The following is a 288358-nucleotide window of genomic DNA, read 5'->3' as shown; positions in this document are numbered from 1 at the left end:
TCTGCTCCTTCTGCCCTTCTGAAGGTCTAGATGCCTCTCAGTGAGTGGTTTCTGTCCAAAAAAGTTAGTTTTCCAAAGCGTGATGCTCTTTTGCCTGTAGTGAGAGTTCTTGTATGAGATGCAAAAGTAGTATTCAAAAATCGGGGACACGGGCTGGGAAGGACTTGGGGCCCTCTGGATCAGGCAGAACGCTCGGTCCCTTACGCAGCAGGAGTGGGCGTGGCGGCTGGGTGGCAGGTCCATTCCTGGAGCTCCATGCAAATGACATGCAAATAAGCGCGTGGAAGTTGCAGCGCCTGGAGTTTTCCCAGTCCAGAGAGCCGCGCTGCTCCGCGCCGGCTCGGTCCGCTCCGCCAGCCCGTCGCTCGCCGCCGCGCAGGGTCGCCACCTCGGCGCTCGCAGCCCGTCCAGTCCCCGAGGTGTCCGTCCGACCGTCCGCGGAGCCCGACGCCTGCAGTTGCGCGTCGCGGCGCGGGTGAGTGAGCCTGCCCGCGCTTTTGTCCTGCTGCGGTCACCGGGTGCCCGGTGGGAGCAGCTACTCGGAGCGGCGAGAGTTGGGGTGAGAGGGTGGACATTAGCTTCAAACGGATGACTCCTGTCCCACCCCGGCCTTTGCAGAGGGCTTGATGACCGCCGCCCCCCCCCCACCCACCAGTGTGATGCTGGGACGTGGACGGTTCGCTCTCACACAGGCTTCCTTCGGGTCAGCCGGGGCGCCTTCCTGAGGGACTTTGTTAGAAATGCCTGCTGTAGGGAAGTTTGGGATAGACTGATCTCCAGGAATCGCTTAGATAATATGCTCCTCTCTGTATCTTAGGGCTCTGAAAGTCTTCAAAACCCTAAAAAACTAAGTTTCTAAGACTGGTTCGTCAGATAGGAAGATACTGTTGGGGAGAATGTTTGCGCTTGTTTTTTTTTTTTTTTTTTTTTTTTTTTTTAATAATAAAATTGAGGTGGAAATATTTTGCTGTATTATAAAGAGAAAGACCCCATCCCGTTGCGGTCTGAAGGGACTACAATTAGCTACTGTGCTTTCAGGAAGCTGGGCGGGTGAGGGTGCACCCAGGCAGTAGACAGGGCTCTAGAGCATAGGGAGCTGGCTCATCATCCCTTAGCTCCCTTGCAAAGAATTGGGTATCTGAATTTCCCCTTCCCCCAAAGCCCCTCCTACCTTAGCTCTCCAGAGCCTGCTTGAGAGCTACTTCCCTCTCCCTGTGATGTGGTGCCCTTCCTTGCCCTGGAAGAATCTTTGCTTGTTAAAATGTGCTACTCTAAAGCTTTAGGTATCCACACACCCGTCTCTGGAGCAAGTGTGGCATTGCTCTAAGCTGTGTTTCTAAAACCTCTTCTTCCCTTCCCTTCAGCTACCCTTTTCTTGTCTGTCAAATTCTTGACCTTTGCAACTGTTTTCCACTGTCTTCCCTGTCTTAGCCTTCTCTATTCTGGCCCAGAAAGATCTTCGGAGGGCGATGCCTAGACTTCTGTGCCCCAGATCAGTCAAACGTCCAGAGTGAGTTTGTCCCAGTGTTCCCACCCTCAGGGTTCAAGGACCTGAGCTAAGGCTAGAAGAAACCTCCTTGAACACTTGGTTCTGGTTCTGAGTGAAAGAATACTCTGGGGATATGCACCAGAGCCTTTGTGTCCAAATGAAGGGATCATATAGCACTAGGCATGAGCTTGGAGAGCCACCCTACTGTGCTACAGGTTTGTACTAACCACTCTTTAAGTCGTGTGTGTATGTGTGTGTGTGTGTGTGTGTGTGTGTGTGTGTATGTGTGTATGTGTGTGTGTGTGTGTGTGTGTGTGTGTGAGAGAGAGAGAGAGAGAGAGAGAGAGAGAGAGAGAGAGAGAGAGAGAGAGAGAGAGGCCTACCTGGAACACTGTAGACAGACAGCTGCAGTCACTACAGAGCAGGGAGGAGTCTTCAAAGAAGACTTGTCTGGCTCCAGGTATATAGAGTCACAGGTAACAGGTCACGGGCCTTTGCAAGGTACTTGGTGGAGGAAGAGTGTACTAGTAAGGTCTCGCCAGTGCCTTCTCTTGGAACAAGGAACACTCCTTGACAGAAAAAGAAAAAAAAAAAAGAAAAGAAAGAGAGACATCCCTTGATTTTTTTTTTCCCATTGAAGTGTAAGATGAATGGCTACCCATCTTTATTTAGTCCCCCTTTTTCCCCTGTGAAAGGCACCTAGTTGGTTCGTTGTTTCTTTGTTAGAGATGCATGCAGTGGGGATTTGAGAACGAAGCATCTCGGTCAGCGTAGAGGTCTCATTTAGTCTCCCGAGACAAGTGTTTGGCAGTGCACAAGATGATTCTCTCTTAAAAGCCTTCTGTTGGCCAAGCCCAGTCTCTGTGCTTCTAACCCCAGCACCAGGAGGCAGAGGCAGGAGGGTCCCTGTGAGTTCAGAGGCCAGCCTGGTCAACACAGCAAGTTTTAGGACAGCCAGAACTATATAAAAAGACCTTGCTAGAACAAAACAAACCACCCAGACAAACAACAAGACCCCTCCCATTCTGTTCTTTCTGCAAAGCCAGTGAAATTTAGAAAACACTGTATAAAGAAACGTTTTCCAACAAAAGAGACATTAAATATAGAGCAATTAAAAATGTTTTGAGATTATAATTACATTTCCTCTTTCCTTCTCCTCACTCTAAATACTCTCCACCTTTCTCTGCTTCAAATTCATGGCCTCTTTTTCTATGAATTGTTATTAGATTATATACATATATATACATACATATATATGTATATATATGTATATATTTCTAAATATAACCTGTTGAGCCATTCCCCTCCACCTCTGGCCAACAAGGGGTATGCACAGAGAGCAAGAGGTGGGGCTGTTTGCATGAAAGACTTACACACATGGATGCTTGGCTCCCAGTGGGATCAGTTGGTTGTCATGGGGGCTCAGAACCTAGGAATCATCAAACAGTCATCCAGTGGGAGGACACAGCAATGTCACTGCAGTGAGCCCCAGCATCACGTGACTTTTCCTTTCTCTTTGCTCTCTCAGCCTCTTGTCCCACATGAGTGGTGAGGTGCCGGGCACCAGCCTGCCTGCCCGTCACATGTCTCCCACATCTCTCATTTTGCAGGTACCTCTCATTATTCTGATATGAATTTTAGCTGCCAACCTCTTCCTCCAGGTAAAACTAACAGGGTAAGTGCAGCTCTTACATGCACGTGCTCAGGACTGTTGGACCTAGTTTGTCACTACAGGCCACAGGTCATCTGCTCTGGTACCTGCACTTCAATGCCAGGCTGTAGCACTTGGGCATTGTGGGCATGACAGCCAGCCTAATGGGAATGGGACACAGGCAGGGTCAGCAGGAATTGCTGTTTGAAACTCAGGGACTGAGAGAGGCTGACTTTTCAGATGCTCCCTGGGATCTTCCTTTCAGTGTCCTCCTGATCACTGTCCCCGGGTGTCTGAGGGCCACCGCTCACAAAGGGAACCCACTAGGGAGCTCTGGGAATTTTTGTGTAGTCTCAGCTTCTCGAATTTCCCAGTGTTGTCCCATCCCCCATTCCTGGTAGGTCTGTGTCCTCCCTCCCCTTCTGCCCACCCCAGCTCTGCTCCTCCCTCCTGGGTCTTGAGTGCAGAGCCCTCTGGAGACCCAAAGCCCCCAAGACAAAGGAAAGGGGATGAGGAGAGGATTTCCCTTTCTTTCAGATCTGCAGCTTGATTTTCCCCCAGCTCTGGACCCTCAGATCTAATGTTAATTTGTTAAGCCAGGACCTTATAAATTACTACTCATAATCAGGAAACACTGGGAATTTGGTCACATACTGAGGTTAAAAGGGTAGCTTTTTGTTTCCAGAAATTAGTGATTTTTTTTTAAAAGTACAGATAGTTCTTCAGAAAACTGACAGGAAGCAGGTGAATTTTGAACTTTAATCATGGGTTCAGATCTGTCCTGTCTTGTTTACTGGCTGGGTGTTCTCAGGTACAGTACTTAAACTCTGTGAGCTGCCTGTGGTGTCTTTATCTGACCATGAAAGGGCCGTTTCAAAAATTAAGTTGCCAGGGCTGTAATCATTTCCGTCAGTGAAGTACTTCCCTCACAAGCATGAAAATTTATGTTTCATTTCCAGATACCAGATTAAAAAACAGCCTTCACGGGCCAGGCTCAGTCTCAGCACTGGGGAGGCAGAGGCTGGAAATCCCTAGAGCTCATGGCCAGCCTGCCTAGTAGCCAGCCACCTACTAGGTGATCTTCAAGCCTATGAGGCTCCTGAGAAGAGACACCTAGAGTTGACTTTTAACTTCTATATATATGCATGTGTGCCAACACATGTTCACCAACACATACATGCATACATACACACACACACACACACACACACACACACACACACACACACACACAAATAGATGACTACCAAATGGAAAAAAAGAGAAATGATTACTATAACATATTGAACAGCGTTCACCATGCCCATGGATTAACGGTAAACGAGCCAGCAAACATAATTAGATATCTATTCTCCACCTAGTTGTGTGGATGAGCATAAAGCAAAGGGTCTGAAGCCTTTTCACCTTGAGTCTCTAAGAGAAAACAGTTACCATGGGTGAAATAAACAGAAAACAGAAACAGCACAGAATTTCAAAGTGTGTAAGGTGGCAAGAAATTCAGCGGCTGCAGTGGTGGGAAGGCCTCAGACACGGGAAGAGAACAGGATGTTTGCCAGGAGAGAGGGTCAGGAACACTTGGCTTCATGTCTGAAAAGGCTCAGCCGGACCCTGGCGGCACACCTTTGACCCTGTGGTGTTCTCCCAACCATGCATGTCTGCGTCTCTTGAGATTAATTTTGCGAATGATTTTCATTTCTGGGCTTGCTTTCTTTCTGCCCAGACTATTCCAGGAGTGAATTCAATTTTATGCTGAATCAAAAATGGGAGGGAATTCTGTGGCTTCAGCAAAGGCCTAGTCCTAATGAAGTCTGCTGGTTTCTGGGGCTCCAACTCCCTTCCTGTGCTTTTTTGTCGCTCATTTCCTTGCTCCAAACTGCAGGGCATTGGACTAATGGAGACAGACCCACCTGACCTTGATGAACAAGGAGGCGTAAGAAGCACCGTGGTGGAACTATCTCCCATCTGTATTGACAGATGACCGTGATGTGGGACAATCAATGTCCTCTAAACCAGAGGAATGGGTACACACTGGCCCTGCTTCTAGTCCAGTTGGAGCTGTAGAATCCTTTAAAAAAATCCAGTTTATTTTCTTTATCTATTTTAAATTGTTACTAGTTTTTATGGGTATGGGTCTTTTGTCTGCATGTGTCTATATATAGAATGCATGCAGTACCCAAGGAGGCCAGAAGAGGGCATCAGATTCCCAGAACTGGAGTTAGAGATGGTTGTTAGCCACTAAGTGTGTGCTGGGATTGAAATCGGGTCCTCTGGAAGAGCAGCCAATGCGCTTAATGCCTGAGCCATCTCTCCAGCCTTTGCTTTGTGAATCTTAAAGCTCAATCTGACCATGCCAAAGATGAGGCTCAGTCCTGGTTGGATTTTTTATTTTCAATGATGTGATTGTTCTTCGATTCCTGTATTAGGAATAATTCTTCAGAATTAGCAAACCGATTCTGGCTAGGTAAAAAGAAAGAAGGAAGGGAGGGAGGGAGGAAGAGAGAGAGAGAAGGGGTGGAGTGGGAATGGAAGCTGTGCAGTAGCATAGTGTAGTTTCTAAGGAGACAAGCATCTCTTCTGATTGATGTACACATTCTGAACAGTGTCCAAGGATTTTGTTCATAGAGTTGCAACCCCGTTTCTTCATCACTAGTACAGCTAAAATATAAAGATCCTTCTGAACAGTGTTGTCAGAGTTACACATGATTTTGAGATGAAATGTTGGTTTTTGCAGTAAGGGTTTATGAGTTTTGAATGCTGGTTAATCCTTGTTCCAAGACAGACACTGGTTAAGATGTAGATTTGTTGTTGTTTTTGTTTGCTTTTAGAGTCTGTGGTTCCTGTGTGCTACTTTATCATGGGTTTTTACATATCTCAAGTGAGATAAAACTATTGTTTTTGCTTCCTTTGCCCAATTGTGTATAAGCCTCATATTGTTGACACTTTTACATCGTTGGAATGAATAGAACAGAACCACTCTCAGAGACACTGAAAGATGCTCTAATTTCCCTACATTCCTTCTTCTTACCTGAGCCCGTTCTCTTTCTGGACGTAGAAGTTTCACCTTCATGGGTTTGGTTTTTCTATAAAGAAGCAAACAATATTGCTAAAAGTTGATGTCCTGAAAAATTAACCAGGGACTTGGGAAAATAAATCATTAGCACTTACATTATTTTCTTATTGTGATAAAATACCTGGGGGGGACATCTTAAAGAAGGAAGGTTTATTTTGGCTCCTGGTCTGAGAAGGTACAGTCTGTCTTAAGGAAGTGGGTGGCTGTGGCCTCAGTGAAGTGAGGCCTGGCCTTACTCTTGGCAGGTCAGAAGACAGAGCAGTTAGCTGGGGGCACTCAAACCTGGCTGGTCTAGAGCTGGTGGCTTCTAAAACCCTCTTAACAATGTCTGTCTTGTAGAGCAGGAGACTTTAATTTTTGATCAAGTCGAATTAATCATAAAACTGTATTGTGCTTTTGGTTCTGAAGCCAGGGTATCTAATTTACATGACATGAGTTTCTTAGGATTTTCTTAATATGTTTTACAGCTTCTATAAATATAGTTTGAGGACCTTTTCTATTGGCTCTTTTTTTTTCCTCCCAAATAAGTGATGGAGACCTGGTATATTTATTATTGAGCTTCTGGCATTAAGGCTGGGCAGATACTCATCTATTGTAACCCTAATGTAATCCGATTGGGCTGCCTACCACTCAGCCAAGTGCCCCATTACTGGCCAGCTTAGTCTTGCCCTGGCTGGTTTTGCTCTGTCAGTGTCCTCATGGCGACTCCCCTGGCCACCTGCTCATGGCCAATGCCTCTTGGTAAATTACTCAAGGTGACGCTTGTCTCTTATCTGAGCCCCTCTTTCTCTTTCTGGATGCAGAAGTCCTGCCTTCTCCTCTTTTGCCCAGCTAATAGCTGAATCAGCTCTTTATTGACCAATCAGAAGTCAAGAAATGCATCATAATAATGACAATAACAGAAATCAGCATCCGAATACACAGTAGGCAAAACCATCCCCTTACAAGTTCCAGATTTTACATTTAAGTGTAAATTATTAAGGGGTTTTGTTGAGTCAGCTATTATATTTACTTGAAGACTTAGAGGTTCTTTTCTCCATAGGAATGTCTAGTTGTCTACTGTAGGGAAAAAACTGCCCCTCCCTGTTGTACCTTTGTTGAAAATCAGTTGGGCATGTGTGTGTGGGCTGATTATTCCCACTGCTTTATGTGTTTAAGCAGCGATACCGTATCGAGGCCTTTGAATCTTTATTAGATCTTTTAAAATGAAGAAGTCAATCCAACTTACTTCCTTCTCAAAGTTGTTCAGCGATTCTAGAGCTTTTGCTGTTGAGATAAGTTTTAGGACTATCGTGTGGATATCTACATTAAAATCCTGAAGGAAGTTCTGTTGTTGTTTGCCTGGTTGGTGAGTTGGGGTTTTTAGTTTTTTGGGGTTTTTTTTTTTTTTTTTAATCTTTCTGATCCTGTTCATACTCTTGTAACTATACCTAGAGGCAGGCATCTGGGCATTGTCTAGATTAAGGTTAGCCTCTAAGAATGTCTGAGGGGGCATTCTGAATTTATTTTTATTTCTCTTTGTCACTGCCTCTCTGCCTGCCTGTATGTCTGCTTCTCTCTCTCTCTCTCTCTCTCTCTCTCTCTCTCTGTGTGTGTGTGTGTGTGTGTGTGTGTATACACCTGTGTATGGGTACCCGAGAAAACCAGAAGAAAGCAATAGATCCCCTAAAGCTGGAGTTACATTTGTTTGTGAGCTGCCCAATGTGTGTACAGGGAACTAAACTTGGTCCTCTGCCAGAGAAGCAAGCACTCTTAACCAATGGGCTCTCTCCCTTGTCTGGCGATTGTCTTAATTATCCTCCTTGATATGGAAGATGTACCCTCTTACTGTGGGTGGGGCCATTCCTTAGGCAGCAGATCCTGGATGCAAAAATGGAGACAGCAAGCTAGGTACTGGTGAGCATTGTCAGTGAATTACTCTCTGCCATTGACTGGCTGTGAAGGACCAGTTGCTACAGTTCCCTGCTGTTTCTCAGAGATGAGCTGTATCCTGCCATGGTGAGCTGAAAAACCCCTTCCTCTTTCTCGCTGCTTTTGTCAGGGTGTTTATCCCAGCAGCAGAAAAGTAGACCTCAGGTCTTTATTGCACAACCCAGGCTAGCCTGCAGTTCACTGTGCAGATCAAGTCTCCAATGTGCAGCAGACCTCCCGGCTCTGCTGCTGCAGGTATGTGACAGTTCACTCACTTTGCATGTGTGCTGAGCTTTCGATCAGTGGTGCTTTCACATTACGGAGAGCTTCCACATGATGGGGTGTGTGTGTGTGTCTGTGTGTGTGCGCATGCACACTCAGTGTGGAATGGGTGTGTGTAGTTTTCCCATTAGCCATCTCTCTTCAATGATTTGTGTATTTTATGATTTTTTACCCAGTTTTCTTTTTTACTTTTTATCATATAAATGTTGAATGTACTTTATTAGAGTCTAGACTTATGCATTGTATGTTTTCAGTACAATTTTAAAACATGACTTTTAGTAAAATCTTATTTTCAGGTTGGTTATTACTGTTATTCATAATTTCAATAATTTCTTTTAACAGAATTTTAAAAACTTAACGTTTGGCAAATACATACATACATACATACATACATACATACATACATATATATATATATATATATATATATATATATATATATATATAGGGATCCAATGTAACTGGCATCTATCTAATTACATTTAACTGACAAATAAAAATGTTTAATTAGCATAGTCTTAGAGCCTAAGGTATAGAATCAAGCTTAAGCCTTTATTTACTTCTCTGCCTATAAAATGTTTCTCTGGATATCCTTTTTTTGTTTTTGTTTTGTTGTTGTTTTTTTGTTTGTATTTGATTTTGTATTATGTGATCTACCTTCTCTCTCTCTCTCTCTCTCTCTCTCTCTCTCTCTCTCTCTCTCTCTCACTCTCACTCTCCTCTTTTCTCTTTTGGTTTTTCAAGACAGGGTTTTTCTGTGTAGCCCTGGCTGTCCTGAAATTCACTCTGTAGACCAGGCTGGCCTCAGACTCACAGAGATCCACCTGCCTCTGCCTCCCAAGTGCTGGGATTAAAGGTGCGTACCACTTCCGCCAGGTTGTGTGACATTTAAGTCTATTAGCTAGTATTTTATTTGTAAATTCTTAGAGATTTTCACTGTAGATACTAATGCTATCTTTGATAAAGAAAATTTTATTTCTTCTAATCCTGTTACTTGACTTTGGTTGATTGTTCTGGGCTTATGTGTTAGGATCTGCAGTCTTAAACATTTCTCGAAAGATGGGGATACACATCACTGCCTTATTTTTTCATCCCTGGGTCAGGCATCTAGCCTTATGTGATTTTGTACTGTGTTAGAGGTGGGGCTTTTGTTCATGCCCTTTATAAGGTTGAGGAATTTTAATTCTTTTCTTATATTGTTAAGATTCATTTTTTAAAAATCACAAATAAACATTTTTTTCAGCTGCTTTTTCTGGGGTCTGTTGAGAATGTCATACATTGCTTTTTTTTTTTTTTAATTTCTGTGAGCTGGCAAAGCTTTCTGTAAAGGACCAGTGCAATCTTGTGATATTTAAGAAATATGTATTTTGCCTTTACCTCCAGTTTCTGGCAGATAAAGCGTACAGATCTCCTGAGTGGAGGGCTTGGAGCAGTGACTGTAGTAGTTAATCAAAAGACGTTCCAACTGCACTTCCGCCTTTGCACAGATTCAGGCTGGGAGCAGATTGTCCGCCGAACCAATTATGTAATTAAAGGGTTGTTCCTCAACCTTCAGGGAGGAGAGAAATGCTAACAGTTCAGTTAATTGTCAGTGGCAAAAGGGATATTTTAATCAATCATTTTGTGTCATGGAGCCCCCATAAAAGCTTCTGAGTCATGGGACTTGAATAACTCTGGCTTGGCAGATCCTGATGTGGTGATGGTGCTCCTGTGTCTTTAATCTGCGCAGCCATTCCTGCATTGTATCCTTTATAACAAGCCTGCAAATGTCGGTAAACAATGTTCCCGAATTCTTAGAGTGGTTGTAGCAACTTAATGAGCCTGAGGAGGAAGTATGTTTTGCTTTGCTTTTTAATAGCTGACCAGTCAGAATTAAGGCAGGCCCTGGACTTGACTGGCATCTGACATGGAGAATGAATCTGGGAGCTGAGACAGCAACCTCAGGTAAATGGGATCAGATCTGAACTGGGGACAGGAGCCCCAGCTGGTGTCTGAGACTTGGATGGTGTGAGGGCAAGTTCTCTCTGCCCTAGATTTGGTGCCAGTGTGTTGTGGGAGTGAAGACAAGCCATAGTAGGCACATCGTAAGTACTTCAGACTTCGTGGCCTGTGAGGTTCCAGCACAACTCCTTACTCAGGTCCTGTAGATCTCTCATATTCGGTGACTCAATCCGGCTACTACTGCGAGAAAACAAGCAGAGACAATCAATGAACAAGTGGGTAGAGTTGTGGTTCAGTAATCTTTACTTAAAAAATGGGCCTCAGGTTAGATTTGGTCTTTAGGTCACCCCTTGACCAGTCATGGTTTCTCTGAGTCTTGCCTTGGTTGTCACACCTAAACATTAGTTGATTTGGCAATGTTTGAACCAGTCCTGTGTTCTGAGAAGCAACCTCACCTGGTCACTGTGTGTTAATACTTTTATGTGCTGGATTCAGCTCGCCAACATCTGGTTGAGAGTGTTTTTGTGTCTATACTTGGGAAGTGTATTGATCCGGCTTTCCTGTGATATATATCCCTGTTCGATATCAGGGGAAGAGTAAGACAGGGTGAGTACTGTTCTCTCCAAGTTTCTGAAAGAGTATGTATAAAATTGCTACTTATTACTCTAGTTTTGGGTAGGATTTGCCAGAGATGTTTTTAACTTTTGTTGGGATGGTTCTAACAAATTAAAAAAATAAATACAGGGCTAGTCCGGTCATCTGTTCATTCTAGAGCGCCTTTCAGCAGTTGGTACCCTCTGAACAATTTGATTATCTTATCTAGGGTAGAATCTTGGGTGTACTTACCCTCTTTCTAATGCTTTTAGGAGTCCCACCGACACCTCATCCTTCATCCTGATATTTGTGGTTTGTATATTCTTTTTTGTCTCCATTATCCTGGCTTGAAGCAGTCTTTTCTACCAGTTCATGACTCAGCTGTTGCTTTTATTGCTTTCCCCAGTGGTTTTCTGTTTCATTCCTTGGTTTCTTCTCTGCTATTGCTTCTGCTCTGTCTCTTCTCCATGTTAAAGCAGCTGCAACTGATCTGACACCTTCTTTGCTTGTGGATTTTTCTTTTCTGGGTCAGTAGGGGTGGGCATCGGGTCACAGAGGTGTAGGATTATTTTCCTACCTCTAAACATGTTTAATGGAAGTTTTAGTGATGACCACCCAGGGATTCCCTGCTTTGCCTTGGGTGAGGTCAGAGGAAGGAAGGTGACAGTGACCCTTCTGTCTCCAAAGATGGAAACACCTATGTCATTGCTCCCAATATGGTCTGTAGAAACTTGAAGAGAGAGACGGAGTTGCTGCTGTTTGCTGATTAAAGGATTTGCTCTCGATGCTTTGGAGGACGGGTGAGGGAAGTGTTTGCCAGGGGCAGATGGTAAATAGTTTGAGCTTTGAAGGCTATCTTCTTTGCCCCTTCGGCTACTTTATCTTGACAACAGTCATGTGACTATACACATGCTAGGCGTGGGTGTATTTTAATGAGGTTTCGTTTTCAAGCAAAGACAACCAGGATTTTTCAGCAGGAGTTTGCCGTCACCGGCGCGAAGCATAGCAGTGTAACTTATCTTGATTTCGCTCATCTGCCAAGCCAGGTAAGTGAGCCTGGAGATCCACATCAGCCGACTCAGAACATCCGGGTCTGTTTCTCAGCTCCTGAGCTGCTCAGCACAGGGCCACAATAATACCACCTCGTGTCTCCCATCAGTTGAGCATCTGTGACTGGAGGGCATGCAAGTGTAGTCTCTTGCCTCAAAGTCTTTGAAGACATTGAGGCCTGCAGAAAACGGGGGTTGTGCCAAAGCGTTGGACTTGGCAGCTCCAGACGGAGCTCTCCAGTTTGGAAGCCTTGCTCAAGTTTTGTCTGTGGGTCCTGCCCTCTAATTATGTTCCTTTTTCACCGAGTGTTGTGGTTAGCACCATGAACATACACGTGGGCTTCCCAGTGCCAGCCTCATACCAGCTTTCTGAGAGGGCTTAAGTGGACCCATGCCAGGGCTGAAATTTTTTTTAGCACAAGGGTGTGCTGCGTGTGAGAGAGAAGGCAGAACATTGGAGGTAGGCCTGCGTGGGCTCTGAATGACCCTCCTGCTTATACAGTCTAGCTCACTGGTGGGAAGGGACGATGGGGGACGATAGGATGAGTGTTTGGGGCTTTAAGTGAGATGGGTCAGAGGGTAAGAAGCACGTGCTGTGGAAATTTGATGACCTGAACACAGTCCCTAGAAGACATAGTGTACGGCCAACTAACCCTCCACACACACACACACACACACACACACACACACACACACACACACACGGACAAACACATACTGTTTTAAAAGGGAAGGGCTGAGGCTACTAAATCCAGTTCCACAACTTACTGGGTAAGTGACCCTGGGCATATAATTTAACAACTCTGAATTCCAGTTCAGTCATCTATAAAAGAAAGACGCTGACAGCTTCCCTGCTTTGTTACGGGGTTTGCTTTAACCTCTAACCTGGGCTGGGGGAGGAGCTGGGAATGATAGACAAGAGTTTACAGAGATCCACAAACTGAAAACCTGCAGGAGAAAGCCATCAGAACCGTGCTATAATTTGGGCCAGTGTTTTCCCTCTCTTGTTTCTGGCTACAAGGCAAATAGTTGCCTCACCAAAGGCCAGGAATAATGGGGCTAACTATAGACTGGAAGCCCCGAAACTGTGAGTCACAATTATACAGTATGTTATGTTTGTTATCGTGAAGGAAATCAACTAATACAACCAGGATATGGACATCCAAGATGGTTACTTTCCCTCACACAAATAGAATGTGGACATCCAAGATGGTTGCTTTTCTTCTCCTTGGGTATTTCTGGGGCTAAGGGTGTGACAGGTGTGACTCAGGGTTAGGTTTCTGAGTTTTCTATAAACAGGGGCCACTGGGTGTTGCTTTGGAGCTCCTGGCTTGTTACTCAGTAAGGTTCACTGAAGTGAGAACCACGACCTCCTCCTTCTCCTTTCTTATTGTTCTCGCTAGAACTATAAGCGCTATACTGGGGGAGAGTGAGCAACCTTGTCCCTGATTTAAGTGAAAATGCTTAAGTTTCTCCCTGAGAGTTAAATTTTTAAAGATCATATGGCCAGTGATCCATGAATAGATCTGAATAGAGTTTGGTATAGAGTAATGGTCATTTATTATCTCTTTTCTGTAGAATCTTGAAGAAGATTATCTATAGAGAAACAGGTAATGTTACTACCCATTTGGCTTGTATGTTGGTTGCAAGAATCCAACAATGTACGTGGCCTACTTCCAATGTACTCGGCGCACAGCAAGTGCTCATAAAAGCTTAGGTATTATTATGACATGCTGTAAATTGTTCTACAATTAAGGCTTACTGTTTTATTCCACTCTTATGAGCCAAACTACAATGATTATCTTTATTCAAATGCACTGTTTACTCTGTTGTATCATTTCCTTGGGTTGCTGTCCAAGAAAAGCATTAGCAGGTGAAAAGGTAGCCCCCCCCCCTTATTGCTTTGTTTCCGTGTTATCAAACAGTTCTGCTGCGGGATGGTTTTCTCAGAAATTCACAGGTGACATGTTGGAGACTCAGTCCTAAGGTTCGTGTGGACACCAGGCATGAGCAGATAATGGGAGGGAACTGAAGAGAGGACAGCTAATTGGGCCCTGGGGTTTTCTGCCTCGGGTCTTTCTGGCAAGACGTTGCTCAAGGCACCTTCTTCAGGAGCTTTTGCTGGCCACACTCTCCACGATTTTCTCCTCACTGGTTTGCATGTCCTCACTGACTTATTTTCTTCTTGTTTTCAGCTCCTGCTGAGCCTGCAGCACGGCGGCATGGATTTATTTTATTGACTTTATTTATTTATTTTTGCTCTCCTTTCCCTTCTACACAGTGAACCCACTGAGACCATTTAAAAAATACTTAAAAATTACATTGATATGTCTACTTATTTTTGTGCATGTAGGGATGTAGGTGTAGGCACATACTTGCTGTAGTGGGCATGTAGAGGTCAGAGGACAACTTGTGGTTGGTTCACCAGGCGGGTCCTGAAGCTTGAACTCAGGTCTTTAGGCTTGGCAGCAGATGTCTTTACCTGCTCAACCATCATGCTGGCCTAATGCCAAGATTTTAAACTATAACATTTTTATTTATTTTTTGAGACGCTCATATATAAATTATTATCATATACACATATATACATACATATACATAAATAATTTTTCTATTCACCTCTCACCTCCCCAGTTTAACTTCTCCCAGATATCCCCTTTCCTCTTCCAACTCTGAGCTGCTGCTATTCTTGTTGTTTTTAAATAACCCACTGAGTCCAATTCGTGGTGCCCATACACAAATGAGTGTAGGGCCATCCTCTGGAGCATGTCTAATCTACAAGGGGCCACATCTCTGTAGGAAATTGACTCTCCCAGCTCATTAGCCCCTATCCCATCCATGCTGGGGCGTTGTCTAGCATGGTTATGTACAGACAGCCTCAGCGGTTGTTAAGTTCATGAGTGCAGCTGTAATGCTGTGTCCAGAGGACATGTTTGTCCAGTATTTTCAACTCTCCAGCTCTTACAGTTCTCTTCTTTTCTGGGGTGTTCCCTGAGCCTTGGGGAAGGGAGTATGACATAGATGTCCCATTTATGACCAAGCACTTCAACAACATACTGGTTCTCTGCACTTTGCCTATTGAGGGAAAGGTCTGTATCCAGTATTTAAATCATACCTTTTGTATGGCGGCACCAGCACACAACCTGTGTGAGTCGAATGTTGAATAAATAAAGGTGTTGCAAACTTGGTAAGAGGGGTAGAAATTTAAAAGGGCCAAAGCTGTTTTTATCTTTGAGGGGTGTTACTCTTTATTGGTGCTAAGGTCCCTACTGGAGGTTACTAGAGCTTGATGTGAATATCTCTGGTTTATTAGGGATTGCATTAGGTCTCGTGATGGTAACAAGCTAGGGCATACATAGTGGCCTATGCTCTAATTGGAAAAGAAGAGGGACCAGGTGGCTGGTGACTCAGATGGCTACAGGCTAGAGTCATGTGAGATCTTCCTTACCACCCTCTGGGGTCTAGGCTTGAAGGCCACGCTAAGCAGGGAAGCTATCAGGGCCTGGATTTCCTCACAGCATGGTGGCTGAGTTTCTGGGAGGTGATCCCACAGGGACACACACATTCAGTGAGAACCCATGTGGGCTTTATGTTGTTTTGTTGCCCAGCCTTAGAGGGCTCACTTCTTCAGTAGTGGCCAACACAGTTATAATTCTGCTCACATTCAAAGGACAGGAGCCAAAGCCCTCCTTTCATCTTCATGACATCTTCCTAACAGGATAGCTAGTTCTCTACCTCCATCTTAGGAAATTGAGCTTTTTCTTTAGGACAGGGTCTGCCATGTTTATCTAACAGGAAGAACCTCTAGTTATATGGCACACAATGAGTACTGAGCAAGGGAGAACATGGTTTTCATGGATGACTTATGACACTCCCTCTCTAGTGTGGCCTTGCGCACCTGTCACCTAGAGGTATGTGGTCAGTGCCTAAGTGTGACTAAGCACACAAGATGACCGAGTAGAACTTGGGGAGAGCACATGCTGATTAAATGTCTTCTTCATGGCCTTCACAACCAGCAGCTGCCATTTCTGGCTCCGTATCACCCACTTTCACCACTTCCTGTCATCTTTTCTCATAAGCAGCATTGGGGTGTCCACCATGACTGCAGCACCTTAAGTGAACTCAGTTGCCCCTGCGTTGATCCTATGAGATGAGGCTGTTATAGTACGGAGCGTGTGTCTTCCCAAAGATCTGTATTAAAGCTGTGATCTCCAGTGTGGCTGGCGTCCTGTTACTTAGTGTAACAAAAATAGCTTCAGGGAGAAAGGGTTGTTTTACTCACAGTGGGCAGGCATGATGGAAGTGTGAGTGTGAAGCTGCTGCCACAAAGAGTCAGGGGGCAGAGAATTTTGGATGCCTGCACTCACCTAACTCCCACCTTTTTATGAAGCCCAGGAATCAAGCCCCAAGGATGGCACAGCTCTCATTTGGATGGACTGTCCCATCTCAACCAACCCAGTCAAGATCATGACTCACAGTTGTACCCCAAACCAACCTTTTCTAGATAATCCTTCATGGATGTGCCTGAAGACTTGTCCCTTTGGAGGTTCCAGATCTTGTCTAGTTGACAACTGACACTAATTGGCACAGTGAGACAGACAGTGGAATCTTTAAGAAGTAGAACCTAGTAGGAGGTCTTTGTGATCATGAATTGAGTGAATTGTATCCAGCATGAACTCCTGCTGTGATAGGCCTCCACAGGCCCAAAGCAATGGGGCCAACTGATTAAGGGCTGTCATCCTTAAAACTGTGAGCCAAAACAATCATTTCTCCTTTCTGTATCGATTTCCCCAGGTGTTTGTTATAGAAACAGAAAGCTGATTGTGACGGTTAATATCCATCATTAACATGGTGAGTTCTAGAATCACCTTGGAGACAGGCCTCTGGGCCTGCCTGTGGAGGATTATTTTGATTCAGCTAATTGATGTTTGAATATCTGGCTGTTGTGAATATCGTCCTGAGGGCTGGAACTGTACACAACAGGAGACAGTAAACTGAGCACAAGCATTTCCCACTCTCTGCTTGACTGTACAATGGAACCAGCTGCCTGGAGTTCTGCTGCTGTCCCACTTTCCCACCCTGGTAGATCGAGACTGCAAACTCTGAGCAAGATACACCCTTTCTCCCTCAAGTTGCTTTTGTCAGCTTCTCCACCAAATGGCCAAGTATGACAACAGAGGAAAAAAAAAAATAACCAAAACACTAACACACCGATGGCTCCTGTTAGTAGCCCATGTTTTGATGGGGAGTTAGAGGGACCCAGACATAAGGAGGGTGCCTTAGGCACTTTCTGGTGTACAGTTGGGAGAAATGTACAGTCTTACTCCAGAGGCATCTTGGGAGATCCCTGGAACAGGTTGACTTGTACCTTTTGGTACTCTTTTTTCAAATGTAAACCAGGAAGGGGGATCGTTGCTTTTCATGATTTTAATGTACAATTAGTGTCCCAGAAAGTTTTCAGAAAGTGCAGCCCCCTCTGTGTCTTGCTCTGGCCCTGGTTCGGCTAAAAGTATTAATTTTAGAAGAGGAGGCATCAGACCTTAACTGTTGTGTTCATTGACACATATGTACAATTTCAGGCTACAACCCTGGGGATGGAAGTTCACTATGAGCCTCTTAACAGCTCATGGCGAGGTGACAGCATTTTGGCCTCAGACACAAGAAATATCTTCAGACAAGGCTTTTTTTTTTTTTTTTTTTTTTTTGGTTTTTGTTTTGTTCTGTTTGGTTTTCAGTGCCAAAAGTTAAGCAGCTGGGATTGTTTTTCATCCCAGTCAGTCTAAGTCAAGTAGTTTGCCTTTTATTGGGAAACCTGCATTTTAATGTATAGATTGAACGTTATGCCCTTGGATTCAAGAAACTGGGTCTTGGCTTTATTGTTGGGTCTGGGTGTTGTAAGCGATCAAATACCAGCATATGTATGATGTAGTTGCAACTGTCCCTCCCAGTTAGACTCAGGGCTTGTGAAAGGAGAGAAAGATCCACACGTCAGGGGGAAGAGAGCAACGCCACTCCTCGACAGCATATCTCTTGCCATGCCCTGATCTGGAGTCTTGTGCCAGGCTTTCAGGACACCAGCTCTGCCCTGCAATAGAGAACACGCTAGCCACGGCCAGCCCATGACCCCTTTCAAGTTGTCCTCTTCAGAGAACATGTTCTTAACTCCGTGATGCTGCTTGCTCAACTTGTCACTGTGTCTTCCTCCCGCCATTGTGTCTGAGGATAAGTAAAGTGCCACGTGTTGGCAGGAGACTTTTGCATCCTTTATAACTGTGTCTAAACTGGTCAGAGAGCCTGTCACTTCAAAATATGTGCATGCCTATACATGTACTGTTTCTGTGACCCAAGGGAAATTATTGGCAACAGTTTGATGCCTGCACCTTGCCAAAAACCGGACAGTGGAAGCCATTTTGATGCTAGGCCACTGTTAATCACCAGAGGCACAAACCTCAGGCGGTGCTGGTTGTATCTTGTGTCTTCAGCTCTGTGACCCTGTCTGTTGTTGTCACCTTTCCTCGATTGTTTTCTATTAAACTACTTGCCTTTTTTTTTTTTTTTTTTTTTTTTTTTTTTTTTGAGTCCTAGAAGCTCTCCACGTGATGCTATTTGGACAGACCTTCAAAAAATCTTGTGACACGGTTTTATCTTTTGAACACGGGGACGACACGTGATGGGGCTGAGTCAGCAGGAATAGACTAAAGGAGCGTTACTTTAGTAACTGTATGTTTGGAACTATGTAAGCCTGTCATCGACTTGATGTCTGAGATGACCGAGACTCCACAGTGTCAGAGGAGTGACCAGGATGAATAATTAACTGGCTCACTGAGAAAGCTCTTGAAAATGTCATGAATGTGTACCTTAAATATTTTAACTTGCAACCGATAATACAACTTTTTGAGCTTTCTTTGCAAAAGTTTTCTGAGGGAACACCTTTGCCTGTGGGTTTGTTGACAGGAGTCAACATTATATATAATTTTTGCTCCGGCTGTGCTTTTAAGGCATTTTCTATACCTTTAAAAGCCGTCAGAGTGCAGAAGACTTATAATTCTTATAAAATTTCCTTCATTTTTAAAGCAGTCTTAATCAAACATAATTTAACAATAATTTTAAACAATTCATCTCTATCATTCAGTGTTCATAGAAACAATTATTTTGTAATGGCTTAATATGCTATGAAAATTATATGCAGATTTAGCCATATACTTGCAATAATGAATAGAAGTAGCATAGGGAGTTTTAAGCCCGTTGACTCTTGGTAAGCACATGGCTCCCTTGTAGGCAGGAGGTGTGAGGGACAGATCAGAGAACTGGAGATTAGCCTATTAGTCCTCAGCATTCAACACAATGTGGTATCAGTCAGTATCTTGCCTGTGGGAAATTTGGTCATCTTTGTGTTGGCTTCCAGGGTAATCCTGGTAAGTGTAATGAATTAGAGAGATTTTACTGTAGCTTCTGTGGAGCAAAGGAAACAGAAGAGCAATGGGATACACTGTAGGATGAAAGAGAACATTTGTAACCTATTGCTTCAGGAAGCGATTAATACCCACAACAGATAAGAAACCCAAAATCTCAGCATTAGGCCAGGCTTGGTAGCTTATGCAATCTCAGCACTTGGAAGTCTTCTGGAAGAAGGCTATGGCTTTGAGACAAGCTTGGACTATCTAGTGAGACCTTATCTCAGCAAAACAAAAGACAAAGAAAAGCTCATCAGCATAAAAACACTTTGAAAAACAAGTAAATGATATGCATGAATACTTCTCAAAAGAATACCTGCAAGGAGCTGGCAAGTATATTAAGAAGTGTCCAGATCATTAGTCACTAGGAAGGTGCAAATGAAAATCATGAGCTATCTTCTCTCCCCAGGTAGCAAGATTACTGTCCCAAAGACTAAAGAGAGCCCGTGCGGTGAGGATATAGAAAGGGAGAAACTCTTACACACTGCTGGTGACCAGTTAAGTCATACAACTTTTTAAAAACAGTATGAAGATTCTTTATAAAGCAAAACAGCACCAACAAAAAACTACCATGGGATCCAGCAAGCCCTCAAGTGGGACTGTTTGTCTGACTGCCTATCTATCTGTCTGTCTGTCTGTCTGTCCATCCTTCTCCCCCAGGGACTCTTAGAGATATCTGAACTTTCATGCCTCCTGGAGCACTATTTCCAGTAGCCAAGATATGCAGTCACACTGTGGACTATTATTTAGCTATAAAAATAATGAGATCGTGTCATCTTCACCAGTGTGGGTAGACCTGGGGAACAGATGATAAATGAAATTAGTCAGTCATTAGAAAGACATATATTGTGTATTCTCACTCATTTCTTTTTATTCATTTATAAGGCAATTATAATATACAATAATTCATGATACGTTTAAAAATACCTGGAAGGGTTTTGAGATCCCTAACACACAAAATTAATAAATGTTTGAGATAGACATAATTACTTTATCTGATTATTGTATATTATATACATGTATTAAGTTACTACGCTGTAACCCCATATATCTCTCCAAATATTATATATCAATTAAAATAGAGCTGTAAGGGACCTTTAAGTCTGAGAGGTTCTGGAACTTTGAGAGATGGGGCGTACTTTGAAGGTTATACCTACCCTTTCCTTCCTGTGGTGCCGCCTCTGCTTCCTGGTCTGCTATGATGGGAACATTCTGTACCACATATTCCTACTCCAAGAACTGAACTCTTCCTCTGTGTCTTGCCCACCTTGGTGGACTGAAACCCTCTGAAACTGTGAGCTGAGATAAGTTCTCTGAATTTTTTTTTCTGTCAGGTGTTTGGTTACAGTGATGCAAAAGTCACGAATACAGGAGCTCATAAATGGTGTCAGATCACCCTCAGATGTGTATTCAAACTTACCTGAGGATACATCTATCAAAGAAAACAAATTATCCTCACTAAGGGCGGGCTTCTCTCTTGCTAAGATTTATTAAGCATGGTAAATGCTTAACCTGGGTTACTCTAAAAATTCATAAGGATTAAACATCCATACAATACCCAGTGAGATATAGGTGCTGTTATCTCCATTGTGTAGATGAGAAAATGTAAGCCAGCAAATAACAGAACCAGAATTTGAAACCAGCCAGGTTGGTGCAGTGACCCAAGCCACAGTATAAATAGTCTCTGGAATGCCTGAGGAGGCGGACTTAACGCCTTATGTTGGATGTAATGTGAGCTAGGCATGGGCGTGCCTGTCCCCAGCCCTGGACAGATGGAGGCAAAATGATGGGGATTGTTGTCTCGTCAGGTCTGAATACCACATCTAATAACTGAAGGCCTGGGGAGAGGCCAACCTGAACTTCCAGATTCAGAAAGGGAACAGAAATTAGTTAAGGCAGGAACCTCTACTTCAGTCGGATTTCATTCATTAACCTGGTTTTGTATGGCCTGGAACTGATTTCATGTTCTGGAGATCCAGATGAATAATACACCGTCACCCTACAGGCTCACAGATACAGATGAAATATACAAGAAAGCTGTAAGGAGAGTGGGCGCTCTAGGAGGACTTCACAAGTCATACAGATCTGCATATAGACATCATAGGATTTCAGGTTGGAATAAGCTGTTCCACGCAGGTCAGCAGTACAGGGGGGAGGTATGTGTGCTGCAGCAGACTGTGAGGGTCTGACGTTAGATGAGGCTGGAGAATTAAGGCCATGTCACACCATTTTGGAGACTTTGAACTTAAGCACGGAGAGCACAGAAAACCATGACTTCCCATAAGGAAGCAACAGGACTAGATTTGCTCTAAGATCCCTTATGAAAATGATGACTAGCTTAGAGAAGGAGTACTAGTGAACTAAGATGGTAGTAGGCATGCTAATTAGATTCTTGAGTACTTCAAGTGAAAATGAGCCCTGACCAAAGCCTGAGGAGAAGTATGAGAGCAAGATTCTTCACACTGACACCTTTGTTAGAGTACCAGGAACACTGGATTCAGACAGTGGTTTACATCTGATTCTACTGCTAATGAGCTAAAACCTCTATCTCTGAGTCTTATCAAAATGGAGATGCTTTTCCCTCTCCAGTTTGTGTCCTTGGACCTGTGAGCCCCTGTGAAGACAAACATTCAAGGAAGCCAGCTGGGCTGGGCAAGGTTTCATTATGGGCCAGAAGATGTGGCCTGAATGAGGCCTATGACTAGATCGGACAGCCAGAGGATTCTGTAAGAGACAAAGGCAGTTGGGGAAAGAAGAGCATGCTCACATTTCAGGAGCATTAGCTCCAACCTTTGTTTCCTTAGTGCACTGAGGCTTCTCTACTCTGGAGACTTCAGTAGTACTCTGTGTTTTCCGGCATATTACACCAGTACCGTGGGATCTAGTCACCGTAGCAAGTGAGAAAAATACACTGAGCAGCAGACAGCTTCTGCAGCAGCAGCAGCAGCAATTCTCAAGCCGTAGGCCATGAGAGGGCCCAGAACTCCCTGTCAAGAGTCCCTCGGCTTACCGTATGCCTCTAGCTGAGTGTCATAGGGCCTTAGTTCCAGACACGGAGGTGAGAGGTAAACTGGAGAGGGAAAGGGATGGATATGAGGTAGGGGGGCAGGTTCAGCATAGGCTACTAGGTAAGCCTGGCTCCTGGGAAGAAAGCTTTGAAAATGTGGTTGTAGCCATAACATGACGTACAGTTTTGAAATTCCCCAAACATGTATTCTCAGATTGCAAGACTAGAAAAGACAAAAACAAACCCGAACGCTGGAGTTTGGAGTCATAGGTGAACTCAAGCTCTACTCTCCACAGACCATGGGAATCACTGAACTTTTCTGAGCCAGTTTCCTTTATTGAGAAGTGAGGACACGCTTCCCTGCATTGTATGACTAAAGTATGGGGGAGTGGGAGAGAGAGACAGGCTAGAACGATGTAAAATGACACACTTGTATGACAACACAGAAGCATTTGAATATAGCACAGTAGTATAGTCATTAATTTTCCGGTCACTGTGGTAAAGTATCTGACAGAATCATCTTTCCGGAGGGCAGGCATGTCCACTGTGGGTAGCACCATTCCTTGGGGTAGGGATTCAGGAATGGATAATAGTGGAGACAGAGCTCTGAGCACTGGTAAATATCCCTTCCTCTTTGTCCAGATTATGGATATAATATAACCAACTCCTTCAAGCCCCTACCAACGTGAATTTTCTTCTGTGATGAACTGTAACCTGGAACTGTGAGCTAAAAATAAACCTTTTCCCTCCCAAGTTGCTTGGACTATTTTATCACGGTAATAAGAAGTGACACTAGACAAATAGGTTCTGGGGACACAAACTGAAGTCTGCGTGTGTCCTCTCCCTACCTGATAAATCATCTCTCTTTTAAAAACAGGGTGTATCTGTCTGATGTTTGTACTCCTTAACCCCTTTACCTTCGTGGCCACTTCCCCAACCACCCTTCTAATAGTCTCTAGACTTTACACTGTGTTATTTAAGGAATAATAACAGAAAGAAAAGCTCCGTGTGTTCAGAGAAACTCAGTTTGGGGGGGGGGGTATTTTTTGATCAAATCTGTTTGGATTTGAAGAATGTGGAGGGGGGCAGCGATAAGTAAGTCTGTGGGTTTTAAGTGAATTCTAAAACAGTCCTTTCTATGTCCCTGCGTAGCAGGTGTGGAAGAGGTGCCTGTGACTGACAGGGTACTTCAGGCTTGACCCGGATGTGTTTGAAGTGTGAAAGAAGTAACTGTCTAGATGAGGTTGTGGGCTGAATACAGAGGATAACCTAGGAAGTTCGTGGGAGGAAGGAGTGAAGCGCCTCCTAAGAGAGGTCTTCCAGGAGAATATGAGATTAGTTGAGGTTCATCGAATCCTTTTGTTGCTTAATTGAGAGGCATATTTGGAGGGATAAACCTCTCCTGTAGAGCTGAGCATCCCAGCCTTGTTGCCATGGTAACAGTACTCCAATAGGCTCAAAACCCAGAAAACACCAGGTCTGAGGGATTCTGTGGAAGCCATGGTTGTTCCTTAGAGGTCCCCACTATTGTGTTCTACTAGGCAGAGGGGCAAGGGCTTTGAATAGCTTTCTTCCTTCCTCTTTCTAGCCATGGGGCTATTGCTTTGTTTTCTTTTCTCCCTGGACTGAAGTGGCCTCTCAAAATGGGCACCTCCCTGCAGATGGAGCTAATCAGTATTTAAAGAAGCACCTTTCTCAGGCCCCTTTCTTTCTTGGCCTTCTGGAACTTAGCAGAATTTCCAACACCTTCCCCCTATTGTAGTCAGAACATGAACCTGTTGGCAGTGAGCTACATCGTGTCTTGTAGTAAGCATACATGTTTGCTCTTTCCTGACCCATATCTCTTTTGGACATGGTTGTCCCTCCTACCTCAGAGGGGAAGGGGTAAAAGAGGACCCTGGTCACTTATCATGGTCACTCAGTTCACCTGGATTCCTTAAACTTTACTCAAGTTTGTAAAGATGTGTTATGAGATAGTGGCATCTTCCAATCTGATTTATCTGATTTAATCGTTTCTAGCACCACCATCATCCGTGCGGCCTTACCATGCTAACGGTCTGGTTTCTAGACTTAAATAACCTGTTTTAACTCAACAACTCCTGAGACTCAATTGTCAAAAGTGAGGTGATGAGGCTCATTTTTATTTTGTCAGTACCCTTGGATCCTGACACCTTCCTGATAATTCCTGTTCCATGGGGTTTCACAGCATACTCCAAGTGCCCCCAACCCTTATGGCTCAGTATCAGTGTGTAAAACCAGCCATAGCAGGGACAGTTACTCTCTGGGAACCAGCTAAATCTGTATTAGATGTGGCCCCACCGTAAGATACTTGCAACCCAGTGACAGAGTGGCTGTAGAATGTAAACTCTTACAAGGAGGGCCCTTTGTCCTCTGTTTTGTTAGATAAAGAATCCCTTGTGCCTACCACCATGACTGGTGTTTATTAGCATTTATTATATTCTGCTAATAAACATGCAAAAAAATGTATTGAGTAAATGAATGAATGTATATGATGTGCACATATAAGTTCAAATGGAAGAAGTATTGGAAGAGGAAACACACAGGGCAAGTGATTGTTGGAATTTGTTGAGCCTTCCATTGTTGCCTCTTGCAGGCTTGTCTTTGAAAACATTTTCTGTTTGAAAATAATGATGTATATTTTAATCATCAACTATAGGATTCTATACATGTCTGATAGATCTGTCTTTTATGTTCATAATAAAAAGTTTGTATTTGCTCCTAATTTTGCAAGACTAAGCTAAACTGAGCAAAATTAGGTGGATTCTAAGCTATTTTTGTTGTTGTTGTTTTGTTATCAGGGCTACAGCTACTGAGATACTAAAATCACGCCAGTGCTACGATTTATGTTTTTCTTATTTATTTAATTCACTTTACATTTCAGTTGCAGCTCCCTCCTTCTCCTCCCAGACACACCCTCACCCCACCCCCTATTATCAACTCCCCTCTCCTCAGAGAAGGGGAAGACACCCTTGGGTACTACCTTATCGTGGGACATCAAGTCACAGTCGGACTAAGTGCATCCTCTCCCACTGAGTCTAGCTACTGGAAGGGAACTCCAAAGGCAGGCAAAAGTCAGAGATAGCTCCCACTTCAATTGTTTGGGAACCCACATGAAGACCAAGCTGCAATCTGCTACAAATATGTAGGGGGTCTAGGTCCATCCCATGTATGCTCTTTGGTGATTCAGTCTTTGTGAGCAGCCATGGGCCCAGGTTAGTTGACTCTGTGAGTCTTCTTGTGGTGTTCTTTATCCCTTTGGCTCAATCCTATCCCTCACTCTTCCATATGACTCCCTGAGCTCTGCTTGATGTTTGGCTGTGGGTCTCTGCATCTGTTTCCATCAGCTACTGGATGAAGCCTCTCAGGAGACAGTTATGCTAGGTTCCTGTAATAGTGTCAGGGATTGGCTCTCTCCCATGGAGATAGATATCATTTACATTTCTGTCTAAGTCTGGTTATCATGTGGATAGTCTCTTTTCTAATTAACTATATGTTAAAATCTATTTTGTCGACACTCTCATGCGGGTTGGAGCCAAGATGGAGGAGTACGCGAGAGAACCCCCATGGAGAATTGTGGATGACTGTGGTGGCGCCTTTACCATGGGTACCATAAGTGGCGGCATCTTCCAGGCTTTCAAAGGTTTTCGAAATTCTCCAGTGGGAGTAAAGCACAGACTCCGAGGGAGTTTAACAGCTATTAAAACCAGGGCTCCACAACAGGGAGGTAGCTTTGCAGTTTGGGGAGGACTGTTTTCCATGATTGACTGTAGTATGGTTCAAATAAGAGGCAAAGAAGATCCCTGGAACTCCATCACTAGCGGTGCCTTAACAGGAGCTATCCTGCAAGCAAGAAATGGACCGGTGGCCATGGTTGGGTCAGCTGCGATGGGCAGAATTCTCCTAGCTTTGATTGAAGGAGCTGGTATCCTGTTGACAAGATTTGCCTCTGCACAGTTTCCCAATGGCCCTCGGTTTGCCGAAGATCACTCCCAGTTGCCTTCAAGCCAGTTGCCGTCCTCACAGTTTGGAGACTACCGACAGTATCAGTAGGACGCTGTTCCCAGGACCCCTGGGACTGGGTGGACTGTAGTTCAGTAGAGTTTCAGATCAAATCATAGTCTTTTTAAAGCCTTAGGTGGGACACCGGCAGCCAAGTGGGCCATGAAGTGACATTTAGCACATTTTTCTATTTAAAAGAGACTCAGAGGGTGGTAAAGATACTGAGTTTATTTATTCATGTTTGGATTGCATCTGTGATCAAAATAAATGTATAATACCATGCGAAGAATGTATATGAGCTTAGAAGATAAAGGACCAAAGGCCAAATAACAGTGAAACTCGACCATCATTACTTCGGGACTTCTCTGCCTGGTGTTTTGTGTACAGTTATTCAGACAATAAAAGGCTTCTGGGACTTAACCTTTCCTTTTAAAAAAAAATCTATTTTGTCTAATATTAATTTAGCTGATGGTTTGTCTTTGACCTACATAGTTTCTCAGTCATTTCTTTTTAAATGTCTTTGTGTGTTTTAGCTTTATATTCTGAAAAATACATAGCTAAGTATTATATATATTGTAATTTGTCTTTTAACTGGTAAGTTTGGATTATTATGGTGATTTGAAATATAGTTGGAGTTGGTATGACATGAGTTTCTGAAGATGGAAGAATTGCTGTTGGTCATCATAGGATATAATATAGTATAACCTTGTACCATCAGGTACCAAATTTTTTAGTTTTTTCATCACTGCCTAGTCAATATTTAGATGATCTACAAGTTTTAGCTCTTAACTTGATACAACCTAGAATCACTAGAAAAGTCTCAACTCAGCTATTATCTAAATCAGATTGGTCTGTAGGGATGCCTTTGAAAGATTTTATCGACCCAGCCCATTGTGGGCAACATCATTCCCTAGGCTGGGCCCTAAACTGTAGAAGAGTGAGACATCTTTCCAGGACCCAAGCAGACAACATGGATACATTCTTTTCTCTTGTTCTTAACAATGGAAATAATGAAATTAATTGCTTGAGTTCCTGCCTTGACTTTCCCAAAATGTTGGGCTACAGCCTGGAATTGTAAGCTAAATAAAACTTCTTCCTAAATTTCCTTTTGGTCAGGAAATTCTATCACAGTAACAGAAAAGTAACTAAGCCCAATGGAATACACTGATTATAACTTATTAGCTTCTGAGAAGCAATGTTGTATCTTCTTGATGGTGTTTCAGTCTTTTCCATCTGTGGCATTCTAACTGTTTAAGTGGTATTTTACAGGATCAAGGTGGTTGCAGGAGGTTACAAAAGAGTGGAAAGGAAATTGTGGCAGGAGGTGGTAGTGACTCACTGAAAGGAAGGTTAGACAAAGGGTGGAAAGAACGGTAGGTGTTTAATCATGGGTCTGTCAGGAGGCAGAGAAAGATTGTGGAATCCGAATGCAGAAGGGCTCAGCTGTCACTTAGCTTGTTCTGAATAAATGGTAGGAAAGAGAGGTGCAGAAATGTTTGTGTGATTGTGATATAGTTTAGAGATGTGTACACATCAGCTTTGTGGAAGTGACACATACCTTTAATCCCAGCACTCAGGAGGCAGAGGCAGGTGGATCTCTGAGTTTGAGGCCAGCCTGGTCTCCAGAGCAAGTTCCAGGACAGTCAAAGCTGCACAAAAAAACCCTGTCTCAAAACACACACCCCTCAAACAATATGTACACATCTCTGCTAAATTACTAATTTAAGGATAGCATTATGGCTTTTAAATGTAAATTAATCTCACATCCTTACTTGGTATTTACTCAACAGTGCTTAAGCCAACTTCGCCCCCCCCCCCCATGCTTTCTTAGCATTAAGAAAAACTTCCCGGGCCATTCAGGTCTATGCCCATTTAAGGAAGATGTCCTACAGTGGCCCCGACAGATCTTGTCTAGGGCCTTTAAATTTTAAGAATCTACCATTCTAAATAGAAAGCAGCTACGTGGGCCCAGAAATCTGATAATTTGAAGTATTTTCTTCAGTTGAATTCTGCCTGCATGTGACCAGTTCTTTCTTACCTGTAATCAGTATAATCTGTTACAGCTCTGTCACATGGCTGATGTCTCTACCATGTATCTTTGTTAAAAGTCTCTGGATCCTTCATGATTCTTATGTCTAATTCAGACAAATTTTCCCAGGTTTCTTTTGTTATCATTATTTTTTGCTTTGTGTTCTGACTAGAACAATTGAACTATGAATAGAAATTAAATTATGTTAGATTTTGGGGAGGATATTTGTTCAATAAATCTATCATGTGCTAACAGTCCCTGACTTTAAAATGATTTTTAATTAAGAACTTTTGACTTTTCCATTATGTAAAAGAAATACATGTTTAGTTTAAACCATAGCTAAAATTTGAATGTTGATGTTTTATATTTTCAATTTATGATGGGACAAATTAAGAGGCAACTTTACATTTTTATGCTGATTTACAAATGTTGGATCAGGCTTATGTTTCTAGGATAAATCTTACATGGCAATTAAGTATTTTTATATTGCAGAATTTAGTTTGCTAATACTTTGAGGACATATTTATAATTAATTCTTACATCAATGAAAAATATTATTCTGTTATCCAACCATCCATCTATCCATCCATCCATTCATCCATCCATCCATCCATCCATCCATCCATCCATCCATCCATCCATCCATGTTTGTATGCATGCATGTGTTAAAGTATCCATGTGAATGTCAGAGGACAACCTTTAGGAGTCAGTTCTCATATTTTACCATGTGAGTTCTGGGGATCAAACTTGGGTAATTAGATTCAACAATAGCCCTATAACCTATGACAAAAGCTTATCAGCCATGATCTTTCCTTTCATGCCTTTACCTGATTTTCATATCAAACAATGCTGGTCTTGTGACATTTCCTTAGTTCAGGTTATATCTTTGATCTATGTGACCCTTGACAGTTTGTATTTTTAGAGAAATTTTTCTGTTTTATCTGTTGACAAATTTTGGGCATATAGTCATTCATAATACAGAAGGTACCTAGCCTGGTTTATGGCTAAATACTCAAGGTCCATGGTGAGTCAAAAAATATTAAATGAGAAATTCTATTTACTTACATCTTTAAATAGCATACTCCTCTAAATATCATAGTGATTTTTTATAGCATCCTGATCTGTCTTTTTGTCCAGAATATCCATTTTTCAAGCCAATCTGCCTACTAGTTATTTAGTGATTATTTAAATTATCATGTACATACCATTTATATACAGTTGTATTGGGTGCATGTGTTCAAGTGACTTATAATTTAGTTAAGGATGATCTTAAAATGGAAGTTTATTATTATTATTATTATTGTTATTATATAATTATTATTATACTACATTGCTATATTTGTTCTATTGTATTGTTTGTAATTGTTAATCTCTTATTTTGCCTAATTTTTAAATTAAGGTTTGCCATACAATTGCATATATAGAGAAAAAAGTGTATACAAAGTTTGTTTTCAAACATCCACTTGAGGGTGAATAAAGGAAGACTACTTTGCTTTTTCATTATCTGTAGGATCTGTAATAGTGTCTCTTTTATTCCTATGATTTATAGTTTGTGTTGTCTCTTTTTTTCTCTGACCAGCATGGCTAAACACTCATCAACTTTATTGATCTTTTTCTAAGTCAAACTTTGGTTCCATTCATTTCATTTCTTTTTTTTTTTTTTCAATTCTATTGGTTTCTGCTTTTTATCATTTTCTTTCTTCTGATGAATTTGAATTCAATTTGGCTTTATTCTAGTTTTTTCAAGTAAAGGCTTGGCCCACTGATTTAGGTCTTAGCATGTAGTTCAGACTGTTCTTATATTCACAATCCTTCTGGTTCAGCTCCCAGAGTGCTAGGTTACACGTATGCACTGCCATGCACAAGCAAGCTAAAGTGTTTTCTAGGATTCCTTGTGACTTCTTGAACCCCTGTTTTTTAGAAGTATACTGGTGGATCTCTAAGCATTTTAAGAACTTTTCAGATATGCTCCTGTTGACCCTGATGGTTTCATTTTTCTCAGAGACCATACCTAAGTTATACCTCTCCTTTTAGTTCAATTCAGGTTTGTTTGGTGAATCTGGGTTAATTGATGAATGTTACACATACACTTGAGAAGAATGTGATTTTGGTGTCTGTGGATGGAGAATCTAGCCATTTGGGTTGGAGTGATGTGCAACTCATCTGGTCCTTCCTTGTTTTCTGTACACAGAGCCTTTGATTATAGCAGTGGATTTTTCTAACTCTACTTTTAGTTTAAAGAGCTTTTGGATCATGTATTTTAGAAGTCTGTGTTTAATGTTTACATGTTTTTGAGAGTCTTTTTTTTTCTCCAGTGAACTGACTTACTGTGAAGTAACTGTCTTTATTTCTAGCCATCTTCCTTCTTCTAGCTCCTTTGTCTGGAATCAGTGTAGCGATTTCTGCTTTATTTAGTAAGTGCTTGCTTTTTAAGTCCTCAAAGAAAGCTTTATTGTAAATAGTATATAACTGAGTATTTCTTTGTTGTTCTTCATTTTTATTTAATGAAATTATCTTTATTCAATAAAAGTATTGATGCTGGTGGAATAAAACATGTCAGCTATTTTTTTATTGATTTAATCTCTCTTTGCTTTTATCTTTTTTCTACCTGCTGTAATATTAATTGAATCTTTATTGTTTCACTTTATTACCAGATTTTCTGTTTCCTATAGTTATTTAGAATGCACTGTTTGCTTTAGAACATCTGGTGCTATGCTGTAGCACTTAAATGTTTGGTTTTTTTCCCTGTTCTTTTGTTTCTTTGCTCCTCACTGGAGTGGAGAGCATTTCATGTAGGCTTATTCACAAGGTCATTGATTTTGATTCTTTGATAGTGTTACATGTTCTGGTTAGTCTGCTGAAATGGAATGTCTGCTGATTGCCTGGATTGGGCATTGGGGAGGTGGGGAATAATAATGAGTGTAGACTTTCTTTATTAGGGATGTGGGTACTCTGGAATTTGTCAAGGATATGATGCTTGCATAACTTTGTGGCTATAGCAGAAAAACCCTTCTGATTTTAGTATAAATTATAGGGCATGTGAATCCTTTTCAATAAAATTGTTTATATATTTCTTTATTTACTTTAAACCTTAATGTTTTACTTTTGTTAGCCTCATTGGTAAAAGAAAAAATTAAAATTAAAAGCTCAGTGGACATCAAAGGGGAAAGCCATTTTCCTGATGGTGCTGAAGGAAGTATAAGCAGAAATAATTTTGAAAGAAATGTTACTGCAGTGGAACTTGATGCAAGATTGGATCTTGTGCATTTTATTTTATTTTATTTTTTGTTGTATACTTGATTATAAGTGTTGGGAAATGGCCCTATCAAATACTAAGTGTTTTATTTATTGGTTCATTTTTCATCCCAATATCAGCTTCCCCTGTTCTCCCAGTACCCCCTCACACAGATCCTCCCTGATTCCCCCCTCTTCTTTCCCTCCCACACCACACCACACCCCTCCCCAGCATACAAGTCACTGCAGGACTAGGCACATCCTCTCTCACTGAGGCCAGACAAGTTGGCCCAGTTAGGGGAACAGGATCTGCAGGCAGACAGGCAACAGATTCAGGGTCAACCTAGTTGTTGGGGAACCTTCATGAAGACCAAGCTGCACATCTGTTACATATATGCAGGGGCCTAGGTCCAGCCTGTGCTTGCTTTTTGGTTGGTGGTTCAGTCTTTGAGGACCCCCAAGGGTCCAGGTTAGTTGACTCCATTGGTCTTCTTGTGGAGCCCCTGTCCCTTAATCCTTTCCTCAAGTCTTCAATAAGACTTCTCAAGCTCCATCTAATGTTTGGCTGTGGGTCTCTGAATTTGTTTCTATTGGCTTCTGGGTAGGAGTCTCTTGGAGGATAGTTATGCTAGGCTCATGTCTGTAAGCATAACAGAGCATCATTAGTAGTGTCAGGGATTTGTTCTTGCCCATGAGATGGGTCTCAGTTTGGGCCAATCATTGGTTCGTCATTCCCGCTCTGCTCTATCTTTGTTCCTGCACATCTTGTAGGCAGGACACATTTTTGGTTGAAGGTTTTGTGTGTGGGTTGATGTCCTTACTCCCTTTACTAGGAGTCTTTCCTGGCTACAGGATTGGCCACTTCAGGATCCATATCTCCCACTGCTTGAAGTTTCAACTAGAGTTACCCCCATTGGCCCACATGGGCCTCCCTCCATCCCAGGTCTCTAGCATTTGCCCCCAGTAGTAATTGTTCTTAGTCCATTTGTGTCATTATCATTCATTGGGTTTTAATTCTTACACATAAAATGTTTTTTATAATTATTGGGCGTAACAGATAAAATGTTCCAAGTCATGCCATTGCTTTGAGTTTTCTCTAGTGTTTAAGCTCCTTTCTACTTTTGTCCTGGGGTACCTGTATCACCCTGCATTAGTCTTATCTGGTAATGCTACTTTATATTTTAATGATCTGGCTGAGGATATCCATTTTACCCTCATGTTACGAAACAACACATAGAGAAAACTTGCCCAGTGTTCTGCAAATGGAGAACTGAGGATGGGCGCTCTGTACTTAAGGTTTACTGAAAAATCATGTGGTGGCCCAACAACCTTTTCTTCTCTACAGGGAAAACTCTCACAGCTGTGTTGGTGTATGTTTTAGACACTTAGAAACTTTCTAGGTGAAACCATGTATATATATATGCTATCTTTGTATGTAAGAGAAATGGAGACAAAGACATGTTTTTCTTTACCATCTATCTGTCTACAAGAGACGGGTGCTGTGGCTGACTCTGGAAGGCACTTTGGTGTCAGGCACCTGGGGATAGTCATGGCTATGTGTCCTTCCCTGTTTTGAGCTCTAATAATGCAATATCTATTCAAAGAGAGAAATGCATTATTAAGACAGAAGACATTTATTTTGTTAATCAAGCTGAGATGTAAAGTGGTTCCTTAAAATTTACCCCTTTCCTCCATTTCTTAACTCTTGGGTCTTCAAGACCCTTTCTGGGTGCTTCTGGTAATTTTCTTGCCATAGACATGTGGAGACACCTTTCCTCCTTTCAGAATAAAACAGAACCTTTGCAGAGAGGTAAAGCATCACCTGTAAAGTATCTCCTGTGGCTGGCTGTTAAATTAACTCCAAATTTTCGAAACCAATAATCCTCAGAGCCAGGGAATCCGAGTCATCGGGAGAGCTTGTTGATACACAGGCTCTAGCATAAAAGTTTTAGTTAAGCAGGTCTGAAGTGGACCTAGAAATCTTCAAATGTCACTGGCAACTGACCACAGTGTGAGGACCTAGTTAGTCTCAGGACCTTTGCTGTCCTAGCTGTGCTCATTTTAATGTATGAGGGAATCAAATTCAGTATAGGCATGTTTTCTTTCCATGGGCATGCCTGTAGTTCACCCTTGTTAAGCTTTCTGTCTAGCCAGCAGCATCTGACAGGTTCCTTCCTCCTCAGATAGACAATATGGACTTTACCACCAGCAGACGGACACGGCAGAAACCTGGCACCTGTTCCTCCCATACACCCTGGAGCAGACATTCTTGTGGTCACTGCTGTCAACTCCCAGAGAAGGTTTAATTGGTACTTAAGAGGGATATTAGAAGAGGTCCACTAATTGCTGATTTCTTTCCCAGTGCTCCTTTGGAGGGATGCTTTTAGCATCTTAGGCAATACTGTTCTTTATAATGGACATTCTGTTTAATGTAGGTAATTGGATCTTCTTTTCTCTGCCCTCAATTCATTAAGACAATCCACCTCACCATACATTCAATGCCCTCTGACCCCTTGATCACCACCCTCTCAGCCCTTCCCACCCCCAGGATGGGCAGTGATGGCAGTCCAGTCCTCTGGCTCAGAACCATGAGATTTGTGTTAGCGTCCAGACCCCTGCCCCAGTATGAATGCAATGGCCTTTGACTGCACTTTTCTGTTTCTATGGTTTCTTAAAACAAATGCTGATATTAAAAGACACCAAATGTTAGCTGTTTTTTTCTTGAATGTCCAGCAGTACTCCGTCTATGGAGATGTGCACTCCTTCTCTGTAGGGGAGCCTTTAGGAGTTCACTGGGTGGGGGGTGTGTACTCTCATGCCTCTTATCAGCTCTTCACCAAGAGATGTGAACTCTTTTCCTTTGTTTGCTCCCAAGTGTTAGGGATAGATGGAATTATTGTCAGGATTGAAAATTCAGCGTAGGCTCTTGCTCTTTTCCTCTTTTAACCTCTCCCCGTCTCCCCCTTCTCTCCTGATTTCCCCCCCCCCCACCTCCATCTGTTCATGGCCAACCTCTACTCCATGCCCCCACCCCATCTCTACTCCCTTCCCAACTAACCTTCCCATCCCCTAAATAAACTGTTCTATACTATAAAAAAAGAAAAAAGAAAAGAAGAAAACTTAGCTTAGAAGGAGCTTTTCTAGGCTTATTCTCAAATACTCAGCAGCTTTATTTCATGTTTCCTCGTGAGTTCTAGACTTTTGAAAGCAGGGATATGAAGTGTCCATCGAACAGGGAAGTAATAATGTGATTATAGTCAGGGAGACTTAATTCTAGGCCTAAGAGTGGGAGTGCTGGAATGTCCAGGAGCCTGGCCCAGACCCGTGGTGTTGCTGAGGATAGGGGAGAGAAATGGTGGTGAGCTTTTAGAAGCTTCTCTAGCTGGCAGATCATGGAAAGTGACTAGAGAGGATGAGTTTCCAGCTCCACACATCCTGAGAGAGGATCTAAAGAATTCTCCAAAAGTAGCAGAAGAACAGAGCTTCCCCTTTGTTTTTAAGGTCAAAGTCTATGTAGCTTAGCACAGAAGAGAAGCAGAAATGTCCATCTTGATTAGCTCCACTTGGTCTTGTGGCCAAACAGGACAAAGTTGGTGCTTCCGCCAGATGGAGACTCAAGTAGATCCACCCATCACATTCCTCTAAGAGCTCAGTTACTCCCATTTCTTCCTTAGAGTGTCCCTCAAAGTAGGAAGAAAGCTGCCAACTCTGTGTGAAGGAGCCCTCTGAGCTTCTCTGTGCTCCACTAAGGAACCCGGTAAGAATCCTTCATTCTGCAGCCTCCTGGTTTACTGTATGCTATGGTGAGAGCCCATTTCCCTTCAGGTTTGCCCTTCATAAAGTAGCATGCCTCGGGAAAGGTAGAAACAAGCTACAGAAGGTAAAACCCAGGACACCTGCACTTTGGGAGAAATGAATCTCCCAAAGGCATTTGTTTCCCTCTTAAGACTGTAAAGTTTGCCTCCAGGTCTCTGAAGAAAGGAGATGAGAGACCTTTAGTGGCCTGGACTGGTGGAGCAGGTGGACTCCGCTGGCTGCCTTAATGTGAAGTCTAGGGAAACGAAGAACAGAGGTCCAGCCTGGTAGAGGGACACTTGCCTCTGAGACCGTTCTTCTTCTACACTGTATTTTCTTTGCTCTGTCAGCCCCTTTTCCATGGCCGTGGCTCTCAAGCCAGGTCCCATACTAACCAGCCTACTTCTCCAGAAGACCGTGTCACCCATCTGCCTTCACTGCCTCTCACCTGCATGGAGGTGGCACCCAAAGCCCTCTCCCTCACCCCTGCCAGACCCAAAGCCTTCCTCCCTCATCCCTGCCAGATCCAAATCCCTTCTTCCTCACCTGTGCCAGACCCCTTTCCAATCCTTCATCCTAACCAGAGTACTGCTCATCAGCCTTCCATGGTGAAGAAGGCATCTCATTCTGGCTCTTCTTGGGAGTGTTGTTTCTGACCTCCAAACTTTTAACACTCCCTTGCTATCACCAGTGATCACAATGCATGACTCCCAACTGCTCTTTGACATGTCTGCTTCTGATTGGTTTACCTTTCCTTTCTTCTTTCCTCCTTTCGTTTTCCCACCCCTGTGCCTTCTGAGCTGTCTGCCTGAGCTGCAGTTCAGAACATCCCCTGGGGCTTGCAGGTCCTGAAGCAGTTCTCCATGTCCTTTCCTGGCCCTCCAGCCCAGTTACCACAGCAGACCAGAGAGAAGGCACCGGTGAGTCAGCCGGGCTTAAGTACTACTGTTGATCGTTCTGCCTCAGGAACCCTCCGAAAGCTGTAGGGGGGTGACTCTGAGTCTCTTCCTGAGTTTCCAAGAGAGCCTTGATATGAGAGCATGCCTGGACAGTTAGTTTCCTGGGAAGGTGAGGGTAAAATGATGCTTTAGAATTACTTGTTGGCTTTGGCTTAACCAGTAGAAATTTAGAGTCAATGAGAAGTGTCACTGGGAGCAGTCAGGAAGGGGTGGAGGAGTGGGGAGGGGGCTTCTAGCTTCTGCTCGAGACTATTTATGCCTGAGTCCTGAAACTTCCTCTCCTGACTTTCCAGGGCACCCCTCTGATGAACTCTGCCCAAATTTGAATTCTCTTTTGTTTCTGTAGGGAGGCAGACATCCTTGGTTTGGGAGATATAAGAGGACCCTGCTACTGAGCCCATATCCACAGCTGGTTTTGTGTTGGTGATCTGCCCCAGGTTGCCTGAGAGATCACACACACACACACACACACACACACACACACACACACACACACACACACGACATCACAAATGTGCTCACCTGCTTATGGAGAAGGCTTCTGTAGTAACAGACACAGAGAAAGCCTGTTGAGTGCATTTGGTGCCTTTTGTGGGCAATTGTACAATAGTAAATATTCTCAGGTTTCAGAAATGTGAGTCATCTTTTGTTATTTTGTGTACATAACCCATATCATGTCCACACATAACTTTCTATTATTTTCACTGTGAAGGAGGTGGGTTCCCTCTGCCACCTTAGGTTCTACCTTATTTTTGAGACAGGATCTCTTACTGACCCTGGAGCTCCACATTTGACTGGACTAGCTGGCCACCAAGTCCCAGGAATCCTCCTATCTCTACTTTCCCAGACTGGGATTGAGGTGTACACCACTGGGTCTTGTTTTGACGTGGGTACTGGGGATTGACCACGTGCTCTTGGGTTTAATAGCAAGCACTTTACTGACTATACTATTTTCTTTGCTCCAGATAGCCATGGGGCAGTTTGGAAAGTCACATCTTCACCTAGGCCAGGAAGACTCAGGTCCCATTCCTTTGACCAGTAACCAGAGTCCCACAGTTTCAGTTCCTGGCTTTATAAGCTGCTGATTGTGAGGGAGGGGTTCATCTTCAGTGACCTTCAATGACCTCTGGCACCTAACTGCCTAATAATAGCACATCAAACCACCGTGGCAAATGCTTTATTGTTAATTGTCTTTCTTATGGAAGCACACATATTTTCTAGACTTTGTTTCTTGCTAACCGATATTTAAACATGGAGTTTAGTCATATCTCTTTACAAGGTAGGCATTTTCTTTGATCTCTTTTGTAGAGAGTTAGTGTGTTCCTCTGTGTGTTTCACACTGTCTCTTGCTCTTTTATATTGCTCCTCACGTTGAGATTTACACAGCCAGAGGATTATTTGTTTGTGGATGGTCCTTGTAGTAAATTGCTTTCTCTTAGGGCTGTGTCTCAGGAGGCTTCTTAGGACCTTTGTTAGTACTGTAATCGTCTTGGAGAAATTCAATCCTCTTTTCCCAAAAGGAATATTAAAATGACATGACTTGATACTCATTCATTCATTAATTCATTCATTCACTTGTTCAATAAGTATTCCTTGAGTGACAAGAGGGTTGAAATTCCTGCTCTAATAATACTTTTCATTTTAGAGGGAGAAATAGGCAGCAATGTTAAAACTCTGTGGAGAATGACATGAGGAGTGTGTGTGCATGCTTCTTCAGTGCAGAATGGCCAAGAACACTTTTCTGCAGAGGGGACATATAAGCAAAGTGGAGAATGAAGGGAAAGCATGGGTCTCAGGGCATCTGGAGGGAGAATTCTGTTCAAGGCCAAGAACTTGGCAACTGCAAAGACCATGGGGCTGGAATGAATTAGGTGAGGTTGGAGGAGCAGCGAACTGGCCAGTGGAAATTACAGGTGTGCAAGGAGAAGCATAGCACTGGGTCTTAGTCACTTTTCTATTTCTTGGCATTCAATAGTGTGTGGCACCCTCTGTTCTCCTTACGCTGGTGTAAGCGTCTGACAGCGGGACCCTTAACAGGTGTTAATAGTCTTGTGTAAGACTGGGAAGTTGTGATTTTTTTCCCTCTGTTGCAGTAAATATTTGAAAAAAGATGGCTTAACTCTATTGGCCCCACGGTCTCGCTCTGCTGGCGCCGTGTCTAGTACGGAGCCAGGCACATGGACTTTGTCACTCCGTCCGAAAGCCGTATTCTCCCCACGGTTCCCTTCCCAGGTGGTTCACTCCACCCACCCTGGTGCTTCTGCCCCCATCCTGGGTGGAATTACCACCCCACCGTCTTCTTTCCTCCACTGCCTGGTACAAACATGACTAATGCCCAATAGATTTTCATTCAGGTTTATAGATTTCATTTTTAATCCACAAACCCTCTAATAGACAAATATACAGACTGCCCTTCCATATGAGATAAAAGACCTATAAAATCCTTAAAATGTTCATAGCTACCTAACGCCAATTAAGTCTACCTGGATCCAGCTCATCCTTCCGGAGCTTCATCTTGGTCCTCTTCTTTTTCCTCTCTTCCTCCTCCTTCTTATCTGACCCTCTCTTTCCTTCTTCCCTTCCCCTGATCAATCACTGGCTCTCACCTTTATTTCACAAATCAAAATGGGAAGAAGGTTCTGATGAAGTCACCTAAGTGACTAGACAGCCCTTCTTGGGGAAGTGGAATTAATATCAAAATACAAACGGATGCAGGACAGTCCACAACACCTTCAGCAGTAAGCCACTGGCTTTAAAGCTTCCTAGAGACCTAGAAATTGGGGTTTCCCAATTTGTGATCTCCTAAAGTCTTTGTTTATTTGCAGGAAAATGAGCATCACCAATACTTACAGTAAGAATTTTAAAAACTTATAATTAATTCTAAGTGATTAAAAAAATGATAACACTACGTAAAGCTCCCAGGAGAGGTAGGTCCCCTTGTCACTTTTCACCAAGTCACAGCCTTGTTGTATGAGACCCAAAGTGACACTTGTTTGCTCTGTCTACTTGGGGAGTAGATTTGGGGGACAAGGAAGCAGTTAAAGATGTCCAGAGGAGAAGGGGTTGAATGGCAGAGAAGACAAGAAGGAACAGGGAAGAGCACACAGGTGTCAGACTCCCAACTTGTGAAACCATTGGCGTCCCAAATGTGGTTGTAAGGCTCCAACCTTAGGACAGGGGATATAGAAGAATCATAATGGCATAATGGGTATTTTGAATGCCAATAACTTGACATAGCCTAGGGTTCCCCACTTTCTGTGCAATCCTGAATGTGTTGAAAAAGAATAGAGGAGCCCTCTCTAGCCTCCTTTGGAGATATTTTTATCATAATAAGTTCAGATTCTTATGGTCAACAAGGCCCAATGGGATCCATGTCCAGGAAGGAACTATATGGTGTACCTGGGTCAGCTGTGACTTCTTCCTTTGATCATTAGTTTGTACCCAGGGGAGACCCATGGGCCTAAAGGTCCTGCCATTTCTGACTAGAAACAGTACCTGAAGTAGAACAGTCTTAAAGAACCATGCCTTGGTCGCTTTAGAGATGATTTAACTGAAGATCACAACTGGGTGATTTATGAAGAAGAGGTTTATCTCTTAAAGTTCTGGAGGCAAGTAGTCAAAGATTAAGGGGTTGTACCTTGTGAGGACCCTCCTTGCTACATCATCTCACGGTAGAACTTAGATAGGCAAGAGATCACTAGACTCAACAGGTTTCAACCCACCTTTATGGCAAACCAATTTCCAAAATCTGAGCTTACTTCTGTATGATACCTTAATTACCTCTTAAAGGTCCTCCAACTCAACATTGAGGTCAGGATTCAGTTTCCAGGATATCAGCTTTGGGGGACACACTCAACTATTGAACCCCTCAGAACTGGGCAAAGTGGTGGTTAGATTAAATATGGTTTCTCCGTAGCTAGGAGAATGGGATAAGTTTGGTTGTAACTCTTTCTCTCTTTCATTGATGTAGAGAGACCAGAGGACTATAGGGGGATAGCAAGACAACACTATCACAGAAAAGGACAGCAATACTTTTTGATTGAAATATTTATGAGTGCTTTAAAGAGATGGAAGCCCATCTCAGCATAGGGAGACCACCAGTTGAGAATCTTGCATAAACAGTAAAGACCATTGGTGAGAGGTAAGAGCCCCCTCAGAGTTCAAACTGGTAATAAGCCTCTAGGCCCAGGGTCCATCCCCTGGAGTTTTCCAGGGAACTAAATTATAAACTTTTCCAGACAACTTCTGATCATGGGGCCTGATAAAATTCAATCTTACTGCTAAAGCAATGTTAACATTAAAGTTGCTTTTTATTCATGTGCTATCCATTAAAACCATCACAGATTAATTATTTTTCAAAAGAAATAAAACTGTGCTAAAGTTGTGCAAGTAACTCGACCAGATGTCGGAAGCCTTGGGATGCCCTTCCATGCTTAAAAATATTGTAAGAAGATTTAAACAGTAAAATCTAAAAATAAAGCTAAAACATTGAGAGGATAAGGAGCAGCAAACATTTTAGCTCATGAGTTTTACTGGATTGTTTTATTTTTGAACAAGAATCATAAGTTATAGCTTAATACTAGATGCCGAGACCTACAGGTAACCACTTTGGTAATATGTGGTTAAGTCAAGAACACACATGACGGGGGAAGCTGAAAGCTTTCCTGGTAGCTTAGCTGAGTGTCAGTGGTCACCTTTAAGTCGAAGCTCAGCATCCACGTGAATCGTCATCTATGAGTGGGTGACAGGGATGCCTGCCGATGGCAGGAGGCAGGGGAGATGCTCATGTCCCATGACTGAAGGAACTGGGGAGCCACTGACAACTTCTGCCACCTATAGTCTCTTGCTGAGTAGCCCTGAGTGTGTGGACATTGTATTGGGAATTTCATCACGTTGCCTCTGACTCTACCCTGCCTGCATGTTCCCGGTGCTTGATGCAAGGCCGGCATTGCCCATGCATGTGGGCTGTCCTCACTTCTGCTCGACTACCCTAGCTGGTATTGTCTGGCCTTCAGCCATGTCATATCCTCAGGACACGCACCCTCCTCTTTTCATGGATTGGGGGTTGCTGGGATATGAAGTTTGTGAGTGAGAATCTAGACTTAGGTGGAGGTTCTGCCTGGTCTTGTGGGAGTGAACCAGGGTGACATTCATCTCCAGCAAGAGAACTTAACAAAGGACCTTCAAACAAAAAAGATCACACTTCCTTGAAAGAAAGCCTCACAGGAACCTCAAATGAAAATGTGGATTAAAATCAAGATGAGAAGCAACGTGAATAAATAGGATTTTAAAGTCCTTTACTTAAGTTTCTTTTTTTTTTTTTAAACAAGTGGACAAGATGTGATGGTGGTGTTGATGTTCTAAGATAAAGACTGGAGAAAGAAAGTTTATTTTGCCACTATCTTTTCTAAGGTTATTTTCAGCAACTATAAAGAGAATGAGAGTTCACCTACTGCAAACTAAGGAGTTAATCTGCCAGTTTCATGGTTTCTGGCAGGAGAAGAGACTTTTGAGTTAGAGATAAAACATTTTCTGATTAACAGCAAAAGCAACAGCTATAACATTGGCATTTTCTTGCACTGGTTCTTTCAGCTCCAACTTGCTTCCCTAAGTTGTTGCAAAGGCAATATCATAGCTGTACTGTTGTGGGATAATGACATGAATGGGGGACCCTAAGGAATTTGGATCTTTTCTAGGGGCCTGTAAGTACATTGTCACTTTACTCCATCAGAGGCTGAGGGGCATGTCTAAATAGAGCGTCTCTCCCCCATCTGAACTGTTGATTGTACAAGTATCCTTCAAAAGCAAGGCGGGAACAAAGGCTGGAAATCCCTCTGTAGGTAAGAGGTGTAGAATTGTGAGATCCAGGGAGAAGAGTCTCCCCAGTGTATCAGTAATAGAAAAGGAGGGCCAGGAGCGTTTACTGCATCCTTGCTGTGTAAGCATCGGGCCAGAGGACATGTCATCTAACCACTGTGTTGCTGTGTTCATTCTCGAGTCCCCAGGGTCATGGTGTGTGCATATGATGTGAAAGGGAGCAATGCAAAATAGGAATCTTTAGTCTGAGGAAGGTTAAGGATAAATGAGAATGGTTTTTAAATAGTTGGAAGCCCGTCATCTAGAAGGGTGGCATTTACTTTTTGTGGCTGCAGAAGACCTTGATTCACTGATGGGGACACATCATGGTTCAGTTAAATAACATCTCCTCACATGGTATAGGAAGTGGGCACTTGCAAGGCGGAAGCCTTGTTTGTGCAGGGTTTTCTTGGTCATTCGTCCATGGATGGCTGCCTTCATGGGGGCCCATCAAGATTCCCACAATAAACACCGCTGCTTTTCTCTAGAGGTGCTAGGTGATAGAGAGTTCAAAGTGATGTGTTTCAGACCAATCCGTTCTAGAGCTTTCCTAAGAGAGTTGATTCTGCTAATACAGTTGCATGAACTCTTTGCCCTGCCATCTGTTGATGGTCCTCATAGACGGGCTCCTTTGTGTCTTACTGCTGGAATGTCCTGTCCTTGCTGCAGTGTCTGAAGGACCTACTGTCAGCTAAGTCCTTGGTGCCGAGGCTCCTGGTAGTCTCAGGTTGTTCTTAGGACATCCACAGGGTATTGACCAAGTCCTACCTTGCTGAGGTTGGGCCCATCCCTTCTGCCATCTGAATTACCCATGTATAGCCCACTGTTGCTCAGTAAGGAAAAACAGGGTTCCTTTGCTGGGTGGGAGGCTAAGTTAGGCCTCCTAACTGTATCTGTGGTTCTATGACTCACTCTTCCCCGTCAAATGGCCTGAGCCCTAAAAAGCCAACAGTAACAGGTGACATGGGGCCCAGGCTCTTTGCAGTGACCTGGATGTGCCCCTGGGAACCCCACAGGATTGGAGTGGCTCCAATCCTGAGCAAAGTAGATCAGGTCTAACAACAGACACTGGAGTGGTTGAGAGAGGAGTTTGGGGAGCTGATGAGAAACAGGAGCAGAGGCAGCTGACTTCATGGTATCTGTTCCACTTGGCCAGCACAGTCCTTTGTTGAAAGGGAACAGCTCCCTAAACGTGGTCTTAATTAGCGTCTTCATTTCTTTAAAAGCATTCATCTTTATCAAAGGGGTTTAAAAAGTGCTGTGTAGCCTGGTGTAAAGGGCACAGTCAAGAGCTGATCCTGAAGTAATGTCTCTGCTCTCCCAGATGCCAGGAGAAGCTAAAAATACACTTGTAACTCTGAGGAATTCTTGGGTTTTTGGACCCATCTCCAATTTCAACATCCCTCAAGAAAGTGAGAGAGAGAAGGCATGAGCCAGAAAGCTCTAATTATCCAGTCTGCTGACATTGTTTTTTATCTGCGCCACCAATATTAAATCTGGACAGCATTCCATTTAAATCACAGTACTAAGAACAACTTCTGCAAACTTGGGCCTTTGTCCTTTTGCTAGATGCGGCCAATGTTTAGTTTTCCACCCTGTCTTGCTCTCCCTCAGACTTCTGAAATTCCGTAGCACCCAATGGCATTGGAAATTATTTGTCTAGGATGTCCATCCTTGGGGAGAGTCCCGAGGCTGGCTATGCTGTCCCCTACTTTTAATCCCCCAATTCAGCTTGACCATGTGTTCTTGAGTTCTCACGTGCTCATCACTGGAGCCATCTGGACTTGGCAGGAACTGTTTGCCATATTTCCGTTATTGGCAGTCACGGAAAAGGAAAAGCAATTTTTCTAGTTTGTTTCTATCTCTTATGAATATTTTTATTATATCCTTACCTTTTTCTAGGCAGACAGATGCACCTTTAATAGCAGTTTGGGTCTCTGACTACGGAGCTTTCTACCTGGCTTAATGTTGTCAACCACCAAACAGTTGGTTTCTTTAGGGAAGATAACTGTTTGCTACCTCAGTTAGAACACATTTAAGGGATGCTTTCAGTGTTCTGAGCATAGTGCTAAAGGAGTCACTCCTCACAGTCATCTGAAGCAGAGGACAGTATGGTATGTTTCAGACATGGTATGAGTGTCTTTAAATAGTCCACCCTGTTTTCGGGGTATCAATATGTTGGTCCCTGTTCCACCCACCTCAGGGTACAGAGACTCAGGGAATTTCACTATGTTTAGCCTACACTGCTGCCAGGCAGGCACTGAAGTTCAGGGAAGCACCAAAACACCCCTGGGGGAGGGTGAGATGTAAGAAAGCCAAAATTTGGGGACTGGCAGGCTGAGAACAAAGTCTAGCCTAGGACATTGTCTAACCCCAAAGGTGGGGGGTGGGAATGGGGAGTTCCTGCTTTACTCAGCAGTGATTGTCCTTAGCTTGGTGATGGTTGTGGCTGGGAGTGCAGAGGGGCCTTCTTTTGGAGAGTTAAGCTGTGGCTTCATGGTTGAGTGCCTTCTCCATGGCTCCCCATGGTGCACCTTGATGAAAGAGACAGTCTATGGTTCATACCTTATTGTAGCAACTTCTCAAGGTGGACCTGAGATTCAATACATTTTGCAGGGAGAAATTTCTAGAAAGACAAGCTTATTGGCTGAGCCCTCAGGGCCTCTAGGAACCTCATTAGCATGGAGAACTCTGTTCTGGGCCTACATGACCACAGGTCAAATTTCCTTATGTGGGGACTATAGGATGTATTGTTCCTGGCCAGGGATTTCACAGGGAGCAGGAAGTCACCTAAGCCTCAGGTGTGTGCCCACTAGGTCTTTGGGTCTCAGATCTACTCTACCTTACTAAACTTCCTGGCATGGTTTACCATGCCACATCAATATTTAAAGGTCGTGGGTCCATGAAGAGGTGGGGTCCAGTGGTAAGATTCCAGGACTAATTCCTTCTCACTCCATGGCTTGTGATCTTGATGTGATTGCTCCCTGTTGTGTGTAGTCTCACTATTGTGATGCTGTCTGTCATGATGTCCTCACTAGAGCCAGCATCCCGCTGTTTAGATGTTCAGCCTCAAAAGAAACGTCATTACTTCATAACTACACAGCATAAAGTATTTTGTTATAATTATGGAAAACTGACTAAACATTTTCCTTGCCTTACAACTGAGCACAAAGACCCAGGGAGGTTAAAGGATTTGCTGAAGTTCCCAAAGCAGAGCTAGGATTAGAAACCAGGTGGCGTGGTGCCCAAATGGTTTGCCTTCCATCACTGCCGTACATACCCTCTCATGTGCCATAAAAATACACAACACCATACAGCGGGAACAGCGCCCCCAACCTCCCAGCGTTTTTGTCTTTATAAAACTTCATCACCAGCAGTGCATATTGAGACCAGAGTATCGTAAAGTCCAGAGATGTACAATCTAAAGTCTTCAGCCAGAAACCCAAACACTTGAGGACCAGCAATCAGGGGCTGCTTTGTCTTTTTGTTCACTATTGTGTCTCCAGGGACCAGAATAACACTGCAAAGTGTGACATCTGCAGACACATATAATGAACCAGCAAAGTTGAGACAAAGCCATTGCCATTGCCATTGTCACAGGGAAACAAAGGACATTGAAGGCCCTCATTTTCAGATGATACCTGTTTATGAATGCCACTGTCTTCCTTTCTCTTACTTGCTTAGCTTGGTGGGAGCTTCCTCACTGTTGGGTCCTTGTGGATCCGAGTCTTAGATAAAGGTTTAGAAGCTTATGGGTTTCGCTAGCCTTAGAGGAGACATGTACCTGAGATAGAATGGGTGTCAGTGGAGTGTCCCCTAGAAGGCCTCCTGGCACTGGATCTCCTGGCAGGATTCCATGGGAAAGCAGAGGCTTCCTGTTTTGCTTGATAACAGCAGTCGTTTTGAACATTGTGACCCCTTGAGTTTGGATCCTTTCCTGCCTTTCTCAATACTTGACTCATCCCCCAGGTCTTACCTAACTTGGTTGGGCATCTATATGCACCTCCCTTCACACTATGTGGGACTCCCCAGACCTGGTCCTTAATCTGAGCCCTGGTACTGGGTCAGAGAGAAGTGCTGTCAAAATGTCAAGTACTTCAAATCAGTTGTCAACATTTTTTTGAAAACTGTCCTAAAGAAATAGTTTAGAAGGAAAGTCGTATGTCTAAGACTGTGACTTGAAGTGTTGTTTTTGTGAAGTTACAAATAACCTTAGCGTTAAATAAAAGGGGTGTGATTGGGGGAGTTACAGTTTATCCATTTGATGTGACATTAAAAATAAGATTTACGAAGAGTAATTTGTATCCAGGAATAAATTCATAAATTTGAAGAAAATGTTGAAAAGGAGATTATAATCATGTATATGTATTATTTTGTTCTTAAAAGTATATATATATATATATATATATATATATATATATATATATATATATATATATATGAAAAATACACACACACACACATACACACTATACTGAGTAGGTTTTTTTGGTTTTTGTTTTTGTTTTCAATTTGATACAAGCTAGGGGTCGTCTGGAAAAAGGGAACCTCAATTGAGAATTGAGAAAATGCTTCCCTCTGACTGGCCTGTCGACAAACCTGAAGAACCTTTTCTTGAGTAATGATTTGTGTTGGAGGGCACAGACCACTGTGGACAGGGCCAACCCTGGGCAGGTTGTCCTGGGTTCATTGTATAAGATAGCACACCATGAAAGCCATGGAAAGAAAGCAAGTGTACAGCATAGGAAACCTTGGAGGACCTTGTATGTTGAGGTCAAGGGGCTGACCTAGATGGAAATTCATGGACACCCCCCCCCTCAGTTAACACCATCCAAAACCAAACTTGCATGTGGCCAGCAGGGAGCTGTCTACTGAACCTTTCATCCAGAGCATGGCCACTTCAGTGGAGAAGGGATAGGATGGTAAGCTGTCAGAGTGTTGGGAGAGACCATGAGAAGGAAGAGAAGCTGGGTAAGATAAAGTGGGGTGGTAAGGGGGGATCCCGCCTTTGCTGACACACTCATGTCACTGTGGGGAAGAAGGAGTGTCTGCCATGCTCTCTTTGCTCTATCATCTTGTTTGTGCTCAACAAGGCCTTTCAGGTACTCACTAAATGCACGATTACTCTGAGTGGACAAATGTCACCTCAGGCCCTTGGTCTCCCTGCTATGTAGAGAGAGCAGACCTAATAGGCCTGGCTCTGTGGCCCCAAATGAACCGTGTGTAGACAGCTCTAAGTGAGTAGGAGAGAGTCCATTTTGGCTGGCTAGCTCTTTTCCAGGCCTCTAGATAACACCCGTGGCCTAAAAAGTTGGGTCCGAAAAGAGTCCTTTGGAGGCAAACGACAGGAATTAATGAAGTTCCCGGAGTTTTCCTGTTGAAGGTGTGCATGCTTGTAGCTGGCTGCTGTTTGCATTTGTTCCTTCCCAGAAGTGCCAAGTGAAGCTGGTCATCAGCAGACTGACAAGTAGTCACAGAAGTTTAGTGCCTAGGAGGTCACCCTGTCGCCCACCATTCTTCTGTGTGGTAGGAGGATGAAGAGAATGGGAGCTGCCTTCCACAGAGTGAAGCTCTTTCCAGGGCTGGAGATCACGCTTGTTGATACATCCTTGGGGGCACATTAGAGATGCCACCTTGTGTCAGGAGACTTCTCCATATTCTCTCCCTGGAACTTGGGACCCTGGCCTGAAGCTAATCCTTTCCCTTTAGGCCTTGTCTTTCTGGTCATAGACTAAGAATGGGAGGCAAGAGCCTTTGAGTTCTACGGCTGTGTAAGTCTAGTGGTGGAGCTAGGTAAAGACAGTAGGACGTTTGAGCTCAGTCAATTTCTGACTGTTCCCCACAGCGCCTCTAACAATATGACATTGCTTCCAGGGTCTGAATCAGAAGATCTGAGTTCAGAATTAGCTAATAATTAGTAGCTGGCACTTACTGGCTTTGGGATTTGGGCTGTCCTGAAATCTGAAAGAATTGTTTTGAAAACGGAAGTCGGTTTAGGCTTAAAAGCCCTCAATATAGAGCTGGCTCCCAGGGTGGATCGAATAAATGAGTTACTTTTATCATAGCAACACACACTGTGGTTTCACTGATCAGGACCTTGGGTTTCTTTTCTACAGTGCATGAAGGTTGGCTTGGCTCAGGGCTTCTCAGTGCTGTCACCCTTAGGAGTAACCGTGGAAGAATGTGTGCTCTGGGGCAGGACTTGCTTTCTAACTTTAAAGAGCAGGCACAGAGCTTAGCACTAAGAAACAAACATGCTTTATGAGTTGCCAGACTCACTCACAGGAGATATGCTATAAAAATAAGCTGGTTTTAATATAAAAGTAATCCCCCAAACCTCTGAGTAGGTGAATGTTCTAGAATGAGGTGACCTTACATAGTCCTCTGTAGTAGAGATGTGGTTGAGTTGCTTGGAAGTTCTCCACTTCCTTGCTTCTTAGTGCACATGAATCTCTTCCAAAGGCCTGAGATTGGTGCTAAGGAATCCTTAAGGCACCTCAAAGAAGCCAGCTCTCTATGTTCCTGCTCCAGGTTGGCGGGATCTAGGCTGAAGCAGAACCAACAGAAAGAGGAAGTAGAGAGCACACAGGGCCATAGGAGGAGCCAATGTTGACGAAGCTGCCCTCAGGTTGATGAAGATGGCTTGGGTTAGCAGGTCTTAGCACCCTAGGTAAACCCCAGCACACACTAAGCCATTGTTTCTCATCCTCACTGGGGGCTGTGGTACAGACAGCAAAGGCTGAGGGGCTTGTGGAAATGTAGGGCCTGACACAATGTCACAGCATACTCCTGAAGCTTTGAAGACGTACTGGAGGCCAAGGTCAGGACTGGCCTCTTGCCCAGCAGTAGAAAGAGCAAGGAAGGTGCCCAGAGCAGCATAGTAAGACTGTGGGAAAGCACAAAGATGTCCCTAACTGTGGTCCGAGAACATGAGTGTGTGTGTGTGTGTGTGTGTGTGTGTGTGTGTGTGTGTGTGTGTAGAAGAGCTGAATACTGATGGTAGGGTCAGTCCCACACAGACTTCTGGGACCTGGCCACTGGGCATGCGGTCTCTGCTTTTTCTGCTCTTGTGGTGTTTGTCATAATAACAATTCAAGCCAGGCATGGTGGCTCATGCCTGAAATCCCAGCACTCTTGAGGCAAGAGAATTGCCTCAAGTTCAAGGCTAACCTGGACTAAAGTGGGAGACACTGTTTTAAAACTGAAAGAAAAGTGGTTTAATATATCTCTCAAGACCTTCTAAACAAGTCACCAAACTGAACCAGGTCTCGGAGTTCAGAAAACCTAGGTTTCCGTTCTGTTTTATTACTGTGTGGCCTGGTCCAGTGTTTACTGAGCGTATCGCCCACACCAGTGTCACTAAAATGAACTCTCTGAGGCAGGCTGACTTCCTAAGGAAGCTTATTCCTCTCACTGCTCTGGAGGCTGCTTCAGCTTCCTGCGAGGGCTCAACAGTGGGCGCTGCGAGGTGAACGTCAAAGAGCCAGTGTGGTTTGGGATCGTGCTCGGTCTTGTGAGGACTAGTACTTGTGAGAGCCCGGGGTCCCCGGAGGACTCTCCTTCATTCCCTTCCTAAAGCAGCTTTCTCAGTGACTTAGACTCCGCCACTTAAAGGTCCCACTTTCTCTCAGCATCACCACCCAAGGGATCAAAGCTCTGAATATGTGAAATCTGGGGGAACACACTCAAGCCATGTCATGACCTTACCCAAACCTCTTGGTCCTTAGGGTTCCTATTTCCCATCAACAAAACGAAGATGAAAATATTTAAGTATGTTATGAAGCTCAAGTGTAGAGTCTTTTTTCTCTAAAAGTGTCATTTGTTCAACGAGCTAGTGTTATCCACCTTGTAACTCGTAAGAGCAATATATGAGTCAGCTTTGTGAAAAGTTTTTTTAGACACTCATTTCAGGTATTTCAGAGTGAAAAACACTGTCATTCACGGCATATGCAGTACTAACATGAATGAGATTTGATTGGGAAAGCATTTGTAAGTCATTAAAGCAGTAGTTAGCCTTAAGTAAAAACTCTTTGGTAGTAGTAGCAAAGAGCACTGTTCTCCCTGGGGCCCTCCAGGCTTAGCCTCTCCCATGCTCGGCCCTCTTTTCCTTGTCTGTAAGATCAGTCGGGGACTAAATGATTTAGGTCCCCTTACCGCCTGACATTCTGCAACCCAGCTGTATTCAGGTGGGATGAGGACACCTAGTTATATGTAAGTAGTAAACACCTGTCAAATTAGGGGCATTAATTAGTCATACAATCCTGTCTTGGGGTGTAGGGAGGTAGGGGTCTGTCTAGTTGCTCCCTCTGATGTACTTCTGTCCATAGTCTTTGCAGACTTGTTCCCTGCCATCTTGGATTTAGTGGTTTTTAAGTTTTTTATTGCTTCGTTGTGATTTTACATCATGTATCCCAGTCCCACTCATCTCCCCCTCCCTCCATGTCTTCCCTCCCCCTTGCATCTTCCCCATAAAGAAAACAAAAGAAACCAAAACAGAACACCAACCCATCTTTCATATTTTTTTCTTTGTTTTGAACATTTGGTGTTTTGACCATTATGTGTTGGGAAGAATTTCTTTTCTTGTCCAATCTATTTGGAGTTCTGTAGGCTTCTTGTATGTTCATGGTCATCTCAATCTTAAGGGTAGGGAAGTTTTCTTCTATGATTTTGTAAAGGATATTTTACTATGCCTTTTAATTGGGAGTCTTTGCCCTCTTCTACACCTATTATCCTTAGGTTTGGTCTTCTCATTGAAAATCCATCTTTCTGTAGAAGCTGTGGTGCTTCACACAATGTATCCTTTTGTCTAGACAGCCTCACTTGCAAATGATTCCAAAGACTCCTTGGTCTGGTTGGAGGCCTCTATCTTCTGCTACACTTTCAATATTGGATCCTCACTGGGACTCCTCTCAGTTGCCCTGTTGATGCCCTGTGTCATGGAGATCCTGTGGCTTTGGTTCTGTAGGACTGGCCCCTTCATGCACTCCAGCAGTTCATAGATGAGGTAGATGTTGGGGTGGGCTCCCCTAAAGTCTTGGAGCTGGGCCTGTATGGTAGCTGAGTTGGTGTGCCCACCAGCTCTTCTGCACTTCCCCAGTGGGGGTGGGTTGGAAGGCACAGGGGGACAGTCAAGGGAGCAGCTCACCCAGATGCTACAGGAGGAGAGAGGTGGGCATCTCTCCTGCACTCATGCCCTCAGGGTCAGCTCTCCCACACTGGCCAGGTGAGGGGTGATGCCAGCTCTTCCACCTGCCTCCTGCAGCTAGGGGAGGAGGAGGTATCTCAACTGTGCCCATAGCACTGCATGGCTGGTGAGCGGCAGGGCTAGCTCCCCTGTGCTCAAGCCCTCAGGCTGCTCAACTGTGCCCTGCCCAAGTGAGGTGTGGCCTGCTCTGCTCAACCTAGACCAGGGTCGTGGTCTTTGGTGATAACGTGGGTCGTAGACACTGACAGAGCACAGACAGGGACTGCATTGTGGCCTCAGGTGGAAGGACAAGCTACTCACATCAGGCTGTTCCTAACCACTCCCCAGTCTCCAGTTCTCCCTCTCTTCATAGTGAGCAAACCGTTCTACTTCTCTTTCTCTCCCATCCCTCCATCATGTACGTGCCCCTGGTAGTGGGGCCTGCTCGTGCTGCATCGGCAATGGCATCTTTTGAAAGATACGATGGTTAAATATTTGTCCAACCCCACGATTATGAAAGAAGTCCGTCCCAGTCTCATGGTTGAACTGCCACTACAATCAACTGTGAGCTGAGCAGTTATGCCAGTGACGAGCAGTAAACAGGGGACATCCCCGTCAGCTGTGGGTCTCCCCTCTGCAGGTCCCGCTCTCCTTCCTGGGCTACGGTGCCACTCTGCGAGTCACAGCAACTCACACACACAGTGGCCAGTTTTCCCAAAGGCTCACTGGCCATTGCGGTTGTTACTGGCTCTGTTGATGGACAGTGTAGGTTACCATTTCCCAAGGAGCAAGAGTGGCAACCGCCTTCATGTCTCCTGTTCCACCTCTTCCTACTGCCAGAACCCCTCAGCTTCTCTTCCTGCCCCTCTCTCTACCACCTACTTGCTCACTTCCTGCTGCTCCTGGCTCAGAGAGGGCCTGGCACAGCCTGTGGCGTTGGGGTTCCTATTTGCCTGTCTTTGGCAGCCAGTCACTGAAACAAAGATGAAGTAAGAAGAACTTGAAAGAAGAAGGAACGTCTCCCATTTACTTTGCAAGCAAATGATATGCCCTAATGGCTTCCTTCATCTGAGGCTACCTTCGTCACTGCACTGAGGGGTGGGAGAAATGCGCAGTCAACAGTAAGAACCTAGTCTAAGTCCCCACACACAGCAACTGCTCAGTAAAGAGAGATCTCTGTGAGTCATTTTCTCTTTTTCTACCCCCTTTCTTCTCCAGGATGACCTACCTTATGTGGTAGCTGGGGGTGGGTGGTAACTTTGTTCTACAGATGCATAAATTGAGGTCTTTGAGGGTTTTTAAAAAATATTTATTTATTACATATAAGTACACGGTAGCTGTCTTCAGACACACCAGAAGGGGGCATCAGATCCCATTACAGATGGTTGTGGGATTTGAACTTCCATGTGGTTGCTGGGATTTGAACTCAGGACCTCTGGAAGAGCAGTCACTGCTCCTAACCACTGAGCCATCTCTCCTGCCCCTTTGAGGTTTTAACTTACCTTGAGTGCATAGTTCTGCAACAGAGGAAGTGTCTATTCTCCTTAGCTGGTCATTTAGAACCATTTATGTTCTAGGCTTTAGATTTGACCTAACTAGGAAATAAAGGAAGGACAGACACACAGACACTCATACAGAATAGCTAAGCTCAGATGGGCTGCATACACTCTGATAGAGTGGTACCAACTCTGCAACAACCTGGAAGTGTTTGTTAGGTACAGTATGTGGAGAAGTTAGTAGTCGGAGGGCTCTGGAGAAGATAGCCTGAGGCTGTAAATACCCAGGAAAGGGAAGCTGCAATTGCTTGTTTCTGCACACACTGGCCAGTCATTTGTACACATGCATCAACATTTGGACAGAACCAGAGGAAGGCTTTGCCAGTTCTGAGACCTACCTATTTGGAGAAGGTGTTGGGTCTGAGGCATTTGACATGGCTGGGCCCATGTTAACAGCCCAAGTTCCGCAGGACTTCATCCATTCTTACGTATCCACTCAAGGCTCTCAGCTCCTCACCAGTGTTGGTCTATTTCCTGGCATCCCAGGCCTGAGTTTGGTATGGCAGCCCTACCTGGTTGTGCACACCACACAGCTCATGGGGTTCAGTGAGAATGCAGGCTACAGACTGGTGTGAAGAAGTACATGGGGCTGAGGAGGGGAATGATGGTACAGTATTAGCTTAACAATCCCACTGGATAGCCATATTTCCTTCTGTAGAGTGCTGTATGTTAACAAAATGTGTGAACATTAAGATGTTACTAGAATGTGTATTGAAAACTGATTACACTCAGGATTTCTGGTATGGGCTTTGGTTTCATTAGATATGACTTTGTTTGCAGAAAGCTTTTCTCAATCTCTTTTTATTAAACCCTAAATTAAGCGGAAGTCCAAGCAGGAGAGAGACCAGGCTATGCCATTCTCACTGTGAGAGTGCATAGGTGGGGCATTTTCTTGACTGTTGATTGATGTGAAAGGGTCCAGCCTACTGAGGGAAGTGCTGTCCCTGGGCAGGTGGTCATGGGATGTATAAGAAAGCAAACCGAGCAAGCCAGAAGCAGCAAACCAGTAAACACACTCCTCCATGTCTTCTGCTTCCATTTCTGGCCCCAGGTTCTGGCTTTGGCTGTCCTCAGAGGGCACCATGGTAGGCATGGAAGACTAAAAATTAAAGAGTAGAGAGGATGCATGCATTCCACAAATATACTGTGTAGAGAGCATCAGAACCCACGTGCCTGGAGCCAAACACCAACCGGCCTTTTGCTTAGGAAGTAGACTTGCAACCCTGGAGGCCTATTCATCTGCTCCTTCCCTTACAATGTCTCCCTAACGGTGATGTCATGTCATGTCTGAGAAAATCACATGGTACTGTGGTTTAGAAGCATCTTTGCTAGGCGCTCTGTTGCTGTAATAAAGCAGTATGACTAAGATCAAACTGGGGAGGAAAGGGTTAATGAGCGGATGCAAAGGGGGAGCACTGCTCACTGGCTTGCTCTGCCTGTTCTCCTATAGAACCCAGGACCACCCGGATTAGTGCTGCCCACAGTGAGTTGCACCCTCCGCATTACTCATCAATAAAGAAAATGTGCCGCAGACTTGCCTACAGGTGAATTTGATGGTGGCCTTTTCTCAGTTCAGGTTCCCAAATGACTCTGGCTTGTGTCAAGTTCACATAAAACCAGACAGCACGAGAGTGACTTGTAAAATTTTAAAATAAAACCTTCTATTCATTTTTAAATGCACATGTATTTTTCTTAGGAGGTATCTGTGCTCGTCAGTATAATAGTCGTTGGCAATACATCATTGAGTGGAGCATGCATACCCTTTATCCTGCCGTGGCTCACATTCCACTGGGGAGACAGATGGTCTTAATCAGATGCTCACTCCTCTGTTGTGATGTATGGGATGAAGACAATGTCAAGGATTTGATAAGTGTGCCTATCACAGGCCCAGACTTATCTTTGTGGGACCAGAAGTCTATGAAGTGTGTCTGGTCAACTTCTTTGTTCCTAGGCGTTTTTTTTTTAACTTAAGTATGGGAATTTAGAGACTGCTTTTTACGTACATTTTCTCCTACATCCTGACGCATGGTGCTAATCTTTTAGGCTTAGAGTTATCATTCAAGCTGTGAGCGAGCCCATGTGCTTGAAGGAACTCTCAGGCTTGAAATACATCTTCCATGCTGTTAGCCCTGCACGTAGTTCCTGCTCTTATTCAATTTAAAGCACCTTAATAGTCACCAGAAGTCCTGTGTGAGAAGGCTTGGGATGGAGTCCCTCTCTTCCTTATAGCCAAAGGTTTTGGGGTATCTCCTTGTATAAGGTCTTCCCAGGACCTATGTGACTGGCAACTGTTCCCAACAGTGTGAGCCTCAGGCTTCTTGTCTTTCTGGTCTCAGTGATTAATATTACTGTCTGGAGGAAGAGATAGATGAAATTAAGATGTTGATTTATTCTTGTTGTTCCTTGGTCCTTAAAGCAGCAGACCACTGCTGAGAGTCAGCCACTTTGCTCCTGGTGTCCGAAGAGGGCAGTGAGAACAGATGGTGACAGAGGGGGCTGGGAGATTAGCGGGAATAAGGTCCTAAAGTCTGATCTGGGGACTTAAAGTATGGTCAGGGAAGCCTAAGGCTCTTTAGGAGCCCAGATGATTTTTGTGTAGGATGACATTCAGTTTTCTACCTCCATTACCTCTTCACACATGGCGTTTCCTAGCCACCATAGATAACCATAATACAGTACACTGGATGCAGAAACAGATGGAATGATCTAATGATTTTGTTATTAGGCCAGATATTAAAGACAGTTTGCGAGTCAGGCAAGATGGTTCAGTGGGTAACACACTTGCCCAGACAACCTCAGGTGATCCTTGGAAACCACATCAAGGTATTAGGAGAGGACTGACTCTATGGTTGACATCACAGTGCAACCTCACATGCACCCCATACGTGGATATGGTAACAGTAATAAATACAGTTGTCAGGATTGGGCTGTAGCTCAGTGGATAGCACTTGTCTAGTTTGTGGGAGGTCCTGATTTCCATACCCTGAACCACACACACACACACACACACAGCAGAACTGAACTTCTTACTAACGTTGTTTCAGAAAATATATTTTTCTATTGAAAATATTTATATTGTTGGCCACACTGCTACTTGATAAGAAGGGACATCTTCCCCCCCTTCTCTCTCTCTCTCTCTCTCTCTCTCTCTCTCTCTCTCTCTCTCTCTCTCTCTCTCTCTCTTTCTCTCTCTCTCTCTCACTTTTGTTGTATTTTATTTTTGTTTGTGTATGTTGTGTGTGTGTGCCATGTGTGTTCTAGTACTTGAGGTCAGAAGGCATCAGATCCTCTGGAACTGGAGTTACAGGATGTTGTGAGCTGCTATGTGGGTACTGGGAATTGAACTCAAGTCTTCTAGAAAAGCAGGGAAAACTCTTTAAGTGGTGAGACACCTCTCTTGGCCCAGAAGGATTTCTTGAGCTTAGGAATTTGAGGCCAGCTTGGACAACACAGTGAGGCCCTGTCTCAGAAAAAAAAGAAAGAAAGAAAGAGAGAGAGAGAGAAAGAAAGAAAGAAATTATATTAACATGTAGGCTTATTGTACTTTATTATATTTTATGTGAATTACTATTTAATTGAGTAACAAATACACCAAATCCTGGTAGCCACAACTCACAAACAAAAGCCTTTGGTGCTTTAATAACTTTAAGGGACCTAAAGGCTCTTTGAGATCACAGAAGCTTCAGTCACTGAGCTGGGACATCAAGGACGCCATAGGTGTGGTAGACATTGCCTCCCCCTTATGAATCCAACAGGGCTTAAGCTCAGGATTCTTGGTCTGTTCCTGGCTACTGGGGATACCTTGATATCCACAGTGGGACGGAGATATTATGTGCTCTGAGCACAGCTCCTAAGACTCACTGGGATGGGACAGCACTGTGTTCCGTGAAGTGCTGAGCAACACGTGTTCCTGCCTGTGTACCACCACAGGCGTTCTCAGCTATCTGCCTCCTGAGCGAGACATCCTACGTGGGGCTCCATTGGCTTAAGGAATAAAAAAGCTGGGTCTCAGGAAGCACATGTCTCATGAGCTGGTGGTAATCTCAGGCCAGCTGCACCAAGGAGTTGGAGTGACAGTCCAGGCCAGATGTGGAGTTGGGAAAGTGCCCAGTCTATCTGGGGTTCAATTCTCTGCTTGATGGGGTCTTTTCAGTCGCTTTACACTCAGATTGGAGTCTGCGGCTCTGAACAAGTGGAAACCTGTGAGCTTCCACCTCTGGCTCCCTGGGCCTTCACTGAGAGACTGTTGTGGCAGCCAGGGGTTTCAAAGGTCACCCCAGCTGGGCGAATTAGAACAACAGATCTCCCAGCAAAGTTGGCTGCCCCACAGACGGCAAGTTGCAACATCTGCGAGGAGAGTTAGAACAAAGCTGGTTACTTTCTCTGTCTGGCCCAGCCTCCCTGCGCTCCAATCTCCCTTGTCTCTCCATTCCTGCTGGACTTTGGACCATAGTCTCAGCAGCAGTGACGCTGGTCTCCACAGGAAGCTGCGTGGGGAGGCGGCTGCTGTCAGGTGTGTCTTGGGGTAGCCCCGTGTGGCCCTGCCCCACTTTGCTTGGGTGGGTCGTGGTGAGGCAGCCTGGCACAGCTGAGGAGCAGCTCCGTGGAGGATTAAGAGAGATTAGGGTATTTGTCAGGATTCAAGTACATTGCTGAGAGGCTTAAGGAGGGCAGAGGGAACCCATCAGTGCCTGGGGTGTTTGTACTATTGCTTTTGCCGCCTTTGCTATGTGCTGGGGAGGGGGGTTATAGGCAGGGTGCCACACCTGCTTGGGGCACCTCCCAGCAGGGAAGGTTAGGTATTTCCAAGATGTTCTGTAATTTAGAGCTTCCAAGACTGATCTCATGTGTGTGTGCTTGAAATACTGGAGAGACAGTTGGCTTTTCCAACCCCGCTCTGCTGGCTAACTTGACTTTTTGTTCAAGTCTCAGTGTGTCAAAGCAGCACTCTCTCTTGGCAAGTTCCTTTCGAGGTTCAAGAGACGATTAAAGGCGCTTTTGATCAAATTAAAGTCCAATCCACCCAGAACTGCTTGGAGTGATTAATAAAATGTGTTACTTGTGGAAACCTTATACGGAGCCTGGCTTTGGCTCAGACGTTAGTGGGCCACTGCTCTTTTGACCTCTCCCTTTGTGGATTTCTTTCTCCGTTGTCTATTGGTCTGCGTTTGGCTGAGGATTGAACAAACACCCCTGGTTGGGGGCGTTTGGTTGCAGCTGCTGAGTATTGCCCTGCTAATAGAGATCGCTGCAGATATCATCCCTTCCCTCTGGTGCTCTCCTGCGCTCAACAGGCTCTACGGGGTGGGGGGGGGGTTAGAGGTGAGGGGGTTTTAGAGAGGAATAAGAAGAGTTTGCAGTTTATCATTAATTCTCCCCAAATGTGCAGTAGCCATCTATTGACGGTATGACCGGAATCTGACAGCAGTTACAGGGCAATGGGGTGATAGGTGGGGGTGGGGAGATGGCTACTAGTGAGCTAAGCTATTTGGCATGACTTCACAGCATGGGGCTTAGATCTGGGTTTGCCCCTGCCACAGAGGAGTTACCTACCAACAGAAGACTAGGCAGTCCTTGGCAATATTGGCTTATCTTTGTCTTTTCTTTCTTTCTTTCTTTCTTTTAAACTGGCTATTTTTTTTTTTTTACTTACATTTCAAATGTTATCCCCTTTCCCAGTTTCCCCTCTAGATCCCCCTGTCACATCCTCCTTTCCCTGCCTCTCTGAGAGTGTTTCCCCTCCCACCAACTCCCTCCCATCTCCCTGCCCTGGCATTCCCCTACACTGGGACAATGAGCCTTCACAGGGCCAAGAACCTCTTCTCTCTTGATGCCTGATAAGGCCATCCTCGGCTGCATATGTTGCTGAAACCATGGGCCCCTCCATTTGTACCATTGGTTAGTGGTTTAGTCTCTGGGAGCTCTGTGTGTGTGTGGGGGGGGGGGTCTGGTTGACTGATATTTTTATTCTTCCGGTGGGGTTGCAAACCCTTTCAACTCATTCAGTCCTTTTTCTAACTTCTCCACTGGGGACCTCATTCTCAGACCAATGGCTGTTTGAGAGCATATGACTCTGTATTTCTCAGGTGCTGGCTATTTCAGGTACCTGTCAGCATGCACTTCTTGGCATCCAAAATATTGTCTGGGTTTGGTGACAGTATGTGGTACGGATCCCCACAGTCTCTGGATAGTCCTTCCTTCAGTCTCTGCTGGTGGAATGTTTGGGGTCACTTAAGTATACTATCATATCATCTGTAAATAGGGATATTTTGACTTCTTCCTTTCCTATTTGTATCCCTTGACCTTTTCTTGTTGTCTAATTGCTTTGGCTAGGACATTGAGTACTATATTGAATAGGTAGGGGGAGAGTGGGCAGTCTTGTCTAGTTCCTGGTTTTAGTGGGATTGCTTCAAGTTTCTCTTCATTTAGTTTGATGTTGGCTACTGGTTTGATATGTGTTACTTTTACTATGTTTAGGTATGGGCCTTGAATTCCTCATGTATTGAAGACTTTTAACATGAAGGGGTGTTGAATTTTGTCAAATACTTTCTCAGCATCTAATGAAATGATCATGTGTTTTTTTTTTTCTTTGAGTTTGTTTATATAATGGATTATGAACCATTTCGTATATTGAACCATTCCTGCATCCCTGGGATGAAGCCTACTTGATCATGATGGATGATCATTTTGATGTGTTCTTGGATTCAGTTTGTGAGAACTTTATTGAATATTTAGGAGATTGGTTTGAAGTTCTCTTTCTTTGTTGGGTCTTTGTGTGGTTTAGGTATAGGTGTAATTGTGACTTCATAGAACAAATTAGGTAGTGTTCCTTCTGTTTCTATTTTGTGAAATAACTTGAAGAGTATTGCTATTAGGTCTTCTTTGAAGTTCTAATAGAATTCTGCACTAAATGCATCTGGGCTTTTTTCAGTTGGGAGACTTTAATGACTGCTTTTATTTCTTTAGGGGTTATGGGACAGCTTATGGTTTATCTGATCCTGATTAAACTTTGGTACTTGGTCTGTCTTCTCACACTGTGATGAAATGCCTGAGGATAAGCAACTTCAAGGAAAAAAGGTTTATCTTGGCTCACAGTTTCTCAGGTCTCAACCCATGATCAGTTAGGTCCATTGTTCTGGGGCCTGTAGGAAAGCAGGGTGTCATGGTACTGTGAAAGAGGCTGTAGGACTACCAGGAAGCAAAGAAGGGGTCCCAGTGTCCCCTTTGAGAGTTAATCCCCAGTTTCCTCTCACCTTCCACTAAGCACCATGTATCTACAGCCTCCCAGAAGAACTGCAGACTAGTGAGCAAGACTTTCACACACTTTACAGATAATCCAAGTCTAAACCACAACTGGCATCAAAATACAGTTAGTTCCCAGGCCCTTTAGCACAGGGATGTACTTCTGGCTTCAACAACTGATTATATATTAATAAAGAGCTGACCGATGCCCAAGGAGATGGACCTGTAGTCACTGTATCTGATCATGTACACATTGTGTGCATGCATTTAATTATCACGTTGTCAGCCAAAAAATATCACATCCTGATAGTTTTGAAATGGTTCTTCACACTCAAACTCACACACTCATTCACACACACATACTTATACATACACTCTCTCACACACCCACACATGTATTCACACACTTACACATCAAAATAAATGTGGAAGATGCTAAATCTCAGTGGGGGGGTGTTTGGTGGCACTTATTTTTGTTATTTTTTCTGTATTTTAGAAATTTTTTGATAATTTAAAAAATTTAACATTTATATATCATCAAATCCATAGTCTTTTTATTTCTGATTTGTTCCTGTATACAGCCAATCCTCATTGTTGGATTTTTGATTTAAGTAATGTCATCAGCATTTTCGCATACACATTATCTCTCCTGATGATGCGTTTCTGTGTGTGGGATTACTGGAGAAAGGAGCAGATACCATGTTCTTCAGGATCCTCTTGCCACATTGCTTTCCAGAAAAACCGTAAGTCTGTCTGTTCCCAGGACAGCCCCGTGTGCCTGTCTCACCGTGGTCTCACCAGCAGTGTTTGCCTCCTTTCTTTTGATGCGATTCCTCTGGTTTACACAAGCACAGGCTGTGGTTGACTTGCAGCACAGGATTCTCCAAGGGTGAGGCTGTGTTCATCTGTTTCCTCTGCAACACTCATGTCCTGGAATGATTTCTTATTCTGTGAAAATATTCTGCTCTGGTTTTCATTGCAAACATTTTCTCCGATACTAATATCTATCGTTTAATGTGGTTGACAGGCTTTAAATGCCCCCCCATCTTAATCTTAAAGAACATTTTAAGTGCATGTGAGTTGAACGGCTTTAACCTTGTACCATTACTGACTGCTGCAGGAGGCACAGCACCCGGGGCACACACTGGACTCAGGTGCCAGTCCTGTCCCATCTCGTGTTGACTTTGGACAAATTTCTAATCCTCACACGGGTTTCTAACCCATAAAATGGGATGGAGAGATTAGCTGTTGCCTAGTGCTGTAAGGAGCAAATGAACTGTTTATTTACAGAGTATGTTCCCGACACACAGGAAATGTGACTCAGGTACTTGCTTTTCTTGTTACCCCTGCAGCCAGCCTGGAAAGGAATTTTGTGTGCAGAGTGAAAGAGAAGCCTTATCAGTGAAAGAGAAGCCAGGTTTGTTGGGCAGAGGGCTTATATTCAGATACACTCAGTAAATGTTTACGGTGAAGAAGCTGCCAAGTGGCCAGTAATAGAGCTAATCAGACACCTGCCTTTTAATTTGCTTAAATCGATTGTTTTTTTTTTTTTCTTTTTCTTTTTCTCTCTGTGGAACAGACAATGAGTAAGAGAGGGAGAAAGACAGACAGACAGGCCATATACACATGGTGTGTGTGCACAGATGTCCTGCTTTCTCACTCTCCTTATTCCTTTGAGGTGGTATCTCTCAACTGGAACTAGACTGATAGCCAACCCCAGTAACAGCAACAGCAGGGTTAGGTACATGGCCTTGTGCAACTTTTTGTGAATCCTAATTTAGGTCCTTATGTATGTGTAGCAAGTGCTTTTTACCCATAGGCCCATCTAGTAGATTGTCCTGAAGCTGTTTGTATTTTAATGTTAATTCCACTGCCCCAAGCAGGGCTGCCTAGTCATATGACTCCAACTGAACCTTTCCATTTTAATTAGTAAAATAAAGGGAAGCCAGTGACTGGGCAGGGAGAGGGAGGTAGAGAGGACTGAGAGGTCTGAGGAGGTCAGACGATAGAGGGGGAAGATCTTGGCAACATGGAGCTTCCCAAGGACCAGCTGGACCCAGGTGGGATTTATTGGTGTTAAAAAGCTATGAACATTAAGGATTTTACAGGTCTAATATCTCATATAGAAGGGCAGTTTGTATCTTTGTCTATTTAATGCAATCTTGTTGTTTAGAGGGTTTGTGGATTGCGAGCTGAATATATAAACCTGTATGAAAAGCTATTGGGCTATAGAGTTGTATTTGTGGGATTTTGGGGTACAGAAACACCCTGGGACAGAGGTGGAGAACAGGCGGTAGTAAACTGCCAGGGAAGGGAATTGCGCAGACAAGTTGGGCCGTGGTGGCTTGGACTGTGCACCAGAAGTGCGCGTGGCTCCATATCAGGGCCGAACCTGAAGAGTGAAACCTGAGGGCTGGTAAAGAGGTAAACCAGTTTTTAAAATTATTTTTTAATATTTACTGCAACACCATCTCTTCAAACTTTAAACCAGATCTTCCTCTCTTTCTCCCTTTCTTCCTCCCTCCTCCTTTTCATATTCTTCCTCCTCCTCCTCTTCTTCCTCCCCAGGGTTTTTCTGTGTAGCCTTAGCCCCAGTTGTCCTGGAACTCACTCTGTAGACCAGGCTGTCTGCCTCCCAAGGGCTGGGATTAAAAGTGTGCACCACCACCATCTGGCCAAATCAGATTTCTTAAAAGCTTCTAATCCACTCAATTTTAAGAAAATTTAGGAGGGAAATTTAGGAGACGTTTCTATATGGTTTGCTTTCTGGTGTGTAAAATGTCTGCTTCTCTATAGCCACAGAATAGCACCATCTTGCATAACAGAACTGTGGGTATTTTCAGTTTTCTTCTTTGGCCTGTGTAGATTGTCTCCATTCTCACTTCTGCTGCTCACTTGTGTCCGTCTGAGTACAGGCTCCTCATCTGCATAAAGATGAGTCCACTTCCTGAGGAAGTGTCTCGTCTATCGTTAGGTTAGGCAGGAGGAGTGAGATCTGGGGTTCCATGAGAAGAGTGTAGTCAACTCTAAGGTGCATTTCAGAACAGCCGGGGAAAAGTTCTGTGCATCCTCACCACGGAGACATGATAACTATCCAAGGGGATGGATATGCTGACTGTCCTGACTTAATCAGAGCACATGACATCAGGTACCAAGACATCACACCGTATCCCATAAACTCATGGAATAACTATGTCAACCAAAAATAAGATAATAAAGTAAAAACTTTAAAAAACAAGATCATAGACAAAGGTCTTCTAGACAGTTTGAAACAGGTGAGTTCAGTAAGTGACAATTTAAAACGTTATTTGTTTATTGTGTGTGTATAAGGAGGGTGCCACGGTGTGCACGTGGAGGTCAGAGGACAGCTTAAAGGAGTCATTTCTTTCCTTCTACTCTGTGGGACCCGGGAATATAACTCAGGCCATCATGCTTGGTGACAAGTGCCTTTGGCTCACCGAGCTTTCTTGCCAGCCCACCAATAAGTGATAACTTATCATTTTTTTCACACCAGCATCTTCTAAATTTTACCTTGAAATATGCTTGAAGTTGATTACAAACAACTTGAAAGAGATATTGATTACCCCAGTGGGCAGCCCCTGTCCCTTTCCACGGCAACCCTTTAGTCCTAACCAACCTTGACAGCCTGCAGACATATTGTATCTAGTCTCAGATCTGCCTTAAACAGGATCCCAGGTTCAAGGTGTTCTTGGCAGTGATAGCATTATTTTTTGCTGTTTATCTGTTGATAACGGTTTAGCCTCTCCTGACCTTGGTTACAAAGGAAGGAATCAGCCTGGATACCTTCTGGTACCTCCTTCCTTTCCTTAATGCTCTTTGAGCCTTTGTACCATGTGGTCCCTGGCTTGACACAATCCCCTTCATTCACCCACCTACTCTCACCTTCTCACCTAGGCCCCCATCACATTAACCGCAGTCTCCTGCCTTTCTTGGAGTTCCAACACCATTGTTTGTAGCCCATGCTCTCTTATAGTTTAGAAAGAAGCTGGGACTCTCCACCTCAGAGCTTCACATAGATGACAGTTGAACGCAGGCCTCAGAGGCCCATGAGAAACGTACAGGCCATCCAGTTTTTCTGGTTTTGGCCAAGCCGTGCTCTCTCAGAAGACAGATGGAAGCTCTTAGTGGGCACTATGACGGCAGGCTGGGCCTGGGAGCTGGTCTCTAGGACTGGCTCTTTCTTATCTGGTACCTTATGTGGAGAAGCCACAGTGAGGCACTCCAGGTAGACGCTGACACCACTGGGTCCCTGCTTCTCATAGCTCAAACCATGGGGCCGGGCAAAGTCGTATCTATGAGGAAGCTGGCATGCTGTATACTGTAAGACTTGACTTGCTCCTCTTCCTTTTGTAGACCATGGGGGACGTGAAGCTGTTTGCCTCATCACACGTGTCCAAAACCTCCCACGGTGTGGATTCCTCAAGGGTCAGCTCCGTGCCTCTCACTGAGGCCCCGGCTTTTATTCTGCCCCCTCGGAACCTCTGCATCAAAGAAGGAGCCACCGCCAAGTTCGAAGGGAGGGTAAGAAGCATGGTGGATGGGGAGGCAGGGAAGGCCAGGAGTGTCCCTCAAACCTTGTTTTCAGCAAGCCTGACATGGCAAAAAGCCTAGTCTCCCTTTGGACCGTCATATAAATTGAATGTATACCATCTTGCTGTTTCTTGGTTTATGGTGAACTTTGGTCTGTGTTGGTGGACTCAGTAATGGAAGGGACCATGCAAATTGACCATCCTAAGGTATTTTGCTGTTGGATATGTCCTGGATACATGGCCTGGTGTTTGAAGGAGTGCACTTTGTGCTCCAGAATCCGGGCTCCTGAAAAGTGAAATGATGTTTTTCAAACATTCCCACTGGATGGAATGTTTTATCAGCTGACCTCCTGATCCCACACAAAGCAATGGGACGACAGATAGGATCCTGACTTCATTTTGCCATCTTCTGCCAACAAATCTCGACCTCATGTCCATGTAGGGCCTCCATTTCTTCTTCTGAAAGTACGAACAACAATTCTCGCCTGCCTCTTGTTCGATAGGCAAAGATCAAGTCATAGAGGAAGATCCGTAAGACTGGCTGATGCTGTAACCTAGTAACCTTTTAGTAAGTTGTTAGGTATTAAATCAGCTTTACACAGAGGCAGCGTGGATATGAGGGAGGTTATGGGTACTGTTGGAGGTCAAGCACAGGGGTCCCATCCCTGGAAGCTTAAAAGTCTTGGTGTGAGCACTCAGTGAAGTATGAACTCCTGTGGCCCTGTGACCGAAGGTGTGAGCTCCTGGAAGCTGGTGAAGAAAGAGGTCCAGCAGATGTGTCTTGGGTGTTATTGGTCTTACCTGTGTGTAGGTGGCAGGTTTGGAGAGTATGTAGGAAAAGGCCAGAGCTGTATACAAGGCACTGGCCTCTCCAGGTAGGACCTTTGCTAATAGGTCTACTCCACTATCTGCATTTCCTTTATTTTCTCAAAAGCAGACCAAGGGGGCAATGTTGGGGATGTGTGTGGCCCTGCCAGCATGAGACTCTCCTCTGTTGCCCTCAATTTAGTCCACCTCCTCTCATCCCTACCCCAGGAAGAAACCCTTAGTGCTCAGACAGAGAAGTGTTGGTTCATGCCACAGCATTAGTAACCCTTGAAAACGTTCTAGCACATGAAAGAAGCCAGGCATACAGGGCAAAACCACATAATCTCACTTATATTGCATGTCCAGGATGGCATCTGTGATAACAGAAAGGAGATGTTTTGCCCAGCAGGTGGTGGAGAGAGAGATGGACATAGCTGCTGGGTGCTCAGTTTCTTCCCGAGATGGTGAAGATGTTCTGAAACTAGATAGTGACCATGGCTGTGCGCCTCTGCGAATGTTCTTATAAAATGCTGAACTATACACATTATAAAATTTAACAGCCATTTAAGACATGCCTTAGTCAGCAGAACACCCCACCCTCTTACCACACTGCTGCTGAGAGACAGCTCCTGGCTTGGCTCGGCTTCCTCATAACACAGTGAAGCCCCAGCCGCTACCATGGCCATCGTTACAAAAGAACCAGCCACATCTTTGAGCTAAGAGCCTTGGAACCTCCATGAAACACTCACCTAGTAGTTAGTGCACCTACTTTCTTTGTACCTTCCACAAAGTCAGGCTTTTGTTATCTGAGAAAAACAGAACCAGACAAAAACTTCTGGCTGCTTCTAGATCACAAGAGGCTGGGAAGAGCAGCTAATAAGACATTAAAGGTGTTTCATGAAGTTACACAGCTCTTCTCTGGCTGAATCGAAAATCACATAATACAAGTTCAATCATCAGTATCAGTATCATTTGGTACATTTACTAAGTTGTGTTAGCTACTGTAATAAAATCACTGAGTTAACTCAACCTTTAAAGGGTGCTTTATTTTGATTCATGGAAGCTTCTGGCCGTGAATCCCTGGCCTGTTGCTTTTGGGCCCCTGGAGGGTTAGCACGTCACAGAAGCATATATGATAGAAAAAGCTACCCACCCTCTGTGACCCAGAAACAAACAGGAGTCAGGGGCCCGCCAGCCCCTTCAAAGGCATATTCCCAATGACTTAATTTGCTTCCACCGAGGCTCTACACAATAAAGGGTAAACCACCTCCCAGGAGTGGCCACCCTAAGGACAAGTTTTCATCATGTGGGCCTCTTGGGGACAAGCCAAACTCAAATTATATTAGTGTTGACTGCAGAATTCTTAAAACAGCCTTGTCTTGAGAGTATTTGATTTGACATATGTTGACCAAATAGTTGACTCTGCATATTCCCTGTGGCTGTGTGTTTCTTATGAGTCAGTCCATGGGTCTGTCTTGCTGTTTGCCACCCCACCAGGATCAGCCCAGAACAGCTTTGTCAGGCTGCTGAGATATATCTAGAAGGCTGTTAGAGAGGGATATTCACATAGACCATGGCTTACTTGCAGCAAAGGCAGCTGTGGCAGAAAGTGCTCTATCAACACAAACACTCGGACACATTCACATCAGGGAAGGGCCACCTCTAATCACCCCAGGGTGAGGAAGCTGGCAGTGTTGATAACAAAGGTAAAGCTGAGCCAGGGATGCCCTGCCTTGGTAGCTCCACAGAAATAAGAAGTAAGATGATAGTGTTGGAGTCCCATGGCTTTGGGAGTTGCTCTTAGGAAAAACTGAACTCAAAATGCAGGCTCTCACTTGCTTGGCCAGAGATACCAGCTGCCCCCTCAAGGCTACCTTTGGACCTCTGGACCCTGCCTGCAGTGCCCTCCTCGAGTTGGGCACATAGCCTGTTCCAGGCTTCTGTATCTGTGTCTGCCTCATAGCCACTGTAGGACAACAGCTTTGAGAACTGGGCTCTCACAGGAGCTCAGTGGTGCCTTTGTGAGACTGTGCTTCACCATTCAGTTCTGCCGGGCAGTTCCTGATGGCCTCTTCCTTGCTGATGCCCAAGAACTCCCGCTGGCTTCCCCCCTCTCTCTTGAGAGTCGCAATAATAAACTAAGCCTCCAGCTTCTGGAGACATCAGGAATTGTGCCCTCATTAAAATTCATTGGATGTCACCAATGTGAACAAGTCATGAAAGCTATTTATTTACTCACCACCTCCAGATTAGCAGTTGGTTAAAACTTGGGCTTCTTGCTTTTTATTCCTGAAAGCTAAAGCCAACTGCCTACTCACTTCCACTTCCCTCCTGTGCCCACTTTTAAGCAAAAACCTAAATGAACCTTACCTCTAATAATACATGTCTTCCTATCAGCTAGGACGTGGGTGACTTTAGAGTGGTACCCCAATTGTACTCTTTTGTTCAGGTCTCTCTGGGGCACTTCAGACTTGAACCTTTCTCCACATGGGATTCGATCTGTTGCATCTTTTTTTTTTTTTTTTTAAGTACCTTTCCACTCTGTAACAGATACTTTGAGCATTAAACATATAACCTGTACCCATTTCCTTAGCTGGCTCTTTCAATATCTGAAATAACTCCAGAGGCCTTCTTTGCAGTTCAGGGTGGCCCAGTGACACTTCTGTGCTAAAGTCATCTAGAGAATGTCACAGAAAACTATCTTTTTCATGATTAAAAGTAAAAGAAGAAAGAGGACATCTTGGATGCTCTCATTTTCTTCCTTATCCTTTCCTGGGATTCCTTGTGACCACAGCCAACCTCCACTTGTTGGACCAACTGAAGCACCTCTGTTCTCTGGCCCATGTAGAGAACTGTCGCATTGGTAGCCTACCTCCCTACTACAGGGTCCAGTGCGAAAAGAGCAATGCTGGGAAAATCCTAAATTCAGTGCAGAATTCCTCCCCTTTGCCCACAGACTTACCATTATCAACAAACAAACAGAACCTTCACACCAGACCCTCTGTCCTACAGACCCAAGGGGTCAATGCTTTAATGTTCCCTGAGAAGTGTAGCCTGAAGGTTTCACTCAAGCCCCAGGGCTCACTGAGGTAGGCCTCCTATAAAGTGCTGTCCTGTATCAAGCCAGATACTGTTCCAGCTGTGGAGAGGCAGGGAACACAAGACAACCCAATAATGGCTTCCGTTTGTGCTTTAACCAATGGCAGTATCTTTTTCTCAAAGTCTTTTCCCATTTTCCGTCCAACAGAGGAGTAGCCTCTGTATTCAATGACACGAGGAACTTAAGGTCATGCCTGGCCTTCACTGGTCCCCAGGACCCCTAGTGTGGTTTAGAAAGGTGTGTACACACAAACAGCAGCTGTGTGTCACCAGACAGTTGCAGAATGTCTATTGACAGGTTTGCTACTGGGGCTGGGGATGAAGTGGAAAGAACAGAAATGGCGTTGCCATGCTGATGGGGTGCTCCACATGCACTCCTAGTCTTGTTACCCCCACCTGGGTGACACCAGAAGTGCTGTGTCAGAACTTTTGCACCTAGACCTTGTGTTTTGCACACCATCTGAGACCAGCCTTTCTTCTATAGGTTCAATCCGATGTCTTGAACTCAGTGGCTGTTCCTTGTTTGTCTTTGAGCCTTGGAAGTGACCAGTGTCTGCTGCATGATTGTGTGTGTGCTCAGTACATTCTTGCTTCATTGAGGACACCAGGGTGGGGCTGTCCTTGAGCTCCCAGCCATCTTCTGTCACAGTGCTTCTGAGCTCATTGGAAGCCCAACTCCCCCACTCCTTCCCATCCATGTCGTGGGGCTCTTGCTTTTTCCCAGGCTCTTCCTGGATCAAGATGCACTTCCTTTTCCTCCCTACTTTATTGGTTTAGATTCTACTTCCTTTTAGACCACTTTCCTGAAGTATTACTCTTAGGTATTTTATTGGAGTACTTGAGTCCTGTTTGTAGGATGTGGACCATTACTGAAAATCGCATAAGACCAGTTATAAATAATAACCATAGGAAAGACTTGACCACTCTGGTCTTCAAGATGTGTCATCCGGTAATCATCTCTGTGCCTGCGTTAAAGAACACGGTCACAGTGTTAAACTATTATTAATCGCACTTGTTGCCAGAACTGCAAACCTGAGTTCAGTCCCTCGGCTACACACGATGGACGGAAAGGATCTGGGGCGCACACTCCTGAGGCTCCCCCACAAATAAAATGAATACACGTAATGAAAATTCAAAGGCAACTCAATAGTTCTCTGCCTTACCTTTTACTTCTGCTCTTCAGAGGTAGTTTGGATATTCATCAGCAGTTTGGATATTCGGAAATGTTCTATGGGAATATGACATCTGCTTGCACATCCTTTGTGCACACTGGGTGTATATGCCTATCTGCTGCCTGCTGTCCTTGCTTAGTTCTGTTTCTTGTTCATTTTGCACACTGGCAGATGGGTGTATCTCACGGATGTGCATGAGCTTTCTCACCCTCGATTGCTTCTGAATTTCCCTAATACTAAAGCATCGGCTCCTGCACTCCATCCATTTTCATACTTGTTAGAGTTTTGCTTCCTTAATGTGAGTGAGTTCTTTGGGGTCTAGATTTGCACTGTTGGATAGAATCACCACTAGTCACATGTGGGTGTTTAATTTACAATAATGCTAATTAAATAAATTAATTGAATTAAATTAAAATGTTATTTCTCTGGCCCTACTAAGGAGAGACACATGCTAGGCCATACACATATTTTAAGTGCTCGGTGGCTGTGTGAGACTAATAGCTACCATGTCAAGCAGCACAGATTACTAAACATTTTTGCTCTCACAGAAATCCTATTGGACATGTGTGATCTAGGGTATTCTTATTAATTTAGCTCTTAGGTATTGGTGATTTGCACCTAAAAGGCATGTTAAACAACAACAACAACTGTTTTTTGCTGGAGTGATGGCTCAGCAGTTCAGAGCATTTGCAGCTTTTACAGAGGACTAGAATTTGACTCTCAGTGTTCGCATGGCTGCTTATGAACTGTCTTTAACTCCAGTTGCAGGGGATTCAAATCCTTCTGACTTCTGCCGGCACTCGTATGGTGCAACTGCACACACCCAGTCACAAACACATACACATATACATATACGTAAACTGAATAAGGATTTAAAAAAATAGATGTTGTATTCACAGTAGAAATGAAACTTTGGGTTCTTGAGATTTTATTTAAGGCATAAGATGTGTCCAAAGGTTAATGTCACCTTTTGAGGAAGAGCACATTCTCCTCTGTCGGTAGTAAGGAAGGCTAGCCTGGACTCAGCTGGAATGTGTCTCCTCCTAGATCCCTGCAAGTATCTGCTCCAGGTGGCTAGAAGACGTAGTCTACAATGCCAGATCCCTACAGCAAAAGAATGGGGCCGATAGAGTAGACATTGCATTAGTATTGGCTAAACAGACTTTGTAATTCCTTCTCATTCGTGTATGCGATGGAGATGAACTTAAACGAGTTCAAATATGGGTGATTTCAGAGCTGCACCAGGTACAGAAGAAAGGGGCGTTCATGGTTAGAAGATCCCCTCAGAGTTCCCTAAGGCTCCACCAGTGCTCCTATTAGAGCAGAGATAGGACGGAGACTCCATAGAAGACAGAGCTTCATATTTGAAGCTAGTGTTCTGGTGAAGAAGGAAAGATGGTTTTCTAGCAATTCACAAGTAGCTAGCTTACACACAGAATTATATCCGAGGGGTATTGCGGTAAATATAATGATTCTGTTGCTATCAGCCCCCGGTCTCACTCCTCGGGAGCCACTCCAGTGTGGAGGTGAGCACATAGACTCTGCCACACGGTTCACAAGCTGCCCTCTCCACGAGATTCCCTTCCCTGGCGATTCACTCCGCCTGCCCTGTTGCCTCTGTCCTCGGTGGATACGACTGCCCCGTTCATGTTTCTTTCCTCCACCGCCTGATATAAACATGACTCCAAGCTCATTAAACAGATTTATATGTCAAATTCTCAATTCACAAACCCTCTACACAATAAGCTTACAACCAATAGACAAAGATACAAACTGCCCTTCTATATGAGATTAAAAGACCCATAGAAACCCTTAGAAATAATAAGAACAACCTCATCAAGCTAGAGATATGCCAAGAGAAACATAAACATCTGCCTCCATCTTCGTTACTCCCGAAATATCCCTCCTCTCCTCCTCTTCCATTTTCCTAGCCCTTTTTCCACCTACCTCTCCACTGTCATGTATGACCTTAACATCAACCTATAGAGGGGTCTTTTTTTTCTTTGTAAAAATGTATTTGTGTGTGCATGGTCACTCTCTCTCTCCCCCTCTCCCTCTCCCTCTCCCTCTCCCTCTCTCCCCTCTCTCCCCCCTCCCTCTCTCCCCTTCCTTCCCCTTCCCCCTCCCCCTTCTCTCATGTGCGCATGCGTGTATGACTGAGGAAGACAGAAGATATTGGAGCTACTGAAGCTGGAGTCACAGAAACGGTTGTGAGCTGCCCAATGTGGGTGCTGAGAACTGAAAACTCTTTTCTTACCAAATAGGATGTAGCAACATTTCCACAGGGCACACCAGTCAGCAGGTGCTCTCTGCTCTAAATGTGCCTTTTCATGTTACTCTCATCTCTACAATTTGTAGCTTTCTCCAAACAACAAGGTGTCTGTTACCAATTGTGACTTTGCCATTCCCCTCTGCCTGTCTAAAGTCATAGTAGGGTAACAGAAGATGGGTAGGAACAGTCCTGAGATGGTTCTTCTCCATGCCCACCTTTTTGTAGTTGGCTTTTCACCTAGGCTTTATAGGCAGGCCATAAATGCCCAATAAGAGATTGAAAAATCCAAACAGGACTGGCAAGTGGGAGGCAGCATAAGTCAGAGAAATTCTTTCTCTTCGTAGTGGAAATTCTCTAAGTGCTGTCTGAATTTTTACATAGGAAGTGGACACCTGGAAGAGGAGAATAGTATGGTGGGTACTAGAGGCTGGGGAGACTAAGGAGGGAGGAGGGATGAGACAAGGTTAACTGGTGAATCTGAAAGTGCAGAAGTGATCTCTCTGTGAGCTGGAGAGGTGGCTCAGTAGTTAAGAGCACTGGCTGTTCTTCCAGAGGTCCTGAGTTCAATTCCCAGTAACAAGATGGTGGCTCACAACCATCTATAATGTTATGTGATGCCCTCTTCTGTCACACAGGTGTACATGCAGATAGAGCACTCATATGCATACAATGAATATATAAATTTAAAAAATCCATATCTCTTAAACTGAAATATGTTCAATCTATGTAAACGAGAATCAATATATGCATGTATTGAAACATTATATGGAACCACATTAATGCATACAATTCTTATAAATTGATGCATTTGTTAAGATACATTTATAAGGAAATAGAGCAAGTGCCTTAGTTTCTTTTCCTGTTGGCATGATAAAAACACTCTCAGAAAAGCAAATTAAGAGAGAGAGGGTTTATCCTGGCTCTCGGTACACGTATTTAGTCCAACATGGCCAGGAAGTCATGGCAGCAGGAAGTCAAAGCAGCTGGTCCCAAACAATCCTGAGTGTTATATCCACAGTCAGAGAGCAGAAGGCAATGAATGCATGGTGCTGCTCAGGTCTGTTCTTCATAAATATAACTCAGAACCGCAGCCAGAGAATGGTGTCTGCACAGACAATGGGCAGATCTTTCACATCAGTTAACACAACCAAGTGACTCCCTATAGTTGCTCCAGAAGTCTGCCTCTCAGATGCTTTCAGATTCCATTAGCCAATGACAGTCATCACACGCAGAGAATAATAGTGTTGATCGTGAAGTTAATGATAGGAACAGAAAGATGCTTCTGAAGGCTGTGTTTGGGAAGTGATACTTTGAGGGGAAAGATTCAGAGGGGAAGCATCTTCCTGTCAATGTATAACCTTCAGTGTTTGCCTTTTACTTTTTATATGTTCTTATTGCTGGAGTCTCTGTTCACAGTAGATAGAAATTATGCCTGTGAATTTCTAAAGCATAATAAAATGCTTGTAAAAATATTTGTACCAGCAATCTGAGTTCAGTGTCCAGATCCTGTCAGATAAATGATCAAAGACAAATCCACAGTTTACACTGAAAATATCACAGACAGCATCTGGATACAGAAGAACATGTACCTGCAACAAAATGCGTTGTACAACCCTGCTGACAACCGGACAGAAATTTCAATACCTTTCAAGTCCTGTCTACCTGAAAAGTAGCAAAATAACACTCTCAAAAGCCCAGCTCGGGAACAGTGAGGAGGCAAGAAGCTTCCTTTGCTGGAAGCATTGAGGATTACCTCAGCCTCCGGGGACTCAGACTGGAAGAATGTTATAGGAGCAATAAAACCATTGATCCATTTAGCCAAGAATTCTGTTTTGACACTGTAACTTAACTCTTAACAGAGAAGCGGGGAAAATAGCCAAAATCGAGATGCTTAGAACACTATTTATAATAGCAAAAGTGGAACCAGCCTGTACCCAGAGAGATCGTTAAACAAATGCATCAGTACGGCAGCTGTTACAGAATATATCACCTGCCGGGCATTTGGGGGGAGCTACGCCCATAAATGGAAATGTGTGAGAATATCGAAAAAGTGGAAAGAAAGTAAAATCCAGGATGCGGTTGCATAGACCAACTGCAATCTCACCAAAGTGCCAATGTCCTTATTACATGCAATTATGAGAGGCTTTGGAGCCTTGTAAGTAGGATTTGCTGTTGTTGGATTCTTTCTAAACGGCGTGTTCTTAAAATTGCTTAGTAACAGCTTACCTATCAGAGAAAATATTCCCAGGAGATGAAAATGGTCTCAGTTGCTATACTGCATACAGGTGGCTACAGTGTCAGTCTGGAGACCTGTGCTAGTCAGTGCTCCTCTACTAGTGCCCAGTTCATGTGACTCATTTCTTAGGACTCTCTCTGTCCAGACACTTGATCACGTGTAACATTCTTTCAACTTCACAGTTAACTACCAAGATACTATGTTGGTAAAAGGCAAAAACAAAAACACATGAGTTGAATTTCCAAAGGGAAAAAAAACCAAACATGGCTGCCACCCTCTATGTTTAGTTTTGGTAATAACGGGTCTTTTATCCTCTGTGAAGCCTTTCCCAGATCTGTTGTCCCTGGGCACCCTCTTCCTTGTCATGTTTGAGGCAATTTGGAATATAATTATGTTATCACCATTCTGAGCTATAGGAAGAAGGCTTGTCTAGGGCTCTGCCTGCCATGGAGCTGTTTTGGAGAAATATTGGAGAAATGTTTTGGAAAAATAATTGCCCCTCTTAGATCTGAGATTCCTTTTTTAATAGTCATAGTTCACCTGACCCTAAGGCCCTGGAAGAGTTGAAATTCTATGGTGTATTTTATAGTGTGTGATATTTCACATGTCTGCCTTTTACATCATCGTTGTCATTCAGATTTGAGCTCCCTATATAGCTCTAGCTGGTTTAGAACTTTCTATGTAGTCCAGACTTGCCTCAAAGTTCCCATCCTCCTGCCTCAGTGCTGGATTTCCAGGTTTGTGTACCATACCCAGTCTTTCAGTGTCTCCTTTTTAGGGGAAGGGATGCAGCTTAGAGATAGAGTATTCTCTTAGCACTCACAGAGCCTTGGGCTGGCTTCCAGTATCATAAACAAACATGTTTGTCTCATTTTTGAAAATCTGCTCCACTCTTAGCTCCTGGTTGTTGCCCAGCAGAGAGAAATCATTGTGTGGGCTACAGGCTTTCTAAATGTCAGTCTCTGCCTCATTAATGCCCTACATTTATTGTAGGTAGGTTTTGAGTGTTTCGGTCTGATTCACGCAACTCATGTTTACTGAGCATTTTCTCATGAGTCAGACAGTTTAGAAGCAGAAATACCTGATAACTGCAGGACTTCCATTTGTGAATATTTGCAGTCTTCACATGAGCTGGGGAAACTGGCCAAATAGTCTTGACATTTGTTTCCCTTTAGCATTTTATTATAGTATTTGGTCTGTTCGTATCTTGGTAATATAGATTATTCTGGTCAGCTCTCATTTCTACTAATATACCAGACATTTGTGTGGCACTGTATAGTATATAAATTCCTTCCAACCTGAGAATAGGGAGCGCTAACTGTCTCTCTCCCATTCTCAGAACTCTGGGGAGACATAAGCAGAATTAAACCAGGAGGAACATATGGGGAGGGCGAAGGGCTCTTAGAACACATGCCTTGCAGAAGAGCTCAAAGAAAAGTGAGACCAGTGTTAACCAGTTTCTAGTAACTAAATCCACCCAGTGTGAGTGGTGCTGCTGAAGAATTAGTACCCTCTTTTTCCCCAAATGCTAGCTGCTCAGCCCTTCTGGGCTTAACTTGTGTGAAGCCCCACTTAGTGCACAGCTTAGAAAGCTTTTTAAAGTTTTGGGACCAGCCTCCTTACCAGCTTTCCCCAGGAAACAGGATCAGTTTCCTGAGAAACAGCAAATGGAGTCAACCCTTCCTAAAGGCATTTGGCTGAAGACTTAATTCTCAGCTTATGCTCTTAGATATTGCTAAGAATATTAATGATGTTTAAATTTTTACTTAATTTTGCATATGAGTGGTTTGCCCACATGAGTACGCTCACTTCATGTGTGCGTGTTGTCCAGACATCATAAGATTGTGTCTGATCCCTTAGAACTGGAGTTATGGGTGTTTGTGAGATACCCTGTGGGTTCTAGAAACCAAACTCAAGTTCTCTGCAAGAGCATCAAGTGCTTTTAATCATGACCCATCTCATGATGTAAGGTTTTATTATAACGCCCTCTGGTGCCTTTTTTCCTTCTCAGTGGTTCATTTAGCCTAATTGGCAACTGCCAGACCTCTGCATTGTGCCTGGTTACCTAGCGTAATGAACTGTCAATTATTCCTCTCTTCAGCAACTGTCCGAGCTGGTCACAAGTAACTTGTGTACTTTGGACACTTCATGGATGCCTCGAGGAAACATCACTCTAGCTCTGAAGAATACTGCAACTTGGCTAATCTCGAAGCCACAGTTTCTGATTCAGTCTTGTTTTAGTTATGATTGCTCCAAAGAACTTGCCCCAGCTCTAAGGAGTATCACATTGGTGGTGGCAAGCCTCTGTCTGTTCTAGATGACCTTAACTATCTTGAAACTATTCTTACACAGGAGAGAACACCTTCATAGTGTCTGCACAAAGACTGTGAATGGTGCTTATGCAATGTTTATTTGAGACTTGTGTTTGGTAAATCTAGGAACCATATGCAAACAAGACTATGACTGGTGGAACTAGAAACTCTACCAGAATCCCAAACTCCTTTCTAGACTATATAAGTAGAACTTCATAATCACGTTTTTACCCTTTTGTGGTCAGGCTCAAGAAATGTCTTCATGCACACAACCCTTTCTTCCATCGTTATAACAGTAGGCCCTCAAATGCCTTCCCAATGGTCGTTTGCTTTCTTTAGTCTAGCACAGTTGGAGTGGGATGAGCTGGTTACACAGAGAACAGGTAAACAACACCTTCCGTGGTAACAGCAGGAAGGTTGCTGAAGAGTTTAAGAGAGCAGCCAGGAGAAACTGAGATCTGAGCTTAAGAGGACTATGGAAATACTAGGAGGGTAAGAGATAGTGGAAAGCTGAGATTACGGTAAAAGACTATAAAGAATTCAAAGGGGGAGACTTTGGAGAACCGAGACTACAACTTCTTGTTATTGTAAGAGTTCCAAGAGAGTTCCCAATATTAAGAGCTCTGGAGCTCTGGAACTCCCAACACCTGAAGCTGTAGCTCACCACTAGACTGCCTGTATTCAAAGCCAGAGCAAGAACCTTCTGGCCTGAGTACCCAGAATTACATGTGTGTAGTTTGGAGGTATAAGCTTTTAGCCAGCAGAGCCTATGCTATCTGTCCTTGGGGTGATAAGCTCAGCCTCAAAGCATTAGGGCTTACACTGCCAAGACTAAAGGGTAATTTATACTCTCAATTCTCACCTGAGGAAAAGAGCCCCCAACCACTTGTAACACTTTGGCCCTGTTCCTATGTCCTGTTTCTATGTCCTGTTCCTATGTCCTGTTTCTATGTCCTGGGCTCATGCCATAACCCACACTCTCTGGCCAGGTCTTGCACTTTTCCTCTTAGGCTTCCTTTAGTCTTTCTAATTGGATTCTGCCTTTCAAGTCTATCAGAGTGCTGCCTGGACTCTTCCCAATCCCACCTCTTCCAGTTGTCCTATTCTTCTTGTCCACACAGCTGTAGATTGCTTTAGGGTTTTCTTGTGTAGTATGCTTTTGGTTTTGAGTTCTGATCATTTGAGACCTTGTCACTAGGACGAGACCGTCTTATTAAGCAAGTCTTTATTCACTGTTGGGTTCTCCACGGCCTCTTTGATAGATTCTATGCATGGTAGATAAACTACCTTTGCGTTGCTATGACCAGAATACCTGGGAGAACAATTTAAGAAAATATAGGGTGTTGTTGCTGCTGCTGCTGCTGCTGCTGCTGCTGCTGTTTGAGTCTCAGTCTATGTTAGTGGTGGAGACAGGGCAGAGTGACTGGTCCATGGCACTTAGAGCTGTTCACATATCAATGACCAGAAAAGATGCCAGATCAGAATCAGAGATACTTATAACCTTCAAAGGCCTGACCCCAATCATCTACTTTTACCAGCTGTGTCTAAAGACTTCACAACTTTCAAAATAGCCTCATAACCTTGGAATTTAAACCATTCTTCCCCTAGCCCCAAAGACCCATGACCATCTGAGATGATTAAATTTAATTAGCAATATGATATAATCTATAATCCCCTAAGAAGGCCTAAATTAGGGATTATCTACATTGGTTTGGCTGTGGTCATAGCTGTGTGGAATCATCTCAATTAAGGTAATTGGAAGGTGTTGGGGTAGGGGAGGGATGCTGAACTGTATGAGTGTAGAAATCAAGCTGAGTGCAAATAAGCAAAAATGCATGTATGTGTTCATTGCTTTCTTCTGTCTATGCATGTGACATGCCTTACTGTTTTAAGTTCCTGCTACCTTAACTTCCCAGCTATGATAGATTGTCACCTGGGATTGTGGGCTAAAGTAAACCTGATCTTGCCTTTTTTTATCAGATTACTTTGTTATAGCAACAAAAATGAAAATTACACCATCATCCAGTTGATTCAAACAGTTTCCATAGCTTTAAGAGTTCTGACAGTGTTCAAAAGCTCAATGTCTCTTATGTAACTCAAGGAAATTCGTAACTGTGAGCTCCTGTTTAAAGAAAAAAGATCACATGACCCCAACATACTGTAGCAACATTCTGAAAGAGAAGGACAAGGCCATAGCAATGGAACCCAGCCGAACAAACTACAATGAAACACTCAAACCATCTACCTCAATGTCCACAGTGACTGTAGGAGTCGAGGCACATGGTGTCCTATGTGGGCATCAGTGGGTGTGTGTAGATGTGCCCAGTGGTTCTGTACCTGTTCACACATGGTTTCTTTGCTTGACCAGCTGTGCTCTGTGCCAATAGCTTTTCTTGAGGAACATTACGCATTCCTGACATCTCCAACATTCTAGATTCTCCACTGTAACTTAGGTTTCAGCTTGGCAACCTCCATGCATAGCCTGCTTAGAGGCTCTCTGCAAGGACTCCATTCCTGGTACACGTTGTCTGGCTTCATGGACCTTTTTTTCTGAAACTTTGGTACAAGATATTATAATCCTATAACTCTTGTATTCTGCCCAGTTTCAAAACTGGCATCATGTGACTGATAACAAGTTTGTCTGATGACTCAAGAAATAGTCGGATTCTTGTACTCGCTCCTTTTATGTCAACCTGACAAACCAGAGCCCTCAGAGAAGGGAGCCTCAATTGAGAAAACACCTCTATAAGATCGAATGTAGGCAAATCTGTAGGACATTTTCTTAATTAGTGATTGGTTGGGGAGGGCCCAGTAAATTGTGGGTGGTGCAATCCCTGGGCTGATGATCCTGGGTTATATAAGAAAGCAGGTTGAGCAAGTCATCAGGAGCAAGCCAGTAAGTAACACCCCTCCACAGCCTCTGTATCAGCTCCTACGTCCAGATTCCTCTCCTGCTTGAGTTCCTGCCCTCACTTTTGATGATGAACTATGATGTGAAAGTGTAAGCCAAGTAAACCCTTTCATCTCCAAGTTCCTTTGGTCATGGTGTCTTGTCACAATAGTAACCCTCACTGAGACACCTGGTCATAGCTACACTGGCCTCTGAATGCATGGGTAGCTGAACCTGGAAAATACTTTCCTAGAAAACCCTTTCCAGAAGGGCATTCCAGTGGCATGCTCTTTTCAAATGGAACTCTCTACTTTCATACGCTGGAGTCTTGATAGTGGTTGGTGGTGGGGTCTTGCAGCAGACCAAGCTTTCCTATGGTCCCAGGCCTAGTGCCCAGTTTGCCTTTAGTGGTGTTTCTGCTTTGCTTCTCATACTTTTCATCATAAAGTCAGCTTTAAGTAGCCAGGAATAACCATGCTGCCTCCTAAATACTATGTTCTATTTAGGGTTTATTCACCAACTGAATTAATAATTACTTCTGAATTCAATCTCACTCTGATTTGCTAAACAAAGATAAAATATAGCCAGATTCTTAGCCAGAAGAATGGCCTCTAATCCAATCCCTGACCCAGACTTTGTCACCATCTGAAACCCTAGGAACCCAGCCTCTGGTGTCTGCATTTCTGTCCACATCATGGTCTTTCAAATTCCCAACATCAGTCATCTGTTAGGTTGAAGGAGGAGAAGGAGGAGGAGATGGAGATGGAGGAGGAAGATGAGGAGATGGAGTCGGAGGAGGAGATGGAGGAGGAGGAGGAAGGAGGAGGAAGGAGAAGAAGAACCACCAAAAATTGTGGGCCAAGCAATCAAAATATGTTGGGGGCACATTTCAGATTCAAAACATTATTTTAACAGGTTTTTAGGGGTTTAGCTTTGTTTGTTTGGGGGTGTTTAGGTTGTTTTGTTTTTAAACAGGGTCTCACAGCCAGGGCTGGCCTTGAACTTCCAATCCCCCTGTGTGTGCATCTATTGCTGATATTACAGATCAGTACTACCACACCTGGCAGTAACAGATAGCCAGAGAGCTTCGGTTAGACTATGCTTGAACAAGAATGAACTTAAACATATTAGGACACCTCATCAGTCTGAAGATGTACAAAAGCTATCGTCTAGTCGTTTGTTGGTTATCTAAGGGTTTCCTCGCTTCAGATCACTGGCAAAACCTGGAAGGAGGGCTGGGCTGGTGGTCATATGCCTGGGATCTGGCTTCTGCATGCTCTGACTTCCAGTCATTTGTTTCTTTCTTTATAAAATGAGGTCAAACCAGATTACTCTCCTACCCCTTCCTGCACTAACAATGCATAAATAACTTCATAAGAATAAAATATGGACAGGATTTGGAGTCAAGATCTACCCGCCCAGTTGACAAGATGTCCACTTGCTCCCATTTCCCTCCGCAGTGCTTCCTGACAGCTGCGTCACTGGCTTAGGTGGACCTTTGTAAAGGGATTTATTTCAGTCAACACTAGCTATAGGATGACATTTGCTACTTTTGGAATAAAAGTATGGCAGAACCAAAGTGCTGTCCTTTCATGCAAGGAAGAGCCACCCCTCCCACATGCATTCCAAACACACACACACACACACACACACACACACACACACACACACACACACACACACACAGTCACACTATTACAATCACACATATACACACACTCACATACACACTTAACACTCACACACATTATATTTTCACACTTATTACACTCTTACAATCACACATACACACACTCTCACACTCACACACTTATTCTCTCTCTCTCTCTCACACACACACACACACACACACACACACACGTGCTAGGATGCTGCCTGAGAATATAAGAAGCACACTCCCGTGCTAACTCTGATGGTTTGTTCAGGTCTAAGCTCTGTTCCCTGCCTCTACTCAAGAACCTTTCGGGCCGAAAGCTACTTGGGGACAATGATAGAAAATAGATACCTGTGTCCTGACCCCTGACAGTGATGGTGAGGATAGGAATTAACACATTTTCCCCTTTCCTTTGGTGACATACTGAGACTCCCAGGTAACTCCTCTACAAGATGCAAGTCCCCCACCACCACAAAACCCCAGTAAAACTGTAGGTGCAATTCTAGTCGGTCCGGCGCGGTGGGACCAGCCAAAGGATGGAGTTGAACAGCCAGCACAGCATCCCAAGTCTAGGGAGAAGGTATGGCTGTGAAGTGTGAAGCACTTGGCCAACAAGCTCTGGGAAGTCTGACAGAGGAATGAAAAATGAGCCAGGAAGGCGAGGAAAATAAAATCAAATCTGGATCCTGACTTAAAAGACATTAGTCTGAGGGGAGCCAGGCACCTGGACATACTTTCCACAGCCTGTCACACAAGGCTTGCGTTTTCCACCAGGGGTGAGGGCAAGTGGAGCCCTATTAGACTGTGGACCCTACAACCTGGTTGCTCAGCAACAGAAAATGCATGACAAGTGGAGTGCTCTGGGCTTGGAGGATAAGGACCCTTGCCTCCATGACATATAGAAAGGGGAGAGGAGGGAGGGGCATTTTGGAAGAGTTTGGTTCCAGCCAGTGTGCTGCAAATACAAGGGAACCATGAACATGATTAATGAATTACGGGAGGCCGAGCTCTCTTGTAATAAAGGCCCACCTCTTCATCTGGAGTTTGAAATGAATTCTAGATACTTTAAGATGTGAGTCATTACTCTGGAGATAGTTTGGAGAGGTGTTTCTCAAAGTGGGCACTTTCAGAATCCACTGAGCATTTCAGACCAGCCAAGGAGAGACCATGCGAACACAGGTGACTCTGGAAGCCACTCAGATCTGGAAGTCAGCATCACACCGTAGGTATCAGCCACCCATAGGGGATCACATAGCAAACAGGTGACTTAGAATGGGTGGCTAGACTTGAGTGTCTTGCCCAGCTTTGCTTTTGAGAATGCTTGTTGGCCATGCAACATGGGAAGGGGTCCATGGATGGCTGTGTGTTGTTAAATCATAGTTTAGTAAATCTCATCTTTTCCTGCCTTTATACACCCACAGTTCCCCAATGGGAATTTAGTGCTACGGATGTAATCACTGTTTTTATGTAGAGTTTACATCTATGTATGTTTCATATATAAAAAGAGTAAGGGACTTTTTTTTTGTCATTCCATCTTAGAACTAATTTTTATCCAGAGAGGGTGTTACTGCCTGGATTTGGTAGACATTGGGACTCACAGTGTGTATTTGACATGCCCTGGGAAAATGATGACTAGGTGTTTGGATGAAGTATGGGCTAAGAGGAGAGGTCCGGCTCTCTAGGAAATTCGGGCAGGAGAGGATGACAGTCACATCTCTGAGAGCAGCAGTGAGTGAGGTACCCTGGGTGGGGACATGAGAGTTGAGGGGGCAGGCCTGCATCAGGAAGGGTATGAGTGGGGGCTGACTACTCAGGACGGTGCTCCAGCTCTCTCTCAGAGACCGCAGGGTGGATTTCTTTTCCCTTGCAGGATGTGCCTCTTTGACAGTGGTTCACGGCTGGAGAGGAGAATGGGAGACAAAGGGCACAGGGGATAATAAGAAAGGAAACCAGTTAGGAGCCAGCTTCTTTCTACTGGAAGTTTGGGCAACTGGACCAACAAGAACATTGACTGCGGGGCCTGAGTTGAGAGGAACAGTGTGTGTGGTGTCGTGGCACATGGGTGTCAGCTGAATGGGCCAACAGGGTGCACACTGCTCCTAGCTGCCTTTGTCATGGCTATGACAAAATACATGATAAAAGATATATATATATATATATATATATATATATATATATATATATATATATATATATATATGTATATGTATATATATATATACATACATACATATATACATATATATTCATATATGTGCATACACACATACATATGTACACATGTGCATGCTCACACACACATGGAAATAAACAGTCTGTAGAGTGGTTCACACTTTATGGTTTCAGGTGGATAATACTCTGACACGGTGGAGCCCTGCTTTTCGCCCTTATCCATGAGACACTGTAAAGGCCCACTGTGTGCTTACAAGTACTCTCTGGATCTTGCCATGAAACACCAAGGCCGGAAACTAAGTACCTCTGTGTATCAGAGTGTCAGGAAGAGTGGCAAGGATTCAGGCTCCACAGTCGGGTCTGGGCTGGGATTTGTCCTGTTTATGTTCCCTAAGCCTCATGGGTGCTATGTCCTGCCTCACTGTACAGCCGGTGTGCGCACGGCAGCTGTCTAATAAAGCAGAGACATCGTGCTACAGTGGACCCTCTGATCTGCCTATGGAGACACATTCCTAAACTACCTGAGACCGCAAATTGGACCAAGCCCTCTATGCTGTCTCCTCCTGCATGTTTACCACTAATTTGTAAGTCAGTCATGGTGGACGAGCCGTGACAATGAACTAGTGACACGGCAGGAGAATTATAGCAATGTACTACAACAACACTGTCTAAACTTATGGCTTGTTTATTCCTAGACTTTTGGGTTTACTTGTTTTGGATAATCATTGACCACAACTATCTAAAAACATGAAAAGCGGAGCCTCAGATAAGTGGGAACTCCTATGGAAACAGTAGACTCTCCGGTCTGTCCATAGTACTCCTCTGACAATCTCCGAGAGAGTGTTGAAGTAAAATTGCCACTGATTGAGGAAATGCTTGGAAGGGCAATAGTTAAAGGGCTGAGTTTGCCTGTGGGTCTCCCGGGCCATGGTCACCAACGCCTCATGCTTGATTTCTCTGCCCTGTATTTCTTTTCTGAGCTCAGTCTCCTTTAAATGATTGCTCCAAGTAGTCAGACTTCATTTTTCCTTCAACCCCATCTTCCGATGCCCATGACCTTGGGGAGTGTGACTGATTAGCCTTAAAGTCACTTTCCTGCCTGTAAAGAGGACCAGCAAAGCCTCTCTCCTGTCCCTATCTAAACAGAGTGGCTCTGCTGTCCCTGTAAGATAGTCTGTGCTCGGTGGCTTTTGTCACAGGTTGTTCACTGATCAGTATCCTCTGTTTTCCACCTGAGGTGTCAGTCATTTTCCAGAGCGCTGTCACGTGACATTAATGGTTAATACTCTGTTCAATATGATCGGCTGCTGTTTGGTGAATCATTCCCCGGCTGTAATCATGTATGTTCTTTCTGTATTTCCTCTTATAAATTGAATTCACATGTACCTCTTTATACATGAAGCTTTTAACTTCATATTTCATATTATTTCCTAGAGATTGATTCGTTGGCAGTGTAGAGGTTAGCGGGACAAAAGACTTTCCTTTGAGTGCCTTCTGAAGGGCTACTCTTCAGTTTATATTGTCGTCGGAGACGGACGCAGCACCCTACCCTTCTCATGGTCTGTGAGATGATCAAGTTATCTCTCTCCAGAAGTTTCTCTCAGCATCTGACCATATACTGCTTCTCTCTTCCCGCTAAACTGCTTCTGAGCTGCACTTCTCTCTACCTCACTCTGCATCTGCCCTCAGCTCAGTCTGCCACCAGGGCAGTCAGGGTCCAGTGAGGCCTGCGACCCAGTTGGAAGACAGAGTGAGGCCTCTAGTGGTAGCCAGGGAGGAGGGAGACAGTGTACACTCACAGCCAGATCTCTTCATTCTGGTGCTCAGAACTCCATAGAGCCCGGAGCGGGGCTACTAAAGGGCCAGCATAAGGCCTGCCTGCCTTATCCATAAGAGAAATGAAAAATCCAGGCTCAGGGGACGGAAAGAGTTAAGGTGCAGGACGGACAAAGGGAGCAGTGGTTGAGAACCATTTTCCAACAGGCCCATTGACTTGGTCCTGCTAGATTGACTTCCTTTTTTAAAAATTGTGTCTGTTTATGGGAGGCGAAGGCCATGCTGTGACATGTGAAGGTCGGAGGACAGCTCGTTGGTTCTCTTTTTTCATCGTGTGGGTTCCGGGTTCCGGGGCTTGAACTCAGGATGTCAGGCTGGCACAGCAAGCACTTTGATCTCCTGAGCCATTTTGCTGACCCAGGGCCAAACCATTGCTGCTCTTTTCCGCTTTCCTTTTCCAAACATGTCCCTGACCCACGTTTTGTTGATTTAAATCTTTCCATTGCAAGCATATCCCTACTCTGTGTGTGTGTGTGTGTGTGTGTGTGTGTGTGTGTGTGTGTGTGTTTTCTTCTTTGGGCCCCAGTAGGTGCACTCAGGATATACGCCATCCCCTGGAGTGGGGGTGGCTGGGGGAGTAGGGGAGGAGGGGCTTCCCCAAGGCACATAGCACAACTGCTGTGCTGCGCAGAAGAGGCATATGGAATGTCCAGTTTGTCCTTGGTGTCTGTGGATTCAACTAGCTGTAAACTGAAAATATTTGGAAGAAGATGGCATGTATTTACACAGGCTTTTTCTTTTTTTAATAAAAGATTTATTTTAAAACAATTTAACTATGCGAACTCATGACTGCTGGTGCCTGCAAAGGCCAAAGACTTCAGATCCTCTGGAGCTGGAGTCAGAGGCAGTTGTGAGGAACTGGTAGGGAGTGCCGGGAACTGAACTCTGACCCTTTGCAAAAGCAGCGCACACTCTTAACTGCCTGTCTCTCATAGTGCCACCTTAGGTATTTTATCATGAGTAGGCTCGAGATCCTCTTGTGACATTTAACTAATTTGTTTTGAACTAATTTCCACTTGTAATTTTTATAGTGCTGGGCATCGGACCCAGGGACCTTGCGGGTACTAAGCAGGAATTCTGCCACTGGGACTGAAGAGTAAGCTCAGCAGTTGAGAGTTTCCTTCCCTACCAATCCACCTGGCAGCTCACAACCGTCTGTTACTCCAGTTCCAAGGAGTCTGGCACCCTCTTTTAACTTCTGATGGGTCCTTGTATGCACATAACATACATATATACACTTAGGCACATATACATTAAATAAATAAATAATACCTCATACATATCTAGCCCACGTTATAGCATTTTCTCAAAGAAACCGAAACATCTATAGTTTGGTACCCAGAGAGCCCCTCGGATACAATCCCTTCTGAGTTCTGAGGGACAGCTATACTGAAAGAGGTCCTACAGGGCATGTGGTCCACACACTACATCCTTGCTTGCTTTGGTGCCACTTGGTTGAGGTACTGAAACGAATGTGCCTGGCTATCCTTTCACTGAACCTGACCTTGCTTTCTAGGATGGACCACATTGAATCTGCTTCCCCTGTCCTCTATCAGAGCTGACCTTCCTGGGGAGTGGAGACCAATCCTGGGTCTTCTCTAGATCACCGTTGTTTAGCAGGAAATGGTGCTGAATAGGCCAGAAGGCCTTTGCTTACTTAATTGGAAAACTCTAGTGAGTGAACCAGACCTCACGCTCTTTGGTCAGGACATAAAATACTATCAAATGCACAACAAATGTTATGGATAAGAAGCACTGAACAGAGCTCACAGAGAAGGTGGTACCCATCCTAGGCCTTTCTAGGAGTTATTAATTTATTCAGTTACAAAATAAGGGTGTGGCATTTAACAGTGCTCTCAAAGAATAAGCCCAGGGGAACACTGGTAACAGACCTTGCCAGAAGCCTAGGAAGTCTTGGCCTTGCTTGCTGATACTTAGTGCTTTCTTGTCTGCAGTAGTTTGCCTTCCCTAAATGTTGGTGGGCTATGGTAGCATAAACCTAAATTTCAGGATCTGGTACAAATTGCTTGGTGTCTTTGAAAATGCTATAGGTATTTTCTTTACCTATAAAATTAGTATGAAAGGGCCGGTGGGGAGGAAGCGAAATGCTGTGCAGTGTGACTTTCATGCCACTTCCCAGTCCTACATCTTTGAGTGGCCTATGCTACACTCTCCCCTGACCTGCCAAAGCCTGTAACCCCAGCCTGACCTGCTGCTCAGGAGGTTCCAGAGGAGAACTGAGAAGTGACAGAAAAAACGTTTCTTGTGCAGTTCATGAGTTAAGAGAATATTACTTAATTGTGGGTTTGATGGAAAACATTATCTGAGGTTGGTGCAGATCTTTCCAGAGATCTGCCAGCAACCTCAGAAGTGGAGCCTTATTGAAAACAGCTGGGAGAGGCTGGCGCCCAGCCTCTGCATGATCTCCATGCCCCAGAGCTGTCTCGCTCGGCCAACAGAGCTCAGCTAGGACTCTGCCAAGGGGCCTGGCAACCCTGGCTGGGAATGTGGGGTGGCTCTGCTCAGCTTCAGGCTCTAGCTCAGAACTCGAGAGGATCCGGCCAGCGGTTGGAATTAACCTCTCCTTATATCCATGCAGGTCCAGTTGAGTAAGGGCAGAGTCTGAGCAGGAATTGGGCCGTCTACCTGGTACCTGGTGGATTTGCTGGCATGTCCTGTTAAGTCCTGTGAGCTGTCCTGTTGATCACCGGCTAGAGAAGGTGGACACGGCCAAAGTCCAGCACTTCTGTTGCCCCTTCCAGCAGGCCTTTGAGAGTCTGCGAAACTCATTCAGTTTAGTCCAGCTGGTCCCCAGCCGTGGCCGTCTCAGCTGAATCTCTTTAATGACAAGCACAATGTACTGCTCCTTTTGTCTGTCTTTCTGGGGGGACATGTAGTCACAACAAATCTCTGTCTTAATTACTCTGTAAAAATGTTTTTCTCATAAGAATGCATACTTTGATTTCCAGTAAGTTATATATTTACATTTTTGGGGGGCAAACATCCAAAAAATTGTTTGTCATAGTTTTTTAAATATAGAATTTATAGAAAAAAATTAAACCACCTAGGAATGGCAGCCTTTTATCTTCTGATTATTTTATATGTGTGGGTGTTTTGCATGCATGTATATCTGTGCCGTGTGCATGCCTGGTTCCCTTGGAGGCTAGAAGAGGACGTCAGATCCCCTGGAACTTGAGTTGCAGATGGTTGTGAGCTGCCATGTGGGTGCTTAGAACTGACCCTGGAGCCTCTGGAAGGACAGCCAGTGCTGAGCAGTCTTTTCAGCCCCAACAGCATTTTTAATAAAAGTCAATTATAGATATTGAATAACTATAGTTGCAAAAAACTACATTTTTGGTTACTACTTAAGGGATACTTACATTCCTTAAAATTCTTCATGATGATTTGCAAAAAATAATTCTTGTTTATTTTTATTTTATTTGACTGTGTAATACATTCATTAGATCCCCTGGGACTGGCATTACAGATAGTGTGAGCCACCATGTGGGTGCTGGGAATTGAACCTATTTCCTCTGGAAGAACATCCAGTGCCCTTAACTACTGAGCCATTTCTTTAGCCCCAAGATAATTTTTAATGATGTCATTTGTATTTTGATGTTCATATTATTTTGATATACTATTTTTTTACATTTAGATTACTTTTTATTTGTTTTCACTTTTTATTTAGGTGCTCATTATGGAGCCCAGGCTGACTCTGAATTCACAGTGCTCTTGTCTTAGCTCCAAAGCTCAGGAATTACTACCACACCCATCAGACATTAGATTCATAGTAAATGTTTAATCTTTTAATTAAATTTTAAAGAACATTCACTATCATGGACATTGGGAATCATCCCAGGGAAATCTTACAAACTGAATCACAGTGAGTCTGTGGAACATTAAGATTTGGGCTGTAAGCCATTTGAGGATGATGATAGCTTCTTATGTCACCAGCTTGGTAGGAATGCTCTAGAGGTGAGTTCTACCATCTTGCAGTTGGTCTGCATCTTTGCTCTGGTATTGTCCCTCCATGTTTGAGCCATCGTCTGCCTTCCTAGAACCTATACTTCTGTCCTTTGGCACTGTGCTGTATGTAGGCTTCCACACCAGAGCTTATCATATAGTTGAAATGATTATATCCTCTTTTGGGTGTTTTATTCCAGGCTAAGGAGTACAAGCAAGGTACTGACTGGGTGTTAAGCATTGCCAGCTCCTTTCAGAAGGTGAGGCCCTCATCTTTCAGACATGTGTCATATATACCTGAAGAATTCTATCAGAAGGGCCCCATTCCTTTTGCTTGGGGACTGAGCTCTGTTGGTGCAGTTTAAGATTTAATGGTGTTTAGAACTCAGTCTTTTTCCACACATGAGTTATGTTTAGTCCACGGTGTAGAACCTTTACAAGACTCCTTCTTTCTTCTTTGGGCTTCTGTCAGAGCATCTTTTATTCCACAGATAGAATTCTCATCTTGGAGATTTACAGTCCTCTCCAAGCTGACTGATTCAAATTGGCTTCTCTTGGCTTCAGACTGAATTGCTCTGCTTGGAAAGAATGTCCCTGTGCTCCACAAATTGAACTCTCTCTCCCCGGGCTGCTCTTATGTAACCTCTCTTTCCTCTCAGTTCTCATGAGAGTTGGGTGTATCGTACCTCTGACTCATTCTGTCAAATCTTTCTCTGATACATCACTTTGTCTGCCTCTCAATTGGGCTCACTTTGAAAAAAAAATGGCTGCTTCCTTCTACAAACTTTTACTTCATTGTTTGTGACTAAAACTGTGAACTAAAGGCATATCTGAATTCCAGCCAAATCACACAGACCTAGAAAGTCTTTGGATGTGATCCTTTGCCAGAGCAGCCATGTTGCTGAATTAAAATTCCTCTACAGGCTTCTGTCCTTTTAGTACCTTGATTCTGAAAGACACATTTGCTCCTAGTAGTGTGTCAACTGTAGTTCTACGAACAGCCTTGCAGTCTTCATTCACATAATAAACAGTACTTATAAACACATTCATAATTAACTCATCAATCAACAAAGTGATTAAAGAATATAGAGAATCACAGAACCTATCCAAGAAACTCCAGTGCTAGGTCTGGCACAATGGCACATACTTGGATGCCTAACATCAGAAGGCTGAAGAGGAGGATCCTTGAGCCCATATCTTTGAGACACCCCCTGGGCAACGTAGGGAAACACCCCTTCCCCTTAAGTCTCTCCCCCCTTTTTATTTAAATTTGGAGAGAAAGTCATACATGTATATAATAAAATGTGAGCATACCTACCTCTCCTTTCTCTACTTCCACTCCCCTTTCTCTTAAGAAAACTAAACGTCTTAACTTCTGTGCCTTTGATGGTATTGGGAACTGGCAGTTTCTCTTCTCTCTCTTATTCTCCCCCCCCCCTTCTCTTTGATCCCCCTCTCTCTCTTTTTTGAGATTGTTTAACTCTGAAGCAAGCCCCACTGGAGTCTCTGAGTACCTGGATTATAGGTATAAGCCGCCACTCCTGGCTCACCAGTGTCTTGGTGGGTGGGACCTTCTTTCCACAGCCCCATGCTTTGAAACAGGAAATCTTGTTAGTTCTGCATTTAGATGAATTACATGCCACACCAGGGCAGTGGAGTCCAGCAGTGTGACCTGGTTTAGGAAATCAAAAACAGGTATTTTTGCAGTGATACAGAGAGCGAGGCATCAGACAACCATCTTCTCACTCTAGCCAGGATTTACTGGCTCTGCTGAGGACTGGGAGAATTTTGAAATAGGTATGATGCCTGGTCCCTTCAATAACTCAGTCTTGTATTGAGCTGTGTTCACTATACCTGTGTAACTTAGGCATAGCCTGTGTGGCAGGCATAAGTTTTCATCTCGGATGGCTACAAGCCATTTTTTTTTAAAGCACCTCATGTTTCCAGTAAAATCATCCAAATATCCTTGGTTCCAGTATTTTGATGTTGAAATATTTGTAGCTCCAACCCCCTTTTGCACCTGGAGGTAACCCATAAATCTCTCATCAAATAATATGCCCTGTTGCTTTTTCTTTAATGGAAAATATGGTCCTGTGCTTGCTGTAGGCAGAGAAATATGGAAGGTGATGTCATAGTGAATTGTTGATCTGGACTGTCTAGGCCGGGCCTGTTTGAAAACAGTCTATGATCAAGGCACACTGTTTTTGAAGATGCCATCATTATAGAGAATGATGTGCTTGCTGAAGACTAGGGAGAGGAGAGAACATCAGAGAGCCATCTCAAGAGAGCAGTGGCTGCCGAACAGTGGTGGGGAACACCTTTAGTCCCAAAAATTGGAAGGTAAAAGCATGTAGATTTCTGTGAGTTTGAGGCCATCCTGGTCTATAGATCTAGTTCCAGGACAGCCAGGGTTACATAGAGAAACTAGATAGATAGATAGATAGATAGATAGATAGATAGATAGATAGATAGATAGACAGACAGACAGATAGACAGACCGACAGACAGACAGAAAGAGCAATGGACAAAATGACAGGCCGAAAGAGATACTCTGGTAATTTGAATGAGACATTGTCCACAGGCTCAGACATTTGAACATTTGGTCCTCAGTTGGTGGCCCTATTTGGAGAAAATTATGGGGAGACGCAGCTTGATGGAGGAAGTGCATCATGGGGCTCTGAGAGTTTGAAGCCTCACTCTGCATCCAGTTCGCTCCCTGCTTCATGTTTGCTGTTGAAGATGTGCTCTCTCAGCTTCCTGCTCTGTTGCCATGGTAGTGCTACCATTATGGACTCGGAACGTCTGGAGCCATGAGCCGAAATTAGTTCTTTCTTCCATGAGTTGATGTTGTCATGGTGTCTGATCACAGCAAAAGAGAAAAGTAACTTGTTGTTCCCTTGGTCCCACTTGCTCTGTTTGGTTCTAAAATAGCTGTCCTGCACACCAACAGTGTAAGGTTGTAAGCCTTTCGGGAGGACATTCAAACTTAAGAAGCATGAGTGTCCCCTTTTGTAGATGTTAGGGATCTTGGCAAAGGAGGAAGAGTGGGCGTTACTTGGGTCAGGGTGATTCTCACTCACTGTTCTCTTCGGGGAACCCAGTGAGACAGTCAAATCTAACAATTTTGTCTTCATCTCATCTCAAGCACCCTGGCATATTATCCCAGTGGGGCCGACCCTGCAAAGGCAGCAAACTCGGGTCCAACGATCTGAGGGTAACAGCAGTATTTGGTTTCTCTCTGCCCAGAAAAGGGAAGAAGTGAGTCCCAGCCTTAGAAATAGGACCCTGGCCTAGACCCAGAGCTAAGCTTCTGTTATAGAAATGGCTCTGAAACAGGCCATTGCCACTATGGGAAAGAGGCTCTAGGGCCCCGGCTGTGGCTGGTCCTTCTAAGCCACAGGGCGGCTTGGCTCCCTTAGTCTCTGGAGCATGGATTCCTCCTTTAATGGTTGTAGCTGGTCTTTGCTGCTTTGTGGGTCCTTTTTCCCCACCCTTTACCCATGCCTACTCCCACCCAAGTTTCAACCCCTAACTCTAAAAAAGAGAGAAAGGATAGAGGAGAAAGAGAGAGATCCCTGAATCTAATTTTTTTTGTTTCTTCTTTAATCACAGCTACTAATAAAACACAACCAAGCTCCCTAAACAAACAGTGACCCCCAACACACACACACACACACACACACATACACACACACACACACACACACACACAGGTCTCTCAGGACCCTAGCATTTTTATACCCTCTGAAAAGTCCCCAGAATTCCAAATGTCACACAATCACAGAAACTATCTGCAGCTGGAAAAACCACGCTTCTGCTAGAGCAGGAAGCAAACCATGGTCAGCTGCTGTGGACAGTCCAAAGCAACCCCACATCCCATACCTGGGATTAAAACGCAAGTACATTCTTATAATATTTCTTTCTTTTTAAAAGAACCCAAAATTCCAGAATTCTCAAAAATGTCTCTACAGATGATGTGCTGGCACCGCCCTGAGTGGCATGGTTTCTGGGTAAGCTGTTCTTGGAATGCAGAGCTTTTGTTAGTCTTTCAGGGGTCTAGGGCTCTTTGAGAAGCCAAAGGGCAAGACAGTGGGGGATCTAAACTGCTTTAGGCTAAAGTGTCTCCCTGCAGTATAGCAAGTAAGTTTGTTCATTGGCCTGGGCTGGGATGACTTCCAATTCTTCTGCATCCCTATCCTGTATGCTGAGATCATGAACACACACCACTGCTCCAGGTTTCTGCAGTGCTGGAGACTGAACCCGGGATTTCATGCATGCTCCATGCTCAGCCACGAGGCAGTATTTTTAGCCACAAAGAAAATGTAACTAAGCCACCTTCTCAGGTGTCACCCAGTATCTGTCCAGTGGCACTACCCAGGGATCCTTCTTCCTTATAAATTGCTTTCCTGCCAGTTTTCCTTCACTCCTCCATGGGCCTTTCCTCCCACCCACGTTCCTATTCTCAGCTCCTCAAACTGTTGATAACTATCGTGTGTAATTGTCTTTTGTTCTTTGTGATACTAGAAATAAAAGCCAGGGCCCTTGCCCAAGCTGAGCGCGTTTTTGTACCACTGAGCCAGCCACCCCTAGCCGTATATTTATTTTCAAGGGTCTGTCAGGAGTCCTACAGCTAGAACTCTGGTTCTGCAGGACCCTCCTTCTAGAGCAGGGAGTGTGGCTTCCATCTATCAGTGTGGGTCTCTTCAGGAAGACCAGGAAGACAGAAACAGCCTTTTGGAAGCTGCCTCTGCAGCCTCTGTGTAGTGTGTGCCTCTGAGCAGAGACGCTTCAGGAATGAGCTGCAGAGTTGACATAAAATATTCTTACATTGCATCATGGGACGTGACCTGGTGTAGAGTCTCTCTGTCAGCTAGAGGTTGGTCAATACAAAGCCAGGTTCCCTGGATCCTGTGCCAAAATTTGGGGGAGGACAAGGTACCCAGTCTTCCAGACAGTGCCTGTGACTGCTGACTCACCTGGGAACAACAATGCTCAGTGCCAGCTCACTGGGCCACATCCCCCAACAATCCCACACACATACACACACCTCAGGATCACACAGTTGAAAGAGGCATTGGCAAGGGGTAGAAAGGAAAGTTTGAGTTTTGTTTTTCTCTAAATAAATGGGCGCTTTTCCCTCCATTTTTCCAGATGCTTCTTCAGAAAGGATTTCAATGGCTTGGACTGAGAAGCCTAAATCTGCTTTAAATGAGCACTTGGAACTAGCACTCATCCTTTTGGTGTCCCGAGTGAGCCACCAACAAACTGAGAGAACCACCCCAGTCGCTTGCTCACAATAGACCCTGGTTTGAGGGTTGCTGGTATTTGTTACTTCTCTTTCCTAGGTCCCCAGGGCTCTGCCCTAAAATTCCTGAACAATAGTTTATGAGAGGGCTGTGCCTGTGGAACTCCATTGGCAAAAGCCATGCACAGGCAGAAGTAGCTGAGGAAGAGGTTCATCTGAAGTTGCTTGTGGAGAGCGGGTTGCAAAAGTACGGGATCCCTGAGGCTGGGCTGTTCTCCCTTGAATCCACCTGGGTTCACCATTCACCTTCCCAGGGGAGTGCCCCTGAGCATACCAGAGGAGGTGGGCAGAGCAGTTAGTCACCTGCCATCTTCTGCAAACTTGAATGCTTCTTCTTCCAAAGCCTCAGCTGCCACCCCTGGCCCTGTAATTCCTGCTCCCAGGTAGCACACACTGTATGTATCAGAGGGCAGCCTAAGGATTCATGGTTAGCTCACAGCTACACTTTCTTAAACCTTCCTTTGCCCACCTCCACCTTCAGGAATCTTCTGAAGCATGCACTCCCGACTTCTGGAACTACACTAACTGCACAAGGTGTGCCAGGGTGGCCTCCCAGAGAAGGCCTGTGGAACAGGGAGAAGGGAAATAGAAAAAAAGCCAAGTTGGGTTTTCTGAGCAGTTTGAAAAGTCAGTGGAAAGTTCTAAAATAGAAGTGATTTGGGTCTAATTTATATACTAAGTGCATTGTAACATTTGGTAAAAGTGATACAGTCTGCATTGTCTTGAAGTGATACAGTCTAGGGGTCTTGATCAGGTTCATTCTCTCTGCCAGCAAAAGCAGGAAAGCAGGAAACCCTGAAGCATCGCAGACAACCATTAGTTGAAGAGAAGCCTTTTTTGGGGATGAGGAAACGCACATGCAATACATAGAAAGACTCTCTGAATAGCTGAGGGAGCACTCGGGGAAAATGCCATTACTTCTCCAGACCTAGTGTCTTTAAAGCCTCTAAAGGGTTTTCCTCCCTGATTTAGGAGTGGTCAGTTTGAAGAAAGCTAGGATGGTTGATCAGCCCACAATGCATGTGAAAAAAAATTTTTAGCAGGCCTTGAACTTGTTGAGCCAGTCCATCAGCAAGAGCCTGCTGATGGTAGACAAAGCCCACAAGGCTGTTTTGTTTTTTGATTTGTTCTGTCGTTTTGCTCTAAGCTGCCAGGCTTCTCAGGTCAGGGGGGTGAAGGTGACCATCTTGAAAATTCACAATGGATTTGTGCCCAAGCCATTGCCCTTTTCCTGTCTGTTTGTCTGTCTGGGAGTCTGCCTAACTCCTGATCTCTCAACGTCACAGCTGGCCTGGTCTGTTTTCCTGTTGGTAGGTGTGTGTAGCATAGAACTTACGGTTTTGTCTATTTACGTGTATAGTTCAGTCACATAAATGCAGTCTGTTAGCCCGAGGCATCCCACTGGCCTGCTTTCAGGGACCTGGCAACTGCCCCCAGGTGTGCCAGGTGTGTGCTGCAGATAAAAGGGCCTCCAGCCACCCCAGATTTCTCCCTCTCCCTTCCTTCTCCCATGCCCCCCTCTCTCTCACCCTCCGTCTCTTTCCCCATCTTTCCTCTTCCATTCCTTCCCTCTGTCTTCCTGCCCACCTGTCTGTCTGCATATCTACCTCTATCTCCTCGTCCCCACTCCAAGACTTTCACTTTCCCTTCTCCCAACAAGCCTTTCACACCAGATCTGTTGTGTGACGTAGTTTCTCAGGGGCACACCTTGCCACAGGCCTGCCAAAGGTACCTGACTCCTCTATTGTATTTTTATCCCGTCAGAGTCACACAGTCATGTGGCCATCATTACCACTCTTCTCCAGAGTACTGTTTTTCTCATAAAATTGAAGCAATGGACCCAGTAAGCAACTTTTTTTCTCTTTTCTTTTGTGTAATTAAATTTATATTTTTTTCTCATACAATACATCCCGACCACAGACCATAGTTTCCCCTCCCCACTCCTCCCAGCTCCTCACCACCACACTTCTCTCTAGATCCACTGGCACTCTGTCTCCCTTCAGGAAAGAGCAGCAACCAAACACAACAAAACAGAACACAATAAGACAAGGCAAAAGCACTCATGTGGAGGTGGGAGGAAAGAGTCTCAAGAGCAGACAAAAGAGTCCGAGATACACATGTTCCCACTGTTAGGTCCCACAAAAACAGCAAGCTACCAGCCATAACATATACACAGATGACCCGGTGTAGACCCATACTGGGCCCGTGCTTGCTACTTCAGTCTCTGGGAGCCCATCTGAGCCCTGCTTAGTGGGCTCAGTGGACCATGTTATCCTGGTGTCTTTCATCCCCTCTGACTCCCAGACTCCTTCCAGCCTTCTTCTGAGGGGTTCCTTGAGTTTCAAGGGGAGGGACCCAAATGGAGACCTCCCATCTACACTCTCACATTTAGACTCTGTCTTAGCACAAGGTATGGCTGTAGGTCCCTGCACCTGCTCCCATGCCCTGGAGGAAGCCCTTCTGATGACAACTGAACAGGCAACTGTTTATTAGTGTAATAGAATATCATTAGAAATTATGAGGTTTTTTTTCCCTTTTGGCCAGTTGTATTTAGTTTTATCTTAGGTCTCTGACTTTTAATTCTCTAGATTCTTGCCATCCAGGCAGTGTAAGACATGGGCTACCTCTCATGGTGTGAACCTCAAGTTAAACTAGACGTTGGTTGGCCGCTCCCACAAGTTCTGTGCCAGCATTGCCTCATCCTGAAAGCAGGACAGATTGTAGGTCTGGGGTTTTGTGGCTGGTCAGTGTCCAGGTTTCTCTTTCTGTACGCTGCAGAGTACCTTCCCACACCAAACAGACTAGAGCATGGGGGTGACCTGCAAAGTACCTTCCCACACCAAACATACTAGAGCATGGGGGTGAGGGCTCCGTGTAGGCATCAGCTCTGCCTCTCTATGTTCAATGAGCTGTAGACATTGTCCTTGGCAGTGGGGCCTCACTATCAGTTTTCAGAGAGGGACTTCTGTCCTAGCATCAGCCTGGGTTGTTTACAGATCTCCTTGGACCCCTCAGCCAACAACTCCACTGGGAGCTTTGCTTGGCTACAAAAGATGGCAGGTGTAGACTCTGTGTCCTCTTTGCTAAGAGTCCTCACTAGGGTCTTCCTCATAGAATCCAGAAAGTTTCTGCTGCACTAAGTTTCTGCAGTGCCCCTAAATGCCTCTGATTTCAGCTGTCTTCTCTCCCTCCATCCCTTCTCCCTCCCCTCTCCAACTTGATCCTTATGGCTGCAAATATGGCTCAGCCATTAAAGGCTAGCTAGACTCTACCAAAAATATAAACATCAATTTCTTAGCTCACCTCTCCCCCAACACTAGGCAGTGATGTTCTGCTTTCTGCTTCTGTGCATTAGACTTCTCTTGGTCACTTGTATGCGTGAGGTCACGAGTTCCTAAGCTTTGCAGTGACTGTCTGTTTCCACTTAACATAATGTCTTCAGGCTTACCCATGTTGTAGCATATGTTTGAATTCTCTCTTTATGGATGAACAGTATTTTATTGTAAATCCTTTGCCTCACATGTTATATATTGATAGATACTTGGGTTGCTCTCTCTGTTTTGAATGTTATTATGAGTATGGGCATATGAATGTATTGAAGTCCCTACTTCAAATTCTCTTGAGTTTATTATCCCAAAGTGGAATTACTGGCTCAGATCATAATTTTTGGTTTCATTTTTTAAAAATATTTTTTGTTTTATGCATATGAGTGTTTTGTCTACATGCATGTCTGTGCACCACATGTGTGCCCAAAGAGTTCAGAAGAGGGTGTCAGATCCCTGGAACTGGAGTTACATACAGTTGAGAGCTACATGTCGTCCCTGGGGATGAACTTGGGTCCTCTAACCACTGAGCCATCTCCCCAGCTCTTGTGTCCCCAGATCTACCGGTTGAAGAGTGAGGATGGCCTCTGTGTGGCTTGGAGAACAGCTCTCTGCTCCACCCATCCCTTCTGCCAGTAGCATATGTCCCTTTCTCTGGACTCACATTGACTGGCTAGAAAGTCAGATTTGTTAGCCCAGATACTTCCTTTCCGACCCTTGCCTGCGGCCTTTTAAATTCCAGTTTAACGCCAGTCAGTGGAGCAGAAAGTCAGGAGATACTCCCTATCTCAAAACAGCATGTGGTATTCTGGGAAAGGAATTATGGCATGGTAAAATGACACATTGGATATTTGTTTTCAAATGTGCTTTTGCCATGCCATATAAAAACCATGGTCAGTTTTCGAGTTTGGTTTTATTGTTTAGATAAAAATAATAAACCAGTCCACCCAGAACCCCCAAAAAGTGTTCTTAATTAAAGTGTTAGGTTTTTACCCACTTAAGAGTCCAAACCCACATACTGAGGCACACCCTCCGAATAACAAAACAAACCAACAACAACAACAAAACACACCAATCTTCTGGATCTTCAAGATGGCTCAGCAGGTAACTCTCTTGCTGACAAGCCTGACAGTCTGAGTTCAATCCCCAGGACGCACGACAGCCTGAGGCTCACTCGCCACGGTACGAGTGCACACACACATGCACACACGAAAGGGTTTCTACAAGTATGAAGTCTCTAACTTGTTGATAAAACAAAATATGAGTTGTCAGGAAAGTGAGAGGTAGGAGAGGGAGTAGGGGGAGTACCTTCAATGTTTCAGGGTTAAGTCTTGCCAGTTTTGGTCTCCTAAGGATGAGAAGTGCAATTGCAGGAGAAGAGTACAAACTGGCTGGTTTTGACTGTGTGTGCCCAGTGTCTGAAACCAAGCCCTTTGGCCAGATTGGCTTCTCCTCCAGACTCCCATGCAGTCAGGAGAGAAAAGTCCCCTAAGAAGGGACAAGCCGCTGACCCTGGAAAGGTGGGCAGGAGAGTCTGAGCAAACCAAAGCCAGACCACTCCAGAGGACTTGGTTTCTTTAATGCCTGGAGTGCTGCATGCTTCTTTCTAATACTTCCTGTGACCAAGAACCTCTCTCAAATTGGTAACAGAAAGTTGAGGACCACCACAGAACACTGACATCCTGGGCCTGCCTTGTCAGCTAAAGACAGCACCACTGGAGTCCCCACGGCAACAGGAAGTAGGGCCAGAACCACAGCTTACATGGGAGAGTTCAAAGAGGCTGAAGTTCAGTCAGAGATTTGTCATATAAAAGCACGACTTCGAGGGTATTGAAGAGGATCGGTATAGGGGTTTCCCCACACTTTACCACCTGTATCTTTTGTTGGGCATTTTCAAGGACTTAAATGTATTGTTAAATGAGAATTGGAAAGTTAAGCTTTTTGGCAAAAAAGTAGTGGATTTCCCTTTTAAGAGTCTAAAGGGACTGCAGTGTGACTCAAAACCTCCAACCTATATATTGCCTTGGCCTGTCAGAGAAAGAGAGAGGCTTGGTAGCACAAACCTTTGATCCCAGCACTCAGAAGGCAGAGGCAGGCAGATCTCTGAGCTCCTGGCCAGCCTGATCTTCAAATTATAGCAAGGGATACATAGAGAAAGAGAAAGAAATTCTTAGACTTACAGGTTCAGAGTTATGGGAATACTTGTGTCCTAGCGCACAAGACCAAAAAAGAAGAAAAAAAAAATCCAGGAATGGAAGTGGCAGCGTCCAGGGACTTGAAGCATGTGTCCCTGAGAATGTACTCGGCACCCATGGATGCAGATAAAGGAGCGCTGCCTTCTGATGGTGTTCCCCAAAGCACTTCCATCCTGTGGGTTCCATTTGGGGTAGGGTTGGAAGAATCCCCGGTGGAAGGCTTCCTAATTGCTGTTGTCAACAGCTGTGATCTCTTCCTGATACATTCCTGGTTCATCTGGGGCTTTGGACTGCAAGGGGATTATCCTCAGCCTTAATTAAGGTCCTGCCTGACTTGGGGTGGATGCCAGCTGCTGACATAGACTTGGGCCCTGAAGCCTGGTCATGCCTTGGCCTTCAGCTTGTCCTTCATCTTTCACTCCTCACCCTCCTAATATACCCACAAGGTTAGACTCACAGTGTCTGTGGTCCAATTTGTGGGGATGTTTTGTTACCTGGGAGCTTATCCTCAGAGGGAGGACAGATGACTCCCACCAAGATCAGAGTCTTCTTCTACCGTTGCCCGCATTTACTATTGTGTTCTATATGTATTATTGTAAAATTGTTGTGTTTTCTTTTTTTTAAAGCCAAGTGCTCACCATGTAGCCCAGGTTGGCTTCAGACCTGTGATCCTCCTGCCTCAGTGCTGGGATTATAGGCATGAATCATTGTGTCCAGCTTTATTCCTTGTTCTCCAGTTATCACCAGTTCTGTTCTGGTCTCTGACCATAGGATAATTCATGTGTTAGGAACATGAATGCTTAGACCTGTTGGCACAGACATGTGATCCTAGTTACTGGGGAGGCTGGGTCAGGAAGAGCCAATGTTCAAGCCCTTCTTAGACTACAGAGTTGAGTTCAAGGCAATTAGGTGAGACCTTGATTTTTTATTAAAAAGGAAAAGAATGGAGATAGGGATGTCTTATAAGAGAATGAGTTCAGAGCACAGAGAGCCACAGGCAGAAAAGAAGTTCTGGAAAACATATTGGAAAAAGACATCCTGTCGGTCTGACAAAAATTCCTACAGAAAAGGCTTTCTGTGTGGCTCAATCTCTGGCCTCAGCCTTCTCCAGGGTCCATCAGTCACTGCCTACTGATACCCCTACTGAGTCTGGCTCCATTTTTATTTGTTTGTTTGTCTCTTTGTTTGATTGATCGATTGATTTTGCTTTCTGTGTGCATCTTTATGGTTCCCAGCATCCTGCCAGACGGTCTGTTTCTCTTTGGCCAGTGCACAATCCTGGCTCCTTGAGCCTTTTGGTCTCCCTCCATCCCAGATGTGGGCAAAACCTCAGTTCTTTCGTAGCCCTGGCTGACAGTCAGACTGTGCCCTGCAGCTATATGGGCTTGCACTGGGCCAGGCCCTGCCAGGATCAAACCCACAGAGGCTCATTATCTTTGCTCAGGCTGGGAAGGTCTACCCTAAGCAACGAGGAATCGTTTGAGAGCCCTCAAAGTGTCAGGAGAAAGCTAAAAGTCTGCTGTCCTAGAGCATGGTCTGCTTTAGTCACTGAGTGACTTTCATGATTGTATTGGGTCCGAACTGTGGCAGGAGTCAGGTAGCAGCACCCCGCAGCACTATTTCCTTCTCAACCAGCTTCACGCTCGAGAGCCCCATTTTCTTTAAAGGCCTTTTGAGGCCATAACAGTTTCTGAGGACTTTTTTTGGAGCAGGAGCACAGTCTTACTATTTAAAATTATTATTGGGATTATGACTGCAATATCTTTATTTTTATGACAGTTGTTGGTTATGCCCCTGATTTATTTGCTACTGGGCTTCTGTTCAAGAACACAACCTCCAATTAAATGTGGTTACTTTGGCAAAAAATATGATTCTCCTTAAGATGACCCTCTTCGGGACCAGTTCCAAAACCTCATTATGGTGAAAGTGAGGGCAGCCTCTTTGCATTCATGAGCATTCCTCCAGTGGTCACTTGCTTTCCCCATAGGAGGAATTAGAGGGTAGCAAGGCTGTGGGTTGGGCCTAAAGGAGAATGGAGGTGAGAGGAAAGAGCCTCCTCCAAGATCTAAGTGGGTCACCAGTTAAAACATGCTTTGGAGACAGAAGAAACCCTGGATACATGAAGAGAACATCTCTCTTCCTTGATGGGAAAGAATTACAGCCCAAGGCTGGACAGACCCAGACACTGAGGTCTGGCTGCCATACTGTTCTCTCTTCTCCACCCTAACTTCCCTAGGACATCATGAGCTCCTATGGCTCTGATCCTGTCCTACTCTGAATGCAAGGACATAACCTATGACCCTGCTTTTTGCATGACCAATCTTTTGTGAACCCTTTGGAGCTTTTTAAAATGGAGAATCAGACATTGCTTTAAGGGATGGAGTTCTATTAGAATAAGCACTCCTCACCGTTTTCGGTTATACAATACGTGTTTGATTTCAAATCGGAATGCGCAGTGAGGTCTAAAGACAACCTCTGAAACCAGAGACCAGAAATGTGGTCCTAAATGTGCCACTTCATCTGCCATGTGGGTTGGCTGGGAAACCCACTCCTCTGGGAAACCCTTCCTCTAATATTACACTTGGTGTCAAGGCTGCCATCAAGGTCCCATCACAGGGGCGTAGCTGGTGAAGGAACTCTCCTGAAGGCATAAACCAGGGCACCAACAACCAACAAAAGTATGATTTCACCAAGCCCAACTTGGAGAACCAATGAGTTTATCGGCTTAGTTACAGAAAACATAGGTAAGGAGTCACTCACAGGAGTGTGGGTGACCCTAAAGCAAACTCACCATTACAAAGTATCACACCAGCATAGATGAAGACTTCCCCATAGCTGCATAGATACAGTCCCCTTGAGTTAACCTTTGACAGTCTATGCACTCTCAAGACCAGAAGGCTGTGTGCAGTTACAGACTGCTTTGGAGGCTCAGGACAAAGCAGCTGTCATCTCAGCTGAGGGTCCAATGACTCTACTTCCTCTTTTCTATGAGGGATGATCAGTAATAAATAAGCCAGACTTCGGGGATCTCTTGCAATTGGTCACAAATGTTCCAATGAAGGTGATGGCTGTGATGCTCGGATGATAGCATCCTTCAACATGAGATCCCTCCTCATAGCTGGGAATCAAGGTTCTCGGAGAACGAGATATTGGTGGGGGTGTTCATTGGCCTCTGCAAGATCATAGCCATAAAAAATCCCACCAGTGGTGTCTTAATTGAAGGCCATTCAGAGATGCCAAGAATGTGAACCAAGACTTCCTGTCTTCCCTACTTGAGCCCCAGCATAGTGAACAGGCAGTGATAAAAGAGACAGCCTTAAACCGAACGATCTTTACTGACGCCAGAAAGCACTTTGATGAACTTTCATAGTGGTAGGACCCGCATTCACATTGCAGATCATTCAGACCTTGGGACTGAGCAAGTTCACCGAGGCCCTGCCTTTGCTCTAGATCCAGGAGCTTTGAAAGTCCTTTGTACACTTTGACTTTCTTAACTAATGCCAGTTTCAGCGTATTTAAAAACCGTTGAATATTTATTCTAATTAGGCATTTCAAAAGCAACTTTGGAATATGCGTACATGATGGGGGAATAAAGAAAATGCCCAAGAGAATATGTCCCTGAGGTCTGGACCCATTTCAGTGTGTACCCAGTTAAACATTGATACCCCCAGCGGCCTGCTGCAGGGGGCCATTGTGCCGGCTGCTGGAATGCCTGGAAGCCATATGTGCTGTTAATGATTTATCTCCTCCTGCTTGCAGGGCTAAGCTCCTATGCTCTGAAGCTGACAGGAAGCCTGGGATCATCTTCAGGAGGGTGGGCTAGCCCTGTCTTACAGAGTTCAGGAGAAGAGAGACAAGGTTTGGAATTCTCATATGAGCAGCTCCACAAGGGTGTCCTTGCTGGTTCTCTGAAAAGCTGAGGAGTCAGGACATATTGTTGTCTGGTGTTTCTTTACATGACTGTGTTTGTGACAAAATTAAAGCCATAGGATGGCAAGATTTTATCTGGTGTCATGATACAGGCCGTCTTCAAACACACGTGATGGTTATTTGTATAGCTCTTTTATTTCAATAATAATAATAAATTAGTGACTATATGTCCACTAGAGACATGAACAGAGGTTACACATCTATATTTTCTTCTGTTTAACAAAGACTAAATGTGTGACATTTCCAGAAATATCACGTGTGAACGGTTAACTAAAAGGAACAAGGGAGACTTCCATAGCAGTACTCGCCCAGAGACACGCACATTCACACTTGGCTTTCTGTAACACTAGTGAGGGTGCTTATACCTAGGTGGATGTGCTCACCTTCTTCCTGCCAACCTACGGTAGGAAACCATTGCTGTGGTGAGACCACAGTGGCCTCAGGCATTGCTGCCATGTTTTGGAGGGCACAACTTAAGAACTGAAGCATTTCCTTGTGGGTAATCCATCTCTGTCTTGAGTATAATTTGGGTTTTTATAGAAGGAGCTATTTTGTTTGTTGATGGGAATTACACATAAGATGAATATACTGACTTGGGTTTGAGTTTTCTTTTCCATTGAATCCTGACTCTACATCAGCAGGGCTGGAGAGGCAGGTCATGGAAGATTTATAAACTGTTGCCGAAGGGGATGGTTGTGTGAATTCTTCAAGGGGTTGTTGGCTTTGGGCTTTCTAAGTGGGACCCAAAACTTCTTTCCTGAGGAACAAAAATCTACACCTTAGATACTCAGACTTGGGTCTGAAGATTCTGGGACCAGAAGAGCAGAGGAGACTCAGCCACATACAGACTGTTTACTGCACTTAAGGAAGGAAGTATGTGTGGGTCCCAGGAGTTCAAACACACGTAACCCCTGAGACCCATATATCATTGCTACCTGACCTTGCAAGAAAGAGGGAGACCTATAGAGTATGTGTGTGTGTTGGGGGGGTCACACTGCAAATTTTAGTTTAATTTCTCCTGAAGTCATCCTCTCTTGCCTTGAAGTGGCTCATAGATAAAAGCCGTGCCTACAATCTTCTGTAATAAAATGTTCCCTTCTAAGGAGACTTTCAAGCTGTGCTTGTGCATTTTCCAATGCAGAAGTTCAATTCTCCAGTCTCCTTGAAATTGGTTAAGCCCCGCTCCTCTGAAGATTGGACCAGCCTGAGGGGCCATTGAGTCCCAGGTGTTCAAGGGTACTTACAGAATTTTTATATCTGGAACACAAGCAGAATTAAAAAGTAAACTCTCTCCCTCTCTTTCCCACCCTCCTTCCTCCTCCTTCTCCTCCCCCCCCTTCTGATTCGTATGAGAACACAGGTGCCTAAAGAGTCAAGAAAAGGCCTCAGATCCCCCCTGAAGGTGGCATTACAAATGGTTATGAGCTTCCTGACATGGGCAAGACCTCCTGACATGTCTGGGAACCACATTTGTGTTCTCTATAAGAACAATACATTCTGCTAACTGCTGAGTCATTGCTCTAATCCCTCAACGGGAGTTCTTAGACTGGGGTTTTTCTCTGCATCTCTCTCCTTTGAGATCGCTTTCCTCTCTGAATAGGGTGAAGTGTGGGTGTGTCAAGGACTTGGAAAGGCACTGAGCAGAGAGCACTCACAGACGGTCTTAAATATTGCTAGAGGCAGAGCTGAAAGGGTCGTGGGGACATTTGTAGGGGGCCATCTTTTCCAGTAGCCACAGGAAAGCTGCAGAGAGAGACAGGTTGGAACTCAATGATTTATTGTCAAAATATTAAAAGGTATCTTTTTTTGTAACCCAGTGTGTAATGCATAGAAAGTATGAACCCTGAACGCTACAGCACATGGTGAGTGTGTTTAAAACAAGAGCCCTTACAATCTCTTTTTCTCATAGGTCCGTGGCTACCCAGAGCCCCAGGTGACATGGCACAGAAATGGGCAGACCATCACCAATGGTGGCCGCTTCCTTCTGGACGGTGGAGTGCGGGGGACTTTCAGCCTTGTCATTCACACTGTCCGCGAGGAGGACAAGGGCAAGTACACCTGCGAAGCTAGCAATGGCAGTGGTGCCCGCCAGGTCACCGTGGAGCTGACTGTAGAAGGTGAGTCCCACCGGGCACCGCTGCAGGAGCTGAGCTCTCAAAGATGGAGGGACTTAGATGAGAAGCCGCACCCAGTTTGGGGCTTCGGACTGTCCTGACTCATGTTCCATCCAGCCATGACTCACATCACACCAAGAATACAAACAGACTCTCAGGAGTGATCTTACAAGGGGATGCATGGCCCATCTCCCACTCTCCTTGCCTGTCTCCCCACCATGGCCAAGCCTTGCTCTCACTTGACAAGAGCTCTTGCCTTGGTCCTTCACCTAGTTTGCACTTCAGGTCTCTGCTCAAACATCCCCAACTTAGAGAACCCCCTTTTAGCTCCCCAGCTTTTAACTCCCCTTCCTGTAAATTCCCTCACAGCTTCCTTTTAAGGCATGCCCCCCTCTCACCCATTGCACAGCTCTGAGACACAGGGTCACCATCTCGTCTATTTCTGTTTCTTGGGCATCTGGAACATTCTCTGCACAGGTGAATACCAAATGTTTGGGGAATGACTGGGAAGGACTTTACCATCATTAGCATCGCCATGAGGTAATAGTGCTCACTATAATGAATATGTAACGAAAAATATGTCTGTTAATTAATACACGGTCAGTTGTCTTTCCCCCCCACTTCTGTGATTGAAATAATCCTACTAACTTAAAAGCATCTGGGAGAAACATTTGACTATAAATAATTTTAGGGCTTGTCACTGGTGTGCCTTCCTGGCAGGCTGAAGCTGCTCTGCTGGGTTGAACATTCCATGTGAGGCCACTGGTAGAGACTCCAGGTCTGATGTCTGGGTCTGCCAGCCCCTCGGATGTAAGACATGCTTCCCCAGACCTTTCTAGGCCTTTCTGGGAGCTGATAAGCAAGGTAGCCAAACTTGCTCCTTCATTTGTTGTTGTTGTTGTTGTATTGTTTTTGTTTTGTTTTTTCAGAAGACTGTACTCCTAACCTCATTTGCAGGAAACACTGTGAACAATAAAGATAGCTAGTTAAAGCAGCCTTGGAAAGTTCTAGAAGGGATGCAGTGCAGTTGGGCCAGTGGCCACTCCTTCACCTCTTTTCCCCACACAGTTGCAGGTCACACAAGTTCTGCTGAGCATAGTTTGGATGCTTTCCTTAAATTCTTTAACTAAGCAAAACTCAATCATTTTAATGGCCCTCAAGTGCCTGTGGCAGGGGCATTCTGGACAGAAGGTGGCTCCTGGTCAGGGGGCTCAGGATAAGCCTGTCAGGAGCCACTTTAGCACAGTGCTATCTCTATACTAACTGACCACAAAGCCTAAGCTTTGAAATTTGAGGCCTTTGAACAAAAATCACCCTCTTCCCTTTTCTGATTTCCTGTTTGGAGCTGAGAACGGAGAGGTGCTAAGTTATGAGTCATGGTCCAAAGTCCTGATCCCAACATTTGCAACAAAATGTGGGACTTAAAACCTCTGAACCTTGGCTTCTGCAGAAAGCAGGTGTGGAGTCCAGGCTTTGCAGCCTGGGTTAGCCCTTATTCTCTGATCCATATTAAGGAAGACTGGGGTGTGTTGGGAATGCAGGGAAATTATATAAAACAGACATAATCAGGTATGGTGGTGCTATATGCCTTTAATCTCAGCACTTGGGAGGTAGACACAGGTAGATCTCTGAGTTCAAAGCTAGCTTGGTCTACATAATACTAAGATAACTTGTGAACCTTCTTCTTGGTTCCTGCTGTTCAGGATATTGGATCTGATGGCTCAACCCTGAAAGAACATTTTCAGGCCAGAAGCAAGGAGGTAGGGCAATCACAGTAGAGCAAGACAAGGCTCATGTTCCTCCTCGTTGTGTGGGTTTTAATTGGGATAGATTGGCTCAGGCATTTAAGAAGCATTATGCTTCTAACTCTAACGGGAAAATGGTCTCATGCCTGCAGCCTCTCTGTGTGAATGGGCCTGTGTGCATTCCACTGCCATATAAGAAGCCTGTCTGAGCCGATGTGTTTGGGGCCACCCTAAGCCCCATAGGCCTAGAAGGATGGATTCATCACCCACTCCCATGGAGAAGTTGTCAACCTGCCACATTAGCATCAACTTTCAAGAAGTGACTCCAGCAGCCAGCCCACTGGGCTCCCCTGCAACTCCATGCTGTGTTCCCCGTTCTGTTCATCCATGAACAGAACAGAGGTCCTGGGCTCAAACATTTGACTGAGAGGGTAGAAGCTTTTAACCTTTATTGGCCAAGTTTAGGAGGCAGTGTTGTGCAGTGAGTCAAGTCAAATGCCTTAGTTGAGTTTTAGCTCTGCTAATTTCTAAGTGTGAGCACATGGCCTCCCTGTGCTTTCTTTTCCTTTAAGACCGAGGGCATCACACAGAGTGGTGTAAGGATCAGAGCAGCTCCTGGCTATCAGGAAGCAGTGCCCAGTGATTACCTGAGCTGCAGCTAACATCCTTAGAATACTTATAGAGGGAAGTCTGTGAAAATGAAAGCTTTCTTGCCCAACTTCCAGTTTGGCAATTAGAACCAAGGACTGTAGAAATAGGTGCCTAGAGACAGGACCACACAGTTACCCCCAGGCCCACACAGGGGAAGCAGCCATGCTTCAAGTGCCTCTAATTTGCCACAAGCTGTTCCAGGGTCATCGTACATGGGACATTAGGTTTGCTAAAGCCACATTTTAAAAATCAGGTGTCTTCATTAGCATTTTATTGCTGTGAAGAGACACTATGACCAAGACAACTTTTATAAAGGAAAACATTTAATTGGGGATGACTTACAGTTTCAGAGGTTCAGTTCATTACCATCTTGGTGGGAAGCAGGGCAGCATCCAGGCAGACATGATGCTGGAGAAGCCAGGTTCTGCATACTGATCCGAAGGCAGCCAGGAGAGGACTCTTCCACACATTCCTTCAACAAGGTCACACCTCCTAATAGTGCCACTCTTTGTGGCTACCATTCAAACCACCACATTAGGTGAGATTAATTTTAATAAAAAGTTTTATTTGACTCAGTATATCCAAAATCCCATCATTTCAGTATATAATCAACAGAAACATGATAAGTAAGTATCCCCACCATATGATAAAGTGTGATATTGACTTGCCTCTCCAAAGGCCTTTTGAATCTGAGAAAACAGAGAAACTTTTGGTAGCAGCTTATATGCTTAGGAGCCCAGAAGAGATGATTCACAGTTGCTCTCACCAGAACTACAGGTTGGGTTAGTCAAATGTAAGCACACATGCCTCCTCTTCTCTCTCTCTCTCTCTCTCTCTCTCTCTCTCTCTCTCTCTCTCTCTCCCTCTCTCTCTCCCCCTACTACCTCCTTAACTCCCCTCCCCATGCCCTGAATAAACTCTATTCCATACTATACGGTTATGTGGCTGGTCCCTCAGGGGGAAGGAATTCCCAACATGAGTCCCCCAGAAGTATTACCCTTGCCCCCGTGCCTCATCGCACCTCCATGGAACATCCCCCCCACACACACACTTCATCTTTTTCCTAACACCTCAGATAATACAGTTAAGAATACCCCTCACAGGATGCCCACCTCTTTAGTTTTAGTTGATTAAAGATGCAGTCAAGATGATGACCATGATCAGTCATCACAGTTTCTTTCCTTTCTTCCAAGTGTTTTATTAGTCTTTATTTATTAGACCATCTTTCAAGATGCACCCCTGTCAAGTTTAAAGTGCATCATCTTTCAAGTTGCTTATTGATGAAATGAACTGCTCTAGGTTTTTGCTTAAAATGCTGTTTCCATGTGATGTCTTTGCTGGTGGATGACCCCAACCTGACACCTGCACAGGAGGTGCCTGTAAACTGACTAATACAACATCTTATCAAAAGAGCAGCACCTCAGATTAGAGAGACCTCATCTCTGATGGCTTTCTGATAACTGGTGAGATTGGCGTTTTATGACTTAGGTTTGCAAGAGAATGCTTGCCACATGCCCCCATGTGACTTGGGCTGTCACAGCAGGAAGCTCTAGAGAAATAAACTTAGATGGAGTCTTGGTCCCTAAAAGATGACTGTAAAAGAGATGTTTTCTTGCTACTAAGTACCAACAATTTCTCTATAGAGTAGTTGTGAATTATAATAAGTAATCACTTGCTGGACCTGGAGAGGTGGCTCAGTGGCTGGAAGCACTGGCTGTTCTTCCAGAGGGCCAGCACCTATATGGAGGTTTGCACTGACTGATCTGCAGCTCAAGTTCCAAAGGCATCTGAACCCTCTTGTGGTCTCAACTAGGGTACTGTGCACACAGGCATGCAGGCAAAACACCCGTACACATAAATAATAATAATTTAAGATTTTTGTTTAAATAAGTCACTTGTGGGAACTATTTATCTAATCTTCCCATACAAAACCCCATGCAGCAATTCCTGAACTCCTTGACCATCCATGAATCACTAGGAAGTATTTTCCTTCCAATACTTCCAACTCTGTATTTTATTTCAATCCCTTGAAGAAGAATTGTTCAGTGTGTCAATTTCGTGGAGCCTCATACAGAACCCCTGGAATTTCTGGATCCATAGAGGACATTGGCCTCCATGGAGGAATGTATCCTCTAGTGAGCATCACAGTGTAGGAGCAGTGTGTGTATGTATGTGTATGTGTGTGTGTGTGTGTTCCAGCAAAAGTGGACTACATAAGGGAAGGTACTGCACAGATACAATACAACACAACACAATGCAATGCAATGCAATGCAACGCAACGCAACGCAACGCAACACAACACAACACAACACAATACAATACAATATAATGCAATGTAATGCAATACAATACAAAATAGGAAAGAGATTGTATAGGGAAAAGTTTCATTTGTATCACAACAGGAATCCTTGGCAGAGGTACTTTAAAATTTATAGTTAAGACATCCACAGGGCCATGAAGGCTGTTGAAATTAACAGGTGACAATCTGTATCTTCTTAGAAATGGCAACCTCAGTCATTTCCAAATACTAGCTATCCTTACACCAGGTGTCACCAGGTCCTGTTTTGCCATCTCCTACACAATTTTTTTGGTTGCCATTCCCAGTGATACTATCTGGGTCCTGATTGCTAGCATGTTGTGTCACACACACACACACACACACACACACACACACACACACACGCACAGTTCCCAATGGTCTCCTTCTTTATCTTGTCCTCACTCCAGTGCCCATGCCGCTATTTAAAATACCTGTAGAAACCAGATTTTATCACCCTCTCCCTTTGAATCCTCCCATGACTCACTGTCAGCCAGGCCCCATAGGTGTGATTTGGCTCTTGTTTATCTCCGCAGCCCACAGACCTTCTAGTTCTCTTGGTGCCTAGAGCTCTCTCATGGAGAACCCCAACCAGGCTGCATCTCTCCCCCTTCGGTCCAGAGATCCTGCCCCCCTTTTGACTTCAGCAGCCTCCCCTTCCCACACTTGGGAGCCAGTTAAGTGCTCTCCCCAGAACTCAGGTGGAGTGCTTGAATGAGAACAGAAAGGACCCTATTGCTGCAAAATTCCCCACAAGGAGCACCTCACCACCCCCTAGTTTCCCTCAGCCCTCTCCCCTTTCCTAAGTACCACGTGTGATCTGCCAGCTGATAGAATCCCAGCCATTTCTCTACCACTAGAGCCCTGATCCCAAGTTGGAGCGGCACCACATCCCCAGGGGAGAAGGTATGGCATTCACAAGGCCCCTTCTCTTCCCAGTGGTCAGGGAAGCTTGTGGGCACTAGTGGAAAAACACTAGTATAAAGTATATGCTCCATGGCAAGGATTGTCCCCCTCTTCCTTACAGTCCTGCTGGAACAATGCTTCATAAACATGTAAGACAGTGGCTCTGTGGTCTTCAGTAACACCCAGACTTTTTTAACTTGTGAAAACTATGGCCAATATAAAGAGAGAAGCCTTGAAGTTATAGCTTAAAACTCATTGTGGAGTGTGGTTCGTGCACATTTTCTGTTAAGTGAAATATGGCTATTGTACATGTGAGCATTGTGTATGTTTACATACAACCCGTGTAGACCGGAGGAAACCTGACACTCGGCAGAGCTGGAGCCAAGAGCATTGGACACATGTGAAAGATGCCTGTCTCACTTGGACACATGTGAAAGATACATGTCTCACTTGGAGACATGTGAAAGATGCCTGTCTCACTTGGGTTTTTTTTTGTTCTCACTTGTCTTGACATGTTGGGGGTGATGAATTTGTGATCCGGAAGGTGGCGTAGTGAGGTTAGTCTTAAGTTACAGCTGTGGTGTGTGCCCCCTCCATTGCCCACCACCTTTCCTCAACACCCTCACTGAGGGTGTCTTGCAAGGCATGATAGGTATTTAAGACATAGATAAAGTTTCCACAATAACTTTTTATTACTTGAGTCTGTACCATAAAACAGAATTGTTTTGATGTCACACTTGAGGGTTTTTTTCTCTCTTTCCTTGTGATCATCCCTTAACTTACCTTGCTGTGTCACCTTTTAAGGCTATTTATGGTTTTTTAAAATATAATATGCATGATCTTTTATCCTAAAACAATTTTCTTTTCATTTCCACCTTACTCCCCCCCCCCCGGCCTTTCCTGTATTCCTTGATGGTATGAATTCTGGGCATTCGTTTTTAAGATCCAAACATGCTGGACAAGCCCTGCGAGCATCCAAGCGCCTCATTATCGCCCGGCGTGTTTCAGCAGAACCATTACATACTGTGACACAGGATTCCAGTCTATTTCTGTGTCACCTTGCTTTAATTAAGGCTTTACATGAATTTCTGAAACCATATACATGGCCAATTAGCTGTGAACTTCAATCCAAGGTGACCCCGGGCAAGACTGAAAGGCATCTTATGAAAGTGAGATTTGTTCTAACAGAGCAGAGAAGCACTATTTTAAGCCTTCTATAAGAAACGCTTTGAAGATGGATCAAGTAGGCTGGCTATTTCTGGTTCACCTGGAACAGCCCGGGTTTGCTCCTGTTGCCCTGGCGTGAGTATGAACCATGTCTGTTTCGGTGCTAGAAGTCCTGTTTGTGTGATGGACTGCGGCATTGCCACACTGCAGAGACCTTCCCTCCTCCCTGCATGCAACGGCATTACTCACTTCTAAACCAGAGTTCTGTTCCTGCTCTTACATTTGAGGAAAAGCTCCCGGGTTCCTGTCAGCTCCTCTCTGTGGAACTTTCTGCTCCAGCATTGTCTTTACCTTGTCCTTTAAATGGCTGAGCTGAGTAGTTAAATGCCTTCACTGTCTTGTCCTCACCAGCTCTCTTCATGTCCTCCCCATGTCCGCCTTCTACCTTGATCTCCTGTCCACTTGTTCTCCATCGTTGCCTTACAATTCTGCCAGATTTGCATACTTTTGCAGGATTCATTTCACCTTATCTATTTACAGCTGAATTCTCTCCCACACCCAAAGAGATTGTTAGTTATCATAGTCCAAATTCCCTTTGTTCTGTCGTAAACTCATATTGACGTGAGCATTCCTCAGTTCCACGTCTAGCCAACCACCTTCGTGCACTGCCCCTGAATCATCAGGCAAATCGCCCTTGCTCTGACAGGGAAGCACCTATAAGCAGCATTCTTTGCTCTTCTATGGGAAATGCATATATAAAAAGATCCGCTGTTATCAATGTGCATCTTCTTGTATTTCCTCCAACAGTATGGAAGGATCCCAGCATCCATCTTAACTGTCCATGTCAACTGGGTCCTTTCAAAATCAGGCTCTCCTTTGATGAGCTTAAGTGTATTTAACCTTGTCTAGAGAGTGGGATGGCGGATGGCTCGTTCTGTGGTCCTGTGGACCAAATGCATCAGCAGTGATCACTGGTCCATGACATCCCAAGTTGAATGTGGCCCCGAGCGTCGGGTGTGGATCCTGTCTCACTGATGCTCTGTCAAATCTCGAGATTGGTGTGGCTGGGGAAATGCTAACTGTGATGTTAAGCCTCTACCCAGGGGTCCATCCCTGTCCTGTCCTGGAAATGTGATAGCTGAGAGAGTGTAAGGAAACCCACCATTCCCCAGTAAATGCTCTTACATTCCCCAAAGCAGACACTCCCTCATATGAGCATGACAGCCCAACAACTGGGTTCCATGTGGGCCTTGTTAGGCTTCTGTACACATTCACAGCTTATGGAAGACAGAGACCAACATCCAGGTGATGGCTGTCTCAGAAATACCCTTCCTCCCCTTCTCCTAACTACAGACCAAACCACTTTATGTAGTTATGTTACTGCACTGTTATTTTCTGGTCACGTTTTCCATTCCCTCTTCAGCTGCAGCAGCTGGATAAAGGATTCCCCCACGTGGTGTCTCTAGGTTTGCTATATTACCGTTTTCTGCCCAGTACGTCAGCAGCTCACCCAGGCTCAGTGGCATTGAGCCTAATATATATAATAAACATATATTAGCTTTTCAGCTAGACCTGGTGGCATCTAGCATAGCAGCAGCTCACCGAGGACCGGCTAGACTGCTGATCTGGGGAGGTGTGACTTCGTGGTGGCTCATTCCAGCTCTGTTTCTGTTTGCTGCTGTTCTCTCAGCGTTCTGTGGGAGAACTGGGCATTGATTGTATTCATTGTAAAGAGGTGCACATGGTATCTCCTTCCATCACTGAAGCTGCAGCATGTTCTGGACCAGTCCTGGATTAACTCTAACAATAGAAAGTCCCAAGTACTACCTCACAACTCAGCCAAGAGGTTGAGTATTCTAGAATGTGGGAGACCGGGTGAATTCCTGAATCACTTTAGGTTCTATTATTTATACGTGTGACTTCTCTGAATTTCGTCTTTGTTACCCACTGAAAAAAGATGGGGAGAGGCATGGGGAGACAGCTCTGCTGTTAGGAGTATTTGCTGCTCTTACAGAGGACCCAGGTTCGGTTCCCAGCACCTACACAGTGACTCAGAACCATCTGTAACTCCAATTCTGGGAGATCCAATACCCTCCTATGGCTCATATGTTGTATGTCCACAGACACCAGGTATGCACCTGATGTACGTATATGCATACAGGCAAGCATGCATATGCGCAAAATAACAATAAATACATTTTTAAAAAGATGGAAAAATAGTGAATTACCTAATTCATTAAGTTGTTACAAGAACTCATGCCCAGTGTTTGTGACGCTTTAGCCTGGTGCTCACACTGAGTCAGCACATTCTCATCAAGGTTTGCACATTGCTCCATCCTCCCCTGTTCTTGAACCTGGATGACTCATTGCCGACATTGATGGATGCAACCTGGCCCTGACTCTCTAGCCTTCTCTCTGTGTGTTACAGGGAATTTTATGAAGAAGCATGGTCAGCTCGCTCTTTCTAAAGCCTCAGGGTAAGTTCTGGAATGCTCAAGCCAGAGTAAGGGTTGGGTTATCTTTTCCTGCTGACTTAATAAGCAAAGTATAGGGCATAAGTCTTCTATGTCCCAGGTTGTAATAACTGAAGAATGGGGAACATTGAGATTCTTTCTCGATGGTTCTGTGGCTAGCACCTTTGGCTCAGCTGCTAAATACTGAGGGAGTGGGAGAATGTGTCTATGGCCTTCGGAGGATTCTTAACACTTAAGATGATAATGGATAAAACCATAAATGAGTAGGTTTAGAGGTATTAACAGTAGCTACTGTCACAGGCGAGCCCCAGACCTAGGTTTTTTCTTAACTTGTTCTTGAATGGGTGAGAGCCTTCCACGTTCTCTTCAGGAAGCCCATACTTTCTCTGTTTTGTAGCTCTGTCTCCTGGAGCCTCTACACCCAGCTAGAATACCAGGCAAAAGCAGAGTGGAGAATCTTTCTGGAGGTTCCCATAAGTCAGCTTTGGATGTTGCATACAGCAAGCATGCCAAAATCTAGGCTTTAGGCCAGAGCTCAGTTAGAACTAAGGTTTAAGGGAGGCTAGTGGATGTGATGCAGCTGCATGCCCATGTGATAGAGGTGATATGTTCTGGTGCCACTGATTTGTGCATAGAAGACGTGTTAAAAGAAGTGTTTGAGGCATGAAGATGGGAAAAGCAACCCTTAAATGGTTTCTGACCACAATTTAAGCAACCTAGGCAGGAATGGAAGATCGGAATTACTACCCAGTCTAAGGGGATTCTCTGTTGATTTCTTTCTCGGGACAGATTTTCAGGGGAGACTTGTCCTAGCATCTGGGGCGAGTGCCCACCAAAGTTTGCCACTAAGCTGGGCAGAGCTGTGGTCAAAGAAGGGCAGACAGGGCGATTCTCCTGCAAGATCACTGGCCGGCCTCCACCACACGTCACCTGGCTCAAGGTGAGGTTTTGTCCACCCAGACTCTGACCCTTCCCAGGAAGCCCAAGAGTTCAAACCCTGGGAATCTGTCTTTCTAGTTCCTTCTGCCCCAACCTGGGCATTTCCCCTAAGGTTCTGAGTATATGTGATAGTCACATTCTATTTTAATGTTCCCCTGCTGTTACTAAGACCATGGTGTTCTTATCCTCAACTTACAAAACGGCATAAAGCTTTTGTTCAAAGACGGACTAGGCATCTCAAGAGAAGGAATTTGAATGGGGCACTGGGTTTCAGGCAAAAGCTCTATGGTTCATAAAGCACATGCTACTAATCATGAAGCTACTAATCTCCTGGAACCTAGTCTCCTCATCTTTGAGGTAGGACTAATGCATGTTAGGGAGACACTCCATGCAGATGTGCTTTACAGACCATTCATACCCAGGCGAAGTGGAGAGAGGCAGAAGAGATGGTGGTACCCAGCAAAGAGAGAGGTGAAGATGGAACAGGGTACTCAGGGATGTCAGGAAGAGTAGGGTCAAGGCCAGAGAGAGAATGGGTTTTTCATAGAAGAAGCTCTTGGGTAAAATGGGTGGTAGAATTTCTTTTACTTCTTCTTGATTCTTCTAAACTCATCCTCAGGGGGAAAAAAAGGAGGGCAAGAAAAAAAACTGAAGGGAGAGATACAGGGCATTCTGGAGTTCCATTCCTTCAAAGAAACACAGGTTCTCTGAGGCAGTTTCCACACATCAGCACCAAGCCTGTGCAGAAGCCTCAAGGCTGAAAGCTCAGGGCATGACTGGCTCAGTCTTCTTTCTGTTAACTGTGTGAAACACCGCGACCAAAAGCAACTTGAAGAGCAAAGGGATTATTTTGCTTACACCTCCACATCATAGTCTGTCATTGGAGGAAGCTGGCAGGGGGACCTGGAGACAGGAGCTGAAGCACAAGCCGTGGAGGAGTGCTGCTTACACGCTTACTCCTCATAGTTTGCATAGTTTGCTTTTTCACACACACCAGGACCACCTGCCCAGGGACAGCATGACCCACTGTGGGGCTGGGCCCTTCCACATCAATCACCAATCAAGAGAATGCTCCCCAGTAGGTCAGTCTGATGGGACTCTTTTGTCAGTTGAGGTGTTCCCTCTTCTCAGATGACTCTACCTTGTGTCAAGTTAACAAACAAATGAACAGAGTCATCACAATGATGACTATCTGGAGATCACAGAACAGATGCTGTGTACCCAAGCCCTGGTGTCCATTCCGTAGGACTGGGGGAGGCAGGACGTCTGTAACCAAGCTCTCCTGATTCCACTTGTAGGGAAATGTCCCGTTGCAGCCAAGTGCCCGAGTGTCTATGTCAGAGAAGAACGGCATGCAGATCCTGGAAATCCATGAGGTCACTCAGGACGACATAGGCGTGTACACGTGCTTGGTGGCGAATGGGTCAGGGAAAGCCTCCATGTCGGCGGAGCTCTCCATCCCAGGTATGGGAGCTGAGGCAGAGGGACCTTTCCTGATGTCAGGACCCTCGTAGAGGGAGCTATTCCTAACACCGCCTTTGTGTATACATGTGCCACACTAACAAGCATGCATCTTCAACCACAGTTTTCTACTAGAAGAGAAAGGGATGAGCTAGCAGCCCAGCCCAGGCCCAGAGGAAGATGCAGTGAGCTGTCTGTTCCCTTCATTTGTGATCCTAACTAGGCCCCGCCCCTTCAGTGTCTTCAGTGTCACTCCTAGTTCAGGTAGCATTTTTATATCTGACTATGGGGAGAGTGTGGATGTTGCTGATGCCACTGTTCCTGCCTGAAATCTAACTTGTCCATTTTGTCCCTCAAAAGCAGATGTGTATAAAGTGAGGACAGGACTGCTCTAAGGTAAAGCTGAAGAGGAGGTTTTTATTGTAGATGTGAGGCAGAGTACACCCCAAGGCATCGGAAGAGTCTAGAACAGAAAGAGAAACTAGTAGACTAAACGTGGCTAGCACGCTGTAGCTAGACGCAAGATAGGGAGAGGCAGAGAGGAAGAGAAGCAACCAAAGGTGACCAAAGAGATGTGGCCGAAATGGCAGGGTGGGGTGGGGGAATTGGATAGGGTTGAGATGATGGGGAAAGGTAAGCCCAGGAGCTGGAGAGGTTTAGGGTAGGGGTACTGAGTGAGCCTAGAGACCAGCAGGTGCTTTGGTATGCTGATAGGCACCCCAGTTAGCCATTTGTCCCAAGTTTCTTTTAGACCCTACAAAATGCTCACTCAACTTAACTCTTTCTACCCAGGATTCTCCTCACCAGACTGGACATGTCAACAATCCCTGCTCTTCCTTGCTTTTGGCCTCAACCCCTATCTGTTCTTCCTTTGCAGTCTCTCTGGTCGCCTGCTTACAGTTCTCTAGCCTTCCCCAATCCGGCCTGGGGAAGTCTGAGCGTGTACATGGGGGAGGTACTGGCAAGCACAGTGCTCACAGATTGGTCACAGAATTGTCTTGGGCTTAAGGGAAGTGGCCTCATCGCCTTCCTCCTTCCGTTTCTGCTTATGATTTTTCCTTTTGTATCTGTCATCTGTCTATCTATCTATCTGTCTGTCTGTCTGTCTATCTGTCTGTCTGTCTGTCTATCGTCTTTTTATTTTGATTTAAGTGTTTTCTCGGTCCCCAGAAGGAAACTTGCTCGTGTGAACATATTTACCAGAAACAGGTTTCATGGAGCCACCCCGAGACATTCTGTGTACGGTGCCCACTGGTATTTTCTGTTCCACAAGATGCAATTAAAACAAGAAACCCCAGTCCTGATCAAAGAATGAGGCTTGGCCGCTCCCCGTGGGTCAGGAACTGCCAAGCCTCTGCAGCAAGGCTTAGCCACCCTTTCTTGATTTTCCATAGCCTTGCATTTAAAATCCACTTTCTCTTAATGTCCTTAATGACACAATGATACACTGCTCGGATTTGTTTGAAAGTACTCAAAGACAAACATAATAAGAGAAAAGACAGACGGACAGGACTGGTAAAAAAATCTTTCCACACCATGCTGGCGGTTTTCAAGGACTTCTAATATCTGTCTTTCTACTAGTAGATATTTTGGGGTTTTCCACAAGACAATTTAAAAAGCAGTAGATATGGTAAGAAAATAATATATTGTAATTTTTCTGGGCGCATAAAATGTCACTTCCTTTGTATGTTTCTAAACTGCTTACCTGTCTGAAATGCACTTTGGGGGGGTGTATGGTTCAAAGGGGCTAAAAGTAACAAAGCGTTGTTGGCATTTTAATTGGAGGTTTGTCTCTTGATTTGCAATTCAGTTGGTAATGTGTCTTTCTGTTTGATGGAGGGGAACAGGGTCCATGCCCTCAGGTCCTAGCTGCTGTTAAAAAGCCCAGTCAGGGAAGTGCTCCTAGTGTGAGAAAGATTTCTCAACTACACAAAGCCCCAAGTTCTGTAATAAACGAAAAAGATGGCACTTCTGGCTGTTTCTGCTTGGCATATAAAGTAATGCACTGTCTTTCTGCCCCTCTTCCAGGTTTGGACAATGCCACTAGGTATGTCTTTCTTTATAATCGTTCTCCACCTTAAAGTACTACACACAGAACAGCAGCGAAATGCCTTTGAAGTCCTTGTGTAGGAAATAAGGATTGGCTTGGGGGATGGCTTTATTTGGGGTGCTTTCCTTTGTTCTCCAGTGGTAATTTTCTGTCTGGATGTATTAGCGATACCATCGGTCTGAAGATTCTCAGAACACTCAGTGATGCCTTCTTCAGTATCCTCTCAGTGTCTTCCAAAGCGGACCACACTAAGGGCGACTTAATCCCACCCCAGGCCGGAATCCACTCGTCCCTCTGGCCAACAGTCCTGGTGCTTCCTTCCTTTCTGGATAGGAAGCATGCCGCAGACGCCAGACACAGGGTAGAGCTGGCTGTCTACTGTAGAAACGGGTTGTCAACTGCCTCACAAATACAATCACAATTGTGATCCCTCTGGGGAACAATGACCAAGACACTAATTTCAATTCCTGGGTGGAGAAGGCATTTCTGAAAATACCACATTTGAACTCAGACAGGGAAGTGTAGACATTAGCAGGTGAAGAAGAGCTCAGGAGAGCATATTCCTAACAGAGGGAACAATGCTGAAAAGGCCTGGGAGGAGGACTTGGGGGCCCAAACAACCCCCATGCAGCTATAGAAGCCTGGCCAGCTGCAGGTCAGTGGCTTGTGTGACAGGAAGGATCTGGGGCTCTGACATTGTGGTGATACCCTCCTTTATTATTAATAGAGTGGAAAGCTGAAATCTCCTTGGCCTTCAAGTGACTTAACTCAATTTACTTTAAAAGATTCTCTGCAGTGGCAATTTAGATTGGGTTAGGGAGAGGCCTTTTGAGCAAGGGAACCCTGTGATTGGTTTGAACTCCAGAGCCCCTGGAGAAAAGATGTATCAATGCACAGGGAGTACTGGTGAAAGGGACAGGGAGGATCACGTGTCTGGCTTGTGACACAGAGCAAGCTGCAGTACTTTGCTAGTAACTTTCCCCTGTGGGCTTTGTGGTACCTGAAATCTGTACCTTGAAAGTAATGTTTGCGAAGTGACCAGGTGGCCACTCTGTTCCCGGTGCCTTCTCCCCTCCTGAGCATCATTGTCTTGCAGGTTGTCTATAAGAGGAACCAAGGCCTCCGGTCCAGACATCAGGAAGGAGGTGACCAATGGGATCTCCAAAGACCCAGAGACTGTGGCTGAAAGTAAGAACTGCCCAAGTCCCCAGAGGAGTGTGTCCTCAGCCTGGGCTACCAACAGTCACCTCAAGTCCCCACACGAACCAAAGCTGAAGCTGTATGAGGATTCTCCCAGAAAGGTCCTGCAGCCCTCCATCCTGCAGAAGACCACCAGCACCATTACTCTGCAGGCCTCAAAAGTCCAGCCAGAAGCAAGATTATCAGGCATAGGGACCTTTTCTCCTGGGGAAAAGAGAAAGAGTCTGGCTGGCTCTCAACAAGCCACACTCCCTATCAGACATTGTGGCCTGGGAGGCTCAGTTGGGAACAAATTTGTCACTGGAAATATCTCTATGGAAAGCCAAAGGGAGTCAACATTTTCCAAATTTGAGAGTCAGCCCCAAAGCCAAGAAGTCACTGAAGATCAAACAGTCAAGTTCATCTGTGAGGGTGAGTAAAGCTGATTAAAGTGCTGCTTCCCAAAATGTAGCTCCTTGATGGCCATTCCTTTCCTTCAGTACACACAGTCTACACCTCCTGTATTAATGTGTCTCTTAAACATTAATACAGAAAGTGTTCAGTACGTCTAAGAGTATGAAACAGTGTTTGTCCTATGCTCTGACTCACCCTGGTGTCTCCATCATGACAAACCCTCTGCAGGTGCCTTCCACTCTGTCCTAGTTTCCCTGTTCCTGTCTCACCTGGAGAACTGGCCAATTACCTCTGCTCCCCCTCCCCTGCCCCCCATGTTAGGACCCTGCCTCTCACAGGACTTAGACTCTGTGAATGCGGGATCCAAGCAGAGGCAGGCTCAGAAGTAGCGAATCAGTCCCACTGAGTTCTTCCATCCTGGTCAGTCTCTCCCCAGCCCACCTTATAAGCACACAGAGCTCCCTGAGGGCACATGCTCCACACAGGGCCTCGTAGTTTCAGGGATACCAAAGCCTGTAGTGGGCTGGTTCCTGGAAGGCATCCCCGTGAGAAGACGAGAAGGCATCGTTGAGATTTATGAAGATGGTGCAGCCCATTACCTGTGCCTGCTGAGAGCCAGGACAAGCGACAGTGGGAGATACAGCTGTACAGCATCCAACACCCTTGGCCAGGTGTCCTGCAGCTGGGCCCTCCTGGTGGGCCCTTGGCCAGGTGTCCTGCAGCTGGGCCCTCCTGGTGGACCATGAGTACATCTCACTGGGTGTGCTGGCTTTCATGGGTTTCCTATCTCTCAGGCAGTTCAGGTCCAGCCTCCACACCCTAGTCTGCAGTTGTCATCCTCACCCACAGGCCAAGGGAAAAGTCACTACTCCCACACCCTCATTCTTCATCAGGTAGTTGTTGCAGAATCACATCAAAACAGACATTTCCCCGTCCACTCCCAGGACAGTTGACAGCTACATTTTTTAGGGTCCTCAGCTGTCCAAGTAGTGCCATGACTCAGCCGTAGCCACAGAAAATGAGCGTTCACTAAACATACAGGCTCAAAGACATACGAGAAGGTGGGGTACCGTGCCTTTTATGCTTATTCGGTGTCTGTTTATAGAAGCAATGCATGTTCGTTGCTTAGGATTTAAACCATATATAATCTTCTGGCTCCAAAATAAATATTTTTAATGTCTTTTAAACAGAACCAGTGCTGTGCTTGTTTGAATGCTGTGTCTGTCCCGATTCCCTCCTGTAGCATAAACATCTTTCTATATGATTTAATATTTTTTGAAAACTTTTTAGTAGCCATATAATACTGTGGGGGTGGAGATGAATGCTTTCGGCCTCTTCTCATCTTGTTGACTATTTCTGATGCTATCGCTTTTCCGCTGCTATAGAGAAGCTATGATAGGTCGGGCTGAACACACAGCTCAGAGGTAGAGGGCTTGTCTAGCTTGCAGGAGTTCCTGAGCTTGATCTCTGGCATCAGAACAAAAGAAGAGAGAGGAAGTCGGTCAGTCAGTCTATGCTTCTGTTTGTTTTTTCTGTAAACTTTTCCCCCTGGCCTGATGTGAGGACTCAGTGGACAAAGGAGCTTATTGTCAAGTCTGATGACCCGAGTTCAATCCCCAGGATACACACTGTGGGAGGAGGAAGCAACCCCCACAAGTTGTCCTCTCACCTCCGCACTGTTGCTATGGCAGGCATGTATACTAAAATTTAATTTCTAAAAATTTTCCCTTTAAATACATAATGCACTATCGTAGGCCCTAGGTTCACATAAACCTGTTAAACAAGACCACAGTAGTGGAATCATCAAGTAGAATACACAAAGTCAGGAGCTCTACAGGACCGACACAAGCTGTTGGTCTTTTGTGGACTTTGTAAGAGTCCGACTGGAACAACTTTTTTTAAGATTTATTTACTTACTTATTTATTATGTATACAGCGTTTTGCCTGCATGTATGCCTGCAGGCCAGAAGAGGGCACCAGATCTTATTATAGATGGTTGTGAGCCACCATGTGGTTGCTGGAGATTGCAGGACCTCTGGAAGAGCAGTCAGTGCTCTTAACCGCTGAGCCATTTCTCCAGCCCCTGAAACAATTTTTAATTTTCTTTTGTGAGACATCAGAAAAATGTAGATGTTGTTAAATATGAGACACATGGTGTTGTTTAAGGTCATGATGATGCGCTCATGGTTTTCTTTTAACTTATTTTTGAGTGAAACTTATGTGATTTTTTAAAAAATTTGCCCTAAAAATACTTCATATTTGGACAGCATGTACAAGAATACCAATAAAATATATTAGTGTATATAAACAGAAGTGAGTGGTGGTTGCACAGGGATTCACTCCGTTCCTCTTTCCACTTCTGTGTCTATCTGAAAATCTCCAAGAGGGTGTAACTCCTCTGGAACTGGAGTTACGTGCAGTTGTGAGCCATTCATCATTAGTACCGGGGACTCAACCTGGGACCTCTGGAAGAGTAGCAAGTTCTCCTAACTACAGAACTGTCTCTCCAGCTCACTTGCCTCTTTACTGGGATTTTACTGTGTTGGTGAATTTCTTCACAAAGAGTGTGATCCATCACTTTTGGAGATGGAGCACCTGTGGACAGGGCTGGCAGGCCCAGCAGCCTCTGCTTAATCAGCTGCTCCGGGTTTCAAGTCTTGTTAGGGACAGATGTGTGTCTTCAGGTCTGTCAAAGGCAGATGAGCTGTCTGGAGAGCCGTGATTCCCCTGTGTTTTTCTTCGTCTGCTGTGAGTTTGTCTAAATCTTAGAGAAAAACAATTTTTCTTTCTTTTTTTTTTCTTATTCACATCTTGAGGTAACTTGTGTCTCACAAATTCCCATCCTTTTGCTGCTATTTTTGTTGGATTGTGTGGTAGGCTACTTGAGACATAATTCATATAGCATAACAGTCACCCTTTAGAGTGTGTGATTCACTGATTTTAACACACTCACAGAATCACATGGCCATCACCACCATCTGACTTTAGGCCATCACTCCAAAATCTTACCCTTTGTCAGACATCACCGTTCCCATGCCCTAGCTCCAACAACCGTCATTTACTTCCTATCTTTATGAATTTGCCTGTTCTGAACATTTTGTATTCGTGGTCTCCCATATCGTGTGGTCTCTTGTGAATGGCTTCTATCTCTTAGAAGAATGTTCCTTGTATACCTCCTGCCATTCACCTTCATAGCTGAACAGCATCCCGCTCTCTGGATTAGCCTGTCGTGTTTATCCAGTCATCAGTGGGTGAATGTTTGGTGTGTTTCTTCTTTCTGGGCACTTTTTACTTTAATTTTTTAAAATTCATACATGAATACACTGCATTTGTACATTTACACCCCTCTCTCTCCTGCTCCAGTTCCTCCCACGTGTAGCCATCACTACTTCTTTAATTCGTGACATATTCTAATTATTATTGCTTTACACATATAACACCACACACGTACATATGCACACACTCACACATACGCTCACACGTGCATTCACACACACACACACACACATACACACTGGCACATACATTAACATACTACATACAGACATTCACACTCACATACACACACATATTCACATACACTCTTACAGACACACACACACACACACACACGCATGCACACACAGACATTCACACTCACATACACATACATATTGACGTACACTCTTACAGACACACACACATGCATACACAGATATTCACACTCACATACACACTCATATTCACATACACTCTAACAGACACACACATGCACACACATTCACACTCACACACATATTCATACACACTCTTACCCACACACACACACATGCACACACATATTCACATACAATCTTACAGACACACACACATGCACATGCACACACAGACATTCACACTCACACACATTCTCTCTCTCTCTCTCTCTCTCTCTCTCACACACACACACACACACACACACACACACACACTCACTCACACACAGACTTAGTCCAATTAATATTACCTGTAAATGCATATGTTTAGTGCTGTCTATTTAAAAGTGGAAAATTTATCAGGGCTCTCATTCCTGAAGAAAATTGATTCTCTTTCCCTTCAAAACCATTGACTGCTTTCTCTAGGGGTGGGGCTCACTGTGAGCATTGTGGGCATGTGCTTTGCAGTGCCTGTGGTTGTCAAGCCATGTGTTAGTGCTGTATTTCCCTTTGAGGAACTGCAGACAGTTTTCCACAGTGGTACCACCATTCTATTCCACCAGCAGTGTCCAAGTGCTCTGATTCCCCACATACTCACCAACAGATTCCTTCTCTATTTTACTCATCTTTTGGTTATTTCTCTGGAACTTTGACTTGCATTCCCCTGATAACCAACATAGATATAATTTCAAGTGTTTTTTGGACATTGGCATATTTTCTTTGTAGAGTTATCTAGTGAAAAATTATTGTCCAATTTTTTAATTGGCTCATTTTTTTTGTTGTGGCGTTTTAAAGACTTCTTTATATATTTGGGATATAAGTCTTTTATCGAATGTATGACTTTAATTATTTCCTTTTATCCTATAGAGTCTGGATGTGTTATCTTTCTGTCACTATGATCAAATAGCTGACTGAAAGGGGGAAAGATTTATTTTGGTTCACGGTTTGAGGTTTCAGTCCACGGTCAGATGGATTCACTGCTTTTGGTCCTGTGGTGAGGCAGGTCTACCAGGGAGGGTGTGACGGATGAGGCTCCCCAGCTCTGAGCAGTTGGCAAGTAAAGCAACAGATGAAGGGCTAGAGTTCCATTATGCCCTAAAAGCACACCCTACCACTGACCTAACTTTCTTCCACTAGCTCCCCTACAAAGGGTCTACCATCTCCTATCAGTTTGGGGACCCAATGCATGGGCTCTTGGGAAACATCAGTAGTGCGCCAGATTACTTATCACGTGTCCAATGAAGTCTCCATGTAGTCATCTTGGCGACTGGGTTAAGAGTTGGCTATGAATAACCAGTGTGTCTTCCAGCTTTGGATGAGGCGTTCTGCATGTGTTTGAGCAAATCTTCAATATTACTGCTGACAGTTTACAACCCGGTTTAGCCTTCCTTTCCTGCTGGCACAGAGCCTCCAGGCCAGCCAGAGGTGAAAGTAGGGCCTTCTTGGGTCTTCCTTGCACATACACGTAGCTCTCTGCCTGCATGGGGCCCTCTAGGACTCTGATGACATATGCTGGAGTTTCATAACCATAGACATTGCCCCAGCTTTTCCCTTTACGTTTTATTGTTTCGACTCTTAGTTCTGCCTGATATTGCTGCCCCAGTGGTAGTGATGTTAAACAATTGCTTTTTCACAAATACCTTAGAGATAGGGTGGTTCACATAGACCAAGCTGAGTCAGGTCAAGGAGGACAGCCCTGACAATGGTGGTGATAGTCTTGGGGCTGTGGGCAGGAGTGCTGGTCCCTCAACCCTTTCCAAGCAACTCATTTTTGTGGTCTTTGGTTTTCAAAAGCTGCAGAGAGCTATAATGAAAGGAAGGTGCCTTAGGTTATTATTGCTTTAAAAAGACACTGTGACTATAAGATAGCATTTAATCAGGGCTGGCTTACAGTTCAAAGGTTTAGTCTATTACTGTCATGGTGGGAAGCATGGCAGCATGCAGGCAGACATGCTGGAGAAGGAACCAAGAGTTCTACATATGGATTGGTAGGAAGCAGGAAATGAAGACTGAAACACACTTTCTCCAACAAAACCACACCTACTCCAGCAAGGCCATACCTCCTAAAAGTGCTACTCCCTGTAAGCTTATGGGGACTTTTTTTTCCCAAACCACCACAGAAGGAGAGACCACAGAGTCATCTGTCCTTACCAAGATCCAGTTGAGCTTAGGACGTGAGCTTTGTTTTCCTCAAGCGTTGGTTCATATCTCGTGTGTTGGAAAGCTTCATCTAGAATCTTTGTGATGACCGTCTCTCTGCTTTTATGGAGTAGATTGCAGAGGTTTGGTTTGGGTTTTTGTTCTTGTTTTTCTCTGCCCTTCTAGAAGTACACTGCATCCCCCTTTCCTCTTAAGGTGTCCCCGCCTTGCACCCAGTCCATACTTCCAAGCTCCTTCCATCCTTGGCAAATACTTTAGCAAGACACAGTCTGTGCCGTGCGTTATTTACCATCCCCTTCCTCTAACTGCATAAAGGCTGTCTTCCTTGACTCATGCATCTCTTCCATCCTCCGAGGACATCTTACCCAGGAGTGACAGCTCTGCCTCTCGTCTTCCCTCCTACCCCACGCAGAGAAGCCTCTTCCTGTTGGTTACTATTGCGCTCCTCTCTTAGCTCTCTACTCTCACACCAAACTGGACTTGCTCCAAGCACAGCCTCTGTGCTCAGCTTCCAAGTGCTTTCTATACTCACCAAACGTTCACAGGGAATGCTCTATAGCAGCACTTCTCAACCTGTGGGTTGTGACTCCTTTGGCAAACCTCTGTGTGCAAAAGTATTTACATTAGAATTCACAGCGGTGGTAATTATGAAGTAGCAACAAAAAGTAACCTTTATAGTTGGGGGTCACCACAACATGAGGAATTGTATTAAAGGGTCGCATTAGGAAGGTTAAGAATCTCTGTTCTATTGAATAGGCTTATGTCAAATCTGTCCCTGCTTTGCTTGCCTTATTTTATTGAAGGGTCCCAACTGCCTTGAGAAATAATTATAGGCATAGTCATTTTTCAGATGAGCATACTTAGTTACAGTACAGTTATGTCATGTACATAACTTGCCATGTGCCTTATAAAAGATGCCACGATTCTAACGCAAGTCGGCTAGGATCTTGCCAGTGACTCTGAGTAGCATCTCTCTAGTGAAGAAAACTGATGGTATCTCAGAGAAGGTGTAGATGGTGCCTTCCTACAGCCCTTGGGCCAGCAGTTCTTTCCTCAGTGCCAGGCCTGATCAGAAACACCACTGCTCCATCTTGTGTGTGCTCACCTACCCTCCGGGGGTCTGGAGGAGAGAGTGTGGGCCCTGCAGTGCGGTACAGCATGCCTCCACCTCTCTCCAGGAGTACCAGTTATGTCTTCTAATCACCAAACCCAGTTGTCCTGTCGACTGGGCTGGCTTAGAAGCCAGAGTCTGTCCCTGTTGCTTTCTTCTTTAGTTAATTGATTTATTTATATAATGTATGCAAGTATACTGTCACGCTCTTCAGACACACCAGAAGAGGCCATTGGATCCCATTACAGATGGTTGTGAGCCACCATGTTGTTGCTAGGAATTAAACTCAGGACCTCTAGAAGATCAGTCAGTGCTCTTAGCCATTTTTCCAGCCCCATCCCTGATGCTCTTAATTAAGGTCCTCAAAGTTTAAAGTGTTTAAAGATCCAGTGTGGAAGGTTTGGACTTTGAAAGTTCATCTGGCAGGTCTCTTAGAGTAGAAAATTCATATCTCTCTCTCTCTCTCTCTCTCTCTCTCTCTCTCTCTCTCTCTCTCTCTCTCTCTGTGTGTGTGTGTGTGTGTGTGTGTGTGTGTGTGTGTGTGTGTGTGTACAGCACTGCCTGCCCTCAGTCACTGTGAACCATTTACCTAGAACAGGGCTTAAGCCACATTTGGAAAACACATATGACCCTCTACCATTTAATTCATTCCTGGAATTGGGAAAAAATAATTAAAATAATTTCAAATGGAAATACTCGCACCACAGACCTGTAGTTTCTACAAATAAGATGCTGATTTGAAGCAGACAACAAGACCATGTAGTTAGTGACGGCGTGTATAAAGAGGACAGCTAGAATACAGAGTCACAGCCAGAAGGAGGGGAGAAGGCACTCCCAGGATGATCAGGATAGCAGAGGTCAAACACAGCGAGCTGCTGAGGAAGCCCAGGGCCCAGGACAACAGGATGTCTGCCTTGCAAGGTTGGCCATCAGGTGGGTGAGCTGGGGTCTGAGAGGACCCCTCTGTTGTTTCTTCACAGGCCCCAACTTGAAGCAGACAGCCCCCTCATTCTCCAGTGTTCTGAAGGACAGTGCTGTCATTGAGGGCCAGGATTTTGTGCTACGATGCTCTGTACGGGGGACCCCAGCACCACAGGTCACTTGGCTGCTCAATGGTGAGTTCGCCCTGCTCCAGGCCCTTTGGCGCCCGTGAGTTTTCTCTTCTCACTCTGACCCGTATGTGCCTGAGAAGTGCAGAGAAGGGAAGGTGTGGGACTAACTGACTGTGCAGCTGCTCTTTGGGAATAACGCTGCCAGCCTGCAAGGTGACCGCTAATGACTGACTCCATCCGTATACATAAAGCCGGCAGTGAGACGCCTCCGAGGTACACATGCAGCTCAGTTCTGTCTCGTGATTAGACTCCTAAGGGGTCATCAATAAGCATTTGTTGAGTCAATAAGTAAATGTGCAGATGGATAACCCAGTAAACCACATCAGAATGTGGCCAAAGAATTTGACCCTTATTTTGGAGAGGGGGGGCAGTTGGGGAGATCATGACCAAAGTACATTGTATGAAACTCCAAAAGAATTAATATATATTATATTGATTAATACATATTGTATCTAAGATACAATGTTTTATTAAAAAGTATGTAATAATTATATGTTGTGTTTTAAATATTAAAATGTAGCCAATTAAATGCTATAATTTAACACTTATTATGTAATAATTACTGTTACATATATATACATATATACATACATACACACACACACACACACACACACACACACACACATATATATATATATAAAGCTGTGGATGACGTATGGGGTACATCTTGGCTATGCACACTTTTCCCACTAGAGGGCAATAGTGCTTAAATTCACCTCCCAAGACTGCTAAGTAGTCCAAACAAGCCTCTTGGCTGGGAGTTTCTTAACTCTGGGTTCCGAGCCAGGCAGCTGCTTCTTTCTTCAGCAGCTAGAAGGAGTAAGGGTTGTGCAACCAGAAAGATAAGCTTTCATAATGCTCGCCACACATGTTGGGACAGAGGAGACAGGCTGACGACAGTCATGTAGCATGCTGGTGATCTCAGGTTTTAGGAGTGTCATTGTTACAAAAACAAAAGCTAAGGGTATTCAGTCCTTCCAATGGTAAGATTCTGGTCCCCGCCTTTCCTCCCTCTCTCCTCCCTTCCCGGTCACACTTTTATGGAGTGCTATGGATTGGGAAGGTTCTTTTCCTGTCCCTCTCCACCACCAACCCCCCCCCCTTGGCAGTCTCTGCAAAACTGTCCTGGAGACATGAAGTGTTGTTATGTGCAGAAGAAAACATTGCTTTGTGGGGAGGGCTGTTTCTCACCAAACTGCCTGCCTCTCCTGCCTCCCACCCTTAATTTTATGAGGTGCAAACTAGAACTGGGGGCCTGGCAAGAGAAGGAACTGACAGTTGCTTCCTATATGGCAGATGAACACATTCCTGCTAGCTGACCAGACTCTTCAGTAAGGAGGCAGACTATTTCTCTATAAATAAAGGTTCCGTTATAAGAATGGTAACATTTTAGAGCATGCGGTATTATAGCACAGCACTGATGCTAACTGCTTACAACCTGTTGCTATATAGGACTGCATATGTAGAGGGTTTCTAGTAGAAGGTTCATTTGTTTTTCACTCTCTGTGTTTATCCTTTCCTTGAATGCCAAAGCACAGTTTCTTGCACAGAGAAAATGGACATAATTGTGACATTAGGGGTGGGGCCGCTGCTTTGCTTTCTGACCAATATCTACAATGGGAAATGGAATCCTTATTTCTGGAGACACCTCAAAGGAGCTGAGAGCCACACGTTCAGTCTGGGTGAGGTCTACTCTGCCTGAGCCTGGGCTGTGGACCAAAAGACCCTGCAGTGTCCTTCCCAGGTGTGTGGAATAGAGATCATCCCAAAATGGCAGCTGTCCGCCCTTGCCGTCCTGAATGCCAGATTCTTCCAGTCTTTCCAGGCCTACTCTTGTCCTCCATGGATTTGGGCCAGCCCAAGCGTCAGTAGCCCGGCTGGGGTCAGAGCTGGTGCCCTTCCACCAGGTTCTCCTGACCTGAGCCCTTCTGTGCTTCCCTCTGCAGGGAAGCCCATCCAGTTTGCTCACTCCATGTGTGAGGCTGGCGTGGCCGAGCTCCACATCCAGGATGCCCTGCCTGAGGACTGTGGCACCTACACCTGCCTGGCTGAGAATGCCTTGGGACAGGTGTCCTGCAGCGCCACGGTCACCGTCCAAGGTAGGATCTTTCAAGCAAGTTGCTAGATGCGTTTCCCCTACAGACGTCTATCTGCATTGAAGAAAGAGTGTTTTTATAGACCGTAGGATTGCTGGCCCAAATCCAAGGAGCCGAACTCTAAGTGTAATTGTGATTTCTGTTAGCCAGCTACAGAAGCAGAGGGCCTGCTGGAACGTCTAGGGACAAAGGACAGGTTACATAGAAAGTCCTGAGCATAGGCACAAAGTAGCACACCTGACATCCCAGCACTAGGGAGCATGAGGCAGGACAATCCTGACTTCCAGGCTGACCTGAGATATATGGAAAGCAAGAACCTGTCCCAAATGAGAGGAAGGAAAAAAGGGAGTTAGGAAGAGGAGAAAGGGGAAGACCCTGACCTGACCTTGAAGGCAGGCAGATGGAAGAGATGGTCTCTGGCGATCCCCAGTAATGGGAATCTGTCCCGATCCTCTGACCCCACATGGTCACTTCTAGCCTTCATGAGGGTATTCACATGCAGAGGCCTCACAATGGCTCTGTGCCCTCAGGTGCTGGTGATAAAGCAGGTACTGAGATGAAGAGTCACAGGGTTTTCCTCACCTGCCCAACGCTGCCCTTCCCCCACCTGTGCTTGTTTTCATTCATTACCAGCCTGTTGCCGAGCCATCTGTTTATCACAGTCATCCATTGGTCACCCAGCACTTAGTCCCCAGGAATCTCCTGGAACTGTAGGTTTGAGGCTCACCCTGCTGGGCTGTGGGTATTTATGGTGGCTGTTTCTAGGAAGGGAAGGTGTCCAGGCCCACAGGTAAGCCTGGTCTCACCTTTTCTCTGCTTGTGTGCCCAGCTCCTGAGGGTGCCGGTGTCTTCTGGGTGCTTAGACTGGGTACAGTGCGCCTGCCTCCCTTATCAGCCAAGCAGAGAACCACGCCTTATTTCTTCTGTCCCCACAATATTCAGGCCTCACAGAAGAGGCTGCATGAGATGGGGTGACAGGAAAGGGACAAAATGCCTTCTGCCTACTCTCCTCTCCTCAGCTGTTTTATACAGAAGCGTCTCACGGCCTCGGCCCCAGGGGAACTTGGACAGCACAGGGTAGTAGGTAAAGCTGGCTTCTGAGCGCGGGTCCTGGGACTGAGGCCTAGGTCATCTCATAACTGGCCTTTCTCAGAGTACTCCTCCCATGGCCTGAAGTTGGAGACTAGCCACAAGGGGAAGAGAGCTGTCAGTCTTTCCTGAGGGCTCAGGGATCTTCTCTAACAAAGAATGTGGTCCACGTCTGCCCTGTGCATCCATCTGCCAGGAGGGACTTGGATTTCTCTGAAGAAATGCCTCTGCGTGGAGTCACGTGTGAACCAGTCTGCCCCTTCCTTCCAGGAAGCCTTTCACACTGGGGTCAGAGCAGTGGCCCGTGAGATCTTTTCTGGTACACACATGAAACCAACTTATCTCTGCAGTTCTCATGGCATGGCTGCTGGGGGCCTCAGGGGACCGTAGTAGGAGACTTCCAGGGAAGCACACAAGTTCACAGCCTGGTCTTGGAGGCCCCGGGCAATGGCTCTCCCCTTTTTCCCAGAGACTAGCCAGTAGGATAAATGATATGGGCGGAGCAACTCCACCCAGTCTTGTACCCCCCCATGTGCATGTGCATGTGTGTAGAGGGGTCTTCAAATGAAGGATGGGGAACTCTGGGGTGTTGGGGAGGCCGGGGAGGGCTGCATGATTGCCCATCTAAGTACGTCTCAAAGCAAAAGGAGAAAAGCTACAGCGTAGCTCCATCGGGACCCCTGGATCTGCTGTCAGCAGCCCAGTGAGTGAGTGCCCTCCTGGGTGGGGGATATGCTGTCCTGTCCAAGCCAGACTGAGGCTCAGAACCATAAATGGAAAACAAGACAGACACAACCACACTCGGGCCCGATGCAGACTTCCCTGCACAGGGCTGGCAGAGGAAACCATTTCTGCCCCAAGGTGCTTTAGAGCTTCCAGGCCGTATCTTGCACCATTGTCAGCTTTGGGGTCTTTGTGATTTTCTCAGCAGCTGCTTTGGCTTCAGGTCCCCTGAGAGTAGGTAGGGGACTTATTCCCTCCTGCCTCAGGTGCTGCTCTGTCCTGTCCTAAAGCTACCCAGGCCTGGTTCTGTCATCAGCTGCCTGGCCTGAATTCCATTCACCACTTCCTAGTCCTGCCACCAGGGCGTCAATTCTCCAGGCAGCACCCTTCCTGTGTGTGACATGGGAGCACTGGCACATGAGGGTTAAATAGACAGACTGTGCCTTGTCCCCAGACCATGGCATGCATGTTCTATATGTGCTGCTATAATGAGCATCCAAACTTTAAACAGGAATATTCCAGAAAGCAGTTTTGCTAAAGAAACAACCTGCTGAAGTATTATCCGTCTGGAAGTTCAAGGCCAGCCTGGGCTACACCGCTCCAAGTTAGAAACAGGAGCAATGGATTGAGACCTGTGCTGCACATTCAGGCTCTGACCACAAGATGGCGCAGTGTGGCAATGCATTGCCCACTTGCCATTGTTTCCTGTGAGGAGCTGATTCTGCAGCCACCGCGCAATCTTCCCAGTTCGTTCTGAGAGTTGAGCAAATCCTATGCGAAAGGGGAGACATGGGTTCTCTTTCTCATCTCTCTAGTCTTTGATCGAGGTTTCACAGTCTTTCCGAGCACTGGCCCAGCACTTGGACCGCTCTTCTTGTCTCTGTAGTTGTACTCCGAAAGCCTAGCTAGCTCCCACAGAGGTCACTTTCTCCCACAGGCCTTCCCTACTCACCTCAGAATAAGCCCCTGTTAACAACCAGTGTCCTTGTTGCACTGACTTACCAACAATCTTTGCTGATTGCGTGCATTCATCTGGTCTGGGGACACTAAGACACAGGTCAGACAAAGACGCCACCCTTGCCCTGCTTACCCTCCGATGGAGACGAGGCAGCAGGGAGGACCCTGATTAACGTCACATGCCGATCCATGCTCTTAAGGAAATGAGGAGAGATCCGAAGCCATCGCTCGGTGCTTGTCTGCCATCCTTACCTCCCTGTGCTGTGTGATGTTCTAGGCAGGTAGCAGGCAGCACAGCAAGTGCTAAGGCCCTGGGGTGGGAACAACAGCCTACTCAAGATGCCCACTGTGACTGGAGCCAGGTGAACAGACTGGCAGAACATTGCCAGAGGGAGCTGTGTCCTACAAGCCCTCAAGGGTTAAGGAATATTGTTCTGATTGCTTGTTTAGGCATCTACAGTCTTCCTGTAGGGAGACCTGTTGTCCTCCTGATATTGTATTCAGCACAGGGCCTTGTCCTGGGAGCCCCTGTGAGCGGGTGTGCAGTGACTGAGAGAGCAGTAAGGTTGGCAAGCCTTCCCCATGTGCGGAAGCTTCCCCAGTCATCGAAGGTCTCGGTGCTCTAGCCTGTGTTTAAGAGACCTGCAAATTAGCTCTCAACAGCCCCTCATCAAATGTGCATGCTTTCCCATTATTAACCAGGCAACATAGTCTTCCCTCCCCATCCAAAATGGATGAATCCAAGTTCCTGCAGTGACCTAGAAACAGTTAATAATTCCCTGTATTATCAAGTCTGAGTCCTGGGCAGGGGCCTTCCTTTGGCCAGGATATTTTCAAATCACACACACAGTGTCTGCGTCAAGGCTAAATTCTTAAGCAACAAGATGAATTACTAATCTGCTAATTGTATCTATTTTGACATAGTTTTTCCACTAATGGTTTGTTTGTTTAACTAAAGGCATGCTGAGTTTGTAAGGGGTACCTAAGGACATAAAATGTGGGTTAGGTAAAGAGAAAAAAAAACTGATGTGAAATATAATATTTTATGAGGACATTTGCTAGAGGGTTTGTTTGAAGAAGAGTCCCTAGTGAAGAAAACAGGCCCTTCAAAGGCAACCAAGTTCTTGACTCTGAACACCTAGGCATGTGGCCTCCCCCAGCCTCCTCCTCTGCTAATCCCAACTATGTACATGTAACTTGGACCTTATATCATCTGTATGCTGGCATAAGTCATGGGCCCTGCCCTCTGTCTCTGCCAAGCATGCTGGCTGCCTTTCTAACCCTTATACTGGCTAAAGAGAGACTCCCTGAAGGAGAAGAAGCAGCATTGTCTGTAGCCTGCTTTTTAAAGCTATCCTGAGAACCTTGGTCCTACCGAGCATCTGCTCACAGCTTTGAAACTTAAGCTAAGCAGTGAGTTGAGCGGAGTCAGTGTATCCCTGGCTTTTTCTTCTCTACAGTCCGGGGCCTTCACACTGCAAGGAAGCGTGCAGGCCAGGATGAGTGCTTCTGGTACAGAGCTCAGGACCAGATCTTCGCTTTACTAATTGGACAATTACAGAGGCTCGTAACTGTCCAGTTTTACAGCCCTTGGTAGACCATAGGCCCCCATTTCTTGGCTCACAGACCTTGACGAGAAATACCATCCAGAATGAAAGCCTTGTGTTCCCAGTGGCAAAATGTGCCCCAGTTAGGACAGGACAAAACATCAGTGTAGTTTCCAGGCCTCGCTGGCAAAGAACTCTGCAGGGTTGGCTGTTGTGCCTGCCTGTTTAGAATCTAATTACAACTTCCAAGACCTTAAGGAGGCTGGGGTTGTAGTGGTCCCTGACTCTCATCCAGCAGCCCGTCATTACTGGCCAGATCGTTTTGGAGATGTCATGTGTCTTGTCCCTTTTGCTCTGTTCCTTACACATGTCTCTTCCCATTTGCTTCTTCAATTCTGAGAAGTCAGCAGGAGGAAGAAAGGCCAAAAACGCCATCAAAGCAGTCCTCAAGCCGACTTTCCAAGAAGACTCTGTCAGGTTAAGAGACAGACTTTTGTTGAAGGGGAATTCAGATACCTCCCCAGAGATTGGGAAGGGGTTGGGCTGCCTTCCTACAAGGCCAAGAAACCAAGCCCTGGAATGTGGGAGAGGAGGCACTGGTCCCTGATGCAGCAACCACACTGCATTCTGAGCACCAAGTAAAAGAAGGAGGAAGGTTGGCTATAGATACCCCTCAGATGGTGATTTATTGAATTTCCATAGAATAGTGGGGTTGAGAGAGAATCCAACTTGCTATTGGAATGGCATTTTGCATTGTGGCAGCCAAGGAAAATAGTTTGTGTTCAAGGACTAAAGAGATCCTTTAGCAGATTCAAGATGAAGCCTGGCATGTTCACTGGACACATATTTGCATCCATAAACTTGGGGCATTGGAGAGCAGCAGGCTGGCCAGAATAAGTTGTCCAGTGGCGGGAGTAGGGGTGGTGATGGTTTTGAGAAATGCAGAATTGAGTTATTTTTTCCTACTAAACTTGTAGAAAGTTGTGGTAGGGGGGAAAGAAGGAAATTTGTTAGAGTTTAGCAAGAGACACTGCAGCCAGGAGCAGCCTCATGGACAAAGGCTGTGGAAGGCTCTTTACACCTGGTCCAGGAGGAGCCTACGGCTTTGCTGGTACCGTTCATTGTACTGGACCGGGTGGGCATACAACACAACGAGCTGCTTCGACCTGTGGCCACTGAATTTTCTCCCATGTTTTTCAGAACGTTGCATTTGTTCTTAAACTGAAGTCACCGTTGGTTGGGGTTTTCAAGGGGGTTCTCTGAAGGAAAAGTACAGTTGTGTAGACAGGATGGGGGGGCTTGCTGCAGTGAATTTCATACAACTCTCATCCATACAGCATCCTTTTCGCATGCAGCGGTTCCTCCTTGCTCATATTTCCTGTCCTCTCAAGGAGGAGCTGAGCCTGTCCCTTCTCTCAGAGGAAGAGCAGTGTCACTTGATTCAGTGTGGGACTCAGGAACCAGAAACCAGAGCAACAGATAAATTCACTGTGGACCATTAGTCTTAGGCTAGTGAGCTGTGAGGCTGGCACTTCTAGACTCCAGAATGGCGGCCTTTCCTCTCGGGGCTCGCTCTCAGCAGGAGCAGGAAGCCCAGCTGTGGGAAAAGCCGGGGTATATTTAGTCTAGCCCCGCTGGAGCTGGATACAGGGCATCCACCCCCTGGTCCCAGTAATCACTCCCTTAAAGTCTGTGTACAGTGGGAGGCCAGTGCCCAACTTCCAGATGAGGAAGGCTGGAGATCTCTCACCCCTGAGGCTGGCCTTCTACTGTGACCTCAAAGCAAGGCATTCCCAGAGTAAAGGACCTCTGGGCTAACAGGCATTCCTGGGCATGGGCTCGGTATTTGGGTAGTGTCTTAGTTAGGGTTTTACTGCTGTGAACAGACACCATGACTAAGGCAACTCTTATAAGGAAGGGCAACATTTAATTGGGGTTGGCTTACAGGTTCAGAGGTTCCATCCATTACCATTAAGGAACATGGCAGCATCCAGGCAGCCAGGGTGCAGGACCTGAGAGCTCTACATCTTCATCTGAAAGCTGCTAGCAGAATACTGACTTCCAGGCAGCTAGGATGGAGATCTTAAAGCCCACACCCATAGTGACACACCTACTCCAACAAGGCCATGCCTACTCCAACAGGACCACACCTTCCAATAGTGCCACTCCCTGGACCGAGCACATACAAACCAAAATAGATAGTACTTAGGTGACCTGCCCTGTTCTTAGATCCTCAGAGAGCAAGCAAGAAACCTGATCCAGTCTGTTGTATTCTCAAACTCTTGGCCATTGCAGCCCTGGGGAGTCAGAAAGGCCACCTTCCTCCCTTGAATGGGAGTTTGCTAGCCCTAAGCCTTGTTGAGAACTCTTCCAGCTTTACCTCTGTGGCTGCTGTTGATTGACTCCACTCAATCAAAACATCCAGTGGAATTCAAGAAACCAAAGTGTTTGTTTATATACTGACTGGTGTTAAATACTGTTGCAGGCTCTTTTGAGACTGGCCTTGAACTCACTATGTAGCTGAGACAAAGGAATCTGAATTCCTGATCCTCTGGCCTCTAGACTGCTGGGTTTTGTGAGTACCCAACCATTATGCCCAGCTTTATGTGGTTCTGGGTGTTGAATAATAATTCATGCACTCTACCAACCATATTGCACCCCAGCCCCACTGCTGTCTTGACATAGTTTTTTTGAGTCATCTAAAAGTCCTGCAGTGGGATCACGGCACATGGAATACTCATCTATGTTGTGTTTTAGTCGTTGGTAATAGGGAACATACCAGTTACCTTTTGCCTGACTGGTCTCTGTCCTGTTTTTTCTCAGCGGTCAAATATCTGCTTTATGAATGAGCTGTAATGTGCTGTCCTCTGTGGCCCTGTCATAGCTCGCTGTTGTCAGCACTGGGGAGTGCTGGTTCCCTCTGGAGAGGCATCTGTGGTGTGCCCTGCCTTGTCCTCAGGAGGCCTGGGCAAGTGCTCCATCCTGCCCATCCTTCTCTAGCTGCATGATCCACCTTAACACATCCTGGGCTCACTCTAAGTACAGTAGGTAGTGGTTTGGGACTGGGGACCCAGGAAACTGTTGAGGCTCCTTTTCTCAGGGTGTCTAAAGGAAGCCATTTACTGGGAACCCAATTTCCCCCCACCCAGTCCCCGTTGTCTTAGTCCCAATACAGCCCGTGTTCATTGGAAGGTTGGCCATTTTCTCACCCTATAAGAAATGTGGGCTTATTGACTGCCGTTCACTGACCTGAATTCAGGATCATCATGTCCCATGTGATTTACTCCATACCTGTAGGACTAAAGGAAAGAAAGTGTGGTAGCCACTCTGGATCCAGAGCCTGGGCTTGTTCCTCTGAATCCTCTCTTAGAGAAGAGCAGCAAAGTTCCATTCATTTATTTACTTTGAGATCTGTCCCATAGTCTCTCTAAGCATGACATCACAGAACTTGCTTTGGGCCACTTAAAAACAAACAAACAAGTCAAATCATAATCTTCAGGGAGGGCTTAGGATCCATGGCTTCTTAGGAGGCTGACAGGTTCACTGTGAGACTCTAGGCAGGCCAGAGTCAGCCAGTTCTCAGGAGACACCTACAAATGCCATTGATAATGAGTGTGGACAGTGTCGATTTAGGGAGGTTCAGCTTGGGATTTTCAACTTTATATTGTTCTGAAAGCCATTTGATAGAAACCTGCCTCGAATGTTAAATTTTGAATTCAAACGTTTCCAGAGCTGGCAATGTGCACAATGGCAAGGAGCAGAGAGAACTCAGTCATCATCGTGACCCCAAGGTCAAACAACCAGTCTCCTCCTGCGAGCTGTGTTGCTGAGCTGCTCTGTAGGGCTGATCACTAAATGCATTTTTAGCTTATGATTCTTTGGTGCTTATAGTAGGTTTATAGGAAAGTACTGAGTTGAGCAGCAGTGTGGGTGCACATACTGCTTTTACGTTCTGTCTTCAAAACTCCCTGAAGCCCTGAGACAACCCTAGAGACAGATGACGGAGTGAGGCTTCAGATAAAGGCAGAGACCGATTTGTGATCCAGATCTGGCTACAAGTCTCAGGTTTCTGCTTGTGCTGGCCAGCTTGTTGTTGTTTTGTTTTTATCAAGTTGCCACAACTTAGAGTCATCCAGAGAGGAGGTAACCTCAACTGAGAAAATGCCTCCATAAAAATTAACCTGTAGACAATTGTTGTCTAGAGAACCCAGCCCACTATGGGTGGTGCTACCCCTAGTCAAGTGGTCTTGGATGGAATAAGAAAGCACAGGCTAAAACAGCCATAAGAACAAACTAGTAAGCAGCGTTTCTCCCCGGCCTCTGTTTCAGTTCCTGCTTTGAGTTTCTGCCTGACTTTCCACAGTAATGGAGTGCAACCTGCGAGTTATAAACAGAAAAAAAAAAAAAAAACCACAAAGTTTCTTTCCTAAGTTGGTTTTGGCCCATGGTGTCTTACCACAGCAATAGAAACCTAAGACAACATCTCTTGTCCAAATCCAGGGCACAAACACTCAGACCTTAGATCCAGCAAGCTGCCATCTTGGAGGGTGCAGCCCTCACCCTTTGCCCCCATCCCTCTTAGTTCCTAGGGCAGGTTGGGTAATATAGACAGATCTCTAGACTCCAGCAGCCAGGATCCAGAGGACTCTGGCTTTCCCAGAGCTCGGGTGAGAGAGCAGGCAATAGGAAGAACTGAGAGAGAATAACCCAGCCCGGTAAACACAGACACTGGCAGAAAGGCGAGCAAATTGGAATTTGAATGCTCCTGCGGTACCCAGGAGTTCTAATCCATCTGTATGGAGCTCCACAGCTTGGTCTGTGAGGTAGAGATGCAGGAACAACAAGTCCTCTGCAAAAGGGAAAACATTTTGTCCTCCCTCTCAATCTGTACAAGACAGGAAATTCCTCAAACCTCCAGAGACAGCCAGCTTTCCTGACCACAGCGGCCCAGGCTACACGAGGTAGATCTGTGTGTTTCCAGTCCAGGCTCCCTACATCCATTCTCACAGCCTCCTGCCAATACTCCCAGCAGCTGCACACCATCGCAAGAAAATTCCCGAAATGGGGGCAGGGACCAAAAACACTACCTGGTGGCCAGAGGTGGGACAGAGCAGATTTGTTTTAGTTGCTCTTGTGAGCCTGCTCTGACAAAGCTTTATTCTGACCTTTATTCAACCCTCTGAGCCTCATCCTTGCATGGTCCCAGAGGCTGGCCTGTGAGAGCTTTGCTTTCTATGGCCACAAGTAAAAATTAACATGTTGTGAATTGAGCCTTAACCTGGTAGAGAAGACAGCCTGGAAACTCTCCAGGGTCCTGGAGTTTGAAAGGGAGTTGGGAATTTGTTTCCCTATGGTGGTGGAGACCCAAAGTTCTAGAGTCCTCCCTTGGAACTTTGATTTTAAATTGGAGATATTCCATTGTATCAGTCTGGTTTCTGTTGCAACAAACTACCCAAAGACAGATACTTTGTAAAGAGGTTTATCTTAGTTCCTAGCTCTAGAGGTCAGAAAACATGGCACAGATCTCTGCAGTCGTCTTCACAAAAGCTTCATGCTCTGTCCTGTTGGGGCCACCAGTACAGGTTCAAGCTCACCTTAGAACACCCCACACTCACATAAACTAATCCAGGTCTATGAAACTCAGCTCACTCTTGGGAGAATTAATCCAGTACCCAAAGAACTTTACCAGTCTCTAGAGAAAGACTTTAATCCCACCATAGGGGTGGTGTGACCTAATCACCCCTTGGAGAACCCTTTTCTAGCTCCTCCATATTGAGAGTGAAATTTCATCATGGCTCCCAAAGGTCATGTAGAACATTTGCTTGTCTCAGACCCTGATTTGATACCCAGTACTACAAACAAACAAAAAGCAACAACTTGTTCACCCTGAGTTTTTGTTCAAACCTGCCCTGCTCATCGTACTCCCTATAGTACCAGAAGAAAACAACAGCAAAAAGCTACAGGAGAGGCTAGACACTCGCAGCCTGGAGCTTGTCCTGCACGGGAAGCAGACAATGCCGTACCTCCTGGAGACTTGTTGGGGCCAGCTTGGGGGAGGATGGCAAGAATACAGAAAAGCCCTTCTGTGAAAAACTGTGTCCTTGGAGGAGGTGGACCAGGCCAGCACCCAGGGAGCTGTCCTGATCTCCATTCTTTATTGGCTAGCACACTACCTTTGTCTCTTTCCCAGACTTTACTGCAGCATTATGAAGGTACAGTAAGCTGCGTGTAGTTTAGGAGTTTAACTTAAATGGGTTTTGGCAGACATGCTACTATCTGTGAAACATTTACCCTGACCTAAAAAGTGAACATTTCTGTTTTGCTTAAGCATTCCTTAGTGCTCTTTTTAAATCTGTCTCCCACTCCCTGCTGCAGGCGCCCACTGATATGCTTTCTGGCTCTCTAGTTTGGGGTCTGTGCGTGTGTGCGAGTATGTGTGTGTGTGTGTGTGAGAGAGAGAGAGAGAGAGAGAGAGAGAGAGAGAGAGTTATTTTTTCAAAAGAAAGGAGGAGAAAGAGGAGCAAGTAGGCTACATAGGTTGGTAGTAGCGAATTATTTATGTGTGAGATCCTGGATTTGATACCAGCTCCAAAAAGAAGGGGGCAAGAAGGAGCAGGGAGGAGAAAAAAGGAGAAGATAATTATTCAACTGTTTACTATAAGTGTTGTGTGCATATATCATGTCTGGCAAGATTTAGAATAAACTGAGCATTCTTTGCTCCAGGGAGCCAGGTTGGGAGGGAGACTTTACCCAAACCCTTCAGGATCTTTTGGATTTTATACCACATGAGTGTATCACTTAATTCAAAAGAGTAAAAAGAATTGAAGAGGAAAAAGTCTTTATGAAGATGCCCAGTGTGAGCTTTCTCGCTGAGGTCCTTCTGAGGAACCACAATTTATTTGCACAGGACTCTGGGGAAACTGCACTGTTTAGTTGCTGCTGTCAGACCTGAACAGTGTCATGTGTAGCAGTGACATGGGACATAGATTGTTCCCAGTGATCTCCAAGAGCCTCTCAACATGGATCAGACTTGAGCTTCAGCACAGCTGTGGCATCTCGTGAGTTTGTGCCCTGCCTGAATGTTTCCCTCCTGTTTTTGTCTCTACACACAGAAAAGAAAGGTGAAGGAGAGAGGGAGCGCCATCTGCCCCCTGCTCCCAGCAAGCCCATCGCCCCCATCTTCCTGCAGGGCCTCTCCGACCTCAAAGTCATGGATGGAAGCCAGGTCACTATGACAGTGCAGGTGTCAGGTCTGTCCAGATAGCCCTCTCCTTGGGGTGTATAAGAAGGTCATCATGTGGCAATGGGGATTGCTCCTGGATACCCAGAAAGCCACCATGGATCCATCAGCAAGGGGATACAAGTCTCTAGGCTTCTCTCTTCGAAGTCTGGGTAGCATTTTGTAGATTCAGGGTTATATATACGGTCCAAGGAAATAAGATTATCGTGGCCAGTTCCAGCTGAATATTTGGGATTTTTGTTTGTTAGTTTTGGGTTTTGTTTTTGTTTTGTTGGGTTTGGTTTTTATTTGTTTATTTTATTGTATTTTTAGACTTTAAGGAGTTTCAGCTCTTTTTTTTTTAATTAGTACATATTCACTGTGGAAATGAAAGGGGTTTCACAATTACATTTTATTCAAAAGCATTATGTATGTCAACCATATTTAGTCATTGCCTTTTCTGGCCTCCCACCAGCCCCCTTCCACTTCCCAAATAGTGTCTCTTCCAGTTTTGAGTCATATGAGGAACAGAACAGCGGTGTCCCATCTTTCCCCTCGTAAACTCCATAGTGATTGAAAATCCTAGCCAGAGCAATGAGACAAGAGAAAGAGAAAGGTTGCAGGTAGAAAATGAGGAAGTCAAATTATCCAATTTCCAGACAATATAAGCCTATACTTAAAAGACCATAAAGATTTTCTGGAATGTTTTAAATGGGGCAGATTGATTTTTGTTTTGTGAGGACCTCTTGAGTCCCAGAAGCTGAGTTGCTTAGTGAAACCTTAAGGTAGAAAGGAGATGATCAGAGATCCTACTAAAACAGACAAAAAATTAAAAAATATGGCTTGCACCTAGACCAAGCTCTCTTGGCCCTTGCTGGCGGAAGCAGGAGACGCTCACAAAGTCGGAGTTCCACACTCATTACAGGGCAGACGTGAGCACCTTTGGGTGTGTCTGTGGTTCTTGGTTGCTAGCAGTGCCTCTGAAAACTGGGGTTACCCCTCTCTGACTCCCTTTTCCCGTTAGTCCTGTAAACATAATACATTTGAATTATGAGAGGACTGAGGATTTGTCCTTCAGTAGATAAAAGGCCTTTCCACGACGTTCCCGTTCCCCCCGACAAAGGCGTCCAACTGAAGAGATAAGAGGCTCTCTGAACATGGCCTCCAGGCATGTGGAGTCTGACCCATGCAGACAAATGGCCATCTGCTCACTCGTATGTCTCCCCAGGGGCCTCATCCCTCTGGAAGCAGAGCCTCGTGGTCGGCTTTCAGATCTAAAGAAGCCCTCACGTGGTCATTGATCTGTACTCCTGACACATTCCAGGAGCATAGCCTGGCACTGCTACACACTGAGAACCAAGTTTAGAAATCCTCTGCAAGCTGAGGTCCTGGGACCACATTTGTGTGCTTACAGAGCTCTTTCCAGTGACAGCCTGCAAGGGAGCTGCCGTGGTCTCACCGTTTCCTGCAGGTGGAGTCTCTATGTGAGGCAGGGCAGGACAGAGAACGCCTTCAGTGTTAGGCTTCTCTTTATGCTATATGCTATTCTGAGGGCAGCCAGCAAAGATTAGATTGACTCAACTATTCCTCCTAACAACCCTGTAAGGCAGGGCCTGTGAGAAAACAGATGCAGAGACTTTTGTTAGCCAAGTATTAGCATAGGAAGTGCACAGTGGCTTCCTGGATAGGGACGTCCCTCTCTGACAATCTCCTGTTGCTACTCTTGTGTTCAGGGAACCCGGCTCCAGAAGTCATCTGGTTTCACGATGGGAATGAGATCCAGGAGTCAGAGGACTTCCACTTCGAGCAGAAAGGTGGCTGGCACAGCCTGTGTATCCAGGAAGTGTTCCCGGAGGACACAGGCACATATACCTGTGAGGCCTGGAATAGTGCTGGCGAGGTCCGCACCCGGGCCATACTCACTGTGCAAGGTGAAGCTGGGCTGCTTTGAGGGGGTCGGGGTACAACTTCTGCCAAAGCCATTCAGAGACGAGGGGAACACAACAGACTTCCAGTCCCATTGCAGCCTCAGAGTCAGATCACTGTCTCCATTGCAAGCTATTGCAGAATGGGGCTTCCTTTCCCCCCTCCCCGCCATCTCCAAAGTCCTGCCCTCTCTGGGCTACTGCTGAGCTAAATGGAGTGCTGAGGGGGATCCGTAATGGACTTAATGTGGTATTGATGGTATGAACTACAGTTTCTGAGTCCTTTCTCCTGCAGAAACCTCCTTTTCGAGAGGAAAGTACATGCAGTGAGTAACAGTTCATCAGTCACCTCCTGTGCAGGTCACGAGCACCCAGCCTAGGACCCGGTATTGTCAGGGCTTATACATATGCATATTCGTACGAGCCTCCGATAGCATCACCACAGCAGATCTGCAGGGCAGAGGACTGTGTGCACATCCTCAGTCCCAGTACCTTCCAGACTGCTTTTTCTGTGGCAGCGCTGTCTTCCGACAGTTGCCATCATGAAGAATGGAGTGGATCCCAACGTCCACGCCGAAAGGGCCTTCATCTCTATTCTTCCCCATGCCTACTTCCAGAGCCTCACGACGGCACCCAGCCCTGGTTCATCAGCAAGCCTCGTTCGGTGACAGCCTCCCTGGGCCAGAGTGTTCTCATCTCCTGCGCCATAGCTGGAGACCCCTTTCCCACTGTGCACTGGCTCCGAGATGGCAAAGCCCTCTCCAAGGACATTGACCACTTTGAGCTGCTCCAGAATGAGGACGTGTTCACCCTGGTTCTGAAGAACGTGCAGCCCTGGCATGCCGGCCAGTATGAGATCCTGCTGAAGTGAGTCTGCATGTCCTGCCTGCTGTTCTCATCCCCTCCCCCTCCCCACCCCCAGACCCCCTGACTCTTATGCTGGGAGTGGGAAACCAGTGGGAAGCAGCAGCTGATGCAGGTTCATTGAGTTTATATCTCTGTAGCTCTGAGGCTGGCACAATTATTTGCTGATGGCCTTCCTGCTGGCAAAGCCCCACGGTGGAACAAGGGCATCATATGGCCAGAGATAGAGAACACGCATGTGACCTTTGTCTCATTTTTACAGCTGCTAATAATTGATCAAGGGTTTGCAACTGATAGATTATCTGGTGTTAGGTTTTCCCCAAGGACCCACTTCTAAATATCATGGTTGGGTTAAGTTTCCACCTTCTTGATACCTCACAAGAGACATTAAATTTCAATACATGGACCTCAGGGGCACATACTTCCAGGCCACAGCTGCTAGGAACTAGAAGCATCTTAGAGATAGTTTGAACCTTCAGTGCCCTTTCCTACCCATTTTTGGAAATCACACACCATCATTCTTTATGTTTTTTTTTTTTTTTTTTTTTTTTTTTTTTTGTTAGAAATGAGCTTCCAAGTAAAACCTTTATTCAAGAAGTAGAGAATCAAAAGTTCACCCTTTGGTAAAAAGCATACCAATGAATTTTATATATTATTATTAAATGCCATGGGGGTAGGATGGGGTTGGAGCCATGGCTCAGTGGTTAAGAGAACATACTGCTCTTGCCCAGGACCCAAGCTCTGTTTCCAGCACCCACACTGGACAGCAGCTCTAGCTCCAGAAGATCTGATGTCCTCTTCTGGACTCTTTAGATACCTGCACTTACTTCATATACCCACACATGTATATGAAGTATATAGCACATACATGTAATTAAAACTAGGAGCAGAATGTAGCACGCCTGACTGGCTGTCCAAGGCCCTGAGTTTGATTCCCACAACTGAAAAAACATTCAAAATTAAGTTTTAAAATATTTTTTAATTGCTACAGGTAGAGCTTGGTGGACACTTAATCCTAGCACTTGGCAGGTAGAATTCTATGAGTTCAAGGCCAGCCTGGTCGACATAGAAGGTTCAAAGATAGCCAAGGCTATGTAGAGAGGCCTGTCTCAAAAAAAATCAAAACCCAGAACAACAAAAATTATTACTAGAGGAGCTGGTGACACGGGTAGTGGAAGACACTTGCCTAGCATGTAGGGCTCTAAGTTTGAGACCAAGAAACAAACAAAAAAGAGTAATGTACTAGCTTCTTATCGTGTACCAGGATAAAAGAGTGAAAAAGTGGCTTACAGAGTGTGCGGTGGGGGAGAGTTATTCCGTCGCAGCCCAGGGTACCGTCTATAACAGAGGGGAGGTCACAGCAGCTGGAGCTTTAGGGCATCTGCAGTCAGGAAGCAGAGGGAGAACCTGTGCTCAGCGGGTTTTCTCCTTTGTTTTCAGCCCAGGCCCCCAGCCCACGGACTGGAGCTGCCTAGTCTTCCCAATCAATTAACCCCAGATCATCCCTTACAAGTAGGACAAGAGGCTTGTCTCTGAAGTGAGTCTAGATATTGTCAAATTGGTCATTTTAGCCATCACAAGTAATAAAAAAAGAAATGAAACTAAAACAACCACAGGGAGATTAATTTTCCCTGTTAAAATGCTCTATCTCCTGAAGTCCTAAGTGATGCCCAAGTGACAGACAGAATGTCTTCTCTGAGGCCCAAGACTGACATAAGCACCTGACCTGTGTATGTGAGGTCGTGGCGTATCCTGAGGATGGTTAGACATGGCTTTAATGGGTGCCTGAGCACCTAGTCACTTCCTTCCTGAGCTTTATCACTTCCCCCCATACTGAGCCCATGTTTCAGGTTCAGCTCTATAAGCTACATGCTATGGCTTTTGCCATGACAGCATACTGTACCTGCCTAATTCTGAGCATGTGATTTTTACTCACACCAACAAGCTGTTGCTGCTTAACAAACTTACCCCAAAAATGCTTAAGTGCATTTTTAAAAATACCCCTTGAAAAAAGAAAGCAGGACTGGAGAGGTGTCTCAGCATTTAAGAGCACTGACTGGGCTTCCAAAGGTCCCGAGTTCAATTCCCAGCAACCACAGGGTGGCTCACAACCACCTGGAATGGGATCTGATGCCCTCTTCTGGTGTGTCTGAGGACAGAGACAGTGGTGCTCACATACATAAAATAAATAAATCAAAAGAGAAGAAAAGAAAGCTGTTATCTCTTAGAGATTTTTGGGTCTGTTTAGAAGTTATGCCTCTTCAGGCAGAGCTCTGCTGATCTGAATTATAGAGGATCCTCTTACAAATATGTGTTGTCGCATTCCCACCAGCCATTTGCCTAGAAGATGTCCAGTGACTTTGCCTTAGCCTTGAAGACATTATCAGGAGGGACAAATCTGCCTCCGTGATGAGGAGCCTACGCCCTGCTCACTAGCCCAATACTAGGGCAGAAAGTGACTTAATGTGACAATACTTCCTAATGAAGGAATGATACTTTGAGAATACACTTGTATTAATCAACTAGATAGCCTATAAGAGATAGGATGTTTTTGTGTGTGATATTTTGTTTGTCTGATTTGGTTTCTTGAGATACAGTCTCACATTGCCCAGGTGACCTCAAACCTTGAACTCCTGCTTTTCCTGTCTCCATCTCCTGGTTTTTTGTGAGATTTTGAAGCAAAAAGAAAGACTGTGTGTTGGCCAGTGAAAGAGGACTTGGCTGTTAAATGAACCAAGAAAGAAGGGGGTGGGGAGAACAAAGCAAAGATCTATAGGAAGTTTGCCAGACCATAGAGGGGGTTACACTGGAAGGGCAAAAGGCAGACTGTCCGGGACCAGCTGGGGACAGTCATAAAATGTAGACTATCCCAGCTGGCAGGGAATGCAGAAATTATCTAGCCTTCCCATCTAATAATGAGGAACACCAAGGTTTCAGGTCATTGACTTGCTCATGGCCTTGAGCTAAGCCCTAAGTTCGAGCCCTTGTCTCTTGACTTCTATCAGATGTTCTTCAGTTCTTACAGCCTATCATTAGGAGTGTCTTTCCATACACCGGGAATTAGGGGACCTGGGAATTCATGCTGGCCTCTTCATGGATCCCTTGCCCTTTTCCTCTCAAAGTCTAGATTCCTCATTCCCCCAGGGGGCCATTGCCTTGGCCTTGGCTCTGCCCCCAGAAAAAATAGAGCAAATCAGTGGGAAGTTCTCCTGAGGAGCGCATACCTGGCCTGCCCGGGACCTTGCTCCCTCTCACTTTCTTTGTCCTGACAGAAGTCAGACCTAGCCCATGGAAGAAGGTCTTTCAATAAAGGGGCTGGAAGAAAACAAAGGGGTTCAGTCTGTTCCTGCTAACATGGAGCGATGGGCATGGATGAGTTTTGACCTCTCCTTCTCTTTGCCAGCTCTGACCAAAAGGAGAGCTAGCAACATCCAGCTGAGATGTTAGAAAGCGCAGATATTTCCTAGAATATTAGCCCTTCATCTTTGTATATAAAATTGTCCTGTGTGATGATTTGGGGAAGGACACATTGTAAGGCTTCTAACCAAAGTGTGACCCTATAATACGGGGCTCGGGAAAAGGGAGCGTGTTTATGGCAGGTTTGCAGCCTACAGAGTGACTGCTGTGTCCTCTGGGGCCACATCAGGGCAGGGCCTCAGTCTCAGCTTGTTTGTGATGAAGTGTGGGTAATATTAACAATGTCTCCAAGATACTGTTCCTTCTGGTTAGGTCACTGGTAGATGAGCCAGGCAAGAGTCTATCTGAACTTTATAAGCTCCAGAAGAATCCATGGCTTGCCTTAAAGGCCCAGTAGAGGTTTTCATTTTAGGCTTTCAGTATTGTTCCCCCAGTGGCCCAGCCATAGTGTCTCTGTGTTCTTCCCCCTCATCTGTCTGGAGACCTCAGGGTGGGTGGAGCTAGAGACCTTGGGTGGGACTTATCTTTGTCCATAGTCCCCACCATGGGGACAGATCAAGGCAATGACAAGAGCCCTTACTTACTTACATCTATGGGGATAGATAGATAAGTGTAGCTCCAGCTCAGCAGACAGTCCATCCCTGGTGCACAGCGTCCTCGAATGTGACTAGAGTAAAGTGGGGCCATCTGGTCAGGATCTGCTCCTGATTTCTATGCCTGGGTTTTGTCCTCCTTATGACAAGAGGAAACTCGAAGATGATGTGAAGAGAAAAGAACTACCAAAGAAATACCCACTGGGCATCTTGCTCCATTCCATGCCAGCATCACTGTGAAGTAGAGAAAGAATAGCTTAACACTGCCCTGTAGGCTGCCAGAATCAGGAAGCCAGGTAGCATGCTCACAGGCTGGCACTAATAGAAACAGAGGAATAGCCTACACTCTTCAATCGGTAGCTTCAAAGAGCCTGGGCCTCGAGCAAGGGACAAACTAGTGGGGCTGGCTGACAGGGAGGAGGGATGAATGAGGAAGGGATCTACATGGTCACAGCCTGGGAGAGAACAAAGGAGGAGAGAGAGGGTGGAAAGGAAGCAAATAGAGCTATCCTTGTTCACATGGGTCTCTGTCCAAGGGTAAGGAGCAAATCCACAGACCCTGAAAAGCTGAACCACTGCGTAGGCTGCTAGTGTCTTTCCATGAGGAAGTACCAGACAAAGTGTGGTGGATGTACCACTGTGGCAGCAACGGACAAAAGCACATATCCCCAGATTCAGATGTAGGTGCCTACCAGGTGGTCCCATGCACTATGTAAGGATCCACTCCTGTGCTTAAGGCACACACGTATACAGAGATTCCAGAGCAAACTGGTTCTGATAAACAATGTATACAGGCCACAAGTCTTGTATGTAGGTAGATTTAGGTCCCAGCCCCATCCCAGCTGGTTACGTTTGAGTTTAGGTGCATCATTTAACCGCCAAGCACTCCATTTGCCTTATATAAATCATGCTGTCTCTGAGCAGCTAGAACCATTAATGAAATGACATGGGGTTTGTAAGGAGGAGGTCCAGAGCTGGCAGCTGGTAATTCTATCACGGGGCCTGGAAGGGTCGCTCAGACCCAGCAGTGCTGCTAAGGCAATCTAGGGAACTGTGGGACCTGAGAATTCCAGCACTGTCCTGAGTAATCCCCACACCTCTCTACACCCTCCAGACCAAGCTAGCACAATGCAGAAAATCAGACAAAACATGTGGCAGTCATGAGGGTCCAGGATAAACAGGGTCCTTGGAACTTACCCATTTAATTCCCAGACTTGCCCTTTTAGGAGACATCGCTTTGAAACACCAGCAGAGGGCAGCCTTGCAGGTCAGAAGGCTCAACTGCTTTGAATCCACCAGACTAGCCTGTCAGCCCCCTGCCTGAGAAGAGGGGCCTCAGCTTGGCCAGCAGCCGGCCAGCCGTGCACCCCTGGAGGCTGAGCAGCTCTGTGTAAAGAATCCAGAGCCCTCCCCACCTGAAGGAGGAAAAGAAAAGGGCCACCCATGTTGGGAGACACGCTTGTTAGGTTTTTAACACAGAATGTTCTGATTAATGAAGGGAGGCTGTGGCTGTTTTTCAGGGAGAATTCAGCCATTGGGGAAGTGGCTGTCATTACTTGGAAGGAGTGTAGAATCAGGTCAGGTCACTGGGCACCTGAGCAGGGCCTGTCTGCATAGACTCGAGGCTTCCTCACAACCTCACAGCCTTTACTCTGGGATTGAGTGATCGACGGATGGATGGTGTTTCTTTCTTTCTTTCTTTCTTTCTTTATTTATTTATTTTAAGATGTTGAAAAAGGATTCCCATTTGTAGATGCTGATCTTTGCTGCCCTTTCAAACATTCCCCCCCCCACTTAAGCTGGGACTGTAAAAATCAAGGCTGACCACAGGGTGAGAGTCCTACCCTAAATCTAAGTATGGGATGGAAGCCACAGCTAAGCCCAAGGCCTCCTCCACCCACTGTGGTCCATCAGCCCACAACCAAGTCTCCACTTGCCTTCCACCACTTCCCGCCCTGGGCTGAATAGGTCCTTTGCCCAGGGAGCCTCACAGTTCTTATTGTTTTGTCCTTGACTTTATCAGGAACCAGGTTGGCGAGTGCAGTTGCCAAGTGTCACTGATGCTGCACAAAAGCCCTTCCAGAGCCCCACCACCATGGTGAGTCCCCTCAGGAGTAGCCTGGCCAGGCCCCTGCACCCTACACCCTCTGCCTGGCCCTGAAGCCTGGGGTTGTTTGTGTCCTCCTGCTGAGGCTACCAGAGCCAAGGAGAAAGATTGGAAGGGGATGAAGGAGGGAGGCCAGGAGAAGGCAAAGGGGGGGTTGATGTGTGTTTCTTTTCTTTCTTTCTTTCTTTTTTTTTTTTTTTTTTTTTTTTTTTGCACACACCCTTATAAGGCTACTGAAATCATTACCGATATAATAAACCAACTAGGCAAGTGAGTGCCTCTCACCAATGTTCCCTTCTATAAACACAGCCTGGCCGGCCCCCATGTCTCCTTCCCCCTCCTCTCTACCCTCCTCCGCCCTCAGGGATTTGCTCTCCCCTGACGTTTCTGCCTTACCCAGCCCCTTTTCCTCCCTGCTACTTTCTCTTTTTCCTTCACTGGTTATTGCAGGGGGCGGGAGCCTACCAGCTGTGAGGGCCTCTGTGGTGGAGGAGTTGGTGCTCATGGTGATGGTGACCGTGTTGGGACCCTGAGGCCGGGCTGGCCAGCAAGAGAGCAGGGTTGGCCTGAGGAGGAAGACGGAGAAGACGTGAGGAGGCTGTTGAAGAGACGGGTGGAGACCAGGCTGCACACAGAAGAGGGCATCCGCCAGCAGGAGGTGGAGCAGCGGGATTTTCGAGACCTCCTGGGAAAGAAGGTGAGCACCAAGACTTTATCAGAAGACGACCTGAAGGACATTCCGGCCGAGCAGATGGATTTCCGCGCCAACCTTCAGCGGCAAGTGAAGCCAAAGACTGTATCTGAGGAAGAGAGGAAGGTGCATAGCCCCCAGCAGGTGGACTTCCGGTCTGTCCTAGCCAAGAAGGGGACCCCTAAGACCCCCATTCCTGAGAAGGTGCCACCTCAAAAAGCTGCCACCCCAGACTTTCGCTCAGTGCTAGGTGGCAAGAAGAAGGCACCTGCGGAGAATGGGGGCAACAGTGCTGAGGTCTTGAATGTCAAGGCTGGGGAAAGCCCCGCGCCTTCAGGCAACACACAGCCAGTCGGGGCCCTGAAGCCCGTGAGCAATGCCAAGCCTGCCGAGACCCTGAAGCCCATAGCCAATGCACAGCCTATTGAGACCCAGAAGCCTGTGGCCAATGCCAAGTGTGCTGAGACCCCGAAACCATCTGGGAAAGAAGAACCCAAGGAGGTTAAGAATGATGTGAACTGTAAGAAAGGGCATGTCGGAGCCACAGGCAATGAAAAAAGACCCGAGAGCCAAGGCTCGGCTCCAGTTTTCAAGGAAAAGCTACGAGATGTCCATGTGGCAGAGGGTGAGAAGCTGCTACTCCAGTGCCAGGTGACCTCCGATCCCCCAGCCACTGTCACCTGGACACTGAATGGAAAGACACTCAAGACCACAAAATTCATCGTCCTTGCGCAAGAAGGTAAATGAGGGTGAGGGTAGGGAAGATGGGAAGCCTGTACCTACATGGGTCACTGTCATAGCATGAACCTTGATGGTCACTTTGTACCCATGGCCTGAGTTGGAATAGCCATCACTATTCCTCTCACTTACAGGATGGGCTCTCCGCTGAGGGGCCCTGGGTGTACACATGAGCCTACTGTGGCTGTGAGCTGGACTTCTGATCCTCGTGGTACATGCTGTGCCTTGATGTCTGTCTTGCAGAACCTTCTCCTGGCACCTCACCCAGGTCTCCTCTGAGCAGACCTAGGACTGAGTGTTCAACAGCCCCCTTCCCCATGGAGAGAGCTATGCTTGCAGACAGACACAAGGGGACATGGAGCTGAGGTTAGCTGGCGACCCTGAGGCCACTATTGATTGAGAAGTGTAGGAGATACTGAGTGCTGGCATGCCGGTTTGGAGCTGGCATCAGCAACAGCTCAGTCTTCAGAACACTGTGGGTCTGAAGGGATCCGTGGGCAAGCCAACCCCTTACACAGCCCCGATGGACCCACTCACGCGGGACAGAGCTGCTTGCTTCCTAATTTGGATGAGACTTCTGTTTGCTGGTGTTTCACATTCTTGGTTGGGGGTGGTGCAAGCCTTGCCACCCGTGTGGCCTTTGGGGCCTTGGAGTTCTCGATCATGCCAGTTTACACCAGAGAAAACAGGGGAGTGAGAGGAGGCTAGCCTCAGCCCCTTGTTATGGTTTATTGTCCTTTTACATTTTGTGTGTGTGTGTGTGTGTGTGTGTGTGTGTGTGTAAGAGAGAGAGAGAGAATATGATTGATTATGAGTATGGGCACACGCTGCCCCATGTGTGTGGTTGTGTTTGGAGGTGGGAAGACAGCTTGCAGGAGCTGGCTCTCTTCTTCCACTGTGTGTACCCCTAGGATCGAACTCAGGTGGGGAAGTGGCAGGAAAGCACCTTCACCTGCTGCCGAGCTACCTAACCAGCCCTTGGTGTGGCTTAAGATGTTCTTATAAATCACAGGTCTTATCAGAAACTTCTAGGTCAGATGAGATCCCACTGAGGTGGACAGTGGAGGGACAGGGTCCTGCCTGAACTGGGGCTGAGCCTAAAGGATCATGAAGACATTTCCAGGATGTGGCATGTGCCCTTGAGATACAAGGGAAGTCGATGGAGAGGCTGAGTGGACAGGTCTTAGTAAACGCCAGTGCTCTGAGACATCAGCCCACGCATTTCTCCTCGCTCCACTCTTCTCTGGCTACTCCCCTCTCCACACGCTCTCCCCTCATCCATCCTGGAAGGAGGCATTTGTAGATAGCAGCGACCCTGTCCCTTACTCTGCGATTCAGCCAGCAAATCTGGAGCAGCCGAATTGTGTGGAGTCTAAACACTGACTGAAAGGCAAACTGGACGTTTTGTTCAGCAGAGAGAGAGATGTTGTAATCTCCTGCTAATGTGTTGACAGTAGCTTTTTCACACTGATGTTCTCAGGTTGGCAGGGTATTCCAGAAGGCACCCATCCCCCTGTGTTTGTTAGTTCTGCCCCCATGATACCCACACACAGAAGGTCTTAGGACCTCCCATTCAAACAAACTGGAAAGCTTGACCAGGAGTGTTTCCCAGGTCACCACATCCGGTGACCTCTCTGGGCAGGATGGAGGACAGCCACCAACCTGAGACATGTAAGTGATAGAATCCTGCAAGACACTATGAGTACACCAGCCCCGGGAAAACTGGGGTTCAGCAGTGGTGGAGAGGGCAGTTCCCAAAGCCAAAGCTTACAGAGTCTGCTCAAATGAGCAGTAAAGCTAGATCTCAGCCCTGATCACAGAAGTGCTCTTGGAGCCACCAGCCGCTGGCTGCTCTTAGGCCTGGGTTGCTTGGAGTAATCTTCAGAGCACAGAAATGGGAGCAACATGATCACCTCCCACAGGGGAGGACCAAAGGGGTCTGTGACAAGAGAAGAGAGACTGTTAGAGGGGGGGTATGGATTATAGAGAGAGCTCCGAAGCTGACTTCAAACAGTAGTCTGTCTTTCAAAGCACAAATGAGTACCTTGTTTCTATCCATGGAGCGTCATGCCCAGATGCCATCCTGGACAGTTCCATTTTCCAATCCCTTAATTCTCACACGATCAAGTATCCTAATAACAGAGAAGTTAAGTAAACTGCCCAAGGTTGCACAGCTCTTAAATAACAGACACACTTCCCTGCAGTGGAGAAAGAAGACCTTGAAGTGAGTCTATCTTGCCGTGATAAAGAGGACAGTGCTTCTTCTCCAAATTCCAGCCCTGCCCCCTGAGCCTGCACCCACCAAGTCTTTAAGAAGCCTCCCCCACCCCCCGGAGGGGGAATGCATTTTAGGCTTATCAGCTGTCACTGGAGAGGTCCAGAAAGGCAGTGGCCAGAGGTGGATTGACTCTGCTCCTAGTAGGTCTGGCAGCAAAGACATAAGCTCGCTGTGAGACAGCTGTTGGAGCCAGTGCCACAAAGTGTGGTCTGAGAGATTGAGTTGTTACATGCTAGGGGACTGGGGTGACTGATAGGAAAGCCCAGAAAGCAGGCCAGACTTGGGCAGCAGGGAAGGTAGCAGTAGGTGGGTCCTGTACAGGGCTAGGGCACTAAAGGCTGGCTGCTTGCAAAATGGGTCTATGTGAGTGGGGGTGACTTAGCCCTGATTTCAGCCCACATCCTGTCAGAGAACATGTCTAAATGCAGCAGCTAGCCATGCAGGGGAGATTTCACAGTGAGGAATGCAACACAAGAAGTTGGGCTTTTAGGGGCTTGGACTGATACCAGGCCAAAGACAAGTATGGAGACTGCTCAAGAGATCGGGGTGCATGGTGCCGAGGCTGCCAAGGTGAGCATGGCCACAAAGGGAAATAATCCAGTGCAAGAAGTACAAACATGTGCCATCAAACCTGTAGCCTGGCTTGGAGGTCAGGGTGATGGCTAGGGCTGCGTAGAGGACAGGGAGGTGGAGAGGACAGACAGTGCTCTTGGGCCAGAGGGATGTTGTCACTGGAACTAAGGGAGTCCTTGATTTGAAGTGATGAGTAGGGAAGGAAGGCAATACCCATCTTCCTGTCTCCCAGCACCTACCTCTGACTGCACTGACCCCCATCCTGCCCCCCCCTGTCAAGATTCACTTCCGCCAGCATTCCTTCTTAGACCCCTGTCACATTAGTTGACACACCCAATTGATACACAGATCACGGAGCTCCTACTGCTGTAGGGGACACCTGTATAAGTATCCAGGAGTAGAGCCCCAAGGCCTGAAGAACACGGTTACACCCACTCCACTTAGTGCTGAGGAAATCCCAAAAAGAGATATGACACCCATTGGTGGGCTTTGACCATTGGGCAATTCTTGGAGGGTCAGCCAGTTTTCTGGCAGCCAGAGCTGAGGGGTGCCTGTGTTCAGAAGACAATTAGCTGGGCCTGTCCTCCAGAGACAGGCACTTGGCCTCCCTTTCTAGACCTGTCTTAGCTATGGGGCGGCAATGACCCCGGAGTTCATGCAGGACTAAAAGTAGCTTTTAAAAGGGCCTTTATCTCTCTGTGTTGCTTCCTGCCTCCAGGCTGGGCTTCCCCTAACAAAACATTTCTCCCAGTCTAGTAAAGCACGCTTTGTTTTTGTTGCTGTTGTCAAGAGATGATTCATTTTTAATTGCCTTCAGGGTGGAATCTTGTGAAGGCTTTCTCGAGCCTGTATAAACCCATTCTACAAGTTATACAGTGCCTACTGTATACAAGGCATTGATATTTATGTAGAACCCATTTAAAGAACTTGGAATTCCTATCTTATTTCTACTTTTTCCAACAATACAAAAAAACATGTGTTCATGCATAGATTCCCCCCAGAGCTCCTGCTGTGGAAATAGCCTCAATGACTTTTTATTGCAGTAGCATTTCAGACGTGGTTATTGCCCTCAGAGATAGCACGTGGGACAGGAGTGTGATTCAGCAATGGCCGTGAAATAGGCTATGCTGCAACCAGTTTGTTCAGATGCCTCAGGAGAGGTGCAGCTAGAGCTAGGGTCTTAGAGGTGACACAAAAGACACTATACCTAAGGAAGGGACCCCAGGCGAGTGGCATTGTTGGCCAGTGCATGTCAGCAGGGCAGGCAGGGGGAGCCTAGCAACCCCTAACTTCAACCCTAGCCCTTTCGTTCCCCTCTCCCCATCCACTCAGGGAAGGGAAGCTGGATGGGGGGACCAGGAGGGGCTCCTGGTAGAGCTTCTGCTGAACCACTCTGTGGATTCTGCTTCCCATCCCCCCTCACTCCCTCTCAACTCCCCACTAGGTTGATAGGCTGAGGCTTCTTAAAAAAAAAAAAATGCTGGGAAACAGTTTTCTTCTGGAGGTCAAGAATGAGCCGTCCCACAGGAAATTCCAGATTCTTCATCTGGGGTAGCCAGCCTCCAGCCTGCCCAACCTCCTTCCAACCCACGCACGCATGTGGCCATGGCTGGGGACTTGGAGAGCTGGGCAGGGAAGTGGGGTCTCATTCAGATCGTCCGCTGCCCTTCAGGCGATTGATTGCTTGATGTACCTGTCATTTAAGTTTTGGGCCAAAGGCAGCTGGGGAACCAAAATAAAAAACAAAAACTAAAAAAAAAAAAAAAAAAAAAAAAAAATGAGGACTATGACAGGCTATCACTTGGGGATGGGTGAATGGAATTAGTCCTCCCAGAAAGCAGGGACATCCAGAGGTTAGTGGGTTTCCTCCACACCTGTCTCTCAAGCCAGGCATCAGACTAACATCTTCCTAGCAAGCCAAAGGACTGGAATGGCTGTCCTCACCCCCCTGTGCCTGTGCCTCCCAGTTCTCACTCTCACACCAGACTTTCTCCATCTCCAGCCAAAACCCTTCCTGTTGCCATTGGGAAGATAATGGTGAGCCACTGGTCTCACCATGGGAGAAAAGGGTCAGGCCTGTTCAAGAGCTGAGTAGGAGGGACGAGGCACAGAGTAGCTATGTTATCTCAGGAAGCAGTGTGGGCTTTCCAACTCTCTAGTGAGGTCCTGGGGGCCCCCCTGATGCCATCCTTGCTCTCTGGGTTTCCTGGCATCAGCTTTGTGTAACCAGATTGTCATAGTTGGGGTTTTTGTTGCTGCAACAAAACACCATGACCCAAAAGCATGTTGGGGAGGGAAGGGTTTATTCAGCTCACACTTCTACATTGCTGTTCATGGGCAAAGGAAGTCAGGACAGGACCTCAAGCAGGGCAGGAATCTACAGACAGGAGCTGATGCAAAGGCCATAGAGGGATGTTACTTACTGGCTCACTTCCCCTGGTTTGCTCAACCTACTTTCTTATAGAACTCAGGACCACCAGCCCAGGGATGTCACCACCCACAATGGGCTGGACCCACCCCCTCTGATCACTAATTAAGAAAATGCTTTACAGCTGGATTCTTTGGAGGCATTTTCTCAATTAAGGCTTCTTCCTGTCTGATGACTCTAGTTTGTGTCAAGTTGAGATAAAACTGCCCAGTATACATAATTTGAGCTAAAAAGGTTCCTCTGAGAACAGTGCCCATTTATCTTGTCTCACAATTCCATAAACTTGGAATGTATACATACAGCTGTCTTCCCAATGCCAGTGTTCTGGGGGTTGTAAAACAAGTAACTTATAGGCAGTGGAACGGACATGTCTCTGTCATTCTGTTGCAATGGCTGGTGAACTGACACTGGGCAGCTAGGGCAGAATGCCATTTGAAAGGCTTGTTGGTTCATCTCAAGGTATGATCTAGCGGATGGCGGAACTCCTGTCTGGTCCGGCTGGCTTCATTCTTAGATGACTTTCCCCTACAAGTCAGAAAGTTCTATAAGAGGACTGTTTGGTCTGGGGATGAGAGAGCTGGGTGGGGAAGGACCAGATCCTGAGCTTTTGTATATACTCAGCCTGCCTTCCTGATGTCCACCTCCACGCTCCCAGGGCTATGTCTCAGGCGAGGATAGACCATAAGGGCTGTGAAGAAAGAGGCCTCAAGACCCATTCCTCAAGACCCAGCCATGTAGGAAGGCTGTTCTTGGAGTCCCTCTTCTGCTTCTGCCCTCATCATCGACCTGTTCTTCAGCCCTAACAGGCTTCCTAAAAAGCCATTTGCCACAGTTGCAGACCACAGCCACTACCATCTCACAAGAGATCATCCCAAAGGCAGTGTCCCTCTTGAATGAGGATTCCTACCCCCTCCGGTTGACCTGTTCACTCAAAACTTCCTTTACCTTGGTCTAGTCAGGCGTTTCATTGGGAAAACTTGCCCTGAATCTAATCCCTGGCATATGGTAGGAGAGAACCACCTCCTGGAAGTGGCCTTCTGACCTCCACACATGTATCATGGCAAACGCATGGTGTCCATTGTTGTTGTTTTTAAAACTCGCAGTGTCTCCAACATCACTGCCAGGTGACTCCTTCCTTACCACTGTCCCCAGAAGACTGTGCCTGGCTCCTTATACTGTGAAAGGGGAAGGCCAAGTATGTCTGTTCCCTCCCCCTCTTTTCGGATGACAAAGGCCTCTTCTCTCTCCTTCTTCTGCTTCCCCAAAGAGCCTCCAGTGGTGGAGGAGGTCTGGGAGCGTTGATTGGGACTCCACTTTTTTGGAGTAGGGTCATCAACAGAGAGTTTGCAGGATTCAGAAAGAAGGGAGGTAGATTCCCACTGGGCCTCTGGTCTGAGAAGGGGCCTGCTGCGCCTCTGATACCAGGCCCTTTCCTGGACATTCACAGCACTTCCTGTTCTCCCCTCCAGGCTCACTCTTCTCTGTCTCCATCGCAAAGGCGCTGCCTGAGGACAGGGGGCTGTACAAGTGTGTAGCCAAGAACAGCACTGGCCAGGCGGAGTGTTCCTGCCAAGTCACTGTGGACGGTAAGTCGTGTTTGCCATTGCCACTACACAGACAGGGCCCCTCTCGCCCCCTTCCACGTCTGAATGAAAGTCGCCCAGATTGTCCCCATCCTTACTTCAGCATTCATTTGGTGCAACTCAAGCCATCTTAAAAAAAATAATAATAATAAAATAAATGAGTCAGGGAAGAAAGGAAAGTGGAGGCCTCACCTTGATTGGTCGATTGCCCACATAGCCTCTTCCTGAATCCTCTAGCCAGGAAGAAGCACCGTTCACCTTTTCCTCCCCTCCCTGTTCTGACCTCTACACCCACAAAGTTCTGGGCAAAGAAGGCAGGCATAAGGGCACCAGCACGAGAAAGGACACACCCACAGGAAAATGACTACAAGTATCTAACCAACCACAACAAGCAAGTGTGCACAGTGCTGGTTCACAGGCCCACTGAGGAGCCTGGGTGTGAGGAGGGAGCTGTGTTCAAGTGTCTTCTGGGAGAAGGTGAGTCAGGCTGAGGTGGGGGAGAGAAGAGAACAGGGCCACTTCTGCCAAAAGAAGTGGCAGTAAGACAGCGGAGAGAAGGGAGGAGAAGCAGGAGAAAGAGCAGACCTGTTAGGACTTTGGAGTTCTCCAACTCAGGAAGGGGCAAGGCCCAGCAGGAAGCATGCATTTGTGTCTCCTTCCTCCCCCTCCCCCCATTAGAAATGTGGAATTGGAGGCTAGGAATAGAACGAACCTTATGATGGTTTAGACTAAGTCCCTCATTACTATCTCTCATTGTGACTGACAGCATTAGACACCGAGCCCTACCTATCAGGACTCCTCGTGTGTTAGGCAGAGGCTTTTCCTCTGAGCTATATTCCCAGCTGCTACATCCATATTTTATGGATGAGAAAAAGGGAGGCTGCTCAGAAAAGAAAGGCAATCTATAGGAGGCTCTCTGGCCCCATAGGGCAAAACTTGCGGGACTTTCAATCCAGTGCCTTTTTTTTTTTTTCTTTTTGTATTTTTTACACTTCCCTGGAAACGTCTAAAAAGGTAGTATTGGGAAAAGTTTCTTGCCCTTGAAATGCCTGCTTAACAGCCATCAGTAACATGTCAAAAGCTGGTGTCTAAATAAGGCATCTGGAAGAACAGCTTTGTTGTCCTGGCTCCTGAGTGTGAACACTTTAGTCCTGAAATCCTAACCTGTTTTATAGCTGTCTCAGAAGACGAAGAGTCTTTGTCCTCACTCTGGGTTTCATAATCCCACTTCCTGGTCACAAAGCAGAGATCCGGGGTACATAACAAATGGGAGAAAAGACCAGGTGTCTTCTAAAGGAAAGTGTCTTTTGAAAACACAGAATTGCAGAGTAAATTAAATAGTTGCTAGCCAGTAGTCTGACAGAGTATGGGTTATCCTGGAGCTCTAGGAATGACTTTTGAGGAAGTAGATCTGCTGGGCCAAGGTTTACGGTCAATTTGATGCATTCTGTGAGGTTCCTGCTTAATCTCTGTGTGTCTTTTTTCACCTGCCTGTGGTTGTCCCCTGTCCAAGGGGTTCCTTCGTGAAAACTGGACCCATCCCTAAGTGGCCAGCCTGCTAATGAGGTTATCTGCTCTTGAAACCCCTGGCCTCTTGAGCTCCTATTGACACAGAAAGCTGCAGGCAAGAGAGCAATTTGTTCCCCTTATCTGGATAGTGTCAGCACCTTTTTCAGATTTGTTTGCAGAAGTATAATTTCCTTTCCCCTTTCATGATATAGTTAGGAGGTTTTGTTTGGTTTGACTTATTTAAGGGGCTCGTTCATTCTGCAACCTAAGAGGCTTTCTTGGCTCAGGGGGTGTGCCCAAAGACTCCCATCTCTACTGACCTGGGCAATGGCTATCAGTTATCTCTAGTTCCTTTTGAAGTCAGACTTTGGCCTCTGGCTACTAATTAGGAGCTGGGTCTTTGAAAGAGCTAGAAACAGGGGAGACTTCATCGGAGGCATCAGAGATGACTCAGTTAATCAGGCTTGGTCTGGTTTTGTTTGCAGAAAGGAAAGGTGGCAGCCCCCCACCCCCACCCCACTCTCCATGGTCCTTGCTGATGTGCGTGGAGATGTGTCCGTGTCATTTGTTGGATGAGCATCTTGCCACACTTAGTTCTGTTTCCCCACCAAGAGCCCCGCCAGGCAAAGCAAAGGACTGTGGGCTCCTTGACCGCTCCTTTGTCCTTAAGTCACTTTTTCTGCCTCCTTTGAGTTCCTGTATTGGCTAAGCTGAGTAACCTTCTGTCTTTTGTCCCTCAGTCAGAGATCTCAGTAGATCTGACCATCAAAGTCAGATATGGAGGAAAGACAAGAGCATCTTTCTAAAAATGTGGGATCCATGGTTTCAGTCAAATTCTCAAAAGGAGTCAGTGTGCACCACCTTGGATTCTGAGCACTGGGTTGGTTGATTCAACAGGAGCACAAGTTTAAAACCAGCATGGGAGACTGCCTCAACAAAGAAGTGAAGGAGAAGAAGGAAGGAAGGGGGGTAGAGACCATTTGCACTTAGAGGTGGTTAACTGTGGTTGAATTTTTGTTAGCAAGCTCACTAGTCCATCTACTTTAGCTGCCTGCCTGACCTCTGAGCAGAATCAGTCCTGTATCCCTCCAAGAGGACAGTGAGGTCTCTACTGTGCAGGTTTCAAGATGGCTCTCCTGCTGTCACTCAGCATGGTTGGCCATGCCCCTGAAAGCCACCATTCCTCATTCAGCCTGTGCCCAATGCCATTAAAACTACATCTATGATTAATATGAAGATATATTTCAGGATCTCTGGAATTCATCTGGGCTTACTGGTGTTCTGTATCTTTTCTCTCTCTCTCTCTTCTTCATCTTCTTCTTTCTCTTCCTCCTCCTCCTTCTGTTTTGTTGTTGTTCAAGGTACTGTTTCTCTGTAGCCCGGGTTGTTCTGGAACTCCCTCTGTAGACCAGACTAGCCTCAAACTCAGATCCTCCTGCCTCTGCCTCCAGAGTGCTGGGATTAAAGGTGCGTGCCAGCATTGCCTGACAAGTATTCTGTTTGTTATAAGGCAGGAGGGGCGACCTATAGGAGGCAGCATGTCTGCCTCTTGACAGCAGTGCTTGGGTTTTGCCTTTTGGGGTCATTTGGGCCTTTTAATAGTGGCCATATCATCCTCCTTCCAAACTCAGCAGAAGGGTAATGAGCTTACAAAGGGTAGAACTTGTTAAAAAAGAAAGAAAGAAAGAAAGAAAGAAAGAATCATGTAAAGGGAAAGCAGCTGACTTTTAATACCTGTGTGGCTAGAGACTTTTGTACTTCATCTTTTTGGTTTCTGCACGAGGGTGCAGGCAACCTTTCCCAATGAGCTTGGCAATGCTAACAGATAAGAAACACTACCCCAGACTGAAGCCCCGCCCAGTAAAGTACACTGTACATTGTCCTGATAGAGCTCAGGTGTGTCTGGCCCTGGAGCCTGCCAGACCGTTCCGTAGGCTGATTTTGGTCAAGGAATTATCATGTCAAGATACCTATGCTGAGAGACCTTGACCCTCCATTATCGCCAGCCCTTGGCTGGAAAGTTCTTTCTACTCAGGGGACTTAGTTATAAATGTCTGTGGTTCCCTCCCAGCTCAGGCCTCTCATCCCCAGGTATCCTGGCCAAGGCATTCAGCCTTAGCTTCAGGGAAGGCAGGGCTTCACAGCCACAAAGGATCATACATCGTCGTGAGGGGGAGCGTGTGTCTTCTATGGCACCCGTACCTTCATCCATTCATTCAGCAAACATTTAGGTGTGTAACCTGCCAGCTCAAGGAGCTGGTGTTGATGAGAAGGAGGAGAAAATTCCTGGTCTCAGGACGTGTGTGTGTGTGTGTGTGTGTGTGTGTGTGTGTGTGTGTGTGTGTGTATACTTAAGAAACACCATGGGGTGTAAGGGAAGCAAGACAGGTGATGGGGAAGAGTCTCCAGCTTCAGGAAAGGGTTGCTGAGGACTTTTGGCCGAGTGAACATTTGAACAGAGACCTGTCAGATGTGAGGGAAGGAGTTCTTAAAGTAAGAGAACAGGGAAGAAGGAACACGTAGGAGAAAAGCACAGTGGTGTGGAGCTTGTGGGCCGTGTGGCAGGAAGAAGCAGGCTGGTGAGCCAAGCACAAGATGAAGAAGGCCAAGAAACAAGGCTGAGGAGGATCAGGGACCACCACCCAACCCACATGCAGAGGCCACCGAGTTCCCTGGGACTCAGTGAGCCCCTGTAGTGAGTGCGAGTGGAGAGAAGGAGAGAGAGATGGGAGTACCTCACTGAGATGAGTGGGCAGCTCAGGGTCTGCAAGGGAGAGTGGGATGAATGGTCTTGAGAAAAGAGAAAGCTGTCCAGGGGTGAGATAACCAGGGAGCCAAAGGGTCAGGGTTCTGAAAAGAAAAGAATGACCAGTGAGGCAAATGCTGCCAACTGATGTGGCTCAGCCTGGTCACTAGCCATTGGGAAGAATAGTGCAGAGATCACTAGTAACCTTGACAAGAGGGAGTCAGGAGAGTGACAGTAATGTCAACCTCATTTAATGCATAGAATCCAGGCCAGTCACCTGAGCAAGTCACCCTGACTAGCTGGGTGGGAGTGAAAACCCAAGCACTTACTTCCAGCCATTGTGGTCAGCTGAGGAGAGTTGCACTTACCTTCGTCCGTGTCCATCCGTCTGTCGGAGTCCGCTATGTTCCTTTACCCTCTCCTGCTTTTCGGGTTGTTCTTTAACCCCTCCCATGCCGATAGTTAGGAGTAGGTTGGACTGAGTTAAACTGCTGTCTTTGTAGATCTGAAACACTTGAGTAGCGAGTTGAAGACTGGCCAGGGCTGCGTGGCAAGTTCCAGCCAACCTGGGTTCTAGGAGGAGAGCCTGTCTCCAAAACAAAGAGAGAACAGGGTGTAGAGAAAGGGAGAGATGTGGGGAGGGAGGAAGGAAGGGAGGGAAGAAGGAAGGAAGGAAGGAAGGAAGGAAGGAAGGAAGGAAAGAAGGAAGGAAAGAAGGAAGGAAGGAAGGAAAGAAGGGAAGAAGGAAGGAAGGAAGGAAGGAAGGAAAGAAGGAAAGAAGGAAGGAAGGAAGGAAGGAAAGAAGGGAGGAAGGAAGGAAAGAAGGAAAGAAGGAAGGAAGGAAGGAAAGAAGGGAGGAAGGAAGGAAGGAGGGAGGGAGGGAGGGAGGAAAGGAGGGAGGGAGGAAGGAAGGGAGGATGGAACTTTAAAAATTTAAATATTGCTGAGTGTTATGGTTCTGGCTGCTGTGAACACATGAAAGACAGACACAGAGATGCATGCATGGAATAAATACCTAATAAAATGCCACCCATTATTTTGATTTTTTAAATTACAGAGTATTATTTATTTGAGGCCTGGAAGCATGTTGTAGATTATGTGTGAAGCCAAGAAACCAGTTCTCTTCTTCCACCACGTGGGTCCGAGGGGTCAAACTCCGGTCCTGCACCTTTATCCAGCGAGGGATCTTGCGGGCTCCCCACCTGGTGTTTGTTACTCATTTCTCCTTTACTCTTGCCATGAGACATTGTCTTTCTAGACAAGTCTAGGAAGGCTGTCTTCTCATAGGCTTATCTAAGGGCTCATCACCACTGAACAACACAGCTAGAAAAAGGGCTCACATTTCCCCAACTGGAATTCTGTGTGCTTCTGTGTTGCTTGCTCTTAGATGAAAAACGAGGCATCTCAGGAGGTGTGGGCGCCCAGCCCCCTGCTTTGACTTTGAGACTCTTGAAGTTCAGACCTTCTTCCAGAAGCTTCCCAAAGACTCCTTCTCCCTTGTCTAGTGTCAGAGTCCAGGGACCTAACCTCTTTCAGAGAAACCAAACCAAAACCAAAAAAAAAAACCAAAAACCCTATCCCAGGGCCCCAAGTTTAGAGATAAGCCCATCTGTGGAAGGGGTGAGGCATTGTCTATGAAAAGGCAAAATCTGTTGGTCTCTTTAGGACCCCCCACTTTTCCACACCTCCATTTTCTGTCCCCATACAAACAGGCCAGCAAAGTACTTCAGCCCTGGGGCCCAGATCTAGAAATAAAATCCAGTTTCATCACAAAATGATTAAAATAGACAGAAAATACAAGCTTCTCTCAAACTTTTATTACTATTATTTTTATCCCCTGGGCAGCATGTAAGCACAGAGCTGGTTTTGATTAAGCGTGTGGTTCTCACAGTGGCCTCACAGCTCACTATCCTTGGCTGGGCCCCAGGCTGTGTGCACAGCCCCCACAAGTACTGACACTTAAGGGGGTGTTGTCATCCTCCCAGCCCTGGGCCTCTGGGCTTGGAAGGGAAACTTGAGCCCTTTCTTCAGGGCCTGATGGGACGATAGGTATGTGGAACTTCTCAAATCCAGCTCAGTGTGAACTCCAGGCGATTGCTTAGAGGATGCTAAAACCCATCTGAAGAAGTTGAGGGACCATGGTTAACAAAAAGAATGAGTTTATTTAGGTAAGTGGTGCTTTAGATCTCTCCAAAATGCCACCCATGCCTTGCCTTCTCTGGGCTTTGGACTGCAGTGAGCCACAAAAAAAAAAAAAAAAAAAAAGTTTGATTTCTACAGCTCTGGAAGCAGAGACATTTTAAATAACTTGCTCAAATTCTCAAAAGTACCTGTGACAAAGAATGAGAACCTTCCCGTTTCTTGGTCCCATCTTGCACCAAAATAGCGTCCAACACGACCCACAAGGAACGGCATCCCAGGCTGATTCCCACCACCCTCTTTCAGAAGCCAGAGAACTGGGCCTCTCCCCCTGGCTTGCTTGTGCCTTGGCTTATCTATCAGAAAAAGAACTTGGAGCCTTCCTTCCCAGAGTCCTCTCTGCTCCAGAACTTAGCAGGAGGAAAAAAGAATGCTGAATCAGGAACTCAGTGCTCTGCATACACACACTTTATCATTCACCCCCTTTCCTGGGAAGGGTAAAACACGCCAAGACAGACATTTCTGAATACACCTTTCCTTAAAGTCCTGGGGGTCTTTCCATCCCATGTGTGCACATGGAACTGGTGCCCAGAGTGAACAGCAACTTGAGACCTTGTCAGCTCTACAGGACAGGCACCCTGAACTCACTCTCTGGGGCTCCTTTGCTCTTTGGAGGGCATGGTCACACAGTGGAAGAGGCAGCCAGGTAACAAGGTTACCAAGCGCTGCTTAAAAGGATCCCTTCTCCTTTACCTCTCACCCCATCCTCATATACTGCTGGAAAGTCCTCATTAAGCCCAAACAGAATTATTTCCATAGTTGTGTGTGTGTGTGTGTGTGTGTGTGTGTGTGTGTGTGTGTGTGTGTAGCTTTGGGTCATCTTCAACAGGGAATTGGCCTTAATATCCCTCAGCTGCCGCCCAGCTGAGCCTGGGTTGTGCCACATGCAGTCTCTGTCAGTGGATTACCCAGCTCACAGGGAGTACAGGAATGCACTAGAGGAAGCCTAGCCAGTGGTAAGCTTCAGAAATAAGACTCAAGTAGAAGGGGCCATGCGGACAGATGGCAAATGTCATCTAGAAGAAATGGAACCAGGAAAACGGGTGAAGTGTATGTCCCCAATCCTTGCCATTTATGTTTGAGTGCCACTCCTCACAGGGAACCCAGTCTAGACAAGGCCAGCTGAGGCTGCCCATCCTAGAGGCAAGGATAGCCTGTTAGCCCTTCTTCAGCCAAGCCACAGGAATGTGGCCAGAACCCAGGCTGGAAAATCCCCTCCTCCCTCTGAACTTCCTCCTCAGCCGGCCGGAAATGAAGGATGAGGACAGGAAGGGCCTTAGGGGGAGGTGCCTTCCAGCCTCTCCCCAAAGAGTAGTAAAAACACTACCAGGCATTGTCATTCAGCGAGCAGCTTCTTATCTGTCCTGAGTGCTTTCCCCACAAAGTCTGAAAGTCCAGTCCCAGTGGAACCCAGGAAGAGCCTCTTCTGCCCAGTTGCACCCAGCCTACAATGCCATTCACCTTTGTCCACAAGAGACCCCTCCCCCAACATTGTACACCCTCCCCCCAGCATTATCTAAGCTTTACCTTATCAAGGAAGAAGGAACTTGCTGCCCAGCATCAACCAATGGGCCACTGCAGGGATTCATCGGCCTGCCTTGAGGTACCACCAAAGCCACTGAATGAGTCCCAGCCTTAGTCTCAGAAACTATGCTGGTGGCTTGCTCTGAAGCCTTCATCTGGCCAGGCCTGGCCCAGTGCAAAGGCAAGTCTCAAAAGGACATAAACACCTTTCAGTCCATGAGGCCAGAAGTAGGGACCCAGCCTTCTCCTCCCTCTATGTGAGCCCTTTGCATTACAGATAGCCTTTGAAATGTAGAACATTTAAATAAGAGAGTCAAAGCCCAGTGTGGGCAAGGAGAACCTAGGGAATTGAGGGCCTAGGCCCTGCTAAGTGGCCTTAGTCCAGGCAGTCTCTGGGGCTACAGCTGGGAGCAGTAACTCGCAACCTAGCCTGGCCATCCATCCTGCCAGGGACTGTTCTAGCCACTGATTTATCAGGCCCATTCCGCAGGCTCTCCTTCTTTGGTGCTCCTCTGCAGAAGGGCCCCCACTGCAGGCGTCACTGCGGGCACAGAGGGCCTCTGAGTGGAATGTAGGGTGGGTGGGCCAAGTAGGGTCAAGGTAGGGTTCTGACTGAGGTGGCTCCTCTACTCAGCTCCTTAGACAGTTACTGACTGATGTTTATGTTCCTCTTTTTGTTCCAGATGCTGGGACCAGGGAGAACACCAAGGCCCCGGAGATGAAATCCAGGAGACCCAAGAGCTCTCTTCCCCCTGTGCTCGGAACAGAGAGTAAGTGCTGCTCCCTGGGCTTCGCCATACAAAGGCAGGAGTGGTAGCAGGACCCAGGCCTCCTGGTCACCAGCTCTGTCCTGAACTCCTGAGGACAAGCTTCTGCCCATCCCCCAAAGTGGCCTGTATTCTCCTGATTACTAAGCCTCAACCTTTCCTCAAACCCCTGCCAGTCTCTCCACCCCATCCATAATCCGGTATGACACGCATTCTTTGTCTTCCTAAGCACAGCCCTCCCCACCTCCCACGGTACTTTTGGTTGTCGCTTAAACCTCTGTGAGGACTGTCCCTCTTCTTAAGTTGATTCTGACCCATTAAGGGAGCCTTCTTAAATTGTTGCTCTGCCTTTATGACCTCATCAGGAATATATGAGGGTCCTCAGTGCCCACAGACTCCCACAAGTGAGCCTCTCGCGTGTCCCTGCCTGGGACACACCTCTTGTGTGTGCACAGGTGCAGTCCCCTCTTTCCATGTTCCCCTGCTCTCCCTCACAGCTTCCACACAGTGCTCCCCACTGACCTCTGGGGGGGGCTCCATTTCCTCTCCCTTCTCATGCCATTGCCCTAACCCTCATCTCCGTGGACAACTTTCTGGTAAATCCCGGCTGAAGCCAGAGCATCTAACTCCCATCTTGACTTACTCCTTCCTGGTGCTGTAGGGATACACCCGCATGTCCTCATGGGTTCCCTGAAGGTCGAACCGTCCCTCAGAATGACCCACTGTTTCCATGGAAGGACGTCACTAGTGTCTTTCAGAGCCAGCTTTCAGTGCATTAGAAATAGCCAGAGGAAAGTGTGCAGCCGTAACCCAGATGGGCATGTCTGACTCCCTCCTTCTGGATCTGGGCATCCCCCATGGCCAACCTCTCTAATAGACTTAGGGTACTTAGGGTATGTGCTGCCTTTAGGCTCATAAACTGCAATTAAAAAAATGAACTATTTCAAGATAGTATTTGAAATGAGTAATATTAATTTATTCATCTTTATACCAGAGCAGTTGTAAAAATTAGCCTACATGATCAAAATATAATACCTATCAAATAAAATTATATAATGATAGACACAGAAGTACCTAAAGTCCTCAAAAGCTGTGATGCAGCCCTGTCTTCTGCTGTAATTATTAGTGTGGTTTTTATTAGCAGAACTACTTTCTGACATTCCCAGTTTTTATAGGGCACAGAGTTGCTTGGACATCCCCAGAACACTCTTAAGTTTTAAAATAAACAGAAAGCCAGGCATGGTACACACTCGTAATCCTGATGTTTGAGAAGCTAAGGGGAGGCCAGCCTGGGCTACATAATGAGTTCTATGCTAATCTGAGATTCAGAGCAAAACCCAAAACCAGTAGCTTAAGAAAAACAAACCAACCAAACAACACCAAAACGGAAGAGAAGCTCTCCCTTTTGCTAGGGGAGGACAGTGATGATCCTTGCTGTTCCGAAGGTCTCTGGCCTTTCCATTACCAGGCAGTGCTTTTGTAAAGCAATGTGTTTGCCTTGCTGGTGCTGAGCTCTTGGAACACAGCTCATCAGACGTGAGGTCCTCGGCCTTCACGGAGGGCTAGCCGAAGTGAATTTATAATTTCTCCTAGATGTTTACACAAAGTGAGACCCACGAGTGCTCCGAGCAGATTTTAATAAGCTGTTAGAATCCAGGCGCAGCTGTAGGAACCTAGGAGGAGTTAGTGTTACTCGCCAAAACTGTTGCCTGGGCCTTGCTGCGCTACCTATGGGGAAACGTGAGCAGAGACACTGCTCTTAGAACAACAGGGATGTAGCTCAGTCACTGGTAAGGCTGCTCACCTGACAGGGACAGAGGTCCAGCCACCTCCTGTCCTCAGGTCTGGAACCCTGTTCTGTGCAGTCCCAAGGAAGGTGAAGCAGGGTCAGAGGAAAAACAAGTGCCACAAGGCTGGGAAAAAGTGCAGACCCAACTCCGGGCACTTTGCCCTGCAGAACAAAGTCCTTGCAAAACCACAGCCAAGTTGTCATCATCACCCTGGCAGCGTGTTAGGTTCACCTGGAGAACTTGGAAGCCACCATGCCTAGGCTGCCCCCAGACCGATTAAACAGAAACTCTGGGATGGCAGCTGGATTTCCGCGGTTTGTTTATGTTCCTAGATCACCCCAGAGTGTGGCCCACACTAAAAATCAGCCTTTTAGTGGGCACTGGCCTTGCTGTTTATCTGTGCTTGGCTAGCAAGAAGGGGCTGAGCACAGGCGAAGGGTGCAGAGCCATCTTACTCTGGCTTCTTGAGAACAAGACCCCCTGTGGGGAGAGCAGGGCTAGCAGGTAGTGTTTGGACGCTACCAAAAACACACAGTCACCACAGTGAGGGGTGGTGACTCCACCCGCCTGTCTGCAAGAAAGCATCTCTCCTCCGTGGCCCAGTGATGAACATCTCATTCCATGCACCATGCTGGCCACTTGGCCGTTCTGTGCTGGCTGGTTTCACTCAGTCCCCACCACCCTAAGCCTGTTGTCACTCTGTATTAGGTTATAGCTCTAGTTTCCTCTCCACGTGTTCTTGTCCTTTAGAGACAGCCACCTGGGGGGCCTGAGGGAAACCACCAAAGCTTGTCCTTGGAGCCTTTTGATAAGGTAGCTGCCCAGGGTCAGGAAGTAAAGGAGATGTCTTTTAGGTTTGTGTCCTTAATATTTTTATCCTTTGGGAATAACTTATTGTTTGGTAATTGCTTAAGCTATATGTGCATGTACTTTCATTTGAGCATCTTAAAGCATATGAGAACATGCCAAGGACAACATGAAAATCCTCTTCTCTTTCATATTTCATGCATACACCCATTTGCTTTTTCCTCTACACTTCATATGTGTATGTGTGTGAATACACACAAACACCTCAGTGGCAAGGGCTTACCCTCCCTGCCGAAATGAACTCACACACGAGGCTGCGTGCCCCGATCATGTGCCGTTTCTCTTAGCATTATTCTCCTCTTTCCCAGACATGTTGGATTCCATGAGTGATCTGTCTCTGGATATATATATGTATGGTATTGTCAAGGTTGTGAAGTACCTAATTTAAGTAGGAAATCCATCCTTTTGGTAGAAAGGGCAGGTAACTTTTCTATCAACAGAGTATAGCCAGACCCCTCTGTGAACTCTTCTGTCCCCAGGGTGGTTTATTCTTTGACCCAGCTGTTGGGTGTGGAAGTGAACAGCATTGGCCACACTTGCCTGGAAACCCCGAAGCTTCATTGTGAAGAAGAAGCCAGACAATCTACCCTCAGCCCTCCATGACAAAAGTACTCGTTAACCTGCCCGTCAGCCGAAGTCACGAGCCACAAACATGGGAGAAAACTTGGGAGGGATTAAAGTGAGCTGAAGCTCAGAACCAGGTTTTGAAAGAGGGAGAGGAGTGTAGTTTATGTGGCTTGAGGAGGAATGCTAACATCGGCAGAGGAGGAGAGGCAGGCGGGAGCTTGGGGGAGAAACTGCAGATGCTGGAGGGAATGTTGGGAGGACGGCTGAGTCAAACAAACCCTTGTGCTGTGTGCTTGTGCACAAGCATGTCAGAGCTTCTGCAGAGTAACACCAGCCAAGCCTCCACTGTCTGATAAACACTTGTTGTTCCCACTCCATAGAGAAACAAAACTTAGCCCTAGAGATGAAACAGTCCTGCCCAGCATCTCTTAGATGGTAAGGAACAAAACTGTAATGGTCTGTCTTCCTGCCACACCCCTTTCACCTTGCTGTAGACTTGACTTTGCTCCACGTTGTCCACAGAAACACAAGGACAAAAGTTCTTTCCCCAGCCCAAAGGAACAGCACAAAGATGTGGGGTGGCAGAGGTGTCAGGACCATTGGGGCTTAGAAGGAGACAAAGGAAGGGCACTGATGTGTGTCCCTGGATCTAGAGACCTGTCAGTGTGTTTGCTGTATGTCTCTCAGAGAAACTTTAAAATGGCCATTTTGATACAATTTCAAAGTTACAGAGAGCCACAGGAAGAGTGCAAAGAACTCTATTCCTTTTGCTTAAGACTTCTTTACATTGTATCCTGTGGTTTTATCATTCCCTCTGTATATATTCATATTTTTTATTTAGATAGAGAGATACCATTTAAAATCTTCTCATTGTATATCTCCTATGAATATAACCTCAATGTAATTGTTAGGATCAGGAAAGTTGACATTGAACCATCTTGCTCAATATGACTCACTAATTGATCCAGCCTACCCTCCATTTTTGTCATTTGGCCCAATAATGTCCTTTATGTCTATTTTCTCTTGTTGGTAAAAACCTAATATCAGCATCCCTATAATACTTTACCTATTCCCTCAGCATGGAAATGACTCCTCTTCTTGTTTTTGAGATGAGACAGGGAAGATGTTCACAGGCCCAGAGAAAAGCATTGCAGTCTCTGCCTAAGCTGAGTTAGCCACTGAGAGACAGGAACCCCTCAGTGAACCTCCATGTGTCCAGAAGCTGGCTTACTGTAGCTACTTCCAGGGAATTGCTCAGGTATGGGCATAGCAAGAAAGCCTTAGGGCCAGAGAGCGGGAAACAGAAGCCTTGGTTCTCCCACTGATTAAACACATAGCTTCCTCAAAGTCCTTTGCCCTTTTAGAACGTGTGTTTTTTTCTCAACATCTAATGGACACTTTCCATGACTGGTCTTAAACCTTATCCAGCCACAACAGCAGACCACTGATGAGGAGTTGTGAGGGTCACAGTTTGGGCAAACCTGGCTAGTTCTCCCTGGGACCTGTGTGCAGAGGCATCTGAAGCTATAGAAGCAAAGCTGGAGTTTCACAGTGTTGGGAGCATCCTGCAGAGGAAGTGGCCTGGAGCCTAGAGTCCCACTTTGGGGTGCTCCTTCTGGAGGGGATCTCAGTAGCCAGTGTAATTCTTGGGAGTTTGATGTAGTGGAAGGCAAGCATATTACTTTGTTGATGGATGAATTCCCAGGGCTTAAAAGATAACTTTAGAAAATACAAGTTAAAAAGAGAGTAGGCTACAGATGAAGCAATGCAGCATGTGACAGACCCGGGGTCTGAACAGGAAACAAACAGTGTGTTTTACAGTTTAACATAGCAGACATTTGAGTTGGGTCCGCTCAATAGTCCCAATCAGTCCACGAGTTCCCTCTGCTTTCAGGGTCTTTGCCATCACTGTTCTGTGACTTACAGACAACTCAGGTGAAAGGTCCCCTCTAAGTCCTTGACTGGCCTAGACACTCACCTGGGGAGGGTGGTGCATGTGGACACATGACCACAGTGGGCCATATCTGATTACAATGCCTTTTTTGTTTTGTTTTGGCCTCTCTTATGTGTCTCAATAAAACTAAAGCCACATCAACTTGAAAGCCTCTCTATAGCATATACTTTGCCCAGTACCCTTGGTCTTCTCTAGGATAAAATCTTTTTTTCTTTTTAACATTCTTTACAGGGAAATACTAAATCCTAATAGAATCCACAGGGCTGAAAGGAAATCTAGAAGAAGTTGGGATTTGTCATCAAGTCTTGCCTGTTTAACACTGAAAGCATGGAGCCCACAGAGAATGGCTAAGGTGAACATACAAATTCTCCTGAAAGCAGGCACCAGCTCTACTTACACCCCACTACAGTGTTGGTGTTTGAATATGATAGTACCCTACACGCACCTATGTATGCACATGCCTAAGACACAGTGATGGTCCCTCTCTAGGCAGCTACTTCCAGCTCCTCCCTCTGCCTTTTCAGTGTCTCCCACAAGCCAATCAACCAGCAATATCACCCCTTCCCAAAGCAGACAACAGTGTTGGCCCCCATGGCCTGGCTGTGCTAGACTCCTCTGTCACAACTGCTGTGGCATTCCATGACATTTGGGAATGAGAGCTTGCAGCAATATGAGGAGCTGTGTTTCTCTGGAGTCTTCTGATAGGACTGCCTTTGCTACGAGGGGAGCTGAGTCTGCAATTTGCCCAGAGATGTTCTCAGAAAACAACCAGTATGTCTTCACATGTCTGTAAGATTGTACTAGAAGGAGTCAGTGGGTGAGAGGACAGTCACTGGATGGCTTGAACCTTCCTCATTGGAGGGGGTGGGCATCATGACTTGACCCTCTAGCTTCAGGTTCTCTTGCCAGCCTTGGAGGTGGCTGTTCTTCCCTTACCCAGCCTGTGTCACTCCCAGGAGTCTTGAGCCAACAGTGAATACTGATTTGGAGAACTTTAAGGGTTTGATGCCTATTTATAGTTAACTACCTAAAAAGGGAAATGTCCCCAGAGAGGCAGAGATACAGGGACCTGCCTGTACCCAAGGTTGTTAACACTAGCTCCCCAACCGTCTTCTCAAACCCTTTCACTCTACAAGAATGGGCAAGGGGTACTCATCTGCCTTCACACTGAGCAGTCTAGAAACTTCCATGAGGGACTGACTGCCCTCCCCCAGGAAAAGAAGGAAAGTTCTCTAGGATAGTACTAGTTTAGGCTTGGGCAGGTTGAGAAGAAGCAAAAGACAGATTACTAGAATCAGTCACGGGGAACAGATTTTTTCCAGCAGTTCCTCGGCTTTCCTAGGAGGGTTTTAAATTCTCAACCTTACTCATGATTTTAGTGGGCTGTTCCCCTTCCAGCCTCAGTCTCCCATCTGGAGCAGAAGGCTCAATGCTTAGCAGTTTTGCTCAAGGAGGTGATGCTATGCGAAGTTGCAACAAGATTTGCAGCCTCTGGCTTCTATCTCAATATTAATTCATTAGAAATGCCCAGGTTCACAGTGGTCTCTGCAGGTCTCTGTCCTCTAATAACTGCTTATCAAGCCCGTGCCCAGTTTGCTGCTAGACCCCAGAGGTAAGAAGGGAACCCCTTTACTGTCCCCTGAGAACCTGGCACGTACATTTTGTTAGCAGGTTTCTGATCTGGATTGGGAATAGGAAGGACCCAACTAGGAGAGGCATGATCTCTTGGAGGCAGTGTGCCTGAGCTGAGTGCTGCTTGCAGAGGGGTAGACATAAGCCAAAGGTGCCAGAGAGCTCATGGCAACACGCTAGTGCGCAGAACCTGAAAGATGCTGAGTGTAGTCTAGAGGAGCAACACATGGAGACACGTTCATAGCCAACCAATAGCTGGAATTCCCTGGGTGACCGTAGCACACACTGGCAGTTGAGAACCATCCATGGACATGGAGAATAGAGGAGTTAAGGAGGAGTACTCACCAAAGAAGACTGCTGAGGAAAACCAAAGCAGATCTCAAGGACCTTGTCAGAGATGGGCATGGTCCTCAGTGGTAGTGGGTAGCCACTAGAGAGGTTTCAACCAAAAAAAAAAAAAAAAGATTTTTAGATTTACAGTTGAGAAAAGTCACTTTGGTCCCGGTATGGCAGATATGTTAAGGCAGGGACTAGGGGGGATATTGAGTTTAGAATGGGGCAGTGACCATGAATGCTGTGTAAAGTGGGGGTAGAGTAGGGGTGGGGGAGAGGACTGAGCATGTGTTCAGTTGATGAACACTTGTGATGAGCTGTGGGGAAGCAGTCAGAGCAGAAGGGCCTGGGTGTGATTTGGGGAAGGGAAGCTTGAAGTATGGGTTTGGAATCTTCTTGGACAGTGATGTCTAGGGGTTAGACACAGAGGTAGACTCAGAAGGAAGGCCAAGCTCCAGGGAAAACATGAGCAGGAGAGGGTGACAGAAAGAGTCTTTAAGATCAGCAATGAGCAAAGCACCCAAATGGGGGCCTATGCCAGGAAGGGTGTGGATGAGGACTGACTGTCCAGCCCCCTCTCAGAGATGGAGAGCAGTCTGTTCCTTCTTTTACCCTGGGGCCTGAGGCCATCACAGGATTTGCAAAGGATGGTAGGTGTCTTTGTTGTAAGATGTTCCTCTCTGACAGTGACTGGTATAAGAAGGTTTTGGTGTTGGAGACGGATGAGAGACAAGGGTCCAGGAGATAGATAAGAAGAAGGGTTAGCCTAGACAAGTGGGAACTAGTTAGTGATTGGTCTGTGTTTACTGAGTTTGGGCCTCTGGGCTAACCAGAGCATTTCCTAGCAACCTGGGCTGAGGAGAAGGACAGAAAGGAGCAATGACATGGGACACACATGAGGAAGTCAGCCGAAGAGGCCAGCAGGGTCAGGCATTAGTTACCTTTCTCTTCGCTATAATGAAACACCAAACGAAAGCAACATAGGGGAGTTTGGCTCCCGGCTTAAGGTAGCACCAGTCGTGCTGGGAAGGTGTAGTGGGGAGCGCAGCTCCAGATGTGGCAGGAATAGCTGTGGCTGCTGGTCACATTGCATCTGAGGTCAGAAAGCAGAGAGTGAGTGAATGTTGTTGCTCAGCTCCCTTCTTGCTTAGTCAGCACCTCCTACACACACATACATGCACACACACACACACACACACACACACACACACACACATTGTATAATGTCCTTCACATCTAGGGTGATTCTTTGCTCTTAATTAAACTTCTCTGGAAACACAGGCCCACTCAGAGGTATCTCCTAGGTGATTCTGAGCCCCGTCATGTTGACAATCAAGATTATCCATCACATTCCAGACATCTGGAGGAGCTAAAATTGTCCCAGAGAGCAGAGAAGTCCTTTGGGATTCTGCTTGTTCGGGAAAAAGTGCTGAGTGGGGGAAGGGGCCGGTACAGAACACAAGCTGTGTGCCTTATTTTTCTGTTTGAACAAACATCTTTTTTGTAACTTTTTGCTACATACGTTTATCTGTTGGTTGTGTGTGCACACCATGACTATTGTGAAAGTCAGAGAATAACTTGGGATTGTTGGTTTTCTCCCACTCGGATCAGTCCTGAGGATCAAACGCAGGTCATTAGGCTTGGCAGCAAGTACCTTTCCCCACTGAGCCAACTCGTTAGCCTTCCCTGGACTACGTTTAAATAGGAAACTGAAGTGCTGAGAGGTTGGATAACATGCTTAAGCTCCTCAGCTTAGCTAGTGATGGGGCAGGATTTGAATCCAAGTCCAGCTCCAAGTCTAGTTTAAAGGCTTGGCTTAGAGGGTGGAGTTCCTGGCAGCCAGACACATGATGGCTAGTGGCTCTATTTCTAGCTCAGCCACATATGGCTTTTTGAACTTGGGAAGCCACCAGACTTACATGAGATTCCCGCTCCTTCTCCATGAGGTGGAAACACGGTGAGGTGCCCTCTGCTTGCTCAGAGTAGAACACCACTGAGAAGCTTTAGCTTTAGAATCTGTGACTCAGCTTTTCCTGTGTGCACAGAACACCGCTGATGGATTCCTACAGATAGTCGTGAAGCATGGATAACATATAGAACATTGTTAACATTTAAAGTTGTTTTTACCAAGCAGCTTCAAATGCTAACAAATTCAAACAGCAATAACCACAAATTTATAGAACACATTTTAAATGTGGCCGTTGGTGCTAGCTTCTAGCCACACAGGTTTCTCAGAGCCTACAAGCGTGGGAAAGTCGTTATAGCCTCTGGTTTCATATAACTTACCCCCTTGTGTTCCCCAGTTCACACCCCAAGGACTGTCTTCCTCCTCCTCATTCACCCCCACCCTTTCTGTAGGAGCTCTCTGACAGGGCAACCAGGTCTTCCATAACAAGATCGTGGACAGGGTGGCTGAAACACAGGCCAGCAATCTAAGTTCAAGATCTCTTTCCTTTGGTTTACAGATATCTGCCCTCTTCCTTACCTTCTTCCTTGTATGGCTCCTTCTGTGTGTGCAGGTCTGCTCTGTTAGGTCCCTTCCCCTGCCTCTCTCTGCCTCCTTCCTTCTCCGCCCCTTCCTTTTCTCTCTCTTTCTCCCCCCTTTTCTTCCCCCCCCCCTTTCTTCTTCCTCCATTTTTTGCAAGGTCACCAGTCATTGGACTAGGGCCTGCCCTCGACCTTTATTGATGGAGTCACGTTTTAAAAGACCCAGTGACTGTGGCAGCCTCGTTCTGAACTACTGAAGGTTACAGCTTCAACACATTCGTGGAAGAGGACACCATGCAGCTTCTCTGGACAGCTGGCTTGTTCTCTTCTGAGATCTTCCCTGCTCCCTCCCTTGGCCTGACTCCTCCATTCCTGCTGGAGTCTCTGAGCCAATCACTGCCTTCTTCCCTGGGTTCTTCCTTCATCTTTAGGTTCCCCTTTCTTCTCCTTTGCATCCTGGAAGTCAGGCACAGGAGAAGCCTTACTTTAACCTTTCTTCACTGTTTTTCTTTGTCCATTCAGCCCCAGAATTGTTACTGACTAGACTTTCCTTGGGTACCTGGCCTCTCCATCTTTGTGGTCTCTGGAATGGTGTGTGACCCACGAGTCCCATCACCTGGGATAAGCCCCAGCCGTTCCTCCAGCCAACGTCTGTCTTCCACCCTTGCTCACAGTGACATTTTCTCCACTCTCCAGGTCTCCCCTACCTCCACAGCCAATGATCCCTGCCCCTCACGTGACCCAGCTGTCACTCCAGGTGCATCACCAGGGATCAGATCTGGTCATCCTCACCTTTTCTTTATTTCTTTCCCCCGGTCTTTGACAAAGCTTCCCAGTTCTTACTCTAATTGAAGCTTAAATCTGAAATCTTCACTTTCTAGTCTCTGCCCATGTTTTTCCAGGACTCTGACTTTCTAGAAGCTTCCATGCAGATCAGTACTTTCAACCATCACGTCCACTCGATCAAGCCAAACTTCATCATCCACTCTCACGATCTGTTTTCCTTTGCTCTATATCTCCTTTGCTAGATAATCTCCCCCCATGTTTCTAAGAGAGAAATCTCAAAGTACCTTTGTACCCCCACTTTGTTTAGTTCCCTCAAGTCTTCTCATGCCTTGTCTGCCCTCATTTGTCTTTTTTTTTTTTTTTTTTTTTTTTTTTTTTTTTTTTTTGGTGTGGTGCTTCTAAGTACCTTCCAAGAGGTGGCAGCATCCTAATTGGATATTCTTGTCCCCCTGTGAAGACCTGAGGTTGCTCGAACTCAGTGTGACAGCTATGCGTTCCTGAATCTCTCAGGTTAAAGACCCAGCTCTCTGGCACACAAGGCTAGTGCTGCCCAGCAGAACTCTGTAACAATGAACATGTTCTGTGCCTGCGCTCTGTTATAGCCACTAATCATATTTGGCTTATTATGAACTTAGAATAAAACTAGTTCAGTGGAGGAACTAAATACTGAACAATTTTCTTTCATTTAAATGGACACACTAGCTTCATTCAACTTCCTGTGATAACAGCTGTCTCCTGGACAACCTCAGCTGAACACCACCCTGCTTGAGATTGCATAATTTGTTGCTAACCTGGGCTCCTCCCTGCTTTCTAGGGCCATCTTTTTAGGCCATGGGTCCACCATTCCCCAGTAATGAACTATGACCATGTTTTTAGCACAGGGCTCTCTCATCTGCTGCGTTTGAACTGGGTATTACCTTGTTTTTAGAAAAAATTTAAAGACTTATTATTTTATGTGTATGAGTGTTAGTCTACATATATGTATGTTTATCACATGCTGTATGCCTTTGAAGCCAGAAGAGGGCATCAGATCCTTTTCTCACAGATGGTTGTGAACCACCATGCGGGTGCTAGATACTGAACCTAGGTATTCTGTCTGGGCATCAGGTTCTCTGAATCACTAAGACAGCTCTCCAGCCTCTTCATCTTACTTTTTTGGCTTCCTATTTAATTCTTATTTTTGAAATAATTTCAGCCTTATAGGAAAAAAACTGCAAGATTCAATACAAATAGTTATTCTACACCATTCAGATTCCACAGATATTAATATTTTATGGTCTCCTTCTCATATATTCCTTCCTGCTGGGTATGTAGAGGGTAGCTTCTGGTTGAACCCAGGGCCTTGTCTTCACTGAGCGACTGTTCTCCCTGATAGCTATATATCCAGCTATCCCCTCTTTCTCTGTATTTCTCTCCACCTCTATACACACACATGCACACACACATGCACACAAGCATACATAATTATGCATATGTGCATCCCAAAAGAAAATTATATCCACAAAACCTTAAACATTTAAAGAATTTAGAGTTGATCTTTCCTAAGAGCAAATGTGTTCCATAACCCACGTTAAGATAACCAAAATAGAAAAACGTCCAATTTGTTGAAAATATTCAATTACTCCCACTGCCCTAGAAGTATTCCTTATGGAAAGAGAGGAATGAAAGCCCTTCATGTGGATCACACTACCTAATGTTTAGGATCTTGAAGCTAAGCCCAAGTTTCAACCTCTGTCTGGTTTTCTCTCCATTCTCCTGGTTCATAGTGTTTACTGAGTGTCACATAGTAGACCCACAGTAAGACAGGGCTCACTTGTGGCAGCCCACCAGAGGGAAAGCAGGCCTCTTCCCTGGACTTACCCACTAGGCCACAGTTGTCAGGACTGTGGTCTCAAGGTGTTTCTTTAATTTGTCTTCTGAGGGACATGAGTTGGGTGGTAGCACTGTCTCCTCTGTGGAAACACCCAGGGCTAGCCAAACCTCCTGTGATTGTAGGGCAGTTCCACACACATGCCTGGCCCCAGAACTGTCTCTTCATCCTGCAGTAGCCATGTGACTCAGTATCCACCCGATCACTCTTTTAACAAGCAGGTAGTGAGTGCCTACTGCATGTCATGAATCTACAGTAGTGAACAACAGTGAAAATGCTCCACCTCAAGATATTGCACTTTGGTGGGCAAGAAAGGGCAGGCAATCAAACAAGTGAAGATATAGTATGTCATATGATACATACCTGATAATAGATCCAGGTAAGGGCTGTGAGTGAAGTGTAAGTGTGTGTGTGTGTGTGTGTGTGTGTGTGTGTTATCGTTCTGTGGTTCTGAAAATAGAATAGAAACCAGGGCCTTGTGCATCTCAGGCAAGCATTTAATCACCAAACTGAAGCTAAAGCCCTGGCCAAAGGACTAGGATCATATAGGGCATTTATGGCAGATCTCCTAGGCGATGTACACACACACACACTTTTGAATTAAAGTGTGTCCCTGTGCATCTTCAATGGCGCACACCGTGAATAGTTTGAGTCATCATTTAATGACCACTCCAGTCAAGATAGGTCTCCCTGTGCTGCTTGTCCATCCTTCCGAGGCACCTCTGGCTGATCTCTTCTCTGTTCGTATGGCTCCGCCTTCCTGGAGCACATAAGGTTCTACAGCAAGGAGGCTTTGAATCTGGCTTCCCATACCTAAGGAAAAAAATCAGTTATCAGCAGTGAAGGAAAGGGGGCCATTAACTTGTGAGAGCTATGGAGGGGAAAAAAAGGAAAGGGGAAATGATATATTTTAATTGTTTAAAAAATGACCTGAAAGAAATAGGAAATCAGGCCATGAGAAATAATGCGGGTATTTCTGACTGTGTGTCATATTTTTATTTAGACAGATATGTAGACTTGTGCTATGAGGCACTTCTTTCTTTTTCTGAGTTAGAAAAAAGTAGCATAGAAATAAAAGATAGCAACATACTATTCATTCATCCTGAGGGTCGGAGCTTGCAATAGTGTCAAGCATCCTGGGCTCATCAGGAACTCCCTGCACTGCCCAGGCTGCCTTTGAACTTATGACAGTGCTCTTCCCCCAGCCTCCCGAGGCCTAAGATCACAGGCACGAGTTGCTCTTCCCAGCTTCAATTCATTCACTGATTCATTCATCGAATGTTTGATGTGACCCAAAGGAAGCTGGAGACCCTTGGATCCATTAGTTGCTTTATCTGACATAACTTCCTTTCTGCATTTCCTGAAAGTTAGGGTGAGCATGTAGTTGGTGAGTTTTGGGTTGTCATCATTAAATAGGACTATAAGGGGTGTTCAAGTTTTCAGAGCTTATATCTCACTGGTCTGAGGGGCTTCTACAGAGGCCCTTAAGAACTGACATTCACTAGATCATATGATTGTATCAGGACCAGAGATCCATGGGAAGACACAGTAGGATGAGGGGTGTCTGGGATGAGGGGCCAGTGGGCGGGACAACATCCTCCCATGACCTAGGAGCCTTCCAGGAAAACAGAACTGATGTCATATCTTAACATCATAACTTGTAAGCTTCTTTGTTTCAGGTGATGCTACTGTGAAAAAGAAACCTGCCCCCAAGACACCTACAAAAGCAGGTAATAGCCACAGTCCTGCCTTGGGGACTTCTCTATCTTCTGACTGACCTTATATGGGTAGTGGGCAGGACATCCTTCCCTCGTCCAAAGTCCACATTTTGGGCTGCCTCCTTCTCCTCTAGGGAACCTACGACCATCTGGAAGCGCATTCCCATCCTCTCCTGTTTCCTTCCTCTGCCTCTACTTGTACCATGTCACCAGCTGCTGGTGGCTTCTTTCTTGTCCCCTTTGCAAAGTTGTGCCTCAGCCTCAGTCTACACTCTACCCTGCAGGGGGTGGTCCACATCATGCTGCTTTTAGCCCCCCCTCCCCCACTCTGTACGTCCTTGTTTTCTGGAATGGTTTGTTGTCCCTGGGGAGACATTCGAAGGCACAAACCACGTTGATCCTATCATCCAGGGGCACTGAAAGGCTGGATGCAAGTGAATGATAAACTAAGAAATTATCTGGGACAGCGATTCAGACCATGATGGGGAGACCATGTGTGAGGATCTCTATTGTGTGGGTCACTTCTGTGGATTCTAAAGAACAGACAAGGCTAGCAGGGTCCCTGCCTTCAAAGCTTGCGGAGCGGGCATCAGCATCTTCATTCTTGAAGATCCCAGGCAGGAGTCGAGCACCAGTAGACCAACACGGCAAGCAGTGCCAGTGAAATCAGCATGGCTAAGGCCCCGCCTCACTTTCTGCTCGTCCCCTCCTAGCTATGCCTCCTCAAATCATCCAGTTCCCTGAGGACCAGAAGGTGCGCGCAGGAGAGCCTGTGGAGCTGTTTGGGAAAGTGGCTGGTACCCAACCCATCACCTGCACGTGGATGAAGTTCCGAAAGCAGGTCAGTCATGGAAGCCGGGTGGCCTAAAGACAGCTCACAGCCCCCAGACCATGAAGATGAGAAATGCTGGATGACAAGGGGGCATTGCTCTTTTCCACTTTGGAAGCAGAGGAGAGCGCTGGGCATGGTGGTGCACACCTGGAACCCCAGCACTTGGAAGGCTGAGGCAAGAGAATTGTAAGATGAAGGACAGCCCAGCCAACCTTCCAGGGGCCTGTCCAAATAAAGTACTGAGGCCAGGGATATGGTGTAATGGGATGCTCGGCATCACAAAACCTGGTTCCTGAAAAAGAAAGATTATTAAAAATGAAAGAAGGGAGAAAGGTAACCTATCTACCAAACCTGCATTCTTACTAACCGTTCCTTCTGTTTCTACCAATAAGCCACGGGTTTATAGGCAGTCTGTTCAATAAAATTACTCCTACCCTCATCTGAGTCCATCTGCCTAGAATTCTTTTTGGAGGCAGGAAGTCAAAACCCTTAGGTGACTCCTCAGACACCACCACTGCTGAGATCCTACACCAGCCTCCTGAGTTTTGCCTGGTTACAGCCTCCACTTAACACATGCTAAAAGATCAAAGCAAGCTTAGGTTTTGGGGTATCTAAATTATACATTAAATAGAATTTTGGCTGAATGACCCAGAAGTATAGCTACAATTTTTAATATGCTCCCTATGAAAACATTTGAATTTCCAAATAACCACCTTGTAAAAAATTTTTGCAGGACCCAGCTTCTCACTGTTCACACTGGTAAGGATACTCATGTGTGTGATCAACAGACACCCCAGTGTGCTGGGCTGGTTCTTCACTGGGAACCTATTAAAGCAGCAGGACCTGTGGGTCATGACCCCTTTGGGGTTGAATGACCTTTTCACTGGGGTCACCTAAGACCATCAGAAAACACAAGATATTTACAGTATGATTTATAACAGTAACAAAATTATAGTTATGAAATAGCAACAAAATAATTTTATGGTTGTGGGTCACCAAATATAAGGAACTGTATTAAAGGGCCACAACATTAGGAAGGATAAAAACCACTTTTATAGAAAGTGTGAGGATTTTTAGTTAGCTCTGTCTGCATTTTCATGCCATGCAAATTGTCACAGGCCAAGAGATGATCAACTAGAACCTGGACAGAAAGCAGAGCTAGTTTCAGGGGAGATGGAGAAGAAAGCAAGGCCCCGCCCTTCTAGACTGATGGATAAGGCAGAATCGTATCCCTTTCAGGCTGATTAATCAAGTTCAGTACAAAACTTTGTGCAATTCTGAAACCTTTCTGCGTCTGTGGTATCCAGTGTGGTAGCCACTGGCCCTGGCTGTTGAGCGCATACAATGTGATTAACACAATCGAGGAACATCTTCCTCACTGTTCTATTGCCATGAAGAAGCATGGTGACCAAGGCAACTTATGAAAGGAAGCATTCAACTGGGGTCTTGCTTACAGTTTCAGAGGGTCAGTTTGTGACCATCGTGCTGAGGAGCATGATGGCAGGCAGCAGGCAGGCAGGCAGGCAGGCAGGCAGGCAGGCAGGCAGCAGGCAGGCAGGCAGGCAGCAGGCAGGCAGGCAGGCAGGCAGGCAGGCAGCAGGCAGGCAGGCAGGCAGCAGGCAGGCAGGCAGGCAGGCAGGCAGGCAGGCAGGCAGGCAGGCAGGCAGCAGGCAGGCAGGCAGGCAGCAGGCAGGCAGGCAGGAGGCAGGCAGCAGGTAGGCAGGCAGGCAGCAGGCAGCAGGTAGGCAGGCAGGCAGCAGGTAGGCAGGCAGGCAGCAGGCAGCAGGTAGGCAGGCAGGCAGGCAGGCAGCAGGTAGGCAGGCAGGCAGGCAGGCAGCAGGTAGGCAGGCAGGCAGGCAGCAGGTAGGCAGGCAGGCAGCAGGCAGGCAGGCAGGTAGGCAGGCAGGCAGGCAGCAGGCAGACAGACAGGCAGGCAGGCAGCAGGTAGGCAGGCAGGCAGGCTGGCAAGCAGGCAGGCAGGCAGCAGGTAGGCAGGCAGGCAGGCAGCAGGTAGGCAGGCAGGCAGGCAGCAGGCAGACAGACAGACAGGCAGGCAGGCAGCAGGCAGACAGACAGACAGGCAGGCAGGCAGCAGGCAGGCTGGCTGGCAAGCAGGCAGGCAGGCAGGCATGGCACTACAGCAGTAGCTGAGGATTTGCATCCTGTTCTGCAGAAAGCAGACAGAGAGAGTGTGTGAGACTGGGGTGACAAGAGCTTTTGAAGCTCAAAGCCCACCCCCAGTGACACACCTCCACCAACAAGACCATATGTCCTAAGCATTCCAATATCTAGAAACCAAACATTCCAACTCATAAGCCTGTGGGGCCACTTTCATTCAAAGAGGAATTAGAGGGTCTTTTGGTGGTGGTGGTGGTCTTTTTTTTCAGTAATAAGGTTTGAATTTTGGATTTAGGCTTGCATATGCTAGACAAGTGCTCTACCATTAAGCTACAGTTCTAGACTTTTTTTTTTTTAAGTTGTCCAGGCTGGTTTTGAACTTGTGATCCATCTGACTCCTGAGCAGCTGAGATACAAGCCTGTACTACTATGTCTGCCTAAATTTTTGACTTTAGTTGGTTAAAAATGACTGTATACAATTCAATGCACAAAACTGTGTAAGCATCAGCATTTCCTAATTCTTCACCCTAGAAACCAGTGTGATTTCCCCCTTTCCTCAGTCTCTACCACTACTCCCTACGTGTTATTATCATGGGTTTGTCTGTTCTGGACAGTTTAGATAGATGGAACCATGTACCCTTTATCTCTTGAACTGGTATTGGTTTTGTTTTGTTGATGTTGTTTTATTTTGTTTTTGTTTTCTCAGTTTTGGGGGATATTTTTGTTTGTTTTTGATCTTTGTTTGTTTAGTTTGGTTTGGTTTGATATGTTGTTTTTAGGGCTCATCCATGCTGCAGCATAAATCAGCACCTTATTTCTTTGTGTGTGTGTGTGTGTGTGTGTGTGTGTGTGTGTGTTTGAGTGCACACACACATGTGAGCTAGAGGACAGCCTTAGGTGTCACCCTGTCATACTCAGGTGAGCCATCTACTCCCCTTGAGACAAGGTGTCTTACAGGCCTGGGGCGCACCAGTTACACCAGACTGGCTTAGCCAGCAGCCCCCAGGTATCCTCCTGTCTCCACTGCCCCAGCTGTGGCATTGCAAACACACACTATCCACACCAGACAAGGTGGAGCAGCCTCTGCCCCCTCCCCACTGCCCATCCCCCCCTTTCTCACTCCTCCTTGTACCCGCAGATCCAGGAGAGCGAGCACATCAAGGTGGAGAATGGCGAGAGCGGCAGCAAGCTCACCATCCTGGCTGCGAGGCAGGAGCACTGTGGCTGCTACACACTGGTGGTAGAGAACAAGCTGGGCAGCAGGCAGGCCCAAGTCAACCTCACGGTGGTGGGTGAGTCCAGGAAACACTAAACAGGAAGAGGGAGGAGTGGGGGGCAAAAGGCATGAACCCCAGGACGTCAGTACAGTCTTTTAGGGGCTGGAGCACATTCCAGGTGTCCCCTAGGCTACGGTATCAGTGATCCTCAGAACTTTTTATTCTTGTCTGCTATCTCCCAACCCCAGCCCACCCCCAGCACACATACAAAGCCCTCAGGCCTCTAGCTTCATGGAGACCTATGAGGCATTAAGCAAGAGTGCTCTGAACTTGGTGGCCTCCAGACCTCCAGGTACCTGTATATCACACCACCAATGGCTCCTTTACCTTTGTGAGGGCTCTTTTCTTTGGTCCAGTTCCCTGGGCTAACCCTTTAGCAGAGCGGTCTCTGCTCCTTTGCTCCTGGTCCTCTGCAGCTATCTGTCCCTTGCTCCCATGTTGCTTAGTCTGGTGGGACTGCTCCTCTAAGGTCACTGCCACTCCTAACCCAAAGTTCTTTCCCGTTCCATATCTCTGACTCCCCAGTAAGCTGAGCCCATATTTAGACTGAGTCTTTCGTGTTCCCTTCTTTCCTGTAACTGTTCTTGCGTCCTGATCTGTCTTCTGACACATCTAAATTGTTTTCTATATGGTTTTCTCTGGTGGGGGATGCCCAGTGTCTCCCCTCAGTCATGGTTCCCCATGTGGCAGGTGCATAGTACAGTAGAGGGACACAGGAAGGGGCAGCTAGGGGGAGAGTAGGCTGTGTTTTGTGCCATGTGGCTTCCACACGTGGGGTTCGTGAAAGACTTTGACCTGGTATTTAATGGCACACACATTAGACTTGAGTAGGTTTTCCAGTCAGTCAATCTTGACTCTTAAGCTTATAGGGTTTCCTTTTGTAAAAATTAGAAAAAGGGGCTCCTTTGGGTTTAGTGTGAAGACTACTCCCTAACTTCACAGCAGGGCTCGCAGACCTATAGAACAAAGGAATGTTAGAAAAGGATTCATGAGCCACAGTGGTTAGAACATGCCCCTGGGGATCTATGGATCTTTCTAAGGATGAAGCTGACAGTTGGAAATGACCCAGACACTCTTAATTTTGTCATTTTGTGGTCCCTAACTTGGGCCCCAGTCTTCCTTCTCCATCATTATCTCCTATAACCTTAGGCCCAAGATGGATAGATTTGTTTCCAGACATGCAGAAGGGAAACTAAGAAAAGAACTTGCCCCAAACCCTCAAATACCTGTCCTCCAGCTGTGCCCCTGGGCCTGTGGATGGGTAAAGAGTGAAGATTATCCCCAGAACACAGAAACCTCTGGCTGGGAAACTCATCTTGGTGATGTGCAGTCTATTTGGAAAGCTGCTACCTGCTAGGGAGGTCACTGTTGGCCTTGGTTTCCCAGCCCAGATTTTGTCACTTTGAACCTTGGGGAGCCTTGCAGCATCTTGCTCCAGGACCTCAGCAGTAGGAAAGGATTTCTTGGAGTGGGGATCAGGGTGTACTCCCACCATAAACTCCATCTCTCTCCTCCTATCTCTTGTCCCTTCCCTCTCCCTGTCTGCCTTCCCCCAGCACCCATCATGCCCCTTCTTCCTTTTATTTCCTTCTGACCCCTCCTTTGCTGTCTTAGACCGTGGATCTGGGAAGTGGGCATACCAAAGGGTCGGGGAATAAGTTTCTCGTTTAAAGGGGAACCCACTCTGCCCTCTTGCTCTCTTTGGTAACTCTAGGTGTTGATTTCTGTAATTTCCCAAGGAGTCGGGAACTTGGGGGGCAGGAGGAGCTTATACTGGAGATCGGACTTGCTGTACATTTAGTCCTAAACCTGTCTCCAGGCAGCAGCCTACAGCCTTCCTCAGCATTTCCTATCCATCTGACCCTGTGTGGGTTCAACAACTTTGGACTGCTTTTCTGAAACCAGTGCCCCTTACCCCCACCCGGGGCCACCCCGTGCAGTGCCACACTCCCCTTCCCCCAGCCCCACTGCCGGAGCTGCAGTTCTGGCCTTTTATGGTTGAGGTTCTCATTCTCCACGGCCAGTGCTGACAGGGCCATCGGGGTGGCGGCCGGCCAGCTGGCAGGAGTAACATGTTAAATGCCGTCCTAGGAGGGGAATGGAATGGGGAGCAGGCTCTCTGTCTGCCTCCCCCACCCCAGAGCTAAGAATAGAATCACTCAATAAAGCGAAGACTTGTATCGGTGGCTGCAGCAAAGCTACATTCATTCAGAGCCCGTGAATTTAGACTTAGGCCAAAGTAAACCAGGATTAAGCTGATTTACCTGTGTGTCTGCAGGGATGTCTGCATATTATCTGATTGGGTTTATTAAGAAGATGTAAACATAAATGAGATAAAGTTTCCACCTGTTCTGGACAGTTTTTAAGCACTTGAAAAGCAGCCACTTGATGGGCCAACTAAATAAGGCCACTTAAATGTGACTTGCACTCCTTAGCTGCAGGAGTCTCTTGTGGTATATTCTCTGAAGAGCTTCCTTCTTTTCAGATCACTCATGAGTCTCATTTTCAAATCAACAAAAATTAGCCCTTTCTCCACTTGGTTTAAGTGAGGGATACGTAGCTATTTCCGAGGTAAATTATTGTATTTTATGAAGCAGCAAAAGAATGAATTTTGCTGCCTGTGCCTGCGTCTGAGCCTGCGCCTGCGTCTGCGCCTGCGTGGCTGCTCTGCGTGACCTGGGAGAGGATGAGGGAGGAGCAGTTGATCCAGATGGATTCTTTAATGTCACTCACCCAACACAAGAAAAACAGGCCTCCATCTAACTCTAAGGAAAAAAAAAAAAACAAAGTATCAAGAACCCTAGATACCCAACCTAGACTAACTACATTCTGAGTTTAAAGCCTGTGTGATTCGGAAGGACTGGAGATACTCCTTACAGATGTTTGGCTTACCAATGTAAGCAAGATACTAGATTGATCTCATTCTGCCTGACAGCCTAGAAAGGACCAAACCCAGTCTGGGTGCACAGCTGTGGGACTCTCCTGTGGCTTTGTCCGTGACGAGTGAGTGTTCCAGCTTGCTCTGATAATGCACCCTGACCGAGCGCAATGTAGGGAGAAAAGGGTTGTTTGGTTCACACTTCTGGCTTACAGTCCACCATCTTGGGGCAGCCAGTCACTTCACATTCATGGCCAAGAGCCAAGAGACCCAAATGCATTGCTCTGTGCTCTTGCTCCCAGCTAGCTTATTTTCCTCATACTATCCAGGATGCCCTGCCTAGGGAATCTCCATCCACAATGGCCTGAGTCTTCCTACATCAGTTAACAGTCAAGACATTCCCCATAGATGCGCCCACAGGCCAACCTGATCTGTATAATCCCTTGTTAAGGCTTTCTTCCCAGCTGATTCATGGTTGTGTCAGACTGACAGTTAAAACTAACCAGCACAGTGAATTAACCCTCAGCCTCTTAGAGTCTCTTTTCAAGAATGTGCTACAGTTCAGGCCAGCAGCTGTTGGATTCAGGATCTGTGCTCGGCTATCTAGGCAGGCCTAACCCAGACAGACATGGTGTGGGCAGACACAAAGAGGGCAAAGGGAAGTCAGGCTGATGGGAAGCTTCACAGACAAGGTCCTATGGTTTCCCAGGAATAGCAACCCTCTACTGAGCATAAACTCTTGCAACTGGAGCTGTGAGGAGCCCTTCCCTTGGAAGGGTTTCCCATCCTGCCAGCCATGTCTCCGGGGAGCCCTGGGAGAATTCTGAGGAAGCATGTCCAGCTGTAACCAGCAAGCTAGTCTCTTGTTTGCCAGGCACTGTCCAGGCTGAATGTGCCTGTCTTTAGCAAAGAGGCTCATGGGAGAACCCTGGTTCCACCCAGTGGTTAGTTCAGTTCATGGGGGCTCTGTACTTGGAGAGGAGAGAGAGCATCAGACATAGCCATGGCTCAGAGGACAAGCACGGAGAATGGATCCTAAACTCGGACTCCTGAACACTATTGGGGACTAAATCCCTTCACAGTGGTACCATTTTACTCGTAAACCTCCTTCCCTACTTTTGCATCTTCTTCTGTGCTGCCTGAGGGAAACCCTACCACGTGTAAATTAGAGGTGCCAGTATCAAGAGTAGGTGCACTTAGCAGCTCTCCAGCCAGAGAGAAGGAATCATCCAATGGCCAGGGTCTTCACTTGTATAAACCTCCATGACTAAGTTCGCCAGGAAGCCTGGGGCAGGGACAGTAAGGACTTATCACCCCCCAGCAGGCTCTTTCACTTCCTTAGCTGGTCTCCAGAGGACTTGAGCCACTTGCCTCTGAGAGGATTTAGAATAATAAACATCTTTGCCAACACCAGAAATGTTTCTTAAAAGGACCAGTATATCCTTCGGAACAAACAGATTTTCTGAGAGAACATCTTAAACAAGCAGTGAAAGTGGCTCCGTTGCAGGAGGCCTCACGTGTCCCTGGGACGCTGGGAAGTGGCCCTGGCATGACTTAAATCACTAGAAGTGGCTCTTTTACAGGAGTTCCTACCCCCCCCCATCACTGCGATGCTGGTGACAGTGATGGAGGTAGCTCTATGGGTACAGATGAATCCCAGGCAGCAAAGATTAAGCTAGAATATCAAAGAAGGAGACACGGGATTAGGGGTGGGGTTCAATGGGCAGAGTGCCTGTCTAGGATGTGTAAAACCTTGAGTTCTGAGCCCATCGCCACATACACCAGGTATCCTGGGGATGCCTATAACGGAAGTACTCCGAACGTGCAGTCAGGAGGATCAGAAGTTCAGGATCATCTTTGCCTAGAGAATGAGTTCCAGGCCCACATTTGAGCCTTGACTCATTATAAATAAATAAATAAACAAACAAACAAACAGAGAGGAGAGAATAGTTAAAATGGAGAAGTGAGACGGAATATCCACAAAATAAACAGTTAAAAATAATATTTAATTATTTAAAAATAAATTTATTTATTTAAATTCATTTAAAAATAAAAAGGGGGGAAGAATTAAAATGGAGGAGAGATAAAAAGGAATGTTGTATACATATGAATATGTACTTTTCTATTTGCATATGTACAGCCTCAAGGGTCCACACACAGGCACACACAGATAGATGTTCCTTCAGAGTCCTAGGGTCATTTTTCAAAATCCCTTTGGCCTTCTTGTCTGGCTGGGCTTGAGAGAGGAAACAGAAGTCATGTACTTACCTGCCTGTGTTTGTTTACTTGGTACTTGCAGGAATCCTAAGATGTACACATCAACACTGTTTTCCAAGTAAGAAAGACAAACAAACAAACTGGCCTTAAATTTACTGGCATTCACATACAACTTTACAGAAGGTAGTTTTCATTGCTATTTTGTGCGGGAACTCAGACTTGGTTGGTTGAGAACGAAGCGTTTTCTATAATTAGCAGATAGCTGTAACTAACCAAACAGCTGCAGAAACTAACCAGAGAAATCAAAGTTTTGTTCAGATAAGCAACAAAGAACACTCGGGGAAACTCAGAGACTTCATTAAATGATTGGCTGCCATGATTTGGCTTAAAAGGAACGGCATTATGGGTCTAAGCCAAGGTCATCTGGGAGGGAAGGCGGCCAGCCAATAGGCCCACTTCTCTTCTGTCTTCAGTCCGCTTTCTGTCCCTTAGTCAAGGACATGAATGTTATACAGTTGTGGTTCCCTTCTGAAATTCTTTATCTCATTGTCTACCAGTCCCAGGACAGTTGCAGATGTTGGGTAAAGGTTGTTTGCCTGGTGGTAAAACGTGTGTTTGGAATGTACCGTATTCTGCAGTACCGAAACCCAAAAGAGCATCAAAGAGGAAATGCAGGAGTATTTTTATTTTCAATTCACTATAAGGTTAGAAATAAGCTTCTTATTAGTAATAACGGTCGGTCAAGTTGTCCACCTTCCAAGAATGCCTCACAACACTCTTGCTATTACCTGCGCTGTCCATATAAGGAGTGTGAAACACAGAGCATTTAATAGCTACTGAGCTGGGACAGATCTATGTTCAAAGCCAGATCGTCCTGATTTAAGAGCTTATCTACTGTGCTTTCAGGCCCCTCAAAGGGACAGGTTTCCCCAGTTCCAAAGAAACTGGTGTCACAGGTCACTGGCTTTGAGCCTGACAGACACATGACCACACACACACACATACACACAGACACACACACACACAATCACACACACACACACACACACACACACACACACACAGAACTTTCTCTCAAAACATGTCATGGGGGATGGTCCACAAGTCCTACACAGCTTCCTAGTTCTGTTTACTCTGAAAAACTGTTTACGACTTGGACAAAGTACAGGAAACCATGACTTATGGTCCGAACAACCAGCCAGAGATGGCGTTTCTTTCAAGCAAGAAACTGGTAGGTTTATGCCTCTCGGCCCCAGTGGTGGGTGAAAAGATGAGGGCCAGACATGGGGAGCCAGACTGGGATTCACTACCCATGGCAAAGCTAATTCTAGAAGCTTGTCTGTTTAGTACTGGATGGTACATGCTATGGTATGTGCATGAGAAAGGGCAACCTGGATGTCATCCCTATCATAGGGGCTGGGAGAAGTTCTTTCTCTATATTTCTGTAGGATTTGAGTGACCCTGTGCTTCTTCATCCCCAGATAAGCCCGACCCCCCGGCTGGCACACCTTGTGCTTCTGACATACGGAGCTCCTCACTGACCCTGTCGTGGTATGGCTCCTCGTATGATGGGGGCAGTGCAGTACAGTCCTACAATGTTGAGATCTGGGACACAGAGGACAAGCTGTGGAAAGAACTAGCCACATGCCGCAGCACCTCCTTTAATGTCCAAGACCTGCTGCCTGACCGTGAGTACAAATTCAGAGTACGTGCAGTCAACGTCTATGGGACCAGCGAGCCAAGCCAGGAGTCTGAGCTCACAGCTGTGGGAGAGAAACCTGAAGGTAGGGGTGCCTTCGTTTCTTCATGGGCTTGTGATAAATATGCATCCATCCAGACAGATTTCACAGAGGGAAGGAGGGAGGTTCAGAGAGACTGTATATAGGAGGGTGACAGGCAGTACCTTTGGTGCTCTGAAGTTTTAAGACTGTACTGCTGACCCATACTTTAAAAGAAACTCATAGGGCCTTTCAAAAACTCATTAGCCAAAGCACTAAGGGTGTATAGTTCAGTGGCAGGATACTTTCTTAGTGTGTGGGAAGGATTGGGTCGCATCACTGATATACCACACGCAGTGAAGACATTGTGCCAGAAGTTTGTTACCCTGCCACCAGAGGGTGATGTGTTCACTGGCAGGCAGGCTGTCAAGTAGACCTCAGGCTCCTGTGTTCGCCTCTCATCTCCTCCCTGCTTCTGTGGCTCTCACAGGTGAGCGTCTGCTCAGTGTCAGGACTTACGATATAGGACAGATAAAGAACTTAAGTTGAGGGGGAAACACACAGACAGCTTCAATGAGACAGACTGCATCTCACTGGGGTGATGTGAATAAAAAGAAGGATGGAAAGTTTGGCCAGAGGGACTGGAAGGCTTCCTAGAGGAGGAGGCACTCGTGCTTGGGAAGGAGACTGGTACACTGAGAAGCAGGAGAGATAAGGAAGGACATTCCACACAGAGGTGCCACCGCCTGGACAAGGGTAGGAAGTGACAGAAACCGGTGGCATTTGAAAAGCTTAAGTGTAGCTAGGGCATGTACGTGAGGTACAACAGAAAGAATTAAAAAAGGGTAGTTTAGGTAAAATTCCAATGCTCTCCAAAGCTTTCCACACAAGAGACGATGCAGTTGGAATTTTAGAAGGGAAACTTGTGAAGTAGTTGAGCTTTTGCTACTCAAATATGACAGCCTTCTATATATCTCAGCATCCTGGGCTTCCTGAAGCTTCATTTTGACATGATTTGCTCCTGAAGGCATTCATATACCCATGAACATTTGGGAAGCCTTATGGTTGATGAAGGACTAGAAGGATGAGTTTGGAGTCAGCCTGGTACCAGAGGAGGCTCTGTGAGCATAGCCTAGCAGAGGGGTGGGAAGGGGATGAACTAAAGCTCCTTAGGATAGAGTGGACCATTCTTGTGGATTTGGGGGTGAGGGTGTTAGAGAGAGCTGAGAGAATTCTAGGAAGACTCTAGTTCCTGGCTTGGATAACTCAGCATGCATTTAAGAGACCTAGAGGTTCATTAGCTTGAGTCATGTGTCTGATGCGGCCATTGAGTATCTGCCATAGGCTGACAGCATTTGTGTCACTTAACAGTGTTTATTCCATCTGGTCCCAGCAGCCCAGTGAGGCAGGTATTGATTTCCATTGCCCTGCCCTGACAAGGGGACCGAGGATAGGGGTGCGACTTCTTGCCTGTGCTCACAGAGCTTCTGAATAGTGAGTAGGAGCTTGAACCCAGGGCTGTCTAGCCCAGAGCTTGTTCTCCTCTGGTCAGAGTGAGGGAAGATGTTAGTTGGGGTGTCTCCCTCCTGGCCTGAGGTACTTGAAAGTTTGGTAGCAGAGAGACTGGGCGAAGATGAAGGGTTTGGTTTCTGACTAGTTTAGTAGAGCCATCTGAGGGATATTCAAGCCATTGGGTTTCAACCTTAAGAGGAAGAATCAAACAAGGGCTATAGATTTGGAAAGCTTCCCTGTTTAATGGACAGCTAAATTACATCAATGAGGTCACCCAGAAGTTAGATGAGGTCAACACTAATGTCATAGTGTGAAAGCCCGTGGGTCTAGAAGACATTTGGAGTTCACTGTGGACATGGGGGTGGGGCAAGTTGAAAGTGAAGTGCCTTAAATGCTAAAGAGATAGGGACTGGGGATCATTGGGATTCCTGTTGTTTGATAGTGATCTTTGAAATAAAAGTCCATGGTTTCCACAGGGTGCAAAGTATGGGCTGCCGTTGGCCAGTTTTATGCAAAGAAAGGGGAAAGGGTGCTGTGTGTTTAAGGCAAAGAAGGTGGTGAACAGAAGGGACAGTGCTCTTGGGGAGATATTAAGGGAGTCAAGTAGACACCATTGTGGGACACTCAGGTATCAAAGGAGACAGGGAGAGAGCCATCCTGGGAGGACCATGCAACCCAGGGGCATCTTGAGTGTGAAGTTGTCTTTATGATGACCTCCCAAGTTTCCAAAGTTAGGTAGGTATAAAACAGTCCTCAAATTAAGTGATATTTCCAGGAAGTAGGAAGTAGATGCTAGTGGAAAAACCATCTACCTAGTCGCATGCTGGAAACCTTCACTTCTAAACCCTTGGGATGTAATCAGGCATGGCTCTGTAATAGCCACAGTTGTCCCAGAGGAAGCTGGCCTGGTCCCTGGCTCCTGGTAGCTTTCATAAGGCTATGACCCATTGGCTGCCTACAGTGTATGTTGGGGAAACTGATTAACAATGCCACCATCTGCTGCCCTCCTAACACTCCAACACACACACACACACACACACACACACACACACACACACACACACACACACACACCATCCTTCTGCAGTGGACAGCATAGGCAATCTGCAGTATAGGGTGGGACAGGGAGCATTTTTTAGGATATTATTTTGGGAGTGACAGGTAAAGAGAAAACACGTTCGTGGACTGGCTGTAGAAATCAGAAGCAACCAGAATCTCTGATCAGCCCGGAAGCCTAGTGGAGGTGAGGCATGGCTTTCAGGAGGCAAGAGCTGTGGCACCCAGGACTGTGGGGAGGGCCAAGCTGCTGGGCAGTGTCCTCGCCCTTGAACTCCACAGCTGGCGTCTTGCGCAGCCTCCAGAACCCTCCCACTGCTGCAGACAAACAAAAATGGGGAGATTCCCTGAAATCCAGAGGAAGGGTCCAGGCCACCCAGGGCTTCCAGACAGGAAGTCACTCCTACTCCAGGCCCAGTTGTCTTTTCCAAGGGGGAGGAGGAGGAGAAGAACTGTTTACACAAGCTAGGCCTGAGCACAGAGGGCAGGCTGCAGGGGCGCGGGAGGGGAGGAAAGGGAAGAGGAGAGGGGTGTGGGGATGCCTCAAGCCAAAGTCTTCTGTGGAGTCTTCAGATACTGTGAGTTCTAAGCAAGGATAGCTTTCTCCTTGAAGGGGAAGTGGCTCTCCTGGAGGTGTGATGGGGAATTCGTGTATGAGTTTGTCAGTGGACAAGCGGGAGAAGCAGCAGCCGTGGGGTCTCTTCAGTGGAGTGATGTGCTGTGAGTCTTAGGAAAAGAGATGTCAACTGACCCTCGCTCCACAAAGCTCGGTTGACTCTCTTTCTGTCCCATCACCAGTCTTATCCTGGCAACTTCCACTTTCTACCTCATCTTGATCCTTGGTTCGTTCCATCTGCCCATCCTTCAACCCATTCACCCACAGGTGTCCTGTATCCCTCCAGTATTGCTGGGGCTGCCCCAGACACTGGGGACTCAGTGAAAACGGGGGAGGGGGCTTCCCACCAGCTCCAGCTCCTGCCGCTTCCCTATGCCAGAGCCTTCTTTCAGATCCCGGACATGGCAGCATCCTGCCCAATCTCATTAGGCCTAAGTGAACAGAGTCCCCCACCTTGATGTCCCATTCCAGTCATGTCTCCGATTCCACTCCCTGCTGATCCTGCTGAAAGTCCCCTCCATTCTTGCCCCTAGTCCTAATTTGTTTGAGGCTATAGAGTTATTAGCAAAAACAGCTGTGGCTGAGGCTTCTTGCCAGTCAGCTCCTTGTATCCAAGGGCAGTGGCTCTGCAGGGCTCCCCGAAGCTGTGTCCAGAACCACGCTGCCCTCTAGTGGTCACTGAGCACACAGCAGTCCTCTGTACAGAAAGGAATAATAGCGCTAACTCTTGTCTTGGGAGACTTGATGGGACCTGCTTTGTGAGGACCCCAGAGCTTTCCTCTGAGGCTCGTCTGTTCATAGGAGTATCTCAAAGCCCTCTTTCAAAAAGCTCTTCCTTGTAGCTCTTGGGTTTATGGCTCATTCTAAAATAGATTATTAAAAATTCTATCTGTGAGTGTTTTGTCTGCATGTATATCTACATACAAGATGCATGCCTTCTGGAGAGGGCAGAAGAGGACGTCAGACCCCCTAGAACTGGAGTCACAGACAACCGTTAGCTGAGAATCAAACCCAGGTCCTCCAGAGGAGCAAACCAGTGCTCTTAATCTCTAAGCCACCTCCCCAGCACACTAAAAAGAAATTTTAAAAATAGGTATTTAGTTGAAGTCCCTTCTTTCATGATTTTCACCTCCTTCCTTCATGGGAAGAGGGAGGGAGACTGAGGGCTCATCTGTGAGATGGCTCCCACCTTCTGTGATCTAGGAGCTCAGCTCACTGACCCGCCATTTCCCTCGGTGCTTCTCCTACTCTTTGTTTCTGCTCATCTTTGCTCCACAACTAGAAAGGAGGTAAAGTGAGAAGGCAGACCAACTCCAGCATTCTGGGATCTCAGTCCTCTCAGAGGAAGGCTCCCCTAAACAACCAAGAGAGCAACACCTCTGAGGAGAGGATCTGGTCCCCAGATACTGTGGATAAGTTGTGGTGTGTGAGAGCCAGCATGGCACTCACATGGGCAGACAGGCCAGGAAGCCAGTCTCTGTGATGGAGGCAGGCGATGGGGAGAGGCCAACTCCAGAACAAGGTCCCTCTCCAAAGCTAGCTGAGAAAAGCCCTGTGCTCAGTGGCTGGCAAGGTCCCCAAGTAGCCCCCCAAGCCACTCTGTCACAAGCAGAGCACAAACCACTTTTGTAGATACCAGACCCAGAAAACCTGCATTGGCTTTCTTACATTGCTGCTCAGAACAGTTTCCACACCAGCTAGATGTAGCAGGGGACGAAGGAAACAAAGGACCGTCAGTAAATTAGCACCACTCTTTTAGAGCAGACAACACAGATCAGGACAGTGAGACTTCCCGATAAGAAATATGGTTTCGTTGCCTGTAAGACCTGGATGGATGGGTGACTGGCATCAACCAGATAGTCATGGACCACTGGGCTTGAACTCCTGCTTCCCTCAGAACCCCATATGATTAGCATCAGTGACATAATCCGAGCATGTGCCGAGTCTGTAGTACATCCTGGTATGGCTTCCATATGCCCCCAGTCCTCCTGTATGGGGCATAACATGAATGACTCCCCCAACTGACAGCGTTCATAAGTGATGAACAGTCTGGAGTCCTGCCTTCACCCTAGCAAACTCTCCTAAAGGCACATCCAAGTCAGCAGTGCCTGCCTTTCCTGCCGGTGTTGGCTCAGCCGTTCTCCCTCCTAAGGACTCTCCACACCTTGTCCAGCTTTATCGTAGCCTTCTAGCTGCCCACAGCTGGTGTCCTGAGAACAGACCCCAAAGCTCTACCAAGGGCAATGGAATAGTCCACGTGTTGTTCCCACATCGGTACTGCACAGTTCTGATGGCCAGAGGTGCCAGTGGGGGAACTGGAGCAAGCTTCGCAGAATGCCTTAGAGTTTCACCCCAGGGGCAGAGTGAGGTGATCCCCCTGAACACCCACTTTTAAGTCCTAGGAGTCATCCTTGGGTCACCCTTGTTATTGCTGGGGTGCATATCACCACTCAGTGCCAGCTACATGGGTCTCAAAGCTCGATGGTTACTCCCCCTACACTGTCTCTGGCCCATCTGCCTTCCTCACAATCATTCTCCATGTCGCTCTCCCCAGACTTCTTGTGTTTAGTTTTCTAAAACTAAACTTTTGACAGCCACGTTTGAACTCTAAACAGACCACAGCTTCTGGCTTTATGCTCATAAACTCTCAGAACCCTTTTCTTGGGGAAGAGGCACTTACCTATGTGGGCTTGGGTTAGTTTTCTTCCAATTGTCTGTTTAGGTTCCAGTGTGTTCGGTCCTCAGTCTGAACGATGCACTCACTGTCCACAGGTCCAGCTGCATCTGCCCCTGGGCCCCACCCCCGCCACACACAAAGCATGCTGGTGCACAGTCCTCCCTGCCAGCCATGTCTGGCAAACCCCATGGGTCACTGTTCACACAAGCACCCCCACAGCTGTGTCGCCCAGCCTTGCTCTGGTGGCAGCATCAGCGAGTCAGCCTTTCAAGTCTTCCTTCCACACTCTAACACAGCTCTACACTCTCCTACACACACGTGTAATTTACACTTACACACTGATATTATACAACCCACACAAACATTTGCACATGCCATGCAATCCCTCTCATACACATACAAATACACACAGGCAAATGCACATTCTCACACTACCCCTCACACATTTATCTCACACTTAAACGACCCTATCCTACTCACATGCACATTTACCCGCACATGTGTACACTCTTACATATATGACTGCACTATCCACACTCACATACATCCACACAACACCACGTGCATGTAGCTACACTTCTGTGCTAACCTACATGCGTGCAGACACTTCCAAACTAATTGTCACAGATTTAGTCAACACTTCCATGCTATCATAGGCATACACATGTTCTGTGCCATCCCACACACACAGTCACACACCTACACCATCACATGCACCTATGCTATCCTACACATGTGCACATAGCCAGTACATCTATGCTGTTCCGTACATGTGCACTCACAGACTTCCATACCTACGCCTCCATGCTGTCTCTCACACATACACTCTCACTCCATCTCATAATACTCACATTATTATGCACTTCGAAACCACTCCATGCACATATATACTCTGAAACACTTGTCCCCTATCCCATGCATACATATCCTCTCCGAAAACTGTCACATCTACACACATGGACCCATGCCCTCCTGTGTCTCCTCACGATCATCCTTGCATGCACATCCTCACGCATCATCTCGTGTGTGTGTGTGTGTGTGTGTGTGTGTGTGTGTGTGTGTGTGTGTGTGCTTGTACTCGGTCACACACATGCTCACTCTCTCACACATTTCCATTTTCATGACCCTTGTCATCACATTTATGTTTGCCGTGTCCTCGATGTTTCCTTGGGACACCTGTGTTCATCCATCTCTCAGCCATGGTTCCCATGATGGCTGAGGACGACAAAGCTCCTTCCTCTCATGGACAAAGAGTCTGAGGTTCAGAAAGAGAAAGATACTTGGCCAAGATCAGAAAGTTAGATGTCTGCCAGAGCAAAAGAAATCCCGGGAGTCTGAAGTAGACAAGTCTGGGGTCCTGTCACCTATTTCTTCCCCAACCCTTGTTCCTGACTTATGCGTGAGAGCAGCCCACTCGGGTGCTCCTTGATGCTCGCCCGCTAGCTTCGTCTGTGTGCAGTCATTCGCCACCCCACTCCCACTCGTGGGAGGCCACTCAAAGGCTTCTTCTGGAAACAGTTGCAGGCTTTGCTGTTGTTCCATGTTGTATAGCCTTCTTCACTTTGTTTCGTGCTATGATGCTGCATGCTCCATTATATGACACATGCGATTGAAACTCACTTTAGGTTTATGTGGTTTTGCCCATACATGTACACTATGAGCTTCAGGAAGGAAATAGAGACTGTGCCTTGTGTGTGTGTGTGTGTGTGTTGTATACCTACATCGCTGGCAAGATGTTTGCTATACCACTAGAGCACTGTAAGAAACAGTCCCCGAAAGCATAGACGGGTTCAACAGTGGGAGTAATTGGAGATTGTTGGGACTGCCACAGTTGTATGTAGGTTCTGAAATACCTAAAGGACTAGAAGAAAGGCTCTGGGGAGATGGCTGGGGGGTACTAGGTGAGAGGAGAGTATGAAGGTCAGACATGGTGGAGGAGTCGGGAGGCCAGAGCTTGCCAATAGGCATCTGACTCTTCTTGCCCACTTCAGGGGATGTCTGTGTGAGTGAGGTGCTCTGGGACCTGGGGAACCCCCCCCACATCCTGCCTTGCTTTGTGTGGCCTTGAGTACTAATCCCCATGTCCTTTCTGAACCCCCTTGTCTTCTCCAGAGCCAAAGGATGAAGTGGAAGTGTCCGATGATGGTGAGTGAGACCAGCTGTCTCTGGGACGGGCTCCTGGGATGGAGGGGCTGGGAAGGAGGAATCTGATGGCTCACACTCACTCACCCCGACCTGTGCCCTACAGACGAAAAGGAGCCTGAGGTTGATTACCGGACGGTGACGGTTAACACTGAACAGAAAGTATCGGATGTGTATGATATTGAAGAGCGACTAGGATCGTAAGTGGAGTTCAAAACTGCCTCTGAGCCCCAGGGAAAGGGTGCAGGACCACAGCTCATCCTACCACCTCCTCCTATGCTCTCCTAGACATAGCTTCTTCCCAAACCAGAGTCTCATCAGGGGCTTCCTCCAGAGCTGCTCCTTGGCTTCTGTGCAGGCTCAGCTCTCTAGGAGCCTCAGACAAGGCCATCTATGTTTCTGCTCACAGCACAGCACTCAAACAGATGGACCAGATTTGAATCAATTCTCTTTAGCATCCCTTCACTGGGTTCAAAGTAGCTGTGCCTGACAGGCACCGTCTCTGCGGCAGTACCAGCTTTGGGGTGTGCTGGCACGCCCAGTGAGCCTCACAGTTCCCAGACAATCTTGCTTTGTGCAGCCACTGACTGGTTTCTTCCTCCCCAGGACATACAAAATACCACCAGTCAGACGCCAACAGGCTGTGAATCTCCCCCCAACTCTTGGTTATACTTTTAGACTCTGAGGATAAGAAAGAAAGTGCGTGGTGGGATATAGCTCATAGAGCATTTGCCCAATACGCACGAGGGCCTCAATTCCACCGCCATCACTGCATAAACCAGATGTATTGGCGCATGCCTGTAATCTCAGCACTCGGGCAAGGGACACAGTGAGTTTGAGGACGCTCTGAGCTCAGCTTTTATTTCTGGTGATTTGGAGGAACCAAGAGCACAGTGTAGCCCTCTTTTCAGCTCTGGGGGAGTCACTTGGTGGAATAAGAAGAGCCCCTGCTCCTAGCAGGGGCAGCCAGTCCCCCCCTCACCCCAGAGCATCTGAGCTGGAATGGAGTGGAAAGAGGACAGTCACTTAATAGTTCTGTATTTGGAAAGCAGGACCTCAGCCCATCTTCTCGGGGAGGGGGATGTACAGAGAAGGGAAGACGTTGGGCCATAAAGTGAAGTAGAAACAGTCTTCATTAGTCAAGAGTCATCATCAGCATGTTTTTTCTTCCATTAAGGGCCTGTGGTCTCTATGTTAGGTCTATGAGCCATGTGCCTGGGTCATGTCTGTTCAGCCATGTAGCTATGGACAATGTCTAAGTGAAAGAGTGTAACTGCATTCCGATAAGCCTCTACTATAAAAAGAGTAAGACCAAATCTGCCCCCACAGGCTACGGTCTGCCACCCCCGGCTTAGAAGAGAACTCAGCTCAACCTGGCTTTCTTCCTCTCTTTCATTGACAGTGGAAAGTTTGGACAAGTCTTCCGACTTGTGGAAAAGAAAACTGGAAAAATCTGGGCAGGGAAATTTTTCAAGGCCTATTCCGCCAAGGAGAAAGACAACATCCGTCAGGAGATCAGCATCATGAACTGTCTCCACCACCCCAAGCTGGTCCAGTGTGTGGATGCCTTCGAGGAAAAGGCCAACATTGTCATGGTTCTGGAGATGTGAGTAGCACTGTACTCTGAGAGCCCCTCCCCGTGTCCTTCCCATTGTCCCAACCCACCTCCACCACACGGCAAGCATGACGGGCAAGATACTCACCATCCCCAGGACCATGACTGAGCAGCGGGAAGCAAAACTGGCCCAGACCCGCTGAGCCACAGCCTGCTAGCAGCCCTGGGACCCCTGTACCCACTGTCCTCCTGACTTCTTGTGAAACAGCTAGGCTATCATGGTTCCTTGCTTTTACAGGGTCATTTTCAGCTAGAGATAGTGTATGGTGGGAAGGAAGGAACAGGGCAGCCTCCAGCCTTCCTTTTAAAAGAAAAAGCAGCCCATATTTGGGAGTTAAGAATGCTAGATTGAGCCCTGCTCCAAACTTCACTGTTTCTTACTGCTACCCCATCCCCCAACCTTCCCACCCCCACTCCTTCAGTTATACAAAGGCAGTGGGGTGGATCAGATGACTTGAAGGCAAGGCTTTCCCAGAATTCATTGTTTCCTCTGTACCCCAGACCTCCACCCCCAGCATATGCATTCATACACAAACATCGTTAAGCCAGGTGTCCTTCACAGGCACCTTCATTTTTCTTTGTCTCATCTTATTTTTAATCTATAAAGTCACACTAAAAACGATAAGGAAACATGCAACAGAGTCTTATTCCCGTTCATTCACTCATCTTTCCTGTTTCTACATCACCAGAGGTAAATTATTTGGGGGGAGGGTGTTGTATTCTTCCAATGTTCTTTATGAAAATACAAACAGATACAACATCTGCATTTTTACTGTCCTCGAGTTTATCACAGTGTGTGCTGTGAACTCAGTGTCTAAGATATAACATCTGCATTTTTACTGTCCTGGAGTTTATCAGAGTGTGTGCTGTGAGCTCAGTGTCTAAGATATAACATCTGCATTTTTACTGTCCTAGAGTTTATCAGTGTGTGCCGTGAACTCAGTGTCTAGCACTGGGTGGTCTTCAGTAAGTTGTTATCACAACAAGCCTTGCATCCTCAGAACTCCGAGGGATCTCAGGTCACACACACCACGGTGTGTGCATTCGAGCCATCTGTGTTTGATAAGAGATGGGGGGAAGTGTTCACGCCCTTTCGATTTTGCAAGCAGCCTTGCGCATGCGTATTTTCCCTGAAGCCTATGTGCACACACCTGTGTCTTCCTTCCCAGAAGTGAAAGTTCACAAGGTGAAAGGGCATGTTCACTTGAGGATTTTCAAGGCATTCTTGTATAGCTGAAAGGCTGCGCATCCTGAACTTCAGAATCAGTTTTTTTAGAGAAGAGAAGCTGTCTACTCTGGCTGGCCCTCTTCCGCAGGAAGGACCAGGCCGGAGCGCAGGATGGCTGCCTCTTCTCATCCCTCCTCACAGTGACATCAGGCACGTTCCTCTCAGAAAGCACTCTTGGTACAGACAAAAATGGTTGAAAGTGTAGATCAGAGTCAGATAACCTTACAGGTCCCAGCTGCCTCCCTCAGGATGTGACCTTGAATAAGTTACTCAGCTCTGACAATCCTTAGTTTCACTGTGAAGAGCCTGTGTTTTCTCTCTCTCTCTCTCTCTCTCTCTCTCTCTCTCTCTCTCTCCCTCACTCCCTCACTCCCTCTCCCTCTCCCTCCCTCCCTCTCCCTCCCTCCCTCTCTCTCTCTTTCTCTCTCTCTCTCTTTCTCTCTCTCTCTCCCTCTCTCCCTCTCCCTCCCTCTCCCTCTCCCTCCCTCCCTCTCTCTCTCTCTCCCTCCCTCTCCCTCTCCCTCCCTCCCTCTCTCTCTCTCCCTCCCTCCCTCTCCCTCTCCCTCCCTCCCTCTCCCTCTCCCTCCCTCCCTCTCCCTCTCCCTCCCTCCCTCTCTCCACACACACAATGAATGCTGTTGTGTAAGGTGGAGCTGTGCAGTGAGGCTCAGTGCTTGGCACAGACAGCCATCAGAAGAATGAGAAGCTGACTTCCCCCTGTATTCTGCTTTGTTTTCCACTTAAAAGTAGCCCGGGAGTATTTTAGTATCTAAGCAGAGGCTGTGGATCAAGTCCTTTCTAATTCTCAGGAGGCCTGCCTTTGAGCTGTTACTATTGAAGTGTGATTTTTTTTTTTTTTTTAATTGTTAGGTACCACCAGCCAAAGGGTGTTTAGATTGAATAATCTCAAGGCTCCCATTTGGCTATAGAACTACTTTTGGTGGGGTCATAAACAACTTAGAGAATATCCTCGTTAGTATCTTGTGGTCAGATTCACCCTCCCCCCCTTTTAGGAATAGGACCTCCCTGCCTGTGACTCTGTCACAGCTCCCCGAGGCTTTGTGGACTGGATGTCACATTGGTTTTAGAACGGATTGCTTAGTCCGTGCAGTGTGGGCACATGAGGACGTGGAGAGATGTCTTATCTTTAGAAGTTAAACCTTAAGCGAGTTCACAAGAGGGGGGGAGAAGGAGGCAGGCCTGGGTAAGGCCAGGCTGCAGAACCAGTGGGCAGAATACCATACTTAGCTAGGAATTGGGACTTGGCAAGCAGGGTGGAAAAAAAAGCAGAGAAATGTAAGGAGGTTTCAGCTGGCCTGGCTTTCATCCCTGCACCCCACTCCTCCCCCGAGGACAGAGCCTCTCACAGGCATAGATACTAGATTGGCCTCTATTGAGGTGAGGGTTAAGAGTTTTCCCTGTGATAGGAAATGAACCTGGGCTCATACTCCAACTGTTCATCCCTTCCAACCTAGTCTAACACACAGCCACAAAGAAAAGGTTGACGATCACCAGGTCAATTTCTTGTCTTTTGTTTTGATAGAGAAATTGAGAGAAATTAAATGTATTCCAGAGTCCTGGCCTCAGATATGCAGAAATAAGAATATTCTGCAGCCTGTCTGACTTTTGGTTTCTGGACAAGCTCCAAGCATACAGCAGCAAGGGTCCTTCTGGCTACTGCCTAAGCCTGGGCTTCTCCTTTTGGAGGTGCTTGGGACTGTCCAAATGGTGATGGGTCCCTGAACTTTAGCTGGATACCTGGTGAATGGTGTCATCTTTGTTCTACTGTTAGCAACATTTATAAAAGAGCATCCAGCTGGCTGCCAAGAGGCAAAGCGTAAAGACTCGATACCAAGTCCCTGGATAGCAGTTCCTCTCTAGCTGCTGGGGAAGGTCTGCACAGACCTGCAGCTCTGGGGATGAGGTCGGTCCCTTGGGATGAGTACAGTTCATGATAGTATCTGTTCATTTATCCATTCAATATTTGTTTATTAAGAACACATTTCAGGGCTGGAGAGATGGCTCAGCGGTTAAGAGCACTGACTGCTCTTCCAGAGGTCCTGAGTTCAATTCCCAACAACCACTTGGTGGCTTACAACCATCTGTAATGGGATCTGGTATGTCTGAAGACAGCTGCAGTGTACCCACATACACGAAATAAATAAATAAATCTTAAACACACACACACACACACACACACACACACATTTCATCTGGCACCACCTTGTCCCATGTGTGTATGTAGCAGCCTTTAGCTAGCCAAAACCTTCGTCCTGTTGTCTTGACCATTTTGAAGAGAAACCTACAGAACTATGAAACTTGGTTCTTACGTACTTCCATCCCAGGAAGAAGAGACTTAGAAATACGGTAGATAGAGCTGAGTAGGTGTGAGCCTAGGGAACCAATGCTGACTAAGTTATCTGCATCTAGAAATGCAGCCGTGTGAGCTTAGACATCTACACTTATCGCTCAGACCCTCCCCAGGAAGCTGAAATAATGGCTGCTTTCTTGAACATTTTACACTTAGAGGCAGCTATCTGGGGGCACATTGTCTGTACCAGATACTGGCAGCTGCAAGTAAGATCCGGGCGATGAGCCAGTCTTCATGCAACTGAGACAAGACAGGCTGGATACAAGGAGAACAGAGGCAAGGCATGGAGACCCTCAGAAGGAAGTGCCGTTTGTGGAGAAATAGGGAAGGGCTTTTTCAAGAACTTGAACTTCAGTCCTCACAGGATTGAAAGTAGAGTATACCAGGGTTTCCCAAATATGTCTGGTCATTCAGGTGGCCCAGGGACTTTTAAAATATGGGTCCTCAGATTCCTCCCAAGATGCTACAAAAGCAAGTCTCAGAGGGAAGATTTTGAGAATCTGCATTTTCTCATGTATGTATGTAGGTAGGTAAGTTATGAATGTATGTATGTATATATAATTTTAAATGATTTATTTATTTTATTACACATTCATGTTTTGCCTACATGCATGCCTGTGTGAGGGTTTTGGATATCCTGAAGCTCTATTTACAGACAGTTGTGAAATGTCCTGTGGGTTCTGAGAATTGAACCCAGGCCCTCTGGACAAGCAGCCAGTGCTCTTAACCTGTGAGCCATCTCTCCAGCCCCAAGAACCTGTGTTTTCAACATAAATCCAAATGGTGCTTTAAAAGAAAACAGATGTATAACATGCTAGTACCCTGCTGCATAGTGTTAACTCAACAGGTAGGGATGTTTTTATCCGTAGCTTACAGATGAAGAAACTCTATCTATGGCCTAACAATGGACTTTGTCTTTGAGCTTTCCTGGAAATCAGTAGAAATGAAGGCTTCAGGACAAGAGGCGCCACCTGCTGGCTATGTAGGGTCTTACTTCTCTGGGTGGTTTTAAAGTGTCTTTACTAGCGCCTTCTAGTGGCCAGAGATACTCAGTGACGGTTACCAAATGCTGCTCTTCCAGAGGAGTCAGCCGGTTATGGCGTCATACAGGCTCTGTAATCTTCTTGTCTGTCTCTCCTGCAAGAGTCAGTAACAGGGAACTACCTGGCCCAAAGTCACAGCTTGTTAAACTCAAGAGGTCGGATTCACACCTGGCTCTGCATTTCCCTATAGGAGAGCTTGTACATACAATACTAGAAGGACTGACAGGCCACTGTAGAAAACAAGGTTACTGACACCTGGATGCCACATGGCTCTAAATCCTCTGAGGAGTGAGCAGGAAAAGTGGGTCTGCAGGCCTAGGGTGGGGGATCAGAAGACAGTAAATCTCAGACATCAGGGCTGTGCATATACACAGGGTACATGATGGCTCCCTGAGGTTAGCAGTGGATGCCCAGCTATGGGTTCTAGACACGGAGTGGATTGCACACATCAGGATCCAACATCTGTCAGGTAGAAAGTCAAGGAAGGCATTCTAGCAAGATAAGTGAGCTATGGCTAGAAAGAACGAACTCTCACGGTCGGCAGATTTATTATAAGTGCTATGCAAAATAGGCTGTGTTCAACCAACACCAGAAATTTGACTGAGGATTGTGGTTATCAAAGGTAGCTTTCTGTTTTCAACTTTGCAAGTCTATTCTTATACTCTGTAAGAGAATGACTACTTAAATGTCAGTTCCCTGTACCTAAAGGACACAGCTAGGGTGTATGAGAGAGAAAGACTACCAGGGATCACCTTTCTGAATAAGGCAATCTCGTTCATAGTTCTTCATTCACGCCTGGCCTGAGGGCTTCCCAGATCCCAGGTGCTTCCCCGAGCCCTTCAGTTTCCTTATAGGTGAGCGTGTAGGAGAATGGATGGGGCTTGGAAAGCTGTGGAAACCTGGCTCATGCACATGTGTGTCCGCACACGTACACATACACACACAGGCCTACTTGGGCAGGACACCCTGCCATCCTGGCCCCTAGAGTCCTGTGGTGTGACTGCCGTGCACTTCCTGCCTCCTCCTGTCCCCACAGCGTGTCAGGGGGTGAGCTGTTCGAGCGCATCATTGATGAGGACTTCGAGCTGACAGAGCGGGAGTGCATCAAGTACATGAGGCAGATTTCGGAAGGGGTGGAGTACATCCACAAGCAAGGCATTGTGCATCTGGACCTGAAGCCTGAGAACATCATGTGTGTCAACAAGACAGGCACCAGGATCAAGCTCATTGACTTCGGCCTGGCACGAAGACTCGGTAAGGCCCATCTACCTGTCCTGTTGTTGCTACTGTGTGGAGGTAATGGCTGTGTGTGTTCTACACACTGCGTGTTGGAAATGTACAATGTCAGAGCCAAAGTCTGAGACCAGTAAGACTTCTTGGGCTCAAATCCCATCTCTGCCAGTCCCTGCTGTGTCACTCTAAACTTGAAGATCCTTTTCTGTAAGGTGGACTTAACAGCTCCTGCCCCATAGAGTTGTTAGGCTGCTAATGCACAATAGCAACAGTCCTTACACACAGTAAGCACTTTGGCCTTAACTACATATTTGATGATGGCAATAGTGCTGGTCATGATGATGATGATGACATCATCATTAGTGACAGCAGCTCTTTTTGGTGGTGATGGCTTCTCACATCAGCTTTATGTTACATTTTGAACAGTACTTTCTCATTTAAAGAAAATGTATAACCAGCCTCATTCATCCTTACTTGGAGAATTTGTAGGCTAGGAGATACAAGATTCTCTAAAGCTTTGTCCACCATGGGCCGGTGACATGCTGAGGCTGGACATAGGGACCCTGGGCTCAGCTCAGCATGCTCTAGAGCCCCTCTGCTGTCAGCACCTTGCTGTTTCACCCCCTCCCTAACTTCTGACATCTTCAGCAGAAAAAAGGTGATCAGAACCTCTTTCCAGGCACTCAAGTCCTTATGGTGAGAAGCAAGGAATAGTTGGACGAGATAAACCTATTAAATCTCCCAGGACCTCCAGTCCTGGGTGAGGTTATGGTGGTCATCCAGAGGACACAGAGCTCAGTGAGGTCCTCCTAGGCCTGGACTTGCTTAATGGTCAGCACAGTATGGCCAGAACCTTCCCTGATAGAAAATATGTCTGTTCTATTCTCTTCTGCCACAAGGAGGGGTAGGGACAGTGGCCAGTACGTAGGACCTTCCTTTGGACCATAACCACCAATAAGTGGAACAAATAGGGAAGCACTGGCCTCATGAGCTGGCAGATACAGAGCCCAAGGAACACAGTGTTCCTGTTCCTTGGTAGAGGGACACTGTAGGAAGAGCAGTATCTGAGGACCAAAGAACAGAGAAGCAGTTAAAATGCAGCAAGGGGAATTGGGTGTAGGCTAGGGTGGGGCTTCGGGCCACTAAGGCCTTGGTTTAGAATATTGACATGGGCCCAGATGTGTTAAATCAGACCAGATGTGGCTCCTAAGTGAAGCCTAACCATTGCTGGCATCTCCTATCTGGACTGGACCACTAATGGGCATCTCTGCTCCTTTATGGCCAAGATATGCCACTTTGGCGTCTAGCCGCTGTGACTATTGTCTAAGCAGCTGGAAAGGAGCAAAGGCGGTTTGGAATAAACAGGAGAGGCAGTGGATGGGAAGAACGGAGAACATGGCCCAGCAATCAGACCATGTGGGCCCAAGTTCTGACCACCTCTAATGAGCTGAATGGGGAAGTGACTTCCCTTCCCTGCACCTCCCTTTTGTCCTGAGTAGCATGGCATCATCCCTGTCTCCTGGCATTAACAAGAACATTAAGGTATAAAAATCCTTTTAAAGACTAAAGAATTATCCAATAGAAAGAGAAATCCCTGTGAGGCTGGCAACAAAGAACATCAGACCTAGTGCATGTTAGCACCACAGTCTACTTGAGATTACTGAGCATAAGTCACAATCCCTACCTTGGGGGACTTGCTAGAGACATGGACCTGTGAAAGAACAGGGACAGGTACGTTAATGGCCTCTTTCCCCCAACTGCAGGCATTTAAGGTGAGTATATGGATTATTGGCTTTCCTGGTGTGCCTGTCACAGAGCTGGGCAGGGCCTTCCCAGCTCTGTGATATGCCGTCAACTGACCCCTCTCTCTTCCCGTTTCAGAGAACGCTGGGTCTCTGAAGGTCCTCTTTGGGACCCCAGAGTTTGTGGCTCCTGAGGTGATCAACTATGAGCCCATCGGCTACGCCACAGACATGTGGAGCATCGGGGTTATCTGCTATATTCTGTGAGTTCCAAGGCTCTTGGTGGGATGGGGAGAGGCAGGGTGAGTCACAGGAGAACACATCCCCCAAGCAGAAGGGTCATAGGTTCCCATTCCTTTCTCTACCAGCCCACCCTGCCCCTGGGCTCCCAGTGAGTACCCTGTATCACCCTCCTGTAGCCACATCTAATATAACACAGAGACCCCCCCCCATACTGCGCGCCACACTGTCCCTAGTGATGGCCGCCTGGGGGCTTTGGTCTGCCTCATGTGGTGAGAGGAAACCCAGATGGGATTCTGTTCTGGTCTTCGAAGGACAGAACCCTACGCTCACAGGATGGACACCAGAATCCGCCTCATCTCTCACTCCAGCACATGTACTGATTAATGGGGACTTTTAATGGAAAGGCTTACATGGGAACAGCAGACCACAGGAATCAATACACTAATTAGAGTTAGCAACGCTGGAAGAGAAGCCTACAGTGTACACCTGTGCTTGGCAACCTATAATATACCTGAATCTCTGTGGCAATGCCTCAGATTGCAAGCACTGCCTCAGGCTGAGCAGCCTGAGATGCTACACTTATAACAGGCCCATGGTGTTTGTCCAGGCTTACATTTGAAGTAACTGACCTCTATGCTCCTTTTGTTGGGTTTTGCTGGGGTTTCAGGACACAGTGGTTAGTCTTAGTAGCAGCCCTTGAACTTGTGTGCCAACATGCAGGTGTGGAGTAATCTCCCCAAGTCTGTGGCAAACACACAATTGCTGGAAATATTGTTGTCAGGATTATAGCTCAGTCGGAGCGTAGCTCAGTCAGGAGATGCTTGCCCAGTATGCACGGGGTACTGGGTTCAGTCTTCGTTACTGCATACGAGCATCCAGATGGGAGAAGATATTTCTATCCCAGCATGTGAGAGAGACAGGAGACTAAGAAGTTCAAGTTACCCTCAGCTACAGAGTCTGGGCTACACAAGACCCTGTTTCAAAATATATGCATATGCATATTTTTATTAAGGCAAAGGGGAAATTAAGTATTTTTCATAGAGAATTTAAGGAGGCTGGAGAAATTGTTCCGTGGTTAGGAACATTTACTCTTTTTTGCAAAGGACCCAGGTTCAGTTTCTAGCATCCGCGTGAGGCAGCTCACAGCTGCCCACATCAGTTCTTGGCTCTGATGAATACCTGTACACATATAATGCACACAGGTTCATGTAGATTCATGTATATGCAAACACACATGCATATCAATTTTTTAAATTAATTTAAGGAGGCTCTCAAAGAATACAATCTAAGACATTTGGAATCTTCAGCCCGCAGGGTGAAAGGTGACTCTAAATGCCCAGTTGGGTTACAGAGCTCTAGTAGAAAAGCTTTGGTGTGGTGAGGCTCTCCATATCCTAAGTCTTACACTCACCGTGGCCTGTGAGCACAGCCTTCTTCAGTTAGACCTGGACCATAGCATTTGTAACAGAGTCACCGCCCTCCCTGTCTAGAGTCACCCTCCTCCAGGCCAGAGAACCCATGCATCTCTGCCTTGCCCTGTGCTCTTAGGAGGAGCCACTAGTAACTAAGGACACTGCACCGAATGTTTTCTTCATGTTCCTGGCTAAGGGAAGAACAGAGAGCCTCGAGCTCGGCCTGTCTCTTCTGTAGCTTCTGGGCCAAATAGCTCCTTTCGATCTCTGGGCCCTAGAGAAGCCTTGTTTGGTCAGCTCACTCTGGCCAGACCCTGCTGGTGCTGCTTTGGCTTAGCTTGCTCCCAGAACTTGCAGCACTGACGGCTTTGGGAGGCCATATGGTATGGGAATCATCTGATCCGTGGATTTCACAGAGGTGGGACTGATCTCAGCACAAACGCAGAGCCAGGGGTCAGGGGTTTGATTGTATTGGACATCAAAGAGCACAGTGCCGTGGAAGCTGCATGGTTGGCCACTTACTATGGTCTGGGCAGGTGACCAAGTGTTCCATTTTTCCTGAAAGTAATAGTTTCCTAGGGTACAGGACTTGGAGCACAAAAACTCGATTGGTCCCAGGAAGACCAGGACTAATTGCAGTGGTAATAGGACTGCTTGGGAAAGTGAGCACATTCCTTTGTCCCACAGTGGATCAAAGAAACAAATACAAACAGGATCCTGCAGACCTTGGGTCCTCTCATGCTTACTGTCCCAGGAACCAACACCATCCTTTCTTCTGATGTTTGGGGTCAGTTTTATCTGTCCCTGGACTTCATGAAAGGACCCAGAAGGAAGTGACTGGCTTCTCTTAGTCAATGCTGGGAGGATCTAATGCATACTGTTACACACAACTGTGGATGGCTCATTATCCAAGCTGTGCACATTGTCATTGTGTGCACATAATCCACGGTACGACAGGACCTTGGGTAGTGTTCAGTCTGCAATGTTACAGCCTTCTAGCACATGTGGTTTTTAGAGAGAATACTGTGTATTTTCTACCAGAAATGTTACCTGGAACTTGGCTTGCTGAGTCAGAAGAGCAGTGTGTTTTTTAAATAACAATTATGATAGATACTATCTTACCCCCCATTGGTAACTAGACTGCTTTTAAAGTGAAGACTAAGAAATAAGCACTTTTTTTTTTTTTTAACAAGGGAGATAACTTTGATGTACAGGAACCAATTTGGTGTCAGGAGAAAAGAGAGGGATAAGGGTGGAGGGGAGGTATCGAGTTGGCTTAACCTAGCTCCACATCCTAACGGCCACACCCTTTGCAGTGGCAGTTGGCTGCACTGGTTCTGAAAGGCTGGGAGTTCCTCTTTGGAGCTAGGTTCTCTCAGCAGAACAAGGGATGCTAAAAGCAAAAGTTAAAGCCAACAAATGAGTTCCTTTAAGCCCCAGAGTGCAGAACTGGAGGTGCTGCTGAAGAGACTGGAAGAGGCCCTCAAGCGCCCTGTGGCATCCTCATCCCTCTCTTCAGACCTGGGTCATCTGTGTAACAGAGCCTGTGCTAGCCCCTTCCACCTCTGTATAGAAAGCACTCCTCACCCTTGTCCGAGAACAGTGAGCGCCTCTGGACATCATTGGCCAGATAATAATGTGCTCAACGCCTGTTAGTGTGGAATCTCCTAATCTACCGACTGCACCGTTCCCCCAATGGCAATGCAGGGGGAATCCAACCACACTGTGGAAATTGGAATTCCTGGAAAATCCAGCTCAGGAATTAGGGCTGTTCCTATCTTTGCATAGAAACATTGGCAGCTCTGAGGTGATTCTCCTGAAGGGGGGGATTCTTTGGCTTCCTGAAGTTAGCTTGGTTTAGGAGCTCCAGGCTACACTCCCAGAGGGAGACCATAAACCAGCCTTCCTGAGACCTCCCTCCCTCCAGCTAGGTGTTCCCTTACACCTTGAGGAGAGCCACTCTTGTCTGCTGTGCCATCTCAGTCCTGCTCCTCCATGCCTGCCCTTCCTACCTGTGGTCTTCATCCTCCACACTGCTTCAGCCACACACCTCCCACTTCAGCTCCCTGTGAAGTACTTGCCACACTCCAAAGAGCCAGGGGCCATCCCCTAACACTGTATGCAAGTCAGGCAAATGCTGAGGGGGGAGAGGTGTGTGGCTGTAGCCTGTCTGCACTGCTGGGACTGGGCTGCCTCCTCTCTGCTGTGCCCAGGAATTCCTCTGATTCCGTGCCTCTCTGACCCCTGGCCCGGCCCAACCGCTGTCTTCAGAAACTCCAGCTCTGGCAAACACAGTTAAACCCTCAGTTTAGCCCCTGATTCTTCCCGTAAATCTGCTCTTTCAAACTGTCCACTGGGGACTCTTAAGGTTGAAATGGGATAAAGCCTAACTCTTCTGAAGCACTGGATAGTTTTACTGGCAGGCATGTGGCCCCTTAACTACCACTGTAGCCAGATTATGTCTGTGGCCTTAAAGATAATGACGGAGCAAGCGTACTCCCAGGGACATTTTCCGTGCTCTCTACTCTCCTGACATCCCAGCCCAGGGAAAGAGCAGGCTCTAGCCCCAGGGTTGTGAATGGAGTCCGCTGTGAGGAGACTAAAAATTAATGATGCCAGACATGGTGACCTTAATTCCACCATATAGGAAGCAGGCAGATCTCTGAGTTTGGTGCTAGCCTGGCCTACAGAGCAAGTTCCAGGATAGCCAGGGCTACCCAGACAGACCTTGTCTTTCAAAATAAAAGAAACAAAAACAAAAAAATTAAGCCATTAGGGTGCCAGAGAGTTGGCTTAGCAGTTAAGAGCACTTGCTGTTCTTGAAGACATCTTGGTTTCCAGGACCCAGGTGGTCCCTCACAACCCTCTGTAACTCCAGTTCCAGGGTTTCTGGCACTATCTCCTAGCCTCCGCAGGCACCAGGCACACACATGTTACGCAGACATATATGCAGGCCCTCCTGTGCATAAATGAGGATTAAGCAGCCAGGACTGGGGGATCTAGGAGACTGAAGGAAGCCTCGTTAGCATGTTTTGGGCCCCGGTTGGATGCTCAGCACTGGTAGAACACCCCGAAGTGTAAGCTTGAGGACTCTGACTTGAGAACGAATGTCAAGATTCCACAGCCTTGAGAGAGAAACCAAGTATCCAAGAACTTGCCCAGACAGCAATTTTATGAAAACTGGGTAAGTCCTTTGATTGAGCACGAGATAGCACTGGGGTGGGAGTGACCTATAGCATTAGTGTATTTGCTAACTGGTTAATAGTTGGGATTTTTATCCTAAGATAAAAATATACATGACCCGATATGCAAATTCTAGCAATGAAGCCCTAAATAGAAAGGAAGAAAAGAAAAAAAAGGAAGAAAGAAAAAAGGAAGGAAGGGAGAGAGAGAGAAAGAGGGAGGTGGGGAGGGAGGGAGGGAGGAAGAAGAAGGAAGGAAGGAAGGAAGGAAGGAAGGAAGAAAGAAAGAAAGAAAGAAAGAAAGAAAGAAAGAAAGAAAGAAAGAAAGAAAACTCCAAATTAAACAGAGCCATATACTCCATCCCAACATCCATAAATCAGAGGCAGGAGGACCATGACTCCGAGGTCAGCCTGCACTACACTACACACTGAAACAGAAATATAACAGAGATACAAGCATTATTCAAATATTCAAATTCTACTTTATTCATCATGCTATATGTACCAGTACTGTAAGTTTCAGATTCAAGGGGAACTCGGGCAAGTGGGGACTTGGGCAGGACAGAGTGTTTCAGATGGATGTGCTGCCAGGAAGAAGCTGTGCCAAGGCCAGAGCTGGGGCTCCCTGTGCCTGCAACATGGACAGCGATTAAGAACTATCTCTGCAGGATTCCAAGTCCTAATTAGGAAAGAAGGCATGCAGAAGGGGCCCTCTCCGCATTCCTCAGCACCGCTGTTTGCTTTTCTTGCTGTCTTTTGGAGTACCTCAGGACTTGGCGCCTCCTTGCCTCAAACAGAATATGTAAAAGCAAGCAAAAGCAGGTGCCACAAGCAAAGACAGGCTGCATCTTGGTAGAGCCTGCTTAGGCCACACACATCACACAGAGGGAGCTGGGAGGTCCCCAGGAAACCCACCCCAGTCACTATAACATTACACATACCCATGTAAACTCAAAGACTGGTAACCTCTTACTCAGACCTTCTTGAGTACTTGACCAAAAAGGATTTAGATTGCCCCCATGGGTTTAAGTCAGCATCTTGCTTAAGAAAAACCATTTGCAATAGTTTATTATTACTCAAAACCACAAGTATATTAACTAGGGTGAGAAAATCCACACCCACCAGCTCTCTACTCTCTGTACTTGCATTCAGCAGAGGGCTTCTCTCGAGGCCAGCCTTCCCCCAGTGTTTCAAGTGGGTGTTGCTCAAGCACAGTGTTCAGGTACAAGCAGATTTCATAAGCTGAGATCTTTTGAATGCTGAACAACTCCAGCAGCTGTCAGTGCATTGTTGTTTATAATGATGGATTAATAAGGATTTGGAAGAAGGATGTTCATAAAACCCTGACTTAAGAGTGCCCTTGATATATTTCATGTGGTTTAGACAGGGTCAGGAGAGAGCTAAGTATACACTTTTCAAACTGTATACTTAGAAACTGAAGAGGTGGGGCTATTTGTTGAAGCATTATTAACAATTTCAAGGGCTGGAGAGATGGCTCAGCGGTCAAGAGCATGTACTGCTCTTCCAGAGGTCCTGAGTTCAATTCCCAGCAACCACATGGTGACTCACAACCATCTTGAATGGGATCTGGTGTGTCTAACAACAGCTACAGTGTACTCATATACATAAAATAAATATATATATATATTCAAAAAAACCAATTCCAAGATGGTGGCAATAGAACACTCATGCTAGACTTGAGGTTCATCTCAGGTTGGGACTCCGGGAGGCCTGCTGGCTTGCAGAAAAGGTGCGGAGGGGTCACAAGTGAGAACACAGTGCGTTCTGCTTGACTTTGAGATCTCTCCCTTCCAAACTATTTTTGGCTTAGGCTCCGGGGAGATAGTAGAGATTGTCTACAACTATGGGATACACATGGTGCCAAATAAACCCTAACTGTGGACTGATCAGCGAACTAGTGCAATGCATACAGCTTTCTTCATCTGCATAGAAATGTGAGTGTGCAGCAGCAGTCAAGGGTGGACCTGGAGACCCAGACTTTAGTTTCACATCTCAGTGTCTGGGAATCCTTGGGCAGGCCACCGAACATGTTCCCTGCTTCACTTGCAGACTCTATGTAATGAAGAAGCGAAAACGACCTGTGTTCTGGGGCAGTGTGGAGATTAAATGAGGTCATCTAGTTCAGATCTGTACACTGCAGGTGGTAAAGTGTGCTCGGTGCCTACTGCTGTTGAAGAGGGGACCACATAGTTGAGAGACTGTTGTAGAGTACGAGAAAAAAGTGTTCTACTGAGTAGGGATAGTGCCCAAGGTCGGTCACTCGGATAGTGAGAGGCTGCACTCTGTCCTCTGCCGCACAGCCTGTGTTCCAGTGTAACATAAATGCCACAGGCAGCCGACACCTCCTCGCTGATTGAAAACCCTCGTGTTTGTTTAGCTAACGTTTGATGAGCCATCCTTGTATGGTGCCTCCCCCAGCGCCCAGCTGGAGGAGTATAAAGTAGAAGAGACTAGAGTGGAGGATAGAGACTAGATGGGAGGAAGGGACACACTGAAGGGCCTGAGATCGGGATAGAAGAGGGAAATGGAGGGGGTTTCTCAGGTCGACTTTATGCATCGTCTATAAATTAATCACGTCTCCCACCTCGTCCTTTATGGTTGATATAAAGGTTGGGGGTACCCCTAGGTGCAGTGAGTGACTGAGATACAGAAGCCCTGTGGATTTCCTCCTGGAGGCAAAGGTGCAAGAGCCATCTGGTGTGTGCTTGGAGTGTAGGCTGAGCCCCACCTTTGACCTCAGCACTCACTTAGAGGAGTCAGGCCCCGCCCCTCCTAGCCCAGCACCCCTTCATTCTTGTTCTACTTCTCTTCTCCCCAGGGTCAGCGGACTTTCCCCCTTCATGGGTGACAATGATAACGAGACCTTAGCCAACGTCACTTCAGCCACCTGGGACTTCGATGATGAGGCGTTCGATGAGATCTCCGATGATGCGAAGGATTTCATCAGTAACTTGCTGAAGAAGGATATGAAGTAATGAGTGGGGACAGCAGTCTATGGCTAGTTCTGGGAGGCAGGGCCTTTCTTTATCTTTGAAGCTCCCTCTTCCTGGTCCCACGTCAGTCCTGTGTTCCCCGAAGAAGAAAGAATGTCCAGTGAGAGCCCCAGACAGTGATTGTGTGGAGTGGTTCCTGATTCCTGGTGTTAGGCACCCCACCCCACTTTAGAAACAGAAACTCCACTGGAATGGTGACCCCTGTGCAAGAGTCTTGGGGAACAAACAGCTTCTCTGTGATGATTGGCCTTTTATAGTCTGTTTGGTTGTGGCCCTTGAAGTCCTGTAGACCCCACAAGCCCTTTTCAAGGCTCACAGGGGTGGGGTTGGGGGAAATGCCTGCCTAATTTACAAGCACAGATAACAGAAATAAGTCAACAACCCATTGGAGGGGCCTCATTATATCCCCCAGATTAATCTGGTTTGGTGTTTCATTCACATCGAAATCATTCCTTAGATACGGTCCAGTTCCTTCTAACACACACATTGGTAAGCAGTGGATGCTGGGATTCCCCTGCCTTTGATGGCCAGCTGTGAAGAACAAGCAGGTTGTGAAACAAACAGCCTTTATCATAGTTGGAGTGAGGCTAGGTGGAAGAGGTGGGCTGGGGTTACACTGCTTATAACTCCATCTGAGTGAAGTCAGCTAAACTCAAGCCAGAAGGTCAGAGGCTCTGCTTGAGAGGCTCTGTGCTCCTCAGGAGAGCCACCATGTCAGGGAGCTCTAGGATGTCATGAGACATTCTGCAAATGAGCATCCAGAGGCAGAACCTGTTTCCAGTACCCCAACTCTACCCCCAGCTCTGAGTAGGATTTGCCAATAGGGGATAGTTGGGGCCATGCCAAGGATGGTGTTGACATAGGTGGGGTGACAGGAGCAAGCAAGAGCCAGCCACCTCCAGGGATAGGTGAAAAGTTCAGAGCTAGCAGGTGACTTCATAACCTGGCTTCCACTTGTCCGCCTGGTCTGTGGCTCCCTGTGCTGTAGCTTCCTACCTCCCATCCTAGGAGTCGGAGAGTGGTTGTTACAGGAGGAGGCTCCTGGAGACCCTCCTAGAGGGCTGTATCTATTTCTCCAAATGCCCATTCATCTGAATCCTCTTGATTTTCTCAGATTCAGACTCCCCGGTGGTATCCACACTTCCTCACAGTGCAGTTTCTGCCTCTTAGTTGTGTCAGAAGTAGGCGTCACCCAAAAAGAATCTGATGTCACGGGAGTCTGGGTTGGTTCCCTGTCGAGGTGAAGGTTTCTACTCCCAAGATAGCTCCCAAACTCTGGCCCAAGGATGGCTTCTATAAGTTAAACTTCATTTGACAGATGAGGCATTGTATGTATCTCCTTTTCTCATCTGCTCTTAAAATGATTTAGCAACCGACTGTATTGGGATTCTCTATGCTCATAAAATAGACTCACCGCAGACCAGTTTTATCAAATAGAGTAAAACATTAACTTCTTTTAAATCCTTGAACCCAGCATATTTTCCACCAAAGACCACTATCTGTCATTTTTTAATGGCAGTGATAAAGTTATGCATGCAAAATGCAGACATTAAAAGATTGTAACTCAACTTAAGACATCATGATCCCTTTATTTAAAGGTTCCCCCACACTGAACCATGCTTCTCTCTAGCCATTTTTCTTCTGTGTTAGCATGTGGTTCTTGGGACTTAGTCTTATTACAATTAAAATGATACCCTGAAATGCTTCTGGATTCCAAAAGCTCTCAGAAAGATGAATGCAGTTCTTAGGCTGCTGTAACTTAGAAGTTGCATAGGATACACCTTTTTGGATTGTGACAGGAAAACCTGATACTTGGCCACAGTATAAAACGTGTGCACTCTGATATTCACACAGGTTTGTCATAATGTTCCACTCTCATCCACAATTTTAGGAGGCCAAAGGGCCAGGCCCACATGTGACTGGCAGAAGGACAAACCTCCCTGGAATATGGGGCTGAGCCTGTGTGCTTTATACCCCTGACCCTCTTGGACTGCATGTTGAGAATCTGCTGGCAGTTAGGTTGGGTCCAGTCGGGACAATCAGACCAAGGGGTGAAAATGGCAGGCATATAGTGCCCCCTGGTCATGGTGTGTAAGGTGGGAACAGGCAGACCTGGGCTGTGTCCCATGTAACCAGGGACAGATGGCATCCGATTTATCATCTCTGAGGTCCCCTCCTGCTCAGAAATCCTCTGATCTCTGCCTCCATCAGAAACCGTCTGGACTGCACCCAGTGCCTTCAGCACCCATGGCTGATGAAAGACACCAAGAACATGGAGGCCAAGAAGCTGTCCAAGGACCGGATGAAGAAATACATGGCAAGAAGGAAGTGGCAGGTAATGTGGACTCAGTGGGTCCTCTTCAGATTAGCTTCATTCGGGCACAGGTGGCCCTAGCTTCACTCCAAGGAAGTTTGAATTCGTTTCTGCAGTTACCTATGTCCAGTGGGATAGTTGATTAAGGCGCTGAATCACTAATGTCCTTGAGCACAAATTCCTTAGCTTATAGGAATCTCCAGACCTGCTTGGCTTTGTCTCCTAGAGACCAGAGAGAGGCCTTGTACAGCCCCCCTCAACCAAGCAAATCTACCAACAACCATGTCTTCCTGGCTGCCAATGAGTAGCAGGAACCTAGAGGGTATCTAGCAGTCGAGAAGATGCTGGGACCCTTAGGTGTGATGGTTACATACTTCCTTGTGGGAGAGAGAGGGAGGGTGCATACTCCAAAGAGGAAAAGATGGTAACTTTAGGCAAGGTTGTTGGTTTTGCTATGGATTTATGTTCTTATCTGTCAAATGGGGGTAACACTAGCACCCAAAAATTGTGGAAATTATGAGACAAATTTTGAAGGTCTTTAGGACAGACCTGGAACATGGTGACATTTTACAATCCTACCTGTAACTAATGTGAATGGGAGGGCTAGCCATGGCTCAAGTTTATTCAAAGAATTTCATGTATGTGTTAGTTTTTTTTTCCACTTGCTATAATAAAACACCCTTAAGGGAAAAAATGAGTTATTTTGCTTCAGAGTTTGAGGCCTAGTCCATTGTAGTAGAGAAGTCAGTGTCAGGAGACTGGGGCCGCTGGTCGCATTGTATCTGCAAGGATGAAACAGATCAATGAACTGCCTGCTTGCTCTCTAGGACCCTAGCCTGTGGGTCCTAGAGTTTTGCTCACCACAGTTAACCTCATCTAGATAATCCCTTAGAGGCAAGTGCCGAGGCAAACCTCACTAGCGTGCCCAGAGGATGGTCCCCTACATGCTTCTAGATCTTAACAATTTGACAATAAGTATTAAACATTACAAATGTGCCTGTGTGTTGCTTTTAGATCTTACCATGTAGCTATTATTGTCCCCACTTACAGACAAACCAAGGAAGAGAGTAGATGAGGGGTATCATCCAGGATTACAGGGCTCAGTGGAAAAGCCAGGAATCGAACCTGAAATCTGGGTTCAAAGTATACAACCTTAACAATAGCAGAACTAACTGCCTCTAATAACAAGATGAGGGCATTGTTATCCAAACCCTAGCAGCTTCTCCGTCTGTTTGACTCTTTCTTTTATCACAGTTGGAACTGTAAATTGTAAAGTTCCCAGGATTCTGGAGAGGACATGGTTTCCATACCCAAGGGATGTACAGTGCAATGTCACATAAAAGAACACAAGCACACCAGGAGTTACAAATGATCAGCAGAACCCCATGACCATATATGTACCTGAGGGTTTTACTACCCATGCCCTGGTTCCCGAAATAACAATTCTGAGACTTAATTAATTAGGAATAAATTCTTAGGCCATAAGCATTTTCTCATTTTCTGACAAGCTTGTAACTATATAAACTGTTAGTTCTAAGTCCTGCCATATGGTTGGTTACCTCTCCTCGGTTTCATAGTCTGTATCCTCAGAATTCAGGGTGAATCTCCTCCAGTACCTCACTGTATCCCAGAATCCCCTTTCCCTACTGGAATTCCCTCCTCCTATTTCCTGCCTAAGCTAATAAACCAACAGATTTTTTATTGACAGGTGATGCTTCCACACAGAACACAGGAGATTATCCTTACACATATATGTGAGTATGGATGGAGAAGGGGCCATTCCACTAGAGTTGACGGTTATAGGAGTCTTCGGGGAAGGAGCTAGGAATGTAGTAGGGGCCACAATTAAAGCCCAGAAGAAATGGAGCAGCAGCCTGGATAGAGAAAATGGCAGGTGGAAACTGGGCCAACCTTAAAACTATGTAGGGCTGGACACAAAGGCAGAGCCTTTAACTGGAGTTCCAGGGCTAAGAAACTGAGACTTTGCCAATATGTTAGGGGGAAGGAGTCCACCATTACACGTGACTAACCACAGTTTTCTTAGAAAACACAACTCAACACATGGGTTAGGAGCTGAGGAGATACCACAAGGGTCTGCAGCTGAAGGGCTTCAGGGACTTGCATCCTAAGCACACGGCAGCCAGAGCCCTCCCACAAGGAGGTCAGTTCTTGCTTAAAAGGACTGGTCTGATCTCCTGACTCCCCTAAATGCAAGGTGGGTTGAAACACCCATCTCCCTTACCACCTGGACCTTTTGGGTCAGAGTAGGAAGTAGTTTTTTAATGTGTCTACAGAATCAAAGTTGCCTTTGTTGATGGTCCTCTCGCCATCAGATGTCTTCTGGAAAGACAGGAAGAGAAGGGCAGCCTTCAAAGAAGCAGGTCTAAGGATCTCGCTTGAATGAGGCATTAGTTAAGAGCAGCCCTGTCACCTCAGAATTATCTGTAAGTGGCTCTAAGCCAGGAGGGTGTTAGGCCCGGGGCATGTAGAGGAGCTGTGGGTGTGGGAGAGAGAGTGGTTCCATCTCGGCAGCTTATCTTTTATTGATGGATTTGCCCTTTACTAGCCATAGGCTTTTCTAGAGGGGCGGGCAGCAAATTTAGAAAAAAAAAACCTTATTTCCCCTTTCTAATTTTAGTGAAAACATTTGGAAATGACTTTTCTGCAAAATTGCACACAAGTTAGTTCACAAAAATCTTACTCAACACGAATGTCCTCGGGCTTCATTTCACTGGGAACAGTTCAGCTGTGCTGACCTGCTGTTGAGTTGCTTCCTTAGGGAAATCTTTCCCACATTTAAACTCAAGTTCCAGAACCTTGGCTCACTCAGAAATAGGGGGCCATGTCTCAGAGCAGCCAAGTGACTGTGTAGCAGGACAGAGAGGACTAGGAGTAGGCTGTCCAGGCAGAGAGAGCATGGGGCACGTGTGGCCATGCTACCTCTAGAAGGAACCTTCTAACAACTCCCCTGTTCTGATAAGAGGCCCCCAAAACAAGTAACTAGCCTGGTAACAAATCTCTCTTTGTGGGTGTAGGTAGGGCACGGGTGTCTAATCATATCACTGACCTTTGGGTAAAGTTATTCTGAAAGAATGTTTTCAGTTCATACTGAAAGCTGAGTGCAAAGTCATGTGTGTGAAGTGTAGCACTTGGGGTAAGTTGGAGAGGACTGCAGGGCTTCTGTCTGCAAACTGGATTTCAAAGAGTGGATGTTGGAGGGGGAGTAGAAAGAAGAGTGGAAATTAAAGGCTGAAAGTTAGATGCATTTATTTTCTAGAAACTGCAGAGACCCTAGAAATGTGCATAAAACCTAACAGGGGATAAAATATTAGCATCTGCTCTATATGTTAATATAGAGATATATTAATGCAGACTCTGCTCTATATTTTTATATAGAAATACTGGCCATCATATACTTGTCAGAGGCTCTGTCATCCTATGGATGTTTTAAAGATATACAGGCTGGTACTTGGGTGGCCAGCTTGCCCAGGTTTACCAGGCATTGTTTAGCTGTTAGCACCGAAAGACCCTAACCCTGGGAGATGAACAGTGGTGGGCCAACAGTCCTGGTCATCTTAGCTGGCTCTCCAAGAGCTGGGAATTGGGACTACATTCGGGAGGCCTGGGCAGACTTTGCTACAGGACCATAGCCTTGGCCAGCCTAACAACAGAGAAGGCAGCTTTCACTAAACAGGCACAAACCAAGAACTGGAACTTGGCTTCAATGATATTTGTTCCAAAATTTCCAAAGGTCTCTGTGAAGCCACAATCAGGTTTCAGTTGAAAGCATGCAAGTCGATTGGACATCCTTTCTATTGGTTTTCAGAAAGCACTTTCCAAAGAATGTATTCTGGTGTCGACTAATTTATTTTTATTATTCTTCCTTACTAAGCCTTTGCAAATAGCTCCACTTAAGAGATTAAATGAATGTCTCTGTCTGCTGGGAGTTTGTCCACATGACAGTGTCTGTTCCTAATGTATTTGCTACTCCTTCTGAATGAATGCTGGAACTTTTGTTTGCCTCTTTCTGATAAATTCACATTAGTAACATTAGTTACAAAATAAAACCAAGAAAGAAGAAAGGGATCATCTCTCTACAGCATGCAGTTAATACAATCCCGGCAAACCCCACTCCATATGTCTGGAATCAGAGTTCATGGGCTCGGGACAGAGTGTGGTTCCTGCTACACAATCCTGTGCAGGGATTGGCAGTCCTAGAGCTGCATGATTAAAATCTTGATTCTGTTGAAAATACAGACACCAATCCTCAGAGAAGGAGGAACTAATTTGGACAAGGTCACAGAGTAATGAGTGGGCAGAATACTGGCCTTGCTGGGAAGGAATCCTCTGAGTTTAATGCTGAGCCCAGAACAAACCAGTATGTGTTGGAAAGAGGGATAGGCATCTGATTAGGGAGTGAGCTGCTAAGATCTTGACTCTACTGGGATGCGTGCCATCTTATCAGTTCCCATGACAAGGTAGGTTCCTGTGAGAAAAGGTGGATTTCTCACACTGCAACCAAAGCAATTGGCAAGTCCACAGGGGGAGCCTGAGGCTGCCGCTTGTTCTCACTCTGCAAGACCAGCACATTCTCTCTCCACCCCACCTGGGAGCCCTGGGCTCTGTGAACTGTGGTAGCAGAGAACCAGGAGCATGCCCTTACTCTATCATGCTGTGTGCAGGAGGAGCTTGGTGGTCAGATATTAAAGCCAGTTTGAGTGCTTTTCCAAAGTGTACCAAAAGAGGTTGTGGCAAGGAAGGCAGAGTGCAGGCTGGAAATGCAGCTACGATTGCAACAAGCAGCTCTCCGCTGAAGACACAGACACAGGCCCACGTAGTACTTGAACGCACGCGTGAGCTCATGCACACAGACACACACGCACACACTTTCCCATGAGTCCTCAACATCCTGAAATTCTTGACTTTTAAAATAATCAGTCTTTTTTACTGAAAACACTGGCTTCCCAGGCAGTCAAAATTGTGAGGCTTCACTGAGTATGTGAAATTAATCCAGGCAGCAAGTGGTTTGGCTAGCACAGTATTAGGTCCACTGAGGGAAGGCAACACGTTGAAGCACAGAAGTTTCACGGTGCGTAGATAGTATATGACAAATCCTTATACTGTTCAGCAAAAGTTTCACCCTCTCCCAAGTGGCCCATTTGGGTGTTTGTCTCAGACACTGGGAGGAACAGCTCTGCTGTGCAGCCACAGACTGACGTTGGGGCCAGCCTGGGTGTTTCTTCAAATCCCTGAAGTATCTCAATCATAAACAGAACTAAATGGGACCTTGGAGACCATCCTGTGTCACAAAAGGAAACTGAAGCCCGGAGAGGTCAAGTGGCTTGCCCAAGGTCGATAAAAAGCTGCTTCGTTTTTCTGGACCCGTGGGGTCTGTAGCAACTATCTCTTTGACCAGCTGAAATTCTATTACAGGCATTGTTTTATGAGGAACAGCCCCACTGGGCCTAGTCAGCAATAAGTCTTTGGAGCTGTCTCAGGCTGCAGTTGCTTTATATAAACTATCCCTTTTATGGGAGTTGAAGCACAGTATGAAAAGAGTTTTTGTCTCATGTTGACCTTGTTTAGTCACATTAACTCGCACATCAGTTCCAGGACCCATTCCATTCTTCGAACATCCTCGGACACGCTGACAGTGTGGGAGAGCGAGGCTGGGCTCACTCCGAAGGCCTTGCATCTCGTTGCTGCTTCTCCCAGCCTGGGCTCTTCACCTCTGATCAGAACTTGCAAACTGGAACCAGGGACACCGCCTGAGTCCAACCTCCGTGTCTCTTTTTCCAGAAAACGGGCAATGCTGTGAGAGCCATTGGGAGACTGTCCTCTATGGCAATGATCTCAGGGCTCAGTGGCAGGAAATCTTCGACAGGGTCACCGACCAGCCCGATCAATGCAGAGAAACTAGAGTCTGAAGGTAAGGCTTCTCCCAGGCACTGGTGAGGGGGAGTTTTGGGTAGAGGAATGTTTTAAGAATCTAGGGTTTAGTTTGGGTATTTAATACGCTCTACAGTGGTAAATTCAGAAGGACTTTTGGGGTTTCCCTGACAACTATTAACTCTGGTAATTATTCTTTAATTGTTAACTATTTTCAGAGCAAAAGCTATTATTTGTTTGCTAGAACCAGACGATTGGCTTCTTTTGCCTACATTTTTTGGAAGACTTAAGAAAGCCTTTATTAAGATCTTTCCTTTTTTCTTCCTTATTATAAATGAGATTTTTTTTTTTTGTATACTGATAGACAAGAATAAATAAAATAAAATCACATATGGTTACATAACATTTTAAAAATATCCTTCCAATTTCTGCTGCCTTATGTTTTTTGTTTTAAAGAAAAATTGGGCCAGATTCCATGACAGCATTCATGCAGCTGAAATCTGTGTGGCCTGGGCAGACTGGTCAGTAGGCCCCTCTTGGAACTGATGGGCGAAATGCTATTCCAGCCATCTCCACAGATGGCCTGGCCTTTGGTATTTTAAACATATACATGAAGACCCTTATCTTTTTGAGGCAGAAACCCCTCATGCCCATGTGAGGAAGCATCTGCTACCCACAGGTGGTAAAGTGAGTCTAGAACTGTTTCATGCACAAGGTAAGGTCGGGCTGCTCTGGGAGCATTCTCATAGCTCGAGACAGTCTGCGGCACTTCTGCTGCTCTTCTAGGTGAGCCAGAAATTGTCTGAAGGGACAGGAAAGGACACAGAACCTCCCCTGGGGCTTGGTTTTCCCTTGGACCTGCCCCACATCCTGGTCTGCAGCTGTGTATCTTGAAAGCTATATTGGTATGGAAAAACCACTCTGGCGAGTTACAGGTGTCCTGGAGCTTTCTCAGAAGCTGGTGATAGACTTGCCACAGCAAGAAGACCAAGCACCAAGATCAGAAAAGTAGTAGATTCTGTCCTCACACCCTCAACCAAATCCTGAAGTCCATGAAGTTCAGCCAAAAACCTTCTTTAAAGATGACTTTCTTTTTCAGTGTGTCAGCATCAGGGAAGGGGGAGGCTGAGCAGCTCCCTGTTTGGGGCACAATGCTCTCTGCTGCCAGAAACCATTTGGCAGCAGGCCAGCTCATCCCAGGAGAAAGTCGTGCTGTGATTCACTTCCCTAAGCTGCACTATTTGCTAAATTATAGCAACTTTAAGTGAAAGAGAGACAGAGAGACAGAGACAGAGAGAGAGAGAGAGAGAGAGAGAGAGAGAGAGAGAGAGAGAGAGAGAGAACACCCAAGAGAGAGCAAGGAATAAAGAAATGACCTGGTCCCCTCTTGATCTTCTAGAAGATGTCTCCCAGGCTTTCCTCGAGGCTGTTGCTGAGGAAAAGCCCCATGTGAAGCCCTATTTCTCCAAGACCATCCGTGATCTGGAAGTTGTGGAGGGAAGTGCTGCTAGATTTGACTGCAAAATTGAAGGTAAGCTGTGGACGGGTCTCATTCTGCACGGGGGTGGCTGCACATGGAGCCCTGGCTGAGATGTCAAGCCTGTACTGCCCAGGGTGATAGGAATAGCTAAACCCAAAGGGACACTGGGTCCCTTTACCTTTGGTCCTAAGGGCCAACCTCCTGAGGCCAGTGCTGACCAGTGACTTCCCCACAGGCTCAGCTGATTCTTCATCTATTCATATTGGCCTCTCGATCTGCATTAACAATGGACACCATGGAACTCCTTAGCTGTGGGACACATGTAATTGACTTTGCAAAGCCACCGAGAACCATGCAGGCTGCCCATAAGTGGCTCTGGAAGGACGGTTGGCACAAAAGTCTGACAACTGGAGTCAGCCAGGTCGAGAGCTTGTCAGCAGGCTGAGTGACCTTGGGTGGGGATGCCCCTCGTTTGTTAAATGATATCCAACATCTGGAGTGGTCCTGGGTGTTCTGTGAGGCCACCTGTGTGGGAATAGAAACCTGTTAATTCCTTAAAGAGGTTTTAGAGTGAAGAGAAAAATGATCAGTTGTAAGGGTTAGGCAGAGCAACACAGGAGTTCACAGTAAGGAGAGCTGGGATCCTACATTCAGGGCCAAGCTCCTGCTCTGGGCTCTGCTTCTGTGTAATTTCCTGTGTATTGTCCCTGCTCCAAGGGGGCAGTGCAGCCACACAGTAATGAGTGAGCAGAGACCTTGGGGACAAAAAGCCTGTCTGTTCCAAGGGTCACAACATTCTGACAAGTGCAGGGCGGGACAGGCCTCTCAACCCCGGCTTCCAGGCTGTGATTACATGTGCCAACCAAGCAGAGGGTTATCTCCCATGGTGCTCCGACCAAGTACAGCAGAAAACCTCCCTAAGGTCATACAGCCAGCGGGGCAGCCAGAGTGAGCCATGTCTTGTACTTCTGTGAGACTGCCCCACACCGGGCTCTCAGAACCTTTTGAGTAAATTAACTTCTGGAACTAGGAAGAGAAGGAAGAAACAATCTTTCTTCACCGTTTTCTTTTTGTTGATGGCTTTATAACAAGGAAACCTAGAGCAGCCCATTCAGGAAAGAGTCTAGCAAAATTACTAGATGGCTGGGAACACAGCAGGAGAACACATGCCTGGCATGTGTGAGGCCCTGTGTCTAAGCCCCTGTGAACCTCTATATACACAGACACTGACTAGTGAGCATGAGGGGTTTTGATTTTTGCGGTGTTTTGTCTTGTCTTGTTTTGTTTAGAGAATGGTCTTGTTGACCTGCTTTGATCAGGCCTTGAGGTAGGTGAGCGATTCAGAGCACTGTGAGAACATTTAAGGGAGCTGCTTAAGGTATGAGAGGCAGCGCTTAGCACAGCGCCGGGGTAGGGACGGCAAAGTGTCAGGGGAATTATCTGAGCAAAGGGGATGTTGGACCTTTACAAGTTTAGTGGGGCTGGTAGGAAGTTCCACACCGTGTCTGGTCTTGTCTATGTGACTGCTGTACTTGAAACAAGTTACTGGGTAGGATCATTAATTTCTCCTGCAGGTTCAAGGAGAAGGGGCTGCAAGCGGCACAACTTAACTTGGAATGTGTGTGTATCTGTGTGTGTGCACGTGCGTGTGCGCATGAATGTGTGCTTGTCATTCAGAAGATGTTTCTGCTCTCAATGGATCTCCTGAGGCTTTTGTCCTTTGAAATTTTGAATGTGGCTTGACAGCCTGGTTATCTTCTGATGAGATTTCTCTTTGAAACGATATCCTTGGTATTCGCATGACTTCTGACTACAGCCCTGATGCAAAACTAAGCATATGGACGCCGTTCTGATAAAAACAACATTTTCTGACTTGAAAAGAATGTGAGAATTCTTGAGCTTTGTGTATAGTTTTATATGCCAGGGGCTACAGGTTTTTTGTTTGTTTTTTGTTTTTATCTAAAAATACCTCTACAAAATTTAGGAACAAGTCAGTTGTAATACATTACATATTTAAAGATACACATAAGCAAAACTGGTGGTGGATATGTGCACACACGATTCTAAAATATATAATACACATGGATTTCTATGCTTTTAATCCATAGATTTTTAACACTGGTGTTTATAGACACATGACTACACATAAGGGCAGTCAATGGGATCTGTCCCTAGAGACATACAAGCAGATTACCTGTTTGGGAATCACACTAAGATAGGTTTTCTTTCTCTTAGCAGTATTATGTACCAGGTCCTCTGTCTGACATTTCATATAGCTATTACCTGCTGTGTGGAGTTAATATTTGCATACTATAAATGAATCCATTTTAGGTTTGCAAATGAACTGTTTTCACAAATTGGTATCATACAACTATCACAGCCTAATTTTAGAATGTATGCCATTCTTAAAAAGATCCCTTATAACTGTTAAGCTTGCATTTGTTTAATTTCAAAACATTTTACTTTCATAAAGAAGATGTCTAGCCTTACCTTTAAAATGTGGACGGTATGTCTGGAGTGCCCAACAGTATCTAACAATGTCGAGTGGTAAAAATCATGAGCAATTCATGGTGCACACCTGTAATCTCAGCACTCAAAAAGGCTGAGGCAGGGGAGTTGAAAATTTGAAACTAACCTGGGCTTCATACCAAGCCCCTGTCTCAAACGAAAACAGACTTAGAATATTCTATTTGAGGTTTCAGAAATGAGTCTTCGCAGCATATGTCCACAAATATGGAAATATGCCTTAAGGGCCAACCTTGTGTTTTAATCAACAGAGACACCTTGAAAGCCACTTGATTGAGTTAATAAGAATATCAGATAACAGATTCTATAATTTGTGCTCTCTCCCTGTGATGCAGGATACCCAGATCCTGAGGTTGTCTGGTTCAAGGATGACCAGTCCATCAGGGAGTCCCGCCACTTCCAGATAGACTATGATGAAGATGGGAACTGCTCACTAATTATCAGCGACGTCTGTGGGGATGATGATGCCAAGTACACCTGCAAGGCTGTCAACAGTCTCGGAGAAGCCACCTGCACCGCAGAGCTCATTGTGGAGACCATGGAGGAAGGAGAGGGGGAGGAGGGGGGAGAGGAGGAGGAGGAGTGAAGCCAAGCCAAACAGAAGTAGTACCTAAGTCATTTTAAAAGGACTGATTCCTTAAAGCTCAAAACAACTCAAGCTAAAAAGGCACCTGGTGTGGTAGATTTTCTAGTTAGGCTATTTGGAGGCTGATTGGAGCAGCAGCGGTTGGTACCTAGGAGCGTTACTGATGGGCATTACTTTGAATTAGATAGCATCTTAAAACACTAGTGCAGCTAGATTCCATTCGGGGGAGATCACCAGCAACTTGCCTAACCAATTTGATTTTAGAGAGAAAAATAGCTAAAAGAAATACTCACCTGGAAAAAGTCAGACGTTTCCCAATTTAATGCACCCTGAAAAATAAAGTTGCCATCAGAGCCCTGAACCTCCGGCTGCAGCTCAACCCAGATTCCCTGGAGATAGAATGCCCACCGCCTCCCGCCCAAAGCAGAGAACCAGCCTCTCCCATCCTGCAGTGTCTTATTCTGACTCAGGAAGCCATTGCCTTCCCAGTCCACACTTTCAAACTCTCCCTTGCTCTCCCCAGTCCACCTGCTGGGTTTCCTGGCTCTGATCCAGGCATGCGTGGCAGCAAAGAGGACATTCCTTATGTTTCTTCCATCCTGAAACCAGGTTCTCCTGCTCATGGATGACTCTGGCTTCCTTGGGGGGTGGGGGGGGGAGTAATCGCCTCTCCTCTAAAATCCTTAGGAAACTAAACTTGCAGGCTTCTGGCAGCTTCAGGCATTTGCAAGAGAATTAATGAAGGAAAAAAAAATCCATGCTAATGTGCTTCCCCACTTAAACCAGGACTCCTGTTTGTGCTGTTGAACTGTCAGCCTGCATGTGCAGGAAAGAGCCTTACGCCCAGTTGTAGAAAGCCCAGTTTGCTGAAGTGCTGGTTTTAATTATTTATTGGGCACTACGAAACTGCTGTCAGCTGGTGAGCAACCGTGGGACTCGGTGGACTTTGGGATCTCCTTCTAGACAGTCTGAGTTAATACATCTTCCTTGTCAGCACTCTCCTGCTTGGCCTGCCTTCTAGGGTCCACCTTTGTTTTTCTTACTGAATCTGCATCACCTTTGCCCCTCAACTTTGAGCTACATTCTTAGACCTGCTCAGCACACTCAAACTTACATCTTTAGCATTTTTTAAACTCTCTTTCACGTCATTGGCACTTAATTACTTTTTCTTATAAAACTTTTTGGAGGTCATAAACAAAGACCATAAACTCATATCCTAGTATGTTTCCTCTGCGTGTGTGCGCGTGTGTGTCTACATTCCAAATACTTTTTTCTTTTCCACTGTTTGTAAAGTGCAGCAAATTAATATTTCAAAGGATGTTTTAGTAGTGCCTTAAAAACCAACTTTAAACTACTTCTGTGCAGCGCCAGCATTACAGATTTGATACGGCTTCGTCTTCTCGGCCTCCATCCTCCCTTAGCTGTTTGCTGTTGCTAAATTGCCAGTATTTTTCCTGTTTTGCTTCTTAAGCAGTTACAGTATCTTTTATTATCGTCACAATATTGCCACGGTTTATTATAATAAAGGGGTTTTAATTTGATTTAGAGCATTCAAAGTGTTTTTCATCACTTTGTGTTTATGTTATAACCTTTGTGTGTATGTTGTGTGTATGTGTGCATGGGTGGTTATACGTGTGTTTATAGGAAAATGCCTTCTTGGGATTGTGTTACTGTTCTCTCGGTTTATTATGCCTTCCAAATGGTGAACGAGAATGCTATGACTGTAGTTAACTCACAGTTTTTAAATAAAGGATACCACAGTGCATGGTGTTTGTTCAATCTTTGTAGACTTCTCTTTTTTTTTCATTACTAATTGTAAAGTCTGTGGATTCATCTTGGCAATTACAGTCAAACATTGTGCTGCAATATTATGAAGAATTGGCTTCTGGAGCTGGGGAGATGTCTCAGCTGGTAAAGTAACTGAGCTCAGATCTTCAGCACCTGTGTCAAGGCCAGGCTCAGCAGTGTCACCCGCACTGTGGAGGCAGAGATGGGAAGATAGCCACCCTAGCTAGTCAGTGAGCTTCGGGTTCAATGATAAACTCTCTTTTAAGATAGATAGATAAATACATACATACATACATACATACATACATACATACATACATACATAATACATACATACATAATACATACACACATACATACATACATACATACACACATACATACATACATACATACATAATACATACATACATACACACATACATACATACATACATACATACATACATACATACATACATAGGTACATATATGCATAGGTACATATATGCATAGATAGATAGAGACAGAGAGACAGGATGGAGAACAATTGAGGTGGACAACAGATATCAACATCTAGCTGATACATAAACATTCAAACATGCACACACACATAAACATGAGAACTGGCTTATAAAGTCCTTCTCTAAAAGCTGCTACTTGCTGTCATTGGTAGCTTGCACCTCAGCTTCACTGTCTAGTAAGCTGACATAATGATAACTCCTCACTCATCAGCTGATATCAAGAGTGACCAAGATCATGCATAGTCCCCGGGTCCATGAAAGTCCCTACCTGGCACACAGGGACTGAGTTTATGCCAGAAATCCTCTCCACCCTGAAGGGACTGATTGTATACCTGGGGAAACAAAATAAATATTTGAGAATGTTATAAGCCGTGAAAAATGGAAAGATTTTATATATTCTGCTCCAAAGAAGGATCTTGTGACATTAAAATTCTTAAAGAAGAATTGGATAGTTTTTTTTGTCAATTTGACACAAGCTAGAGTCATCAGAGAGGAGGGAGCCTCAATTGAGGAAAATTCCATGCAATCCTACTGTAGGCAAGCCTACAGAACATTTTATTAATCAGTGATCAATGCAGAACAGCCCAGCCCATTGTGAGTTTGCAACCCTGGGGAGGTGGTTCTGGATTCTAAAAGAAAGCACACTGAGCTAACCAGTGAGCAACATTCCTCTGTGGCTTCTGATCCTGCCTCAAGGTTCTTGCCCTGCTTTAATTCCTGCCCTAACTGCTTTTGATGGTGATGGTTACATGGAACTGTGAGCTAAATAAAACTGTCCTTCCCTGAGTTGCTTTTGGTCATAATGTTTCCTCAAAGCAATAGGAACCCCAACTAAGACACCTGTGCAAGTGTATAAAATAACCAATAGGAATAACGATGCCACAGCCACCCTATTAAAGAAATGGTTGACTTCCAGTCTCAAAGCGCTGTGTTTCTCATCACAGAGGGATTAAAGCTTGTCTGACCTTATTAGGCTTCCTTCCAATCAGTAGTTATCTCAGCTTGACTTTAGTCATATTTAACCTTTATCCACCCCCAAATTCTCTTTTAATTGCCTATTTACAAAAGCAAATCCACATTCATTTGCTTCTGTCTGCATATTAACCACAGAGCAAATAGGTTGCTATGCAGAAGGAAAGGCTAGAGACATACTATTTCAAAATTGTCTAGAAAGCTCAAAGCAGAGACCTGTATTTTCTGGGGCACCGGAAGATGAAAAGTGTCAGAAATAGGAAGTCACCAGAGTAAGTAGAAGACCAGACATGAGCTGCTAAATATAAGCAGTTATTCTATATTCCTCAGGACCTCTGTAGAGCTGATTATAAAGGGACAGGTTTTTTGTTTTTTTGTTTTTTTTTTTTTAAGCTAGAATCCCTTGGGATGAAATATATCATAAGTTTGGAAGGTGAAAGTAACTTTCTGTAGAGAAAAAAGCCATGCTGACAAAAAGTCAAGTTCATCACACATTTATACCTGCTCCCACCTCTCCCAAGCCATGATGAGTTCAGCCTCTGCTCTAGGTAAATGAGTATGCTGTCATCTGTTGTCATGGACACCTAAATGATGCAGAAGTCAACCTGTCTTAAAAATACTAAAAGGGCTAAGGGCTAAGAGGGAAACTCCAGTAAATGGAAGGTCAAATGGAAGCCTTCAAAGCCAAAGCCAAAATTCCAACCAGAAGATCAAAGCAGAGGAAAGGGTTTCTGAGAGTTAGGACAGACAGGGTGGAGAGCCCAGTTCTACAGCTCAGACACTTCAATAGCATCCATGTGGAGGGCAGCAAAACCATAGCATTTTTAAGACAGGTTGACTTCTGTAAGTTGACTAGGTGTCCATGACAACAGATGACAATGTACTCATTCACCTAGAGCGGAGGCTGTTGCTCTCCACTTACTCTAACTTACTGTCTTAACCATGATCTCCCTGGAGAGTGAGTTAACAAACTTCTGTTCTCGGTGAGTTTGTTCATAGACTACTTAATGCCATTTATACATGTCACTGTAGTTACATTAATTCTCACATAAAGCAAAGCAACTCTGGTGCCGAGGAAAGTGGTTGTTTCTGTGGGAGCTAAGCCAAGAGAAGTACTCAGGTCTGGTACAAAGAACACCCGTGTTATCCCTCAGACCTCCCCAAACCTTATAAAACCAGAGCGAAGGTACAAAAGGCATAAACCCACGGTGCAAAGGAGAAGGCAGTGATGGTTGTTAAATCAAAACTATAGGTTATTGGTTTGGATGAAGTTCCAGCACTAGGGCCCACAGGCTGGAGTCATTCACCCTAACATCTTACGCAACTACCTTAACGAATCTATTTAACTGAGACACTGAGTTGGGAATGTAGCCCCAGGGTAGATCCCTTACCTAACTTGCAAGGTTTGATTCAACCCACAGCACAATTAATTAATTGACAAATTTAAATGGACCTAAATTAAGTGGCATTAAACAATCTGTTATTTTTTATTGCTTATTCTTCCTCTCCTACATTTTTTAAAAAGGTAACTTTTTGCTTTTGTTTTTCTTCAGCCTTATTCCATCTATAAGATCAGTCTCCTCTGCCCAGCATTGCTCAACTCTGGCTAAAGGTAAAGTCAGGGGAGACTGACATATTATATATATATATATATATATATATATATATATATATATATATATATATATATATATATAATATGTCTGTGCACATGTGTGTGGAGACCAGAGGTTACTATCATGTGTTTCCTTCAAACCACTCTCTACCTTATTCTTCAGACAGAATGGGTCACTGAATCTAGAATTCACTAGTTGGCTAGATTTGTTGGCCAGCGAGCTCCTGGCCGTCTCCTGTCTCCATTTCCCCAGAGCTAGGATTATAAATGCACATTACCACGTCCTGCTTTTTATGTGAGCAGTGGGAATCTAAACTCAGGTTCTCTTACTTACAGAACAAGCATTTACTGACTGAGCCATCTCTCCAGCTCCAGAAGTTGTAGGTTTGGTTCAGTTGTGAACAAAACTGCAGAATAGACAAACTGAAAATTAATAGAAAATTTCTTCTCTGTTGTTGTCTATATGGGAAAAAAACACTTCAGAAAGCAAAGTGATTGCAAACACAGAATTACAAGAACAGTGAAACTGGACACCTCTACCTCTTGCTAACAAGGCAGATGGCTGTCCCTTCCCTAACTGGCAGTAAAGAAGATGTAGAAAGGCTGTAGACTGGCAGACAACAAGCCTGTTGAAGGGACAGAAAGAACATGGGGACTGGGGGAAAGGTTGCCTACTGAACCTTGAACTCTATCCTTCTCCCACTGGGTGCCTGCCAAGACTCTGGTTGTCAGGCAGGACTGGATACAGTTTATGTAAGCTCAGTGCAAAATGAAAACACAGGGCCCTTGTTGTTTTGTTTTAGAATCTCAAGAAAGGAGGGCATCTCTTAGTCAAGAAAATGCTTGCTTTATAAGCATGGGAAGTTAAGTTCAATCCCTAGAACCCATGTTTAAAAAGTCAAGTGTGGTGCCAGGAAGAATTGTCAATAACAGTCTTAACTCAGCTGTGGGCCCTGTGCAACCGTCCCATGCAGCCAGGCACGATGAACCCACTACTGCAGCAGGAGCAAGACCGCTGCTTGGGATGAACTGCAATGTTTTTACTGTGCAGACAGATTTCCGATTTATGAAAGAAAGCATAATAGTTTAATTGGGTCCAAAACTTGTAATATTTTTCTATCATTACCCTCAGTATGTAACTATTAAATTAGTATATTTTCAGATTGGATTCTGATAGAATACTTGATTTTTAAGATTACTATTTTGGTTGCTAACTTGCATTTTATCTTTTAGACTAAACCACTGAATGAATTCTAGCTGGAGATTAAACAGGATTTCCATCAGCTCCTGAAATGACCCTAAGCATACTTCTGCCATTTTCTACTATGTATTTACAAAATGTAGCACTGGCTGCATTAATGATTACAAAACCAAAATAACAAGTAACTCTAAAAAAATGTTGTTGATGCTCTGTAGCTGCAGTTCTCAGCCTGTGGATCACAACCCCTTTCACGGGGCTCCGATGGCCTTTTTACAGGGATCGCCTAAGACTCAGAAAACACAGATGTTTACGTTATGATTCATAACAGTAGCCAAGTCACAGTTATAAAGTCACAACAAAAGTAATTTTATGGTTAGGAGTCACCACACTGTGAGGAACTGTATTAAAGGGTGGAGGCATTAGGGATGTTGAGAACCACTGCTCTGTGTCTAACAATATCAAATAGACATCTCATTAGGATGCAGATTTCCTTCTACCTTTAATGAATGGTAATTATTAAGTTATTAAACTATTAAAATAAAAATTATCGGTACGCCAAAGCTACTGTGCTGCAAGATATGGTTCCTCCTGGATACAGTCTAAGACAGCAAGCATAAATGTTCCCTCCCTCCTGGAGACTTACACATCTTACAGGAAAAAAAAAAAAAGAAAAATGAAAAAAGTTAATCCCCTCTTTTATCTTTAGCTAGAAGCAGGGACAGGAGTTATATTTAAAATGTGTTGTTTCTCTCCTGTAACACACCCTACTTGTATGTGCCTGCATGCGTGGGAGTTAGGAGACTTTTCTGTGCTGCAATTAAGTATCCTTAAAAAAAAAAAACAACAAAAACTTAAGGGAGAGTTTCTTTCCCTATGTGGTTACAGAGAGGTGCAGTCTATCATGTCTGGGAAGACATGGCAGCAGGTGAAGGAAGCATGGAAGTAGGAACAGGAGGCTAGCCATACCATGTCCACACTCAGGAAGCAGAGAGTAAACAGGACATGGAACTGGGGTATAAAACCTCAAGGCCCACCTTCAATAACTCATTTCCTCCAGCAAGACTCTACCTTCCCAAGATCCCATAACTTTCCCAAACAGCTGGGAACTGAGTGTTCAAGCACTTGAATCTATGGGAAATATGTCATAGTTAAATCACCATAGTGTACAGATGACATCTGTCAATCAGTACCACCCTGTGTAGATGGGACTTGAGAACTAACACAAGGCACTGCTTAGTTGCTGCTTTTTGTCAATAATAGTTTGTTGTTGTTTCTGACTCTTCTACCTCTGCCTATACCATCACCTGACAAAATATTGTTTTCATGTCAGAACATACGCCAGGCAGTCCTGATGTGTCTTAGGCCATTTTCTGTTGCTATAACAGAATAGCTCATTGGGTAATTTGTATAAAAGAAAGTTTATTTGGTTTATGGTTCTGAGCATCTTCTTGGGAGAAGGGGAAGGACAAGTAGGCACAATGTGGAAGAAATTTGGATTTCATGAAACCCCTGCTCTTTGAAAGTGAATCCAGTTCTTCTGGAAAGTCAATAATCTCTCTTAAAGACCCACTACCAACACCGACAGTGACAATCGGGGAGCTACATGAGTTGGGGGGGTGGCAAATTAGATTCAAACATAATAAAGGACTAGCTCACTGGAGGTTTAGGATGAAATTTGGAGTCAACCCTGTCATCCCCTTCCCTCTAATGTCTCAGAGAAGATAGATCTGTAGCTAAATGAGAATCTAAATGTTAGTTGTGTTTCTGGTTGATGAAGCAGCCAAAAGCAGGCTGATTAGGTGGGAAGAGTGCCAAGTTCCTTCAACCTTGCTTGATAGGTAGAAGATAGCCACCTTTCTCATAGCATAGAATTCCTTCCCCTCTTTATCCTCAGTCACAGGCAAAGAGACTAGATGAGAACGGGAAAGGTATTCTGCAAAGCAGAAAAAACAGCCCAGCTCCCTTTCACTTCGGTAGCTGCCCAATCTCATCTTAGGTGAACTGCAAGGTTCAACGACTCTCACAGGTCTTAAGTAATTATGTGACTCAGTTCCCTTTCCCCTGGGTAGGCAGGATCCAGACATGCTTAATTTTGATATTTCCTATAATGCTCATTTTGTATCAGGGCCAGGTTACCACACTTCCTAGTTAGAGCACGTGCCAATAAGGAGCCTCCAGTGTAACTGAACAGCCCCTTTCACGTCTCCTTCATTTGTAGCATTTGATCATAAGATCTTCTAACCAGATGATAATACTTAAGACCTTGACATTGGAGTAACACAGAGAAGCAAATGGCAATATAGAATATTTCTATAGGGGGGCAGAGGAACCAGTAATGTCCAGTGGTGGCTATGCCAATTAAGAAACTTAAATACTAACCACACTCTTCCTATGTATTGATTTGGTCTCTATTTCTGGCTGCTTCGTTTCCCATGGTTCCTGTCTATATCCAAACCTCATTCTTCAGCTTTTCCATCCGCTTTATGAGCTAGCCAATGACCTACCTATCAATAAAGTCCTTTCTCTTTAACTAAGCAGAGTAAACCTCCATTGTTTAGAAACCTGGAAATCTGACTAGCACATTACATCTTTCATGCAGAAACTTGCCCTTTTCTTGTGGAGGCAGAAAGATGACAAATAGAATTCCCTGCCTTATCTTATGTCTTATCATCTCTGCGTGGTATGCACTCAGGAGAATGATGGCCATGTGATTGCTCTGAAGCACAGAGTCAGTTGGAGCAAGGGTTGCAGAAGGCTACATATAGTGTGATTTCAAGTATGCCACACCTGGGAGAAACTAACATAGCTGTGGTTTAACTCTCTTCTTCAAAGCTCAGATTGAAAGGGAATTGTCACTGTACAGTGCTAAGAGGTAAGACGTTGGGAACTAGAGAGATAGTTTTCTCCAGTCAGGCAGTGGTGGTGAACACCTTTCATCCCAGCACTCCAGAGGCAGAGGCAGGCAAATCTCTGTGAGTTCAAGAGCAGCATGGTCTACAGAGCAAGTTCCTGGACAGCCAGATCTACGCAGCGAAACTCCGTCTCAAACAAAACAAAACAAGGACTGTGTACTTCTTTTGCAGAAGATTGTAGTTTAATTCCCAGCACCTACATGTGCTGGCAGCTCATATTGCCTGGTTCAAGCTCTAGTGAACCAGGTATCCACAGAACTTGCGCTCTCCTATACACACTCCCTACCCACACCACATACACATAATATTTTTTAAAAAGGCAAGGCCAGAAACCATGTGAATGTGACTGTAGGGACAAGTGTGCCAGGCCCACTGACCCGAATCAAACAGTCTCTGATGTGTTGGGGGGGGGGGAGTGAGGATTAATGATAAGAAAGGCAGAAAAAAAAGATTTAGAACTGGGAGGGCTGCAGGTTAACACCACATCAGCCTCGGGTTTATTTTTTCTTAGCCCTTTTATACCTCACAGTACCATGGGAAGCAAAGCCACAAGCTAACAGAAAATAAATGACGAAATATTCACATACAACATCAGTTCTCATCCAGAGGCCTCCCCGTTCCTTCTACCAAGGTCAATAGAACCTTCAGCCCCTCGCCTTCAGACTCAAGTGCACCTCCTCTTACTGTTCCATGCCTCAGTAGGCCAGGAAATCAGCTAGCAGTCCCTGACCTGCCTTGACTCTGCCTGGCAGACAGACTTTCTTTCTTTTTCTTTTCTCTTTTTTTTTTTTTTCCTTTTTTTCTCTCTGCTTCAGAGAAAAAGGCAAACTTCTCCCAACAGGCAAGGAAACTACTTTTGCAGTGGCATTGATGGCTGCAGATACACAGTTCAAAAAAAGGGACATGGAAGGCTTTGGTAATAACCCCTCTCCCCACCCCCATCCCCAAAGTAACAGCAGAAATACAGATTGGAAAGTAGACACAAGCCATGGAATGCTAGCATTCTTAGAAGCTGCAACAGGAAAGAAATGAATTCCTCCTGGAACCTTCTGGAGGAACCATTGTCACTGATACTTTAGTTCTGTTTCTTATTAGTAATTTTGTACTTCTGACCTCCAGATCTCTAAGTGATTAAATCATGCTGTTTGACCTACTAAGTGTGTAGTAATCTGTTACAGAGGCGATAAAGAGTAGTATGTGAAATACATTTTGCTTTTGGAAATGAAATACTTGCAGCTTATAACTACTTAAGAACTTGTGGCACTTTTGGTATCATGTCTTAGTTCAAATTTAAATTATCCAGCCTAGTACTCCAGGCCCTACAATTTATTTGTTGGCTATTCAGGACACTCAAGAAGCAGGGATAAGCTTCTCTGCTGTGGATTCCCTTTGTAAACTTTTAAAACTTTGTAAACACTCAAGGCAGGAAAGTGGCCAGTGCTGCCCCTGCCCCCCCCCACAAGCACTCACACCACTGAGGAGCTCCAGTAGCCAGGTCCCTCCCCCAGACTTTTCTAATTGTCACAAGGCATTTCCAGACTATCACAAAGGTCATCTCCAGCACCCTCAATACAACTCTCCTGGAAAACCCACTAATCCTTGATCTCCCTGGAAATCACCCTAGAAGCTCTGTCTGTCCCCTGGCCCCCAAGAAACCCTATATAAAGGTTGTGTCTGCTCAGTTCCCTGCTATGCATGCCCAGGAGCAGAGGCAGCCATCCCTGGATCCTCCCAGTAAATCTGTTTTATGGGGTTTGCTTTGTGGTATGACTCCCTCATCAGAAGAAGACAAGAAGAAATGAAGAAGTGGAGCAGGGTGGAGCCTCTGAGCTCCTGAGCTCAGCTAGGGATACCTTCACCTGGAAGCTGTAACACCTCTGCTGAGGAAGCTTCCTCTCAGGGCTGTGTGGTTGGTTCCTGGGCTTCTGAGTCACGTGTCCCTTAGCTCTTCTTGCTGCCTTTATAACACTCCTTCACCCTCTATATCTCTGTGTTCAATACCTTGTCTGTAAGCTTTCCATGACTTATCTTCCCTCGAAGTGATAACTGCTTTGTAGTCATCAAAATAACATACATAGATCTCCCAAACATGCTTGCAGCTGGTAGTTCTTTCACTTAGGGCCACACGTGGGGCTTCCAGATATAATTATTTCCCTGTGGAATTTCTACATCATGTTGGCCCAGTCTTCCATGCTATCCTCCCACTCCTCTTTTGGAAGAAGGAACATTTATTTACTCAGTAAATTTTATACTGAAAGTATGTAACTTTTAAATCTTGTTTTATAAGGATTATAGTCAAGAGTTTGCTTTGAATCTCAGAAGAGACTTTGGAATTTTGAACAGTTAAGACTTTGGGAGAGTCAGGATGTCCTGGAACTCACTCTGTAGACCAGGACGGTATTGATTGAACTCACAAGATCTGCCTGCCTCTGCATCCCAAGTGCTAGGATTAAAGGCATGAGTCACAACTGCCCAGGGACTTTTGGAACTTTAAAAAAAAATTGTAAACTTATTCACTTTACATCCCAGTCACTGACCCCTCACAGCCACCCCCTCCCACAATCAAATCCTTTCCCCCTCCTCCCTCCCCTTTATCTCTGAGCAGACCCACCCCCCCTCCACCCTATCACTTCAAGTCTCTCTTCTGGGCTAGGTGCTTCCTCTGCTACTGAGGCCAGACAAGGCAGCCCAGCGAGAAGAACATATCCCACATGCAGGCATCAGCTTTTGGGACAGCCTCTGTTCTAGTTGTTCAGGACCCACATGAAGACCAAGCTGCTCATCTGCTACATATGTGCAGGGAGGCCTAGGTCCAGCTTGTATATGTTCTTTGGTTGGTGGTTCAGACTCCGAGAGCCCCAAGGGTCCAGGTTAGTTGACTGTTGGTCTTCCTGTGGAGTTCCTATCCCCTTTAGACCCACAATCCTTGCCCTTATTCTGCCATAAGAGTCCCCAAGCTCTATTCGCTGTTTGGCTATGGGTATCTGTATGTCTGAGTCAGCTGCTTGGTGAAGACTCTCAGAGGACAACTTCCTCTTGTCTGCAAGAACAACAGAGTGTTAGGGATTGGTGTTTGCCCATGGGATGGGTCTCAAGTCAGGCTGGTTATTGGTTAGCCATTCCCCCAGTCTCTGCCTCATCCCCTATGCCTTCACTTTTTGGAGACAGGATAAATTTCGAGTTAAAAGTTTTGTGGGTGGGTTGGTTTCTCTAGTGCTCCACTGTGGTTCCTTTCTGGCTACAGGAGGTAGCCTTTTCAGGTTCCATATCCCCAGTGTAGTGAGTCATAGCAAAGGCTACCCACATTGACTCTTGGGTGCCTCCCTTACCCTAGGTCATCCTGGAGATGTTCCCTGACTTTTAGAACTCTTAAAGTGGGATTAAACATATGTTTTGGGCACTTGCTCCCTGATAGGCTCAATATTATGGGAGGTCGTAGAGCCTACGGAAGGTGTGGTCAAGAAGCTAAAGATTTCCAAGAGTGGGTCTTTGAAGGTTATGGCCTTGTCTTTAGTTTCAGTCACACACTGATTCCTGGTCCCCTGTAAGATGAGAAGCCTTTATTATATATTCCCACTATGAGTCCTGCCATTCCACCTCTACCATTGTGGACCAAAGTCTTCTGAAACTGGAAGCCAAAATAAATCTTCCTCATAAAGTTATGTTAAGTGTTTTCACACAGCAACATAAAAATAAATAATACACCCATACCCAGTTGCTTTTTTTTTTAAACAGTGGTTATCACCATACCCAGGACTCCATCACTTTTAGTAATCCAAGCAAAACGACAAATACTACTTAAGGATTTATAAGTCAGTTTACAAGTGGGCCCTGATTAGGTCTTCTGTCATCATAGTTTGTTAAGTCTTCAAGTAATTACTTTGATTAGTAAATCCAAGATCCAAGACAGGTTGGTGTGTTGTGTTAGGCAACAAAAAAGAACTTATGTTGCCTTCATTTTTATCTGTCGCCTTTGTTTTGGGATCAGTGACCTGCTTTGTTTTGCTCATGGGTACATTAATCAAAGAGTGACTGCCTAAATCGAGGTGTGGTGGTTTGAATAAGAATGCCTCCCCCTATAGACTCATATATTTTAAAGCTTAGCAGCCAGGAAATGGCACTGTTTGAAATGCTTAGAAGGATTAATAGGTGTGGTCTTATTGGGAAAAAGTGTGTCACTAGGAATGGGCTTTGTGGTTTCATGCCAAGCCCAGGGTGTCTCTGTCTTGTCTCCTCTCTCTCTCTCTCTCTCTCTCTCTCTCTCTCTCTCTCTCTCTCTCTCTCTCTCTCTCTCACACACACACACACACACACACACACATTGTAAGCAAGTCCCCAATTAAATGCCTTCTTTCCTTGGAGTTAGTTGTCTGGGTGGTTGTGTCTGTTCACAGCAATATAACAGTGACAAAGACACATGGTAATAATACCTAACCTATCTCATAACCCTTTAAGGCTAAAGGCACAAGAATGGTAACTGAGTTATCTTACTGTCAGCTTTTTACAGTGTCATGTTCCAGAAAGTCCCAAGGACTGGGAAGTCTCCAGTCATTGTCCTGTTCTCACCTTGGATACAGGAACAGCAGAGCCTTCATACAGATCACCCATCCGTGGCCAAGACAGCTTAACCATGAGTACTTCTTGCCCCATGTTCCAATTCTTCTTCTGTTTATATCTAAGGCTTGTGTCAGTGCTTCGAAAATCAACTTGGAGTCATTACACCCATTAGTCTATTTCCCAATTTAATCACACTGATTAAATCTCTTTTCTATGCTTTTCATAATTACTCATCTTTTTACGTGTTAAATAGTGTGTGTACTAAAATGGGTGTTTGTGCATGACATGTTGGCACTTGCACCCAGGGCTTACTTATTACCTAACGCTTCAGTAGTAAGACTGAAGAGGCAGGTAGAGAACAAACTATTCAAGCTGGGTGGTGGTGCTCACCTGCAATCCAAGCACTGAGAGGCAGAGGCAGGCATATCTCTGAGTTTGAGACCAGCCAGGTCTACAGGTTGACAATCAGAGCAACATAGTGAGACCCTGTCTTGAAAAACCAAAACCAAAAAAAAAAAAAAAAACCCAGACTGCTATTGCAGGTCACATTAAATGGTTTACATTGCATCTTTTTTTTTTTTAAATATCCTCTTTTCCTATATCACATCCCACTGGCAGTTCTCTCTCCTCCCAGTCCCCACTCCCCCCACCTTCTCCCGCTCCCAGACCCACTTCTCTATTTCCCTTCAGAAAAGGCCAGGCCTGTCAGGGATATCAACCAAACATAGCATACCAAGGTACGATACAATTAAGTATATGCCCTCCTATTAAGGTTGGATGAGGCAACTGAGTAGGAGGAAAAGGGTCCTAAAAGGAGGCAAAAGAGTCATAGACAGCCCCGGCTGCCATGGCTATGAGTTCCACAAGAACTCCAAGCATATAGCATATAAGCCCAGGACCTAGGTCAGACCCACACAGGCTCCTTGATGGTTCAGTCTCTTCGAGTCCCTATGAGCCCTAATTAATTTATTCTATGGGTTTTCTTGTGGTGGTCTTAACCCCTCTGGCTTCTACATTCTCCCCTCCCCCCTTCCACAGGATTCTCTGGGTTGTGTCTAATGTTTGGCTGTGGATCTCTGCACCTGCTCTTATCAGATACTGGATGAAGTTTCTTTGATGACAATTAGGCTAGGTTCTGGTCTACAAGTATAGTAAAGACTTATTAGGAATTATTTTATTGACTGTTTTTTTTTTTTTTTTTTTTCTGTCTGGTTCTATCTGAGGTCTCTGGACTAGCCAGTCTCTGGTTCCTGGCCCTCCAAGCAGTGTCAGGGTGCAGGCTCCTTCTCCTGGCACGGGTCTCAAGCTGGACCAGTCACTGATTGACCACTCCCACAAGTTCTGAGCCACCTTTTCCCCAGCACACCTTCAGAAAGGACAACTTGTAGATTGAAGGTTTTGTGGCTGGGTTGGTGACCCAATCCCTTCAGTGGAAGTTTTGACTGGTTGCATAATATGGCTGGTTCAGGCTTTGTGTTCCCCATTACTATGATTCTTGGGACTTTCCATTGCACTGAGTTTCTACCTTGCTCCTGAAAGGTCTCCCAATTCTAGCCATCTTGCCCAGTACTCTCTCCCTCTATCCACCCCACCCCCATCTGATCCTTCTTGTTTTCATGTCTACCTGCTCCTAGTCAACCCACAAAATCTATTCTATTTTCCCTTCCCAGAGATATTCCTGTGTCTCCCCTTGTTAGCCTATCTGGGTCTGTGAACTTGTAACATGATTATTCTTTACATCTAATCTCCACTTAAAAGTGAGTGCATATCATGTTTGTCTTTCTGAATCAGGGTTACTTCACTATGGATATTTTTTTCTAAATACATCCATTTGCCTGCAATTTCATGATGTTATTTGAAAAAAAAAAAGCAGAATAATTTTCCATTGTATAAATATACCACATTTTATCCAATCTTCAGTTTAGGGGCATCTAGCTTGTTTCCAGGTTTTACTGTTATGAATAAAACTGCTATGAACATGGTTTATTGAGCAAGTGACTTTGTGGTAGGATGGAATGTCCTCTGGGTATATGCCCAGGAGTAGTATAGCTGGGTCTTGAGGTAGATTAATTCCCAATTTTCTAAGAAATCATGATACTGATTTCTAAAGTAGTTGCAAAAGTTTCACTCTCAACAGGAGTGGAGGAGTGTTCCCTCTTGCTCCACATCCTCACCAGATTGAGCCTGTCACTTGCTTTTTTGATTGTAGCCATTCTGACAGATGTAAGAATCTCAGAGTTGTTTGATTTGCATTTTGCTGGTGGCTAAGGATGCTGAACATTTCTTTGAATGTTTCTTGGCTATTTGAGATTCCTCTGTTAAGAATTCTCTGTTTAGGTCTGTCCCCTATTTTAAAATTATTTGGTTTGTTGATGTCTAATTTCTTGAGTTCTTTATATATTTTTTATATTATCCCTGTCAGATGTGGAGTTGGTAAAAAACGTTTTTCCATTCTTTAAGTTAATGTTTTGTCTTATTGATGGTGTCCTTTGCTGTACAGAAGCTTTTCATTTTCATGAGGTCCTGTTTATTGTCTATATTAGTGTGACTGCACTACTGGTGTTCTGTTCAGAAAGTTGTCTCCTGTGTCAATGAGTTCAAGGTTATTCCACACTTCCTCTCCTGAAAGGTCCAGTATATTTTGTTTTATGTTGAGGTCTTTGAACCACTTGGATTTGAGTTTTGTGCAGGGTGATTGATACAGTTCTATTTACATTCTTCTACATGTAGACATCCAATTAGACCAAGCATTGTTGAGATGCTTCCCCCCATTGTATATTTCTGGCTTTATCAAAAATCAGGTGTCCACAGGTGTGGATTAACATTTGGGTCTTTAATTCGATTCCTGTCTGTCTTTATGCCAATACCTCGAAATTTCTATTACTATAGCTCTGTAGTACAGCTTGAAATTAGGGATGGTGATAACCTTCAGAAATTCTTTTACTGTTTGAATTATCCTGGGTTTTGTACTTTTCCATATGAAGTTGAATATTGTTCTTTTAAGGTCTGCAAGAACTTGTTACACTGTATCTTCATTGTCATTATAAACCATGTTCATGTCATAAGGCAATATGAAGTGGAAACTGTAAGGGCTCTTTGGAAAGTCAGTTGTGTTGGATGGTGTTTTTGCTGGGTCAAACACAGTGAAGAAACGTTTTGTTAAAGTGGACACAGGTGTGAAAGGCAGACTCGTGAAGGAATGTTTTGCTGAAGCAGACACAGGGGAGAGGATGTTCTGCTAAAGCAAGGACATGTGAGGGATTCTTTGCTAATAACACATTTGTATTGGTCTGTCTTACATGTGTAGTTGAGCTGCATTTGTTGGGACTCCATAGAAAGAAATGCATCCAAAACACCTGGTGGTGTGTTGTAGTTTCCTGCCACTTCCACAGACCAAGGCTGATGGCAGTGTGATGTCAGCTTGCACAGCTGAGGCAAGACCCGTGGAGGACATGTGATGTTTGGAGGGCATAAATAGGGCTCAATGGACAGTGATGGGGGCTCAGCTTGTCTTGCTTATGGAGCTAGTTATGCAATGCTAGTGGGTCTCGAGTCTTCATTGATCATCCCTTCCCTGAGAGAGGCAACTTCTCTTGTTGTTCCTCCTGCTCCCTCCTGCTACCTTGAACCAAGGCTGAGGCTTACCTGTCCCTGCTAGTTTGTACCACTGCTGCTGCTGCCACAATATTTCCATGAGGTGTTTGCCAGTGGATTGAGCTGCCACTGCTATGTGTGAACTGAACTGCCAATTTTTAGACAACACAGTTTAAAGTTGCTCCAAAGAACTTTTTTAAACAGGTCCACTTCCCTGTATCCTTTCTTTTCCACTTCCTTTGGTGGGTGATGGGTTAAAGGGAGGCTAAAGCCTTTAAGAACCATCCTTAAAAATAGGCTTTGAAAAATTAAAGTTATAAGAATAGGACAAAAAAGTAGTAAATGTGAACACCTTTGTAATTAGAAGATCACCTTTGCAGAACTGATGGGTTTGGGTATAATGACTACAAAAATATATACTGAGTTTTATGTTGATTTCCAACTTTATGCTTTTGTGCCTCTTACTTTCCTATTATATTATATTGAAAAGAGAATCAGTTAAAGGAATGAGAGTTTTGAAGTGAATGATTGTTTTGAAAAATTGTTCATGAGAGATGGGGGGTATCATGCTTTTGGATTAGTTGTTGTTGTTGTTGGTGGTTTTTTGGCTTGGATTTTATTTTATTTTGAAGATGTATTTATTGTAGAAGTGTTTCACCTGCATGTATGTATATGTGCCATGTGTGTGCCTGGTGCTTTTAGAGGTCAGATATGGCAATCCATCCCCTGAAAATGGAGTTAGGGATGATTGTGAACTATCATATGTATGTTGAAAATCAAACCTACTCTTTCCTCTCTGACTTGTTCTTTTAAAAGTCAGGGAAAACAAGGCAGCAGGATGTCTTTACAATCTCTGAGAGCAGTAAAGAATGAGAATTCAACATATGCTCTGTTTCTGCCTCTCAGTTTCTGGGGCATCATGACTTTAAATCCTGTCATCATCCTGATGGTCGCAAATCTCTCTCTCTAGCCTGCAGGTCTTCCTGAACCTCAGTCTAAATCTAATTGTCTCTTCCACATCTCCACTTAGATTTCTAAAGAGTTTCAAACTGAACATTAAAGACCTGACTTCTGCCTTCAAATCCATTTCTCCTTCAACTTGTTCTCCCAAGCTATCTGAATGCCTCTTTGACCTTTCATTTAAAACCAAATGTTTGACTTAAACGTTTCACCAACTTAAAAATATTCTGAAAATCCAGTGTTTATCACTTCAATTTTTATCACACTAGCCTAAATTGCTATCATTGTGACCTGGATCATCCTAGTAATTTTCTGATACCATTTTTCACCAGTTAATGCATTGATTCATGCCTGGCTCCTTCTGTGTAATCTCTGGGAGACTGACAACTTTTGTTTCTTTCAGTTATTTTGATTAAACTCCAATGCAACCTTGTATATGCTCCATAAATACTTCTTAAAATCTATACATATTTTGTTACATTACATAAATACCAGTATATTTATGAACCCTGATAGCAAGGTACTTTTATGAAGAAACTACTAAAAAAGGAAAGGAGTGGGGTCAGCAGATAAAAGCAGCTTTCAGAAGTTACTTCTGATTTAACTTAGTAGGACTACTTCCCTCCCACCTAGCCCACAACCTCTAGGTACAGATAACTCTTTACTGCCTCACTTGGTCCTCATTAACCACTGAATTACCTTAATTCATAAAATTACCTCTTTCATAAAAAGCAGGCCTATGAATAGAGACAAACTGTCTAACCCTTAAAGACAGTTGGGAGTGTTCAACAGTGCAGGTTAAAAAAGAAAAAAAATCAAAAGACAGGGAAGAAAATGTTGAAGGCTGGTTTCCCAAGTTGGCTGCAATTTGAAGAGAAAGATAATATGTTGCAAAATGTAGATTCCTTCTGCTCTCTTATCAGGACACAAAGCTTATGACGTTAATCACCCTAGCTACTTGGGCAACTGTGTACAGGGGTAAAGATATGGCACCTGGGAGAGGATAAGATTACCAAGGACAAGAACATGTCATTTGGATTCAGCAGGAAGAGATGGTTATAAGATTGCAAATGACCAGCGACAAATTAATTATCCATAAAACCAGGCCTGGCAAGTGAGACCCGGGTTCACATTAACCTAATCAAACATGGCGCAGGATGCCAACAGGGATTGCGTGCTGGAAGTCGGGAGGAAATTACCCATCCAAGATGGCGGCGGCTACCGAGACAAGCCGCCAGGCGCGAGCTCCTGAAGCGTCTTTGCCCTCATCCAAGATGGCGGCCCCCGTGGTCGCTGTCCCGGCTCCGCCCCGCGCCGCGGCCCCGCCTCTCCCTCGTCCCTCCCTCCGCCCCCTCGCAGTACCCAGCCGGGTCTGAGGTGCACGCGAGAGGAGAGCGGGTTGCGGGCGCTTGACATGGCGGCAGCGGCGGCGACTGCAGCGACCAAGGGGAATGGGGGCGGCAGTGGCCGAGCCGGGGCTGGCGACGGCAGCGGCGCGCGGAAGAAGAAGGGCCCCGGGCCTGTGGCCACGGCGTACCTGGTCATCTACAATGTGGTGATGACGGCGGGGTGAGGCAGGAGCTCCCTCGGGGAGGCGGGGAGCGAGCTCTGCGGCCGGCGGGGGCGCCCTGCAGCCCGCGCGCCGGGTGTCGGACCCGCAGCCCGGGCGGCCGCGGGGCGAGCGCGGGGCAGGCTGACCGCAGAGCTGCCTGGCCAGGGCCTCGGCGGGGCGGGCGGGCGGGCGGGCCACAGGTGCGGGGCGGCGCGGCGCCGAGGCCAGCCCCGGGCGGCTGGTCACGACTGCCCCAGCCCGGCGAGGAAGCCGGACCGGCTGTGGAGACCATTCATTGAGGCGGTCCTTTTCAAAACCCGGGCGGGAGCGTTCGTCTGGGAGGCGGTGGGAACGTGTTGGAAGTTTTCGGCCAGCGGGAGTCGCGAGCTGTCCGAGACCTGGGCGTAGACTTTTGAGGTGGGGGGATTACATCGACTTTTGGGGGGCAGGTTGAGGAAGGGAGAGAATCGACCCTCCCCCGTTTCAAGTCTGAATCTTCAGTTATCAAGAGGGTTTTTTTTTTTTTTTTGGGTTCCAGTTCGCACACAACTTGCCCTGTGACTTTTAAGAAACCTACTTTTTTCTCTGGGCCTCTAGTGTTCTGTTTTTTCCAGTTAGGTAGAGTTGGGCTAGGTGAGACCGGTTTCGCAATCCGGTGGTTTTGGTGAGCTCGATCACCATATAATTTGTTAGGAAATTTCTAAGTCGTAAAACTTTCTTACGTGCAGTTTCTCCTATCCTTTTCTTTTTCCCCTTCCCTTTTCTCTTTCTTTTTCTGTTTTGTTTTGCTTTTTTTTTTTTTTTTTTTTTTAAGACTAGAACTCATTTTTTAGTCCTGCCTGCCTGGAACTTGTGATCCTCCTGCCTCAGTCTTCTGACTGTGGGAATTAGGGACCAGTGCCACCACTCTTGACTCCCTGGCATTCATTCTTTTGTTTGTTTGCTTACTGGTCCTGGGGATTGAACCTATGGCCTCACACTTGCATGCACTCTAGTTATGAGCTATATCCCTAGCGCCATGGCTTTTTCCCCCCAGGTTTTTTTTTTTTTTTTTTGTTTTTTTTTTTTTTGTTTTTGTTTTATGGTAAGACTTTCAAGTGTGCAGAAAAATTGTGAAGAACTGTATATTGAAGATTCGGTCTTGTCTTTTACAGTAGGAAATACATTGGCAGGGATCAAATTTTAAAATATGCATACATACAGTGAAACCTTGTTCCAAATCAGCTTACCTGAATCTGCAAATTTTGTATATTCTTCAGATGCTGGTATTCTCACATGCCAATAAACACTTACACAAATGCTGTAAACTTAAAAGTTATTATGTTGCTTTTTAATGAAGAACTAGGCTGGGAAGGTGGTAGGTTTATTGTTAGTATTAGAAATGGGAGGTTTTGGAACAGACTCAAGCTGGGCATGGTGAATCTCTGAGTTAAAAGCAGAGCAAGTTTTGGGACAGCCAGGGTAATAAAGAAGAAGGAAGAAGAGGAAGAGGAGGAGAAGAGGAGGAAAAGGATAAAAGAACATAGGCTTGCATAAGATCATACAAGTTCTCAGAATTCCTGGATCTAAACTTAGGTCAATGAATAGCTATTGCAGATACAGGTTATCTTTTACACAAATGTCCCCAGATGTTTACTACTATTTTTTTTTAGGAGAACATTTAGGGATCTCTATATATGTGTGTATGTAAAATTCCTGTTCTAGCAAAGGTGTTGGTAGAAGCATTGTATTGCAGAGGGATGTCAGAGCCCTCTGGTGAGGAAGGACCTCCTTTTCTGGGTGGTGAACATGAGGAGTGGGGTCTTAACCCAGGAAGAGATGTTGGGATTTTGAGAGGGATGTTAATGCTCTAATCAACTTGAGCATTCGTTTATTATAAACTTGATAATAATAAACTTGAACATTAATTTGTTATTGCCCATGCTGACCAGTTAAACCAGTAAGGAATTTATTTATTTTATTATAAACCCTCATTTAATGTCCCTCTATGATAGTTTATATATACACCATTGCGTGTGCATTTAGTTAAATCTGCTCTTTCTGGGCCTTAATGACCAGGTCCATTTGCTTCCTTATAGAATTTAACAGGAAACCACAGGCCTAATATTAATTTTTGAGACGGAAGGTAGAACAGAAAAGTAACACAATTGGGTGTGCCAGTGCTTTCTCGTTTTGTGGGTTTCAAACCAATACACCTATTGGTCTCTTTTCTCACTTGGTTTTAGGAGATTTAAAACTATTCCTTTTCAAAGGCAACTTTTATTCTTATTTCGTATATAATTTAAATAGGAAAGATCACGATATATGGACCTGTCCCACTGAGACACTTGTAAAAATAGTTTAAATTATTTTTCCAGTCTAAATATTATTAGAGACCCTTTAACAGCATAAATCAACTAAAATTGAGCCCCCTTTCCCCTTAGACTTTCTGGGACCTGATTTAACTGCACAAAGACCATAATAGCTTCTTCCCTTTGCATTGGCTTTCAGGTTTACCAAGGAGCTGAGTTTCAGACAAGTGATGTGCCACCGCGTAATTTTATTTTATAGGATGCTGTAGGTAGTGTAGCACTTATTTGTGCTACAGTGTGGCCTTTGTGAATGAGAGTTGATGTGTCCGTTTTTATACCACACTTGAAATAATCCACCTGCAAAGAAGGAAGCTTTGTTTTGGTGCAAAGTGTGAAGTCCCACAGTTGAAGGACTTCCTTACATTGGGTCAGTAACAAAACAGGGACAGAACTGGTCACCTCATGACCATGCCACAAAAGAGAGAAGGAAAGAGGGCTGGGGTCCATGGTCTCTTTCAGGGCATGTCTCTGATGACTTAAAGACATCTCAGTAGGTCTTAGCGATTAAAGGTTCCACCTCCCAATCGTGTCATTCTGGGGACCATGTACTTCATGTGGGTGGCACACCACAGCACTTGGCAAATCTAGGGTCTTTAATCTGTTTAGACAAGCTCTGCTGTTCCTGTGTTTTTATTGTTTTATCCTCTCCTAATTGTACTTCTTTTTTGCTAGGTGGCTGGTGATAGCAGTTGGGCTGGTGAGAGCATACCTGGCTAAGGGGAGCTACCATAGTCTTTATTATTCAATAGAAAAGCCTTTGAAGTTCTTCCAAACAGGAGCCTTACTGGAGGTATGTTAGAGATTTTTGTCACTAATTTCAAATGTTATAAAGTAGAAAATATGCTGTCACCAAGTATGATAGAATATATTGAAATAGGCATATCTTTGTTGGAATTGCTTTACATTTGGAAATTTTGCTTTATGAAATTGATGTCTTTGAAATTCTTAAAAAAAAAGTTCAAAATTTCATTTAATGTATTCTTTGGAATATGTTTTATCTACAGCTTTATAGGAAATCAGATGATGTAAACTTCTGTTAAGATTTTGAGAAATTCTAGGAATGCCCCAGTAAAATGTTGATAAGCTCTGATACCTTCAGGGTCCATAAAACAGGGCCGGTGAGTGTGTCTGGTGTAGATGATGTATTGGTGATAGTCAGGAGGTACAGTGGAGCCTGCCAGAGGCGTCCATATCAACAAAGGCTTTGAAGGACAGTAGAGATTTCACAGCGAGGTTGGTGGTTCCAAGCTTGCCTCAATCCTCTTTCCTGAGTCAGTGTAGTTTGGTTGTAAGTATAGTTGGATTTTTAGTTACATCTGAGAGAAATACACCTCCAACTATTTTAGGAATAAAGGGATCTTCTGGTCTGAAGCTGATAAGATACAAAACTATGGGCTGGAGAGATGGCCCAGTAGTTAAGAGCCCTTGCTGCTCTTCCCAGAAGACCTGGATTCCATCCCCCAGCACCCACATGGTGGATCACAACTGTCAGTAACTTCAGTTCCAGGGGATCTGATGCTCTCTTTTGACCCCCAGGGGCACATGGAAAAATACCTATGAAGATATGTTAGTAAAATAATTTTTTAAAGGATAAAGGTTAACTTACAAAACAGAAGGAACAGCTCAGGATTAAGAAGCAATGGTTTGACTTTGTGTTTGTGTGATAGTCTCAGGCTCTGCTAGTGTAGACAGTCCTTCCATGATGGGAAGAGGTTCTGTTTTCAGAATATCTGATACAGATTAGGAAGGACTCTGGTTGGCCCTTTTTATACCAACTTAGACTCTTGCTTGTGGTGTTCACACTTGATCAGCAGGTGTAGAGCACATGCCTGTTTTTCTGGACTATAGATTTTGGTAGTAGAAAGGGGGCTGAGGACAGTTAGGGACATGCAGAATCAAAAACTCTGTAGTTGTGATGCAACCCTTTGGGGAGTACAGAGGACACAATACTCTGTTTTATTTCCTCATTCTCCAGGCAAACCCAGCATGACATTTGTGTCTCAATAGTAATTTAAAAACCCTAACTAGGAAACAATGTTTAAGAAAAAAATAGCCTACCTCCATGGAAAGTTATTCTCATCCTCACTTTCAAAAGTAGAAAGTAAGCTCTTTATTCTTGTGCTTTGCTCCTGTCAGGGTGCTGTAGTGACCTAGGCATCCCCTCCAGCATTCACTCCCACCCTGGGCTGTGGTTACCAGGGTCTTTTATCCCTGGTTCACCGTTTTGATTTGGAAAGGAATTGGGCTACAGTCAGTTCCTAGTTTCTTTCTGCTCAAGCAGTGTGAGTCCAAGAAAACCAGCAGCTTCTAGTGTTCATCACCTTTGAGCATAGAGCCTTGGAGCTCTGTGAAGGGGGAGGGGTAAATAACCGGCACTTTGTTACCTCGGTACACACTGTTCCCTCACCTGTAGAGAGAGATCCAGGCCATCAGAAACAAAGAAGGGAGTTGCTCACAGTTGGAGTACTTCAGTAATTTTTAAGGGGGTTTCCTTGAAGATTTTATATATAAAAATACAAGTTTTAACATTTAAGTCTTGTCTTAGGGAAAGTAAAGAAATGAAGCAGTGCAGTATAAATTCACTATGGAGCTAAGTCTAGATTTCAAAGGATGATTGGCCTGTTCATCTCTGTTAAATTTTGTAATAGGGATTTAAGAAAAAAAAATTTACTTATTTATTTGGTCAGTCTCCACTAGAAACTTATTACATGACAAATCCTGGATTTGGTTTTAGGAAAAAGACTATGCCCCCAAGATGGAAACACCTTTGAACCCACCCTTCCCTAAGAGGAAATGGAAATGACTGTGTTTAATGAAGTGATGGTTCTAGAGACAAGATGAAGGCTGCAGAGGTCTGTGGAGCAGGAGCCTCTAACCAGGCTGTAGGGAGAGCCTGCGGAGATGTACTTCTTGTGTGGTACTTAAGGGCTCCAGGACCTACCCAGCAAACATGGTATAATTATTAGATGTGTGTATTGCTTAATTACACTATACCGCATTAATTAACAGGGTGAGACAATCTAGATAAGTTAGCTGCTCTACCTGTGTGTTGACAGATCTTCTTTAGTGGGACCTTTGGGGAGGGTCTTAAAAAGGAAATATAAGTCAGTTGTCCCCAAGAAATTTCAGATCTTTTTAGGAATATATAAAAGACTTAAAAACAAGCCCAAATGGTCATTTAATGATGTGTTATGAAAATGAAACAAAACTCAGAAGAGTTTGCTTTCTGAAGAACTTCATGTATTTATTTTTGCAGAATAGATACATTGAGTTGATGGTATGTGTGCTATTGGCCTTGTTTTTTTTTTTTTTTTGTTTTTTTTTAAGGGGGTGCCATGCACATACCTGGCTAATACTGTTAACATTTAGCTTTATTCTACCTACTTATCCAAGAACATGTTGGAAATTTTTTTAATAAATAAATTCCAGGATTATTGTACAGGTAGTAATTAAAGTGTTTGATTAATGAATACTGTGAAAATTAAGCCCTTGATAAAAGGGAACTAACCTAAGTCCTGAAGAGGGCTCTGGCAGTACATTTACCTAGCATGTTCAAGGCCTGGGATGCACAGCAAAACAAACAAAAGCCTACAGTACTGTTGGGAGGTGATAATGAGGGCTGTTGGCTGGAGATCAGGGAAACCTCCTCACTTAACCATCAAGAGGAACCTGTTGTCTGCAGCATATTCTATAAATAAAATCAAGGGCAGGGCTGTAGCTGGGCTGTGGGAATGGCCCAGACTCTGCTGAAACAACCCAGTGAGCCCAGGTGTTGATGCTCCTCACTTTTATCTGCTATTCTCCATGGTGTCGGTACCATTTTCTCTCTGCATGCTTGCTTCCTGTTTCAATTGTCAGGTGATAGTAACAGTTAGTTTCCTGATGTAGCTTTTGGAGCCAAGATGAGAACAGCTAGCTAGATGCAGAGTCTTAGTTCTGTATCTTAGTGAGGAGTTAGTGGGTCCAGCTTGGATCAGTTGTGATCCTAGATGGTCACTTCTAGACAGGAAGCAAGGCTGCTGGGAGATCCAGAAAGGGATTAATATATATATTAATATTATATATAATAATGTTTAATTTATCTATCTATGGAGTTTTGCTTTAGGAATTTTTTTTTTTAAGTGGAGAGTTTTCCTTATTTTCCAGGCTGGTCTCCCTGACTTGGGTTTAAGCAATCCTCTGCCTCAGACTTTCAAAGCTCTGGGCCTACAAACACACACACACACACCACCATATCTAGCTGCAGTATGATTTACAAATTGATCTATTGTAAAATTTTAATAACCAGTATTTTAGACCAAGAGATCAGTGTGCAAATAACATTGTACTTTGGGTCAGATCTTGAGTCATTCTGTGTTGGCTAACATGAGCAGCACCCACATGCTTTTAATGCCACTCACAGATACAGATGGGATATGTCAGTACCAGACAAGTGATTGCTGCTGGTGTCGCCCACCTGGGTGAGCCGTGAACCACGAGTGAAAGGAAGGCAGACACAGAATGTCAATGGATGGTGTGACTCCTGTGACCTGAAATGTCTAGGACACAAGTCTGTAGAGGCAGATTAGTGGAAGTGACTGTTGGCAGGTACTGGATTGCCTTTTAAAGGGACATAAATGTAACTAGTGATGGTGATTGTGCAACTTTGTGACTGCAGTGATCAAAGACACTTTAATTTTACACTTAGAAGGGGTGGATCTTGCAGTGCTGTGAATTGTATCAGTCTTTAAAGATGCTGCTTGTCTAAAATGTGCTGGGGTACATTCTTTCTCACTTTGGATTTGGATTCATGATAGTCATAAGGCAGATTTCCTCCAATTTGCCTGAGGAGAAATTGAATATTAGTATAGGGCTATGGAGTTTGTGGTAGGGTCCCAGGTTCAGTTCCTAGTACCACACACACACACTCTCACACACACATACTAGGTTGGTGTCATAGTCGTGTTAGCTTTGTTGTTTTAATCGTGTTTTGGTTTTGGACTGGGATTGACTTTGGGTCTCATGCATGCTAGAGAAGCACTGTACTACTGGATTATGTCTCTAGCCTTCCCTTTAAAACATTTTTACTGGGACAGCAAGTTGGTTAGAGGGTGAAGACATTTACTGTACAAGCTTGGTGACCTGAGCTCATTCCCTGGAACCCACATGATGGAGGGAGGGAAGGACTCCACAAAGTTGTCATCTGACCTTGACACATACATACTCCCACAAAGTAATATTACACAGTTTTTAAAAAACAAAAAATGTTTCTTTTGAGAAAATGTCTTGTTAAGTTGCCCAGGTTGCCCTTTAACCTCCTCTGTAGCCCAGCCATGAGTGAACTTGAGGCCCTTCTGTCTCGTCCTCATGAGTAGTGAGGACTGTAGGCCTGCATCGGGAGGTCTGGCCAGAATGGCAGTTTAAACCAGTTTCCAGGCAAGGCTGGATTTCTGAATGCTTTTGGTTAAAGTAGAAGTGCTTGTTGGCTATGTCCCAGAACTGGGAGTTCCTTTCCAAAAGATTGAGGTTGCTTTACACCGACCTGTTTGGTTGGTATAAACCATGTCGATTGCTTTGTACCTCATTTACCTACCTCTGTCCTTCTGGTCCTAGTGTCCCATAGCAACCCTTTGCCCCCTTTTCCCCTCCAGATGCTTCTACTGTGTAGAACCCCTTGTCTACAATTAAGGGAAACATTAAGTTGGCACTTTTCTTACCTTTTCCCAGAGTTGATCTATTGCTGGGTTTGAAAAGCAGAATTAGCTGTAGAATGCTGTGAGGGACCTCAAAGAACTGTCACATTTGAAACACCACTGGCATATCCTTTACCTTACTTCTGTATTCTAGTCAGTCTTCATGCCTCACTTCTCCCCTTCAGATCCCTAATGAAATAGGAAATGGTTTTGAATGCCTTTTAAAATAGAGGAAAATCTTAACTACTGTGTCTTTAAGAACAAGGCTTCCAGTTTATACCCCTGAGTGCTTCTGGCCCTGTGGCTCAAACCTTGTCTGTCTACTGTTCTCATGTTAGTTTCCAAAGTGTTGCTAATAGAGCTGTATGCTTCAGGTCTATTACCAGCCAGTTTGCTTCTGTGAACTGGCCTGGGGAAAGTTCACATGAGGCCAGTTTTTCCTCTTTGTGGGAACCTGTTGATTTTCCAGTAACAGTTTTATGTCTTGAGGGACTTTTGAGACAATCTGCATGCACATGTTATACTCCCTTTATCCTGAAGATTGCTATTAAGAGAACAGATCTCTAAATGAGTTTGGAAAGGCTAGCAGAGCCCGTCACGTGGAGTCATCTAGTACAAACTTGTCAAACAGCAGAGCCCAGAAAAAACAGCTTCAGAAACTGTAAGAATGGGATGGGAGAAAGCGCACTTGGATGTAAAGTGTCACAACATTTGACAGGAAGAGGGAGTCTGTAGGAAATAGAGCCCACCCACACAGGTGTCATTGCTTGACAACTGAGCAAGTAGAAGTTAAATAATACAGTGCTCAAAGAAGCGGTGAAGCTAATGACTTTAGAACAGAGTGTGCTAAAATTAAAAAACAAAGACAAAACAACAACTCCTCTAAATATATTTACAGTGACTGCAGGGCAGGAAAAGAGGCTGTAGTGAAGATATAAGCAGTAACCCCAAAAGCTGAGAGTGGTTGTCTCCAGTCAAAGAGGATCAGGTAAAGCAGGCCCAAGCAGAAGCCATTGAGAGTTTTGTAGAGTTCACCATTTGTCTGTATCAGTCTGGGCTGCTTGGCACAACACAGATGTGCTGTGTGGTGGACTGCCAGGCAGTGCTTGGCACTAGAACAGGGAGGCATAGTCTGTTAGTGTTAGAACTTCATGTCCACACAGCTGATAGCAGGCATAAACCTTTAAATGAATAAGATACCCCCCAAAATGGAAAAATTAGAATGCATAATTCAAAGTAATTGTAGAGAAAAAACATACAGAGATGTTTCTGAACTAAAAGGCTGGTTATTGACAGTTTATGGCAAACCACAGAGGAGCTTTTCTGCCAGGAAAAAAAAAAAAAAAAAAAAAAAAAACTTACTCCTGAATTTATCTTTAAGTCATTAAACTTAAATCAAAGATCACAATTCTTAGAAAAGAAGAGACTTGGAAATGAGATAATAAAAGCAACTAAGGACCTTAAACTTCAACCTTTCTAGGAAACAAAGTCCATTTGGAGCTGGGTGAGAGCATTAGAGGTGGAGGCATTCTAATACCCATGGAACTTGGGAAGACAATCAAAGTGCCGTTAGCTGTTATATAAATAATAAAGCCTTTAGCTCTGTATATTTGAGCTTTCTGCTTAATAATGTCCCTGATCTGTGCTGTCTAATACAGTAGCCACTAGTCACGTGGTCATGGAGCCCTTGATACATGGCTGGTAGGAATGAGAAACTAACGTTTAAATTTCATTTATATTCTGATAGGCACATATGACTAGTGGCATCTGCACAGCCCAGGATAGGTAGATCATGATCGAGATTGCAAACTGCCCACCTGGAATTTCATGAGCTACTTTAGATTCTGCAGAACAGAATGAAAGGAAGGATGGATAGTGACTGAGCCAAGGGAGGGTGACATACTGTAATGGCATAGTACTTGGACTTTTGAAGCTTCTCATCAGTTCACATGTTTAGAACAATGAGGCTAATATTAAAATATGCATGTGTTTTCAGATTAGGAAAATGTGTAGAATAAAAACAGAACCTGTGGGTGCTGGAGAAGGGTTGGAAGGGCGTGAGTCAGACCATTGCCAGTGCTGCCCTTGGGGGCGGGAGGTGCAGGGGTGCTGATTAAGAGATGTCTGCTTCTGCTCTCTGTGCTTTATTATACATTAATGTACCTCTTATGTTACTCTTGAAAGACACTGTAAAGTATATATGATGGCATGAGTAGAGAACAGGATGGGTGAAGGAAATAATATTACAACACTTTGTAAATAAAGACAGCTTAGACAGTTCATAAGTTCAGTTTTGAAGTCTCAGCTTGACAGCTTGGGGTGAGGGCCACATAACTGAGGTTTGTATTTGCTACACAGATCTACAGAAGTGGACAATGACAATGCAGGGGCTGCAAGTTGGCTTTGATGCTTTTCCTGAGGACCCAGGTTGGTCCCAGCACCCATAGTCCACCTACCTCCCAACTGTTTTAATTCCAGCTCCAGGGGATCTGCTGCCTCTACCGGCATCTGTGGGCATCAGGCATGCACATGGTAGACATATATACATGGATGCGAAACACGCATACACAGAAGGTAAAAATAAATAGATCTTAAAACAAAAACAGAGAGCATGACAGGAAAATTAGAAAAAGCTTACCCAGCAACAGATGCCTAGCATAACTGACTGCTCTGGTTTAGTATATGTGAGGCCTGGTCTCAACTCTCAGTGTCACAAGTAGGTGGAGAGGAGACAGAAAAGAAAGGCTGGCCAGCCCAGACTAGCTGGCATGGTATCACACACCTGTAGTCTGAGCAGAGGCTGGAAGGCTGGGAGTTTGAGATCAGTCTTGGTTGAGTAGTAACTGTCAAAAGAGGAGCAGACATAGGGGGAGGGAGGGAGGGAAGGAAGGGACAAGGGAGGGAGGAATATGACAGCATAAGATAAAGTTGATTTCACAACAGGCTCAGGAGTTAAATGTTGTCTGTATCAGGAACCAGAGAGGTGGTTTGCTGAGTAAATGTTTATCTGAACAGGGAAATAGTGTGTAGAGAAGCTGGCTAGATATAGAGAAGTGAAATGAGCGCTTGCGAATCACCATGGAATACATGAAAGCTGCGGACACCAGAGGTGGGACTTAGCCTTTGTCATTGATCAGCATGGTGACCTGCTCTCTATGGGCCTTAATGTATTGTGAGCAGCGAGCACACTGGATTAAATTACTTTTCTTTTTCCTTTGGTGTTAAGTTCTGTGAGGCTTTAGCACTTCACTCTCAGAAAATGAAAATTAAGCAAATAATTAGTCACAATAGTGCTACAAGATAGGGAAATTAAGTAACAACGAGAAAATATTGGCAATTAGGGAAATTTCACTTGTTTTCTCCTGTGGATGTAAAAGGATTTTGGAAAAACATTTGGGGTCTCTGAAAGTAATCAGTAAACGGGCTTTTTTTTTTTTTTTTCTTAAATTCTGTTGCTTGTTTTTTTGCTTATGTTCTGAACATTTAGAAAGGAGTTGAATGAGAAGGTGAGAAATAACCTGTTAGTGACGGCCAAGCTGAAAGACAAGCTCTCTGCTCCTCACTGAACCCTGGAAGTGGTTCACACAGCACAACACTGACCTGTTTTCTCTCTCTGCCCATCTTTGCTCCACAGATGAAAAGCACTCAGCTTTATTACTTTAGATTTTGCCTGCTAATACAATTGCTGGGCTCAAATACCTCCTACCTGGAAAAGTGTGCCCTTAACAATTTATTATTCCCATCTCTTCTTCTGCCCTAAGCTTAATGGCTTGTATCAGCTAGCCCCCCACCCCCAACCTCCTTGGCTCTAGCTCCCAGAGATTCGTGCTTCTCATTACAAAGCCTGGCCAAAAAGCTCCCTTTCTTTCTCTAAGTTACCCTTTTCCTTCTGGGACCCAGAAGTCCCAGCTGTACCTTCCGTCTAGTAGTTGGCTCCAGGCCTTCTTTATTGACAATAAAATCAAGAACCAATTAGGGAACCAGACTTTAGTATCGGCACCTCCCCCTACACTTACCACCATGCCTAGACCTAAGCTTTTCATGGCTACTATGCCTCAAGATCTAGATCAAAAGCCTGTGTCTTACAGCCCCAAGATCTGGATCATAGTTGTACCCTTCATTTTCTGAATTATAGTTCATTCCAGATGTAGTCAAGTTGACAGCCAAGAATAGTCATCATAGTATTTCTATCTTAGGGTTTTACTGCTGTGAACAGACACTGTGACCAAGGCAACTCTTATAAGGACAACATTGAATTGGGGCTGCTTGCAGGTTCAGAGGTTCAGTCCATTATCATCAAGGCAGGAACATGGCAGCATCCAGGCAGGCATGGTGCAGGCTGAGCTGAGAGTTCTACAGCTTCTTCTGAAGGCTGCTAGCAGAATACTGACTTCCAGGCAGCTAGGAGTAGGGTCTTAAAGCCCACACCCCCAGTGACACACCTACTCCAACCAGGTCACACCTACTCCAACAAGGCCACACCTCCAAATAGTGCCACTCACTGAGCTGAACATATACAAACCATCACACTATCCCTTGTCAATTTGACATACAATCATAGATCTTTATGTCTAAATGAAAACAATAGTCAGGTCATAATAACATTTAACCCATCATTCAACTGCAAATGCATAAACAATAAACTTAGCTGGGTGGGATCTTGCCCCAAGACACAGATTTCTTAATTCCATTTGATATCTTTGTACAAAAGATTTAGCTCCATTCCACTTCTTGGTGCCCCTTTAATCCTTGAACCATACATACATTTTGTAATTCTCCTTTCTAAACTTGCTACGCTCCTCATAGGAATGAATCACAGACCAAGTTTATGCTAGGCTCTTTTGAGATTTCCTTTGTCAATGCAATTAGTCTAAATTTCTTCTCCTTAGCTTAAGGCAGACTCTTCAGACAAGGGCAAAAAGCAGCCACATTCTTCACCAAAATATGACAAGAACAATTTCTAGACAACATACTGAAATTCTTCTCCTGACACCTCTTTCGCCAAGCCCCTACAGTTTAAATCACCCTGAGCACCACTGTCTTTCCTACTTCTGGTATGACCCATTATGCTCCACTTGAAGCATTCCTAATCTAGTGTCCCCAAACCTACTTTCCTCCAAACAAAAGCAGGCCTATCACAGCATTACTTGAGTCTCTGGTACAAACTTCTATCTAACTAGGATTTCCATTCCATGACCAAAGCAACTCTTATGAAGGAAAACATTTCATTGGGGTTAGCTTATACTTTCAGAGGTTCAGTTTTCTTTCATCATAGTGGGAAGCATGGTAGCAAGTGGATTAAAGATCTCCACATTAAACCAGGTACACTGAAACTATTAGAAGAGAAAGTAGGGAAAACCTTAGGACACATAGGCATAGGAGAAAATTTCCTGAACAGAACACCAATGGCTAGTGCTCTAAGGTCAAAGATTGACAAATGGGACTTAATGAGATTACAAAGTTTCTGTAAGGCTAAGGATACTGTCAAGAAAACAAAATGGCAGCCAATAGATTGGGAAAAGATCTTTACCAGCCCCACATCTGGTAGAGGCCCAATAGCCAAGGTATACAAAGAACTCAAGAAGTTAGACACCAGAGAATCAAACAACCCTATTAAAAAATGGGGTACAGAGCTAAACACAATTCTTAATTGAGGAATATGGAATGGCTGATAAGCATCTAAGGAAATGCTTGACATCATTAGCCATCAGGGAAATGCAAATCAAAACAACCCTGAGATTCTACCTCACACCAACCAGAATGGCTAAGATCAAAAATTCAGATGACAGCAGATATTGGCAAGGATGTGGAGAAAGAGGAACACTTCCCCACTGTTCGTGGGGTTGTAAACTGGTACAACCACTCTGGAAATCAGTCTAGCAATTCCTCAGAAAATTGGACATAGTACTACCTGAAGACCCAGTTATTCTACTTCTGGGCATATACCCCAGAGAAGCTCCAACATACAACAAAGACACATGCACCACAATGTTCATAGCAGCTCTATTTATAATAGCCAGAAGCTGGAAAGAACCCAGATATCCTTCAGTAGATGAATGGCTACAAAAATTGTGGTACATTTACACAATGGAGTACTACTCAGCTATCAGAAACAATGACTTTATGAAATTCTTAAGAAAATGGATGCATCTAGAGAATATCATCCTGAGTGAGATAACCCAGTCACAAAAGAAGAGACATAATATGCAGTCACTGATAATGGGATACTAACCCAAGAAAGCTCTCAACACCCCAGAAACAACTCACAGACTGTATGAAGTTCAAGAAAAAACAAAGGCCAAAACACAAAAAAACAAAAAAAAGAAAAGAAAAAAACCATTATGCTTAATCTTTACACACCAAGAAAACTTTGACTATTTCCAGGTTACATCTTGTTTTACATGTGCTTTATGCTCATTGTAATTAGTGATTTTAATGTATACTATCAAACCTTTAAAAAAAAATCAAGTACTGACAAAAATGTATTTGCATACTTTTATGCATAAATGCTTAAAATCTGTACATTCATATGGTCAATTTAAAAAAATATTGTGTTTTTGTAGGCACTTAGAATATGGCATGTTCTCTGCTGCTTTCCTGTTGGGTTTGCTTACTCTAGTTGAATAATTAATTTTATTCTGTGTATCCCAGAACAATGGTACCTCCTAGGAGTAGGAAAGTTATAAGGATGTTTTTGTTGTCACAGTAACTAGGAAGACCACTCACTTGATATATCTCATAGTGACTAAGAGTCCAACTCTGAAGATTTGTTGTGCCCCTGCCCCCACATCTCCCCAGGTTAGTCTCTCGTAGGATATACCAATACTGAAAACTTTTGTAAGCTGTTAGATTAGACTTAGAAGAGTGATGTGGGCTTTGTTGCTGCACCCTAAACTCCATGTAGTCAGAAGCTTGCAGCAGCACCCTGTTAGCTCCATATCTACCTGTATATTAGAAGTGAGAGCTTTCGTCAGGGACTCACAAGATTGAAATCTAGGTGTTGGCATGGAGACATTAGGGAGGCTGGCTGGTTTCTTGTCAGGCAGGATCCATTGCCTTACATCAGACATCCTGAGGTTTTTACTTCCTAGCTGTTGGCTGTAGGTTGTTGTTACTCGGGCTATTCTGCAGCCCTTGCACAACCCGCCTCCAAATCCCCCCAGTCTCCATGCCTGCTGTAATGCATGCATGTTAAGTATCCCCAGCTTCGCTTGCTGCCACCTGCCTGAGAAGATTGATGCTTTTCCGACTCTATCTTGTCCTCTTTCCAGTCCTGAAACTCAAACTGAAGGTCACACACATACTAGAAAGCTCTTAAAACAGGCTTATGATTGGGCCATATTTACCCACACCATCTTATACCTTAAAATCAGTTGACTTACCTAGATGTGGTGGCTCATGCTGGTAGTTATAGCAACTAGTGAGGGAACTGAGGCAGGAGGATTGCCAAAAACTTGAGACCAACCTGATTATATAGTGAGTTCTAGGTCAGCCTGAGCTACAAAGCGAGATGTTACCTATAAATTGATTAATTAGTTAATTAATTGAGATTTTAATTACATTAGCAAAATATCCTACAGTACCTAGATTGGGTTTGTACATAGATAGCTGTAACCTTGGGAGATTGAGATTGCCATTAATTCTGTTTACTAATACCCTTAATTTGAATAATTAAGATAATGTGAAGTAAGTCAGTGCTTCTAGTGCTATGGCAGTCCTTGCCTGAATACTTGGCTGAGAAGGAATCAGAGTGCTTGTTACTGAAAACACTTGATGAAACTGCTTAGGCATAGGGAACAAGGGACAGGAGGTAATTACTTAGACTTAGGTATTGAATCAGTGGGGCAGCTCTGCTGAGTGCTGCACACCTTTAAACCTAGCTTGCAGGAGGCTCTCCATGAGTTCAAGGCCAGCCTGGTCTGCATAGCAAGTTCCAGGTTGGCCAAGGCTATATGGTAAGACTCTGTTTCCAAAAATAAATAAAAGGTATGAAAAATAAAAAGTTAGGAACACCTTAATATAGACTAATAACATTTCATGTTATCTCTGTGTTAAGAAATTTCAGTTGTGAAATAGTTTTATTTGGAGATAGCTTTGGTTTTTAAATTATTATTGTCCTTATTAGTTTTGTGGTTATAAATGTACATATAAGTATACTGGAAGCTGGAAACCAGAGGACTTGTTAGGTGCCCACATTTGGGTTTTGTTGTTGTTTTTGGTTTTGGTTTTTTGAAGGCCACTGACTATATTAATTTAAAAATCTTTTATAAAGACAGTGACTGTTTTTGCCCAAAAGAAAAGAAAAGAAAAGAAAAGGAGCCAAAGGGCATCCAACAGATAATGAGGGAGAAGGGGACTAGGAATCCATTCAGGAAAGCTGGTAACTGTTGCCATGGAAGGTGAAGGCATGCAAGGTCAAGAATTCCAGAAAAGTTGAAATGCTGAGGGGAGAGAGCTCCCAAAGACCCTGGAGAACGCAGGAGGTGAGGGTGAGAACAGCAATCCTTCATGGAGGACAGGGAGGAGCCCCGCCCTGCTGCAGACTCTGGAGACTCTGCTGTGGCTGGGGGCTGAAAGGCATCACACCATTCTCTAAGGCACCCAAATCAGTCCTGGGACTGCTTGGCATTGCACCACATGTGTCTTTTAGACATTTTTGAAAGAGGTCTTCATTTTTCTTTACACCAGAAACTGGCCAAGGACCATATAAGCCTTGTCAAAGCCCCTTTCTTCCAGCTTCTTGCCCAAGATTTCACCAATCCCAGCCAGGCTCCTCACTGGCTTTTCCCCCATGGGCTCTGCCACTCGGTGCTTTTGGGAGGTTGTCATCTTGATCAGACTTATCCATCAGCTCAGCTCTGGTAACGGCTTCTCGAGCCACTCGGCCGCTCTAGTCGATACCTCAAGCTAATAGAACTACTTTTTGTTTTTGTTTTTGACTCAGGTTCTTGCTAGTGTGGCACTCACCATGTAGGTGATGCTTTTTCCTCAGCAGTTCTAAGATTGCCATCATGAGCCCCAGGCCTGGTTGTACTCATTTATTATTCTTTTTTCCTGTGCTTCTGGGGACTGAATTCCGGTCTCTTGTAAACACTTCACTGACCTATCTTCCCAGCGCTGGTTTGGAATAGTTTCTGAAAGTGTCTGCAGTCTGCCTTAAACTACTTTGTTGCCCATTGCAGTGCTGTAAATTGGTTTTTGTTGTGCTGGCAGTGGCTTGTTCTCTCTCTCTTTCCCTGCTTTCCTTTCCTTTCCATGCTTTCCTTTCCTTTCCTTTCCTCCCTTCCCTCTTTTTTTGTCTTTCTTTTCACTATTTAAAGAATATGCTGTCTAAGGAACTTTTGTACACTAGGCCCAGATTTCAGGACAGGAGGATAAATTTTCTATACTTTCTTCTTATTTGACTCCTTGGAATAACCTACAAGATTACTTTTATGTTGTAGTTTATAAGTAAATAAGATCTAGTTAATCTGAAATATAATTCAGTTTGTTTATTTTCTTACCTTTCCTAGTTATTTATTTAATTTTTGTTTGTTTGTCTGTTTTTGAGACAGGGTTTCTCTGTGTAACCCTGGCTGTCCTGTAACTCACTCTGTAGACTAGGGTGGCCTCAAACTTAGAGATCGGCCTGCCCCTGCCTCCCAGGTGCTTGGATTAAAAGCATAAGTCACCACTGCCTGGCCTTACTTGGTATGTTTCTATTACTGCTTATTTTGATGTTTTTTGTTCCTAGTGTTAGTTCCTGTTTCTATTTATTAGTACTTGCTCAGAGTGATTTCTGGAACTTGTATGATTTTTTTAATTTTATGTATTATTTTTGTGGGTGTGAGCACAGAAGTCACAGTGCCCGTGGTGGAGTCAGTCCTTCCATCCACCTTCCCAGCAGGCCATGCATCCGGCACAGACTTGCTGTGCACCTTGAACAGCAGGCCCTGACCTGCAGAGCCATCTCACTGGTACCTGCAAACTGTATTTCTAAACCCACACGTTTTTATCATGAGCTAATTTTGTATCTGGTTGTTTGTGGGACTGTGTGCTGGAGGCCGTACACAGAGATCTCTGGTTAGGGTGGGGGAATGGCTTCTGCCACCTCTGCTGTTGAGTCCAGCTAGGTACATGGGTTCAGGCTGGGGGAGAGGGACTCAAGCGGGGATGGGGGGGTACCGCTTCTGCTCCCTCTGCTGCAGGTGCTGCCCTGTCTCTGTTTCCACTGCCAGGAGATGCTGAGCTGGGTCAAGCCAGAAGGCTAGGCGTTGGGAGCTTCCAGCATCGTTTTCAGGAGAGCAGATCTCTTCCCAAGCTGCAGTGTTACAGCTCTTATAACAGAAGCTCTCAGATGATAAGAGTAATTTCTGCACATCTTTAATTTTGGACAGGCCCCATATATACAGTTTTAGGATGGTTCAGAGTCTGACAATAGGTGCTTCCTAATTGGCTTAGCCTGTGGGAATTCCTTATCTTCATATTTGGGGGTGTGGTCTTTTTCTGTCTTCAGCCTACCTGATGTGTTGTCACATCCTCACATGTAGAGGAGGGACTTAGGGTGTGGCTGATCTGACTTGAGCCTACTTGGAGGAGGGACTTGGGTTGTGACCTATGCTACTCTAGAGGGGGCTGTAGCTGCACGAGAGGGGCCTGATCTCCCAGGAGACTAGAAAGCTCCTGCTGTTCCTTAGGAACCCTGGGCTTCAACTTAGACCAAGAATCAGGATACCCTTCACTGACAGTTGCCCCACAGTTGTTATCTTTATGTCCAAGAGCATTTACGTACTGAAATACATATTTTTGTTCGAGTTATTTTCTTTTTATTTTTTCTTTGTGTATAGCTGAGGATAGTTTTTGAAATATTGTGTAAGTAGGTCACATCAGCTATCAATTTCATCAGGAAGGTGAAAGGGGGCATTGCACAATTGTGTGATGAAAGAGAGGAGGCTCAGTCTGGGAAGATAGACCTAGAAAACAGGGAAGCCCCCGTTGTTTTTTCCTGCAGTGTCCTGCTCTTAATGAACAGCCAGGATGTCTTATCACATACATGAAGGGAAGACATGCTGCTTTCTGTCTTGTCAAAGGATGCTCTTCATTCATGTCCTTCATTCCATCCCTCATTTTAATCTAGATATATCCTCTAGTTTATCTGATTTGTGCAGCAGGAGGTATTCACACATTTGAGATGTTCAGAGGTCTTTGAAAGGGATGATATAAGAGATGGAAATTCTTCTCCTCCCCTCTCACACAACAGCAAATCTGTACAGCTCATCTTTTTAACCCAGGCTCTCTCCCTGTACCCTGCTCCCTTCCCTAGAGTGGGATGGGAGGACATTTAGAGGAATAGTAGTCTTTCAGCATAGAACTAATCAAGACAGTTTAGCTAAAGTCTGTCTTGTGATATTTGGTTCTCTGACCTCATAACTCGCTTGCAGTGAAATAGTGGTAGAAAAGGCAGAGAAGACAAAACCAAGGCTTATGTCGTTTGCTGACCACTGTGGACAAGCTGTGCAGCTTTCTGGGTCCCTACCTGTTCTGTCTACCTGTCAGGGTGATGAGCAGTATCAATAATAAGTAACTGCTAGAGATGTTTTATAGAAGTTATGACTGAAATGCTAATAGTTATCTTATAGGTGGCTTCAAACCCTCAGCACTATTGTTAAAGCAGTGGGGATTTGGAAGGATGCAGTTGACCAATTGGGAGGCCTTGGAAATAGGATGGAAATGGCCTTCTCAGTTCAGGTACTGGAAGTGAAAACAAGACTAATCTGAGATGCATCCATAGGAATTAGAGGCAGTTGAGACTTAGGGGTAAGAGGAAGTTAGCTTGACAGGTGAGGAGCCCAGTAGCTCTGGGTATAACATAAAGGGGGAAGGAAGGGCTGTGCATCCCATTGAGGTGGCCATTTTGAGATGCTGATATAGTCATAAGGGCCTGCTGGGCAACAATAGCCAACAAAGGCACTACTAAGGCCATGTTGTGACAGTCATGTTCTGCAGATAACGGAGATGCCTGGCTGTAGTTGTGAGCTGATGGGTTATAAAAGAGGTCATTGACATCTAACAAATGTTAAACCTGTGAGGATTAAATCCTTAGCCTCTCTCCCAGAAACACAAACAGAAATGAGCAAACAAAACTAGTAACATGTTTTATTTTGTTGAATAGCCTGTAGTAAGGTTTAGAAGTGGAATGTTTGTTTTTAAGGCTCAGTTTTGTGGCTGGGTCACTGCTCTAATCTTAACTGAAAATTTATGTGAAATAAAACTCTAATATTGGCTTCACTAATTTTCTTTTCCTTTTTTTCTCTCTAGATTTTACATTGTGCTATAGGTAAGTAGAACCCACACACATCTTCTGAATACATTGAATTGTGCCTTTTAAAGTCATAGATAATCAGCTTGATTTGATTCTTAAAACTCAGACCAATTAACTATTATATAAAATATTGCTTGTTAAAGTGGTATTGTTTTCTGAAATAGCAAGTATTAGATGCCATCACCACACACCATTGTCTGTTGTGTCTCTTTTTCTGTCAGTTTAGGAGGTGCCTCCCCTTCTCAGCACAACAGGGGAGCTCTCCCGTGTTTCTAAGTATGGCTTGGGTTCAGAACTGTGCTGTGTTGAACTTTACTGTGATCCTTACATGGATGTTCTCTGTGTGTATTATAAAGCAAAAGGTTTTAACACTTACAAGATTATACTCAAAGCAGATGGTATTTGCTGGTGCTTGGTTAGCTTCTTTTTGTTGGGAGAGTCATCATATTTTGCCCTGGAACTCTGAGGCATAGCTTTTAGTATGGGGTGGATAGACACCTGTAAATTAGACAAAAGTCAATTTTAGAAAGTAGACAGGCCCTATAAAGTGAGCCCGGTTTATCTCTCAAAGGGACAATATGAAGATAATATTTATTGAAGCATGCTGAAAGTCTAAAAACTTGAGAACTGTGACTCCAAACCAGTATCAACCCTCAGTCTAACTCACAGCTAAAGTGGGTGAACACTATATTTAGGGTGCTGGGCTTGGTGCTGATAGTCAAGAATGAGCAATCTTGGAGTTGACAAGGCCATGCAAGGTGGAGACACATCTGGCTGCCATGTAAATCTGCAGAGGTCTCTGTGATCTCACAGACATTAAGGATGACAAGATGCCAGGAGCCTCCTGGCCCAGAGAGGGTGGTGTAGTACACAGAGTAGGACTCTGGTGATGGCTTTAAAGTCTGAAGGTCTCAGGACTTTCTAGCTCTCTAACTGGACCGAAATACTGATGATAACTTCTAAAAGTCCTAAAAAATGTTCTTGCTTTTTCTGAGGGTAAAAGGCTTAGGTGATTGATACCTGTAGCCTGACAGCAGAGATTAAGTAATGTGGCCTTTGTTCTATCTCAGCAGGAACTGCTCAGCTCTAACTTTCAGCTAGTCAGAAGTCACAGGAAGAAAAGAGGACACTTTGAAAAATGATTACAGAGTTTATTACTAAGTTGTCATAAATTTCCTATGAAAGCTATCTAGCTATCTAAGGGGAAAATCGGAAAGATCCTACGTGGGAGTGGAGGGTGGGATGGGGGGAGGGAAAAATTCTTCTAAGTGGGGAAAGGAAAAAAATTCTAGTAAGGGAAAAATTCTGCTAACGGGAAAATTTCTTCTTTTCATCTCTTTATTCTCAGTACTTATACACCTTTCAGAATATAAGATCACATATTTAAAAATTCATCACAAAAAAAAATCATAACGTGAAATAGAAGTTTACAACAGAGAATGTTCACATGCAAATCCATTAGGAGTAATTATCTGGCTAAACCTCCATCACCTGTCACAGCTCCATAGGTTCACAGAAGGTTTAAAACCATAACTAAGTTATTAGTAAAGTTTTGCATAGGTAAATCCAGTTAATATTTTATCTTTTGTCCTAGCACCTATAATAAATCATTAGTTCCCTTTTTATGACCTCTGGTTAATTGTTTTACAACCTCTTGGAATGTGCTCTGAGTAGGAGAAAGTCTGGTTACCATCTAAGAGCAATTAACTGGTGACACTTGGGAGACTGGCAGAGTTCTCATTGCAGTTTTGACTATCAGAAAAGGACCTAATAGCAGTCCCACTATAAAAGAGCTTAATAGTCACTGATATAATTTTAGGAATTCTTATAGGATCATCATTAAGACTTAAGAAGTTATTTATTTGTCTATATAACATCACTACAAGACAGGACATCTTCATAGATCTACAGAGATCTGCTCCAAAGGGATGAGCTAATACCTAATTATTGTTATTTATGTTTACTAATAACATGAAAAGCATATTAATAGCAGGAATTTTTCCTAAAATGAATTATTTTATGGTCTTGTCTAGTAAGAGTGAATCTGTTGCAGAGTATATAGTAATCTGAAGCAGACCATCTCAGGAAGATCACCTACTAGTATTCCGCTTGTCCTATTATGATAGCTCCTAACAGCAAGGTATCTTCACTCCAAGGCTGCACCTCTGCTACTGCAGAATTTATTAGTCTAAGCACTTTTTTTTTGAGGGGCTCATTGCATTCATTAGGTTGGTAGAGGACTTTTTGGTCCCCTGGAAGGCTTTAAAATACTGCCTTAGAAACTTTGAAAGATAAATTTGAGAGATCCTGGGGCTGTTACGAAGTCTTCTTCCCAGTTTACAGAGGTATTCATAATTTATTATTACTATTGTTAATAATTATTACTTATTAATAGAAAATACTGTACATCATTTATAACTAGATCTGGCTTTAGAATCTGCCTAACTTATTGTATGTGATCTTACACCCATCTTTTTAGTCTTTTATCTACAATTTTAAGATATTACATTTTAGTCCTTCTTAAATATTTACATTTTAAGCATGTAAGCTGTTAGTTTGCTTAGTGGTAGAACACACTCACATGCGTAAGACCTGAACTTTAATTTTTATTGTCACAAAAATTAGCAAAAAATTTAATTAATTCTAAGCATAAACTAGCAGATTAGGAAATACATTCGGCCAAAGAGCTCTGGCTCACTGCAGGCCTGCCCCACATGGTTGAGCTGTGTCTGTTACTCTCTTAACCTTCAGTTTTCTCTGTATAGCGTTCCCTACCTTTGATGACTTAACTTTGAATCTGTGAGACAATATGGAAGAAGTGTGCACTGGGCTGAAGACTGTCCTTCATCTTTTCTGGGCTATTATATTCTCTCTCAGTGCCAAGCAGTGCTCACAAATACAACTTCCAGTCAGCCACATGACCACACATGGAAAGTGAGTACTGTCCAGTGCACTGTATTAAGAGCAAGGTAGTAGATGGCAGAAATTCATTTTCCACTCTTGACATTCCCAATTATGATGGCCTTAGTGGCTGTATTCACCATCATCAGTGAAAGCGCATCTCCCTGTAAACTGAGTTACTTAGGAATATTTGTTTCTTCAAATTTTGGGTGTTTGGAATTTCAAAGTCAGATGTCTGGTGGAACCTGCTTCCTCAGGCAGTATATGCTTTCCATTTTGATGTGATGAAAGGGGCAGATGGGTTCTCTGAGCCTTTATATAGCTGGTGTTTGGCTAGTTGGTTTTGTTTTACTTGACACCAAGTCTCATGTAGCCCAGGCTGGTCACTAACTTCCCATGTAGCCAAAGCTGGCCTTGAACTCTTGATCCTCCTGCCTTCACCTCCGAAGGCCTATGATTATAGGCATGATCAGAGGCCAGGTTTTCAGGGATCATGGTCATCTTCATAAGAGTCTTCATGACCTAATCACTTTCCAAGACCCCACCATTTAATACTACTGTGTTGAGGATTCAGCATATTAAATTGAGGGGTGAGGTACACGCATTCACACTGAATGTTTAAGGGTGCATAATATTTTCATTAATGTTTAACTGTTTTAGTGGCCCAAATCACACCTCTAAAATTTCTATCTATGGGAGTAATTACCCATGGGTGCGTTTATTCAATTATACAAAGCAGACAGACAAACAAGCAAACAAGGCTCATCAGCTGCCCGGTAGGGCTGGGTCCCAGCTGCTACATACATGAGAACTGGAGAGTGAGCAGCTACAGATGTGGTTCAGAAAAGCCATGTCAGCTGAGGTTTCCATTCTGTGACATAACAGGGGACTGGTGTCTGTGCCACTCTTGTCCTTGGGAGCAGCTTCTGTTTGACTCATCTGCCTTCCTAGGGCCTCAAGTGAAGTCGATACATGGGGGATACTTGCAAGACCCTTCTTTTTCCTCATACACCTTTATTTTTATCAGTGAGGCTTCCCAGCATCATTGCTCTTTGCCATCATCTGCATTCTTCTTCACAGTTCATAAAATGATCAGAATTCTTTATCTTACAAAAAAACTGATTCCTAGCTCTTAAGAGGCAAAGATTAAGAGGATCTCTGTGAGCTCCTCTGTCAGGCCAGCAAGGGTTACATAATGAGACCCTGTTTAAAAAACCAAACAAAGTTGAATCTAACCTTTGAGTCTACCCTGGATAGTCGCTCCCTGACCCTTCATGTGGACATGTGGCAGATTCCTTCAATTTCCTCACTGTTTGTGCCATGTTGTGTATAAGTGCACACACATACTCTGGTGGGCATCTGGACTCAAAGGACAAACTCCGGTATGGCTCCTGGTCTTCTAACTTGTTGGAGACAGAATCTCTTGTTTGGCACCAGGCTCGCTGGCCCTTAGGCTTCCAGGTATTCTTTTTCTCTTCCCCAAATCTCTCCATATAAGAGCTAAGATTCCAGACTATAGTCTCTAGTTTCTTTTGCTGAAACTGATAAGTATACAGACAAAAATAATCTAACAAGACTTAGATTCAACTTTTTCATAAGTTCTTAGGATCTGAACTCCAATCATTTTTTTTTTAATTAATTTAAAAAATGTGTTACCAGCACCTTAAATCCTAGTATCCTGGAAGTAGAGGCAGGAAGTGTGAGTTCAAGGCCAGCCTAGCCTGCACAGTGAGTTATAAGACAGCCAGAGCTACATAGACACTGTCTGTACTATTGCCTCCTCTTCCTCCAGCTCTTCCCATGTTCCCCAGCTTCCTCTCAAATTCATGGCCTCTCATTTCTTAATTTATATGTGTATATGTGTACATAAATGAATATATATACCCACTTATACACAATCTATGAAAGTAAATATGTAAATACAACACTATTTAGTGTTGCTTATTTGTATACATTTTTAGGGCTGGCCACTTGGGATCGGATAATCATTTAAGGGGCTCATACATAGGTAAGACTAATATTCTCTCTCAGCAGTCTTTAAGTGGCTGCAGCTCTTCATCTGGGAATGGGGCCCCTGAAACTTCAGATCTCAGATCTTGTTTAAACAGCCTTAGTTTATGTTGAGATTCCATGGGTACAGTTTCCCTATCATATTTAGATATTCTCTTGTCTTAATACCCAACCATACCTGTGCTCACACTCTGGACTTGACTGCTTATGTCTTAGATCTTCACTCCTTGATGCACACAGGGACCTGCTCCTCAGCAAGAAGACCCCACATTCCCAGACTCACTCTGCCTGTATATTCTCTTTGTTGGGGGAGCCTCCAGCCACAGCCTTTCAGTCACCTATGCTAGATGTAGAGTTCCTCACGGACACCTTCTTCTCTCACACACTAGGCTGTCACTCATGTTTGCCAATTTTATTTGACAAAACAATTTTATTCCCTGACTATGTTTCAGATTGAGTTCCGAGTGTCTCGTCAGATGCATTGTTCATAGCAGCAGCTACCATTCATTACTTGCTGTGCTCTGCTACTTCCATTTGTATGTCTTACTCTACTCTCCATGAACAGTTACAAGACCCAGTGCTAGATCCCCTATCTCTGTTCTCACCGCAAGAGGTGAGGTAATACAGAGTTAATCTTCCATAATGTATGTCTCCAGCCAAAATATTGTGATTTTTAAAAATCTCAAACATTTGGTTTTACCAATAAAGACTTGGGAACTAGATCCTGGGATAAAAGCCTGTTAGCTCAGAAAGACAGAGAAAGCACCAGCTTACCTTTCTTCTCATCAGACATCTCAAAAGGAGGTTCCCCTTCTCCACTGCATCTCAAAAACCTGTCAAACTGAATATTCCGTCCTTCTACTTCCTGCACGTCTCTTTTATCTATACTCCAAACTTCACCTTACTCTTTATTGTTTTCCTATGTTCACTCCCTGTCAATGGTTGCTTACTCTGCCTCTTGACCTATGTGGCTAGCTTTATTTTATCCTATTTACAATAAACAGATAGCTCTTGGATTAAAGGTGTGTGCTAGGGCTGAGCCACATCACAACTAGAAACAGGTTTTCCAGTAAATAACACAATCTCTGAGTTTACAGTGTGATCAGATATCCTGCAATGTGTGTGTGTGTGTGTGTGTGTGTTAAAAAGAGGGGACAAAGATGTGCAGCTTGGTCTTCATGTGGGTTCCAAACAACTGGAGTGGTGGCTATCCCAAAAGCTTTTGCCTGTACGTGGGATATGTTTTTCTCACTGGGCTGCCTCGTCTGGTCTCAGTGGGAGAAGATGAACCTAGCCTCTAGGAGACTTGATGTTCAAGGGTAGGGGGGGGATACCCAGAGGGTCCCCACCTGCTCAGAGGAGAAGAGGAGGAGTGGGGAAGGATTGTGGAAGTGGGTGGGAGGGGGCAGTGAGTGGGATGTAAAGTGAATAACTAAGAGTAATAAAAACTAATTTGCAAAAAAAAAAAAGATGGAAAAAACAGAAGGTTTTATCATTGAGGTGGAGTGGTACTATTAGGTATGGCCTTGTTGGAGAAGATGTGTCACTGGGGGTGAACTTGAGGTTTCAGAAGCTCAAGCCAAGCCTAGTATCATTCTCTCTTCATGTTGCCTAAGGATCCAGATTAAACCTCTGCATTATAAGCCAGACCCACTTATAATGCTCCCCTTTGTAAGAATTGCTGTGGTCATGGTCTTTTCGTAGCAATAAGAACCCTAATTAAGACAGTCTTGTAAGAAAGTTCACACAGCCAAGTAATGAACCCACTTCTGTTACCCATATTTTTGCTTCACTCTGTCCCTGAAGACTTTAGTTAAAGGATGGCTGTAAAGTGGAGTTTAATAAATTCTATTTGTTATTATATGACCCAGCCAGCCCCCAAATAACTGAGGCAGAGTCCTATGGATTTACTTAATTAGATCTGGCATAGTAACTGGGGAACTACCCGTAATCTATTTTTTTTTTTTTTCTAGTGCTAGAATGTTAATTTCCCTGGCTGTGCTCCTCAAGCACTTGCAATTGAGTCTGCTCCATCAGCATATCCTAGGGGTCCTTTTCACTTCTGGTACGTGATTCTAGCCCATCGTATCTGATAGAGACTGCCCCCCCCCCCATTTTTCTTTTTCTACCCTCTTTTCTGTGCTTTCTCTTCTCTCCTCATTCCTCCTTCTGGTCCCTACCTGTGAGCCCCAGCCCAATAACTGAAACTCTGTCTCTTTTTATTCTCCCTAGTAATTGGCTGTAGCCATTTTTTATTTAACCAATAGTTTTAAGTTGGCGAGCAAGGTGTACATAGCATCACTGTATGTGAAGATCTGTTCACTGGGGGCAACCAGATCTTGGGGGACAGTATTTAGCATTTGAATACATAGCAGTACCAGACCAACCCCCATATAAAGATGGCTTTGAACATGTTCCTTCCTGTTCAAAACCTTTACTGATTTTTATTTCTTCATGATCTCGAACCTGCCTTCCTTTCTACAAGAAGGCAGCCCTGGCTTCCTGCCTCTGCATCTGTGCCCTGGCTTTGCCCTCTTCTGGGATGCGCAGAGCACATGGCCAGCTGACTAACTTGGCTCCCCTTCCTGCACTACAAACCTCCTATGCTTGTGCTCTGTTTGTATAATGTATGATTTGCATTGTACTCATGCCTCACTAGCACTTCCTTATTTCTTATAGGAACACGAACATTCCTTAACTGTTCCAGCACATAACAGTACAGTAATCATGGGCTTACCAATTTCTGGTGGTGTAGCGGTAGATTGTTAAAATGCTCTAAGTTCCCTAGTGCACATACCTCCTCTACACCCGCCCAGTTGTTTTAGACTCACGAATGAAAGACACACACACAGAGAGAAAGAGAGCACATACATACAGCCTTACTTCTAATATGCCCTAAGCAGCTAAATGGCTGAGCTACTCCCTAATTCCACGTGACTAACACATACCCCTCTCCAATATTCCTGAATTAATACTTACTAAATCTACATTTCATCTTTGCTACTCTGTTTCCTGTGGGCAACTCCAATTTCCCCCTGTACCTACATGTCCATTGTCTCTTCCTCCTGCACCTTTCTGGTGTGGTCTGTTTCCCACCCTCGTCTTGGTAGAATCCCCTTTTCCCCTTTCCTCAATCCCTTCCTAGGAATCCTAAAAGTCCTGCCTTTGTCTCAGCCATTGGCTGCTGGTAACTTTATTGATCATTCAAAAACCAATTGGGGACAGTTACTTAAATAATTAATGATAACAAGAAAAATAGGCTATTTTAGCATTTACTTAAAGAGAGCCTTTCTTTTTTTTTTTTTTTTATAACTCATAAAACTGCAGTTTATTTTTGGGATAGTGGTTTCTTTTCTTCCCATTTTAGGAGTTTACTATTCTCCTCCTCCTCCCCTTCCTTCCTTCCTTCCTTCCTTCCTTCCTTCCTTCCTTCCTTCCTTCCTCTTCTTCCTCTTCTTCTTCCTTCCTTCCTTTTTTTCCTTCTCCTTCCTCCTCCTCCTCCTCCTTCCTTTTCTTTCTTCTTCCTCCTTTTCTTCTTCCTCCTTCTTCTCCTCTTCTTTCTCCTCTTCCTCTTCTTCTAAATTAATGAAAAAAAATCTGGCTCTCAAACAGGCTGGGAGTGTTTGTGAGCTGTGTGGCTTCCAAAAGTAGTACAGATCTTATACACCTTTCTGTCTGAATAAAAGAAGCTAATGACCCTGTCACTATGAAAGTCAAATAGGACAAAACTAGAACGTGGAACACAGTGTCTTCAAGTTGGAAATTGCTCAGTAGAGTGATGGTTGTTATTAGTAATGAGAACAGTATGATGTTATATTTTTCTGATTCCAGTATAGTGGTCAATAGTCAGATTATGTAAATGTTAAAGTGATAGCTCAGTAGGTGAGAACATTTGCTGTGTAAGTATGAGGATCTGGGTTCAAATCTCCTACACCCATGTAGAAAGCCAGGCATATCTATGCATGCCTATAACCTCAGCTTCAGGAGACAGAGTTGGGATCCTGGAAGCTCTGTGGCCATCCAGACTGCTGAAATAGTGAGCTTCAGGTTCAGTGAGAAAAACTGTCTTAGACAGGCAAGACAAAGATCAGTAGAAAAAGATGTGACATCTTAGTCTGCCTCCCCCACACACATGCACACACACACATACACATGCACACTCACATGCCAAAAAGTTTTAAAAGCTAACAGGGTGGCTCAGTGGATAAAAATACTTGCCAGGTAAACCTGAAGTTTTAAGTTCAATCTCGGGAACCCAGGGCAAATGGAGAGCCAATTCCTTAAGCTATCCTCTGACTGTCACACATGTGCCATGGTTGGCACACCCCAGTACTCACCCCCCCCCCCCCCGTTAGTTACTTGTCTGTTGCTGTGATGAAGCTCAGGCTTCCAAGGCTCAACCGTGTGGGTGGTACGTTGCCAGAGCTAGCCTTCTAGTCCTTTCTGGTGCTACCTTTGCCTTTTACTCAAATGCAGTGGTTTCCCAGCATCCACACTGCATAATTTCCATGTCAGGATAGTACTAAACAAACTGAGACCTTTGCTGACTCAATTGCTTCCTTCAGACTATGCTGGCTTAGCCTCCTTCTTCTAGTTCATTCTGTTGTTTCTTGATATATTTTTCTCCCATGCCCCACAAAAGAGAGGGTGTTGGCACCTGCATGTTCTGCTCCTGTTGCACAAGATTTCCATTCTTGTTCTCTGAATAAACTGCTTCTTCACACCTCTAGCTTTGCACATTCAGCTACTTTGCCAGGAACACCCAGCTCTGCTACTTGTTCCCTGCTGGCACAAACATACCTCAATGTGGGAAAGAGAAGTGGAGTGTACTCTTTAGGACCACAAGGCATCTGCTCAGGACTGTGCAGACTGCCTGGCACCCCAGAAGCATTCAGTATCCAAGCCTATGCAAAATAGTACCTGGGTGTCTGTGCCCACTTGCAGTTTATAAGGGAACACTGTGAAAAGAGCCCAGAGGCTTCCCCTGTTACCCTTGAAGGAGAAGCCAGAGTTTGGTGATTGCAAATATCTTTGAAGGTATTAAAAATATCATCACCATCATAAACCATTAGCTCCTAATCTACAAGAAGCTGAGAGGGTAAACTAAGTATTTTTGGGTGCCTGAGTAATTAGTCACTAGAGACCTTAATACTGGGTTTTCCACATCTTAAAAGATGCCATATCCTAAATAAGGTTAGTGATCTGAGTGGCGAGTATGCTGGGTGTTTCAGTGAGTGCCCAGTTGAGTGTCAGGAAGCTCACTTCAACCATGGTAGTGTCACTGCCATTTTGGTACATTTTGAAAGTCATTTTAGAAAGCAGAAATGGGGTAAAATAAACACATTTTTGATTGTTTTTTCTCTGTGTGTGGTTAGTCTCAAGACAGTCTGGGATCGAGTGGGAGGTGGGCATCTAGGCATGTTCATAGGAGATTATCTTAAATTCATTGAAGTCGGAAGACCCACCCACTGTGGGTTGTACCATTCCCTAGCTGGGCTCCTGGACTGTGTAAAAAGGGAAGAGTGAGCCAGCCATGTATAGCATTCATTGATTCCTTCATCATAACCGCCAACACAGTATAAGCAGTTGCTTCTTTTTCTTTTGCTTCCCTGCTGTGATGTACTGACTACCTTGAATGGAGACAAAAATCAACCCTTCATTAAGTTGCTATTGTTAGTACAAAATTGTTGTTACAGAAAAGTAACTAAGACAATATGTGCATGTCTTAGGGTAGGGGTACACACATGCATGTGGGGACAGAGATTGACATCAGACATCTTCCTCTGTCCACCTTTTTGAGGCAGGGTCTCTCGCTGAATCTGGAGCTCACCGACTCAGCCACACTGGCTGTTTAACAAGCCCCAGGAATTTCCTGTCTTTCCCCACCTCAGTGTTGAGATTGTAGGCATTGGTCGCCATGCCCAACTTTCATATGGGTGCCGGGAGTCTAACTCACCTCCTTATGCCTGAACAAGTGCCATGGACTGATGTGGCTTTCTATAATATTTCCCACAGTTGTCACTAGATGGCACCCGTGTGTTAAAAGAGGATCCCTCTTCCTGGCCTTCTGGATCTCTTTTCTAATAAAAATGTATAGTGTGAACTGCTAGCTGAAGCTGATTGAGCAAGTCTACAGAGAAAGGGGTATGGATGGGTGCTTTTATATTGCTTCCTCTTGAGTCAGTCATTAATGATGGAGATAATGAAACAACTAGAACTTTGTGCATTATCCAAATTTGTGCACCTCCTAGGAGGTCCTTGTCCAATATTTCTTAATTATATCTTTAAGCTGAGCACAAGCTTGGTTTGTCTATGAAAGTAAGTGTTCTACTTTAGAAATTCCCTGTGAGACAGTTTGTGGCAGTCTGAAGTCAAGAAAACATTCTATTTATATTCTTAGCTTCAAAAGCTAGATCAGACCAATGAAAGTGGAAACACTGTCCAGAGACCAAAATGAGACATGTAACATCTGTTAAGTCATCTTTCAGAAAAAGAATTACTGGGGTCAGCAAGATGGTTTAGTGAGTAGAAGCACTTTCTACCAAGTCTGACCCGTGTCCAGTTCCTGAAACTCAAGGCCTTCCACAGTTGTCCCTAACTTCCATATATGTGCTATGGCATGTACCCCAAAGGAAATTATGCTTCTTAATTTTTACATTATTTGCTGTGTAACTCTGTGACAATTGACTGGATAAGTCCTGAAATAAAAGGAACACACACTTCATGTGTGAGCAGCCTCTCTGCATCTTTGTTCTTGTTAACTAAGGCAGTCTTGCTGTATTGGTACACTGACCTGACTGGTGTTATGATGTTTACTATATTCTTGACTCTTTGGCTGTGAGCCTTGCATTTCACAGCTGAGCCATCTCTCCAGCCTAGTTCATTATATTCTTTACACAATTTGAGAAACCTTTACCAACTCAGTTTTTACTGATAATTTTGAAGGAATATATACTTCTTTGTTTATAGATACAAAGTTCAGTGTATATTCTCTTTTAAAAGCTATTCTGCATCATTGCTTATATTCTTTGTCCATTTGGTTGATTAAAGTGTTCTAAGATTGTCACTGTCACCTCATTTCCCTGGGATCTTCTGTGGTTTTTGTTTTAGCAAGAAAACAGTTGCTGTGGGAGGTAGGAAAATTATCACCAGCTTTCTGTTTTGGTTTGTTTTTTGTTTTGAGACAGGGTTTCTCTATAGCACTGGCTATCCTGGAACTTACTCTGTAGACTGGGCTGGCCTTTAACTCACAGAGGTTCACCTGCCTCTGCCTTCCGAATGCTGACAGTAAAGACACGTGCCATCACCCTATTTTCTTTTGGTCATAGGGTTTTTATTATAGTAATAGATACCAAAGTAGGATGTACATAGATATACACTTCTATAATAAAATAAATCTAAATTCTGTCTGTCTGTCTGTCTGTCTGTCTGTCTGTCTCTCTCTCTCTCTCTCTCTCTCTCTCTCTCTCTCTCTCTCTCACACACACACACACACACACACACACACACATACACTGGGGGATTCAACTCCCAAGGCTTTATACATGCTATGCAAGTGCACTACATTGAACTACATTCTCAGCCCCCTTTTTACTTCATTTTTAGCGGTGTCTTGTAAACAATTCTGCCTGGCCTTGTATGTGTGATCCTCTGGGCTCTGCATCCCAAGTAGCTTGGGTTAGAGACACGCAACACTGCAGATGGCGAAGTTGACTGCTGTTCTTCTCTCATTCTGCTTTGTCTGGTATTAGGATATGACCTATACCTTATTTTGTTTTCATTTGCTCAATAGCCTTTGTTCATTCTTTGATTTGTGCCTCTTTAAGTCACTTTTTATGATTTATTTATTTATTCACTTACATTCTGATTGTAGTTCCTCCTCCTTTTTTCCCAGTCCCACCCTCACAAACCTTGTCTCTATCACATCCTTCCATTTTCCTCAGAGAAAAACAAGTCTCCCTTGGGAACCATCCCACCCTGGGATATCAAGTCAAAGCAGGACTAAGGGCATCCTCTCCCACTGAGACCTAACAGCAGTCCAGTTAGGGGAAGGGGATCCAATAGGCAACAGAGTCAGAGTAAGCCCCCTGCTCCAGTTGGTAGGAGACCTACATGAAGACCAAGCTGCACATTTGCTACAAATGTGTGTGTGGCCTAGGTCCAGCCCCTACATGTTCTTTGGTTGGTGGTTGAGCCCCCATAGGCCCAGGTTAGTTGATCCTGTAGGTCTTGTGGTGTCCTTGATTCCTCTGGCTCCTTTAATTCCATCCTGAACTCTTCCACAGTTAAACTAGTTTCCTGTGTGGGATCATAACAGTATTATTGTTAGTGTCAGGAATTGGTTCTTACCCTTGGGGTGGATCTCAAGTTGGGCCAGTCATTGGTTGGCCATTCCCTTTATCTCTGTGCTTCTTGTAGGCAGGACAAATTTGGGGTTGAGGTTTTGTGGTTGGGCTGGTGTTCCCTCACACCACTGGAAGTCCTGTCTAGCTACAGGAGGTGGCCACTTCAGTCTCTATCCTCAGCTGCTAGGAGAAGTCTCAGTTGGGGTCACCCCCATAGACTCTTGGGAGCCTCCCCTGTGCCTGGTTTTCAGCTCATCCTAGAGATGCCCTCCCACCAATTTCTGTTCTCTTTCCTAGCTCTCTCCTGTGCCTCCACCCCACATCTGATCCTCATCTCTGTTTTTCTTCTTACCCACCTCTCCCACCCAGTTCCTTCTCTCCATCCTCTTCCTATGTCTATTTTATTTTCCCTTCTGAGTGAGATTCAGGCATCCTCCTTTGTATCCTTCTAGTTACTTAGTTTCTTTGGGTCTGTAGATTGTAGCACGATTATCCTGTACTTTATGGCTAATGTCCACTTATAAGTGAGTACTTACAATACATGTCTGGATCTGGGTTATCACTCAGGATGATATTTTCTAGTGCTATTCACGTGCCTACAAATTTTATGATGTCTATTTTTAATAGCTGAGTAGTACTCCATTGTGCAAGTGGACCACATTATATTTATCCTTTCTTCAGTTGAAGAACATATAGGCTGTTTTCAGTTTCTGGCTATTATGAGTAAAGCTACTATGAACATAGTTGAGTGTCCTTGTGGTATGGTGGGGTATGTTTTGGGTTTTTGCCCAGGAGTGGTATAGCTGGGCCTTGAGGTAGAACAATTCCTAGTTTTCAGAGAAACCACCAAATTGATTTTCAAAGTGGTTGTACAAGTTTGCATTCTCACCAACAATGGAGGAGTGTTTTCCTTCCTTCACATCCTCACCAGCATGTGCTATCTCTTGAGTTTTTGATCTTAGCCATTGTGACAGGTGTAAGATGGGATCTTAGAGTTTTGATTTGCATTTCCCTAATGACATTGAGTACCTCTTAGCCATTAGAGATTCCTCTGTTGAGAATTCTGTATTTAGCTCTGTACCCCATTTTTTAACTGGGCTATTTGATTTGTTGGTTTTTGGGTTTTTATATATTTTGGATATTAGTCCTTTTTTGGATGTAAGGTTGGTGAAGACTTTTTCCCATTTTGTAGGCTGCTGTTTTGTCCTGTCAATGGTGTCCTTTGACTTACAAAAGCTTTGCAGTTTCACGAGGTTCTGTTTATTAATAGTTGATCTTAGTGCCTCAGCTATTGGTGTTATGTTCAGGAAGTTGTCTCCTGTGCTAATGTGTTCAAGGCCTCACTTTCTTTTCTACTAGATTTAGTGTGTCTGGTTTTATGTTGAGGTCTTTGATCCACTTGGACTTGAGTTTTGGGTAGGGTGATAAGTATGGATCTATTTGTGTTTTTCTACATGCAGACATCCAGTTAGACCAACACCATTTATTGAAGATGTTTTCATTTTTCCATTGCATTGTTTTGGCTTCTTTGTCAAAAGTCAAGTGTCTTTAGGAGTATGGCTTTATGTCTGGGTCTTTGATTCTATTCCATTGATCAACCTGTCTTTTTTGTTTTATGCCAATACTGTGCAGTTTTTATTACTATTGCTCTGTAGTACAGCTTAAAATCAGGGATGGTAATACCTCTGTAAGTTCTCTTATTGTACAAGATTGTTTTTGCTATTCTGGGTTTTTTCTTTTCCCATATGAAATTAAGAATTGCTCTCTCAAGGACTGTAAAGAATTGTGTTGAAATTTTAATGCTAATTGCATTGAATCTGTAGATTGCTTCTGGTAAGATGGCCATTTTTACTATGTTAATCTTACCAGCACATGAGAATGGAAGATCTATTCATTTTCTGATATCTTCCTCAATTTCTTTCTTTAGAGGTTTGAAGTTCTTGTCATACTGGTCTTTCACTTGCTTAGTTAGAGTCACACCAAGGTATTTTGTATTATTTATGGCTATTGTAAAAGGTGTTGCTTCCCTAGTTTCTTTTGTAAAGGGTGTTGCTTCCCTAGTTTCTTACTTACCCTGCTTATCATTTGTATAAAGGAGAGTTATTGATATTTTTTTTTTTTTTAGTTTTGTATCCAGCTACTTTGCCAAAGGAGTTTATTAGCTATAGGAATTCTCCAGTAGAATTTTTGGGATCACTTATGTATGCTAGCATATCTTCTGCCAATAGTGTTACTTTGACTTCTTCTTTTCCAGTTTGTATCCCCTTGACTTCCTTTAGTTGTCTTATTGCTCTAGCTAGTACTGTGTTGAATAGATAGAGAGAGAGTGGGCAGCCTTGTCTAGTTCCTGATTTTAGTGGGATTGCTTTAAATTTCTCTACATTTAATTTGATATAGGCTATTGGCTTAGTGTATATTACTTTTATTATGTTTAGGTATGTACCTTGGGTCCCTGATGTTTCCAAGATTTTTAAGATGAAGGGATCTTGGATTTTGTAAGAGGCTTTTTCAAGATCTAATAAGATGATCATGTGATCTTTTTCTTTCAATTTTTTAATGGTAGATTACATTAATAGATTTTTAAAATATTGAACCATCCTTGAATTCCTATATGGAGTCTATTTGATCCTGGTGGATGATGTTTTTGATGTGTTCTTGGATTCTGTTTGTATTTTATTGAGTATTTTTGCATTAATGTTCATAAGGGAAATCAGTCTGAAATCATCTTTCTTTGTTGAGTCTTTGTATAGTTTAGGTACTAGGTTGACTGTGACCTCACAGAATGAGTTTGACAATTTGTTCCTTCTTTTTCTACTTTGTGGAATAGTTTGAGGAGTATTCATATTAGCTCTTCTTTGAAAGTCTGGTAGAATTCTACACTAAAACCATCTGACCCTGAGCTTTTTTTTTAGTTGGGAGACTTTTAATCACTGCTTCTATTTCTGTATTGAGTTATGGGACTATTTAAATAGTTTACCTGATCTTTATTTATTTTTGGTAAGTGGTATCTATCTAGAAAATCATCCATTTTGTTTAGATTTTCTAATTTTGTGGAGTACAGCCTTTTGAAATAAGACCTAATAATTCATTTTATTTCCTCAGTGTCTGT

General features: G+C 45.2%; 3 protein-coding genes across 3 annotated transcripts in view; all 3 read left to right on the top strand.

Moving 5' to 3' along the window:
* Window positions 1–26006: 26006 nt before the first annotated feature.
* LOC308422409 (mitochondrial import inner membrane translocase subunit Tim17-A-like) lies at window positions 26007–26558 on the top strand (the record flags this gene model as incomplete). Its single annotated transcript, XM_080918982.1, has 1 exon — window positions 26007–26558. One exon carries the CDS (start codon window positions 26007–26009, stop codon window positions 26517–26519), a length of 513 nt encoding a protein of 170 aa, XP_080775108.1. The 3' UTR covers window positions 26520–26558.
* A 38142-nt stretch (window positions 26559–64700) lies between these two features.
* Window positions 64701–233762, top strand: MYLK (myosin light chain kinase; the record flags this gene model as incomplete). Its single annotated transcript, XM_080918785.1, has 31 exons — window positions 64701–64865; window positions 105949–106156; window positions 115369–115417; window positions 116204–116354; window positions 117652–117817; window positions 119843–119861; window positions 120961–121475; window positions 121953–122168; window positions 129383–129517; window positions 131464–131616; window positions 143042–143179; window positions 144882–145079; window positions 145691–145940; window positions 151971–152045; window positions 152505–153484; window positions 160232–160348; window positions 169007–169093; window positions 183056–183106; window positions 183808–183935; window positions 187183–187336; window positions 193898–194200; window positions 202108–202140; window positions 202244–202337; window positions 203540–203743; window positions 209431–209648; window positions 211509–211632; window positions 219046–219198; window positions 221432–221555; window positions 227334–227463; window positions 228823–228954; window positions 231765–233762. 31 exons carry the CDS (start codon window positions 64701–64703, stop codon window positions 232013–232015), a joined length of 5721 nt encoding a protein of 1906 aa, XP_080774911.1. The 3' UTR covers window positions 232016–233762.
* Window positions 233763–251526: 17764 nt separating this feature from the next.
* The window catches only part of HACD2 (3-hydroxyacyl-CoA dehydratase 2), a 93005-nt gene continuing 56173 nt past the window's right edge, over window positions 251527–288358 (top strand). Inside the window, exons 1-3 of the mRNA XM_080918668.1 lie at window positions 251527–251686; window positions 254693–254810; window positions 271990–272008. Coding sequence (XP_080774794.1) covers window positions 251532–251686; window positions 254693–254810; window positions 271990–272008 — 292 coding nt within the window. The 5' untranslated portion in view covers window positions 251527–251531. The remainder of the gene's footprint in view (window positions 251687–254692; window positions 254811–271989; window positions 272009–288358) is intronic.

Source organism: Micromys minutus, assembly GCF_963924665.1.
Source record: "Micromys minutus genome assembly, chromosome: 7".
Taxonomy (NCBI): domain Eukaryota; kingdom Metazoa; phylum Chordata; class Mammalia; order Rodentia; family Muridae; genus Micromys; species Micromys minutus.
The sequence above is the reverse complement of the archived record's forward strand: the minus strand, read 5'-3'. Positions and strand labels throughout refer to the sequence as shown.